We start from the raw sequence: 269760 nt of genomic DNA, 5'->3' as shown, positions 1-269760 counted from the left end.
TTGGGACAGTTACAAAAAAGTGTGATTCCCAGGGGAGGGACAAGGAAGGAACGAAGGGCTTTCATAAAATTAGGGGGTTTCTTCATTTTCTTACAAATCTGTATATTATCCCAGAAACCCTGAGAGAAAGCGTCACTCACATGGCTGTGAGAAGCTTTTACAGCAACTTCACGCTCAGAAAGAAGAGGGGATTGCACGTCTGGTGGGAGAATTGCTGCCTTTCAGCCATAACAGTGGGCACTGACGTCCAACCAGTGCTTCCCAGAGCATGCATCCTATAAATGTTTGTGCACAGTAATGGAAAATGCTCGCTTTAAAGCACCTCATGGTGTTTCAGTTTGGTAAGAAAGCCACACAGAAGACAAAGTATTGTTGTGTAGGGAAGGATGACCCGATGTGCCGTACAGTGCGGTGTGCTGCACAGCACAGCGAGAAGAAATGGGGTTCCCCAGCCAGCCTGGATGCGGGAGGCAGAGCTGGAGGTAGATGTGCACCATGGAGGCTGTTGTTAGCAAGAGCTTTCCCATAGAAAGCCTGGCCTCTACCCCCTGCCTCCATCCATCTCCCCATGCCTCTTACAGCAAACAGGCACAGACAGAAGACTGAAAAGCAGGCTCCAATGAGCCCCAGCTTGGGGTCGGCTGAGATCAGTCCAGTAATTCAGCCAAAAGCCAAGGCAGCAGGATCATCTAGGAACCTGGGAAAACTGCCATATATCTCAGGCAAGCCAAGCAAGAGGTTTGTTACCGTGGGTCCGGTGGAAGGGGTAACACTCACAGGAAACAGCCTGATGTTTCTGGTGAGCTGCAGGGACCTTGGAAGGTGGACAGCCCCCACCCTGTCCAACACACAAGTGCCCGGTGCCTGTGGTGTCCCTGTTCATGGCTCTGGCACCAGATTGTTCCTGGCCTTTTTTTTTTTTTTTTTTTTGTGGAGAAAAATGACATTTTGGAGTCTGAGAGCTGGGATGGAAACAATGCTGGAGTTCTTGAAATCCCCTTGGGATGGGCGATCTTCTCTCTGCACAGCTCGAGGGCCAGGCTGCTGCTTCTCAGCAGCAACGAAACCTTTATTCTCAGAGCCCTTGAGACCCTTCACCAAAGCCTGTGGGGTGCTGGTAACCTGCCTTCTAGCAATGGAACCGGGGCAGCACCCTTGCTCACCCTATCACACCCATCACGTTTACACTAGCAGAAGTGCAGCAATAGCAGCCCTATTGCTTCCAGATCTCCAGCAGATATTTCCCATTAAAACAAACCCTCCAAGAGGCTCTGCAGGGCTGTGCCCTTGGTCTGCAAACACTCTGACAAAACCAACCTTTTTCAACTTGCTGCTATTTATAATCCTAAGAACAATACTCTGTAATAGAACTTTCCTAGCACAGTCAGGAGCAGCGCTCTGTGGGCAGGCCAGTACAATTCCCAAAACTCACATTAAGAGACTTTGGTGACTTCACCAAGAATTTTTTTTGCCTCATTAAAAGACCAAACTCATAAGAAGAAAATGGAGTCTAAATCTCAGCCTAGGAGTAGTGCTGCCCACAAAGTGACATCAGCTTACCACTTTCTCCTGGCTGAACTCTGTCCCATCACTTCTCTTCAAGAGGTTGGGCAGTCACCTAACCAAGCAAAGAAACATTCAGCAAGAATTTCTCTTTTTACAATCTCTACTGAGAGCATCTTGCCATTTGCTCTCTCACACCATTACACAGCACGGTTCATATACTTAATATGGCAACTTCTTCAGATCACAAATATTTTAGAAAAAAAAGAAGCACAAGATCACTAAAGCACTGCAAGCTTTCAAAAAGGTAAACATCTTTTGATATAAACCAGCACATTTTGCTATAGAAGGCACATTACCCATCAATTCCCAAAACTGTAAGGAAAGAAAGATCATGGCACAGCTGAAACAACAACCTGTGACTACCCAGCAGGGAGCTGGCCCTCAGTCAGTGAGTTAATTAAGCTGTGTAGGAAAAAAAGTCTTAAAAATCTCTTGGAGCCAACGGTGACACTGGGTTTCATCCGGACTTGAATGTCTCCCTTGAACACACAGCTTACCTAAAACACCCGCTCCTGCACCAGGCACCCCTCGTCTAATTAATATAGAACTAGTAGAAACCATCTCCATAAGGCCTTTCTGGGGTCTTGCAAGAAATAGATGGAAATGCACTAAACCCAAGCGTGGCACCAAGCAGGTGTGAGTAGTGCTTGAAGAACAGAACACAGAGGTTACTGCTAAAAACCCAATAAATCTGCCAGTAAACCTGCACACAAAGCGCTTAAACTGTGTGCATGTCCTGTGCCACAGGTAGATGGACAGGCAGGTAGAAGTGTAATTACATCTGCATTAACTTAGTAAAGATATATATCTATAAAGAAAGGAACCATTGCAAAATGGTACCTGCACCAAAAGGTGTTCCACCGCAGGGAGCATCGGTGCCAGGACAGACACCTTCAGTGAAGAGGAAAAGAAAAATTAAAAGCAAAAAAAAAAGAAATCAGGTTAAATCCAAAGGGAAGGGAAGGGAAGAATTCTTGCCCACAGCTGAGGAGACACCACGGCGTAGAGATGCCCTTGCTGAGGTACCCGCTGTGGCACGCGCTGAGTCAGCTCCTGGCGTCGCGCTGCAGGACTGGCAGCAGCCGAGCGCCTCCTTTCCCAAAGGTGCTCGTAAAAGAGGGGAAAAGACAACAACCACAACCAAGAGAAATGAGAGACTCTTTGCTCTAAAGCCTGCTGGTTTTTCCAACTGGTCTAATAAAACTCTTGCCCTCCAATTTTCTCTCCCAAGAGAAGTAAGAAGGTTTTATGAACTCAGGTCAAGGTATTTGGAAATTTGGCAACGTCTGCAGAAACCAGCCTGACAGTGTAGAAAAGAGAGTCACATAATTCTGCTAGTGCCCCGAGCATATTTATTTAATTTTTCTGTCTTTGGGCAAGTCATTTAAATCTTCACAGATTCACAGAACAGATTCACAGACGGGCAGGTGTTGGAAGGGCCCTCTGGAGTCCAGCTAGTCCAACCCCCCTGCTGAAGCAGGATCACCTAGAACAGGTTTCACAGGACAGTGTCCAAGAGGGTTCTGAATATCTCCAGAGAAGGAGGCTCCACAGCCTCTCTGGGCAGCCTGTGTCAGTGCTCTGCCACCCTCAGAGCGAAGAAGTTTTTCCTTACATTGAGATGGAACTTCCTGTGCTTCAGTTTGTGCCCATTGCCCCATGTCCTGTCACTGGGCACCACTGAAAAGAGACTGGCCCCATCCTCTGGACATCTACCCTTTAGATATTTATAAGCACTGAGAAGATCCCCTCTCGGTCTTCTCTAGGCTAACCAGCCCCAGCTTTCTCATCCTTTCCTCATACAAGGGATGCTCCAGTCCCCTCATCATCTTTGTAGCTCTCCGCTGGACTCCCTCCAGTACTTCACTGTCTTTCTTGAACTGGGGAGCGCAGAACCGGACACAGGACTCCAGATGTGGCCTCACCAGGGCAGAGTAGAGGGACAGAATGACCCTCCTCGAACTGCTGGCCACACTCTTATTAACGTACCCCAGGATACCATTGGCCTTCTTGAGCATTGCTGGGTCATGGAGAGCTGCTTGTCCACCAGGACACTCTCTGTAGAGCTGCTTCCCAGCAGGTCAACTAACATGAGTCTGAACTCACCACAAGAATTGCTGAAATCATACTAGTCTTTGTTTACTGTAGTTTGAGATTAACAACATTTAAAATTGCAGGTAGCACAAGAGACTTCCAACACTATCTTGACTTAAGCCAAGGACAAGCTGCTTCAAGAACAGTAAGGTAGAAATGCTGCATCTCTGTACCTACTGGTGCCAAACTTTGCTTCCAGCTCTAACATACATTACTTTGTAAGAAGAGTTTGTAGCTCCTCAGTGTGCCAACCGGCACACCCAGCAAAGGAAAAATGCAAACTAAGTATATAAAATGCATAGAAAGAGGATAAAAAAACGCTTATAAAAGCCTTTGTGCAGTTACTCTGTTCACAATGACCAATTAAATTGTAGGCATTTTCCACTCTACAACATAAAAATAATTTTCAAGTGTTTGGGAAATGGGGTAGAAAAAGGACAAAGGGGGAAAAAATACTTTAAGGACCAAAAGAGTAAGTAATAAAGCAAATGCCAGACAAAATACATTCTGAAATGCTGTAGGAGCTGTATCCCCACCGTGACTGGTGTCTCACTGTCAGAGGGCTTCCATTTTGAGAAGATACAGTGGATCCAAAAGTTTCCCTGCTCAAAATTAGTCAATGCCTTTGCTACCTCTTCAGAAAAACAGAGACCTGCATGGGAAGGGTAAATGCACAACTTCTGGTGTATTTACATGGCCATGTTGCCGTTTCCCTACATACTGCTTCAATAAACATCGATAAAATAAGCACAATGCTCTTTTCTCCCACCTTCTTAATCAAGTAGGTTAAGACAAAAGTAGTTCCCAACTTGAAGGGTTTTTTCCTCTAAGTTAAATACTTTAAACAAAGGTGTAAGAGCAGCCGAATCACCACATGTGCCCAAGGAAGTGTTTGGTGCCGACAGAAGCACAGGTGGAACATTCCCACCTTTCTCAAAGAAGTTGTTGCTTCAAATCAAGATGGAAGAGTTTTCCAGCTCCTCTTACTTGTGTGGGTAGCAATGCTCCCGAGGAGCCCATCCTGCTGGTTCAGCGTTTCTGAGACAGCATCAAGTTCAACACACAAACCTTCCCACTCTCAGCGCCCTGTCTAGGTTGAATGCAGACAGGACTCGGTACCCTAGAGCCAGTGAAGCTGGGGTTGTTCTGCACAGGCATCGTGTCACTGTAATGAGCTTCCAGCTGGATGTGCAAGCCACGTCTCTAAGGATCTTGCATCACGTCAGCGTCAAGATCTGGATTTGTGTAGGTCGTTCTGATGGAGAACACAAATCACATTAAAAGGGTAAATAAAAGGTGCCTCATTTCATTTTCACAGGTGAGAACAGACTTCTTGTTGCCCTCCATCAGCAAGCTGGTGTTGCTATTAGCTTGTTAGTTTATAAAATGTTTATACAAGACTTTGCACTAATAGCAATCAATATCCAACATTCATGGATTTCCTGCACATAAACTAAATTGTGTAAAAGAACAGCCAGCAGGTGCCTACCCCAAATCATGCCACAGAGCCCAGGAGGTATTAGAAACACCCTGAAACCAAATTTTTGTGTCTCTAGGATATCCTGTTGTTGTCAAACAGACAGGCAGCTGTGCTGGGCTGCTCTCTGGAGAGAATGCCTCCATGCCACAACACACCAGCACTGGTAAATTAGGTGTTAGGTCACTACCCATGATCAGGATAAATCTTCATCATTAATTGTCTCAATAAGGAACAGTAGAGAGGCATCTCCTCTTTACCCTTCTCTCCCCAGCTCCCATCAACACCTAGGAGCATCCTCAACAGGGTACCACCAGGAGGCAAAGCGCATCTCTTCTCTACCTGAACTCAGTAACCATCTGTTAAGCCCAGCTACCCCCCACAGCACTAAAACCTGCCATGTTTAGTTTACCTACAGTAGGCCTGAATCACTGAGAAAATCATTAGATATAATGAGTAAGAGTTGGAGAGAAATCTTTGACTTTGAATGTACACAAACCATAGCTGAAACCTGAACAACAACAACAACAACAGTTGTGTATATATTTTTTTTCAAAACAAAGGAGGCATCCGAGGCTTCTGCCTTGGGGTGGTTTATGGTACTCCAAAATGTTTGAAATTCCAACACCTCTAAATAGGTTTCTCATAGTCCCATTAAAAATTCCATCTATTTCAAAGACTTTGTGATTACACAAAATATCTGGCTGGATTCAACACTATCATTAGTACTTCTTCATCTAAAAAACACTTCCTATGCTCTTCCTCTCCTATGGCCAGATAGATTCTATATATTTGGAGTAGAGGCAGAGGGCAGGAAACCAGACAGCCCCAGGAAGAACAACTGGTGTCAGGTTCACCACAATGACACCAGTGAAAAAAGTGGAGTTAAACTGCATCTCTCTGCTGTGTCTTTGGAATTCCAAACATGAGTAAGTATCTGCAAAACAGAGTTTTACTTGAATCAATTTTTTCTTGGTTACATCAAGATTGTATAGAGATTATCATAGACTTTACTGGTTCATTAAAAATTGTCCATTACTACCTCCACATGAAAGTAAATTTCTGAGCGACAGAGCATATACACTAGTGGGTTAATAATGATTTGACATTGACATCTCTTTGGCCAATATATATTGTCTCCCTGTCCAGCTGAAAGGGGGAGTGATAGAGCGGCTTTGGTGGGCATGTGAGCTCCAGCCAGGGTCAAACCACCACACACCAGTGCAATGACAGCAAAAGAAACAGGACAAAAAGCAAAACAAAATTCCTTACAATTAACAAGTGACACCGACTGTTGCCATTCACAATGTCAGCAATCACCCACCTGTGGTTCTACAGCAGCCACGTGCCAGCTCAACTGGGAGTTGTAAATGGGGTGCAGACACTTCTGGGTAACACTGCAGGGTGATCAGACACCGGAGTCACAGCAGCCGGGCCGGTCTCAGGACATCCCAATGGGAAAGCGAAATTCCAATGCTTAATGAAAAGCTGTCCCACTGAGAGATTTGGATTGGTGTAATACAATCTGAAGTGTGTTTGGGCTGTTTGGGCACGTGTCCTCTTCTCACTGCGTCTGAGCTGGGTAGAACGCTGCCTGTCCCAGCCAAGCCCCAGATACTCACCATTGCTTTCCTAGCTGGGAGCTCCTCCTTTTCCCCATCTCTCCCTTCCTTCCCTATGCTGCTTCTGCTCCTCCATCTACTGCCCTAACCACTCCCCTAACCCAGGGCTTCCCAAACAATCAGACCAAAGGTCCTGCTTTCAAAGCTTCTAAACTAGCTTAGCTCATAGTTTTGGCAAGAAATTGCTTTTATTTTCAGCCTCGCTGTACAGCCTTGCCCCATGTGTGTACAATGAAGTCTTGAAAACTCTTTGCAACACCACCATTCACCTTTTCAGAGGCTGGCTGTGTACAGAGGGTCTGCACAGAGGGGTTATGAGCATATGGGAATGTTGTATGTGGTAGAATATTCTCCCATGCTCACTTTGGTCATTTAAAAGTTACTTTAATGGAATCATTAATAACTTTGTGTTGTTATTCTTCTGTAACACAGCTGTGGTGAGGATCTTGTGCCATCAGTACATACTATTTTAGGAATCCCTGGTATTTTTTTAAAGAGGCGATGTGTGTGCTGCAGAAGAAACGACAGGTACTGAGGGGACGTTTCTAGACTTTCTGAGGAAGCTGGAGCCCAGACCACAGCAGATCACCGACACTTTGAAGCATCAGGAGAAGAGCAGCTGCCAGCTGTTCCCGCAGGAGCAGTGCTGCACACATCCACAGCTGGCACCAGCACTTCCAAGGGAGGGTTCACTTCACCAAAGCCAGAGTCTTCCAAACACAACTAAACCAATCACTGCTTGGAGCACACCATACCGACCCCGGGGCGTGAACCCATGTTGTTTAAGGTTTTGGTGATGACAGGTCTTGTTAATGCACCCAGGACAGTGAAGCCCGAAGCCCGTACTCACCACACGCAACCCTTCTACCTGCGGCTGCGCCAGAGCTGACCTGGACAGCCAGGGCCTGTTTGCAGGGATCCCTGGGTGGAGGAGCTGTGTTTAACACTTTCTGCTGCAGATACAACTTTGGGTCCTTGTTTGCTTTATGATGACTCAAAGCATGCGAAGGATTGTGGGTGTGAGGGAAGAGCAAAGATTGCGCAGAAGCAACTGCCTGTTTGCTGGCTTTTGTTTTAACCAAAGTTTAATTCCTTTTGTGTTAGTCACCAGTCATGATATTAGCAAAACAGGGAGACAAGCCCATTTTGAGAAAATAACGGTGGGCTGTGGGAAAAAGAAACCACCTTTTCCTGTTGCCATACTTGCTTTGAGCTGCCAGGAGCTGCAGTTCTTTAATATGAAATGATGACAAGGAAAAAAAAAAGAAAAAATCTTAAATGCTTATTTTAGAAAATCCTTTCCTTTTAAATACAGGAATCAAGATTGATTCCTGAACTTACTTGGGGTCAGGCTATGGTCGCCTCATGGTTGGGCTGGAGGTAAGCAGGGAAGAGGTTGCACAGGAAGACAGCCTGCTGTCCCCACTCTCGCTCTCCCACAGAAGTGCCAAAGCAGATGCTGTCCTTTCCCCAATCCCAAAGAGAAAAGCTTTCTGTGAGGGGGGGGGGGGGGGGGGGGGGAAGCATAAAGACAGGAAAACAGCTCCGCTCCCCATTCCTGCAGGCCCAGGGGTGGTTAGAGCTGGCCAGCCTACAGGCTGTAAATCAACAGGAGCGCTCCTTCCGTAAAGCCAGCAGCTCCAGGGGCACGCTGCGGGCTGGGCAAGCCAGATTTCCACAGCAACTGCACAAACTATGAACAGTGGAAATATAAAAGCAGCTGCTGTTGCGTAATCTGAATATGGGAATACATGTGTATAAAACAGTCTTCTCAACCCCCTCTCCCCACAGAAGTCAGAGGCATCCCCAAAATGCTTTGTTTTTTCTCCAAAGGATTGTTTTGGGGCTGGAACACCCCACTCCGGTGCAGAGATTTCAAGCAGCTGACCTGAGGGACACTGCATGGCCTGCAAATCACCTTGTGAACAGAAAAGTCTTCCACTGCCCATTATTTCTTTACGATGCCGTGTTATGAAGACAAGCAATGTTTTCACGTGCTACTCTAGCTCAAAGCAGGAAAAGCTTTTTCTTTTTTTCATTTCCCTTTTCCCTCCTCCACTAAGAGAGAAATTGCCTTCCTGAGATCAGCTCGATACAGAAATTGCTCAGCCAGGAAAACTACAGGGAGTTACAATCCCTGCTGGAAGGGGAAATTCCATGAGAGAGGACCTCAGTTTCTTCCTTTGGGAAGGAATAGAAGATAAACAGGTCACCAAGACAGCAGGGTTGGGCAACTGCTCTGGGCACAGAGCAGCTCTGCCTTCTTCAGGGACCGGTACCCAGTGGCTCTGCCCAGGGAACTCGCACTTCCACCACTCCTCCGCAGACTTCCAGTCCCTGAAGATAAGCCCTTTACAGACACAAATTCCCAACAATGCATCTTCCCTTCCCCGACATCACGCTACTACCACTTACCAGTAAAACTTACTCCTGATGGCCCCTTGCCCTGTTAGTGTTTTACAGATCTGCTTTAAAATACCAATACCACTACTGCGAGCAGACGATGATTTGTTCTGGCAGCACAGCACTCTGGAGCTCACGTACCCAGGCCCATAATGGTCCTGCTTTCGAAGCAGAGCTCCTTGAGGAAGCAGGAATTCAGTGTTCTCCCCCAAACCCTCTGGTAGAAGTTGGAGACGGCGGTCACAGAACAAATCCATCTGTGGTCATAACCTCAGAAGACTCATGTGATACCAATGCTGTTCTTGACCACTTCTTTCCAACCTAGTTGCACAATGTGTCATTTTCAGTACATAGTGGCATTTCATAGACTTTAAATCATCATGTCTTTTTCATTAAGCCTCATTCATCTCTCTCTATTCCTACAAGCCCGACATCACAACAGGCAAACTCTCAGTTTTCCATTAAATAGATGGTTGACGAGTAACAAACTTCAGTTTGTTGGCACTGTACTGTGCCAAGTACAGACCAAAGTCTGACTCCTCAGCAGTTTTCAGGAGCTTCTGTATTATTTTAACACCATACTCTTGTTATCTCTGGTAGGATAAGAGGTTACAGTCCAGACCCAAACTTCCCTGAAAATTGCTAGTTTACGTGTTCACAGCCTCTTGTCAGATTTCTCTGTGAACTACGTCTCTGCTAGTTCAAAAGACATCCACAGTCACCTGTTTATTCTTCTAGCACATCCTGACCTCCACTAATGATCTAAAAATACCCTCAAGGGCTTTCCAGACAGCATCTTGGCTTGCAGATCCTGGACCTTTCTTCTCCTGTGTATCACCAAACTGTGCTCTTGCAGCTGGTGGAAAAATGGCATCAGCAGGGTGACTGGTGTGCAGGTTGTCCAGGTTGCTCTGACCCTCTTTGAGGGAAAAAGTAGCCTAGGTAGGAATGCCCCAGGTGTCTGTTGGTTTGGTTTATGCTGTGGGGTTTTTGTTTTTTCTTATAGGATTTTTAAATAAATGCTTTCTCCATCACTGCCTCAGAAGGACAGGAGGAACATGCTTCTGAGGTGCAGCTGTCAACTACTTGTTGCCATCTGAGATGACACCCACACACCAGCCCAGACTAGGCCAGCCTAAGACCATCCTCTTAAGTCTACTTCATCCCCTTGCCTGCCCACAGCATCTTTGACTAAGTAAACACTCGAGGTATTTTGGCACCCATTAAAAGCAAATCAGTACTATTCACGTTATAATGACTAACAGTCATTAAGCACCACTCGGCACAGTGGGAAGTGTTCTGTAATGCACATCCATGGAAAATTTTACAATCCTGGGTAAGCAGGAAAAAAACCTAAACAACAAACAGCTCCTGTCAGAGGCTGGGCTAAACCTTGTTAAATTTGCATTCCCCTTTCCCATTCTGGTTTACAACCCCCCTATGTTTTGTTCTTTATTGCTCGGAAATTTTTGATCAGACAAATGTTTTCCTGATAAAGCATTTGATAATGCACTTTTTGCTGGCCTTAATTGTTTCTGGGCTGCTTTTGTTAAGGGCCTCATAATAAGATCCCTTGTGTATCTACACAGCAAAGCCTAACCAGGAAAGACTGAGGTCCAAGCTGAGGACACTTCTCCCTTTAGGAAAGGCTGCTGAAGGGCAGCCCAAGTTTGGAACTTCCAAAAAAAAGAACAAAAAAAAAAAAAGCTTTACTTGCCAGATGAAAAATATCCAACATGTACTTGGCACCAAGGAGCAGCACGTCAGAGAAGCATAAGCTTTTCCTACACCTTCAGTACCTGCCATGGTACTGAGAACACACCTTTCAAAATAATCAGTCTTGATCAGTCTTGCCCTTGCATTCCCTCAGGGACCAGTTGCTGCATCCGAGCAGAGAACACAGCTTGGGGCATGGTTCTTGTAGAAACACCCCAACAGAGCATCACGGGAGTGTTGCTTTTGGTGCAGAGGAATCATGGTGAAAAGCACAAATGAACAAACATACATTGGGAACAGCCCACTTCCTTCACCAGCACCTTCCCCATAGAAAAGCAGAGATGAGGAGGCACAAAAGTCATTAAGAACCAAGAGTAATTAAAATACCAGTACTCTTGGACCCTGTGCAACCTTAAAGGTGCTGTCAAAACAATAAGAATAACACACCTAACTTGCTAAGTGTTTCTGGTTTTGAGGACGGAATATATTTTGTCTTCCAACAACTCAGGCATAGCCAGGCTGAGTTGTGCCTGTGTATCTCAGTTTGATGCTACTACAATGCCATTACTTCGGTCTTAATCCTTTTACAAGGCTTCCTAACACATCTTGCCTCTGCTCCAGTCCTCAGGGTTATTTTGCTCTGCACATACTCCTCCCAGAAAACGGGAACATAACTGGGAAGTCAAGAGAAGCTCAGGGATCTGAGCACTCCCCTGTACTAATTTAAAAAAAAAAGAAAATGACTCCACCAGACTACTGAAGCCTCGGGCCAGAAATGAAACATAACATGCAGAAAAGCTCCCGGTTTTCTCCCTCCCAAAGCTGTCAAACAACGGCAGCAAAGATGGTTTTTCTGGCTGTAGAGTAGGCCAGCCTTAGAAGCTATTCATAGAAGAGCAATTTTCAAAATTGGAGTCATCTGTACTGGGTGACAGTCAGCCACCAGTTATTGCCCAGAACAATGTTGCGCAGTGTTGCTCAGTACAGCCCTCCGCCAGCTTCTCAGACCGACACTTGTTATATTTGTTTCTGCCCTTCTCTATAGCAGAAGCTATAGAAAGATCCTTTTCTCTCTCCCTGCCTCATCCGCTCCCCCTCAAATATTTTTCTTACTTTCATTTAGTCTTGTGGTCTTTATGTAATATTTCTGGGGTTTCAGAGCTCTTCTAGTCCCTGTGCGTGGTTCACAAAATATCCCTGTAGCCTTTTCATGCAGAGCTGTGTTTGCAAATGGATGAATCACAAACCTCATACTTTTTTTTTTTGAGCAATAATTTCTGCTGAAAATCCAGAGAAGTTGCAGTTTAGCTGGAGAGTTTGGGGAAGAGAAACTTGAGGTCAAACTTCCACTGTCCCGACAAGGTTCAGAGGCAGTTGGGGGGGTTGGGGGCTGCGTGCGGAGGAGATGACAGGAGGGCTGACGTGCAGGGAAATGCTTGGCTCACAGGGCCCCTGCCTGTTTTCAGGTGCAGCTCCATTTTAAGATTAGAACTGCAGGGATTAAAAATAAGTTTTAAAACCCCCTGGTTCCAGTGCCTGCCAGAAGAAACTAACTGAATTCTCCTCTGCACTGGGAAGCGCTGCTCTGAGATCAACGCTACAGCTGCTCGAGGAGTTCATGGAAGTTACTGATCTGATGATGTCAAATTGCCCCAACACTGACTGCCTCTGACACGGCATGAATCGAGTGTTTGTTCCCAGCCCAGAGCTACCGACTTGCAGAGCAGTCGCGCAGCCAGCCCGCATGCCCTCCTCGGCAGGAAGAGTCGGCACAGTGGGGCGGGCAGAACCTCACGGCAGAGCCCGCACGGGCGGCCGGGCGAAGGCGGGAGCCAGGGCAGGCCGCCGGGGGGAAAGGCAGGGGAGACCAGGGTAAACCCTGCAGAGTGTTGCTGTTAAAAGATTTGCCCCTTCTCTGGGTGAGCTGGTGTGAGGATTGTAGGGAAGATGCTGAAGGAGGCGAGTCCAAGTCCTGGAGAGGGACCTCTGTTCCTGAGGGTGCCGCTCCGAGGGTGGCAAAGCCCCAGAGCTGGATTGCAGCACCGGTGGCCTCCCCCGCGCTGGCTTGTGCCCTTCCCACTCTGCCTGTGAACCAGACACAACCCTCCTCGCAACAAAGCGCGCTTGCTTCTCCGACAGAGCGCGAGCAGCGCTGCAGAGAGGCAGTTCCCAAGGGACCGGGATGCCAGCACCGCGTGGTTACGCTGAGCCACCCAGCTGCAGCAGGTGGAGACTCAGTCCTTATGGACACTCACATCCGCCCCACACAAAGGCCACGCAGATCCCACTGAAACAGCCCATCTTTCCAGGAAGCAGCTCGTGTGGAATATTTAGTGTAGAATAACAAGCAACTGAGCACATTTCTTACACATCTTACAGAACCATGCTGGCATTTTACCTTAATACATCCCAAACAGCACAGAATCCCCCACACTGGGTTCATACAGCCCCGAAAGCAAACCTGTATGTTTTAAAATATATTTTACACTCCACATATTTTTAACAAAATCCACACTCCTTAAAAACAGATTACCCTTCATCCAGACACCAAAATTCTGACAGAAGCTTCCACAAAAGGCCTAACGAAGCAATTCTTCACTCATCTCAAAGCAGCACAAGGCTTTAACAAGAGCCAGTCCAACAGCCATCTGTAAAGCAACTATTAAGAGGCTCTTCTCTCCACAAACCCAGCTGTTACCTCATTGTAACTTCAGATTCTTCAGGCGTTCTAACACCTGACTCTACTCCTATGTGCAACAAGACATGTTTAAGTAGCTACCACATCCTGATGGTATCTTAAAGAGTGTTTCATCCTTTAAACGAAAAATCTGCTTTTGCCTTAAGACTTGGAATTTAATGATACCCTGTGCTTTTGCCTGGCCACTGCGGTGCCGGACAGCCCTCTTGCAGGGATGCCACAGTGGGTCTGCAGCCCGCAGAGGACAGTGGCTTGGGGATAGCTGCTGAGACAGCCCCTCTCCCCCTGGAGCTTCAAGGATTGAAATTCTCTGTGAATTTATAAACTAATTTATAAACTAACAGAAACAATGCAGATAAGGGTCAAATGCTCTAGATTCCTTCTTCGTTCATTACTTTAAGTAATGATTTGCTGAAGACATCAAAACCAAGGCTGACACGCGCTGAGAAAGCTTCAACTTGGTTTTGTCATCTTACAAAGACAGTTTAAATCTACTTTTTAATAAGCATTTCTAATCCTCCAAGCTTCTTTAGCCTAATTCTCCCTGACCACGCAGTGGCTAGTCTCCAAGATTATATTTATTCCTTATCTGGCTGAAGAAGAGTTGTCAGGGAATGGCACATCAGACAATGAGGATTCTATGTCAGAGACACTCTGTGGCAGAGAAGTTCTTGAAGAGCACGAGATACAAAGGTCTAACTCTTACCTTGTACCGGGAAGCCCGAACTTTTTGTGGGGGGAGGTGTGTTCAGTTCCCTCAGCACAGAGGACATCCAGACATATGATAAAGTTGGGTGGGAGGGAGCAAACATGATACAGATAACAGGGAATATATTTATCTACCCACAAGTTGTTGGCTGATGTCCTCCTTTAGAAGCTCTCCATGTCCCTGCTTACCTCCTTCAGATGAAGGTCCATCCAGTGCGCAGGGCTTGGACCAGCTGAAGCTGTTGCTGAGGAACTTGCTGTGGATCTTGAGTGTAGTCAAGTCCCCTCTACTAAGATGCAAGCTTGGCAGCTGCAGCAGCTGCTCCAGAAGCTTCTCTTTTTTTTGAGTAAAGGTGGGAAGATATATTGTCATTCATACTGCCTGGATTATGCAGTTTGCCTGCTTCTTCCCACCCTTATTACCTCTACAGACTTCAATCTGCACTGCCAAAGACCAAGCACTGTCTGCTTAAGCATTAAATAAAGGAAAAAACACCATCATAATTAAGTTCTTCATAAATCTTGAAAAACCTGGTTAGGGGGGTGGGTGTAAACAATGCTCCTAGCAACCTCCATTTCCTTTTCTTTTCTTTTTTCTGTGTTTTTACCCAATTTTTGCAAGCCATATTTTACAATATTGGACATTAATAAAAACAAAGCTGCCATCTGTTTAATTTTCTTGTAGTAACAACCTTTGTAATCTAGGATTTGTTTGCTTGGCTTTGGTTTGCTTTTTTTAAAAATCAAAGCAATCTATTGTATCAGCAGTAGCACTGACAGCTTTTCTTTTTCAAAATATTCTTGGAAATACCAACAAACACATGCGTTCCCTTACCCAAGTACCTTTCTGATATTTGGAAGAGGAGCAAAACAAATCATTGCAACTGTGTTCAAGCCTCGGCATCCAAAACAGCCAATGGGAAAAGCAGGGCATCGGTTGTGAAGTAGCAAATTCCTGCCAGTTTGGTTCTTTTGTGATGTTCTACTTGAGGGAATGAACATTTTGTTACTTCTCCTGGTTATTTCTGGGTTTGTAGATTTCCTCCCTGTCGTGTAAACAATTGGCTTCCTTTGTAATGGAATACATGGACACCAAAAACGAAATGTAATGGACACAAGTAATGAAATGAATGCCTTATCTACATTCATAAGCCACAGAAACCTGTGCAGCTTCAGGGAGCCATGGGAGACACATGCGAAGCCGAAGATGTCTGAAAGCTGATCGCTTTCAGGTATTTATTCACGCAACTGGATTTTGCAGTAGCTTCCAGAATGGCTCTGCAGGTGGGCACATCAGAGAACAATTCCCCTGCTCACACCCCAACAGCTTTGGGTGAGAGATTCGGATTTAATTGCAAACTGAAAAGGAAAGCTGCATGCTCTGCACTTAAACACCACTTTGCACGGTAGGTATCCTAAGAAAAGGAAAGTCATCAAATGTTGATGAAAGAGCAGCACAGAGATCCCTGCTCCTTCCTCTCTCACTAACCTTCTGCTCCTAAGAGCATCAGATAAGTTCAACCAGACCGAAACAAAAGCAAAGCAAGTCTCTCTTCCAAGCGTGATACTCAGCAACCAACAGTCTTGAAACATCCCAAACCAGCAATCAGCTACAACAGTACAGTTTGAAAGATCAAATACCAACAAATTATGATAGTATCTTCCTCCCTCCACCTTTTGACTCCTGACTTCCCATGATTAATGGGGTTTTTAATGGTTTCAAACTACATCCCATGCCTCGAATCTAACCCATATATACCTCTGACATCCACACTCCATGCATTTGCCCACTAAATGCTTGCAGTGTGCCTGTGGGTACTTACCAGGTCTCTTGGGTACCAAGTTAGTTTGGAAATGCCGTGTACTGTGCTTGGGAATATGGGAGCATTGTATATCCTGCTTATCATCAAGAACAATTTCCAAAGGGGGGAGATGCAGGGGAATAAAAAAAACCCCAAGAAGCCTTTAAAAATCTGTGCCCCTGTGATTTTCAGCCCCTTGAAAAAGCAAGAGAGAGCAGAAAAGCACCCCTGGTGTGCAGTTAAGATAGTTACAAAGGAACTATTCTTACCCAGTTCCTCCGGTAAAATGAAGGGTGCTCTGACTGCATTTTTTTGGCCTTGCAAAGCTGACAGATACTGATGGATAATTTGGAACAGCCAAAAAAATCTTTGTTCTAAAAACACTGATTCACACATGTTACATCCAGATGTTTTACTGGTTCTTAATAGATATCAACTCTTTAAATCAATACACAGAAATGGCATTTTATAAGGTGAAGCGTGCACATGTGGGGGGAGAGAAGAGATGGGAGAGGAGCTCCATTAAGAGCAGCTTAAAAGGGAGGATTTACGCCCCCCAACACGGGCACTCTAAATACAAAAAAAGCCCAACACTTTGTTTCTGCCTAATCAAGTTTGAACATTAATAGCACCAAGATTCTTAATGAGCAATTAGGACCTTGCAGGCTGCTCTCTCCAGCAGGCACAGGAGCTCGTGTGTAAACACGCCAGTGCCGATCTCCCCACCACTCCCACCTCACAGCTGGGTCAGCAGCAGCCGCCCAGCCTGATGGAACCAGGTGGCCCCCAGCAGAAACATCCCCAGGACTTCTGACAGCTGGCCCTTCTTCTCTTCCACGTGCCTCCTCTGCTGGGGGTCAAGAAAGGAAGAAAACCTGAGGGGATTTTGAGGAGGTACCCCCACCCCATTTCAGGCTTGGGAAGTGTGATGCTGTGCAATTTGCAGAATTTCCAAGTCCCTTGAAATTGTTGCCCCAGTCTGATTCTCATCAGCTCCTGATGGATGACGTTTTAGGTACCAGCTATTCTGCCTTGCTGTCGCTGCGTGTAAAACCAACAGGGAAGGTTGTGATCCCTTTAGAAGGCAGCACTGTTTCATGCCAAGATGGAAGTTAAGCCTTTTAGCAGAGAGCTGTCCTAGCTGAAGAACACAAACTGTAATGCACACTGGATGTGACAAGCATTACCACAGACCGAAGTCCGAGCTGCTGACACGCTGCTGGAACCACTCGGTGACTGAGAGGCAGGTATGACAACGCAATAAAGGAAAGGATCTCCGAGGCAAGGAGGATCAGGCATTCCTCTGCACCTCTTGGCAATAGTGTAAAGACTTTGTCACCCATCCAGGTCAGGAAACTTCCAAAGTCAGCTTTAGACAGTTCACTGCTGAGAAGGTCCTCAGCCAAAATGCTGGCTGCTCTTCTAGTTGAGACTGGCGTAGTCTGGACACAAAGGCATTAGCATTACCAGCACCAGCCTTACCGTGGCTGACACCAGCTGAAAACACAGGACTTGTAAATGGAGTCCCATCCTCACTTATGGCACAAAGGCAGTCACAGAACACTGCAACTTCCATGGAAATTAAACTCCCCTTTCAGTCTCAGAAACATTGACCACACTACATAGAACACAATCACGCAGTTTCATTGGGCTTGTTTTTCCTCCACTGCTTTTGGGAATCCAAATAGGGCAGCACAAGCCCCCTTCCCACACCACAGATTCCCATCCCTGAAAAGCTTCAGGCTGTGCTGAAGCAGAGCTGGTAACAGCCTGCCCTGCGCCCCGGCTGCCAGCAGCCACCCAGCAGCGCCGCCTCTCCTCCTGCCACTGAGCTCTCGCAGGTGGGAATGCAAAGCCCAGGAGCAAGGTGTGGCACAGGAACAGAGGTCCCTCTGGGCTGATCAGCCAGCAGACACCAAGTTCTCCGGAGTTTCAGTCACTCACACGCAGGCAAAGACAACAGCTGCACTTGTAAAGACAGACTCTGGGGAAGGGAAGGAGCTACTAGAGAATCACACTCTTTAAAAGACCTTTATTTTGGTTGCACGGTTACAATTCCAAAGTCCACGTATGCTTACAGTTGGATTGTTCCCAGATAATATTCCATAGCTTGTCATGTAAACAGTGCATTCCCTACCAGCCTAGTGTACGAGAACCTCATAAAATACAGATTAAGTGGCTTTTTCATCCGTACACTTTCCAGATTAGTTCATCAAGATCAGTTAAAAAGGCAAACATATTAATTGGCAAAAAAGTGTTGTTACATTGTTTAATATATTAGTACAAAATGGCACAGAAGGAAAAAGGTCATTTTAAAGGCCATAAGAATCAGAATCACAGAATTGTAGGGGTTGGAAGGGACCTCGAGAGATCATCGGGTCCAACTCCCCATCTTAACCAGTTTGAATCAGTCCAACTTAATTTCAAATCCCACTGTTGAACTTGGAATTGAATTTATAATCTGCTTTTCCTCAGCTTTAAGAAAGACCTCACGTACAACTTGGGATCTGTTTGTGGAAACTGAATCACAGCAGTTTCAGAACAGCAATACTCAAGTGCAGTTAGGAAGTTGGGAATTTCTATTCTTCCCAGTAAATCTAAGAATTCACAGACTAGAGCTTATTTTCAGCTAGCCAAGCTCACTGATGCACACTTCAGATGCAAAGATACCAAAAGTGTGCACATAAAACACCATATTTCTTAATGCAAGGACTGGAACAAAAAAATCCACATAATTACACCATCCACCCTACCCACCTTTGCAGGAGGCTTCCAGGCATAACCATACTTGACCCTGGATACAGATATATATGAAGCATCTGAAAGACTTCAGGCAAACATAAGGCTTAATTCAAAGGTTTCAGTTTTAAAAGAGAGATCACACCAACTTCTGCAACCTACATTTTCTTTCTGAACCACCCATATCAAACGGGCAGGTGACTGGGATGGAAGGGAAAGAGACAGAAAGAAAGAAATTTCTAACTTAAGAATAAATTCCGAGTTGTGGATTTGTTGCCTCAAGCAACAACTCAGGAGCCTGTTTTGGCAGCAACATTTAGCAATATCCTAAAAGATAATTACCTGCCCCTTCAAAACAAATTATCAGGATTTTGATTACACACACACCCCCCTCCCCAAACATTAAGAGGTTTTCATGTTTAAGTTAATGGAACAGTTCATGATGCTGACTTTGTTTCCTACTAAGAAAGCACTCCCATCCAACAGGGCAGGCAGTTATACTTAGGGTAGTACTGAGCACGTTACTTCTCACGTTAAAACAAAAAAATCTTATTAAAAAAATAAGTGTGAAGAAGTACAGAACCATTATCTTACTCAGCTTCACAATAAGCAAACCATGACTAGGAATATCCTTTCATAATTTAAGTACCAACCGCAACGCTTTCTCCAGGGGCTTATTTTAGAGAGGCCCACAGGATGATCACAAGCAGCAACACTCCCACAGCAAGTACCACCATGAGGATGCACATCTTCTTTCGGGACTTTTGCTGCCAACAGACAAAAAAAACCCAACAAACCAAACAAGTTGATTGAAAACTGCACCACCACATCAGAAGACTAATCAAATGCTTTTATAGTCCTATTGCTTGTGCAATCTAACTAAATTGTGTCCTTACTAACAACAAGTCATGTAAAGTTGTTTAAAAAAAAAAAAAAGCTAATTTATCCATGACTTACAGCTATATTATTCAACAGAATTATTTCAGTGGTATTTTCTGGCATACATAATAAACTAATGAAAGAGAATGCAGTAATGTAATGAATGGATGCAGTTAGAACACTGGGGGAAAGAAAATGTGAAAGGGCTGGTGATCATGTACAAAGGAATATGGTCAATCAATCTGCACGAAGAGAAGGGGGCAAAGGACTGCAATTTTAGGCTTCTGGAAGATTGATTGACTTGGCATCTGCTTGCATGGTTATTTTAAAAGTTTGTTTTGTGAAGTTGCTTCAGTAAAATTTGCTCTTAAAAAGAGAGACCTGACTAGAGACCCAGGTATACAGATGTCACTGTACAGATGTCAGGGCAGACAGATGTAACAGGTGCCAAAACTGAAATAAGTCTGCTGGAAGTGGAAAAGGTTTTTCAGCATCTTGGAGCAAGAATGAGTTTTCAAGCACAGGAAAGTGCAAATCTGAAGCAAACTACACAACCCTTCCAAACACAGGCAAACTCGGCTGAGTGTTTGGTCTCTGCTGCAAGACCTACCAAACAGAAGCCTGTCAAAAGTCTCAACAACCTTCCTTTGAGATCAGAAGATATTAATCCTTTCCTCCTTGAGATGAGAAACTTTGTGCTTTACTTCAAATTTCAACCAGAAAACTAACAACTGCTACTGAAAATTCTGGCTGCTACTGTTGTTTTTTCTCCTAAATTTTGTCAGCATCAAAACAGGAACCAGCAATCATAATTAACATGCCAATTAGTGCCACCTAGAACACAGTTCAAGGATGCATCCACCCCTTTCCCTCTCCCACTTCTGAAGTCAGCAGGCAATCCTTCAGACATTTAGTCATTGATTTACTGTGCTGGTTACTAATAACACACATAAGATGACTTTTTTTAAAAATAAAAAGTCTAAGTATAACTCTGACTTAAGGGGGAATATTTATTACTAGCGAGATTATTTCTAGTAAGTTCCAAAAATGTTATAAAGAAGTGGCATTAAAAGTATTTTAAAAGGCTCTTATAAACAAATTTACAGTTTGAAATATGTTTTAACATCAGGGTAGCAACTAACAGAAGCTGGAAATACACAGCCTCAGGAAGATTTCAGAGAGCAAAAATCAGTTTAATTGGCAGCACCTCCAGAAGACTTCCCTACTCCTCCAGTGATCCTTAGTGGCTTGCTCTCCATCCACAGGAGCCTTTTACTTCTTAAGCTGTAGGAGGAGAAGTTTGTTTGTCTGTTTGTTTTGGTTTTAAATGTGTAACACCGGGTGCTCTGAAAAAGCCTGGCTAATTTTACAGGAAACCCAAAGCTATCAGAGGTCACTGACTTTTGTTTTATTGTGACCTAGAAATACCCTGGTAGTCTAACAGAATAAGTAAGCCTCCAAGCCTTAAGGAAATTGCTAAGCAAAATCTGAACTTAAAAAGAAAGTGGAAGGCAGGACTACTGAGAAAGGACTGTTACACACAGCTGGCAGTCTGCACTGACATTACCTGGTAGTTTGCAGCTCTGGACAGTTGCTGGTTTGCTTGTTGCACATGTACATCTGCATTTTCCACGTTGGCTTCAATGCTATCTTTATTTTGAAAGACAAGATTTCAAATTTTGATTAGTTATAACCCAGGCAAAGTTTTAGAATACTGAAATACACTTGAGATCACACATAATAGCTGCTGCCCAATTGCTGGTGCCTTCATCAGTACCCAAAGTTTTACACCTTGCAAAACGAAGTCTGACCCAGCCGAGAAGTCTGAGCTTGTTTCTGAATCACCCAGGCAGTGAGTGGCTGACTTCACATCAGGAACAGTGCCCTGCTTCTAGAGCTGAACCTTAACCAAGATAGAAACTTTGAGTACGTTTACTTTTTTCTTTCCTTTTATTTTTGGGGGTTTGTTTTGGATTTTTGTTTGTTTGTTGTGGTTGCTTTTTTTACTTTCACTTGTCCTCCAGCTTGCTACTGACTAACTTCTGGCTCAGACTTTAAAAAAAGTCCTAAGGCCTATGAAATCAGAAGAAACAGACACACAAAACACCCCAAGAGGCACAGCTCTAGTTTGGTATTCTAGCATACTGACACAGATTAATTTTTTTCTTCCTGTAAAAATAAGAACACATTATGGCTAAGGCAATAAATAGAAAAAGCCCTGCAAATGTAGGCTGGACAGGCAAGAGCATGGCTTAGCAGCAGACTCAGAAAATCTCTTTTCCAATTACATTTCCTTAAAAGAATAAATCAGTTTGCATGGAGTGTAAAGCAGGAACCTTTGCTGAATCTGCACATTTGTAACACTAGTCAGTAGAGTACAACTCCCCATATGAACTCCAATTTTATGTACAAACAGTTCAAAAAACTACTTTACAGGACATTTTATATACAATTAAGACTATATAATGTCTTCAACTACATTTTAAACACATTATCTTAATGTATTCCCAGTCTCCTCAGCCAGTCTACCCCTTATCAGGTAGCACCTGATTTGCTTGAGCATTGATATTCTCGTTAGAGGAGTTCTTCTAGAAAAAGAAAGTTCTACAATGCTGACCCCCAGAGAAACACTATCAAAATGCTTCAGACTTACCTATCACATCACCTTGTTCATGAATCATCATTCCTAAATCTTTAAAAATTTCATTGATGTCCATAATATCTGCCTGCAAGAAAACAATCATCTCATGAATTAACACACTCTAGCATGTCTGTACATTTAGATACAAATACTGCTCCTCCTCAGTCTGCATCCATGACTCTTTACTAACCTTAATATATTTATTTGGAAATCATAATCTAACTGAATATGGGTATGTGCACAAAGTACACTTCAAATCACAAACAGCATCCCTCATTGCTGAGGGCTTGTCTACACACTTACTTGAATTAGTTTAACTGAAGGGAAAGGCTCATTCCAATTTTGCTTAAAAGCTACCCATTGAAGCCAAATTAATAAAAGCAGGTGCAGACAGTATATTGTAGTAGGTTTTGTATGCCTGTTAAATCAAACACCCCCAGATTTCATAAGCAGCACACTTTACAGAAATTACTTCTATAATACGAACAGGGTATCTCACCTCTGTTACTTTATCCCATTATCATCTCATGGTGATGAAATGATAGATGACAGGTTACCACTGTGCATATGGTCTCTTCTTAACTAAAGTTTAGTTCACTGTATGCGAACGTGTGGGTGGCAAGGGAGAAATTACTGAAAAATTAATATAGGATAGATTTTGCCACGTGTATCAGCAAGACTTCCTGACAAACTCTAGTTCTGGCATCTCTCTTGCTGATGGCAGAGACGTGGATTTCAGACTAGCTGGAAAATATAATTTTGTCTTCACCAAAGTCTCTTCACATCAGTATTTCATCACCTGACACTTTTTTGTGTGTAGTTTCTATCTTGCTTTAAATTTTTTGACCTTCTGATCAGCTCTTAACTACAAAAGTTTGAATGAAACAGAGTACCTGTATTTTTAGAAGCATTCAGAATGAACACTTACAAAATTCAGATGTTTAACAATATATAGTAAACACCTGCAAGGAAAGGCATAATTTTGCTTCACTTATAGTCAATATTAAAAAATCGATATGATGACTGTGTTGGGAAAAAGCAGTATGTATTTTTTCTTGCAGTCACATGAGCATTCTCTTATTCTATAACTCAGCCACTGAAGTTAAACAGGGTGTCAGATGATGGCTTTCATCCAGTAGATTTCTAATGCCCATTTCACATCTAGTGGCAATATTTGTAGCATTGAAGGAAAAAACCCACACCCACAAACAAACCCTAACCCTCAAGATTGATGTTTGCAATTACTGCTCATGCCACTACTCAATGTTTTTTCTTTGGAAATGTTAAAAAGTGTGTTCTGCTGTAAAACCACCTGTACTTACCTCAAGCTGCCTGATGGAAGATTCTCTCTCCTCAATAAGACGGAGGTCATCTTCTGTAATTTCATCATCTTGCACTTGTGCCTGGGGCTGACTACCAAGCAAAAAAAATAACCCCAGAATTGAACAGGTGTGGTGAGAAATAACTCAGAAGAATAAAATGAGGGTCAAGCACATGGCATTGAGCTGGCTGACTGGAAATTCCAAGTATGAATACAAAGGCAGTTTCTTCTGAGTTATAAACTGCACAGTTTATACCCACCTGAGGCAAAAGCAAACTAGCCAACAAAACAGAACCTGAGACTGAGCAGCTCTCAGAGCATGAAAGTCATGGAAGATCCCAGTAAACACTGGACCCTTATAACATCTTAAGTTTTACTCTATTCGCGGATTGGACTCTGCTTACCTAAATTTGGGCTTCAGGAATCCCAAATACAGACTTAGGGCAGCTTAAGGAGATGATCAAAGCATAGGGAAAAAAAAAGGGAGATGTGCAAACTGCTACTTTTCCTTCCCACCTATCCCAACAAAGCCTCTCCTCAGCACTTGGAAGAAAGCCTAAATGAACAACCTATTCCCAATTCCCTCCAGAAAAAGGCAACTGATCAGAAAAAAAAGTGTAATAAAACCATAATAACAACACCATCATCATCATCAGTGGCTGGCTTCCCTACAGGCTATTTATTATTCTGACCTAGGTTAAGATTTATTATCAAATTCAGCCTACCTGTCCCAAGAGACAAGTGTTCCTTCTTTGTAGTTATCTTCAGGAGCACCACCCTACATCACCAGTGTATATAAAACATAAATAGAAGATTAGGGCTCTGAAAGAAGCACTGTCAGCATTTCTGTATGTCAATCTCACAGCGTTTACATTGTCAAGTTCAAACTGAAACATGATTTAACACATTCTCGTCCTGATTCTCCTTTATGCATGTGTAAAGCTGGAACACAAGCAAAAACATTCAACTCTGTAACTGCCTGATAAAATTTACAAGTACAGCAATGTGTATGTGACACAGTGAAGAAGCAACACTGATATGCTAACAAGGAAAAGCTCAACATCTCTAGCTCCTCAGCACTTCTCTGCTTACATTCTGCATGGAAATCTGGAAAGTCTTTCTTCCCTGTAGGAAAAAAATACATGTTGACATCCAAAGGTCCAGCAAAAGCATTTCAAAATCTACTAAAAATTGCTTTTGCAAGATTACAGGATGAACCCTGGGGCAGTTCCTGCATCTGTGTGACAAAGGCAAGTTAAAAATCACAGTTCTTGTGGGGAGCTAAAACTTAATCCAGTCTTTATTATAAAACAAACTGTGCAATTCAGCTATACATAAAAGTGAGCAAAGACAGCTTATAGCTATATACTTATAATCACACAGCACACATTCTGCAGCATTTGGAGTCATATATGAACTTTTGTAAATAATACTGCGGAGGCATGCATGAATTCCAACACCACCACCACTACTGTCAACAGAGTGCAATGGCACATTTCTCAATACTTACAGATACCCTTGAGCTGGCTCGTACTCTGGCTACAAAGTCTTTTTCTTTCTCTGCAGCTTGCCTTTGGAGTCTCTGGAAGTTTGTTAGTGCTGTGGTGAACTCCCCCACAAGACGGTCTTTCTGTATTTTCCTCTGACGCTACAGGAGAAAAGGTTTTACCAAGTCAAATGAGTTCTGGGTTTTCAAGGCTCTGCCATTTCCAGGCTGCTCAAGGCTAAGGCACACACTCATTCTCTTTCTAAATAGTTCTGAGGGAAGGCTGTCTACTAAACCATTTGCAACTGTGTGGACAAACCTTCCTTCCCTCCAGGATCACGTAACTCTGCACAATTCAGGGAAGAAACCAATGTATTTATTCTCATTAAACAGCAGGAAATGAGAAATGAGCAGGGGCAAGAAAGCTTCTACCTTCCTTATCATCTGTGGAGTATACAACCTCCTGCTTAAATATTTTGATATCATGAATGCTAAAATATGTAAAGGTGACTGAGTTGGGGGGGAATGGTGCACAAAAGAAAGAACAGGGCACTTCACATGCAATTTACATACACGCTGGAAATATGCATTGAACAGCACCCAGAAGTGGGCTCACATCCTTCCATGAATGCTTAAGAACTGCTACAAAAACACCTGTTCTTAACTTTCTGCTTTTTTATTTAAAAAAAAAAAAACCTCAGAGACGTAGGGGAGGCAAGAGGAAAATGGGGCTCTCAGTATAGTCTCCCTAAATGTATGCATTACATCAACCTTCCCTTCCGAATTTCTGAGAGGTTATAATTAGCCATTTATCAATCTGCTACTCATGCATCTCATTGGGAGGCAGCTTTGATGAAGATGTTCATGATAAAAGGAGTAAAATTAAACAGTAAAACATCTCACTGCCAAGACCAAGTTTTAAGACCTCTATTGGAAGTTTACAACTTGATAGGATAAGCACACCTATATCATGGCCAGCCACTTGAATTCTGTGTTTCAGGACAATTAACTTCCCTGAAGTCTCCTTGGTAACCAACAACAGACCAGACAATTTTATTGAGTGCAGATAACCTGAACCCACACTTCCTGGGATCCTCTTGCTCTTCCTTTATTTAAGTCACAGATTTCACTAGGATAAGAAACCACAGGATGGCAGACAGGAGTGTGCTAATGACAACAACCACTTCACATGTCACTTCCTGATGAGATTTTACACAGACCTGGGAAAGCAGTTTAAAGACTGCACAAGTTGTTTTAGTAACAGGTCCTGTACATTCCTCTTTACAAAAGTAAAAGCCTGTGGACAAGACACAAGCATATATGCTTATCTGAGTGATTTAGAACAGACCTAGTGCATTATTGGACAGATCGGCCCCTGCCTGGCAAGCAATTTTGGCACACAATTCCTTGACCCTGGAAGCAGTCGGATTGCCTGTGGAGTCAGATGTAGCATCACTGCAAATGATTACAAAGTGCCTGGCTACTTGCAGTCACAGGCACAGTGCACTGCCTTGTTCCCTACCATTTGAGTCAAACTACCTCGTTCCTGACACAGGAAACCAACTTCGAAACAAGCCTGGGCTGCAACAACATATTGTGACGTTGTACCTGTCCCTGTTGTGCAACTGTGTTAAGTAAACAGTGCTTTGAAAGCCTGGTGAGGAGCACAAAAATAGGCACACAAAACTGAAGTCACCCAAGTACTCTACATAACCATCAAACACAGCATGCTCTTTGGTTTTTTACCTGTTCACTTGTTGCAGGCAAGGATCCAAACTCTTTAATGTATTTGTCAGTTTCTTTGGCAAGCTGGTTGGTGTACTGCTGCTTCTGTTGTCTGAAACCAAATGCAAAGTTTTATTAGAGACCACTGCGTTCCTTCACATTCCACTGATTCTCAGAACAGCAGCTTGGCTAAAGTGCATAAGCCCTCTTATTCTACTCTTCACTCTAAAGACACGAGACCACGAACTCCAGGCAGGACAGATGCTGAAGGGTTGTGTGCTTCTCACAGCATCTCATTACTCACCTTTTTTATTTTCTTTTATTTTTTAAACTTTCTTCTATTTTCCTAGGATGCAGCAATAGGTTTCTACTTATTGTGAGCACCTATACGTTTCCAATAGTTCAATTCCTGATAGTTCCTGGGAAGCTCATCCAAAGACATCTATGTTCTCCCGTGATACAATGGTTGTGAACTTAGCTGAAAACTTTATTATTTATTAATAGCTTTAACAGTGCTTAAAAAAAGTCTCCTCAGTAGCATTACTATTTTGGGTCTTTTGTCTCTCTGCCTCTGATACTATCACATACTCTTTTACCAACTTTCATGCTTCTTTCCCCATAGCGACTCCAATTCTTTACCTGCTTTTGTATCACACCCACTCACCCTCCAAGTATATCAAAAGGTTTTATCTGGAAAGGTATTACAAACAATATCAATATTTAAAATAATCAAATGACTCTTCAGATCCACACCAACATGAAAGGAAGGATCAAATGTCCAGACAAGTTAAAAAGGGACAGATGAAAACTCCAGGAAGCTTGCCATATATATTACCTCAAAAAAGGGACTGGAATGTCAGTCAGTTCACAATAGCTTCCATCCAGTTTAGTTGTGAATTTATGCCTAGATCCTGTCTGGTTATTGCCTAAACTGTGTATGTCGATCTTCTGCTATTCAGAGTCTCTGGTAGGACATCCACTGTAGATTGTACCTGGCTGGCCCTGTACTTGGGCTGTTATAAAGTTGGCTGTTCACAGAAAATAAACATGATTCCTTTGGTCCAATGCACACCTTTTCTCCCCCTCCCCTTCAACAGCCATAGTGTGCCATTAGCCACTCTGAAGACTGACAACTTTCTCACCCACAGGGTTAGCACAACAGCTCACTTGCATGCATTTATGATGCCAAGATTAATGTGGCAAAGGAGTTTAATGGGAAAAAAAGTCATACCAGGTCATTCGACTGTGAAGAGGAGGACAGTGGACTGTCTCTGCTAGCAGCACAGTAATGAAAATCCACCTTCAGGTAACTGAACTACAGCACAGCATCTGCCTTGGAGCCTTATTTCAAACTTCTGCTCTTTTAGTATTGTTGGTACACGTTTATATTATAAAGTCATCCCCTACTGCAGCTTTCATCACTAGAACAACATTCCCCGCTCTGCCCCGGTATCTCATGTCACCACCACCCCAATATATTCACTACCTTGTGAAACTTATGCAGGTAAATTTGAAGGCAGGTGGAGGAGTGTGGGTGCTTGTTTTTAAAACAGTGACATTGTTTTCTGTTCCCACCCCTTTCCTTTTGCTGACATACAGCATAGGTTTTACAGACCTATGGATACTGCAGGCAACGCAAATGGGCAAACCACCTGACTCTACAGAGACCATCCAAGATTAATTTTAACATTTAAATTTCAAGCATGTCTCTATACTTGCCCTTCTCAGTGAGATCAAGTGATTTTCCCAACCAAAAAAACACCTCATCATCTCCCAGGAGGCTGTTTACACGGCAGTGAAATGAGACATTGCCCGTGAAGTACTCACAGCTGCTGCCTCAGCTCCGGCGTGTCCTGCGCGGTTCCCAGCTGATGCAGAGTTCTTTGTATTTCGGCAGCTGTTTGTGAAGACACAGAGACACTTTGATGGTGCACAGGTGATTCCCACTTCATTTTATGCATTTCTGCCTGACAAGTCTAAAGCCCTAAGAGTTGACAGAAATGGATACTCAAGACTTTTCCCACCCACTATAAAGTCCCAGAACAACTCGGGATGGGGTTTGCCACGCCAAAGACAAAGCCCAGGGTTTCCTATAAAGTATGAGAATGTATTCGAGTGTCTAGGTACAAACATGCAGTTTAAAGATCAGTTAACAGCTTCACTATAGCAAGCATACATCAGGCCTTTTGGTATTACTTCTGAAAACAAGCAGCAGAATTCTTATTCTAGCCTAATCACATTTTATGCATGTCATTTTGGAATGCTGTATTACCAACTGCCATGACATCACCATACATGAATATCTCAGAATCAGTGCATTGATAAGACAACACTCATGGGCTTAGAGTACATCAACATCACTGGTGGTTTGTAGCCCATATTTTAAAATCTCAAAATTACAATTCAAACCTGAACACCTGAGGAGAGTTTTTTTTGATAAGTACATTCCAATAAGTACTGCAAAAACCAGCACATCATCTGAGCCTTATTTTCAGCATAAAATATTTTGCTGTCACATGAGAGAGCAAGGAGAAAAACGCAGACACCACAAGGTTTATCACACTACAAAACTAATATCCCTGATGTGCTTTACCTCAGGTTAACACCCTCATATCTTCTAAAACAAAAGAACAAATATGCTAGAGAAGTTATTTTTGATTCATCTCAGCTAGGAGTAGACTTGTCCTCTATTTCTGTGGCCCTCCCCTGGCAGACTGGTGTACTACACAGTCAGGAGAAAACACAGAACACTGATCCTCATTTTACTAGCATGCTATTTTTTTTTCCTCCAAAATGCAGTTAAAATTGCAGTAAAAGGCATCTCTAAGCAATAAAGAAGGCCATTTTAAAAAGAAGCATAAAAGCATATTTTTTTCCATGCACTATGGGAGAGCTCTGTAACAGACAGACAGAACTTCAGTTTCCTGAAATGTATGTTCAGCAGTTAGATGAAACTGGAATTCCTCAGAACATTTTTTGCAATAATATTCATTCTAGTCGTTTTTTGATAACAAGTCTCCAGTGAATTAAATGATATTGGGTTTTCTATGTTGCTTCACATAATGTCACAAGGTTGATGACTGTTACAGCCAACCCCGTCTGTGCACACCCAGGTAACAATGGCACGAAAAAAGGGAAAAGCTAGTCCCCAAGGTTTGCATAAGGGGAATATCAAACACCTCCAGGCAGAAATCTTTAGGGGAACTGAGTGGATGCAAGCTACTACACAAATTCCCGAGGGGGAACAGCACTCTAGGATGGGTCCCACACAGCTTTTGTTTTAACTGAGCTGAAAAGCAGCAAAACATAACTGAAAGTTTTTGAATTTTGTCTACTGTCACCACCTGCCACCAAGCCTGGGCAGGGGGGCCAAACACAGCCTCCAGCCTGGGAATGGGGAGGGGGCAAACACAGCCTCCAGCCTGGGAATGGTGGGGGGGCAAACACAGCCTCCAGCCTGGGAATGGTGGGGGGGCAAACACAGCCTCCAGCCTGGGAATGGTGGGGGGGCAAACACAGCCTCCGGCCTGGGAATGGGGAGGGGGCCAACACAGCCTCCGGCCTGGGAATGGGGAGGGGGCCAACACAGCCTCCAGCCTCGGAATGGGGAGGGGGCCAACACAGCCTCCAGCCTCGGAATGGGGAGGGGGCCAACACAGCCTCCAGCCTGGGAATGGTGGGGGGGCAACACAGCCTCCAGCCTGGGAATGGTGGGGGGGCAACACAGCCTCTGGCCTGGGAATGGGGAGGGGGCAAACACAGCCTCCAGCCTGGGAATGGGGAGGGGGCAAACACAGCCTCCAGCCTGGGAATGGTGGGGGTCAAACACAGCCTCCGGCCTGGGAATGGTGGGGGTCAAACACAGCCTCCGGCCTGGGAATGGGGAGGGGGCAAACACAGCCTCTGGCCTGGGAATGGGGAGGGGGCAAACACAGCCTCCGGCCTGGGAATGGTGGGGGTCAAACACAGCCTCCGGCCTGGGAATGGTGGGGGGGCAACACAGCCTCTGGCCTGGGAATGGGGAGGGGGCAAACACAGCCTCCAGCCTGGGAATGGTGGGGGTCAAACACAGCCTCCAGCCTGGGAATGGTGGGGGGGCAAACACAGCCTCCAGCCTGGGAGAGGGGGGATCTCCTCAGCAGCTGGACGTGGTCACACAGCCTGGTGAACACCAGCTTGGGGTAATGTGTAACACATGGTTTTAACGCAAACAAACAAGTAAATAACCTGCTGGTGTTCTCTTCAACAGCGTCAAGTTTTAGTATCTGTAAATCTGAAGGCAAATTGTGCTTTATTTCCTCTAAGGCACTCTCCCTTCTGATTGCTGAGCCAAGGGGTTCGGATATTCCGTATGCTCTTTTACAGGGAGAATAAAAACTCAAAGCAAACTGCAAGCTCTGTTGGCAGCTCTGCGGCAGACAGATGAGTACCGGTGTGTCCTACCGCCACCTAGAGAGGGATTCTTTAACTGCAAATAGAGAAAGTTCAGGTTTGTGTTTTAAAGGCTCTCTCTTGACAAATTCTCTGAAACAAAGCCTGCACTTAGCTTTTATGTATTCCAAGCTAATCAGATATTTATCCTATTCTAAAACTGAATACAAGTAGATAATTAAGAGGAAACGAAAAGGCAGCACCGCATCAGCTACAGTTTCAAGCAGAGGGAAGTTCATCCCAGGTCAGATCTTGTGATTCAAGAATTCAGCACAGAATGAAAACACATTTTACCACGAAGTCCATATATATGCATCAAAATAGCTAAGTGCTAACAGAATTTCAAACCCCAAGGGAAAAAAAATAAACAAAACCAAGAAAAAGAAAAACCCCACCCCAAACAAAAAAACCCAAGAACTGAACAGACACTGATTTTCTCAGGCTTCCTGTAATTTAGTATTTTCCTCCTTAACCTTCTGCAAGAAGGGTATTATTCAGAAATAAAACAGCATTTATCTTTTCAACTTTTTGCTCATATGAAATATAACGCATTGAAAAGTGAAACATTACTTAAGTAAACAAACAGAAAAAAAGGCAGAGCAGTAAAAGTAAATTGTGGCCAACAGTCTTCAGCTGAAGCTGTCTTCATAAAAAAGCCAAAGCAAGTTCGTAGGACCAGTACAGCACAGAAAGCAGAGAAGCTGACCTTCCTGAGATCTTAATTACAGTACTCACCTGCAGGCTGATGAGTTAGAGGAGTCCATCCTTCATACTCGCACAGATACACACATGCTAGAGTGTATACAAACTAAAAAATACATTTCCTATGTAGATTTGCAATTCTTTTGGTATGCCTTGGGGTTTTCTTATAGATTTCTTACTGCAGCTACTACTTGTTCAAACACTTGATATAAATAATACATATAACCACAAAACCACCTAAACCCCAGATGTTTGTCCAGAGTCACAAACTCACAGAGTTTTACTGATAAAACAAACTTTAAAATAAGCTTTAAGATACTGCAACCTGGGTCACAGAGGTAAAGTATCTTGTTCCTTCACATATCCACACAAAGATCTTACAGAATTTGCTTCAAAGCAAGAGCTGACTTCAAAGCTTCTTAAATAAAAGTCACTATCCCCTTTTTACCCCAAGGAAAAAGCAGGGTAGTCTCAGCCTCTCATCCTGACTGTACAAACATCTCCGCTGGCTCTTTCCACTACCCCATTTGGGAAACACGCAGAGAGATGGTCCTGGCACTGGAAAGGAAGGTCAAAACCGCTGGAAGCTTGTGATTAGTTTTCATGAAACAGAGGCCCTTAAGTTCCCTGCTTCAGTGCTGATGGTGGTTTTTAGAATGGCACTGCCTCCTTCCTTTCATCAGCTTCTACCCCTGCCCATCAAGGCACCTGCCACCTGCTTTGCTGCCTCTCAGTCCACCAGTAATGCTCAAGTGTCCCAGAGAGCCAAACGCTCAGGCCCAACTCAAAGTCCCAGCGCAGCACTGTAAACAAACTGGTAGCAGCCAGGGACCAAAGATCAGAGCACAGTTTTGATGGGTTCTTAGGTTACCTCACCCTTTATACTTTTCCTTTCCCCACTTCCCTATTTTCCAACTTCCCAAGATGCTCTGAAAGACAGGAGCAATATAACTACCAGAGGTGACCCTGTCCTTCCGGGCATTACCAATCCTGTAACAGAGCCTGACTGGATCTTCAGCATGATTTTAATCCATTTCAGTGCAAAGTCTGACACTTTAGCTCAGGTTCCTTGGGTATGTACAGCTAGCCACTGGACTTTGCTCAGGAGCTGCAGAACAGCACACACTCTGGACATGGGCTTTCTTCACCAAAGTCACCAGGGTATCACAGAATCACAGAATCACAGAATCTTAGGGGTTGGAAGGGACCTCAAGAGATCATCGGGTCCAACCCCCCTGCCAAAGCAGGCTCCCTATCTCATATTACACAGATAGGCATCCAGACGAGACTTGAATATCTCCAGAGAAGGAGACTCAACCACCTCCCTGGGCAGCCTATTCCACTGCTCCGTCACCCTCACTGTGAAAAAGTTCTTCCGCATGTTGGTGCGGAACTTCCTATGCTCCAGCTTACAGCCATTGCCCCTAGTCCTGTCCCCACAGACCACTGAAAAGGGGCTGGCCAAATCCCCCTGCGTCCCAAGTCTAAGATATTTATAAACACTAATTAGGTCTCCCCTAAGCCTTCTTTTCTCCAGGCTGAACAGACCCAGCTTACTCAGCCTTTCCTCATATGGGAGATGTTCCAGGCCCTTAATCATCTTCGTGGCCCTTCTCTGGACTCTCTCCAGGAGATCCCTGTCTTTTTTATACCATGGAGCCCAGAACTGGACACAGTACTCCAGGTGGGGCCTGACCAATGCAGAGTAGAGGGGGAGGATCACTTCCTTCGACCTGCTGGACATACTCTTCCTGATGCATCCCAGGATCCCATTGGCTCTCTTCGCCACCAGTGCGCACTGCTGGCTCATAGCCAACCTGTCATCAACCAGGACCCCCAGGTCCTTCTCCACAGAGCTCCTTTCCAGCAGGTCATCCCCCAGCCTGTACTGATACAGTCGGTTGTTCCTCCCCAGGTGCAAGACTTTACACTTGCTCTTGTTGAACCTCATCTGGTTTCTCCCAGCCCAGCTCTCCAGCCTGTCAAGGTCTCGCTGGATGGCAGCGCAGTGTTCCTGCGTGTCAGCCAATCCTCCCAGCTTTGTATCATCGGCGTACTTGCTGAGGGTGGATGCTATACCCTCATCAAGATCGTCAATGAAGATATTAAACAGGACTGGACCCAACACCGAGCCCTGGGGAACACCGCTAGTCACAGGTCTCCATTCAGATTCTACTCCACTGATCACAACCCTCTGAGCCCGGTCCGACAGCCAGTTCTCGACCCACCTCACTGTCCACTCATCTAACCCTTGTTCCCTCAGCTTGTCTATCAGGATGTCGTGGGCGACAGTGTCGAAAGCTTTGCTAAAGTCAAGGTAGACGACATCCACTGCTCTCCCTCCGTCCACCCAGTTGGTGATGACATCATAGAAGGCTATGAGATTGGTCGAGCACGATTTCCCCTTGGTGAATCCATGCTGACTACTCCTCATAACCTTCTTCTCTTCCAGTTGTTTGGAGATGGCATCCAAAACAAACTGTTCCATCACCTTTCCAGGGACAGAAGTGAGGCTGACTGGCCTGTAGTTACTGGGATCCTCAATCAATGACAACAATCTCCATCAGAGGCGGGCTAACTTGCATCCACTTCTACACTGAAGCTCAGGCTGAATGCTTAAGATCAACAGATCTTTCAGAGCTCACGTGGCAACCCTGTAGGAGCAGCACCTTGCCCACTGTGGGTTCCTGCAGGAGGCAGGTCCCCCTTGGGAACTAGGCAGTGTGGGAAGTGGGGAGCACAACAACATACCAGCAAAAAAGCATTTTCTCCAAGAAACTGCTCTCAGATGCAAAAGAAAAGAATCTCATTTTTTCCATCCAAAAATGAGTCTTGTATTATAAAGAAGCAATGCTGTATTAGTAAGAAGACTTTTCACTGGTCTTTGCAGCATTCCTGATCTAGATCTCATAATACATAACTATCAGCTGATGAAAGCTACTCAGCTACTCTCGGGCCAGTCACATGCTCAGGAACAGGTCAGACATGGTTAATGATGAGCCTGAGAAACAATTAAGACCTAACCTGAATTCCTACAGAGAAAATTATTTAAGAGTCAGCTCATGTTTACTTTTGCTAAGCCAAACAGTGGTTCCATTTCTCCTCAGTGGAAGCTCTCCCTCTAGTTAAAGGAAACAAAACCAAAAAAAGGCACAGAAATAGTAATGCTGCCTCTCAAAAAAGCCTCCTTTTCTCTGCATGAGTTCTAGCTACAGTGGAAATACTGACTTTTTTAACAGGTAGGAGTATTCCAGAAACACGTTCCTGCCAGACCTGCAACAGACAATATCATCTTCCATAGACAGAACAGCCGATCCCCTCCCTTTGGTGACCAGTGACAGGACCCAAGGGAACGGCATGAAGCCGAGACAGGGGAGGTTCAGGTTGGATATTAGGAAGAGGTTCTATACTGGGAGGGTGTTCAGGCACTGGAACAGACTCACCAGGTCACAGCACTGAGCTTGACTGAGTTCAAGAAGCATCTGGACGATGAACCCAGTCCCATGCTTTGACCTGGCTGGCCCTGTGTGGGGCCAGGAGTTTGACTCGATGATCCTTATGGGTCCTTTCCAACTCAGGATATTCTATGATCCTGTATTTCACATACTATATTATCCTTGGTTAATAGCTGGCTTTTAGTTGGCTGGGAAAGAAGAAAGTTTCATCTTTCTCCTCATCTTCCCTTGTTTCTCAGATACCACCACGCAGCTGTTCCATTACCGCAAGTAAATCTATATTGGCATAACTGCTGTTTCTGCTCCTTGAACATGGAAATGTTTAAGAAATGTTTAAGAACATGAAGTTTCAAACTTATAATTAAAGATAAAAATAAATAAATACAATGAAAACCAAAACATAAACAACTTCTTGCAAATTTGTAATCACTGTACAGCCTGTACCATTGTTGCAGAAAAAGAGGTAAAAAACCCCAAACTTAACTATGGTGTAAAATCCTCATGTTTGAAAGGCAAAGAAGTGAAAGGAGGGAGTTGAAGAGCAGCCTGCAGGTCACCCACTTCACTGGCAAGGCTGAGAAATGTTCAAGCACCACATTCATCCCTAGCATGAGAATCATCTTTTTTTGGATCACACTGCAGTAACTCCCGCTAAAGGAGAGAAGCCTTCCTAGGTTACCTACAGATGTCCTCCCACCTAAACCTCCAGTGTATTTAATGTTTGGAAAAACAGACTTTAAATCCTCAAGTGGCCATGACCATACAGCTGGAGACAGTGGGGTGAATCGATGCATAACTCTCATGATTGTGCCCCAGCTGGCAGAGTCCTAAAAAGAAGGCCACAACATAGAAGCATGAAACTGCCGGGAGGGCAGGGTGGATATGTTTAATGAGTGCTGCTTATTACCCTCTTGCAGCCTGGAACATCACTTCTCACGTGGATCATACAAGAGTGCAGTTTCCTTCAGTGCTACAGTCCAAGCCAGCCCTACCACACCGCCCAGTTTCACGAAGCACAGGTTTCAGTCTAATGCTTCCAATTGGGTGTGCTTGGAAAAAACACCAGCAGCAGCCGGGGCAACAAGCAGGGAGGCACGGTACTGCAGGGGACAGGAACCAGACAAGCAGGCAGGGTGAGCACAACTAAACCTGCCTGGAACTGCCAGGCTCGGGACCTGTCACAGGAAAAAGGGGCAGAGCACTGTGGCAACCAGCAGATACAGGTGTTCCTGAATGTTAACTGTAATGGTGAGGATCCCCTCCACCCCACCATCTTTTACTTAAAGAGGGACAGAGAGGGCTTTAGTCACTGCCTAAGATTCACAGGACTAAAACTAACAATGGGGATTTTAAAGCCATTCATTTTCAGTCATCTTCCCAAGTCCTGAGCACAAGCAGAACGAACAGAAACAGCAAAGCGTTCCTTTGTACACACCAAAAGGAAAGTCTGCTCCACACAAGGCTTAGGCTATGGCTTCATATAGCAAATAAGCAGTATATACATCACCAGCAGTCACCATTCAGAAATGCTTTGTCAAAGACCTTATCTGTGCTGCCACGGGTTTAGTAACTGTGAAGAAATCTCCTACTTGTTTTCTGCTGAACAAGTGAGTCAACAAGCAGCACATCCACTTAAAGATTAAGTTGTGCAGAATCTAATAAACTTCAGGGTCACTTTAGAGGAGGTTATAGGAATAGAATAATTATTTGTAAAAATTACCCCAGTTCAGACTGTTTTTGCCTGGGGACAACAGACTTCTTCAATTTATTCAAATCCAATTGAATGTGTTTTCCTTCTGCACCTGAACCAAGGGTACTGGACTGAAGATGGCCAGATACTGCAGAAAACATTCCCAGATCAATCTTTTATAAAACTTGTCACACAGAGCAACCTAATGTAGTTGCAATAAATTCAGCAGATTGAAGTATTCCACATGAGTGCACCTCTTTAAAGCTAGCAGTGTAGTTCACTCTCACTATCATTTTAAATAAATCACAGTGCCACAGTGCCATACACCCTGGTAGCCCTAGAACCAAGGACAGTCCATTAAAGGAATCAAATCCAGGACACCAGACAAGAGACACCGGTTTACTCAAAAGCACCTCCACGACCAAGAGCTCACCTAATTGGAACACAGCATCTAAAAACATCAGTAACTGGGTTTTAAGTAATTTGCTTTGTTCCGTCTTAACTCAATGTATAGCACTGATTGTTCTAAAACAGGCAAATACACTGGCACAGAGAAATGGTAATGGAAGTATGTGTGGAAAGGAGAAAATAAAATGAGGATTGAGATGAAGATTGTCATCAGAGCTCTAAGGACTAAAGACGTTTAAGCATAGAGGAGTGGGAAAACACCAAGGCTTGCACCCTTTCCTGATGGTATTTATTAGTGCTTATAGCATTTCTAAGTAGAATCATGGCCCCAAACTGACCAGAAACATCAGCAACAGCATCTGGAGCTCAGGCTGTCATTATTTCGTGCTAGCACACTACCGCTTCCCATGGTCTTTCAAGGACACCGTGAAACTGGATGGAAGTAGTGGGCATACAAAACACTAAACACACATTGTTTAAGTGTACAATAACTGACCATATGATCAATTATTACAGCTCAGCCAAGGGGAAGTCATTAAATCAAGTTATAAACACTTTATGTTCATATCCTAAAATACCCCTGGGAACTCCCCAAAACACTAAAGGTTGACCAGTTCCCTAAAGCATGCCAGTAGCTTATTAAGCTATGAAAGTGATGCACAATTCTGCAGTAAACAATAGCTGTATAAACACCACAAACCCAACCCACCTACACAAGGAAAACAACTTCTTTTTTTAAGAGGTGAGGTCAGTGGCACAGGAAGCTAGCTCAGGAGCTAACATGGAATCGAAGACTGGCTGACACAAGCATGTACCTGTCGCTCTGGGGGCCGCTCGCCATCAGCCTGGGTTTATTTTGAGCCCTAACTGGAGTGCAGCCTCCAGCACAGCAGTGCTGTAAGAGATGTAACAGAGTGCCCTCTGGACAATCACACTCCCACATAACTCTCCCCTTTTTCTGCCCACAAGTAGGAAAAGCCAACAGAACAGAATGGGATTTTAAGTACCTTCGAAAGACTCTGAAATTTAACTCTTTAGAGATAGGAAGGAGCGTGAGGTCTGTGGCCACATCCCTTCCACTCTCTGCTGCAAATGCAGAACTGTTTTGATACTCAATCCATCAGGAAAAGCAAACGTTGCAGACAAAATTGTGGATGCCTTCACCTTGCCATTTGTAGAATGTATGGTGGTTTTACAACTGGTATTTAAACTACTTCTGAAATAAGACAGTTTAATTTACAGGGCTCTTTTGTCGCCCAGACTAGGTAATGAAGCTAATGCAAACCAGCACAGAACAAGGAAGAATCCTGTCTTTTCTGCACATAGTAAGTAACACAGAGAGCCCTCTGGGGTGTACATGGAAAACCTATTTTTCACTCTATTCGGCAACTAGCATAAATAAATCCTTGTCCCTCTCGTGCAATGTCACCCTCCTAAGGCATTGTTTCCTATGTTGTTATCCACAGAACCAAAATATTTTTAACAAACAAGACAAAATACAGAAAAAATATTAACAAAACTCTCAAAATTCATAAACAAGTCTGTGAGGCATACTACCTTAAATATATATGCTGCTTTACATAGAACAAAGCCTTTAGGAACAGTATGCAAATAATTCATGCTTGAAGTTTTCAGAAATAGTTTATTTCTAAAACAACTATGGTTTTCACAACCTTGCCTCGTTGCATGAAGGCAGGCATTTAGAAAGACCCAAATCTGAATTCCTCCTTCCATATTCAGGTTATGACTTGGATATAGCAGATTCAAGCTTGATTCCTCAGCCTTGAACAAGTCCACGAAATGGGATGTGGAGGACCACAATGGATGCTCAAAACTCCTAAATAACCAAACTTTTCCAGGTTTTGCTAGAAGTCCATCCTAAATCCAATGTACCTTCCTGACAGCAGCAACAATATTTAAAAAAAAAAAATAAAAGAAGTGTTCCTACTAGTGTATTCCCACAATGTTAAATTCTGGTTAATAGCACCTAACTGGAAATTTCAGACAATATCACCAAGAAAAGTCCCAACAAGCTCTGCTTTAAGTCTATTTGCTTTAAAACCACACCTGCACAAAACCACACTTTAAATATAGCCAAAAGAAAATTCTGTTTTCATACAGGCTTCGATTTCAACACCTCAGTGGTTTCATTTACTTTTCACCTGCCCATCTGCATCCTTCTCTAGCTAAAGAATAATCATGAAGATCTGCTGGTGCTACAAACATAGTGGCAGATGAGTCTTTCATGAATGTTTCAGCCTGGTTTAGCTGTATATGTTAGCTACCTACAGGCCTTAAACCACAACAAAAAGGCTTGTATTGGAAACTCTAAAACTCTTTAGGGTTTCATGCGTGCCTCTGATTTTCTACAGTTAGATGAGATGAAAAGCTAAGCCTTATGACTGATGTGATTCAAATGCCATTTTAACAACATTCAGTGAAAATACTGGCTTATAGAAAACTTGAGATGCAACAGAAATAGAGCAAACTTGCTGTCACATGACAGTGATCTCTGCTGGCTGAAGCTGACCTTCTGGGAATGTACTCTATATGAACTGATGTTTGTGCTACCTTGATGAACAGAAATGGAAGTCAGCAGAAAGCCAGAGTCTGTAAGAAAGAGTCTCCCAAAGCTAGGCAGGCTCCCTCTGCCATATGTGGATTGTGGCTACTGAAATGTATTTTATTTTTATTATCTTGCAGTACAAGCTGCAAGGAATTTTCAGTATGCATGACCAAGTCAAATACTTTATCAGTGACCTTACCAATACTGAGCAAGGGTAGATTGTGCCATTCTTAGTGACTCTGCAACTGCCACTGCACAAAATCCTGCCATGACCTTTATAAACTGGAGAAGCTGGGAAGGAAAAGGTAGGTCAGGAATGAGAATGCCTCATTTCAGTTACTGTAGGTTCTGTAACTCTCTGATTACAGTTTGCAAAGAAGAAACTCCTCAAAACTCTGTGTGTACTTTATCTAAAGGCCAGGCTTTGTTCTGTGTTCCAAAGCAAAGCAAAAGACAGCATTCTAAAATGCTTCTAAGACAGCAGTTCCCAAAGTCCAGCTTAAGATGTCAGCAGAGACATGACATTTCTCTCTCTAATGCCTGTGTCCTTGCTTTTCTTTGATTGCAGAGAGTAACATATTTAGTAGCTACAAAGAAAACATCAGGAACAAAGCAAAAGAAAATCATACAAGTCTGCTTCCCCAATGACCCGTACATGGGAGTGAGACTAGAGAAGAAGTAGGTAGGGGAGGAAAAACCACAGCTGGCTACTTCTTCTTGGACAGTTCCTGTCAGAGACACGAGTCAAGTATTTCCAGCTGAACAGAAGAGGCCCCACTCCTTCCTATTCCTACAGCTGTGGAGTTGTCCCTGTACCTGAATGCAAATCCCGGTTTTTCCTCTCTTGGGAATATTTTTTTAAACAAAATATTTTTTCTCTCTTTTTTGGTATACACAGAGAATCAATTCTTTAAAATCAGGAAACTGTCAGATTTCAGAGTTGCTCCCTCTCATCCTCACAGTTGTAATAAGTCTGAAGTGAACATACTTTGAAACTTTTAAATTAAACTTTTTGGGTTTTACCCACTCTACTTCCATGTTCCCATTTCTTCAAAGACCAGATTTCCTCAAGACGAGGAAAAAGAAAAAGAAACAATGGACTCAGTGGTTTCAGCCTACCAGGCAAGTCCCTACTATAGCAACGTGTGAGTACGCATTCAGCTCTGCGGTCCCCAACGCAGGAGGCATTGAGGTGTTCGAACGAGTCCAGAAAAGGGCTATGAAGATGATGAGAGGGCTGCAGCACCTCTCCCATGAAGACAGGCTGACAAAGCTGGGCTTGTTCAGCCTGGAGAAGGCTTTGGGGAGGCCTTATCACAGCCTTACACTACCTAAGGGGGGCTACAGGGAAGATGGAGAGGGACTGTTAACAAGGGAATGGAGTGATAGGACAGGGGTTAATGGATTTAAACTAAAAGAGGGTAGATATAGATATTAACAAGGAATTCTTCCCTGTGAGGGTGGTAAGGCCCTGGCACAGGCTGCCCAGAGCAGCTGTGGCTGCTCCCTTCCTGGCAGTGTTCAAGGCCAGGCTGCACGGGGCTTTGGGCAACCTGGTCTAGTGAAGCAACCCCCCCATGGCAGGGGGGTTGGATCTAGAGGGTCTCTGAGGTCCCTTCTAACCCAAACCAGTATGTGATGCTATGAAATGAACCTACCTAATACAAACACCGATTTCTAAGCAGGCAGGACTGTCACACAGAAATAATTTTTGCCAGCTCATCTTGTTTCTGTGCATAACCCTCACTGTCTATTTGGTTGCTGTAAATGAGTGACCAATAGGAAATACTTCAAGGAAACACTGAAGAAAGACATTGAGATTTCTCTCAAGTTAATAGCAGCTGACATTAATCTGCCACATAAGTAGAGAGTGCAACCTATGAAACCCAGTTCTGAAGTGACTGCTCCTTTAGTAAACACTGATTAAAACACCTTGCTGATAGGTTCTCCATCTGCAAAGTCTGGACAGGCTGGAGCTCTACACCCTACATAATTCCTTATATTCTGTTCTCTCTATTCACAAAGTTAGGGAAGAACCTCAACCACCTTTAAATTCAGACTTCAAAAGTCCAAAACAATGTGTGTCAACTAGATTTTACGATCTAAGAATGAGAATTACAGTTACTTGGGACCAGACTGCAGATATGATCAAGGTTTGAAAGTTTGTCTAAGTTGTGTTCTATTATGACAGAAATTTAGCAGATACCTAAGCCTAAGAGGTGCCAAAGCTCATCATACACCTCTCTGGTTTTTACAGTTTAAATCTGAAGTTTCCCTAGCTGCTTGCAGTTCTGCTTCTCATCACTGGTATCACAGAGACCCTAAACCTGTGAGACCGGCTGGCAGGCATCGCTGCTCCCCAAGGTTCACCACGCAACACTGCAGCTCATTTAAGCACACGATTCAGGCTCAGCAGATTTTATAGCACTGCTCAGTCACATGGCTCTAAAAAAGCTAGGAGTGAGTCTGAGAGCCTAACTCTCCTCCTGCCTGAGGCCTGCTGCTCAACATCAGATATCAAGAACCTTAACTTTTGCAATTCCAGATGCTTAGTGGAGCAGTGTTAACAAAAGACAGGGAGAAACGTTCCACAGATGAGTTCCCTAAACCTGAGCTTGGGGATGTCACTGATAAAACATGAGTTTTGGGCTGAGGAAAGCAGAGTCCATTCCCTAGATGTTAGTAAGCGATGTTTCTGCAGAAGTGCTGGAAATGCACAACTGAGCATCCTTGTTTAAAGAACAGTTGAAAGGACCTTCTTTTTACAGGTCGCTCTAGCATTTGGCATCCAAGACAAATAGAGGTGCCCTTCCAGCTTAAGTTGCCAAGAGAACTCAGAGTGCAAACAGTAATGTATGCAACTTCCCATAGCTCAGTTGTATCTTCAGGGTCCTAAATATGAGCCACTCTCTCCTCCAAAGAAACTGAAACAGCCTACTACCGGTAGCATTTACTGTAGTAGTTCATGGGGGCAGGGGGGGAGCTGGTGTTCAGGGAAGGCAGAAGCAAATTACAACTTTTAACATAGCTTCAACATAACAATCAACTGTATGACCCACCAGATCAACAGATCAATAAAAATCAATCTGTTCTTTAAAGTTAAAAGTGCTAAGCTAAACCAGCTATTACCCCATACAAACATAGGTCCTCTCCATTATCACAGGATAACCCAAAACAAAGAGAATACTTGGCAACTGATTTAATTATTGAAGTGGTGTGCTAAACCAGTAGAGATGAGCTTTGCTTGTCAATCAGTAACAGTGGACTACATGAACTAGGAAAGAAAGGAGATAAGGATCACAAGTATTAATACAACAGCAGTGACATGTGGATGCATTATGAAATGTGAGGTATTTAATGTATGTATTTCATCCTGTATATGTGTGGCATATTAAAAACAGTTAAACAAGAGCCAGATCAAATTTATTACTTGGAGGGGTTGTGTGTGATAATTCAACCTTAAAAAAAAGTGTTACAGTAGACTGTTTTTCCAACCAATGCTACTTCCTATAACACTTTGGTGTATTATGAAATCTCAGCAGCACAGTGTTGTCTAATTCAGGAAGTTCTATATTTCTCACCCAAGTTAAAGGGGCAGCTTCTAGCTGAAAAAGCCAGATTCCTTTCAACTAATCGGTATCTCGTGTATCTCCCTGGTAGCATTCACAGTTTGCTTGAATGTTGGCAGAAATATGAATTAGTTTTGAGGGACCTCCTGAAATGGCTTGGTAATCTGCAACAAAACTCTCTTACTCTATTAATCTCACTCTGAAAACAAGAATATCTACACAGTTCCAACCAGGAAGATTTCAAATGTGTTGACACACCTCACAAACACTAAGCATTTCTGGACAGAAGTGCAAAATCAAGTCAACTGCTTAGAAGGAAAACCATGGATTTAGGGTCAAAATTCCTGTTTCTCTCCCCATCCCCTAACAGATATCCTAAATTGCAGGCTAAGAGCCACCTGCTCTGCAGCAGCCTAGCTTGACAGGTCCCTAAACTTGCAGGTTTCTCCCCATTTGATGTAGAAGTCCCTGCAGATTGCACTTTCCAACAGAAAGCTGGACTACACATGGGAACAGAATAGCTAGAAAAGTGTCCCTAAGCCCTTAGAGAGCTCAATCCAGGAAACATGTTCAGCACACCCTAGATCTAGATCCTTGTAAAAATCCACCAGAGAAGCCTGGAGTACAGGAGTAACTCAGTGATCACAGTCCAGTCAGATCTAAAGAGCAGCAACAAACAGAATCCCACTGAGCACCTAGCAGTCCTAGAGAAGCACTCAGCTGGAACTCTGGAAGGCAGAGCTCCCCTTTCTGAGGAAAGCAGCAGTAGGGCTAAGAGAAATTGACTTGAAATGGCAGAAATCACCTGTCCATTGCTCAGACTTTATATCCATCTAAATTTCAAAAAGGAAAGGAAAGCAGGATTGCAGGTAACCCCTGTGGCATGTCTTATTCTATCTAAACTTGGGAAGCTTCCTTTTAGCACACCTTGCTAGTCACAAGTGAGAGGAGAGACAGCAAAAGCAAGAGAGGAGACGGAAAAGGCAGGGTGAGACTAAGGACTCGCTGAGTCCAGCAGGAGATCGTTAGTTATGCTCAGCGACTGCCTGTGCAATCCTCCAGTTTCAAACATCAGTTTCACTTCATGTTTTCACCTGACAACCAAGACTTCTCTCTCACATGCTGGAGCCTCAGTGTCTGTCACAGGTTGGCAGGTATCTCTAGAAGACCAAGTCAGATGCCATGAGACTGAGTGGATTCCCTGAGCAGACTTTAGGAAATCAAGCACAAGAGCTTTTGCAGAGCTGGTTTGTTAACTTTAGGTTGAGGAAATATAACCCTGATGTAATTTTTCTTCCTGTCTAGTGAGATTTAAAGAAATTCTTTCTGTAAGAAAATACAAAATATAAGTGAAGAAAGTATGTGAAAGCCCAATCTGTGCCATTAGTCTGTGTTACAAATACCAAGTCCTGAAACTTGTATTGCAAAACAAAGATCAAAGTTTTAATAAAAAATGACATACTTAAATTACCAGAATGAATTTGGAGTTTGTATTAAAAATATAATGGAAAATGAAGGAAGATGGAACAGGACCAAAACCCCCAACAGCCTAACTTACCTCTAGCTTGAACACCCCAGTTAAGGGGCTAAAACAACATTAGGTGACATGAATCTAAGCACAGGTATAATAAAACTTGCACAATCTTATTTATGTATCTAATATGCACTTCCAAGGGCAAGCTGCAAGGCCACAGCTTCTGTCCCAGCTAAACAATTCAATCTCCAGCAAATATTTAGGCAATCCTTGCTCAGCAAACATCTCAACCCACCATCTTAAGACGCCACATAACTGGCCAGGACAAAACTGGCTTATTACTATTATTGTTGCATCTTACTACTTATGCATTCCTTTGGTGGATACAGAATGATACTACACTTCCCCAGGAGAGATCACAGTTAACCATACAGATGAAGGACTAGATCTGCTGTGTGAGGTGCCACAAACCTGAACAGGCAAAGTCACAGTATGAATTTCCATGAATGAATCTAAGAAACTAACCTCAAACAGGGGAGCACCCCCACTATTAAAGTTGTACATAAAATATGCATAAATGTGACTTACAGCATTGTGTGATCTTCTGGATGTTAGAGGTTATGCGTTGGGCTAGTTGATTTGGATCCCCAGAACCTGCACCGTAGGACATGGCTGAGTAGATTCACTGTCAAGATCATCCACGATGGGAACAAGTCAGAGAGTCTCCACCTATTAAGGACACCTAAACCCCACCCCCAGAAAACAGAGTTACATCTTGGTTTCCAAAGGTCTTCATCATCTTAAAGAAGAATACACAGGAAAAGATTACAGAAAACTCCATATAGTAATGTTTACCGTCTCCAAAAACTACTTTAAAGATGGAATTTAAGGGAATGCTTTCATAAAAAAAGGATCAAGGAATATATTTGAATCTCCTACAATAACACCCACTATTAAGATTCTTAGTGATATGCACAAAACTTAAGATATACAATTACTCTACAGCAGCTACATCACAGAAAACATATCCTCTGTCAAAATTCTTACTTATTTTCCCCACTGCAAGCAAGGAAAAATATGTATTTTCATTTGATGTCATTCCAGAAAAGAAGCTGTTCGTATAACCTGTCAATGATAAATCCTCTGATGAATTATGTCCCAAACCAATTAGATGGTTATTTACACACCACGTGTCACCTATCCTACCAATACAGCATATATAAGCCACTAGATTTATGAACTGCCACTATCCTGTTTCAACTGCTGTTTTTCTCGGTATGAGCTCATTTTTCAACAACTTAGCTATACAAATGCATTTGGGGAGTGGGGGGGAGGGTTGCACCCAGAACTACACTATCTTATCTAAAAAGCTCAAAGTCTGACAACACAAATGCTCACAAATACACTTGCCCTAAAAGCACACACATATGATACTAGAGATACCTCAGCCTGCTTTCCATCCCTACAGACCAAATTTCAGCACAAGCTCAAAAATACTCTAAATCTAAATTAATGAGACATAGTTTAGGGTACACGTGCAAAACAAAACTGGCAATTATCTGTTCTGTAGTGAGAATGCAGACTAATCCAGCATGCCTGAATCCAGTACAACCCCACAATTTCCTCTAGGCTGTGCTTAGTCTTAACTTTATCCTTTCCACCCTCCTGCACATCACCTTTGTGGCTTCAACAGTGTAATCCCACCAGTTCCCCACACTTCCACTGTTCAACCCAAACCATGTGCCTTCCAAGCAGTGTCCTCTTCTCCTGGCCTGTCAGCTTCTGGTTAACAGACACTGCTAAAACTACATTTCAGAGAGAAAGACAAAGCACATTTCAATGTTTGAACAGAAAAGGAGGAAATGAAAAGGCCAACTGATTTGCCACGTGCAATACCAGCTGTGCTACAGTTTGTAAACTCAAGTCCTTAAGAGCTTTGTTTTAAACACCAAACAATTAACAGCCTTATTGCCAAATATTTTCTTTCACCTTCAGAAATGACTGTATTAATACAGCACACCAACACCCTGGTTGTTTTTCAAACATGGCTGTTTTCTTATCTCTATGATACAAAATGATCTGTAGTGGAGCTGCCAAGAAGACACCGAAGCCATCGAACCCATCCCACCAGAACTTCACCAGGAATGTAACTAGAGGGGTCAGGCTCACGTGGACAAGCTGCTGCCATTGTGAAGACAAGCCCTGCACAACTTTGCAAGGGCTGCTACACCTGGGTCCCAAACCCTGCTTGGAGTCTTTAGGCCCTGGCAATAAGCAATTTGATTGCAGATGAGGAGACAGGGAGTGTATTTGCACTCTTTTACATACTTGCTGCACAATCGCCCACTAGCCATGCTAGCTCTCTTGAGTATTGCTTCCTGTCTTTGTCTGTCCCACATGCAGATTTAAGTTATTTTGGGTCGCACACTAAAGTCTAAAGTCAGTGAGCCAGGCAACCTAAACCCCACTTGGTTGGTCAAAGGCTGGCATAACAACCCTTCATCTCTGTGGAAACTCTAGGCAATACTGCATTGAATTGTTATTGTAAGACCAAACCCATGCACACCTTTGAGTGAGTAGATGGCTCTATGCTTTGGTGTATTGACTAAGTTCTGTCAATTTAGGGGAAAATACAATTGTAGGCATAAAGTCCAAAGAAACCACCTAAAAGATGACTTCTTGGGACTGAGACACTGTTTTTCTTTTAAAAGCTATGACTATTTCTAGATAGGTTAGTAGCGTGCTAATGACCACCGACTAAAAATACTTTGCAGTTAAGGATTATATTTAATGTTAAAAGTTAAACACTAAAACGCAGCTGCTTCAACAAAAAGATAGCAAGAGACCAAGTTACATTGTGTATAAAGGCTACAGAACTAACCATACAGTCCTTCACAATTCTTCGTTCTCCCTTCCTATTTGCATTCATTGACAGTGAATGCAGTTACAGCTGCCCCTAACTGTCCTCAGCAACAGCACTGAAATCAAGATATACACCCAGATTGTTTCATCCAAGTACTGACAAAAGCAGTGACGTTTTTTCAGTCCTGAAAATGTCTACAGCTAACCCACAAGCACTGCTCTGTACTGACAAATAACCAGACTGTATAATAAATAAGACTGTAAGCTTTGAAACTTGCTATCTACATAGTTGGGCAACCAAACAGTGTGTAATGAGAGGATGTTCAGATGACAGACTGCAAAGACTGCAGGATATACTTTAAATAGACAGCTGGTTTACTTCAGACAGATTCTCCCACCAGCAGTGCCATTCCCAAGCATGTTAATAATACAGAGTGGTGACAGGGTAAGCTACTGGTCTGGGTAAGAGACAGAAACAGAGGTAAGATGCTCTCACCTCTCATCACCTCCCAACCTTCACCACAAACTCCCCAGCAAACTGAAAAGCCTGAAGAGAATGAAAGCTTTGTATCTGTTCATTAAACTTTTTGAAACAGAAAGTGAGAACTTCTTCCTCATTCTAGTTCTCAGAGCAACACTGGCATCTGAACCCAACCAACACGCTACTCCCACTCAGACACCGTTCACTTGTTACTCCTGAGTTACTCAAGCTCCACTGAAAAGACACAGCTGAGCCCTTGGGAAACCACTGGGAATTTCTAATGCCTTTGACAAAGTCAGGGTTTCAACCACCAGGAAACAGAACAGATGCATGCACCAAGTATTGCCTGCCACCCCAAGGTGATAGGAGCATTCACCAGGACTCTGAATTTCCACAGAAATTACTTCTTTTCACAGCATTTAACTGCTCTGTCATGATTTGGAATTCCTGCCTGCACAACTTTTAAAACGGGAAAGTTAATCATCAGCTGCAGTTGAGGGAAGTACACTTCACATTCCAACTGGAACAGAGCTGCATCTGTGGCAGTCTTCAGTTCCTCTAGAAGTTTCAGTCAGAGGTGAGCTTTTGGTTGCACCTTCTATCTGCCGCTCAACATCTCTGCCTCAGAATGGAAGTACGGCTAGTGGCAACTCGGCTTGTCAACCTACTGAAGAAAGTCCAAAGAATGCAGTTTACTGACACAAATGAAATCATGAGAACACTTCATCAACAGCCACTGAAGCCCCTCTGTGCATACATGAAGTTTAAAGACCTCAAAGGATTGCTGTGTATCTTTCTTAATTTCTGCATGAACTGATTCCTGCATCATCCTGTCACTCCATACCCAAGCAAAAATGAACCTTAGCACCATATTGTTTTCCAGAAAGGTGACTGTCAGGCATGGAAAAAAATCCAATTTTGACTCAACTATTTCCAGTCAGATCACTGTCAAATACAGAAACAACTAAGTGGGACCTCCACAACCAAAGAGCTCCCCAGAGCCATTCTTGAAAGCTCCATCAGGACCAAACAATGTGACGTGACACATTGCAGTCACAGATGCAGTCACCTAAGTATCTTGCAGGCTACAGTTAATAAGCATCTAATCTATTCTGTATTTTCTCATTTAGATATTCTCCTATAAATCTAGCCCATACATTAGGACAAGAACCCTTACACAACAATTGTACTGTTTAAGCAATGTTTTCACATCAGAACCTAGAAATGTTTACATGGATCTTTAACCTTCAGAAGGCAAAACGTACCCACTGCATTCCATAGAAATATCTGAAAATCTAAATCTGATGTGAATTGGGATTTTATGCCTTTAAATGTCCAGAGACAAATCATGGGGCTTTCTTGTATGATTTTTTTTTTTTTAATAAAGGTCACAGAAACAAAGCTGCTCCCAAACCTACCCATAAATGTTACTTCCTTTGTAAACTGCTGCTGCAAAAAAAAGAGCAAAATCCTTCAAGCAGGGTGAAAACATAGGCCAAAATTATGATCCAGCTGAAAGACTCTGGCAAAAAGAATTGCAGCCAGTCACAGCATTAGCTACTTAAACCTTAGGAGGTTTTACCAGCCAAATATGAATATTAGACAAGATGTATCTATGGAGTGACTTTGGCACCTGCTTAAGGCAACTGAAAAAACACTACCAACTTTGGGCAGCATCTGCTGCTGACTTGAGCACTTACTCTGCAGCAGGTAAAATTAATCTTGAAAAACCAAACCAACCAAACAAACAAACAAAAAAAACAACATAAAAAGCTCTTGGAATAAAGGGCAGACCATACATTGTAATATAAGTGCCCCCTGCTACAGCAGCTGAGGGGTTCTAATAAACCTACAGCTACTGACTCAGTAATATATAGGTGATTATTAAATCTGTCACCGTTTTCTCTAGTGGGGATAAGGGAGATTAAGGTTTTTTTTCTGAATTAATCTGCTTTTCCCCCTTATACTTAAATTAAAATATTTAGAGACAAAGATCATACTTTCTACTTTGTGTTTTTACAGCTCCTAATGTGGTGGAATCCTGGCCCACAAAGGCAGGCTGGGGGGTTCCATAATAGAAACCTGCATAAATAAACACGCAAACAAAATACAGTCAAATTAATTCTTTCCTGCATTCTTAAATGGGGAAAAAAAAGCTTCCAGATTTTCTTTTGTCATCTAGTTTCAGGTAGAAGCCAAACTTAAATCCACAGAGGGTAGGCGACAGCAAGCAAAGTTTATTTAAAACTTGCTGTGCTCTGAAGATAATTTTCTGTTTGGCTCTGCCCAGCTCTACAACAGTCATGCCGAAACATACTAAAACCCATCCAGTTTACATCTTGTGATGGCTAGAAGTGTGTGTGTATATATACATATATATGTATATATATTTTTTAAAGAAAACAATTATTAAGTTGTGCCACTGGTTGGTGTTGTAGTAATTTTCCCTAGAAATGATTCTGTCCAACAAAGATGCAATCTAAAGCAGTGGCATTTAGAACTAGATAGTGTGGAAAACTAAATTAGAGAAGCTTGAAATACTATTAGGCCTAATGCATCACCAATGCTCAGTGTGTATAGCTAATATGCTTATCATTGTCTAATTCATCCACACCAGTGTTTATAATGAATCAGGTGAAGGAAGCACATCACTTTCAAAAGCCTAAAAGAGCATACTAGTTCTTGGGGAAACGCCTTAAGTATGGGGATTACGTTTCCTAGGAGTGCACAGAGGCCTGACAATGAAGCTGGAGTAAAAAAATGAACACCAGGTACTGTAAGCAATTGGGGAGGGAATGAGATGGGTGAAAACAAAGCTGAGATGCCTTTTCAAAGTGCTGGGTTTCTTGTGCTGCTGGTAGATAAAAACTCCTCATGAGAAAACGAAGATGGACCAGAACCACAGGACACCTAGAATGCTCCATGTTCTCACCCAAGAGACAGCTTGTCCACTCTAAACCAAATGCTCAGGTCAAGTACAAGGAGGGAGAAGTTATCTTAGCACAAAATCTGATTGTGCTGGATGACGAGTTTCTCTGAGGCTACCAGGGGGCTAATGACTACTATATACAGCTCACGGTCTCTTTCCCTTCTTCACCCTCAAAAGTTTCACTTCAATGTAAGCCACCAAGAGAAGTGCTACTTAACATTTCTGAAGGGAAAATAAATAGTTTAACACAGTGCCACCAGTTCCTATCACTTTCTTCTAATTTTAACATATTTTAACCTGTTTTCCTCCTTTTCAATTAACAGCACTTGCACAAAACCCCAGCCTCCATGCAGAAGGGCTGCACTGCTGGCAAAGCACACACCTGAACGCCCATGGGTCAGGAGGGCTCTGCTCGCTGTGCTGGCTGGTCTCCCTGCCCTTGCAAGGCTTGTTCATCAGCAGAGGGGGTCACAACACACAAACACATCACTCCTGGCAGTAAGGATCCCGGGATTCTATCGCTGAGCGTCAGTTAATATGCACTGCCTTGCATTTCACGCACTGGGGTGTGAACCCGTCCACTTCCTTCTACAGTCTCGAGAAGGGCCCATTTCTGGTGCAGCCGCGAGTCGCTCACCGGGAAAGCCGAGATAACATCGGGCCAGGGGCCAGACGCGCCAGGCCTGGGCTCGCTATTTACACAGGCAGCTTTTATAACCGCCCTTCCTCCTGCTGACACGCTCTGCTCACCTCGGATGTGGAAGAGCACAGGCAGCGCTTCGATACGGCGAAGGTGCCCATCCTACGCTACAAGTCAGTTTCTCCTTGGAGCATCACGGTCAGCGCCAAGCCCAAAGCCGTGACACCGGGGGGATGTCACGGGGAGGGGTGCGGGGAAGAGGGAGTGGTGGTGACACAACCGGCCGCGCTCCTTAACCGCGCCTCCCCGGCAGCTCCGGCCCTGCCCACCCCGCGGCCCGGTCACCCCGCTGCCGCCCGCAGCCGCCCCGCTCGCCCCAGGACAGGCGGCAGGGCCGCGCCGGGGGATCGGCCCCGACCCCACGAGGGCCCGCGGGGCGCCACGGCCCTTCCTGCCGCCCTGACAGGCTCCCCGCGCTGACAGCCCCTTCCCGACCGGCCGGACACGGCCCAGGCCACCCCTTCCTCCGAGCGGACCGCAACCACCCCCGCGACCCAGTCCCGACAAACCTACTCCCACCAGGCGCCTCAGGAACCGGCAGCAGCGGCTACAGCAGGGCGGGGAGAGGCAGGGAGGAGCAGGCGGGCTGCGGCCCGGCCCACCATGGCAGCGGGGCGTGGGGAGGCGGAGCTGAGCTGCTGCTCCGCCCGCGGGCTGAGGGATCGGGGAGGAGTGGCGGCCGGGGCTGCGCGGCCTTCCCGGAACGGCCCGGGGGCTCGGGCCTGTGGACGGCAGCTGTAGGCTGACAGACCTGGGTGTGCCCATGGGGACGGAGCGGTCCTGGTCGTGGACTGCGCCAGGACCCGGCCCTCCCTGGTGGAAAAAAAGGGCGGGGGAGAGTGTAGTTCAAGGAAAAGACGGTGTTGCAACAGGAATGGAGGGGGAAACATGAGTAAGGAAACAATATTACTGTGAAAAATACGTTGTTAGTATCTGAATACCCATCCAGGAAGCACTGCTTTCAGGTTTGGTCAGTCTCTAATTAGGAATGGACAGAAGAAACTGGGAAGTTACATTTAAAGGTGCCTGTAAACAGTCTTTATCTGAGAGAGGGGGCAAGTGATACCAGGAACAACAGAAAACGCAGGGTGAGTTCACATGGCTGGCCTTGCTGGTGTGGGTGCGTGGAGCAGCAAGGCCCTGTGTGACTACAGGGACAACAGGAGCCATGGCACCAGGGAGCAGAGACATGGGGAAATGCAGTCTCCTCCTGGCTCAGCTACCCAAGAAGAACCAGCAGGTGAGCCTCGAGCTGCCTGCAGAGCACCTGGGGTGCTTCTGCATCCTCCACTGTCCTTCAAAGCAAAAATTGCAGCTCCCCAGAGCCTTGGGGCTGGGCTACTTTATCTGCAGGCTGTTACTGATGAAAAAGCATTCTAATATGCCTATTTGCTATAGGAATGCTGTATGCTTCTTCATTCTAGTTTTAATAGGCTATTCTGATTAGCAGTGATTTGAGCACAGCTACGTGTGCAGCTGTTTGCCCCCATGCTGTTGACATACTGAAGCAGATCCAAGATGACCCTGCTACTCCTGTGCTGATGACAGTATAATACACATACCTTCTGAATTAAAGCCTCACCTTGATTTTTATCTCCAAGTGTTTGTGCCTCCAATTAAAAGAAATGACCCATTGTCATTGAAAATGCTTCATTGGCAGATAACTGCTTTGGTGCTTCTTTTTATAGCTTGGAGGGAGTACACAGTCATGACATTGATATTCAGTCTCATACTATGGAAAAAAGGTATTCCAAACACTTTCATCACAATGCTGGGTGTTTTGCTGCTTCTTAACTGCTGTTTGCTCACTTACCATCCACATCTGCCCTTTATTGTTCAATAACTAAAAATGTTTGTGATATTATTCTTTAAATACTGGCTGCAGTAATGTTACAGACATTTTGTTAAAAAACGAACTTTTCAATAAAATGTTGTCCATACTATGAAAATATTTAAATAGCCTGTTTAATAATAGAAAATAATTAGGAATATGCATCTTTATACATCTGGCAGCCTACAGCAAAGCTGGAGAAGGACTGTTTACAAGGGAATGGAGTGATCAGACAAGGGGTAATGGATTTAAACTAAAAGAGGGTAGATATAGATTAAATATTAGGAAAAAATTCGTCCCGGTGAGGCCCTGGCACAGGCTGCCCAGAGCAGCTGTGGCTGCCCCCTCCCTGGCAGTGTCCAAGGCCAGGGTGGATGGGGCTTTGGGCACCCTGGACTAGTGGAGGGTGTCCCTGCCAGTGGCAGGGGGTTGGAACTAAATGGTCTTTGAGATCCCTTCCAACCCAAACCAGTCTGTGATTCTGTGATTCTGAGATCTAAGAGACCAGCCAGAAAGTCCTATTTATTGATCAGGTACTTCTACGCCTGTAGAAAAGCCATTGACTGGGAAAATGTGCTCTGTTTCACCTTTTTAGATGTTGTAGCTTTGCATGTCTGGGTTCTGGTGGAGAAGGGGGGTGCAGGGGTGGCTTCTGCAAGCAGCAGCCAGAAGCTCTCTGCAGGCCCCACAGAGCGAACCCCAGCCGGCTCAAGGCCGGAGCCATTGCTGACCAAGGCCGAGCCCATCAGCGATGGCCACAGCGCCTCTGGGAACCACATTTAAGAAGAAAAAGATTGCAAACAGCTGCATTTTGCCACTGGAGAAGGGAGTGAGAAGATACAAGAAACCATGCAGACACCAAGGCTTCACCTTCCTGACTCTCTTTCCTGCCTCCCACCTCCTGCCCCTGCCCTGGCACTGAATTCACAGGCACATGGGCCCAGTGGGGCGGGTGGCACAAGTTTCGGGGCTGGCAGTGACGCAGGAATAAGGCAGTCATTCCCGTACAGCTCCCCATGCCTGGATGATGAATTGAAGGGGAAGCAGCCCAACCCTGGCCTCATGCTCCTGATGAGTGTGCACTTTCCATGGCGTGAGCAGTGCCTAAGTGATGTGTAATTTACCTTCTGGGCAAATTTGATTCTCTGCTATCGCATTTTACTTGCATGCCTCTAATTTTAGATAGGAAGAGCAATGCTGCCAGTGTTTGGTATAGATGGCAAAGTTGGTTGTTACTAATACATGTCATGAGTGGCAGCAGTTCCTGTTATTGTTGTCGTCATCTCCGTTTGCTAATTTAATTAGAATATCTGCTCCAGAACTTGAAATTAGATTAGGTTCCTATTACACTTGATGCTGTAAAAATTATGATGAATGATAGTTTCCAGCCTGAACAAGTTTATCGGGTAATTATATTGCAGAATGGCCTGTAAAACCAAAATAAATATGTTGACCATTTGCATGTCATTTGGGCTGGTATTTGGTCTCCAGCAGTAATGAATATGGTAGTATATGTTTTAAATAGAGAAAATTTCTATTCCCAATATTGAGAATGTTTCCTTAAAGAAGAAGAAAAAGTTTACTAGCAACTTATTTTCAAATCTTTCTTTGCCTTTCTGCTTAATTTTCAAAGACCATATTATACTTTCATCCTCAGTAATGAAATGAGCTGATACAAGTATTTCAGAGACCAATCTTTAATTAAATAATACTTGCAGATGCATAACCTTTCTCCCTTCATCCAGGCCATTTCAGAATGACAGAGAGTTCTAAAGGGCATAAAATTAAATGGCAATATTTGATTCAAACAAAGAAATACAAATCTACAGAAGGAAATATATTGAAAGTGTAAAACTGTAAGGACTTCGTGATCAACCACTACCTGTTATAGAATCCAATAGATTTTCATTTGTAAAATGAGGTCACTGTTGAGCAATCAATCTTTATTATTTTACAGCTCTCTCTCCTCCTCTTCATTTTACAGTTCATAATTACCTGCATTGTTTTTTGAAACCATGGAGAAAAAACACGGGAGTTTATGGCAGCATAGACAGTGGTAACCCATTGAGGGAGGCTCGATCAGCTCCTCTAGAAGAAAAGATGACTATAAAGACAGATCATGCAATGGGACTCAAAACAAGTGGCCAGTTGAAGGCATTCATGGCATGTCCCTCTCTATTCTGTTAAGGACTGGTAGAAAGTATATCAAAAAAACAACTAGAAACTGAGTGGAAGTTCCTTTTCTGTATTGTTTTGGCTGCAGTGAGTTCATAGCAAAAAGTATCACTGAAAAATGTTGTTAAGATGCCTCTAGGGCAAGACTGAGTTTCAGATTTGCAGATTTCTATATAGCTAAATGTCTAACATTCTGTTACATGCCTTGCTTAAGCTCAGTGCCCCAGAGGTGAGTATCTAGTGCCATTTCAGATGCCCAGATATGTCCTACCTGGCTCTCAGCTCCTGCTTCATTGGTGCTGGATCTTAGCCCCATGTAGACATCTCAGCTTCCCTGTGACACCTTAGGTGGCACTAGGGAAGTGATTCATACCCTGAATATCCACTGACTAGAGCCTGAGCTTAAAGAGCCGTCCTGGCTGTAGCTATAATCAGTGCTTAAACATTTACCATAGTTATAAACACCTACCCATACATATTAAATTTAAGAGACTTAATCTTGAAACACGTCCCACAGCCTAGACATTTCAAGATGTACCACAGCTTTCCTATATATTTCTATGGTAATTTGGCACCTGATTTTTTCTAGGAATGAAATTCTGCCTTTCACTCTATAGCCTGGTCCTTGCCCTTGTAGAAAGTCTGCAGCTGTATGAAATAGGGGTTAGGGTTTTTTACCTTCTGCTAGAACATGAGAAGACAGAAAAGCAGTAGAAGCCTTGGCTTCTGTCCTAAGAAACAATGAAGATAAATATAGCAAAATGGGGGTGCATCAGGCTCTGGGAGAATGAAGTGAGATTGAATGACACTCGAACTCTGGACATAAGGCTTCATACATGTCTCGGTTTAAAAACACCATCATTTTACAGTCACTCTCGTTCAGGACATCCCAGAAAATAACACACAAACCCTCTTTATCTTCTTCTTCCAGACATATGCTTTAGTTTCAATTATTTTGAGTACTGATATTTTTTTCTGAGTAGGGTCTTAAGATTATGGACAAAACCTAAAAGGCTTTGAGAAAAACAGATATCAGAACAGATTACAACATCCCAAAGCTGTTGCTCATTTATTCTAGTAGAAGAAACTCTTCTTGCCATGTGAAACATGTAACAATAAGAGAAAAAAGTGGGAAAAGAGTTTTACAGTTTGTTGCATATATTAAAATATGTGGTTGCTACAATAATCACTGTATTGCACTGATTTCCCACAGAATGTCTGCTGTGTAGTTCCTTTTTTGCCCATTTTATTTGCCTGCCACTCTTAGTGGAAAATTGACCAGTCTTTTCAACAGGCTGTGGGGCACCTGCTGGTTTCCTACTATTAGTTACATGCTTTCTGTAGCTGTTCTTTGTTACTCAGAGAATATGCAGCTGACTGTATGGTGGAATGACTTTTTTTAGAAGGCACTACAAATCTGAACAGCCTTCATACCCAATAATAGTTTTACATACCATGAACAGAAAAAGAAAGCAGGATTATTGGAGCTGTAATCTGGCTGCTTGTTATTTTTTTTTATAGAAGTTTCAACTGCTTACCACAATTTAATTTTTTTCCTGAGAAAATGTTCATAGTGGTGAGGTAGGAAATAACTCTGTTTTGAATAGCACAAAACTTTACCATGCATGTTGCTGCCGAACAGAGATCTCAACTTTTCAGCATCTACAGTTTTAAAATTGGCCTTGTGACAGCACAAATGCAGAGCCAAAGAAAACTGAGAACCTACACTGACCTCTTTTGCTCAGCCCAAGCATGTGAGCATATGTTACAGCTGTAAGCAGACCGATGCATTTCTTTGGAAACAAGCAAGTAAAAGAGGATGGGGAATCTCAGGAAAGAGAAGGGAAATGAAATTTTCTTAGGGAAAATAAATGAAAACGACAAAATAAAGCATCATACCACTTGTTGATATCTGGAATTGCACTGTATGCAGTGCAGCTTCTGTCTTCCCTTTTCCCCCTTCTTCTAAATCTCTTTATTCAGTGGGAGTGGAACAGATGGGGAGCAAAGACAAGAGGGTGTGCAAAGGTACGGAGAAGCCTTTTGCACACACAGATAAAACAGGTTTCAGTGGACTCTAGTGAAGAACGAAGGATTCTGTCTCCCATATGTAGCTTTTTTTTTTCCCCTGTGGGTTGAAAAAGTGATGTAAAAAGTATCAGAGAAACCTTGATGTCTCACCTGCTGTTGGCCACCAGCTTAGGCAGACATTTGATCCCACCTGTAGTTGAACCTTTGTCTTTTTGTATTGGAAATGTGACATACACCCTTTGAAACTTTGCAAACGAGCCCCAATTGCTTTGTATAAAAGTAAGACAATTGTCTATGAAGAAAGTCTCTTCAGAAACCCGCAACAACTCTTTTAGGTTAGTATGGACAGGGTACTCCTTAGTAGCTGATAACAACCATAACAACCATAGCATCACATAACAAACACAAGGGTTTAACAAGATGTGTGTGCTGGGATAAATGTTGTGAAAGGTGAGTCACAGAACGGTGTGTCTGTTTAAACCTGGGATCTGTAGGTGTTGAAGAATGTTATTGAGAAATACCATGATATGGCCTACAATATTTTCTACAGTGCACATGAAGGCTCAGGTCATTCCAAGTACAAGTTTATTGTGGATGTCCAGGAACAAAAGATCCCATGAGTTAAGACTAGTTTTGCAGCTTTCCTGAACCAATGGTAGGAGAATACATAGATCAAAGGATTGCAGGCAGAATTTAAGTAAGCAAACCAAATTAAGATGTCAAAGAGAACAGGGGGGATAATGAAATCCAGAAGACTGTCTACCGTAGTGTCAATAGTAAAGGGCAACCAGCACAGGAGGTAGACTCCTACAGCTACCCCGAGAGTCTTTGCTGATTTCCTTTCATTCTTGGATGCTCCTATGTGTAGCTGAGACCCAAGACACTTACTCATGCTGTTTATCAGCCTGGCTTGCTTGTTAGCCACAGTAAATATTTTTACTTACAAAACTATCGTTATGAAGCAAGGGAAGAAGAATACTGGGAAGTTCAGCCACCCCCAGAGCTTGCTGAACAGCAGCTGACAGCTACCAACACAGGGCATGTCTCGCAAAAAAATGGCCCAGTCCTTCTGCAATTGCTTTAATGTAGAGGAAGGCAGAGACATAAGCCACAGGCACCCCCACCCCACCCCAATGTAAATGCAGGCCACCCTTATGGTAAATCTGGAGGAGTAGAGCAGAGGGTCACAGATGGCACAGTGCCGATCAATGGAAATGAAACACAGATGAAATATGGAGGTCAAGCCAAAGAGAGTGTCCAGAAAGGTGTGCAGCCTACAGAAGTCATCTCCAAAGTACCAACAGCTCTCTGCAGACCGGGTGGTGCTGAAAGGCAGCATGGTCAGCCCCAGGAGTAGGTCAGCAAGGGTGAAGGAGAGGAGCAGAAGGTTGGTGGGGGTGTGCAGGGCTTTGAAATGGGAAAAAAAACCAATGATGATGAGCAGGTTCCCCAGCACTGTGATCAGCGTGCCCAAAGCACAGGCCAGATAAATGGCCAGCTGGACCCTGAAGGGGTGTAAGGTCCTGTAGCAGAAGCCATTCACCTCATAGCACAAGGTGAGGAGCCTCATCACTGGGGCCCTGGGTTGAGCTCATGCCAGCCTGACCAGGTCCCAGTGCCTCCCCCACCCCTGCCACAAGCCTGGAAAAGGATTCACTTTCCAGCAGAGGTGCCAAGGGACTAACCTGAAAAAAAGTAACAAAAAGGCAGGTCAGAAGGGGAGATGTCTTTTAGTCAAATGCTTTTGTTAGAGTCATAGGACAGTTTCCACATTCCAAGAGAAAAGATTATTTATCAGTTTTATATATCTGTTGAAGCAGTTCCAGAATAACCTAACCAAAACAAGAAATATGTTAATAAAGCCCCTTAATCCACATTTCAGAAGAAAAATTAGAAGCTTAAGATACTTTAAGCCATTAAAAATGGGAGTGAGAGAAGTAAGGTGTTATACTGCACACCACTGACAGAGGAGAATGCAAAAAGTGTTAATACTTTCACAAACATAAGCCATCAGTAGTCCACCTGTGAAAAATATCAAATGGTCTTCAAGCATCCGGATGTAAGCCATGCAAAGATGCTTTTCTAAATATGTTTTTAGTGGCACTAAGCAGGAAGAGATGGCCAAACTCTTCCCGGCATGGGCAGCTCCTCCCACCCTGGGCAGCGCAAGGAGCAGGAGAGCACACAGCAGGTTAACACAGACCCCCCCACTGCCTGTCTTCTTCTGGTTCAAGGAGCTTGCACAGCACCGACCTACAGCCATACTGCTGACCCCAGCTCAGGCAGATACCACTCATTTCCTGCAATTTCCACCAAAGGAAACAGAAATGGTGAATGTAATGTGGGGGTCTGCAAGACTAGAGGGGATGTTCTGATCCAGGGCTGCTCCATGGGCAGCAAACATCACTTTCAAACCCTGTAGGAACACATTTTCTTCCTGTCTGACATGATGGAATGAGATGCTGATTCCTGCTAAATTGTCACAGTGAGGAATAAAAATCACGTTTCTGCCACCTGTGATGTGAGAAAGGCCAGATGCTCTGGAATGTTCCGCTTCCTCAAATGGAAGCACCCTGCTTTTGTACACACACAACAGAGCGGCCTATGCAGTTTGGCCCCCTGACAGTGGGGAAGAGGCACAGTACAGTAACCACTGGGAACACAGAATAGAAGTTTTACCCATGAACTAATAGTGCTGGGAGTTACTGAAAAACACCTAAAGGACAACACAGTCATTGATCACAGCCAACACGGGTTCTGAAGAGGAAGGCCTTGTCTATCCAACAGGGCACCCAGCTGGTTGACCAAGGGATACTCAGGATACTCTATGATTTTTAAAATTTATTTATTTTGTGCCCCTTTAAAAAAATCTAATCTTCAGTTCCTCTGAGGGGATGTACCTGTCTTCATTAATTTCTATTTTGATGATAACTTATTTTCATAAACACTGCGAGGCAGCACCTGGAGAGAGAGGCACCTGTTCAGCAGCCAGACCATCACACCGGATGTCAACCCACATTTAAAATACTTTTCAGGTAGAGAATGAAAAATCACACTTACAAAAGCAGGCTGAGGTTGGGTTACCCATGCTTATCAGACTGTTGCTGGAGTCCTGTGAGTAGGTAAAGACAACAGAGTATTTTCAGCTGGAAGAAGTGTTTTGGCTCTGTTGAGTTGCCCTTTGTTCATTTGGAAAGTTTGGCTAATAGATCAGGGTGACAGTAATATCTAAATAATTACCTCATAGACCTTAAACCTGAGAGTCCTGCTGGCCCTTGGACACCACCGATCTTCAGTGTTGTGGCCATGTAGCTTGTTTCCCTGAGCAGGGCAGAGAACCAGGATAACGTATCCCATAGAGGCTGTGTGCTGGGGCATTTACTAGCACCTGGCCACAGCATTTCCCAGGATACAGTGTAGTCCCAGTGAACGTGAGCCCACCCATAGGATACCTGTTACTGTATTTGGCAGAGTGTGCAAAGGCTGTAAAAATAAAAGAACACGTATAAATATTTGCAAGTTTTCTGAGAGCAATTTCAGAGCCTGCATAAGGCATCACAATTTTCAAAGGTTTTTGAAACAAAGGGTCAAACAAACTGTAAATGATAGGGCAGCATGCAGAGCTGAAAAGTTCCAGCCAGAAGGTGGCATTGCACAAGTCCTTGGGTGCTGAAACATCAATAAAAAGATCAACTATGGTGAGAAAGGCAGACAACAGCGACGACAAACCGACCACCAAACAAACCTCCCCAGAAAAAAAAAATCCTTAATTACACGTGGTGTTTCTCTTACATTGTTCTGGCTTTTGAAGGAATTCTGATTCTTCAGTCTGGTTGCAACATGGAGAGAATTTTAGGAAAATTTTTTCTGGAATGTTTTCTTGCTACAGAAAATATGTGGGCTTTTATCTCTGCCATCACTCTGCCTGGAAAAGAGGAAGAAAAGGGAGAATCCAGCACCCCTCAGCATTTCTTAAGAATGAGAGAGACACGGAAAACTGCTGCAGGCAATAGATGCCATATATTCTCCAATAACATCAGTATTTAAGCCTGAGAAAACCATGCTAAAGGCAAACAAGCTTAACATTGACTAGTTATCTAAGAAAATTACTTCTATCATAGGGATGGTAATTTTGGTGATGTAATGCAGTGAGTCAGAGATGGTATGATTACAGTCAAGGGAAAGAAATCACACAAAAAGGAGAGATGCTACACATAACCACATCACAAGATGAGTAGAGTTTGCAGGAGAGAGCCCCATGGTGCCTGCATGATTTGATGGAGCTGGCTGTGCTGTGGGGCATAATGTGGCACAGAGCAAAAGGCTGCTTTGACTGTGGAGCAGACCAGAAACTTGGTGGGAGAGTGGATTGCTGGAGATGATGGATGGTAGCAGTTACAGACATCTTTCCCCTCCGTTTTGGACAGGACAGTTCTCCCCACGTGCATGTGTGTAGCCCAGGGGCAAACCCCACACCTGGCGTTTCTAGGGCCTAAAATCTTAACAAAGTCATAGCAATAGGACACCAGTTGTGAGTTCCAGAGGCTGGATGAAATCACGGTTTGGCAGCATCAAGTAATGGCCAAAGTACTGCAATGCAGCTGGTCCTGGGGAAGAAAACCAGCCAAAACAAGTTTGCTTAAACAGTGAAGGGCAAGATCAGTAGGGAGAGGGGTTTTGGGTGGAAAAAAATATAATGTTCTTGAGCACACAATCCCTCCTTTGGCTTAAATTTTGCCTCTCCTGATTTATTTAAAACATATCTGATGTGGGCCAGTGGCACCAGCCAGCTGTCCCCATCCCAGCTGGCCTGGCCTGCTGCAGATACAGCACCTGACCGCAGGCACACAGCGTGAGAAAGCTGCTCCCAGTCACAGACTGTTTTCCTCTTCCCTCCTACCTCAGAGAACTCCTTTCCCCCCTCGCCCCCTCCACCTCACTCCCATCTACACCCCAGAGCACACCCAGATTGACTTTGTACATTTTTTTGGTATGTGTTTAAATATATTTCTCTAATTAAAATCCAAAGCTGATCTGGATTTTCTCCATCCTGAGTTTTGGTGCAAATGTGTAATTTAAAATACAAATGAAAACACTCCTCCTTTCTTACAGGAAAGGTTTATATATAGCAAAAGAAGACTTGTGGCTGTCTCTTGAGTAACTATACATCCTTTTCTATCTCCGTTTTCTCTGTGATGCTTCCTTGATGCTTTGTTGCTGCTGCAGCCATGAAGACTGACACGCAACCTCTCCAGTGGGAAGATGATTTGATCAGGTTACATAAAAGGAAGAATAAATGAATTATTTTAATATATTACAGTTACAGCTGTATACACCCTTTATCAGGAGTTCCTTGCAACAGTTACTTTTGTTTACTTAATTTTCTACTAAAGCTGATTAAGATGTTGTATGTTTTCTTGCAAAAAAAAATTATAACTGAAAATTAGACACTGACTATTGTGCATTAACTTACCTGAACTTAGCTCACTTCTTTGGCATATTTTAATTTGTAACAGAAAAATCAATGCCTATAAACTAAAACCTCTAATGTAAATCTTGAAGAATTTATTCTGGAAATGCCACTGCACAGGGTTGACATTTGGATGGTTTGTGTTATTGCTAACTTTCTTCAACTCCAGAATGTGTCTGCCTTCAGAGCCACAGCTGGATCCGTGACTTCACACTCAGTATTTGTTGAGTGCTCTGTAGCATTAAGGCATAAAAGAAGAATCAGCACAGAGCTTGCAAAGAAACCCAACCCCAATCTACACCTCAGAATGTTTCCAGCTGGTGTTTCTGCAACCCAAGGCTTTCACTTGGTTTTTTAACCTCTGCCTTAATAACGGATGTTGACTTTTCTCTTAAAGCTGCTTTTGCCTGTGGACTCCACAAGGGGGTAGGAAATCCCTTCTCACAGTTGAGGCCACGACGGAAAAGGTAAGAAATCATAGCGAACTCTTTTGACTGTAAGCAGGCCTTGCAGTTAACACTTGCGAGTTGCAAACTATTTGTAAGGGCATGTAGTGGCAGAATGAGGGGCAGTGGTTTTAAACATAAGCTCTTGCTGGAACCATTCACAGTAGAAAATATAGAAGAAGTCCTAACCCTGCAGGCTGCTGCCCTGAGAGTGGGGTCTGAATTTGATACCATTCATGCTGAAACAGTTTGCTGCATAGTTTGGGAAAATAGATCCGTGGGTGAGCCTGTGTTTCAGAAAAAACAAACCAAACCAGCTTACTATGATATTGGAGGAGAGGAAGAAATCTCTGTGATGCTTGCACCTGAATGTAAGTGGTGTACCCTGTTGAACTGCATGTGATGAATCCCTTACAGCAAAAAACAGAGGCACACAGGTTCTCCTGTGCAGGAGCAGGTGTGGCCTGCAAAACAAATCTCTGTTACTCTGATGCCCTGTGCTTTGTGCAAAGCAGTGCTTTGTTCAGCACCAAGTTTAGCAGTTGCACCCAGTTTAACAGCAGGTGGAATGGCATGGCACGTCACAGAGTCTTTCGGGAACCAAACCTTAAAGACCTGCAAGACCCCCTTGGCCAGAAGCACTGAAGAAGATCTAGTGGCAGGCTGCAAGTGATACCCACAAAGTAGAATTTCCACAGGGACAAAAATGTGTTTGGGTTAGTGCTTAGACAGATTTAGTTTAGGGTTAAATGTTCTAACTTGCTTTGGAAGAAGGGACAAGGAAGGTCTGATAAGAAGCATGTTTTGCTAAGAAGTGTCCTTGGAAGAGCTGGCAGGCTGATAAAGGGGAAACATCCCACCCCGGCAGGTACCAGAGCTGGGGCACTGCCAGAGGGGAACAAAGTTAACAAAAACTGGGGGAAAGCTAAAGGTGGTAGGGGGAGATTGCACCCACCCACCCAATGCAAGGACTGTGCTAATGACACCCCCCCACACACACCCCTAATCTTCAAGGAGCATGCATGCCAATTTAAATATGCTTAACCAATAGTAGATGATGCAGTAATTACTAACCAATTAGTGTAAATTTAGGTGGGTTTTTCTAAAAAGATAAATAGGTTGTAAATTCTGTGTGTAGGGGCCTAGTTTGTGGAATTAGCACCAAGCAGACATGGACTAAATCAGATACTGCTGTGAATATCCAGCAATTCACTGTTTCATCTTCTTTTCCAGAGCTGCTGCCAGTAGTAGAGTCACTGTGACTGATCTTTAGAGAAAAGTTTTATTGTACGAAAATGGGGGTTAAATATTTTGCCTTTTAAGATATATTTAAATGTTTTTCGAAACCCTGGATAGAAAAAGCCATATATTAATGGACTGCAGAAAGAATTTAAATACCCAAGCCAATTTAGAGCATCAAACAAAGGTAAAGGAGTAGAGAAATTTAAAAATGGATCAATTAAGATTGTGAAAAAACAAGGAAACAAGCATATTAAAAAATCTAGCATAACTATACTCAGGGAAGCTGCCACACTCCCTTAGAAAGTTCGCTTTTTTAATCACTTTTAGTGTGCCCATGTGCCTGTCTCAACTCACACGTGGGCCTTTGGGAGACAGTAAAAATTTTCAGATAAATCCCCATCATGGTGCAAGCAGGAGCAAACAAACCGGCCCCCACTGTGCTGAGCACAACAGGGCACAAGCTGGAGCTCTTAACCAACGTTTCACAGCCCTCAATTCCAGAAGCATAGGCTTCCAAGAAGACCACACTGACAGCAAAACAGCAGGCAGCGACCAGCACACGATGACCATCTGCTTTATGGCAGCGAGAGTGGCGGTGCTGGCGTAACGCAGAGGGTGGGGAATGGCGCAAACCCGACCCGCAGCAGTGGAGCAGGGGTGGAGGGTGGAAGCTAAGCTGAGCATCAGGTCGAAACTGGAACGAACTTTGCAGAACGTCATCCCCAAATACCAGCAGTTCTCCACAGACCTCACCAGGCTGTAGGGCATAATGGCAAAGCCCAGCAGGAAATCCGTGACAGCCGTGGAGAGGATGAGGAAATTGGTTGGAGAATGAAGCTGCCTGAAATACGAGATGGAAGTGATTATGGCCAGGTTCCCTAAGACTGCCCGTCCTGGACCTAGAGCAAGGCTCCTCTGGCTCCCCAGTGGGATGAGCCTCCTCCACGGGCAAATGGGGATTTAAAGTGGAGGCTTAAACCCCGTTTATGCTGACAAAACCAAAAAAAATTAAAAAAGGCTGCTTTCCTGTGCTTGTTTTCCTGAAGCTCTCCCACGGACCGTAAGGAACAGCTCTGGGGACAGGCAGGGGACGCCTGTGAGTTCAGGTAACCTCATTTCCCTCCCCCCTCCCCGCGTTCTCGGAGCCCGTGGCCTGAAAAATCTGCTGCTTTAGTGCTAATAATAGCTCCAGGAACAGTAATTTTTCAGAATAGCTCTCTGTTTCTCCCAGGGTCTGTTTTTTAAGCCAGGTACCTTGATGCTGTGCTCAGGCTCAGCCCAGCAGAAGCAGCGCTGCTGTAGAAAGCAGTGTGCTCCTGTGGCTGGGTTTGGGCACAGTGGTGTCCACAGGCAGCAGGAGAAATACCCCTCAGGTGGTCTCTCCAGCCTGTGTCTGCAGAGCTGCGCTCGCTCCCAGCTGTGAAGGAGAGCTGAAGGCAGCATCCTCCTGGGAACTTTGCAGGATCCAGCCATCGTCTCCTTCAGCTTCAGCCTCGCACGTCGCTCCCCAGCCAGAGATGCTGAGCTGTGTAACGCCAGTGAGCCAGGCTGTAACCCTGCAGATTTATGTCTCTACTCCTCCTGTGTGCCTGTGGAGCAAAACAGCCTGGATGGCTTTGAAATCTAGAGTGTAATTTGTTGTGCTGGTGGGGTCAGTTTCTGACAGCCCTGTGTGGGCTCTGCCCTTGCAACAGGGTTCAATGTGCTGCTGCTCTGAGGTGTTACTGTGGGTGGGAGGGGGGTGGGATGGGTCGGGATCCTGCTGCAGGCAGTTTGTTGGGCACAGGGAGAGGGTTTGTGAACAAAAGGACAGTGAGGTGTGGGAGTAAAGCTTGTGGCAGACACATAGGAGCTAATTAATTATTTGCAAACAGTAGGATGTAGTTGCCCTTGCCTTCAGGGTAGGGGGTGGAAGGGGTCCACTTCACATTCCCTTTGGGACTCCAGAGAACCCAGGTTGTGTTGATAACAGCCACGGCAAGGTGCTGTGCTGCAAACCCTTCTGCAGGGCTCTGGGAACCTGTGGGCTATGGATGAGGTAAGATGGTTCGTGGGGCTGAGACCAAGCACTTTCCAAACACTGGCTTATTGGGACAGCTCTGGAAGTTCCCTCCTGAGCATCCCTGTGCATTTCAGCCTATCCATATAAAATCTGTTATAAATCATTACATATGTACATATATAGACTTCTTAGCCCAGGTAAGCAGGACGGTTTGGTGCAGGTTTTTTTCCCCCAGCCTGCCCCTTGGCATTCGAAGTGATCTGACAGATTGACTTCTCCATTGGTCGTTGTTACTGAGCCGAAGTTTTGGGGTTACTGTACCCCCAGGAGGATGGGATGTGGGAGTCCTGCCGTGAGGATGCAGTGGGGAAGGGGAGATGGCTGCCCAGGTGCAGACCTGTGCTGCCAAGGTGCTCTCCAGGTGGCTTTGGTCCCCTCTGCTTTGTGGGCAGCAAAGGGGTGAGCCCAGGGAGGACTCGTGTGCCAAACCCCTTGGGGCACAGGCTGGAGAGGCAGCCAGGCACGGAACAAGGGGCCAGCAGACACAAGGATGGCAAGTGTGCAAGAGGCATTAGACATAACCTTATGAGGTAGGCTCGCTCTGGAGCAGAGCTCGTGGAGGGGTCTGGTTACTTATTTGGCAGGCTCCCCCCAGCAGTAGGAATGCAGGGTATAAACATTTACACTCTCCTTTCTGACCCTATCACTTTGATCTCCTCCATATACTTTTCCAGTGGTGCCTACTGGCAATGGAAAAACGCATTAGCCTGAGCTAATCTGTTTTCCCTTTCTATGCCAGTGCATTAAGACTTGGGAAATGGGACAGGGGCAAGGGGCTGTGGAGCTGCAGGGCAGATCAGGGCATCCCCCATGCCCTAACGAGGCTTTGGGGGCACTTTTGTGGTGGGAGATAGTGGAGATGTTTGGGTAGCGATACTTTTGCTTCTTAAAAGGATTTGTTTTCTCCCCTTGGGTGCTAGACAGTCTTTTGCCATCAGCAAAACAAACAACAGAGGTGTTTAATTGCTCTGTCCTTTGAGGACTGTTTTGCACAAGTAGAGAAGAAATTGGGAAGAGTCTCCCAAGTTCTTCACCTCCACGTCCTGTACCTAGAAGGGCAACCTCTGTTCCGCAGCTCCCCCACTGGGAAATCTGAGGCAAAGAGAAGGGGGCATCGAGCGCAGCACAGCCCCAAGTGGGACGAGTGTTTTGCAGCCTTTGGGTGCTGCTGGGAAGCCCCGTGTGGGAACTGCCCAGGAGGAGGTGGCAGGAGGACATCAGATGACCCCTGTGCTTGAGAACTTCAGAATCTTTCTGGGGCCAAGCTGCAGCGAGTGGACAAACACAAGTATCTCTCCTAATAGATAGTGTGTTATTTGCTTTGCTCGTACAAAGTGATGTGCTATGCCCAGCCACACTGAGCTTGGGGTGGAACTTTGCTTTTCAGGGAGCGTTGGGCATGACCCCACAGCCCATCTGATGTCCTGAGGTTTCTGTGGTTGCTGGGAAAAGGTGTGGAGCTGCAGGCTTCCGGATTTGCTATGGGTGTTGTGACTTCTGCAGCCTTCCTTGCTCTTTGCACCAAGTTGGAAAAAAACCCTTATGATTGTGCTCAAAATGAGTTAATACCAGTGTATTGTTAAGGTAAAGGCCTGTGACTGGGGTTTTAAAGAGGAGTTTAAAGCTGTTTCTGGTTATCAGTTCTGTAGCTGGTGCCTGCTGAGGCAAGAAACAGATGCTCTGTGTTTCCCAGGGTGAACGCAGTCTGTTCACTTATGGCACAGGCAGAAGCCTCCAGTTTAAAGCCCATGGAGAATGAGGTGTCAGGCTACCATCTCCCTCGTGGCACGCTGTGGCCAGAGGTGCTGGAGTGTCATAGTGGCAACAGGCAGCGGGACAGGGCAGGGTACAGGAGGACAGGGCTGTGCTCAGGGAAGCTCAGCCTGGAGAAAAGAAGACTAAGGGGGGACCTTATTAATGTTTATAAATATCTTCAGTATGGGATGCAGGGGGGAATGGGCAGCCCCTTTTCAGTGTCTGTGGGGACAGGACAAGGGGCAATGGCTGCAAGTTGGACCACAGGGAGTTCCACACCAATGTGTGGAAGAACTTTTCCCCAGTGAGGGTGAGGGAGCCCTGGGACAGGCTGCCCAGGGGGTGTGGAGTCTCCATCTCTGGAGAGATTCCAGCCCCGTCTGGACGCCGCCCTGTGCAATATGAGCTGGGGAGCTGCTCTGGCAGGGGGGTTGGACCCGATGGGCTCTCGAGGTCCCTTCCAACCCCTGTGATTCTGTGATTCTATGAAGCGGGAGCCCCGTGGCTGCTGGCTCTGAGCTGGGTGGCTCTGGCAGCCTGGCCACGTCTGGCCACACGCTGGTGCAGGCTTAACCCATTAGCAGAGCCTCCACTCATTAGCAGCCTCATTAGTGCTTGCAGGTGGTGTGTGCTTTCTCAGAAGGTGACCACAACGTGACCCCGGTGGTTCGTGGGCATCCTGTGGGCAGCAGTGGATGCAGCGTGGGTTATCCTGGGCCACAGCATGGGACACTGGATGTGCCCTCTCCTTTGGCTGTGGGATGCATCTTCCTCCTCCTCAGCTTTGCCCAGCCTCATCTACAGTGTGTATAAAACCCCACAGTATTTAGAGGTGTGAGGTGCGGAATCATGGTCACGGATGATGGCAGACACTGCCTCTCTTCTCCCTGTCCTGTTGTTCTGCTATCACAGCACCTCCATCACTGCCAGGCTCACTGCAGCAGCTGCACGGGGGTGAGAGGATAAATCATAAATGGGTGCTTTTCGTCTGAAATGAAAGACTTAATCACAACGGGATGCTTTTGCCCCCGAGGTCAAGCAATAGTCTGAATTCATCCCTGTAATAGCGGCCGGAGTGGAGGATTGTGTCTAGTCATAGCATCCTGCATTCGACTTGTAACCGGGATCCATTTGTCCTATTAAGGCAGAAAATCCCTTGAGCCAGCTGCCCACATAAAAACCAGGCCAGCAAAGCTCAGCCCACGGGGCACAGCGTGCTGACATCCTGGCCCTACCTGCTGCTCCACGGCTTGGTGCTGGTTCTCCTTCCCAGCCTGACTCTCTCCTGGCAGGACATGTGCTCTCAAGGCCCCAGCTTTGTGTGAGAAGGGAATGTGAAGCCTCGATAAAAGCCTCTGCCTTCTTTCCTAATGCAGCTAGCATCGTCTTGGAAAGCCAAACCAAGGAATTAGCAAAACCAAAGCTCTTAAAAAAGCCAAAAGTATTATTAAAGCCACCATAGGCAGCTCAGCCGCCTCTCTGCAGTAAGAGCTTGCAGATGTGCAGGGTGAAGTAACGCTGGCGGTCAGCAATTCAGAGAAACTGAGTGCTGAGTGTCACTGTGGGGAGGGCGGGCTCGGGGACACAGCCCTGCTCGGCCAGCCCTGGCCAGGTAGCAGGGACCATGCTGTGGATCTGGCCTTGCTGAGTGCCCCTCTCCAGAGCTTCCTGGGGGCTGAGTCTCTGCTGGCTGCAGTGACCTGGGTGGTGGCCATGGGATGTGGTGGCAGGGACTGGTCTTGGTGCCTAAAAGCAGCAGTAGGTCCTCCAGGTGCCCCTCTGCCAGGTACATGCAGCTCTGTTGCTGCACCACTGCTCTCTCCTGGTGTTTGCCTTCCCGCGCAGGCACAGGCTGTGTGTGCTCTGCAGCAGCATCTCGGAGTCTTACTCACCTGGAGAGGAAGACTTCTGGAGAGGAAGGCTTCTGGTTTGCCTGGAAAAAAAGAAGGAGGAAAGAAGCAGCTGCTATTGTACAATCTGCTTGGAAGAGTGGAAAGAGGAGGCTGGGATGGTGTTGGCAGCAGAGCCTGGGGAACTCCAGCCAGGTGGGGGCCCCGAGCCTGGCCTTACCCAGCTCCAGAGCCTCTCCTGGGTGAAACAAGCTGTGCCAGGCCTCTGCTGCAAACTGCCAGGGCAGAGCCAATGGGCTCAGAGCGTGGCAACCTGCAGTCTGTAAGGGATTCTGTGCCCATTGCCTCTCCTGCTATGAGGTGTGAGGAAATCACCTGCCTGCGCCCCGTGACGCCACGTTGTTGACCTCTCTACTTGCTGCCCGGAGCACAGACCAGCTTGAAGCACAGGAGAAGGACTTTTCATGATCCATGTCATGATTCCAGGAGGGTGTTTTGCCTGGAGCTGTACTTGGTGTCTGCCCACCACATGTGATGCAGAGCAGGCATGGCCCTGTGCTGGTACCTCTGGCACTTACATCCCCCACCAGCCAGTGCTGCTGTGAAATCCCGGGCTCCCTGAGGTGAGTGCGAGGTGCTGTCCACCTGCCTTTTAAACAAGGTAACTTCCTATTCAGGGATACAGAGACTTTGGAATTTTGGTGCTTATCCATCTTGCCTCCCTCTTTCAAAGCTCATGGAACAGGAGCAGAGACCCCTTTTGTCAAGGCTCACAGGTCTTCAGGCAACCTCAGGGTTTTGGGGCCTGAGGCGTGATTTCTGAATAGCTGGGACTGGCAGCTCTGCCTCGGCTGGCTTTCTTCCCGGGTGACTAACTATAAAAAGACATGTTTAGATTTCTGTGGCATTCATCATTTACTTCAGAAAATACAGCAGCGTGTTTAAGCAGACCCAAATACGGTAACTGCAATGCCCCTTCTCCATCATCTGTTTGAGACAAAGGAACAACTGGATTCCAGCACCTTTTTCTTACCCAGACCCATGCCTGACATCAGGGATGCACCCACTAAGGCTGCTGAAACCTTTCTAACTCTCACTGAGTTGTTCCCCATCCCTTCCCAGGCTCGGCATGGGATGCTTTGTATGCAGCTTTATTCTGTTCGCACTGAAGTGGGTGACTCTGAGGAGGAGGAGGGGAGGTCTGGGAACAGATGGAGCAGCCTCTCTCCTCCTGCAGCCTGGCCTTGGGTCACTGGTGTCCTCCCCGTACTGGCTGGCGTTGCTCATCTCTGTGTAACATAGGAGCCTTTCCCTGCTGATGGATGTGAGCTGTGTGTCCTCAGGCACAGCGTGGTGGCACCAGGGTGCCTGTGGCACCCCGGCTCTGGGGCACCCTGCTCTCTGCCAGGCTTCCTGCTCAGGTCCCTGCCAGCAAGCTTTACTTTCACCCCTTCACGCCTACTCTGCTCCCATGTCACATCAGCCCTGTCACGGCCTTGGGTTGTCCAAGGAGCTGGAGGACCCTTCAGTTCCTCCCACGGCCGTAGTGACTGTGCCAGCGCCGCGGGGGCTGTGACGTTTCCCTCCCACATCCGCTGTCCCCATCGGCCCCTGGCAGAGGGGTGCCTCAGGGCCCTGCCAGCTGCCTGCTCCCCCTCCAGCCAGAGGCAGCCCAGGGGCACAGCCAGGCTTTTCCTGACCCTTGCCTGACAGACCCTGTCCCACAGCCCAGCAATGAGCTTGTCTGTCCCCAGCTCCGGCTGTCTGTGTGTCCCACCGCAGCGGTGTGAGCCTGTGTCACCTCAGCTCCAACCGCCTGACCTTTTGAGCTGTGGCCCCGAGAGCTGGACCCCTCTTAACTCCTTTTGACAGCATGTCTGAAGCTTCATTCCCTCTTTTCCCCTTTGCCTTTCCCTTGTGCTCAGCCATCGAAAGCAGCTTCCAGCCCCAGGGGCTCCTCGCTGTTGGCATTGGTGCGTGTGCTTTTGGGACGAAGGGACACCATGTGCATGGTGGTGTCTGGGGAGGGGACTCTGGCAGGTCTCACCCTTAGGGGAGAGGTGGCAAGCTGCCTGGCTGGGGATGGTTGGCATGAGGCTGGGGCAGTGGATCTGTGTGCTCAGCTTGTGTGTATATATGTGTGTGTGTATAAATTAGAGCCTGGGCTGCTGCTTCCCTTTGTTCATAGGCTTGCGAAATCTTGCATTTCTATCTCATGAGGTACAGGGAGCTCGAAAGTCCAAGTTCTTGTAGTCAGGAGGGTTTAGATTCTCTTTTTTCCAGATTTTTTTTGCTGTTTTCTGGTCACATCTACCCCTACTGAGTGAAGAGAATAACCCTCGAAATGTGACTGACTGCACGTCAGGTGGCAGGAGGCAAAGAAAAGAATCCACTTGTTCCCTTAAAAGGAGAAAACAAAAAAACAACCACTTCTCCCAAGCCAAAGTTAGGATTTTTCTGTCTTTCTCTTCATTACTGCAGAATACTCTGGCTGCTGCTGGTCCCCAGCCTGGTCCTGTCCGGCCTCACAACTACCTTCGCTTCTGACACGTCAGATGCTTTTCAGGCTCCTGGGAAGCAAAGCAGCCTGGCCATGTCCCTAGCAGTCCTCTCCCATCCCTGCCCCTGTGGGATGTTGTCCCCAGAGCAGGCTGGAGGGCTGCTGGGGTTTAAACGGGGAGAGGTCGTAGCCCTTCGGCTGCCAGGGGAGAGGGTTTGGGGCTGGTCTGGTGAGAGGGCAGGTTCTGGTGAGGCTGAGGTGATGAAATGGAGGTGGCTGTCACAGCTGCTGGCACCAAGTGGCTTAGGAATGCTGCTGGGAGCAGGGCTTGGGCCCGCCTCACGCTCCCCGGGCATTGCTGCACACTGGCAGGGTTTGCAGAGCAAGTGTTTGGGTTGTGGCTTTTATTAACCCTCTTACCCTTGACAGTGCTTTTGGCACCGGCTGTGCTAACCGCTTCCAGGGTGGGATCTGGGGCAGCTTATTTCCCTTCTGTTTCTCTTGCCACCCACCCCCTTCCTGGGCTAGCTAATGAGGAGGGTTTGGGGGGGGGGGGGGGCGGCGAGGGGGGGTGGCTTTGGGTTTCTTATGGTCTTACCTGGGTGAGATGCAGGGAAGTTTCTTCGTGCTCATGCTGCCTAGTTGGATTTCCAGTGATGCTTCCAGGCCCTGCAGCTGGGATCACCACTTGGTGCTGCTGCTACTCACTGGCTGCAGAGTTGATGAGGTCTGAGAGAGGTACAGCGCTGACACTGGATGGAGTTCTTTCATCTGTCCTGCAAAGGATTGCTTCTGGGGATTATTTGCCCAAAATGAGAAATGCTGGAAAGTTAGCTGTAGGATGGCAATGAGGAGTGCACAAACGAACATGCGCAAGGAGAAAATGAGGTCGAATGCACAGAATTACCTGACTTTTCATTTAACTGGGACACTCCCTTTTCCCACCAAGTGCTTTCTTCACTCAGCTGTTCCCAATCCCTCTCACCCAAGCCATGCCTTTATCTCGCCCTGCTTGCTTACACCAGCTGCTGGCAGGTTTGAGCACAGGGGTGCTGATGCGGTGTGAACTGAATGTCATTCCATTCCTCTTCTGAGCAGCCGTTCTCATGGCGGGATGTGTCTGTGACTCTGTGTGTGCCTGGGGAGCTGCCATGATGATCCCGTGTGGAGAATCAGAGATTATCATGTGTTCAGGCCCAGGGATGCACAGAACCACGTGCAAACCCACGCTGCAAAGCCTCCCAGAAGCATACTCAGCCCTCTCCAAGGCACCGCCCTGCTGTGTGTCCCAGGATAGTGCATTGGGGTGTTTTTTCCCATCCTGCTGCCCAGTGGGTGCTGCTGCAGAGGGATGAGCTGCTGTACCTGCCCAATGCTGCAGCCCAGCACCTGGCTGCTCCAGAGACAGGGAGCATCTTTCTGCAGCATGGGAGTCTCTCCCAACACAATGCCAGAGTGAGTGCCAGATACATCTGTGATTGGAGCCTTGCTCCTTTCTGCTTTGTGTAGGAGTTTGCTTGACTTGCCCTTTAGAGAGGGCAGCTTCGCCTGCAAGAGTCAGTGACTGCACTGGGCAGCGCCCTTCCCAGTGATGAAGGGGTGGGGGGATGCCAAAAGCACCGGGAAGAGGCAGCCCTACTGCAATCCCCGACGCTGAGCATCCCAAGGAGGAAGCAGAGAGGTTTGCAAGCAGCACGAAGCAAAGTGGAGGCGTTTCCATTGCCCAGCTGGTCTGAGGCTGCCTTGGTGCCCGCCACAGCAGCATCCTGCCACACGCGTTCCTTGGTGGGATGGTGTCCCGTGCTGGGGCATGGGGACAGCGCTGCAGGCCTGAGCTCGCTGCAGCCACACTGCTCTCTGAAGCCCATGTGAAAGGCTGAGTGTGGCTTGGCTTGTGTGGCCAGGGCTGAAACCGAGTGACCCTTCGGCCAGGACAAAGCTGGGCTGTCCAGGCACTGAGTACCCACCTGCTTGACTCAAACGCAACCCAGCTCAGAGGGGTTTGGCAGCCGTGGGGCCGGAGCCACCCCTTCTCGTGGGGGTGTAGGGGATGTTCAAGCACCGGGCTCTGGAGGGTGCTGCCTGTCCCAAGGTGACTGTGTCAGCACGCTGCCTTGTGCGCTCTCCCAGTTGCCCTGTGTGGGCACTTCTGAAAAGCGGTTTCTGGGTGGGAGTGAGCAACTCCAGAGAAAATCACTCACGTTTCCTCCCTTTCCTTCTTCCTTTTCTAAGACAAGAGTCTTGGACTGGCACGGGCAGTTTGAGCCCTGAAGGATGTTTTCATCTGAGGTGCAGTGATTTGTCTGTCTGATTTGGTTGGTATTACCGAGATCCTTTAGACATCCCCTGAGCTGATGAGTAACAAGGCAGAGCGTGCTGTGCCATGGGTTAGCTGGGAAAAGTGTGAGTCAAAAATGTCTAAGTCTGAGCTTTCTAAATGCCTGATGAGAAGTTCACTGGGGAAAAAAGGAAAGTGTGAGATGAAATTGCAGGGCGGTTATTTCTAGAGAGCGGTGGAGCAGCGCTGATTTTGTGTTATTAAGACTTTGTCAAAGAAAATAAATAGGGATGCTAGAAGAATATACGTGGGGGGGTTATTCAAAGCGAACAATGGGGATTGCTATTTGTATAGCGTGACTTGTAATGCTTGGAACAGTGCACTGGCTGATTGGCAAAATGAGATTCCTTGTCTAGCTTCATCTTTACTTTTAAAAATCACATATTGGGAAAGGCGGGCGGTGTGCAGTGGGAAGACATCTTTCCTTCTCCCTTCGCTGTTCTCAGAGTAACAAATAGCCAGGTCTCTGCGTCCAAGTCGTCAGAAAGGCTTTGCTGTGCAGCTCCGTGCCTGTCGGTGATCTTAGCCTGTGCTGTGCTCCCCTGGGATGCAGGCAGAGGAGCCAACTGTCTTCCTGGCCCCAGGACAGGGGTGTGTGGGGTGCACAGCACTGGCTGTCCCTGTGCCAGCTCCATGGCAGCAGGTGCCCAGGCGTGGGTGCCTGCAGCCAGCAAGGCCCGGGCTGTGTCGGGGAGCAGCGCTGGGTTTGAGCACAGTGGGTCTGAGCACCCGGCATGTGAGAAGGCACTCTGCTAATTGAGCTCAGCCCTGCTGAAGCAGAATCAGGCTCTGTGCCCGCTTGCCATCCAGCCTGCACTTTGTCCTTCATCCATGGAAGGCTGTAGAATCATAGAATCATAGAATGGCATGGGTTGGAAGGGACCCCAAGGGTCCCAGAGCTCCAACCCCCTGCCACAGGCAGGGACACCAACCTCCAGGCCTGGAGCTACACAAGGCTGCCCAGGGCCCCAGCCAACCTGGCCTTGAACACCCCCAGGGACGGGGCACCCACCCCCTCTCTGGGAAGCCCCTTCCAGCCCCTCACCACTCTCTCTGTAAAAAACTTCTCCCTAATATCTACTCTGAACCTTCCTTCCTTTAGTTCTAATCCATCCCCCTTGTCCTGCCAGTCTCTGCCCTTTTAAAAAGCTGATTCCCCTCCTGTTCCTTTGCTCCCTTCAGGGACTGGAAGGCTGCAGTGAGGTCCCCCCTCAGCCTTCTCTTCTCCAGGCTGAACCAGCCCAGCTTCCCCAGCCTCTCTCCATAGGGGAGCTGCTCCAGCCCTCTAATCATCTTTGTGGCTCCTCTGACCCCTCTCCAACAGTTCCACATCTTTCCTGACACAGGACTCCAGCTGGGGCCTCCCGAGGGCAGAGCAGAGAGGGACAATCCCCTCCCTGTCCCGGCTGGCCACTGTAGGGATATGGCAGGGAAAGCTGGCCTTGCTGCTACAGGTCTCAGGTGGTGATGTTTTTCCTCCCCAAAGAGCAACCTCAGGGATGTCGAGGGCAGGAGAAGAGAGTCCATCCCCAACTCCGGGCACCGTGGGGCTGGGTCTGCCACGGAGCTGAGAGCCCTCGCAGAAGGATTTAATGGAACTGCTGAATTGCCAGATGATGAGAGGGCGGCACGCCAGATAATTAGCTCAATAAAATGATATCTCAAGCACCAGGATCTTCTTTGAAGGGTTGGCTATTTACTTAAAACATTGCTGCCTTTGTAACCCTGCGCCTTTGCTAGGAGCAAAACCCAGGGCTCATTTACTTCCCAGATTAGTAACACCACCCCTAATTATCCCAAACATTACAGAAGATCCCCACAAAGCGCACTAGGAGCAGCTCCTCATCTGGTAGCTCTGACGGGGTGAGGTGGGTTCGTCATGCCAGGGCTGTACCGTGACCTCCTTACGCTGTGACATTGTCACAACACGGAGTCCTGTGGAAATGCCTGGTATTAACCCTTGTGATGGACGGGGGAGATGCCTCCTGCACATGCCAAGGTCTAGGGCAGAGGAAGGATCCCATTCCTCTTTGCCCGTGGTACTTGGTGTACCCGCCTTGGCTGAATTCAGGAGATCGGCTTTCCTAACTAAGTCCCTGAGCCTGGGGACACAGAGATGAGCCTACAGTTTCTTTCTACTTGAATTGGAAAAAAACCCCAAAGCAATCTGATGCTGGCCAGAAGTTTCATTTTTCTCTCCTGATTTTCTTTGTCTGGGCTCCACTTTTCTTCTAAGGCAATCAGGAGCCCAAAAGTGCTTGTAGTTAATAGCTAGTGTTAGCCAAGGCTCTAATGGAAAAGCATCTTATCAGCTGGCAGTTTAATGCCAGGAGCTTTTGAATATTTTCTTTGATTTTTTTTTTTTTGTGTGTGTCTACATAAGCTGATTGCATAAACTGCATTTAACTTCCATGGGGTCAGCCCTGCTCTGATCTAAATCGGCCTTAATATCATTCAGGTTTGGAAATGGCTAGAGGTAAATCAAATTTGGGTCATTTTGCTTTCTGAATAAGAACTTGCACTGAGGGATTGAATGCAGTTTAACTAATCCACTTAAAGTCAAGCAGTGACTTAATTTAGATGATTTTTCCTGAGCATGCCTGCCTAGGTAAGACCCTGCACTGCTTCCCAACACACCCGGCTTTGCTAGGGATGTAGCAGTGTGGCGGCTGGTGGGACTGAACCCATGTGCACCAGAGGAGTGCTAAGCCCACGAGTGTGAGATGTAAATAAAAATAGGTGTTTGGAGGAAAGAAACCACGGCCTGGGTGAGGTTATCTTTCTTTCCTCCCTAAACAGCCAGTAGAAATACATCACGTGCCCATTCAGGGAGAAATACTGTGGGTTTGGACAAGAGTGTGACGCGTACGCCGAGGAAACTCGCATCGCTGTCCCTTAAGGTCTGGCTTAATGGGAGGGCTGCATGTCCCTGTCAGGGCTGGGACCTGCCAGGGGTGACCGCTTGCTGGACGCTGCGTGAGGGCGATTCTGTGGTCCCACCTGACTTCAAAAGCCAGTAGGTCTGCGTTTGTTTCTACGAAATGCTGCGTCGTGATGTGCACCAGTTTGATGTACGTGGTGTTTGCTTGGCAGGCTGTAAAGTATTATGAGGAATAATTAGTGCTAACTTGCCCCTGAAAGAAAGGAGAGCACGGGTGTGTTTGGCAGTGTGGCTTGTCAGGGAGGACAGCAGGCCTGCTAGCAGCCTAGCTCTCTTCTACCAAGATTTAGGTTCTGGCAATATCCTTCTGTTCGCATGAGACAGGAAAAGTTCCTCATGCTGAGAGAATCTTAATAATCACATTCTCAAAACACAGCAGCCTTGATGACAGGGGTACAGGCTACCCTAAGCCAAGAAGGAGTTATGGGAAGGTACTTGGGAGTAACGGAACATGTTAAGAACCAGCCATAGTAAGATGGTCAAACAGCTGGTGTGCGGATGCTTTTAGGCATCAAAGGTAAACTAACCATGTTTAGCTATAAGATATGTTTATCAGAACTCGTTATAATCACTAACCAATCAATGGGGTGTGAACAGTGTGTGTAACTAATTACCAATTTTTTAGCTTGCCACATTTGCAGTAACAAATGTCTCTAATCTGTGTGATTTCACCCAATAAATGGCTTCACCTGAAATTCCTATCGAATTGCGTGTTGCCCATCGCTGGTCTCCACAGTGGCTGCCTCCTCAGCAGCGATGCTCGCACAGTAACCACACAGTGCTCACTGTCTGTATGTAAGGAGTCCCCTTTATTGAGGCAAACGAATGGCATGCTGGCTGATTAATTAGAAGCATGATTCACCACAAATTACCAGCTGAAGTAGGGACGGATGTTGTTGCTTTTCCCACAACAGTGGTGTTTGCTGGCTGCAAGCTGCATGGGGACATTCGGCTCCTGGCAGGAGTGGCTCTGGGTGCTGCTGGAGGGGTGCCTGAGGGTCCCTCCCCTGCTGATGGAGGTGCTGAGGCTTCAGACTGTGTTTTACAAGTGGGCTGAGTCACAGAAATGCTTTTGAAAATCAAACAGTTTTTTACTTCGTTGGGTACCAATTTCTGATAGAATTTTAAAGTACAATTTTATTTTCAGATAAAACACTTTAAAGTAAATCTGGCTAGGTTACAGATACCAACTGTCAGGTGTAACCGTATCTGACTCTACTTAAACAGAACAGCAAATCATGTGTGAGAGTACAGGTTTCTCTGGTGGTGTTCTATAAGAGTCAGGCCATGCGGGTTGTGGACGGCACAAACTGTTTCTTGAAACCTGGCAGCATCATCCTTATGCCTTAGGGATATTTTCTGTCCGGAACTTGGATGAGTAGTTCACCTGAAGTGGGTCGAGATGGTACTGAGGAGACAGGACACCATCTCTTCCTTTCACCTCGTGTGTAAAAATGAGCTGTGAGAAGAGGATACGTGCTGGGTCTGCAATGCTGAAGGGCCCGATGGCAGTGAACACTCGAATCTGTCTTTGGGGCAAGTAACTGCACTACCGCGTCAGTGTAACCGAGCTGTTCGGAAGGCAGAATGTGTTTTGATGAACTCATTGCTGCTGTGTGTCCTTTTAAGGAAGCTTTAAAATTCCTTTTTTTGAAGGTTTTTTTAAAGCTGTTTTGTTCATATTTAGCTTTGGCAGAATTAACAGGTACCGGCGTGCTGTAAATCTGTGTGCGGGACTGGCCGCTCTCCTTTCTGCACAGAAGGGAGATGTGGAGTGACACGGATCAAGGGACTTTACTCGCCCTTTCTGTGGTTAAAGAACACAGCCCACCACCACAGATTGAAGATTTGCAGCAAGAATTGCTGCTTTAAATTACCACGAGCACTTAACCTGGAATCTGGGGCACTGGGGATTGTGCAGAGGAGGAGGATGATGATGGCGCTGGGACTTGCTTGATCGGCAGACGTCCAGGTGGCCCCTTCTGTCAGACATCAAAGCCAGGGCTGTGGAACCGATTGATGGGCAGACCAACAGGCTCTTCTGCCCCAGGGCACTCTGATCCTGCTCTTGCACCCCAGCTTTCGGGGCTCGAGTGGCAGGTTGCTCCCCAGCTTCCTGCTGCAGAGTCACCATGCTCTCTTTGATCCCGGTTGTCCCATTGTCCACAACAATGCCAGGGCTCCATTCTACCCTGCTGATGAAGGGAGATGATTTGCAGGATTTCCTCCCCTCCTTCCCTGGCTGCTGCCTTCTGGGATGTGAACAGGAGCAGCTCCCACAGCCCTGGGGCAGGCTCTGGGAACGGTGAGCCAGAGGCACTCTGGCCAACCCCTTCTGTCTCTTGTTTATTTTCAGCAAGGGGATTCCTCTCTTTTCCCATGCAAAGTAGGTCTGTATGTGCTTTCTGAGGCCATACAGCTATGGGCTGGGCAGCAGTGTCCAATGCACCCCGATTTCTTGTGCAGTGCAAACCGCTGAGTCTTAGTGAGATGCTTTTGCAGTGGTGAAGCCTCTCTGACGTTCACCACAGCGAGTGAAAGGTTTTATTGTAACAAAGCTGGTGGAGGTGTAGGTTAGAGACGGGCAATTTGATGTTCTGCTTCGTGTACCACATGGGAGGCAAGTTCCTCTGCAGGAGGGCTTTTGGATTGCTGGGTTAGGGTGCCTTGTGCCTCCCTCTCACTCAACCTCAACGTGTGTGCTCTGAGATGTGCTGCCTGGTAAATCGAAGAGGCTGCAACGCAGCTGGGACTGATTCTGAGCAGGAGCCTCTCCACTCATACAGCTGCTTATTGTAGAAACAAAGAGCTGGTTGCAGCACAGGTGGTCTTCTAGAGAGCTCCCTGGTGCACAGCCCCGCTGGCCTCTCTAGGGAGCCCCGGGCAGGCTTTCAGGCTGCTGCACCCCAGGGTGAGCTGGTCACAGCCTGCTGATGGCCACTGAATGTACTCATGCTCGGCTGCCAAGAGCCGGAGGCAGATTTTGCCCAGTAATGTGTCTGTGGGCAGAGGAGCAAGGGCTGCTCCCGGACAGGAGCTGACATCCCTGCTGAAACTCTCTCTTGGCCTTCTGTCCACTCAGGTGTGTTTCACTCACCGTTCAGGATGCTGGTGGAGCTTCCTTCTGTGCCTGGAATCGGGCAAAAAGATGATCAGCAATAAGCCACGCATCTAATCACAGGGAGGATGAGCACAGCTTCTTCCAGAGATGTTAATTAAGCTCCTTCAGCTGGGCCAGTAAGTTTAGCTCACTCAGCCAAGCAGCGACATTTCTTATTATAATTGGGAATGATCTGATGAAGCTGCAGCACTGTGATCTGATTGCATCAGCTGCTACGTGAAGTGCTGAGGAGCCGGTTTTGGATAGGGACCCATAGATCAGCCAGGGATCTCTGCCACGTACAGGTCCTTCCAGTGCCGAGGGAACAGGCAGCCCCTCGGGTTCAAAGCTGTTAGACCTCTCCCACAGAGCATGCGTTCCACATTCCTCTCTGCCATCTCCCGCCTTTGCCAATTCCAGGCACACTACCCAGGTGGTGTAGGGAAAGGAAGAAGGGGAGATTTATCTGCTACCCAAAGGAAACTCACACAGAGAGGTCTGGGAGAGGCTGCCGGGGTAACTGCAGTGCTGCTGGTCCTGCAGGGAAGGGCCCTCTGTGCAAGGGACTTGCTGGAGATGCCAAGCGGGGCAGCAGATGCTGCTGCATTGCAGGGCTCTGGGCGTGTTGTCACACTTTGCTCCCTCTTATCTCCTCAGAAGAACAAGGAAACTGCTGTCTGGCATTGCCAGGTCAGTGGGAGGTTGGGTCTGGGTGTCTCCCAAGCCAGCTGCTCACTCCCACAGCGCCTGCTCGGTGTAGAGTTGGGCCTGGAGTGGTGCTGGGCAGCAGGCAGCTGCTGCCAGGGCCATTCCTCATGGGCTGGGGATGCTTTGTGGAAAAGCTGGGTGATGGCCAGCGAGAGCCCGAGAGTGTGAGCCTGAGAATGCTCCTGAGCTGGGGGAGCCACTGAAATGCTGGGAGGCAGCAGGGCCTCCATTCAGAGGGATGGGGAGGAGAAGGGGGCTGCAGGGACTGCACAGGGCGCAGCGAAGCACCGGGGAAGGGCCCAGTGTGCTGTACACAGCCCTCTGAACCTGCACTCTCAGGCCAGCCACCATGGTGCCTTCGCCTCATGTTCCCTGGAGCAGCATCGCAGTTGTCCGGGCATTGGCAGCTCTTGAGGAGGCTGGTGCTCACTGAGCTGCACGGCTGCTGAGCGGCACATGGCTGGAAGCCACGATCCCTGGGGCAGGTCCTACCTGCCTCATGACCCATCAGCATGAGCCTGGTGCCTCAGCAGGACTTGGGTGTCTCTTACTCCTGTCCCAGGTGCTGGGATGCTGGCGGCTCGGCGGGGCTCTGCCTGCGATGGGGACCGGTGCTGCGTTAGCAGCTTGAGCAGAGTTTCTGTCACAAAGAGCTCATCAGCTCTGACGCTGCTGCTCTCAGTATTGACACAGTTACCCAGACTTCCTTCTGCGTTCCAGATACTCTTTTTGCCTCGGAAACAACTTCCTGGGGCAAAGGGCTCTCCAGGGCAGCTTCACTGCGTGTAACCCAATTTCATCTGTGTTTGTTCTGAGTTTTCTGCCCCTTAATGCTGTTCTCCAGTGCAGTCCTGTATGACAGCAGCCCTCAGCATGCTTTTCCACAGACCACTGGTACGTGTGCAGCCAGTGACCAAAGCGTGACACACAGAGAGGTGCCACCAGCCTGCGCCCTGCATGTGCGTGCGGAAGTGGAACGGAGTGTGAGCAGACACCGATAAGGGGACACAGAGTTGGAGTGTTTGTAGATCATTGATGTGAGGGTGAGCGAGCTGGCTGCTGAACAGGGAAAGGAAAGCAGAGTCATCGCGAGGCGCTCAGCACTGAGCTATGCAAGACACAACCCCAGACCACAGGAAGCCCTGATATCCCATGAAGTAACAAATATTTTTCTATTAATACCAGCGTTTTTATTGCCGCTTTCATCCCGAATAGAACCCTGGTTGGCTTTTATGCTTTGCAGGCTCAGTTTGGCAATTACCTTTGGTTGTCTGGCTGGCACAGAGGAGGGCTTCCTGCCCCATCCCGCCCCTCCAGCTCCCACCCTGGCTGTCTGGGGTGAAGGGAAAAGGGTACCTGCAAAGCAGGCTGGGCAGGGGAAGAAAACACCTCCAAGCCTCAAAATGGGACAGATACGTACACCCGTAGAGATACGTACACCCACAGAGATACTGTGTGTGTTCCTTGTTTCTTCTGTGTGCTCATCTACATATTGAATCGTCAGCCTTCTGTCAGGAGAGACAGAGGACCTGGAAAGCTTTAGAAAAATCTGCCTCTGAGGGAGCACAGAAGAGAAATGGAGTAAGAGAGCCAGCTGATACTGCCCTCCATCAGCCACGCACACGAGAACCCCTCTGGGAGAAGATGAGCCAGAAATCAGCTCTGTCTCAGCCTTGTTTATTTTCCTAAACAGCTGAAAGCCTGAGAGCTCATCGCCTCTGTCCTCTCCTGTGCAGCAGGCACCCTGTCACTGATGGGAGGGAGGAAAAACACAGATGCTGTGGATGTGTGTGTGGGCACATTCGGGGAGCAGACCTTGCGCCCCCGCCTCACACTGCGCGTTGGAGCTGTTCTCTTTGCTCTTCCCATGGCTGTTTCCCTCTATTCAGTGGCCCAACCCAAGAAGAGATGAATGTCCTTGTCCTCAGTGTGCATGTTGGTGCGTCCCAGCCCCCTGAGCACTCCCCCACCTCTTCACCTACTTCCTCTCCAGATCTCTCCCTGCCTCCTGACTCCCTCCAGCCACTGTCCGTGGGGCTGGTAGGGTTTGGGTCTGCTCAGCAGAGTCCTCCTCCAGCCTTGGAGAGCTGATGGCTCTGCTGGAGGTGCCACCTCTGTTTGCCTGGTGAGTACAGAGTGGTTTTGTTAGCTTGGTGGTGGAGAGGAGATGGGCCCCAATCTTGCTGCAGGAAGGCTTCGTGTCATCCTGATGCCTTCCTGACCGCCCCCCCTCCCCCCCCCCCCCCAAGATGTAAGTGCACTCATTTGCTCTAGCTGTTCGGAGTGGGGAGAACCGCTGTCTGCATAAGAATATGCCCAGCATCATGCCAGGCAGACCCTCGGTTGTTTTATCTCTGCAGATGCAAACTTACTTCGGAATGGAATGGGAACAGGCACAGCCTGCACTGCTGGGAGCTGACTTGACGTGGAAGTCAGATGGGCAGGCTCTTGAACCATTTTGGCCCCTGAGTTCATGGACATGACTGAGAGTAAATGGTTTGCAAGGTGGCACTGCCTGGAGACATCGCTGGCTGTGGCTCTCAGGGATGTCCCCACGGCTCCGCAAAGGGGAGTGTGCCTGCACTGCCTGACCATGCTCAGGGTTACCGATGCCAGCACCGCCTGCAAACGGCATTAAGGCTCAGGAGCAGGGGAGGATTGCTCACGGGAACTTTCTGCTCATCAGGGGATCCCCACAGGAAGGAGGGAGCAGCCATCAGTGGTCATCTGCAGCGTATTTAATTCTGTCCTCTTTGCAGTTCGCAGGGAGGGTATGTGTCTGAGGCTCATGGGCTGAACGGCAGATGTGAGCCAGCCCCTCTTACCTCGCAGGGGCGAGCAGCTGTGCTCAGCCACCGCCGTCCTGCCCACAGCCTATCGCTTCTGATCTCAGACTTCAGCTGTGCTCAGCTAGTGCAGCCCTGCCAATAAACCACTTAAAACGTGTACAACCAGCTACAGGATGACAGGGTGAAGCTGTCTCTGCAGACACCTGGAGAAATGGCATGGGAACTGTGCTGAGAAAGCAGGGCCCTAGGCTAAAGCCAGAACCAAGGAAGAAGCCTCCTGTCGTTTCTCTCTGGGCGAAACCCAGAAAACTGACATCCCGATTCAGTCAGAGATGTAAGAAACCCTTGGAGGAGAGGTGGGAAGCTGAATGTGTAATGAGAGGCTGACCCCGGAACGAGACCCCCTCTAATGAGAGTGATTAGTAGCTAATCAAAACTAAGGTGGGCCTCCAACAGCAGGTCTGGGAGTGGAATGCAGCAGCCCTGAACCCTGGTGATTCTGCATGGAGAAGCCCCCTAGGCTGGTTGCTGCATGGGAAGTATTGCCCAGCCCTGACCTCACAGAATTCCCAGCCCATGTTTGGACAAGGCTCTGCAGTGAACATAGAGCATGATGTACTTGATGCTTGGAACTGGCTCGGGATGCTGCCCGCCAGTTGGAAATCACCGTGCCCGGCAGCCTGGGGGCTGTCCAACCAGCCAACCTCTACCTAAGGAAGCTGCTCCCTGTTAATCCTAGATATGTTCTTCCAGAGCTGAGAGCTCTGTGTGAGCGCAGTCTGCCAGTCCAAGCAGAAGAAGATCTCTATTTGGCCTGAAGAGCAGAACTTGGCGTGGTTCGCAGCGGGAAGCGCCAAGTGTGGGAGGCTGTGTGCTCCCCGTGAGAGTCACGACTGCTTCTCAGCTCTGCTGAGGCACATCTGGCTGTCATCCCTGCACATCTGTACCCTGTGAGATTTACATGAGTTTCTCCCCATGCTTCATGTGGTTTTATGCTCTGATGGGGCTCTGGAAAGAACAAAAGCGCATCCTCCTGCCCTGCCAGAGCCAGCTCCCGGGGAGCCCTGTGCGGGTCCCAGCTGAGGCAGCGGGACCCCCTCTGGAGCCGGCGGCACGGCGTGGCCACAGCCCTCCCAGGAGCCGCCTGCGTGCCAGCACGCGGAGGTGCCATAGTGACTGGTGGGGGATCCACGTGCTTCCCTGAAACGCTGCTGGATGCTCCTGGGAAAGGAAGCCTTCCCTCAGCATCCCTCTTCTCTTTCAGCCCCAAGGCGGGGTTTAATGCACACTTGGACATGGACACACTGTCTTTAAGACCAAGCCTAACAAGAGTGACTCAAGTCCAGCTCCTGGCCTGATAGGTCCAACAAGTTTCATCCAGGCCATCCTTCAGTTGCTATTTCTGGGTGATCCCACCAGGCCCAGATACCCAGACACCGACTGGAACTCCTCGGCAGCTGCTGAGGGAGGCAGCTACTCCCTGTCCTACCAATTCTGCAGTTATCCCAGAGGAGATGTCTGCACCCGCTGCCTCCCTTCCTCAGCCCAGATGATGCTCAGGCCAGCCAAATGGGATTTCCTTGCTGCCACTGCAGCAGGAACTCCAGAGCAATGTGGTGGTTGTGCTACCTGCTGCCCATCTCCAATGCTCACAGCGTCTCTAATGTGTCCTTGCCCACTGGCATCCAAACAGCACTGGGAACATCAGATTCACTCGTTTTAAAGGAGTGGCATCAGGAGGTGCGTAGCTGTGATCAGGTGGCCCAAAAGCAGCACGTTAAGTGCCCACAGATATCAGGTGATCAAGAGATGCTCCTTGAAGAGCACCGAAATGGTCAGAAAAGGAACAAAAGCGAAAGGAAGAATGTGGGAAGGTGGTACAAAGCCAACTGTACCTTCAGCAGCACATTAGTCCTGTCTGTTCTCTCCTTAGCAGTTCTTTTTCTTCTTGCAGAAGACTCCCAGAGCAGATCAACACGACTGCTCCTCTCTCAGAAGAGTAACATCCATGGCGATTCCCTCCCTTCTGTCCCTTCCTGCAGACAGATTGGCTCAGAGCCCACTCCACCCACACACTGGTTTATCAGTGGGGGAGAAGAGGGAATTCTCCCTGTCCCGGTTCTCCCCAGACATGGAAACATTTCACACGGTCATACCCAGTGTGCTAGGGAAAAATTTGCTAAACTACTCAGGGATTCTAAGTGTGGAATCTGTTCCAAAGCTACGTGGGTGTCCCAGGTATTCCCAGTCTTAATTCTCCACAGGGAGAGGTCACCCTTTCCTGGTACCTGGGAGCAGCCCTGCAATGGGAAGGAGAGGTGGCTCGTGATGGAGGCTGAATCGTGACGTTGTGGTGACTCACAGGGTCACGTTTTTTAGCATTGGCTTCTTCAGGGACCTGCTTGGCAGATACCATAGGACAAAGCCCCAAAGGGAAGAGGGGCCCAAGGCAGCTGGTTGGTATCCCAGGGCCATCTCCTCCGAGCTCAGGAGCGATGCACCCCAACACAGAGGGGGTCAGGCAGTGACACCTGCGCGGATGGACAAGGAGCTCCTGGGCAGCTCAATGCAAACAGGAGGCTACAGAGGGTAGAAGCCAGAGCAGGCAGCCTGTGAGGGAGAGTCGAGGGCCATGTCATGTCAGCGACAGGGACATTCCCTCCCCGGCGCCCCTCACCACGAAGTGGGTTGGCCGCATTCCCGTGGTGTGGATCAAGCCCTGAGGTGGGGCAGGCGTGATCTCTCTCGGGCATTGTGCTGACTCGCTGCAGTGTTTGACAGTGCTACAGGTTTGAGATCTGTTTACCATGGGATAAAACCTGTCCTGCCAGCGGGAAGGGAGTGTTCTTTCCCTGGAAAAAACTCACACCAGAATTCTTCCCTGGCTGCAGCCTAGGACAGTTGTTATCTCACCCTATTTGCTGTCCAGAGGGGAGCTGGCTCTGCCTGCCTGGGGCAGCAGGGGCACCAGCACTCCTGGAGTGGTCTGGAGGAGCGTTGAAAACTGACATCCCGATTCAGTCAGAGATGTAAGAAACCCTTGGAGGAGAGGTGGGAAGCTGAATGTGTAATGAGAGGCTGACCCCGGAACGAGACCCCCTCTAATGAGAGTGATTAGTAGCTAATCAAAACTATCGAGAGTGGTGTTTTCTTTCATTTCTCCGTGCGCAGCTGGCCGTAGCAACTGCTACAGTTAGTAGTTGGGCTGTCAGAACTAGACGAGCCTTGAGGTCCCTTCCAGCCCAAGCCGTTCCGTGTGCTTCCTGCGCTTTCTTCTTCATCGGGTGGGAAGGCGGCTCTCCAGGAAGTGTTTCGCTGGTGCAGGTGGGGCAATAGGTGTGTGTGTGTGTTGAAATGAGGGTGCTGGCTGGCTGCTGCTGTGCCCAGGAGTGCCAGCTGAGCGCCTTGTCAGCCAGGGCCTTGGCCGCGCACGGTGCAGTGCGGGCCAGCCCGGGGGTGCAGGAGGAGCAGCTCTCCTTCCCGCATGCGTGGTGTGAGCGCTGCTCTCAGCCCTGGAGCTGGGACAGGCCAGGAGCAGAAAGTGCTCTCCACACTGCTGCCTGTGGCTCGGGCTTCTGTCAGAAGTTTCTTAACTTGGAGTGATTGAGCATCTGACGTACATTCAGAGAGTTTCTGTTCTGTCAGTGCATCCATCTCCTTTGATTTAATGCAGCGTGTTCGCGCTGCAGACAGCACTGCACATGCTTTCACACGCTCTCCTCTCATCCATCTCTCTGTGCTGCCAGCTCGCTTCCCAGTGCCACTGTCAGGACGTTAGTGCGGGCGGGTGGGAGGCCTGGGAAAGGTCCTGAACAGCAGCTCTGGTTTCAGCGGCGCAGGTTTCGAACCCCAACGCTGTCAGGGTTCACCCCACTTCCTTGTGCATCTGGTGCCCTTCCCGAAGCTTGGGGACAAAGGTGTTCCTCCACATCTGCCAACTCCGCGGAAGCAGACGGTTCCCCCAGTGTGTGCCACGCTCTGGTTTCAGTGCAGCCAGTGGGTGTTCGTGGCAGTGCTGCAATGATGACTTTAAATAAGGGAGGAGGAACACGAAAGGTTTGGGCCAGCTCAGGGTTTTGATGCTGGTGGTGGATGGCTGAAGCATCCTGCCCACCGGCTGTGCTGTGGCACAGCTGGCGGCACATCTCCATGGCAGTGTGTGAACCCAGGTGCTGGCACAGCTTGAGTGAATGACTTGCACCCACATCCCTGGCCGTGCCCAAAGGCGCGGTGGTTACAGCACCTGCACTCACTCTGCCCGTGCCTGCTCCGGTGCCAGGCTGGTTGGAAGGGCAGGGGGAGCGAGTGGCTGCTCCTCACCCTACTAAAAGTTCAGAGCAAAGAGTGAGAAAGGGGGTAAAACCCCAAACTGGTGAGAATCCTCCCGAGTGTCTGGAATACCAAGGAGCTGCAGCAGGTGCTGCCTCCTGTTCACGCTGGGCAATCACTGGGCAGAGGTGAGGGGGCACAGGTGTGTTTGGGGTCTTTTGGGGTTTTTTAAACACTGTCACAGCAGGTAAAGGTTTTGGCTCAGAAGGTGATGCCGAAAGTCCCCGTTCCCACCAGGAAAAGCAAGCTGAAGCGAGTGCCGTGTTCTTGGCTGTGGAAGGCCTGGCCCCCGCAGCGGTGCGAGTGGGGATGGATGGAAGGATGCCTACAGAGTAGGAGGCCGGGGAAAGGCTGCGGCTGAAGCCCCGTGTACCCCCACGGGCAGCGGGTACACCAGTCCGCCCGTGCCCACCGGACCCTCCCCTACCTCCCCGGACCCCTCCTCTACCGCCGGGTGGCACGGGAACCGGGGTAGGGGCCCGGGGGCAAGGCGGGCACAGCCCAGGAGGTCTCCCGGCGGGGCAGCCCGGTGACGGGCGGCTCCAGCTCTCCGCCCCCTCCCCGCCCAGGAAGCCGCCCCGGACGCCGGCGGCGGGGAGGGGGCTGGGGGCCGGCAGGGAAGTTTCGGCCCCCACCGGCCCCGGCTACCCATCCATCCCTCCATCCCCCCTCGCCCTCTCCCACCCCTCCCCATCCCGCCTGGCCGCACCCGCTGCCCGTTCCGCGCAGGGGCGGTGGGTCGGCTCGGCCGCCGCGCAGGCGGCGGGGGGCGGGCAGGGGCGGCGCTGCGGCGCCCGGCTGGGCTCGGCTCGGCTCGGCTCGGCGGGGCTCGGCGCGGCTGGGCTCGGCGCGGCTCGCAGGAGCGCAGCGGCCGCGATGGGCACCTCGGCGGCGGCGGCGGCGCGGCGGCGGCGGAGGCGGCGCGGGGAGCTGCTGCGGGGGCAGCTGGGGGCCCTGGCCGCCCTGGCCCTGCTCCTGGCCGGCTGCGCGGCCGGCCGCGGCGGTGAGTCTGCGCCGGGGCCGGGGGGCCGTGGTGGGGGGCGGCGGGCAGGGCGCGGGGCCGCGGCGGTGCGGGGTAGGGGGGGTGGCTCTACCTGCGCGGAGGTGGCGCGGAGCCGGGGGGGCGAGGCAGCGGGGTCGGTGCGAGCCCGGGCTCCCGCGCCCCGGGCGTCCGAGCTGGAGCCCTCCCCGGGCCCGGGGCGGCGTGTGCTGGGGGGCGGCGGCCCCCGCGAGGGCAGAGAAACTTCGCGGGAGCGAGCAGCCGCGGGGCCGGGGCCGTACGTCTGCGTGGGGCCGGAGCGTCGCGGGTCCCTGCGGGCTCCCCGGGGGAGGTCCCGCTCCCCGCGGCAGGGGCGGCCGCGGCACGGGGCGCGCTGGTCTCCGGCGGCGGAGCCGCTCGCTGTACCTGCCCGCGGCCGTGAGCTCCCTGGTGCCAGCCTGCTGCTGGCTCGCGGGCTCCCCGGTGCCTGTCCGCGGGGTCCCGCCGCGGGGCTCGGGGCCGCCCGGGGCCGTGCTGCTCGGAGCGGGGTTCCGGAGCAGTGCCGCTGGCTCCGGGCGTCGAGCGGCCGGGTCCCGCTTCGTACCGGGAGGCTGGCAACAAGCAGCTTGTATTTCGCCTTGCAAATATGTGAGTGTAAGCAGAATTTACGCAAGGCTTATTTTCCTTTAAGTGAAGGAGAGCGTACCCCTCCATGGCTCGAATTTGCTTTTTAAACAAACAGACGCGTCTTGAGGGTTTCGCGGTGTCCAGCATGGTGTGAGGAATGCTCTGATGTTCGGGGAAGAGCACAAACACCAGCCAAGGCTCGAGCGTGGTTTTTCTTAGGCAGTATGGCGATGCTGGGGGGTGGGGGGGTGCTTCAAGATTTGGGAACTTAACGCCCTTGAGCTCATCACCTTTGCTTTCTTTTGTGCATGCACTCTAAAAGTTGCGTTTGTTTCCAATGAGCACGGTGATTGCTTATGAGAAGTAAAGCTGGGAAAGAGGCATTGAGCACCGTTGTAAGTTAACAGGGGTGTATGCTTGTCCTTCGCTATGCACCGATGTGTGATGGTAATACCAGTCGTTCCCTTACATAAATGCCGGGGTCATGTAAGAAGGTGCTGCCTCTGGTGCTGCTCTGCTGCCTGTGTTGGTGGGGACACACCTGTAGTCTCTCCTGCTTTCCATCTGTGGGGATCTGAGCCATCTCCAGTGGTGCTCACTGGCTGCTCGCCTTTGCCCCATGGCAACATAGAATCATAGGGGTTGGAAAGGGACCTCGAGAGCTCATCGGGTCCAACCCCCTGCCAGAGCAGCTCCCCAGCTCATATTGCACAGGTCGGTGTCCAGACGGGGCTGGAATCTCTCCAGAGATGGAGACTCCACACCCCCTGGGCAGCCTGTCCCAGGGCTCCCTCACTGTGTAAAAGTTCTTCCCCATGTTGGTGCAGAACTCCCTGTGCTCCAACTTGCAGCCATTGCCCCTTGTCCTGTCCCCACAGACACTGAGAAGGGGCTGGCCATTCCCCCTGCATCCCATACTGAAGATATTCATAAACATTAATAAGGTCCCCCCTTAGTCTTCTTTTCTCCAGGCTGGACAGTCCCAGCTCACTCAGCCTTTCCTCACAGGGGAGATGCTCCGGCCCTTCATCATCTCTCTAGCCTCCTCTGGACTCTCTCCAGGAGATCCCTGTCTTTTTTATCCCAGGGAGCCCAGAACTGGACACAACACTCCAGGTGGGACCTGACCAGGGCAGAGTAGAGGGGGAGGATCACCTCCTTTGATGGCACGGCAAAGGCAAATCTCAGACCTGTTTTAAACAGGGCACAGAGCACGCTCTTCTCTCTTGACATGTGCTGTACTGATTCTCAGCCTGTGCTTTGCTCTCCTCTAATGGGGTTCTCCCGCTGCTGCGGACAGGAGCTCCAGCCCGTGAGTGAAGGCGGCACAGGCTGCCAAATCCGTGCTGCAGATGTATTTGTCTGTGCTTTGCTTGAACTGCCCAAGGTATTCCCCCAGCTGGCACTGCTGGCTCTTGTCGGGCTCCTGCTGCTTTGCTTCGGTGAGGGAGAGCGTCTCATGTTGTCTGTGAACAGAGCTGGCTCACAATGAATCTGAGAGATGGGAAGTAGCGCTCGGCGCAGGAGGCATGGCACCCTGTGCGTCTGCTGCCGTGCGGAGCCGGGAGCGACAGTGAGAAGAACCCTTTCACCAGTGGAAGTTTTCCACAGCACCTACGGCATCAGCTGCCCCTTCATGGACTCTGGGCTCTCGGGAACCGTGCCTACAGCCAACAGCCCGGTGCTCCCTGGAGTTCCTGTGTGCCCTGATAGGAAAGGAGGTGGAAAGATGTATTTCTGTTTAGCGACCGATAGTTTTCCCATGTGAAAACATGTGGTTTTGGATAAACCACAGCCTTTTGACTAGATGGCGGTGCTTTTACATCAAGTGGTGTCTCCCCACTGCCCTGGCAGGAGGGTGTGACAGTCGGCGTACACACGGTGTACACAGCTGACCTACAGCTCACATCTTTGATGCCAGAGAGACTGATGGTGGGGCAAAGCTCTGTGTGTAGGTTTTGTGCAGCGGAGATGCTGGATCCGTTGCTGCTCCTGCAGAGCCTTTGCATCGAGGTACCATCCAGACCAGCAACCCTGAGCTGGAATTTGATCCCGTTTGTAGTGCCACTGCCTGTCTTGGTGGGTCCCCTTGTGCTCAGCCACTGTCTCTGCCACGACAGGGAGAAGCATGGCTTTTCGAGCCATGGGTGTTCTCTGCAAAGGAGCGTGAGGTGCCAGAGCCTCAGTGGGGGATGTATGTACCTGCACCTACCCCAGGAAGGGGGTGAGAGCTCTTCTTGAAGAGGTGGGTGGCTACAGCATTTTAATTGGCAAGCCCTCTGTAGCAGGTGGCCAGAGGATAGAGCGGGAGGTCTGGGTGTCTGTTCTGCTGGCTCCCACTGCTCGTCGGTGACTTCATTTCTCCATGTCTCCTCTTCAGGTTGCTTTGAGATCTCTTCGTGCTAAGTGATAATAATGCGTAATAACAAAGTATTATGACGTCATCACGTTTATGTGAAGGTCATTCAGAGATCTTTATATGCCATAATGCTCGGCCTTTCAGAAATGGATACAGTGCAAATGAACTGCCGTTTGCTGGAGGGAAAGGGAAGCTACAGAGACATTTCCTTACCTCCAGCAGCACGAGTTGCTTCCAGAACTCTACCTGACTCTGCTGTCCTCGCAGAAAGAGCCAAGCGAAGCCTGAAGCTTGCTGCTTTCTTATCCCCCCGCGCTCCCCCGATCAGTCTGACTCTTGAAATTCTCTCTTGTAGAGAGGGAGGAGTGGAGGAGAGACACTCCTTCATTATACGAGACCATCTTCCCAACTGTGATGATTCAGGTTTTTTGAGGGAGGCTTCTGAGTCAGGCCTCTTACCAGTTTGCTGCCGTGGACAGGAAAAATAGCAGGGGCATCAGTCAGTGTGATTTTGCTTTTCTTCTTTATGTGTGTGCTTTTGGCAGGATGTTAAGGAAAAGCCGGGTCTGGTCCTGCAACCCTTACTCATGGGGATGGGCGCATCCAAGTGAACGGGGTTGCCTGCGTGATTCAAGCATGGAGGATTTGGGTTGCTTTTGAGTCTTGTTCAAACTTGACAGGAGTGAACGGCGGAGCAGGGCCTGCCAGGTGGTTTCGACTGGCTCCGAGACTCACTCTAAATCCAAGGCTTGGGCTGTTTTTACAGGGCTCAGAAGTGCCCGGTCCTCCTCGAGAGCAGCCGTGTCCCAGTGCCACGCTCAGGGAAGGCTGCTAAGCAGGCCTAGGTGGTGTGATGAGAGATGGAGAACGAAAGTCGTAGCACGTCTACCTTCCACCCCTGTGCTAGTTGGAGGAAGGAGCTCACGAGGCTGGAACGAACAGTGTAGGCCGTTTCCTCCTGACCGCTTTGTGGCAGGCCCTGCCTCGCAGGGCTTTTCTGTGCAGATCTCCTCGCTGCCAAAATAGCGCTGATGAGCCTTGGTGTGACAGACCCTGGCCCTCTAGCTGGGAATTAAGCGAAAACTCCCTGATTTCATTTGAATGTTTTGGTTTGTGCAAACCAAGAAACCCAAACCCAGCTCTGGAGGTCATGCAGTGAAAGCACAAAAGCAGTTGTTTTCTTCACCTCTCCAGCGAAGCGTGATTCTAGCTGCAGCGAGAGTAACCCTAGCCCAGATGTAATTCTGTAGTTGTTGGACCCCTGGATATGGGAATTTACCCTCATAAACTAGGGAGAGGCATCAGGCCGGAGCGTGGTATGTGACCCCTTTGGCAGGGAGCTTGTTTGGCCTCACAGGAAATGACTTGTTCATTTATTTAGTACTTGCTCACGGTCCTGTACCAACAGCCGGTGGAGAGTGAGGTCTGTGCGGCTCGGGGCGCTGCGGGGACAAGGCGTGTGGCCGTGCTGGGAAGGGGCACGGGGGACGTGCCTCAGGATGTGACTTTCAGCGTCTGTTTATGGTGTAGGCCAAGCAGGGCTTGTGCTGGCTGCAGGGCGGCCCCAGAGAACTGCCTCAGAACGTCCAGATCTCTGTATCTGCCAGTGCTTGGAGACCCCATAGGGTCCTTAGCGAGCTAGCACAGGGTGGGTACAGGAACTTTTCTGCCCAATTAGCACCCTGAAATGACTTGGCAAGGAGTCTGTGTGAGCCATGGTTCAGCAGAGAGCCCTTGGCTGGAGGCCACGGTCAGACTGGCAGAGCTTCTGTTGTGGTGGGCATGGCTTGTTGGCTTTCTCTAAGCCCTTTTTTAGTAGCTCCCTCCCGGGTGCTGAATGTGTATGGTCTTTAATATCGAGAAGACCGGATGGTGATGCTGTTCATTTTTAGTCAAAGATTCTCAGAAGCAAAGACTCAGTTGGACCTATTGTATATCCATGTGGCAGGTATCATGTCTGTAGTGAGACTGTGACAGAAGAACCACCCCGGGATGGGAAAGGGACCTTGAGGAGATCAGCAGACAGCCCTACAGCTGGAAAACTCCCCTCACTCCAGGAGCTGACCGTGCTTCCAAGACTTAGTCTACCCCAGGGCACTTTCCTCTGCTTTGTCTCTGTTCTTGCTTTAGGTTGATGGTGACTGTACGGCAGCTAGAAAAATAGACCTTTTCTTTCTGTTTCTGTGATTTAAGTTACTGTTCCTAGCTTTCCTGTCCACAAGGAAGCGTAGGAAATGAGCCTTCCTGAAGACAAGACTCGAAGAGCCAGAACTCATGGAAGCTCTCACTGAAAGCTGAGGAGGCTTGTGTGTTCAAATGGAAGCCACGTGGGGTTCGTGGAGCATTGAGCCCAAGGGATGCGTCTTGTTCCTGCCGTTACTGGAAGCTAGGACGGCTTCTGCAAGAGTGCAAGTTTGTTCCTGCGCCACGGTGATGTCGTCTGCTGTGCTTTGCTGTCCCAGGTGATGCTCTGAGTTTAGGGGCACACTGCTTCTGGCAGCCAGACAGTTGAGTTGCAGTGGTGTGTTTTTGAAGGGGGGGAAAGATGTTTGCCTTTCCCAGCCTTGTCTTCCATGTCCTTCTCTGGCCCAGTCTTTCAGTACAGGATTCTAGGAAGCTGGGGGCTTTGAGAAGCTTTGTTCTGCTCTAGGCTCTACCTTTGAGAGGGCCACGAGTCAGGTCAGACCGATGCCAAGAGCTGGTGGTAACCTCATCCTAATTTTTTTTCCGCTGCTGTGGCTTTATGGGAAGAAGCAGTGGGCATGCCCTGGCGTGGGTGGGATGTTTATAGTCATGGAGCTTTAATCATCGTGTCCTGTAGACATGCTCTCTTCAAAAGAGTGAGGTTACACGGTGAGTAAGCCTGTGGCTGCTCCGCAGCGAAGCTGTGTTACAGCGTCCAAGGAAGATCCCGTGAGAACGAGCATGGTACATGTGTGTGGTTAGCAGCTCGTGGATGGGTTCTTGGCTGACCCTGAAGGGATTTCTAAAGGTGTTTTACCTCCCGCTCCGTGGCGTCGTGTCTGGGCTGTCAGGCTCTTCTCCAGCTCTGCACAGCCTGTCCTTGCATTGCTTGCTGCCAAGGACATCCTGACTCGGGAGTCCGCAGTTAGCTACTTGAAACCCCTGAGGGGCAGTTCCTTCTCCCTTTATCTTGTCTCCCCACCACGTTTACATTATCTTTTCTTCCACAGAAGATCAGGTCTCCTCAGCAGTGGGAAAAGCGCCTGTTCAGGCGAGACTTAGATCTGATTTTGTCAGCTTGGAAGTGGAGGGGCAGCGAAGCTGCCTTGGTATGGAGATGCTCATGAGATGAGCCCGCTGTACCTGGAGATTCCAGGGGTGCTGAGGCCTCTGTTGAATTGACAGTGGAGCCAGCTACATGCAAGGAGCCTCTGTACCTCTGTAAGACACTAGTTACAGTCAGTTTGTTTGTATCAGGCTCTGGCTTAACACATGGATTTTAAAACAAAGCGAGTACAATCTCTAGATGCTGAGCTTTGCTTCAGGAGCAGGCTGGGAAAACTCTGGAGAGGAGGGGATTTCTCAATGTGCATCAGTTGGGGATAAGGAAGGAAGGGGAGCAGGACAGGACATCGCATCCAGCAGCAAGGGCTGATGAGAGAGAAGGTGGAGATAACCCCAGGCTGGATCAAAAGCAGAAGCTTGATGGGGGCTGAAGATGTTTAAGCCGAGTTTTGTTGGCCACGTCCCTGAGACTAAGTAGGAGCGCTGCACAAGGGCTGCAGGGAGAGGCCCGGGTCCTGCTCTTCTGAAGAAAGGGGAGTGTTGAAGAGGAGTCCAGATGTGGTGTCCAGGGAGAAGGCTGTGTGGGACAGCAGTACTTGCTGGGACTTCATTTGCCTTTTATGGACTTGTTTGGCTAGCGGGGATGGCTGAAGAGGTGGGACTGGAAGTCGTTGGCCTGGGAGCCCTGTCTCTGGAAAGCAGATGGTCCCCAGGTCCTGCCTGGGACCTGGAAACTGCCTGCAGGTGGGGAGGAGCGGGGAGCGTTCCTCCCATCCCACCTCATCCAGCTCCGCTCTGCCTCGGGGCGCCGGTGCTGTGTGAGCATCTCTGTTGGGAAAGGCACGTACCTTCCGTCCAGGCAGGCTGCGACTGTGCGTGAGGGAGTGTCGGGCCCGGTTCGGAGGCAGAGGTTGCGTTGTTTTGAAACATTCCTTTGCTGAGCTGTGGGCTGAGCAGCTGCAGCGACGTGGCGGAGAGTCTGGTCTGACCTCTCTGTACCTCCAGTAGCGTGTGCGGTACTTTGGCTCACAGCCATGTTTGTGTGTCCATAGGCAGCTAGACCCTGGCCCCGGGGGCGAGTGCCTCACGGCATCGCAAGGACTGCGGCTGACTTCAAGCGGGCTGGCGCGCCTGCGAGGTTAACCTCAGGTGGCCGCTGGGTGCATCCTCAAATTATAAAGCAGGGAAACTGAGGTACGAGCTTGTGGGGCTCTCCGGGCATGGGGACACCCCAGCCCCAGGTGGAGTGTAGGGCTGTGCTGGGTTTGTGCGTGCTGACGTGTCCTTGCCCATCGCCCCGGGAAGGCCGTGGTGGTGGAGGGGCACGGAGCCTGCAGCCCGGTGTTCCCTGGGAGCACAGTGTGTCTCGCCTGTTGCGGTGGTGGGAGTGGAGACAGACGTGTTTGGATAGTGCTGAGTGTGCTCTTCTAACGACGACTTCGGTGTGCTGTGGCTCGTCCTCTGTGTTTGCTCCTGCAGCTGGCATCACCCATCAAATGAGAACTGCAAACAGATGGTGGTGGCTCAGTGAGGAAGGAGCCTGCTAAGGCCCAGGAGAAAGATCTTTGTGATCCCAAACCATGAGCCAAACCCACGCAAACTGAACTGCAAACAACTCAAGGGTCTGCTATTAAAATAATCGTCATTCAGAGATAGTCTTGGGTGGTTTTTTTCCCTAAGAAGGCCAGAGCATCCTGCAACATAAAGCAGGAGCAGAAACAAGCCTTACATGGGCATTCCTTTCTCTCCCGAGAAGATCTGCCCTCCAGTTCTCCGTGCATCTCTGGTAGTTGATGCGTGTTTTGTTGCCAGCTCAGAGTGGGGGCAGGAGGGGTGGAAGCTCTTCTCCAGAATGTTGCACGTGCTGCAGCACCCCAGCAGCTCGGTTTAGGGGCAAGAGGGAATGTCAGGCCTGTCAACCGGCGGTGCTGCGTCCCAAAAGGCCTATAGCACTTGGTTTCTGTGGTTGGACAGGAGTATCCGTGTACAATGTGCGACTCCGGGGTGGTGGTGAGGAAGAGAGTGGCCTTAGGTGCCTTCCTTTTGTGTGCAGGGCCTGGTGAGGGTTCTGGCCGTGATGTAGGCATGGTTCTACTCCCTTCTCCGCAGAGCGTGCCGCAGCAGGGCTGGGATGGAGGCTGCTGTAGAGCCCTGCGGGCAGCAGCCTTGCTGTGTGGCTGGGTCCCTTGGCACAGCCAGCATATGGCACCGTGGCTGAGGTGGACTGGGCAAGGGTTGTGTCTCGCATCTGCTGTATTGAGCACAGTGGCTAGTGCTGTCCATCTCTCCAGTCCTGTTGTGAAAACCCAGCTAAGGAGACCCTTCCTCATCCCACAGAGCTCCCTTCCCACCCAGCAGGCTGTCTCATGGGGCTGGCTTGCTTGCTTTGCACGAGGTTATTGCAGTTGTGCTTGTGGCAAGGTGCTGCCGCTCCTCAACAAACAGTGCCGTCGGAGGGCAGTGAGGAGGAGTCATGCTTAAACCCCCCTGAAGTTAATTCCACCTCTGACAAAGTAAAATGATGAGCTTTGTGTTCTTTGCTGACTTAGCACAAGAATAAATCCAGAGGCACCAGGTGAAGCTTGTTGGGAACTGGAGGAGTTCTCCCAGGAGGTACCTGGGTAATGTGAAAGCCTCTCAGGGGAAAGTCGGTCCCAAAGAGTGGTGGTGGTGAGTGCTGAGCTGGTACTGCCGTGGGAACAGCGGGTGCCCCAGGGACTGGTGCCCATGCGTGACTGTGGCTGGCACAGAGGGACTTGCTGGCATAGAGGGGCTCACCAGCCCAGGTCCTGTCCTGCTGTACGCTGGGCCGCCGGCACAGATTGAGACCTGGTGCAGTGAAGATGAGCAGGGCTGGGGGCACTGGTGGTGGGTCACTCTGGTGAACGTTACCCATGGGGGGGAAGCAGCCATAATGTGAGAAAGCTGGCCAGGTTCTGCTGCAGAAGAAAGTCTTTCTCGGGCCGGGTGGTTTCTTGATAGGATGGATCTTGATGAAGGAAGTGGTTCCTTTTCATCTCTGACAGACACAGCCTAGAGTGTCCTGGTCTCAGGAGCTTCCTGTGATGAAAAGCACAAGATCTGGCGACTCCCAGGTCCCTCCCGGTACCCAGCTTACCCAGCAGGAGGGTGCCGGGCATTCGGCTTCTCAGTGTGTGATCAAGAAGCACTCCAACATGCTACTGGTGATGAAAGCCAGTTGAGAGAGAAATTTGAGAAGATTTTGGAAATATAATGAAGCTTAAATGGGGAAGAAATTAAAAAAAAAAAAGTCTCCGTCACCATCCATTGCTGTGTGCCGAGTCCCCGGGGGCTTCACATCAGCTCATGCACTGCAGGCTGTGGAAGGCAGCCACAGCATCCGTTGGCGGCTCTGTTTTTAAGGCCTCGGCCGTGAGGGTATTGTTAAAAAAGTAACAGGCTTTTTGTTTCACCTTGGTGAAGAACCCGTGTTTTTTCCTGAGGGAGGCAGCAGCCTGTTCATCCCACTGCCTGGCACTGCCCGTGCTTCCGAAGCTGTCCCCGAGCAGGGCTGCGTGCCGGCAGTGCGGTTTGGGCGGGGGGCTAGGACCGGGGGGCTGCGGGACTGGGACTCCGATTGTTTAAACTGCCTCTGGAGGCACCGTGCCAGCTGACACCAGCTGAGAATCTGGACAGAACAACTTGTCCAAGGTCAGCTGGCGGGCAGGAGCAGAGCAGCGGATTACACCCGGGTCTGTGGAGTCTCACATCAGGGTAAATAAGGAGCGCACGCCGCTCCTTGGAGGGTCCTGCCGCCCTTAAGGCCTTATAAAGCAAGGACAGTTCTGTGCCACCCCTCTGGGACAGGGCCTCTGGTTTGTATTTTTTCTGTGACATTATTTATTTCCTTAGAGTCCTTTGGGAAGTTCCAGCTCGGGGTTTTACTAGGAAGATGCCCTTCCTCTGTGTGAGCAAGGGGCTCAGTTGGGCCGGGCTCGTTGCTCGGAGGAGGAAGGCTGAGGTGCTGCCGCGCTGCTTGTGACTGGTACCTGTTTGGGCTTGTGTCTGCCTTGGGGTCTTTGTCAGCAGGTCGGGAAGTGTCCCCTGTGTGAAAGCAGTAAGGGTGTAGTGAGCAGTTGGGATGAGGAGTGCCTTCACATCATCTGTTCCTAGGGACCAGGTGCTTTTTCTCTGCCAGCTTCAGTCAAGGCTTAGTCCAGACCCGTCCCCCCCGTCCCCCCCCCCCCCCCAAAAGTGCATCAGAGGGTTTGTATGCCAATGCCACTCTGACAGCCTGTTGAAGGGCTGGTCTAAATGCCGCTGAAGCCAATGATAGCTTTCTCTGTTGGTTTCAAGGGTGACAAAAATCCTATCTTTGAGCCCTCGCTTGGTTTAAGAACGGGGTTTTCATTGAATTTGTCTCAAGGATATTTTTGTCTTTCCTGTGTTCCATGTTTCTGAATGGGGAGATGCCATCACAGACCACTGTCTTCCTTGTGCTGCCCTCTCCATGGGAGGGAAGACCAGAAGAGACAGAGCTGTTCTGGCTTTGGCCATCTGGAATTACTCCTCAGGGTCTGTTTGGCCGGGCTCACGCCCGTGGTTTGCAGCACACCCCTACGCCCTCACATCATTTCCATCTCCCTGCCTTGCTCAGAGGCTCACGGTGCACAGCAGATGCTTGTACCATCCTTGACCCCTTCCAGCACCTCGCTTGGGGTACCTGCTGCGCCCCAGGCAGAGCCAAGCCTGTTCCCAGCTTGGGCAGTCAGGGCAGCGCTCCCTGGAGCTGCGTGTGGTCCAGGAGCTGACCCGTGTGCACAGCATCAGAGAACTTGTGGCTCCTGTGTTTGGCCAGAAGACAAGCTCTGAAGCCTGAGATTTCTCAGCATGGATTTCTCAGCATGACATCAAGTCAGTTCTGGGGAGGCACTGAAGTGGCAGGAAATAGGAGTATTAGTGATTTGGTTTATTTTTTCTGGGTGCTGCCAGGGCTCTTTGGGAAAATGGTGAAAGTTGTTTCCCAAGTTACAGAGCACGTTTCCTGCCTGAGCTGGAAAGTGCAAGGTGCTTCCTCATTGGGTCTAGAGATTCTTTCCTTTTTCTTTTCCCTTTTCTCTGCCATCCCTTGAGAAGCTGTGTCAGTAACCCCCATGTTGGTGTGGCCACATTAGGACGCGGTGTCTGCTGGCACAGATGCACCGGTCTGAGCAGCCTCGTTCTTGCTGGGGACTCCCGTGGCTGATGCCCTCGCGTGGGATGGAGGGAAGCGACCCTGATTCTGTGAGTCTGTGATGGTTTGAAGCAGCCTCAAGCGAGCAGGACGCTGGCTGGGTTCTGTCTGGCCTGTTCTGGGGCTGTTAAGGTGCACGCATCCTCCCTGGGGCAGCAGGGCCTGGGACCCCTGTGCTGAGATTGAGATGAGCTTGGGCTTTACAGCCAAAGTTGTGTGCAGGAATGGAGGAGTAGCTCTCAGCTGAGGGAGCAGAGGACAGGGACACCTAGCTCAGTGGTGACACCTGTTGACTGGGAGAATAGCTGTGCCGGGGACCTGAGGTTAGGGGGCCGGGGGGCAGGAAAAAGCAGGGTGTTTTGGGGTGATGGCCTTTGGCTTGTATGGCCAGTGTGACAGTAGAGGTTTTGTTAGAAGGACCTGCTGTGGGAGGGGAGCTGCAGCAGGACACATCTTTTCCAGCCAGCTGAAGCCAGCAGGGTCCCTGTGGCTGATGAAGATGATGTGTCTGTCTCCAGCTCTGTGGGTCCCAAGGGATGAGGGTTGTCCCCCTCTGTCCTGATCACCAGATTTATTTCTAGAGATGTTTACTTACTTCTAATAAATATAAGAAAGAGATGTCCTGGGGCTTCTACATATATTTGTCTGTAATTAAGGTAGGATTAATTGCTTAAAATTTTTTTTGAGGGCCTGTTATGAGATGGCAGATAGGAGCACAGGGTAGGACGCATAATGAACACATGATGTTATAAATAATGGACGCAGCCAGTGCACAGGCATCCCTGAAAGGTAATAGCTCTTTCAATATTTAATTCAGTAGGTACCATAGGGAGAGTGCTCTGTGTCACTAAGGTAGTTTTCTGTCTGGCTTAGTGACACAAAGATGGGTTGAGGAGGGCAGACACCCTATGTGCCACTGGGACCCTGGGTGGCACAGGTCACAGTGATTGCAGGGAGGTGTCTGTTGGTGGGGGAGCTAGTGAGAAGCGATCATGGTGAGGGCTGATGGAGAGGAGATGCGGATGGTACCTGGGAGAGCATTGGGGCTGGTGTTTTGCTCTTCTCAAGACGGAGTCACTGCTCTAACAGCAGTTGAAGCATTGTGCTTCCATTTGCACTGTAGAACAACCAGGCTTTCCAAGAGGTCACCTGATGGGAGATGTCCTCTCCTGCTCTTGGAGCCCGTTTGCCAGTGGCCTGCTTGCCATGGCAACCTCTGGCCCTGATCCACTCAATGACTGGCACAGGGTTGAGTGAAGAACACGAGCACCCTGAAATGCCTGAGGCGCGGCGTGTGAGGTGCACACTCCTTGCTGAGGTTCCTTCTGTGGCTCTTGCCATGGGGTGTGAATCTCACCCCTCGTGTGAGAACGCAGGCGTTACGTTCCGTGCAGGGAATCCGCTCTGGCAGGGAAGAAGGCAGAGTCTGAGTTACGAGCCCATCGCCTGCCCTTCCGCACGCTCCTCTCTGGGGTAGACGTTGCATTCTGTGGGGTTTCTAAATTGGGAAAAAGGGGAAGCGTTGCCACTCCGCAGCACTCACACCTACTGACCTCGCTGCACATTTCCCACCTCCTCCACACTCCCGTTTCCGTATGGTTTATCCCCATTCTTCAGGCAGCTCCACTCGAGTTTAGCAGTGCCAGCGTAGCAGTCGTTACGTGGGATGCCTTCGTGTGGCAAGCCCAGCCTCCCTCCTGCGAATCCTTCCAGGTCTCTCGGTGGGCTTTCCTGCTTTGTATATCCTTGTCTGGCTGTCAGTGAGTGTTCCTGAATTTCACAGCGTGTAAAGGGTGCTTTTAGGGAGCAAACCCCAATTCCGTATCCTCCGGTGGAGTTAAGTATCAGAGCTGATGTATTCTCTGGGGCTGGGACCTTGTCTGTGTGTTGCAAAGTGCCTAGTGTGTTTCCAGCACCGTGGAAGCAGTAAATCATAATGATTAAACAAATAATATTTATGGATTTGTGTAGCATTGTTGCAGGAAAACCCAAGGGGAAAGCAGTTGTAAGGCAATGGGAAGGGAGAAGTGGTCTCTTTAATTAGAAAAGCACGTTGATGTTGAGATCTGACGCAAAGGTTCCCTTTTCCCACTTGCTAGTTTATTTTTTGTTGCCAGATCCACTTTTTTTCTTTGTCTTTTGTGGAGAGAAAGACCCCTGTTTCAGCTCTTTGGTGCTGGGTCCCCTCACATCAGGATGGTGTGGTGTTCGGGTACCGGACCAGGAGCCAGCCCTTAGGACAGCCTGTCCTTTTTTCCCCCCAAAAGCAGTGGCTTATCTGTAGTGCTTGCAGTGCCCAGCTCGCAGGAGGGACATGCAGGCCTGTTCCACCCATCAGCCGCAGAAGAGTGACATTCACAGGGGCAGAGGCCTGTTCCCGCTCTGCGCTTCTCTGGCCCGTTCCATTTGCACCCGTTTGTTGCTGCTCTGCAGCCCCCATGCCCTTCCTTCAGGACAGCCCAAGGGCCGGGTCCTTCCTGGCTTCCAGCCCCTTCGGCCTCGCAGCTGAGGCACAGGGGCCGTAGGACAGCTGGGCCTGGGGCGCATTCAGCCGGGGGTGCTGCAGGGCCTCCCCCTCACACCTCAACACTGGGGCTGCCCATGAGCTGTGGCCCGTCCTTGGCTGGGGGAAGCAGATGCAAACAGCTCCCACGCAATGCTGATTGTGCAGACAAACCCACAAGGGTGATGTTTTCAACGTGTGTTAGAGTTTGGCTGGGACAAAGTCATGGTTTCTTTGCTGCTTTTTTTTTTTTCGGGGGGGGGGGGAGGTTGGAGGGGGTGTGGGATGTGTAATCCACTCTGGTTCTTCCCCCAGCATGTCTTTATGGTGTTTTCAGATCAAAGGGAATTCTGTGGAATTATATTTAGTTAAAAGTGTACAGGAAGACAAACAAAAAAACCCCAACCCCACTTTACTTCAGGTTGACTAAAACGCTTCATCTGCCACAGTCCCATCTTTCCTCTTGCCGTGCCAGCTGGGAACCAGGAGAGGAATGGGTAAATGTGGGGGGAGGAGCAGGGGCTGTTCATCCCCTAAACAAAAAAAGCCCCGATTGATCCCGAAGGATTTGCCCATCGCATGGGTTTGGAATACAGCTGTTTTTCAGTGCTTTTGAACAGGTAAATGTCTGCTGTAATCGCAGAGAATTACGCTCTGGCTGCAGCCCATGACCCAAGCCTTGCAGGAAGGAATCAAGGATCTGTTTGATAACAGTGTGCATCGCAGTCACTGCTTCTTCATCCGTTTAAGGTCTCAGATTTCCAGGTTCAAGCAAATGAAGCGCTGGCATCTTCACTGGGCTAATGCAAAGGATGCTGCCTTATCTGCCCCTGAAACTGCCTCTGCAGCAGCCACAGGAGCAGCAGGAGGCAGAATGCAGTTTGCTAGCTGGTGTTAGGAGATTGTCCTATTTTTTGGATCATTACAGGACAGAAGAAACAGCAGCTCTGTCAGGAAAGATGTGCTGTGCCAGAGTGCGGTGGAAATCACGCCTGGCAGTCGGCAGCTGCCAAGCAGCAGAGATAATATCAGCAGCGTCCAGAGCTTCCCATGGTACTGGTGAAATGTTAATGAAATGAGAGTGCCAGCGGGAGAGTTAACAAACCCCTGAGAAGTGGAAGGGGAGAATCAGGCTAAAGATAGTGAGAGCATGGGTTGGGGGACACTGTTGCGGTGAGTATCATGTCTGGTTTAAGCAGAGGCATAGAGGAACCTCCACAAACAGCAATGGGAATTATTAGAGGCATGAAATGAGTATCCTAAGAGGAAAAACACTGTTCAACTTAGGAGCTGAAGCACAGGAGGCGTGATGGAGACTTAGAAAGTAGTGGGTTTTTTTTACCAGGTGCTGAACAGTTCCTTTTGCACCAGAAGCCAGGATGGTTGCTCTGAGACAAATAATAAAGAGAACATCAATTTCTGCACAGACTGGTAATGAACAATCAAGGAAACCTGGAATAATCACACATACAAGGATAACTTTTGGCATAAGATAGTGAACAGGAGATTTTTCTCTTCAGTTAACTGAGCCTCAACCACCCACCACTGTTAAGGCTGGTGAGCAGTGCATGCAGAGATCCGTGGGGTTTCGTGCCCTGTCAGTAAGGTGTACCTTATTGTTGGACTGAGGTGCGGGTGTTGTACTAATCCGGAGGAGTAGTGGATCTAAAACGAGTTAGCTTTGTAATGGCTAGGTTTTTAAGGAATCCCTTTGCTTTGCCCAGCTGGGGGGGCAGTTTTGGTGGCATTTCTGTTCAGGTGCTGTAGTGAGCAGAAGTTTCCATGCTCTGTAGAGGTTGTTCCCTGAGCTTCATGCAGAGTGCAGCGGGTAAGGCTGTGTTGCCTGCCAGCAGGCACGGGGAGTGACACAAGCACCCAGGGGTGCTGGGGGCTGAGGTGTTTGCATGTTGGTCCTGGTCAGTGGGTTGAAGCAGGATGAGCGATGGCTGCCGTGGCGAGTTTCCTCAGTGCTGCCTGACCTCAAGAGGTTCTTTTGCCTCCGGGGTGGGAGCAGAAGACTGGAGCAGAATGCAGGTGGAAATTTCACTTTCAGAATGTGGGTCGTTGTTCAGAGTTAAAACAAGCCCAGGGTCACGCTTCCCACTGTTGCTCACACCTGTGAGGGCAGCAGAGATGCTGACCTTCGGAGGCAGCCCACCTCACGCCCGCAGCTGGGCTTCCTTGGCATCATCGCTCCCAGCTCTTGCTGAGCAGCACCCGTGGTGTCTGGGACCTTCTTGGGGCCCTTGGTGGGCCCCATTGGCTCTTGGCTGGGAGCCTCTGCCCGGGGTGAGGGCAGGCTGGCTTGGCGGGGGGACTGGCCACGAGAGGGTGGGTGTGCGGAGGCTATCTTGCTCTCACGTGGGCACCTAGTCCTCTGCCTCGCCTCTCTGAGGGTGCACTTGAGAGGTGAGGGAAGCGGAGCAGTGTTTTGTGGTGGCGAGCGGTGTGTTTGAGGCTGGGTTTGGGCTCAGTCCACCTTCCCGGTGTCTCCAAAGGGTTCTCAGACTGGCAGAGAACAGGGTCTGTTCAGAGACTGGCTGTGTGGTTGCTGCCGGCAGGAGAACCTTGTTCATCCCTCGTTCATCCCTCTGGGCCTGCGGTCCTCCCCTGAGACTGGGCTGGCTCTTTATCCCAGTTCTGTAGGGGCATCTGGGGTATAACTGTGCCTGGGGGTTCATAGGGGCTGCTTTTCTTTTTCTGCTGGCAATCACCTAGAACAGCTGTGATGAAGGGGTGTGTGTGTGAGAATTGAGACCTTGTTTCTGCCCCTTTTTGGCTGTGCCTGAGCTTAGCTTCCGATGTTGCTGCTTTACCTCAGCAGAGAGGTGATGTCGTGCCGGGTGGTGGTGTCTCCCTGGAGCTCCTTAGCCACTGCTGGGGCAGGGAAAGCTGGGGAGAATCATCACAGGGCAGCAGCAGATGCTTTGCCTGGGCACAGGATGGCTGGTTTTGTTTCTCTTCCCTGAGGATGCTCTATTTATGGTCTTTGTTGCTGCCGATTCTGAAAGGAAAGCATCTCCCAAATCAGCCTACAAAGAAAGATAATCCATTTATGAAATGCTTATGCAATCCTGAGCTCAGATTGCTTTGTGACAGTCTGCAGCAGTTCTGAGTGTGCTGGAAGAGGCCTGCAGATACTTTGGGATGGGTCTGGGCATGCCGGTTCCAGGGGCATTGGGACTGGTGTGGAAGGGCAGCTCTGGAGCAATGCCTTGCTGAGTTCAGCCTTGCTTTCCTGAGAGGGTTTGTCCGGTCTGTCTTGGGGTGACCAAGCTGCTGCTCCCCACCTCTGCTGCTGGGTTAGTGTGGGAGCTTGTGTTTGGTTGTTCCAACTCTTTCTTCCCCATAAATATTTCCCTATGGTATTCACTGTAGGAGAATTTCAGGGAGAGGGAGGTAATTGAGCTAGTTGGAAGGGGTGTATGTGAAACCACCCCTCCAAAACCCGAAACCACCACCATCAAAACAATAGATAAAAGGGACGGATGAGAGAGGAGGGAGGGCGAGCATGTTTCAGAAGAGCTGTGCTGTTTTTGGCTTTGGCCAGCAGGATCTAGCAGTTTGCATAGAAAGCAGTTTATTGTCAGCGAGAGCCGGGGACGCTTGCCAGCTCTGCAAAGCTGCTGGAAGCGACGTATTGTGCTCGTGAAAGGCCGTGGTGACGGATCTGTCCCTCCGGCTGGGCCAGCCTTGGGCCCACAGGCTCTTCCCTGCTCCAGCTTGCTGCTCGCAAGCACCTTTCGTATCTTGGTTGTGTTTCTGGGCTTCAGCCTTACTGGGCCACATCCTCTGCTGCTGTAAATCAGTTTCTGCACCGACATTCAAGGCGTTAGCCCTGTTTCCCCAGCTGAACGTCACGTCTGGGTGTTTATTTTTTCCCCCCTATTAATCCAAAGTTGTCTTGTCTGCAGACAAACGGTTGAGAGCACAAAGAAGGTAACTAGGCTCTGGTGTAAAGCCCTGTCTCCTCCCCTGAGCTGTCCGCTGGGTGTCTGCCTCATGTGGTTGTGTAAAGCGTGTTGGCTCGCTGTGCGAAGGGACCCTGGACACGCGGGAAGGTGGGTGGGCCCTGAGCTCTGCAGCAGCTCGCTTTGTCCCCACTAGAAGCTGGAGGTCTGCACTGAGGTCCTGCTGCCTCTCTGACTCGCTGGGCTTCCTGTGCCCTGATGCTGGAACTGAATACGCTTCTCTGAGACCAGTGGGACAATCAGATGTTGTACAGCGTTACCGAGTAGAGTTCTCCATGCGGAAAAGTGCAGCTCAGGGTATGTTTAGCTGTGTTTCTGCAGTGCTGTCGCTTGCAAACTCCCACCAGAGCCATCTGGAATACCATAAGGAGCTCTTGAGTTCCCATGTGGAGATCTGGGGGTCACGCATAGCGTTTTCAGAAGCTCTGAGCAATGGGATCAGTTCTTTCCCCTCTGTTTCGTGTTCACGGTTGTAATTGCAGTCAGCAATCCCACCAGACTGCCGCTCCAGCTTGGCAGACACACGAAGGTGCTCCCTGCCTTACTTAGAGAGACATGGCTGGTAGAAATTCACTGTCTGCATTGTCTTGTTTGTATTATGAAACGCAGTACAGGCACAAAGACAGGGAAAAATGACTCGTATACTCTTTGTCCATGGGAATATCTTTGGGAGGAAGCTCTCGGGATCCTGGGTTCTGAGTCCGTAATGTAAAACCGGTGCTGGGTAATTGGAGTTGTGGAAAATACCTTGTGGTGATGTTCAGTGCTTAAAAAACCCAATTCACTCACTTTGAAACATGCTACGGTGCAGGGCTTTGGAAGAATTCCCTATGGTAGCAGAGTTTGTACAGATGTCACAGTGTTACTGTCCCACGTTCTAGTCTCTGAACTTGGGGGGATGTGGGTTTGAGAGATGGGCCACTTGGTGGGTGAGGAGTTGTCTGGACGGTTGCACTCAGGAGTTGCGGTCAGCAGCTCCATGACCGAGTGGGGACTGGGGACTGTTTACAAGGGCGGGAGGGCCAGGCCCAGGGGAACAGCCTTCAGCTGCAGGAGGGGGTGGGAGGCAGAAATCCTTCCTGGGGAAGCGGGGAGACCCTGGCACAGGGTGCCCAGAGAAGCTGTGCTACCCCTGGATCCCTGGCAGGGCTTAAGGCCAGGTTGGATGGGGCTTGGGGCACCCTGGGCTTCGGGGGTGTGCCTGTCCATGGCAGGGGGCACTGGGTCCTTTCCAGCCTAAACCATTCTAGGATTATTTTATTATAAAGGCAGCAGCTAAAACATTAAGAAAAATGTCTAATCTATATTTTGGCTGAACAAAATGACAGTGTAGCTAATGCAGGGTGTCTGGTGGTCCTCACCTCTGCTGAGAAAATGGAAGGGAAAAAAAAAGAAAAAGGTTTTGACATGTTTCCCATTAAACCCCATCCCATTCTGAATAGCTGCATTTCCAGAAAGACAACTGTTGGCTTTCTTTTTATAACCTTTCCTCCTTTTTCTTGGGAAGAAGAGTTTTGTTTATGCCTTGCTGTTCTCACAGCAGAAAATCATGTTGTTGTTCTGCGTTTTGCTGGCTGGGATTTGGTGTATATTGAAATGGAAGGATGGGGCCTGTTCTGAGTGGCGCAAGGGCTGAGGCCTCCTGGCCCTTGGCAGCTGGTGTGAAGCTCCAAGTCAGCCCAGGCTTTGCCTTGGAGCATGTGGAAAAGGGGGTTGTGAGGTGGTCTGATGTGAGAAGCCAATCATGTTGCAGGAGATCTTGTTCTCAAGGAGCGTTTGTGATTGTCACATCTGCCTCTTTGGGACTGACCTGGGGATGTGGCTCTGTGATGGTTACGGGTCAGGGTGTGTGCACGCCTTGCCCACCGGTGAGCCTGGGCTGCTGGGCTCCTGCTGCAGGAGCCGTGGTGGCCCAAGGTGGGACCTTGTCCTCTCAGGTGGGACAGGGCTGTGGAAGCCGGAGCGGGTCCAGCCCTGGCTGTGATGGCAGCAGGCTGTTCGTGCAGCCCGTCACCATGGGATGCTGTGGCCGAGGCGATGTCCTGGTGCTGGGTGCTGCGGCTCTTCCTGGCAGTGGTGCCAGCACCCAAAGCAGGGACAGAGCTGCCAGGCCAAAATGGTGGTGCCCCCTGCATCCGATGGGGCGGGTGGGTTTGGGGATAAACCCTGGCTGACAGTTGGTTCCTCCTTGGCTGCATCTGCCAAAACATGAATCCCCCGTTTCTGAGGGAAGTGCAGCCTGTACGCAGAGTGCAGGTGTTGGGCTGCCTCTGACCATGCTGTGGGGAGGCTGGTGTCAGCAAGCTGGGAAACACTGACCACATTTAGTTGTGATAAAATGGCCATGTTAGAGAGCTTAAAATCTTGGTGTGTCCCTGTTTTCACAGGGAAACCCTCGCAAGGCTACACCTTTGAAGAAAGCATCTCCATTCATCTGTAACTTCTCTTTTATATTGCCCTGTTGAGCCAAATGTGGTTTAGAGTGGAGAAACAGGGTTGCAGGTCCTGCCACAGGACAGCTGACCCCCCTTAACCCTGGAGGTACCAGAGGAAAGCTTTAGCTAGAGTGAAGTCACAGCTGTACCATCGAGTTCGACCATGGACCAGTTCTGCTGTTCTTTACGATGATTTGTGTCAATGCTGAATGTAGCCTTTATAAACACTTTTATTGCCAAATTAAGCTTTTCCCCTTCCAAAGTCACCTCAGTTGACTTTCTTCTTCTCTGCCCCGTGCCTGGAAGAGTTTGCAGTCTGAGGGAGGAAGGCGTTGGGGGTGCGGGGAGCAGGAGAGGTTGTTGTGGGAACTTATGGGCCAGTGCAGCCCTCGCAGGTTCTCCCTCCTGCCTTTCCTCTGTGCTGTGACACACGACAAAGCATTGGCTGCTCGGAGAGGAGCTGCTTTGCTTTGAGAACGCCTTGGATGGGAACTGAAACTGCTTAGCTGGGATGGCTGGGGTTTGTTTATTGTTACGGGAGGTGCCTGATGTTGCATTGTTGCTCCTGAGAAGCCCAGCCCAGCCCAGCCTGTTTGTGTATGTTCAGCTCTCAGCTTAAGCTCTTACCGGTGCTCACAGACTAAACAAACAGCAAACAGCATTCCCTAAAGTTTGTAAGCATAGCAAGTGCTTGAAGCTTCAAATGCTGATACTTAGTGTGTTAAAGGCTTTTGCACGGACCAGCTCTGCATGTGTTGGGAGCATTGGTCCAGCTGCACCCTTTGGCCTGTGATGCAGATTTCCCATGGCCCCTTCCCAGGCAGAGTGGCATGGGAGCTGCCCAGAGCAGGCTGTAGGCTGACCAGATGGAGAAGCCTCAGGTTGACCACCTCTTTCTCCATGGGTTGAGCTAGACAACCTAACAGAAAGGTTGGGACCTGCAGAGGCCCTTGTGCTTCATCCTTTAGTACCCTCTGAGACATTTCCCCAAGATCTGAATCTCAGTTCCTCTTTGCTGGTGGTCTGTCTCCACAGTGCTGCACAAAATGGGAGTAGCTGAGATTCAGAGGTGGTTTTGAGTACTGAGGAGTAACTTGCGCAGTAATGTCCTTGTGAGAGAGCCGGTGCTCTGCTTGGTGGAAAGATGGATGGGTGGGTGGAAACCTCTCTCAATTGCTGTTACTGAGTGGGCTCCAGGTATCTTGCAAGATAGCTGGTTTGGTGTGTGGGCCTGCTTGAAGCAGATGCCTTGGCGACTTAGGAAAACAAAGGGGGGTATTTTTCTTTTCCTTCCTTGAATCAAAAGTTAATGGGATGTGTGCGACTGACACACGAGCACGTGCTTTCGGCTAATGAGGCAGATGTGACATGTCCAAGGCCGACCAGCCTTGTGCCAAGAACATCATGGAAATCAGCCAGCTGTTTGTGTTGACAGGGCTAAAATAGAGTCACTGAGCAGCACCAAGGCGAAGCCGAAGTGGGGACTAAAGCCAGGGAGTCAGAAGTGAAGAGGCAGAGCGAGGCCCTGCCTTTCCGTAGGGCTGCTTGCTGTGGGCTTGTACCCGACACTGCCCTGTGCCTGCCATGTGTGTGGCTGGAACTGGACCTGGGGCATGCTGTGGGCTGCTGCAGCCCACCGTGCTGTGCTGCCGATGGGGCAGCCAGACTGTGACGCCCCTTCAGACCGGTTTTGGCACCCGGTGAGGTGACTCTTTGGTCGGTGTCTTGCCCAGCTCTCCCTCCCTGTGGTTGCTTCTCCGTACTAACTCCTCGGTCGCTTGTGTCTTCTCGGTGGCAAAGCTGCTGTGCAGGCTGCTTTCCTCCTTGGCTGGAATCAAAGATGTCCCACTGCAGCCTCCCTGTTGGATCGCTCTCTGCTGCTTCCTTCTCTTCCAGGTGGTCGTTCTCGTTTCACTGGGCTGGTGGCCTCGGTGTAGAGTTTTGGGGGTTTTCTTGGTATTCTCAAGAGCAGTCGTGTGCCGCACTGAAACCTTGTTGATGGTGCGTGGCTGTTGTACAGTCAGGTCTGGATCATGCTGGCAAACACGCTGGTGAGCAGAAGCACAGCGGCTTTGTCAGCGAATGTGCCCTTTCGGGAGGGCAGGGCACAGTAAGGAGTATGCTCAGGGCCCTGGGTCTGACATGGTTAACTCCTGCTGGACTGGGGCTTAGCCATTCCTTGTTTTTCAGTGTGACAGACTCACAGAATTGTAGTGGTGGGAAGGGACCTCCAGAGCCCATTGGGTTCAACCCCCCTGCCAAAGCAGGGTCCCTGGGACAGGGCACACAGGGCGGTGTCCAGACGGGGCTGGAATCTCTCCAGAGAAGGAGACTCCACACCCCCTGGGCAGCCTGTCCCAGGGCTCCCTCACCCTTACTGGGAAAAAGTTCGTCCCCAGATTGGTGTGGAACTCCCTGTGCTCCAACTTGCAGCCATTGCCCCTTGTCCTGTCCCCACAGACACTGAGAAGGGGCTGCCCATTCCCCCTGCATCCCATACTGAAGATATTTATAAACATTAATAAGGTCCCCCCCTTAGTCGTCTTTTGCCCAGGCTGAACAGTCCCAGGTCACTCAGCCTTTCCTCATAGGGGAGATGCTCCAGGCCCTTAATGATGTCTGTGTCCCTGTGCTGGACTTTCTAGGAGAGGCCCCTGATGTTCACAAATGTTTCTTAATGACCAGAAGTAGGGAGGGCAGCTGAAGCGACTCGGAAGCGTGCTCTGGCTTGGGTGAGATTGCATTCGGTGGTTGTAACGCTGCAGTTGGGCTTAATAAGAGCTGTTTTGAGAATGAGCATGGCTGTGTTTTCATAAAGGCATCTCCCACAGCCGCTTTGCGCTCTGTGAGCAGAAGGAAGACTTCACGTTCAGAAATGAACGCTTCCTAATGTGTTGGCCAGCGTGGCCGGAGCCTTTCCGTCCATGTCACCCGGCTCGGGCACCAGGCCCTGAGATGGGTCCCTGTTGAGCACTTGGGTGAATGTAACTTGCTCAGACTTGTATTACAAAATGTAATTTGAAAAGGGCGATTGCTCCTGCACCTCCATCCCTGCTGCTGGCTCCTGACACGCTGCCCTTGCAGCCCGCGGAGCTGCACGCTCGGGGCAGAGCTGTCCCAACAGCTGATGGATTCACAGAGAGCCCTGCCCAGCTTCTGTGTGGGGCACAGAGGCCTTGTCCAGCAGCACGCTGGGCTTAAGTCCGGAGCGGAGATGGTGTCAATTTTGTATAAGCATGTGCAGAATTCAGCCCAGTGCTCCTGGTTATTAACAGCTGTGACAGAAGTGATGAGCTGAGTGGGTTGGGTTTGTTTGTGTGGTGGTTTGTGGGGTTTGTTTTTGTTTTTAAGCCAAAACAGTGTATGGTGCTACAGTTTTAAACTGACTGAAACTTACAGCCTCTCATGAAGCCATAGATGCTCTTCTAGTGCAAACCTTTGGGGTTCTAGGGGAATGAACCTGTTGTTTTTGGGACCAGCTGGGATGTGGAGCTAATGGCAGCGTACCTTTCCAGTGGGATTGGGAACACCACCATTTCAAAACCAGGAGGTGCTGGGTGTGAAATGCTAATGGTTTTTCAGCTTCACATGGTTAGGAACAGGACCAGGAGCTGCCTTTCCTCTGCAGTCTCATGAATCTGCTGCTCTTATCCTTTAGGTTATGATGCCCTGAGCTACTCTGTGGAAAGTAATGACAAATGGAGTGGGAGACAGCTGCTGCAAGCAAATGAGAACACGACTGACATCCCAGAGGATGGAGGGCAGCCCTACGTCAGGAACTGCACTGAGCCAGGTAGGAACCAAAGTTGCTTCTGGGTTCTCAGTCTTACAGTTGCTTTGCCTGGCTTCCTAGATCTCTGTGTTGGCGTCGCCTTCACTGCCAAATACTTGTACTTACTGATTTTTAAGTCAGCAAATGCGCTTGTTTCCCTTGTCTGTGCGATGAGGGCGTTGCAGAGTCCCTCAGCAGCTGGGGTGAAGAGGAGGACCTGCTGCCAGCCTGAGTGCAAGGCAGCGCTAGGTGTGATCTTAGTGCTGGGCTGTTCATAGGTAGGAAGCATGGCTTTGTGGATCTTGCACAGTGAGCATCACGTGCTGTTCTTACAGTGGGACCTGTGTAGTGACGATGTGTGCTGTCTGAGAAATTCATGTATGTAGCACAAGGACTTCCAGCAGCAGCAGACCCAGAGAAACAGGTCTTCTGTAGCTTGAGGTGGGGTTGATCTGCTGAGGAGAAGTAGGCTCAGTTCATAACGAAGCTTTTTCCTCGGAGAGGGACCGTAGCAGGGTGGTTCTCATCTCCTTGAGTCCTGCTTTTGTGAAACCCGTAGGAGCTTTGTGTCATTGCAACTCTGCCGCTCTGTTTTGTTGAAGTTGGCTGGTGTATTCAGAAGCTTTTGGGGGAGGTGAGCACAAACAGGTCATGTGTTTGCATGCTTTGCGTGTCCCACATTTTTCCAGGCTAAAGGAAAGACCATTTTGCTGTAGCAGTGTGTATTCTGGGGCTCCTTCAACAGCCTGGCGTGGCACGTGCAAGCCCTTGGTTTTATTTTCCAGTGGTTTATCCAGGGAGCCATGGAGCGGCATCGTGTCACTAGAACTGCTTCAAATACAGGGGCTTTTGCTGGCTTTTCCTTGGAAACACACATCATAGCACTGCTCAGGGGGTCAAATGGGCAGACCCCCCTGAAGGCCTGCTTTGGGGATACAGTTTTGGTCCTCCTGTGATGTTTTAGTTGTGTGTCAGTTGGGGTGACCGCCTGGGCTTCCCACCCAGTCCCCTTTAAAACAAGGTGCTCGTTCTGTGCTGCGCAGCCTGGAGCCCTGGGGGTTTCTGAGCCCCATGGTGTGAGGGGGAGACCTGGCCAGGCTGGGTCTGTAGGATGGCTGCTTCTGCATCAGGGACTGCCAGTCAGCCCATGTTTCCTGTGGCAGGCCTGCTGAGGAACACAGCTGGTGCCACCATGACTCGGTACCCTTCCTTCTGGTGCCGTGTCAGTGCAGGCAGGTTGGTTAGCTGGTGTGCCTGAGCCTCGGCTGGGGCTCAGCCCCTCCAGTGTCTGGCTCCCAAGGCTGTTGCATGTGGTACTCCACGACAGGCGTCCTCAGAAGAGGCTGCCTGTCTTTGCAAGGCTATGGGGTTGTTTTAGCTGCCTGTGGCTGTGGATATGAGTGCCTGCCAGGATGTTTTGCAGTGTCACTTTAAGCCCTGTTGCTATGAGTCCCATTATTGGAAGGACAACATTCCTGGTTTGCTCTGCCCCAAAATTGTTGCTGAGTTTGGTTGTGTTGAGTGCTCGTGGAGGCAGAACAGCAAGGAAGCCTGCTTTCTATTCTGAAGAGCCCCTGGACTCTTGTGTCCCTTCCACTTCTCTTCCAGTCCTGCAATCATATTTGCTTAGCTCTGTCCCTCTTGGATCCCTGATGGCTTTTCATGGGAATACCTGATGGTGCTGCAGACATTCTTCTGACTGCTCCTGCCATCCTCTTGTCCATGCATTCACATGCAGGATGTGTGGAGCTATAGAGGAATGAAAAAAATCAGAGTTTATTCAATAAAAAAGCTTAAATTGTTTAACTAAAGCACTGGGTGATTTTGGGCTAGTTCTGGCAAGCAGTTTTCCCTAATAAAATAGATGCTGAGGAAGGAGGGAGAGATACTGGTGTGACCTCAGGCAGCATGTCATTGAACCACCTTGTCCTGTTCAGAAATGTGACTCTTCCTCCGGAAGCCAACGGAAAGGCTTAAGCTGACCCTGACGTTGGGTCAGGTCCGTGTGCTGCTAAATTCAGAGCTGGGTTTGCACTGGAGAAACTCTTGAGTTGGTTTATGAGCTGCCAGGAAGGTGACTGGCTCGTGGGTTGCGACAGAATGGCATGTAATGTGCCTGGAGATCCATGTTGGAGGTTGGTTGGCTGTGGCATGCCAAGGTCCCAGTGCCACCCCTCGTTAGCTCCTCACTAGACTGAGATACGTTTCTGCTGAGGAGCTGTCATCGTGTTCCTCCCCGACCTTCCTGCTTCCCACATGCTGGGTCACGGCTCCTCCCTCCCAAAGGCTGCGGATAAAATAACAGCCCCGCTTAAGTGTGCTGTTTGAGAGTCATTACTGGTGATAGCAGGAAACACCCGATCACTGCAGAAACTAGAAGATCTCCCTATATTCATTTAGACCCTCAGGCACAGAAGTGTTTAAATTAAACAGCCAACGAGGTTTTATGCAATTATTTTCTTACATTTCCTCCTCTCCTTTCAAAAGCAGCTCGCTCTCTTGTCCATATTTCTCCAGTGAGTCATAGATGATGATAAGGTAATTTGTATAGCTTGGCTACAAAGTAGGTGATGTTCCCTGACTGCTTGCTTAAGCCTGTTAGAGCCCTTCTCGTGCTGAACCAGCGCTCCCCCCATGAACCCCAAACTGCCTCATGTGAAGCTCTGATCTCTTTCTTGCCAAGGGTTTGCTCCTTCCTGCCCTGTGCACCCAGGCAGCGAGATGACGGTGACCATGGCGGGTGTCTGGGTGAGCAGTTGGGTGACCGAGCTCCCTGGCCCAGGGCTGCAAGGAGAGGAACATGGGATCTGGTGCTGTACCTCTTTCTCTTGCCCTGGCAGAAGGTCCTGTGCTTCGGTGTCTGCGTGTAGCTGTGAGCGCACTCCTGGCCAGTACCTCACCTCTGAAGTGCCGTGTCCTCTGTCTTACAGTGGTGCGGTGCAGTCCATTTTCCTTGAACACTCCCTGAGGTTTAGAAGTGGTGAATGATACAATGTCATGGGTTAGAAGGGACCCCAAGGATCACAGAGCTCCAACCCCCTGCCACAGGCAAGGACACCAACTTCCAGGCCTGGAGCTACACAAGGCTGCCCAGGGCCCCAGCCAACCTGGCCTTGAACACCCCCAGGGACGGGGCACCCAACCCCTCTCTGGGCAGCCCCTTCCAGCCCCTCACCACTCTCTCTGGAAAAAACCTTCCCCCTAATATCTAATCTGAACCTTCCTTCCTTTAGTTCTAATCCATCCCCCTTGTCCTGCCAGTCTCTGCCCTTTAACAAGCCCATTCCCCTCCTGTTCCTCTGCTCCCTTCAGGGACTGGAAGGCTGCAGTGAGGTCCCCCCACAGCCTTCTCTTCTCCAGGCTGAACCAGCCCAGCTCCCTCAGCCTCTCTTTGTAGGGGAGCTGCTCCAGCCCTCTGAGCATCTTTGTGGGTCCTCTGACCCCTCTCCAACAGCCCCACATCCTCCTTGTGTTGGGCACCAGCTCTGGACACAGGACTCCAGCTGGGGAGGTCAGAGCAGAGAGGGACAATCCCCTCCCTGTCCCTGCTGCCACCCCTCTGCTGATGGAGCCCAGGATCCCATCACCCTTCCCAGCTGCAAGAGCCACTGCTGGCTCATGGGAAGCTTCTCATCTACCAGAATCCCCAGGTCCTTCTCCTCAGGGCTGCTCTCCAGGACCCCTTCTCCCAGGCTGTATCTATGTCTGGGATTCTTCTGGCCCAAGTGCAACACCTGACACTTTGCAGCCTGAGCTGTGCCAAGGACTTACCCCATACTCAGCTTTGGGTGGTTAGAGCTGTCCTGGGTTGTTGAGCCCAGAATGACACCCAGAGAACACACGTGGTGCGCTGGACCTGTGTGTGTGACTGTAGGCACGTTGCTGGTGCTGGAAGAGGAACTATGCAGCAGAGTCTCTTCCCCAAAGGCCTTCAGCTGTTTGGATGAGGGGTGGGAATGCAGGAGACGTGGGTGCGTTCATGCAGCTGTGTCATTCCGTGGGGCGGGGTGAAGCTGGGGGCTTGTTCCTTGGTTCCCTCCGCCTTGTGCATTGGTGTGTCTGGGTGGATTGTCAGAGCTGTGTGGGTGAAACCTTGCTGGAGGCCACGGCCTAGCCAATCCCAAAATTATAGCATGATTGAAGGTGAGCTTGTGTGCTAGAAACAAGGTGTGTTACATGAAATACTGCAGTGTTGGAGCATGGCAAAGAGCAGAGCTGCCGGAGATCCCAGCCAGTGTTAGTGCTTCACTGTACACAACAGCCCTGTTGGTCAGGGACGGCAGGGTCTGGGTCATGGGACTGACCCCCCAGGCTGCAGTAGGCACAGAAACTAAATGGTGGGTAAGATGTGCTCATCCTTTGAGTGGAGACTTGATGTTTGGGTGTGGAGGGTAATGGTAACTCCATCATCTCTGCAGGTTACACAGACTGCTCACCTCCTGGCTTGGAGATACTGTGCCAGGCTTGGACCCTTCCCTTTCTGAGCATCCTTCTGCTTTTCTTCTCCCTGAGATGCAGGGAGAGTATGTTTGTAACCTGGGTTTTGCTTTGGTGGGCTGGGCTTGTGGATGGGAAATGGGAAAACACATAGAAAGGTGCTGGCAGTGAGTGAGACTGTTCTTGCTCTGCTACTGCTGAGTTCAGGGAGACCTTCCTTCACAGATAGAACATGCTGTGTGGAGAGTGCTTTGGGTTTTTTTGGGTTTTTTCCCTGCCTGAACGAAAATGTGGTTTAAAAAAGAAGCAACTTCCCTCAACCAAAATGAGTTCTGTCCTAGCAAAACAGAAAGTGAGAATTTGCTTCTGCTTGGCACATGGCAAAGCCTTGCCTTCCCTTCTGGAAACATTAGAGACATAAATTGCTGTAAGTTTAGTAACAAAATGTCCTTGAGGAATAGAGAGATGTTCTTCCCTCCCTTCCTCAGCCATAACAGCTCTGTGAATTTGACAGAAATGTTCTGCTCCTGCCTGGTGAGTGCTCTCTGCCACCCTCCCCCACAAAACAGGGAGGCTTGACAGGAGTCAGGAGTGTGATTCCTCTTGGGCAAAGGCTCAGGAAGAGGAGGAGTAAGTAACGCTCTCAGAGCAACCCCCCAAGCTCCACGTCCGATACCTTGCTACCCATCGGGTTTGGCTTAGGTCCCCACAGCCCGTGTCTCTGTTGGGGGGAAGCATGAGGCAAGCCTCGGAGTCGGAAGGGCTCTTCCTTGCTCACCCTGCCTGGCGTGTGGGAATACTGCGCGGGATTCTCCTGTCCACCCCTGTTGCTGTGAGCTGTGCACAAGTGTGCCAAGTGCAGGCTGTTAGGATTGGTCTGGAAACGGGGATACCCAGCTTGTTCACCTGGGTATCACACTTGGTTTGGGTTGGTTTTGGCAGCAGGAGTGTGTTTCTGAGGCCAAGTTTGAATTCAGGTGAAACTGGGTCAACAGAGAGGCGCACAGCATGTCTCTGCTGTTTCCAAGCCTCCCAGCCCCTGTTTCGGGTAGGACCAGCCTCGTTGGGCATGGGGAGAGCAGGACTTGTTTTTCATCACACATTTTCTCATGAGCCTGTCTCAGAGAAATTGACTTCTGAAAGTGGTAGAAAGCTGCAAGGATGTTTAAAGATAAGTTGCGGATTGTGGCAAGTATTCTTCTGCTTGGTCACTCGTGCAGCTGGGTTTTGGAGGTTGTTTTCCACCTGGAATGATTTTGCAGGTTCCAGAAATGCTCTGCAAACTTTTTGAATGTCTGTCTTGTCTCTCAGTGGAATTAAATGTTTGAGGTTTGGTTTTTGTGTGCCTTGTGATGAGCCAGAATGAGGAGTTGTTTTCCTGATGGGGGAAAATGTTTAATCTTCCTGGTGGCAGTTCCACGGACAGTGTGCCACCGAGTGGGCAGCACATGGGGAGCTTCTAGGGACCAGCAGATGTTGAACCTGGCAGGGAAGGGTTGTGCCAAGAATTCTTTTTAACGGGAAGGAGCCATTCAGCGCTGCGAGAGCTGGCCAAGGGAGTGGAACTTTGGAGGACAGAGGGTGCCTCTCAGCCATGCTCTCCCATCGGGTAGGAGACACCAGCCATGGGATGGTGGTTGGCGAGGCGTGTGGGGAGACTGGTGTGCTGCCCGTGCCGAGAGCCGGGCGCGGGGCTGTGTCTCCGGCCCCGCGGGGCCGGCAGAGCTGCTGCTGTCCGGGCTGGCCGTGCACCACGCGCATATGGTGCTCGTTTGCTGCGGTGTCAGAGCAATTATCCTCCGACTGGGAGTTGGCACTGCGGAGCTCCGAGCTCTGGAGCTGCTTTGTGACTTGGTTTTGCTGCTTTATTTACAAACACACTGGGCTGCTCTGGAGCTGGAGCCGAGCGAAGCCTGAGCCTGCCTGCATCGGCCTCGGCCGCGCGGCGGGCTTGCCACAGGGCTTGCTTTCCGGGCTGTGTTTGGCAGGGCATTGACCTGGGGGCTGGTTGGGTTGCAGGACCTCTGTGGAGTCAGAGGTGGTCACAGGTACCTTCCATAGGGCTTCTCAGTCACCTAAGGGGGCCAGAGCCCCAGCGCTGCTGAGTGATGCTGGCATTTTGGGGAGCACCGGCTGCTCTGAGGCAGGATCTGTCTTACAGCACAGCCATACCTGCACCACCTGCCAAAGGGGGACCTCGGAGCAAGGGCTTCTTGCTGGGTACTGTAGTGGTCTCCAAACTCCCGTGGCTTCCTGGAAAGCAGGGCCTTCTGTGCACACACGGGAGGCCAGTAGCTGCAGTTCAGTTCTGCAGGATCCATCATTGTGTGTGTATCACACAGCTGTAATTAAACCGCTGCTTGGCCTGGTAGAAAAGAATCTCATTAGACCCGTTGGCTCCTGGCTTCCGAGTACTCAGCCTCCAGCCCTCTGTACCACAGCATGGCCAAGGTGTGCACTGGTGGCTGCAGATTCTCACCTACTGGGACTCGTTTCCTTACCTGGTGATACTTGTGATTAGCACGCTCCTGTTCTAATTGTTGTGCCCAGTGGAGATGGCTGTATTGTCATACACTAGCTACGCAGTAGCCTCGTGGAGTGTTGAAGGAAGATTTGCATGTCATGCTGGGTGATGAGTGAAGAATGCCAAGGGATAATTGGCTGTTGCTCCCAAGAAGCACGTTAGCAATCTTGAGAAATGATGACAAGGGGGGGAAAAAAACAATTATAAACCTGTAGGGAACGGGGAAGAGATCTTAACATATCTGCCTGCTGCTCTCAAAGACATAGGAGGACATTGTTTGAGTGCCACTCAGGAATGCAGCCCAATTTGCATGGCGGCTCTTCCCAGTATCCCACTGACCACGTCGATGTCGTGCTTTAGGCTGCCAGTGAGCTTTACTGACAAAACCTGAAGTAGGGAACATTGGGTGCAGAAGTGCTGGCCAGGGGAATTTAGCAGTAGTGGTGAGCACTCAGCTCCAGTACCCCGTAAGGTCCGCATCTGACTACTTGGACAGGTCATTTGGTCAGAGTAGTTGTCAGTGCTTCAACCCTTTGTTCCTCTTTCCATCCCTGTCCCTCCAGGTACACGGGAGCACCCATAGCCCAGCAGGTTTGCTCAAATCCAGACTGTAGCCTCCTGCATTTCACAGCTTTTTGCCAGCAATAGGCTGCTCGGGTCCTTAGCTTTTGAAGTCCAGCACCAGGGCATAGGAGAGAGACAGACAATCAGCAACAACTATGGACTGTGTAAGATAAGCAGAGATGGGGCTGCAGCTTCTGATCTTTCCTCTTTCCAGTCCTCATTTGCACTGTAGCAAAATGACCTGCAACCTACTTGTCACCAGCTAATTAAACTTGTTCTCTCAGGGCTGCTAATCCCTCAGCCTTTGGCTGGTGCTAAATACTGTCCAGATGTGAATCAGGCCCCTGGTGCTGCCAGCAGTGGTGAGAGCTTTGCCCCATCCATGCGTTCCCTACCAACCCTTTCAGGGCTGTGACTCGAGCATGGCTGGCGCAGGGATGGTGGTGCATCGCTGCCGGGAGAGGAGGGGGATTCCTGCCATGCCCACCCCACCCCAGAGGAGGCTGGAGCATCGGAAAGCTGGAGTCGGGCATGTGTTGCAGAACATTGGGAGCAGCAGGAGGGCATTGTGCGGGTGCCTGTGCAGGAACAAAGACTGTTGGAGACCAAGAACACCTCCGTGGTCATCCCTGGGGTGGAGACTCCAGCGCCTGAGGACCCACGTCCCGAAATGCTCTGCCTGCAGGTATCCAGTCACGCTCTGCTCCGAGCCTGCTAAGACTCTGAAACTCCTTTTGCTCTTTACATAGGCTGGCCAAAGAAGCCAGGAATAGATGCAGCAGCGTGCTTATCCGACACGAGGCTGGTCCCTTTTATCCCCAACTTCAGGGCTTGTTTCCTTCTCAGAGGCAGTAATTGCTCTGGATAAAGCACAGCTTTCAGACTACGAGCTTGCGGGGTTCCAGACTTACTTGATGGAGAGGCCCACAGTGAAAACAAACGTGTTTAAGAAGGATGGAAACATGAGGTGGAGCACAGCTGTTCTGCAGTGGAACGTGGCTGTTCCTTGGAAGGGCTGATGCATTGCATCTGCGTGCACAGCTCCATGGGGTACAAACCTTTCCTCAGTTACATCACCTCTAAAGGAGCTGCCTGCTTTATCTCCCAAAAAAGACTGAGGGTAGGAAGTAGCCACATTCTCCAGCAGATAGAAAGGGAAGATGTTCTCCTAGGCACGTTCTCTACCTGTTGTTACAGTCCTATAGCAAAAGCCTGTGGAACAGGCTCTTAGAGGAACAGCAGGAGCCCTCTGTCCCTTTCTACGATTATTTTTTCCTTTTGGAAATAACTTCAAAATGCCCAAAATTTTTAGCAGATTTTGGTCAGTTTTGTGCTTTGTTGTTGTTGTTTTTGTTTGCTTGTTTGGGCTTTTTTTCTCTTTTATATCTGGAGGACTGACACTTGCTCCATGGAACTTCTGGTGAGCTCGGGTTACTCCTTTGGGTGCTGTGTGTTGTGCAAAGGACAGCAGAGAGGTGTAAAACACTGCAGAGGGATGGTTAGCTCAAAATTATTTAAAAGGTGTTAAGAAGCAAAGCAGGACTTCAGACATGAATAAATTCCACATTGTGCATCCCTGCGCTGGGTTGTACTTCTCTGACACCTGAGGATGCCGGGCTGCTGTAGCGCGTCGCTCTAGTAGCCTGAGAAGCCTTCCCTGAGGCCCGTAGACCTGCATTTCTAAGGAGGTGAAAGAAAATTGTCAAGTCAGCTTTCTGCCTTTCCCTTGGAAGAGAATGCACTTGGATTTTTATATCCTGACCATGGAAATGGGGACTAATGTAGGTTTTTGGGTTGGTAGCTGGGAAGAACCATTGCAGCCCTATTGTTGGGTGATGCTGGTCACTGTCAGCAGTGGCTCCTGGTCCCGCTGGCCTGCCGTGGGCTCCCTGGGGGAGGACTGTGCAGCCTCCTCACTCCCAACCTGCTGCTGGAGGGGGTCTCTGGACGGGAGCAGTGGACTGAGGTGCTCGAGAGGGGGTTTTGTCTTCCCAGGTCTGCTGGGAGGTGTGCGCTGGGTCTTCTCTGTGCCTTTGTGGCAGGACAGCATGGCTAATCCTGACTGGAAGGTCAGGACATGGTTGGAGTGGACAGAAAGCACACTCTAAGGAGTTAGTTAGCTATTCACACTTCTAAGGAGTTAGCTATTGCGTTCACAATACTTTCTGGTTGTCTTTCTGATGAAATCAGTGACTGAGGCTTCCTCAGCAGATGGGACCTGCTGCGCAGCGTGACCTCGGAGCAGTACTGGAGTACAAATAATGGCTCGCAGCTGTAAGGAAAGCAAATGTCTACCAGATGTTCCAGACTGGCCAGATACCAGAGTGGTTCATTTTATTTTACATACCTGAAGTACTCACCTGTCATGGTAAATGCAAATTGTCCATTTAAGCATTTAAAAAGATATTGCCGCATTTTTGTAAGATGTTCTAATTCTCCCCAGCATCCTGTTTCCACCAGGCTCCTATTCCCTGTGCCTCCTTCCTGCAGCGCTCTGTGATGCTCCTGCAGCCCGTGACAGCTGGCTTCTCAGCCCGTTTCAGAGCTCAGAGCAAATGCAGGGCTGCAGAGGCTGCACACTGTGGCTGCTCTGCAGCAGAAATGCCGGCTTTGGGGAGACAGTGGTGAGACTGAGCTCATCCACCTGTGGGCAGACTGGGCTTTGTGTGTAACCAGCCCATCTTCTGGGTCGGTCTGTTGTGAGCCCAGAGGGCCCAGCAGCGAGCGGCTGAGGGTCAGCGCTCTCGGGCACGCCGAGCTGGTGGTCGGGTGTTGGGTGGTCTGCTGGCCCCATGTGCCTCCCAGCAGCTCCTCAGGCTTGCAGACCCAGTGGCAGGAAGAGCTGGCGTGTGACTCGCAGAACCCTGTGTGCTGGCTTCCACTGCCACGTGTGTGGAAGCACCAAACGCAGTTGTGCAGTGCTGTAAAACCAGCCCCCGTGTCAGGGCAGAGCTGGAAATGGCCAGTTTGAGATCTGAGGCCTAAACAGCAAAGCTCAGCCTCTCTGCTAGGTAACGAACACCGTTAAGGACCAGGCTGGTATTGCCTTTAGTGGCAAGGCACAGGTTAGTGAGGTTCTGGTATTGCCTTTAGCGAATCATAGAATGTCATGGGTTGGAAGGGACCCCAGGGATCATAGAGCTCCAACCCCCTGCCACAGGCAGGGACACCAACCTCCAGGCCTGGAGCTACACAAGGCTGCCCAGGGCCCCATCCAACCTGGCCTTGAACACCCCCAGGGACGGGGCACCCACCCCCTCTCTGGGAAGCCCCTTCCAGCCCCTCACCACTCTCTGTAAAAAAACTTTCCCCTGATATCTAATCTGAACCTTCCTTCCTTTAGTTCTAATCCATCCCCCTTGTCCTGCCAGTCTCTGCCCTTTAACAAGCCCATTCCCCTCCTGTTCCCCTGCTCCCTTCAGGGACTGGAAGGCTGCAGTGAGGTCCCCCTACAGCCTTCTCTTCTCCAGGCTGACCCAGCCCAGCTCCCTCAGCCTCTCTTTGTAGGGCAGGTGCTCCAGCCCTCTGAGCATCTCCATGGCTCCTCTGACCCCTCTCCAACAGCCCCACATCCTCCATGTGTTGGGCCCCAGCTCTGGACACAGGACTCCAGCTGGGGAGGTCAGAGCAGAGAGGGACAATCCCCTCCCTGTCCCTGCTGCCACCCCTCTGCTGATGGAGCCCATGAGCCCATCGCCCTTCTGGGCTGCCAGAGTCACTGCTGGCTCATGTCAAGTTTCTCGTCCCCCATGACCCCCAGGTCCTTCTCCTCAGGGCTGCTCCCCAGGAGCTCTTCTCCCAGGCTGTATCTATGGCTGGGATTCTTCCAGCCCAAAGTGAATCAAATAACAGGTCAATAGGGTTCTTAAAAAAGAAAGGAGAATCTGTGCTACTGGAAATGTTGGGTTGCCAAAGAAGTTTGGGCTTGAGATGGCAAGGAATTTGGGAATGAAGTAGTTTGTCTTGGTGCAAGCTGACCCCAAGCCTTGTAAAATCCACCATCCCTGGGACAGGCTGTGTGTTTCCCCTTCTCCTTGAAAACACCCTGAGTATCTCTCTTGAGTGAGGATCTGCAAATTTGTCTTGGTACATCAAAGGCTCAAACCCTCAGTTCTGGGTTGGGTTACTTGGGGTGAGACATTCCAGCTCCAGCAAGACCTATCAGAGAGCCTGCCTTGACATTTCTCATTCCAGTGAGTTGTTTTTGTTGGAGTCTGATGTTTCTGATCAAAGCATGCAGAGGACTTATCTTTCCTGACCCAAATCAGAGTAGAGGGATTTTGCTCAGTCTCCAGAGGAGGGAGGAAACTGTCAGCATGGCTGAAGCATGGCTGTGGGAAACACCTGCTCTGGAGGGGTGTGTTGGGTGGCTGTAAGCCATGGAAAAGGGGGACCGGGGATGGAAATGGAAATTGAGCCCTTTCCCCGGCAGGTTCTGTAGCTTGGGGGATTTTCTGTGCGTGTAGCTGTTCTAAAGGGCAACTTCAGAGGGCCGGTGCCGAAGGACTCTCGGGTTTGTGAGGTTCTGCATATCTGGGAGAGTTCGCCATTGGATTTGCAAGGGTGCTGGGGTGGGAGGCGTGGCCTTTTATTTGTATTTTAAAATGAGGAATAGAAAACCTCGGTGGTCTGCAGTGGCAGGCTGAGACTTGGTGTCAGTGTCGCTCCCGTCTGAGTTCACCTCTGCGGTGGCTGTTCCCCGTGCGTGCCGCGTGCCCACAGCAGATGGACACCTTTGCACGTCCCATCCCGGGGTCCAGGCTGCACCCCCACTCCAGGCAGCCCTCTGGCAGAGACAGAGACCCCCAGCTTCTGACCCACTCCGAGCTTCAGGTGCACACTGATATTTAACAACAGGAGTGCTTCTGGGAAGAGGCATGATGCCCATGGGAGCACCGAATGTGCTCCTCACCTCCCATGTGTGCTGAAGGGACAGACCCAGCTGGGATCATAGAATCATGGGGGTTGGAAGGGACCTGGAGAGCTCATCAAGTCCACCCCCCCTGCCAAAGCAGCTCCCCAGCTCATCTTGCACAGGGCGGCGTCCAGACGGGGCTGGAATCTCTCCAGAGATGGAGACTCCACACCCCCTGGGCAGCCTGTCCCAGGGCTCCCTCACCCTCACTGGGGAAAAGTTCTTCCCCATGTTGGTGCAGAACTCCCTGTGCTCCAACTTGCAGCCATTGCCCCTTGTCCTGTCTCTACAGACACTGAAAAGGGGCTGCCCATTCCCCCTGCATCCCATACTGAAGATATTTATAAACATTAATAAGGTCCCCCCCTTAGTCTTCATTTCTCCAGGCTGGACAGTCCCAGGTCACTCAGCCTTTCCTCACAGGGGAGATGCTCCAGGCCCTTCATCATCTCTGTAGCCCCTCTGGACTCTCTCCAGGAGATCCCTGTCTTTTTTATCCCAGGGAGCCCAGCACTGGACACAACACTCCAGGTGGGGCCTGACCAGGGCAGAGCAGAGGGGGAGGATCCCCTCCTGTGACCTGCTGCCCACACTTCTCCTGATGCCCCCCAGGATCCCATTGTCTCTCAGCCCCCAGGGCACACTGCTGGCTCATGGCCAACCTGTCATCAACAAGGACCCCCAGCTCCTTCTCCACAGAGCTCTTCTCCAGCAGGTCATCCATCCCCCAGCCTGTCCTGGGATGGGTGGCTGTGTGTGCTCCAGTCAGACCGGGCTCCCTGGCTTGTACAGCGTGGCCTTCCTGGCTGAGGAGAGGGGTTGGGGTGGCAAGGTGCAGCTCTGTGCTTCCCTGGGAAGGGCTGTGAGCCGGCCCCACTGGCCCGGGGGTCGGTGCTGGCACAGCCCTGGGACGCGGTGCCCGGTCTGTCTTTAACTTGTTCATTTTGAGCTGTTACTGTAAATGAGGAGAAATAACATCCGCCCCACGTTACAAACCAGAATGCTGTTGCTTGTTTCTCAGCTCTTGCCAGTAGTAAGTATTTTTAAAAATCAGAGGTCCAGATTTTCCACAGATGTGAATGATTGCTAGCTCCACTGACTTCACTGAGTTTACACCAGCTGTAAATGACCGAGGATCTAACCCAGCATCCCAAGTCGAGGTGTAATATGGTCAGGGCTGGACCTTTACCACCTGTCCTTTGCATTTTAAGCAGTGCATAACCATATAGTTTTTATACATAGACACATGCATGAACTCACTTAGCATGCAGAGTAATGGTTTTATATATTAATGCTGAAGCGGTTTAATTTAGTGCACAGCAGTGGGTAAAATAGAAGTATTTAATTAAAATGGATTATTTTCATGGTCTGCATAAAGAATGTCCCGGGTTAGGTATTGGTTACCCATATGTGCATGTTCCTTTCTGTATCCTTGCTGTGCCCGTTAAGAAACGGAGAGCTAAGTTATTTTCCCTCCCTGGAGCTGTGGCAGAAGGGTGAGGAGATGAGGAAGAGAGGGGGCAGGAGATGAGGAAGAGGGCTCCTGCTGCAGTCTGGGCTCTCCAGGCAGGTGTGCCCTCCAGCAGGATCAAAAACATGGCAGAAAGAGAAACCTTCTGTGCCTCTCCTTACTGCCTGAGCAAGGGAGACTTGAGGTAGGAGGTAATGGAGGTGGAGTGACAGGTGCCCTGGGCTGGTTGAAAAGCCAGGGACAGCAGCCCTGCTCTGGTCCCTGAATCAGCATGGTCCTGTCCTGGAACAGAGGTGACAGTGGTGATCCTTGCTGAGCAGCCTTCCTCCTCTGCTACTGAGATCTTGGGTGCTGAGTGCCTGTGCTCAGGTAGCCCGGCACAGCACCTCTTGGATGCTTGGCAAGCTGATGTTAACAAGCAGAGCTGTCTGTAAAAACACGGCATCCTCTGGGCAGAACCAAGGCACTGTAATAAAAAAGGATGCTGGTTGCTTTGACCTTTCAAACCAGTAAACATCCTGCTTTCCACGGTCACCTGTGTTGCTGTGGCATTGGCTGTAGTTGGCAGCATGGGAAGCCTCTTCATTCTTTGCATGTACTCATCCAGAGCTAACAGGAGTTTTGCAGATGTGTTTTTGCTTCCATCTCAAATGTCAGCATTTCAGGGTATTGTCAAATACCCTAACATTTCAGGATAGTGTCTAATGTCTTTTAAAGGTTGAAAGATACTGGTGCTTCTGTGGAGAAGAGTATCAGTTCTGGGGGAGACGTTACCCAGAGGGCTTCTCCATCAGGTCAAGGCTTCTCCTGCCCTGTATGCGTCCCTCCGACTGATCCTGCTGCCAGAGTCAGCAGCCAGGCAGTGCCGCAGCTTCGTGCCCCTGCCAGCACTCTCATGAGCGGGAGATGTCCCGTTTCTCCCCACCCTGCTGCCCCTCCATAGGCATGAGGCTGGATGAGGAGCCTGCCGGGAGCTCTGGAGCCTGTTGGCACAGCAGTGGTTGCGCATCTCTGCTGGGGGAAATGCTTCAGAACGTGCCCTTTCCTTGATTTTATGGGTGTATGCACATGCGTGGATATAAAGAGAGAGGGGACTCGGTAAGTGACCCGTGTATTGGTAACCGGAGCCAGTCGGGAGTCTGCAGCCTGACGCATCCAGAAGTGGGGTTAACCCAGGCTCCTGGTGATGGACAGCCAGGCACTGACAGGCTGAATGACCACTTCTAATTAGCACTCATTAACAGTCTCAGAAGGAATTAAGTGGAGAGTTAGTTTCAGTGCTGATGGCTGACTTGCAGGTGACCTGAGTGCTGCGATGCTCTGTCCTTGCGCGGCTTGGCACGCTCTTCTTGCCCTGGCCAAGTGACGTTACCTGCTGAAGCCTCCTGGTAATTACCCACCACACCAGCCTGTCTCCTGAAGGGCTCTTATTAGACATGAGCAAGAGATGTGTCTTTCATCTCTTAATTGATGGGAGGAAGAAAGGAGGAGGTGATAATTGTTTTGTGTTAGAACAGGGATAATTACTGCTATAGAATTCAACTAGAAAACAAAGCAGCAATTAATGATTCATCCTCACAACTGAAATTCGGATGGCAGTGGTGGTTCCTGGCTCCCATTGGGCTGGGTTATGGCAGAGCAGTTGAGGAGCGAGCCTGCACCTCAGGTCGCTGGGAGCTTTGCCCCCAGGCTTGCATGGATGGCTCCCTTGGAAGGATGCTGTTTCGGGGTCTGCTGGGGCAGCTGCCAGCCGAAGCTAAACCCGTTGCTCCGTAAAGCCTGGCTGCAAGCCGAGTGCCTTAGGGGCCCCCCTGTGTTCGTGGTAAGCTGTGGCCTTATCTGTGTGACACAACTGGGTCAGCATGTCTGAAGAAGGGCCCTGTCCTAGGAAGGGGGCCTGATCACACTGAAGGTCCCTCTGACACTCTGCTGGCTCCATCTGCATCTGGTGCTGCGTTTGCAGCGAAAAAACAGGAGATGTTTTTACCGCTGGGATTTGGGCCGATGGGCTGACACTTCCCAGGTGTCCTCTCGCGCCACCCGGTAGTTTTGCAGCGTCAGGACTCTGTGGCTAGGCTCTCTGTGTGAGACAGCTCTCTGTGCTTTATTTGCTCTGAGAATTTCGGTACTTTCTGAGCCCTGTGTGAGCCTTTGGCACCTGCAGCCCTGTAGAGCCAGAGCCTCACTGCTGAGCTGTGCCTGCAGGGAGGACTTCTCTGATGGGGAAAGGGAAGCAGTAAGCAGATCCCTGAGCAGGGGCATCAGCCAGCAGCGATGGGCTCACAGAGCAAGCAGGACTTCTCTCTGGAGGACCTTCTCTAGGGCAGTTGTTGCTGTGAGGACCCTTGGTGAGCCTGGATGCAGGGATGCAGCAGCTTTTCTGTAGCCATAGCAACTGTTAGGGATGTGGTGGGAACTGCTGGCATCTTTGGACTGGTAGGCATGGAAGAGAGGTGGAAACAGGTGTGGATTCAAGGCCAGGCATCGATCTAACCTATAGTAATCCAGGTGGACCGGACAGACAGGGGTTAGAGGCTGTAGCGCTCAATGGGACTGCGTAGATGGCTTGTGCTGCCAGGGTCATTTCTGGCACGCCTTGGTGTGCCCTGGTACCCTGCTCCCCTGGCTGGGAGGTGTCCCTTCTTGTTGCTGTTCTCCAAGATTTATGGGACCCCTCCTTGAAAGCGCCCACAGGCAGCTCAGAAGTCCCTTTGTGTGGAGAAGGGCTTCTGGCGCGTGTTTTCCCTGGTTCGGGCAGGGCGATGGGGCTGCGTTTGCCTCAGCTCCTCTGAGTGGGCAGCAAGGTCTGGAAGGCTGTGCCCCCAGCAGCACCGGGGTCTGCCAGCACCCTGTCAGCCCCCCGCCCCCCAAAGCAAGGGGTAGGCAAGGGATCAGCAAGGAAAGCTCAGAAGAGCAGTGGACAAGGGAGTGCAAATAAATGCCACTACATGAACTAAGTCTTAAAGAGAGATTGTTGAATGCCTACTGAGCCTTCCCCTGTCCCCTCCCTGGTAACCGGGATTACAGATTTAACTGGGATGCAGGACCTGACAAACGCTTGGACGGGGTGATGGAAAGTTCTGCTGAGCCACCGCCACTCGTGCTGGGGGGAAGCTGGCTGTGGGGAAGCCGAGCTGTTCGTGCAGCCTTGTGCTTGACTTGATTTTCTGTTCTGCTTGCACTCGGGTTCCTCCTTTTGATGTGCCTTTTCCCCACTCCCTTTTTCTTAGAGTAATTCCAAGTTGGGCTGTTGTTAAAAGCCAGCACGTCTCCTGTTCTGCCCCCCGCTGCATCCATGTTGGATGCCTGTGGGTGGGATCACTGTCTCCTGGGAAGGACCCTCTAGGCTGTCTAACTTCCGCACAGGATTAATGGACAGGTTAGCCTGCAGAGAGGTGAGAGAGCACCCAGCAAGTTACCCAACGTATGACACTGCTTATAGTCTGCTGGGGTGCCTCCAGGCTCTAAGGTGGTGTTGGAGGGGTGCTTGGAGGGGACCTTGGGGCGCAGGCACGTGTGCGCCCGTGTTCCCCAGCACACGTAGCAAGGATGTGTAAGTCTTGTTTCTTCTGAAGAGCAGATTGAGCTGTTGTGCCTGGTCAGTGGTGGTGCCAGCAAAGGCAGGATTGACATTTCCTTGGCAGACTACTCCATGGAGGAAATTCCCTGCTTTTGGGAGCCTATAAATCAGGATCAGATGGCCTTTACGGGACCGTGCTGCCAGTCAGCGTTCGCCATCCTATTTTGATTTAGCAGATCCTTGACATGTTCCCAGTGGAGGTGCAGACTTGCCTGCTGCAAATTCAACCAGAAAAAGACCAGCTTTGCTTTCGCTCCTTGTCCCAGCCCTCCTTTACTGGCTGTGGTCCTGCCAAGCTCTCCCCAGCCAGCAGGGAACAAACCACTGGTGCTCAGCTGCTGAGCACCCACTGGTCCAGCCCCTGACCCAGATGAAGCCTTACAACTGGGTGCAAATGGGATGCTGCAAATCCTGCTGAACCTTGGTGGAAAGGAGGGCTGTAGGGTTACAGCACAGTCTGCTGCTGGTTTCAGAGAGGTATTTGCCAGCAGATCAGACTTAATTTGCTGTCTTAATTTCCTACTCCCACGAGAGTAGTGGAAGTAACACGGCCTTTGTAGTTTATCTGTAGAACTACAGATATGTATGTGAGCTGTTGAAATGGCCTTGCTGTGAACAGTTAGATGTATGGGAACCCGAAATAAATGCAGGGTGTGTGCTTGGTGGTTTGGAGGTAATGGGCAGTATTCCTCCTCAGGTTTGTTGCTCTGTGTGCATGACAATGTGGGGGCTGCAAATTGCAGAAGAGGAGGGAGGTTATATAGCACCCAGTCCTGTGGTGTAGCTTTTACTGCGTGGCAGCAAAGTCTGGGGTGCTCAGGTCTGTGGAAACGAGGTTGGCTGAGATTCTGTCTAAGCAGGAACTAGCTGGAAGGCAGAGCCTGCTTCCTGCAGACTGACTGACTCCCCGCACCTCAGGTGCAGCTGTCAGTGCACATTCATCTTCATTTCTTGGGCTGCTTAACGGCAGGCACAGAGTGGCAGCCCTGGCCTTAACCAGACTGCTGACACTGGCAGACAGAAACATATTGGGATGTTGTGTAATTATCTGTCAACTGTTGCAATAGGGAGGAAAATATTTACAGAAAAGTCAAAATATTTCCCTCTGTTGCCTCTATGGTTTTCCTTCTTTTTTTTTTTTAAGGAAATTGACTGCTCTCTTCTGCATGACCACTTTGGTACCAAATTTGCTTGAGTTTTAAACAGATTTGCCTGCTCAGGGCGGTCACTCAGCCGAAAGGGCAGGCTGTGGGCAAGCGCTTGCCACCGGCTCGGTGCCGCGCAGCGCGGCTCCGCGGGTGAGCTGCACCAGACCCCCGTCTGCAGAGTGCCGCCTAGTGCGCTGCGCTCCTGCGCCTGCACGTCTTGAGGGGGGTGTCTGTGCATGGGTACGATCGTTCTGGGTATGGCACAGCCCTTTCCCAGCCTTGGGGCTCTGGGCTGTCCAGGCAGCTCAGCGAATTCCCCTCGGCGGGCTGAGGAGGGCCGCAGGGACAGCGGCGTTGGCCACGCTCTTTTCGGGGCTGCCGGAGTGCAGTTGCTGGGCAGGCAACAGATTTCTAAAGCAGGAGATGAGGATAGCTCCATCACGTTTTTTGGATGGGAATTCTTTGCTTCCACCCCTGGCAGCAGCTAAGGACTTTGGAGAAACATTAAATCCTGAAGCAATTAAATGTATCAGCAAAGTAGGAATGTTTTTTTTTCCCCCTTTTGTGAGATACTTTGCCAGCTGTTGTTTATGGAAAAAAAACCATCTAAATCCTTTTTATGAGAACTGTTTTTAGGTTTCTTTGTGTTTGGGGCTGATTTATACATTATGCATTAGCATGGGAAGGCAAAATATTTATGTACCAGCATGAATATTTAGAGGAAGAATAAGCGTGAATCAGTGCAAAGTGTACATGGAGAGTTTAGCCAGGGATCCGGTGCTGGAAATAATGCAAAAATAAAACTGTTAGGGAACAATGAAATGGCCTTCAAATCACTGCTTCAGTTGCAGTTCAGGAGAGTCTCTTCAAACCACGTCAGTATCCTTGTGCAACGGCTGCCACCTGCAGAAGTCAGCCTGCTTCACTCTTACTCCAAGTTCTTCTGGGATAAAACAGACAGGGATCTCCTGGAAATAGTCCAGAGGGGCTACAGAGATGATGAAGGGCCTGGAGCATCTCCCCTGTGAGGAAAGGCTGAGTGAGCTGGGACTGTTCAGCCTGGAGAAAAGAAGACTAAGGGGGGGACCTTATTAATGTTTATAAATATCCTCAGTATGGGATGCAGGGGGAATGGGCAGCCCCTTTTCAGTGTCTGTGGGGACAGGACAAGGGGCAATGGCTGCAAGTTGGACCACAGGGAGTTCCACACCAACATGTGGAAGAACTTTTCCCCAGTGAGGGTGAGGGAGCCCTGGGACAGGCTGCCCAGGGGGGTGTGGAGTCTCCATCTCTGGAGAGATTCCAGCCCCTTCTGGACACTGACCTGTGCAATATGAGCTGGGGAGCTGCTTTGGCAGGGGGGTTGGACCCGATGAGCTCTCTTCCAGCCCCTGTGATTCTGTGATTCCTGGGAGATCAGGACTAGGAGCTGTTCAGTAATTCCTCCGTTGCTGGAGGAGCTGGTGTCAGGAGCCCCAAGAAAGAAGGGAAGCATTGGCTATTGCATAACAGGGTTGAGTGTGTCTGGAAGGAACAGAGGAGGAGCGAGGCTTCTGTGCTTCAGCTGGCTGAGCTGAGCAGTATTTTCTGGGGTACTTCTCCTACAGAGCATGTTCTTTATGGCATGTTCCCTCTTCCATTTGCCTCCAGTGAAAGAGTTTTGATTAGAGCTCTTGGTAAGCAGCACGTCACTGCTTTGTGTGCGGCATGCCATAGGAATAATGCTGCTGGAGGAGGAGGCCCCAGGCTGGAAGTTAATTATATTGCGTGCTGATTGCAAAAAATTACCACCAAATGGTAGTTTACGAGGAGAGCTGGGCTATCTTAGGAACAAATGGCGCAAGTTTGTTGGAGTGCTGCAGAAAATAAACAACGCAAAAGAGAAAATAAGGGTCCTTATGGTTCAGCACATCTGCTTCAGACTGTGGCCCTTGAAGGGACCTTTCTCCAGGGCGCAGGTCCGGGGCAGAGCGGGCAGCTGGAGGCCCACAGCCGTCCCTGGTGCTGGAGTCACAGTGGGTGCTGGAGCAGGGAGCTTTGCTGAGTGTGTTGGGATCAGGGCTCGACCTGTGCAGAGCGTGGCTGGTGATGGGGCTCACCAGCCGCTGCCATTGGCACTGCCACAGCGACTCAGGTCTCAGTTCCTGGCCCTGAAATACCGAGCCATACACAGCACCGCAGCCAACCCTTGGGAGCTCTCCAGAGGTCCTGGGTGTTGTGCCTTGGGTTCACCTGAAACTGCCCACGGCTGCTGGCAAGGTCCATGTTAGCCCTCAGAAAGCACTTGTGGGGAGGGGAGAGCGTGGGAGTTCCTCCTCCTCACGCAGGGTGAGTGAGCACCCTGAGGTCGGAGCCGTCCTGCGTGCTGGGCGGCATCAGCATCCGTCTTGAGCTGGCACCCACTGGGACACCGCGATGCAGGGAGAAAGGTTGGTCTGGGGACTTTCTATCTGCTGCTAAAATGGAGCTGGATGAATTCAGGGTCCCTTGGGGTGGCAGCTGGCAGGCTCAGTCCCAGAGCTCCTGGGTACCCCAGCTCCAGAGCTCCTGGGTACCGCAGCTCCAGAGGCCACATATTTTGTCACCAGAGACTAAAACTTGCAAAGTCACATTATTTAAAAAAGAGCAAACCTGTGGTTTTCTCCACAGAAACCCCCCCAGGAAACAAACCCTGTACCTCAGGACTCTGCTGGAAATTATGCCATGAATGTGAATGGCATATTGCTGCCAGCAAGCCAACCAGGCTGTGCAACCTGTGAGCAACATTTCAGCGTGCTGTGCACTCAGTAGATACGTTGCACGCCTTCTAGACAAGAGCTGCTGTGGGGATGAGGGCTGACCTTTAGCAGTCGCTGAATAACACAGCGTCCCGTTCCGCGGGAGTGCTGCAGGAACACACGTGCGTGCGCTAAACAGCCATAAATAACGGATCATAGAGGTGGATGTGTTATTTCAAGGCTTTGCAGCTCTGCTGGAGCCCTGGCACCAGAAAGGAGCAGGGGGTCAGGTCGGTGTATCTGAGGAAGGGCAGGGGTGAAAGCCAGGGGGCCATGGGCATCCCTTCGGCAGAGCGGCAGCTCTCGTGATGCCCAGAATCAGGAGCTGGCTGCCGGTGCTGTCCCCGTGTGCTTGGTGGGGCTTGGCTGTTTGGCTTCCTTTCCAGGCCAGTTGCCTGTTGCCCAGTTTGTCCCTGGCTGTGGCTTCGCTTCTCCTGTTCTCTGAGTGATGACAAAAATACCTGTGGAGCTGCAGCTGATTTGCAGAGGGGGAGGAAACAAAGCAAAGCTGGCTCGGGCTCTTTGCCATGGAGGAGAGCAGCGCTCACCAGCTCCAGGGTGGATCCTGCCTGGTCAGCAGCAGCACGTGGTCAGCAGCAGCAAGCCCAGAGTCCAGAAGGGTCTGTGGTCGTGCCTCTGCAGAGTGTGATTTGACCCACGGTGTGTCCTGTGAAGCAGTCATGCTTTGGTAACGTTTGGGGTGGGGGATAAGTCAGCTGGAATGTGTGTGTAACTATCAAACTGTGAATGCCAGCAAAGGGAATCTATGCCAAGCTCAAAAATACAGACTCCTCATCTCATTTGGATAAACTTCACCATTGTGATTTGGTTTTGTTGCATTGTGCTCTATAGGCTTTTTGGCAGGGATTCCATGGGAGATGGGAAAACAAGAGCCCATTTAGTAAGACAGTTCCCTCAAGCCTTTTTGAGACTATTCTCTTAGCTTTGCCAAAGTGGGCGTGATGCATGCTTTGGAAATACATTTTGGGCTCTCCAGCCTCCCGATGGAAGCTGCTTTGCAGGGTAGATTCAGCGTGGGACAAACCAGACACGCACACCTCCCTGCAAAGGGTGGTTTACTGCTCCTCAAGCTGCTGTGGGATCTCTGTGTCCCCAGCACCATCGTGCACTGCCAGGATGCTGCTCTCGCAGCTGAGTCCAGGCTCTGTTGGGATGGAGCAACAGCCAAGCCAGGCAGGTGCTGCCAGGGGTGTCCTGTTTGATGCTTATACGTTGTCCCTGGCCAGCCCAGCTGGCTCCTTTTGTTTGGGTCCCTTGACAGCTGGGGCTGATGTGGGTACCTGTGCGGCAGCGGGGGCCATGTGCGCTGGCTGGCAGCATCCACAGGCTGGGACGCCCTGGTCTGTCCTCGTGTGTGCCACCCTTGTCCAGTGGTCCTGTCCCGCTCCCTTGCTGAGGGCTCCTTTTCAAGGAGGAAAAAAGTTATGGCTATTTCACAGATTCACAGGATTTTAGGAGTTGGAAGGGACCTCCAGAGCTCATGGAGTCCAACCCCCTGCCAAAGCAGGGTGCCTAGGACAGGTCACACAGGTCCATGTCCAGACGGGGCTGGAATCTCTCCAGAGAAGGAGACTCCACACCCGCTGGGCACCCTGTCCCAGGGCTCCCTCACCCTCAGCAGGAAGAGGTTCTTCCCCAGATTGATGCAGATCTCCCTGTGGTCCAACTTGAGGCCATTTGTGTGGATGTAACGTGTATGATCCAGATGAAGACATAATTAGATGGGGCGGTCCTTGAAATTAGGACTGAGCTAAAGGCTCCCAGTGTTTCCTTACGTGTACGCATGGCTACCAAAACCCAAACAAAATCATCTCACATCTCCCAGAACACAAAATCGGTTTATAGCCCTTACGTAAGGGCGTGTCACAAATGCCCTGGACAGAGAGGATGATTAAAAATCCAGAACCCTTTAATAGGGGGAATTTCTCAATTTCTCTGAAGGAAATAAAACCAGAAGGGCACTCCCTTTTCTTTGATTTTTAAATTAACCCAAAGTTTAATTTACTGCATTCATTTTAGTTCATCAGTGAGGTGAGGGTGAACTAGGAGGAGATAAGTCAGAAAGTTAAGCTTTACCTCTTAGGAAAAAAAACCCAACCCAAAGGCTTAGAACTGCCTTGGCACAGGAATTACCAGGTTGGTTGGGGAAGGGGAGCAATTTTTAAAGCCAGGAGATTTGTTCTTTTCATTTGATTTCAGGTTTGGGAAATGTTTTGAAGCTCTTCTCTGTAACTGCGAGGACTCAGCAGTGCTTTTTGGTTCCTTGTGTGGTTTGGAAGTTGTGATGAAATTGGATGTGGTCCTGTGGGCGTGGGTGGGGGTCTTGTGGGGCAGCTGGACCTGTGGGGCAGCCCAGCACGTGGCCCTTTGGCCGCCAAGGGTGAGAGGTGGGGATGAGGATGCATCTCGGTGTGTGGCTGAAGGGAGCCAGGAGCAGGTGTCCCCAGACGAGCCACACTGCACAGGTTAAAAGGTGCTTCAGCGGAGCCCCAGATGGTACTGGGGGCTGCCTGTGGGGTCTCTGCCCCTGGGAAGCTTGTGAAGGGCTGGAGGGGCTCTGCAGAGGCGGCTGGGCTGTCGCACCCGCGGGGAGGGATGGAGAGTGCAGGGAGCTGAAGGGCTCCCGCTGTTCTCACTGTTTCTCCCAGATTTTAGTGCTGGGGTACTGTGTGCTCAGCAGAGGATGCTAAGCTCCGGTGCTGAGAGCCACAGGCAGATAGAAGTGGTAGGAGCAGTTTCCATGGTAACCCTTCAGCAGCGTGACATCACCAACACTGTCACAATTTAAGCTTTTCAAGGCTTTTTGGATTTCAGGGATTACATAACTTTGGCGGGGTTAGGCTGGGGCTCTGATCTAATCAGTATTCAGGGTCTTAGTTGAATTAAATTAAAAAAAAAAACCCAACCACACAGACACAAACCCCCAGAGCCCCATCAGAAGGTGGCTGGGTGGGCCACAGCGGTGGTTGGATCGCAGGGGCAGTTCCAGGCTGGGCAGGGGCCGCGCGGTGGGAGAGATGTGCCCTGCCAGGGGACTATCTGGGGTGGTCCCTGTGGCACCTGGCCTCCCCACTGTGGGTCCATGGGATGGGGGCTTTGCTCTCCTCCTCTCCCTGGCATGCCCAAGCCGGGATGCGGCTCCAGCCAGTCATCACCCTGCTGCAGCTGGGCATGGCTTTGGCTGCTGCGGGGCTGTGGGGACGCAGAGAAGGAGCAGGGGTTGCCTGTGGGGTCAGGGCAAGAGGGCACGTTTGTTGAAGAAAAGGGGTTGGACAGGCATTGTGCTGTACTGAAGGCCAGCTGAGGTTTCGCATGGAGATCCCTCTGGGGCCAGGACAGGGGGTTGGCCCAAATTCAGCCACACTGGGGCCTGGGAAGCCAATTCCAATCTATGTGTACGCTTGCAGAGGTGTGTACATTGGTCTGCTCCTCCAAAGTGATCTGCTAGCACTTCCAGGCAGCACACGTGCACCTGCTTGCAGCTGCAGTCAGGGGCAAGCCGAGCCTCTAAAGCATTTTCCCTGGGGCTGCCCCATCCCGTTGGGCTGGGGTGTAGACCTGTGAGGAGCCTGGTTGGGTCCTGCTTGCTCCAAGTGCCAGCTTTGAGGCTTTCTGGTCAGCTTGGGCAGGATCTGCAGGTTGCACAGCCGGAGCCGCGCTGGGCTGTGGGCAGCTGTGCGGGGACAGAGGGAGTTGCAGGTGCCACCCGGGACCCGCCTCAGCCAGCCAGTCACACTGCTGCAGTAATGGGAGCCCTTTGAATAGCTCCCTCAAAACCCCTTCCCTGAACTCATCCTGCTGCCTGGAGGTGCTCTGCACAGTGCTGTGCTCGGTTTTTCATTTCAGCCTTCTGGCAGGACAAAGCACTTCAACAAGAAGCAGCCAGAAGTCGGATCCGGTGCCCTTCCTCTGGTCAGCGTCTGTGCCGGTGCCCCTGAGACAGGTGCCCAGCTGCCTGGTGCCCCGCTGTGTCCCCTCACGGCTTCTGTAATGGTGCCTGTGCGACTCATCCTCGCTTGCAGACTTCTTTGGCTGGAAAACGCTGTGCAGGGCAGACAGCACCCTTCAGTGGGGGCCTGTTTACCCCTAAGTCTGGTTTGGGAGTCAGTTAAGCGAAGGGTGTGAGTTAAACCAGTATTGGCAACAGTGTTAGTGTTTCTCATCTTGTTAAGAAGTGACTCTCACCTGCTTTGTGCTTCTGATCAGACAAAGCCAAGAGCCTACAGAGAACACCCAGCTCTACCAGTAGTTGTGCAGCCCGAGTAGGGTGGGAGCCAGGCCCCTCTGTGAGGGGCGGCCGGGGGGTGTCTGTGGTGACAGCAGGAAGAACAAGCACACCCCCCACTGTGTCTCGCCAGAGACCAGGCCTAGAGGAACACTGAAGGGCTTGGGCTTTTACCAGGACTCCAGCACCTGCTGGAGTAGTTTCCAGGGCCGGAGGTGCTTTGAAGTGCTGTTGGAGTCAGGGTGAGACTGAAAACGCTTTCGAGGGGAGAAGCTGGTGCTTTTCAGCCCTTGTGTTGCCTTCAGTGAAGGACCTGAATACTTACACAGCCCGTTCTGGCGGCCGTGAGAGGGAGCCAGGAGGGAGCTGGTCATCCTGGCCCTGCCTGCCAGCGTTGAGGGACGGTGTGCTGTACTGGGTGTGTGCCACCACTGTGCTTCCAGCACCTGGCCCCTCTGCTCCCCAGCACCCTGGTCCTCACTCTTTCCAGCAGTTCATCCATGAGCAGTTCCACGGTTCACATCATCACAGGGTCTTCTCCAGCACTGACACAGATTTGCGAACATGAGACCTTAAACTTGAGCCCCTAAAGTGCTGGATAGGCATGAAAAACAAGCAGGCTAGTTGTGAGACCTGCTGGGCACTCGGTCAGCTCCTGGGTGCTCCGTGCCGGGGGGCTGGGCTGCCTAGCCAGGGTTTTGGGAACCTCACGTTAGGTCCCGTGTCCCCCCTGTTCGTGCTGAGCTGCCAGGCAGTCACAACTTGCGCCCCAGGCACTCGGCACCACATTTTGAGGGATTTCTTCTTCCTACCTCAGGAGCAGTGATTTGGCTGTCCTGAGAGGAGTGGGGTGAAGGCAGGGCAGTGGTCTTCACACAGGGATAGGGTGGTGGAGTCCTGCACCGTGCGGCACGAGGGGCTCTGTGCCATCCCTGTTACTTCTTTCAGCAGGCTTCCCGGCCTGGAGAGCACAGATGAAGGACTTGCTGCTTCTTGTTCTGTGACTTCTGAATCAGATGGCAGCTGAGCTGAGGCTTTCCTTGCTCAGAGCAAAGCAAAAGTGTTGTCTCTAGCTTTCTGTAAGGATTTTTCCATAGTTGGTTGTATTCACCCTTCTGCCAAATAATGCTTCGTACACATGAGCTTACAGAAAACACACTGTGGTTTCCTGTTAAACCCAACTTAATTTCCCCAAGACTTTTTCAAGACTGAAATAGTCTTGCAGGAGGTACCAAAGTAGTGCAATAACCATCTGGTGAGGTGACAAACCCTACAGACAGTGCAGCAGATGTCTTGGGAAGGTGCTGGGTTTGTTGGTAAGTGCAGTACGACTGCTCTGAATTTGGGGTTCATGATTTGGCATTCTTGATAATGATTTACAGCAGTGAACAGCAAGCTAGCACTAGGTCTCGCTGGAACAAAAAGGTTGCCTTGGTCTGAAAGTAGTGACTTATCTTGAAATCTGACTGAGTGGAGCTACAGCATGGAAATGAGGGGAAAAACAGATCCGGTGTAAGCCAGTGTGTTGAATCCTTTCAGGGGCTGGCAGGCTTTCTTGGGGAGTAATGCAGAGCTGTCGGTCCTCATCTGGCATGGCTGAATGCTTGGCGGGGCCAGGGGCAAGGCTGCAAAGTCCAGCCAGGCTGGGGAGGAGTGATGCGGGCACTTGGCTGCCCAGGCCCTGTGCGTTGGCTCCGGGGTGCCTGCTTGCCAGGGTGGTGGAGAGGGCTATGGCAGTGGGCACCCAGGCTCCAGGACCAAGCGCTGCCACAGGAGCACTCTGTGGGCACCTAACCCCACTGGGATCCCAGGCTTTCTGCTCCGAGTAAGGCTGCTTGGAAGAGGTGTTTGGAAGCGCTCTGCTGATGGGTGCTTCCCTATGCGCCGCACCTAAGCAGCTTCTGCTGGCGTTTGACAGCTGCCCGGCTCCCAGGGGAGGTGTAGCCATGGCCAGCAGAAGGCACACAGTGCCTGTCAGTTCCCCTTGCCCTCTGCAGACATGCCTTTGCTCCTCCTTTTGCAGCTGCCGTGGAATAATGCAGATAATGACTGGGCCAGTGGTGATTTCCTGGCGATGCTCTGGGTGAAGCATGCCTACCCCCTGTGCTCACCTTCTGCCCAGTCCCTTGCCCTGATTGCACTCTTCCCTTTGGTTTGGGTGGAAGGTGCTTGCTAAGCTCACCTGCATCCCTGCTGCAGGTGCATGACGGTCTCCTGGCATCAGCGTGCAAGAGAGTCCGTAAGGAGCTGCTCACTTGGCTGGAGAGAGTAGGATGCTACAGAGCTGCTCTTGTCTAGTTTCTCCCAGCTGGACCCATAAGCTCTTCCACCTGTACCTGGGCTGGCCTGGAGTCTGAGACTGGCCAGCACTGCCTCCGAGCTGCAGATGTGGGGCTGGTGCCAGCCAGGGCTTCCAGCAGCGGGAAGGGTTGTTTCTCCTGCCCTACATACGTGCCCCCACCACAGACGCTTTCAGAGCCCTCGTGCTTTGCTGCAGGTCTGTTCCTCCCAGCAGCTCCTGTCTCGGGACACGTCTCCCTGTGGCCTCTGGCGTGGCACGGCTGATGTCTCTTGTGCTGCCATGCAGGCTGTGAAAACCTGCTCTGAGAGGCTCTTACTGAGCCTGGTCCTGGCCTGTCATGTTCATTGGTGCTTCAATTACGATTTATTATAGCATTAGCTTTGGAGAGATGTGTCGGAACCAGCTTGGTTTCCAGAGAATCATAGAATCATAGAATGGTCTGGGTTGGAAGGGACCCCAAGGATCATAGAGCTCCAACCCCCCTGCCACAAGCACAGAGTTGTAACCAAAACAATGGGGGTAATAAGGCAGTGTGCAGCTTTTGGGTTTATGAAGTGAAGCGTTACTTTTCTTCTTCTTACATCAGAAGACATGTCATCTGTAAGAAGAGTGTTGTATCTAAAGTGATTCATAAAGCAGATGGCATTTTACTGCCTATGGAGAGTTAATCTCCTAATCTGTTTGTCTTTTATCTGTGATTGCGTATGAGACATCTATTGTTCTAGGGAAAAATGATTTAGTTTTTATTTAACTAAATATCCTTCAAGTTCACGTATAAAATTTGTATTTGCTAAGCAAGAAATCCCTGTAACTGCCTCCAACACCCCGGGTTAGGATGTTGTCTGTGCAGGTAGCACGCTGCAGCCTTGCATTTCGCAGAGGAAAGGTCATGGTTATGGAGGATCAGGCTGAAAAACTGCATTTTAAGGTGTGAAAAATGTTGCAGCTGCGTAATTGCATCTGCCCTGGTTTGAAGGTAAGGACGGGTCTGGTTCCCAGCACAGGTGTCTGCTTTCACCTCCTGAGGCCACCCCTTCAGGCACCAGCATCACCCAGTGCTCCCGTGACAGCATCCTCCCGTGGGCCAGAGAGCTGCTGGTGCCAGGGGCAGGTCCCAGTGGGGTGGAGGCTCTGCATCCTGCCACGTGTCCCGCTCTGCATCCCACCCCGTGTCCCGCTCTGCATCCCGCCCTGTGTCCCACCCTCTGTAGCCTGTGGAACAGCAGAGCCCCTGGATCGACCTGTTTCTGCCCTGTCTCACCTTTCCCTGCCAATGGAGCTGCAGTGCAAAACGTGGCCAGGGTCTCTGTTGTTTGGTTTCAGGGGCAGTTGGGGTGTGGGACTTGTGTGAGAAGAGTTTCTTCTCTTGCAAAGTAGAAGATGGATGGGAGCCGTGTTAGCTGACCCAGGACAGGGCGGGCTGGTCCTGAGCTGTTGTAGGGTGCTTCTCTCTCAAACCATCCTGAACTTTGGTGGTGGGCGATGCTGGAGAGCAGAGCTTCAGTATGGTTCACTCATGGCTTTTATCTGACCCTCTGCTGTGCTCATATAGCATGTCTGGCTGCCTTTACTGACATCAGCAACAGCTTGTCACTCCTGACTGGAAGGTAAGAAGGAGTAACTTGGAAAGGAGCCAGTTGGGTTTTATTGCAACCTGGACATCCTCAACAAGATCCTCTGGTCTTTGGTGATTTCCCAATCCTCACAGTTTCGTTAGAGATGGAGCAGAGAGAAGACAGCTTGGCTTTGAAGTGTGGTTTGAGCTAGTTCTTCTGGCATGCAAGCATCAGTCTTGGTTTTATGTGCAAGCTGAACACATTGGGTAGTGAAAAGGAATAAATGCCTGACCCACAGTGTCAGCTTCGGGGCAGCCATCCCTGTCACCAAATTTTGGGTGGGTCTGGAGGGTGACTGAGCTCACCTTTTCTCTTTCCAGTGGAGGGAGAGTGGGATCACTGTGCAGTGCCTTCATGAAGTGGATGCTGTTGGATAAAACACAGCTGGAGATCTTAAAGGATGTTTGAAGTAGGTAGCTATTTACAGGACAGGGAAAGGACGTGAGGGCAAAGACAGAGACATCACAGTTGAGCAGCTGTGGGGTCAGGTCTTGGTGCCTTCATCTCAGAGCTAGCACTAGTCCTTGGACACAAATGACACGTGTGGTCAGAGTGGCTCCAGCCAGGTCCTGAGGCTGGCCCTCTTGCTTTGGTGTCCCAACAGTGGGGTGAGCTCTGGAAGCCAGCTCCTCAGATGGCACCGTGTGCTCCTTCCACACCCTGCTCGGAGCGGGGCTGTCCCCAGCTGCAGCACCTGTGGTGGTGAGCCGGCGAGGGCAGCATGTCCCTTTAGCACAGCTTTGGGGATGCGAGGTGGTGGTGTGCTGTTCCCAGCTCTGTCATAAAGCAGAAGGGGAGTGGATGAACCCTACTGGTAGGATCCATGCTGCCAAACAGCATGGGCCTGGGATCTCAGCCTCCTGCAGAAGCAAGCAGGCTGGAAACACTTTACTGGGGGCGGGGGGGGGGTGGTGGTGGTGGTGGTGGTGTGTGTCATCAGGTTTTGGGTCTTGGGAACGGTGTTTTCCAGACATTTATTAGTGGTGGTGGTTGGACGGAAGTTAGGGACATGCAGCTGGGAGGTGGCGTGAGCTCAGAGCAGTACTGGGATGTCCTGAGGATGAGCACAACAGCCTCAACTCTGCGGTGAGAGTCGGAGCACAGCTCCTGCGTGGGGGGAGTGAGCTCTGGAGCTGCATCACGTGAAGCATTTCCAGCAGAGATCAGAGAGTGTTCGTGCTCCAGTGAGACCTCGTGAAAACTGCTCCCTGCAATGACGTTGTCACACTAAGCTAGGGCAGTTCAGGCTGCAGCAGGTAACTGGGAAGATACTGGGATCAGTAGTGGGCCTTGAAGGCTCAGAACAAGAAAAGAACACCCTGGTCTGGTTTGGTTCAGCTGAGTCAAGTAAGCGCTGTTTTTCCAGTGCAGGGGGATGAACACTGAGCTGGGGGGCAGGGTTGGCACAGGAGAACCCATGGATGTGGATTGGCAACGAAGCCAGATGTTTCTAGCTGTGAGATGAGCGTTCGGAAGGGCTTCCCAGGAAGAGTTGTGAGGGGAAACTAGACCATCCCTAGCTGGCACTGTGAGGTGCCAGCTCAGATGCAGTGATGTGTAGGATGGCTCTGGCCTTGTGTGGTGCTGAAGGAGGATGTTTGTAGCTACTGCAGCCTGGAGCACCGTTGGGTAGCAGCCTGCACAGCGCCTGGCTGGTAGAGTCCCTGCCTGGAAAGCTGAGAGGTTTGAGGACAGTATGGGTCTGGATCCTCTGTCGCTGGTCACATCCGAGCTGCAGTGCCGTAAGGTGAGTGCAGCTTCACGTAACCCCCATCGCTGCCGAGGCTGGTCACTCACTCCATACGCTGCTTGGGCTTGATCTCCAAGAAAAAGTATTCCTTCGGCTTGCAGCGGGGTCCCATGTGCTCACCCACGTGTGGAGTAACAGCTTGCAAATCATTATCTGATGGGCATCTGGCCATTAAACTCCCAGTGACCTGCCTGCTGATGTTGTTTTGTGCACTGCACTCTCCTGACATACCTCTGCTGAGCACGTTGTATTGTTTTCGGAACAAATATGAGGGTAAACAATGAAAACTGAAAACAACTGCCAAAGGATGGAGGTGAAATATCAGCTTTGTGGCCAGTGGTTGGAAATGAGATCTTCGGTCTGGCTGCCCTCTCTGGGAGAGGCAGGCGTGCTTGAGCAGTGCCAAAGCAAAGCACACCTCACCGTTGCTGTCCCCTGATGCCAGCTTACACAGCATTGTGTGCAGAGTCTGGCTGTTCCCGGTGTGTGCTGTAGGTAAGCGTGGTAGGCTGTTGAACCCTGGGGCTTCCCCAGCTCTTGCTACTGCCTGGTCTCCTCCCATGCTCTCCCTCTGACCTGTGAACACGCATCACCAGCTCTTCCTTCAGGACGAGGACGTGAGCCACCGTAGCAGAGATGACTGCCAAGCCCGTGCCATGCTCATGGTGAGGGCGTGTAGGAGGCACGGCGAGCTGCTGCGGTGGGCTCTGGCCGAAGGGTTGTTTTACCCGCCCTCCCAGCTCAAGCGCAGCCGACAGCCTTTCGGCAGCAGCATCCGGATCGTGGCCTCGGGTAGGCACTGACATCCAGGAACCTGACATCCAGGAGTCGAACTAATCTGCTTATTCACTGAGCCTCAGCTTTGGTCTCTGCAGTCTCTGAAATGAACCAGTGCCGCAGTAAGCATCAGCAGTCTATGAAATGCTGGGTAGCAGGGAGCTCGGTGGCTTTGCCTGTTGCATTGGGCACATGAGCTGTTGGACCAGCAGCTGAAATCAGGGAATTTTGCATCTTAATCATGCCAGCTCTGCTGCCAGCCAGGACCCTTCTGCACAGCTGCTTTGGTCATGAAGGAAACACAGCCTGAGCTCGCTGTCCGTGCAGGATGCAGCGCGCTGCGCTCCAGGTCTTGGGTTAAGCCTCCTGATTCTCTCCTGTGGGATGAGTTGACTGTGCAGTTTTTCTGTCCTTGTGGAGCATCGCAGCCTGTCCCAGTACAGGAAGATCTGCTGTTTACAATGCAAAGCCTTAGGCAAGCAGCTGTGGCTAGTTCCCAGGGAATCCAGGGCTGCTAGCAAGTAGCTGTCGCGCCTGGGAATTGAAAGGAAAAGGCAGATGGGTGTCGCTGCCTGGTGATGTGCTCCCGTGGCAGGGGAGGGCGGGCACGGCGTTACGATATAGACCTGTAAGTCACACCACAGGCAGGAACCGATCAGAGACAGGGGTGTGATTCCTGAGTGCTTGCGTCTCACTGGTGCTTCCTTCCTGCTTTTCAAGAGCTGTTGCTTTTTTTTCCTTTGGGTGACAGGACGTTAGTGAAGAGCTCGGGGATTCCCTCCATGTCCTGGAGGCTCCATGGTGTCAGGGGCTTCACTGAACGTCAGCTTGTGTGTTGTCTCCTCAGACAGCTTGACAAACATTGAAACACTGCTTTAAATATACATTTTGGTGTTAGGGAGTTTGGTTGGGGCTTTTTCTCACGTTTTAAATGGATCTGCTGTTAGAGAAGTTTCAGCCAGATCTGCTCGCTGAGGTCCCTGGAACAGGACTGGCTAAAATACTTCATGGATCCCTTGGAAGTGTTTCCAGGCCCAGTTAAATGAACTCATTATGTTTTAGTTTGGCAGGAGGAAGAGGAATGATGGGGAAGAAGGGGAAAAAAAATCTCAGAGTTTAAAGAGATTTCAAAAACACCTTAGGAAATGTTCCCAAACAACCACAAACCCTCCCTGGGGATCCTATCCACATATTGGAGAACTCCAACGGCATATATCAAACAGCTCAGAAAGGAAAACTTGGCCACCTCTGCTCTGGGGTGGATGGGAAGAAATCCGGCTGCGAGGGACTGCCAGACAGTCTCGTCCAGCACGGGGCTGGGCTGACCCAGTCACGAGACAGGAAGCCTTTCAGGAACACAGACAGGAAAATGCATTCAGTGGGGATAGTGGTACTTGCCCCGTACATCTTGCAGCGGTGCTTGGCTTTACAGATCAATGCTTTCCTGGGGCTGTTGCAAGAATATACTGCTTTACTGCTCCAAACCCCACTGCAGCCAGTGGAAAAGCTTCCCTTGGTTCTGGTCAGCTCTGGCCAAGGGAAATTCAAAGGCAGAGTGCTGAATGCACTCGAGGTTTTCGGAGCGGGGAGGGGGCATTTAACACAGCTCTTTACTTTCCCGTGGCAGCAGTGTGGTTTGAGGCCCGTGTAATTGGGGTTTGAGGGGTTTCATTGGGGCTTGGAAGGAACGGGATGGTTTCTGGTGTGACGCTGAGCCCGGTGGAAACACGGGAGGATGTTCTGGTCTGAGTCTGAAGTGCAGGCCCTGCCCCAGCCGGCCTGCAGTGCTGCCTGACCCCTGCCCTGCCAGCAACCATGCTGGCTGCGCCGGCAGTGCCGTGGGACCGGGAGCTGAGTGGACAGGAGCATGGTGACGTGTGGTGACCGATGGCACTTGGACCATTTTGGAGGAAAGTCAAGTTATTTGTGACACGTCGCCTCTCTGCAGGTCCATAAAGGCTTGGCAGCCAGCACTGCCACACCATCAGGGTTTGTGGGGTCTGTCCACACCCCAGCCTTGAAGCCTTCAGCCTCATGGTTTGGTCAGGTTCTGGCGCCACCATGTCACAGTGCAGCACTGGGCTGAGCGTGGCCAAAAGGCAGGCGCCAGCCTGCTCCCCTGACCGGCCCCAGGGGCTTCAGCATGCATAGGAACCCCTGCGATCAGCAGCGCTGCCAGTGAGGCAGGTGGGAAGCAAAGGCCCTGGGAGGGAGGGTGAGAGGCTGTGGGGGCATGGCCTTGCCTTTGCTTCGGTGGCCAGGGATGCTGCTGCGGGGGGAGCTGCCCGACCCTTCTGCCCTGAGTCAGTGTTCCTGGGCTCCCCGCAGCAGCTCGCAAGGACATGTGTTCAGTTCCCCTGGATGACTAATAATTAGCACACGTTAATTGGGAATTGCATACTACAGGAGTGTTTGTTTAAACGTGGCGGTAAGGACGGGAACGGGAAACAGGCCTTCAAATTCTGCCTCCTTGTGATACCTGGTGAGTTCCTGAGCTCTCCACATCTCACTGCTCAGTGTGGTGAGGGGGGTAACGCCTGTCTGCCTGTCTGGTGAGGCTGCTGATGGATTAGCTGCCTTTTGCAGTGCTTTTGGGAAGTCTCAGTGTAAAACCCTGGAGGCAAAGGAAATGCCATCCAGACCCTTTGTCCCTCCTGGGCCAGCCCCAGATCCAGGTCCTGCCTGCGATGGCTGCGTGCCCCAGTGCACAGCACAGGGGTCACTTCAGAATTGGTTTTGTGAAGCACTTGGAGGTGCTGTAATCCTGGCTAGTGCTGCGGCTTTGGGGGCTGCTCCCGCTCAGAGTTGCCCTCTCTAAAACATCCCCCTCCCAGGTGTGACCATGTTTTGTTACCTCAGACCCTCTAGCTTTGTGGGAGGCTGGCAGTAGAGACATCCTGTTTGCTCTGGCCACTGCTGCTACACTGGTTCTCTGTGTTGTTGTGTGAATTATACAACCTGTCCTCAATTCTTCCTGTGGCTCCATGCTGGGGGCCAGGTCCCACATACAGCAGCCGATGCTCCTTACCGAGACTGTCATTGCAGCGGTCCTTTTGTCCTCTTTCTGTTGTCCTGTCGACACTATGGGGTAGCATCAGTACTGAGGGACACACTAAGTATTGGTGAAGGCCGGGGATGAAGGCAGGTGAAGGCAAATCTTGCTCCTCTGGCTCCGTATGGTTCCCTACACTAAGGATGGAGGTGCTGGGGCTTAAGAAGATGTCTGTCTTGCTGCCAAGGGTGTTTCTGAACTACTGCTCTGCTGGGCTCTGTCAGTGGCTCACCTTCGAGCTCTGCCTAGTCACAGACCTTTCTTCAGGTGCCACAAAGCATCATTCTGTATTGTCCCACCAGCAGCAGCAGGACTGGGATCATCCCCACTGACTGGTGAGTGGGACTCTGACGCTGCAACTTGGAGGGTACCTGGGGCTGAGCTACCTGGAGCGAGGGCAGGGAGACGTGCGGCCCCCTCTGACCGCCCTGTGTTGAAAGCAGATGTTGGGGTCTGTGACCGAGGAAGACTTGTTTTCCTGCTCGGGAGTTGCTGGATGTCCTTTGGGATGGGGCAGGAGGGTGTGGAGGGGTACAGCTGGGGATGCCATGGGTGGGGTGCAGGGCAGTGGGTCCGGCTGTCCTCTACTGTTTGCTTCTGATAACTGAAAACACAGATAAATAAGGCAGATACTATATCTGGCCATATTTATCTTGTTCTGCAAAACAGCCAGGAGGATTTTCCTGGGTGAAGAGCTGTGGCTTTTGGTCTCATAAATATTCAGCTGCTCTTTGGTGATATTTTGCTTCGCTGAGACCTGCCTTAGAAATATTGCTGATTTTTCCAGCAGGGTCAGTGGCAGAAATACCGTATATCTCTGGTATTAGGTGACTGACAATACCTCTGTGACACTGCACTTTTCCACAGGGCCGTAGAAACTGCTTTCCCTTGGGCAGATTATCAGATGTAGGTGGGGCACCCATCCGATTTAGGGTGCTGTCATGCTGCGGATCAGAGTCGATGCCCATAGCGAATCTCCTTGTGCTGAGGCAATGCTCAGGCTGGCAGCCCAGCCCAAGGCACCGGCAGCACCGGGTGGTTCAGGGGCTCTGTACCTGCTCTGTGTGTTATCATCAGGCTGCACTTGTTTCAGCAGCCTCATTACATTGGCCTCCTTGTTGATGTTTGTGCCCTGGGGAGGGTGTTGCCGCCCTGGAGATGGTATCCCTGAGTGCACAGTGTTCACATTTCCCCCTGCAAGCTCTTACCGAAGGGATCTAGAGAGAGACTGTGTCTGAGGAAAGCTCTTATGTGAAGGGGTGTTTCTCCAGCCATTGCCCCCGTCTGGGCTGAGCGGGGCTGATTTCCTCACTGTGAACCCCGTCACGTGTCTGTTCGCAGGCATCCTGGTTTTGGGGGGGTTCCCTTCTCAGTGTGGGTGGCAAAGGCCGTGCAGCCAGTGTGGGCGAAGCTCCTGGGCAGGAGGAGGTAGAGGGGACGCTCGCCTTCCCCAGACTGGCAGCAGAGGGAACGCCGGGGAGGCAATCAGCACCTTGCAGCTGGGAGAAAGAGGAAGGAAAGTGGCAGGAGGCAGGAAGGAGAAAAAGATAATTTTAAGAGCATTTTATTTCCTGCCTGGGGTGCAGAAAAGGCAAGGCTTGTGGTGCGTGGAGGGCCACAGGGTTACAGCGTACGGAGCAGATTGGGCTGCCCCCCACGTGTCTCAGCACTGGGGATGCACAGATCCCCCCCCATCCCCAGATGCAATAAGCTCTCTGCCGACACGCAGGAGTAAGCTGCACGGCTAGTTCATGTGCAGCCATGGGATTTGTTGATCAGACCCCTTCTCAGCAGCTCTGTTTTCAACCCTGATTTACCCTGTAGTAATTGTTTTCCTTTTGGCTGATGATCACCAGTGGAAGGAAACTGCTGGTGTTTTGATTGTCTTGTGTGTCCAGGTTTTGCACCTTCAGCTCTAAAGGAAAGGGATGAGCAGCTCCTGACCTGGGAGAGCTTGCAGGAGGCAGTGTTGGAAGATGCTAATGCATGCACTGAATTCAGGCAGGCCTGATTTGTGCACTGGCACCTCAGTCAGCTTACAAAGGGGAAGAGCTGCCTCGCTGCTTACAATTCACTGCCTCTTTCTCCTGTTTGCATCCAGTCTGCTCCCCCGGAGCTGAACGGCTGATTGGACATTTAATGTTCATTGGCTCGCTGGCTTTTTTGAGCCTCTGAAAATTCTGTCTGTGTTTCTGAGACGCAGCAGGAGGCTTTGCCAAGCAGTGGTGTGTCACCTTCTTGCTCTCTCTTAAACAGCCCTGCGTCTTACCAGTGCGACAGTGAGCTCTTCTCCCGCTGCCCCACTGTGTTTTGGGAGGCATGGTTCAGCCCCAGAGATGCTGATAGCAGCACTGTATATAAAATGCTGAAGATATTTTTTCCTTCCTTCACCAGCAGAACCTCAGTCTGGGTCTGTTTGGTTACCCATTCTCCTGTTTGAAAACACAGCTGTGCTGTGTGTATTTGGTGCTCCGTTTTCTTTGGCAGGGGCGAGAGGGGTGTAAGGTTCAGGGAAGAGCCTTGGATCTGGAGCTGAGGGTGTGATTACAGAGCTGACTGCTGAGGAGGGCTGCCTGAGCAACTCGTGATGAGGATGGTATGGTGGTGCTGCTGACGTGTGTGGCAGTTTAGGTTGCAGAGGTACACGGCTGACGTGCACTCAGGTGTCACCGTTGACTCTGGCAAGAGCAGAGCCAGCCCGGGAGCTGGTCAGAGAGGGAATGAGCCCCTGCAGTCGCCCCTGTGGTGCTGTATTGGGGTGGGGCTGAGGGGAGCCTGTGCTGAATCAGAGCCAGAGGAGCCTGGCCTGCTGGCCGAGCTGTTGGTGGGGTGTTACCTCTGAACACCCGCTCGCATCCTGCACTGCTGGTGTCCTCTCTCCCTCCCTCCCTCACCGCCTCAGCGCTTCTCCTTCTGGCCTTTGCCAGCCAGCGTGTTGTGAGGCCTCTGCCTCAGCACCCTTCTCAGGCTTTGTCTCTGGCCTGAGAGAGATGCTCAGCATTCGTCTGGGCTTTGCTTTAAATGTGTTTTATCTCCTTACAGCCATTAAAACTGAAATCCACATGTTATGCAAGTGGATTTTCCCTGTATTAAAGCTTTTGGAGCCCTAACCCGCTTCCTACCAAGCATGTGCCTGCATTATAAGGAAATGGAGATGCACTGGGTGGGATTCAGTGTGTTTGCAATGTGAAATGCTCCATGTTTAAACACTTGCTTTTTTACTGTGGGATCAGGAAGGTCCCAAAGTTCAGGAGGCTCCTCCCATCCCTCTCCTGGCACGTCAAAGCAGCTGCATCTCGCTCTCTACAACCTCTCCCTTGCTTTTGGGAAGATGCTGGCAATAGTTGTTGAGAGGCCTCTGTCACTAGTGCCACAGATTCCCAGAGCAGTGGCGGTTGGCAGGGCACTCTGGAGATCGCCCAGTCCAACCCCTGCCAAAGCAGGATCACTGTGAGCGGGTGGCACAGGAGGGTGTCCAGGCAGGTTTGGGATCTCCCAGGGGAAGGAGACTGCGCAGCCTCTCTGGGCAGCCTGGCCCGGGGTTCAGGCACCCGCAGAGTGAGGGAATTTGTCCTCGTGCTCAGATGGACCTTCTTGTGTTCCAGTTTCTGCCCGCTGCCCTGTCACTGGTGTGCTTAGGGAAGGAGAAAGCCAGAGGAGGTTTTCTTTGAACTCATCTGCCATCATGTGAAGGCTTCTTGTTTGTTGCTTTGTAAACGTAGCCTCCTCTGGAGTAATGAAGTTGTAAGTGTATCCTCTGAAATTGATTGAGAGCTGAGTTGGCTGTTGTGAGGTATAATCCTCCGTTAAAGACTCTTTCGTTTCAAAACATAATCTTATTTTAAGACTCTTGATATTACCACAGCAGTGCTTCCATTTAGGGAGGAGGGGGAGGACGAAAACATAATTGGGATTAAAAAAAAGAGGGGGGAGAAGAGAGCATAGTATCTTTGTAAAACAGATGGTCCTTTCTCCAGCCACGTGTCAAATAGAGTCCTACCCCTGTGGGGATTTACATGTAATTACAGCTCCCCTTGTAGTTTCCCCTTGTTGCCTTAACTTTTTAATTTTCTCCAAGGAAGGAGGAAGCAAATGATGAGCATGGCTGTTGTCCCTCAGGCATTGAAAGCCTGAAGGTCTTGGGGTGTGCAGGGCGCCCTGACGGCGTGTGTTCATCTCCCTGGGTTTCCTGTGCTCCGACTGACGTTCAGCTAGGAATGTTCTGAGCATTTTGAGGTTTTGAATGCAAACTTTCCAGATCATACTGAACTGCTGAGAGATCTCTGAAGGCAAGTTCTGGGCCCAGTGGCCTTGAAGAGCTGGATAACTTGTTTGAACATAATGAAAGCTAGAAATGCAGTTACCAATAAACTAAGGTACTGAAACATGGCAGACACAAATGCAGAGTAGGAAACAAAGAGGATGGTACCTGGGTAAGACCCACAGATTGTAGTGGGTCCCAAGGTGAGCAGGGCATTGGTGGGGGGGTGGGTGCTCCTCACAGGAGGGAGGTGAGGTGTCAGAGGTGTGCCAGTGGCTGGCGAGGCCTCAGCTGGGACGTGCTGTGCAGTTTGAGCATCCCCTCGCCTGGAGGGTGGTGGTGGGCAGGCTGGGGGCAGCCCTGAGCACACAGGTAGAATGAGGGGAGGGTTAGAAATGGTGGTAAATACCGAGCAGCCCTGTATCTGTACAAAGCATCACCTTTCCTTCCCCTTGCCAGGAATTAATGCCGGTGCCTGTTCGTAAGCCAAGCCTTGTGCAAGCCTAGGAGAAGAATTCCCTGCATCCCGTGCATCGTCTTAAAGCCTTGGTTTAGACACACCTTCCATTCTATCACAGCGCTCAGGCCTGTGAGTCGTCCCAGTGTGTTTGTGTCCCTGAAGGTGGTCACACGTACCCCGACACGCTGCTGAACAGGGTGTCAGTGTGTGTGGGTGCACACGTAGCTTGTTACAAGCTCAGATGATCACGTGTCTTTTGGCTCAGCTCTGCCTATTTAGCAGCTCTCACATGACCTCTCACATCCTCATTTGGGATCTGAACAGACTGGAGTGATGGGCTGAGACCAATGGGATGAGGTTTAACAAGGCCAAGTGCAGAGTGCTGCACATGGGACATAACAACTCCATGCAACACTACAGGCTGGGGGGAGACTGGCTGGAGAGCTGTCAGGCAGAGAAGGGCCTGGGGGTGTTGGGTGACTTCAGGCTGAACACGAGCCAGCTGTGTGACCAGGCGGCCAAGAAGGCCAAGGGCATCCTGCCTTGTGTCAGAAATAGTGTGACCAGTAGGTCTGGGGAGGGGATTGTGCCCCTGCACTGGTGAGGCTGCACCTCGAGTGCTGGGTCCAGTTCGGGGCTCCTCACTATCAGAAGGACATTGAGGTCCTGGAGTGAGTCCAGAGAAGGGCAGCCAGGCTGGGGCCCCTTCCCCAGCTTCTGGAGGGCAAATCCTCTGAGGAGCAGTTGAGGGAGCTGGGGGTGTTGAGCCTGGAGAAGAGGAGGCTGAGGGGAGACCTACAACTACCTGAATGGAGGGTGCAGGGAGGTGGGCGATGATCTCTTCAGCCAGGTGACAGGAGATAGGACAAGGGGCAATGGCATGAAGCTGTGCCAGGGCAGGTTTGGATTGGACATTAGAAAAAAAATTGTTACTGAAAGAGCTGTCAGGGCTGGAACAGGCTGCCCAGGGAGGGGGTTGAGTCACCTTCTCTGGGTGTGTTCAAAAAAAGGGTTGATGAGGTGCTCAGGGATCTGGTTTAACTTAGGATGGGAATGGTTTGACTTGATGATCTTCAAAGGTCTTTTCCAACCTTGTGATTCTGTGATTCTGAGACACGTGTTGGTTGCACTGTTAGTTCGTTCAGCCCTTCCCCTTTCCCCCCTGACTCTCCTGATGTTTGACCACGCAGCGCAGCAGCGGCAGAGCCCGGCCTGTGCTGTGCTGCACTGGCCACCTCAGAGCAAACACTCCAAACAAGGGTCTCTGCGAGCCGAGCTGCTCTCCCAGCCTCAGCTTGCCACTTGTGCAGGGATTCTGTAGACTCAGAATCCCAGGTTGGAGGGACCTCGAGGATTGTCGGCTCCAACCTTTCTTGGCAAAAGCACTGTCCAGACAAGATGGCCCAGCATCCCATCCAGCCCAGTCTCCAGAGTGTCCGATGCTGAGGAAGTCAACCCTTCCCAGGGGAGATTATCCCAATGGCCGGCTCTTTTCATGGTGAAAAGTTTTCCTCTGGTGTCCAGTCAGAATCTCCACAGAAGTCACCTCACCCATTGCCCCTCAGCTTCTCCACCTGACTGCCTGTGAAACGGGAGTCTCCCTGTTCTCCATACCCACACTGGAATGTGGTGAGAAGAGTTTTCTTTCTCTCTCTCTCTCTCTCTCTCCTCTTCCTGCTGACTGTAGATCATGGTTTACGTTGCCCTTTGCTTTGGGCAGATGTGGGGCTTGCAGGACAGGTGAGTTGAGGGACCAGCCTTTCAGATCCCGACCCATTGAAGTCACAGGGTTGGAAGGGACCCCAAGGATCACAGAGCTCCAGCCCCCTGCCACAGGCAGGGACACCAACCTCCAGGCCTGGAGCTACACAAGGCTGCCCAGTGCCCCATCCAACCTGGCCTTGAACACCCCCAGGGACGGGGCACCCACCCCCTCTCTGGGCAGCCCAGCCCGTTCCAGCCCCTCACCACTCTCTCTGGAAAAAACTTCCCCCTAATATCTATCGTACATTTCAGTGAAAGATTAATTACATGGGGAAGGCACACATCTGCTAGGCCAGGACTCTTCTGCCCAGCCTCCTTTGGTCTGTGCCAGGGGACTCACGTACACTGCTGAGATTCTGCCCTGTAGCAATATGTGGTTTGGAAAGAAGTGGGTGTCTGGAGGGAATAATACCAAAAATAAAATACTTCTATGAATAAGAGTATGTGGTTGCTGTCAGCAGCCTGAAACTTCTCCTCAGATGCTTCAAAAATGCGTAGAAGGGAAAAGGATAAAACATTTTAAATAATGTCTCTCAAATGACAGCCGTAGCTGCCAGAGCATAAACCTCCTTAGTCATGTTGTTACGATGTTGTTTTGGAACGATATTAAAGGTGTGAGCTGCAGAGGATGTAAAATTAACAGGAGGGGAAAGGGGTGTTGAGGGAATGATTTATTTATTTACAAACAAGAAAGGGGGTTTTCTCTGTTTCTTTTTCAAACTTGGAATCAAGCAGGGAATCATGCTTGGCTTTCCCCAGTTTGCTACGCTGGACTTTGCAAGGCTGAGGACTGTTCTGATGTGATCCTGATGGCTGGCAAAATAGTTCCATATATACCAAGTCCTTCACAGTAATACCTTTTCAGAGCAGTGGCTTCAGAGCAGCAGCTGGTGCCAAACCATCCTTCCTCTTAGGACTGCTGCCTGTGCTACAATGAGGCAATCATGAGTTTTCCTGAATTCCACAGATTCCCACACCTTGGAGGCCTGACTGGGCCCAGGGGACATCGTCCTACATCCTTCTAGTCTAAGCTTCCTGCCTCGCTCTCAGTGATGGATACAGGCATGTGTATGCTTGCAGGCTGACGGCTGTTGCTCTGGTTACCTCCAGAGCCCCTTTGGGAAGAACAAATCCTCAGGGATCCACTGAAACTGAACCACCCAGTTTTTGTGTCTTGTGTTCTGAACACTTTTCCCTGTGTTGCCCAGTTTTCCTCCCTGTGAGGGGGGTGGAGGGGTTACTCCTTCTGGCCATCCCAGCAGACAGCAGTGAATGCTTCTTCCGCATTTCATGTGTGCATGAAAGGTGTAAAAACCCCTGAACCACTGCAGAGAGGAACAGTTCTTGCAGCTCTTCTGTTTGAAAGTCAGGCTGTTCTTCTGATTAAACTGGTCAGCTCAAGTTATTGCACAGGGAGGCTGCAAGTGGAGGGTAGAAGGAGCTGCCATGCGTAATGAAGGCAGCATCCCAATCAGCGTCTGACTGTAGCAGCGCTCGTGACACAGTCATTACCTGCTGGCATGTCACCATGCAGTTAGCAGGGTGATGCTGTATGCCTGCAGTGGCTTCTGCCATTGAGACCCTGGGGCTCTGCAGCATGGCTTTGCTCCGGGGGGAGCAGTCGGTGCTGGGGGAAGGTGCGTTAGGTACAGTCTGGGACACGGGTGGTCAAGAAGATCACCAAAGCAGCACCCCATCCCCAGGAAGCAGCACCCAGACCTCCCTAGCAGCCTCACATACACATGATCTGCAGAGCCATCATGAGCATGGTCATTTGTGAGCTCGTAAAGTGTGAGGCATCCAGATGGCAGAGCCAGCGTGTGTGTTGCAGCACAGGCTAATGCCGACTCCCAGGGATAATGCGATGTTCCTTGGGCATGGGTAGCAATGTTCTGTTCTAAAACCCTAATAAAATGCGCCTTTGCTTATTAGTAATGAACGTCAAGCCATTCACCATCATGGAAAGATCCCATTTCCATGACTTTGATAAATAGCTGTTGAAGCTCATGAATTTTTAATAGCAGTCCTATATTTAGGGGCTTCGGTTTCCGAGGGAGATGAAAGGCTCTTCAGAGATGGAGTTCTGTGAGCGCCTCGTCTCCTGCAACTGCTGGTACCTATTTAAAGCCAGTGTTGTCTTTCTGATGTATGAATATTATGCTGACATTGATTGATGTGATTTTTATGCCGGAGATTAGGCTCTGAGCCCGCTTGTCCCCATAAAGCGAGACGTGGAAGTGCAGAGGAACCTGCCATGTGTTTTGCTGGTTCAGCTCACCCCAGTGATCCCAGCAGAGACCCCAGTGCGCTGGCTCCCCTTTCCTGTGAGGCTCCCCTGCTTTGGGCAAACAAATACATGTAGCATGGCACACGTGTGCATGGGAGGGACATACACACCTGTGGATATAGGTAAGTACACACCTGTACATAAATATACCTGCGTGTAGCCTCTGTAAAATCCTTTTACAGGCACATATGTGGGTGCCACACAGAGCAGGTGAGCTCCTGTGAGGTGAGCACTCTCTCCACATCATGCCTGTCTTCTCTCTGGCCAGCCAGTGGGATTCCAGGGTTTGTGGGGCTCCTCCAGCTCGCTGTATTTGGCCGAATACAGTTAACCAGTGGTAAAACAGCTGCAGGTGGAACTCCAGAGGAAGTTAATCTCCACAAACGGGAACCCTGACTGTTTTTAGACAGTAAGTGATTTATTGAGCTTGTCGGGACAGTGTATCAGTCTTCACTGAAGTGGTCATTGACTAGTGCATGATTAATGCCTATAGCACTAAGAAAAATGGCAAAATCTCAGCTTGCAGTAAAGGAAGAACTAGTGACAGGCCTATTAGCTCTATGAGAAGCCTCCCAATTGAGCCTGGACATGATGAACTTCATGGCTTGATAGCTGAAGAATTGGGTTAAATAATCCCCAAATCCTTAGCAGGTAACACTGAAGACCTGCCAGATATGTGGGTGATGTGAAGCATTGGAGGTCCTGGGGTGCATTCAGAGGAGCAGGCTGGCATTCAGTAACGCTGATAAACTGAAAAAGCATCTGGAGAAGATAAGAGGTTTGAAGGGCACAGGTAAGGGCGCTTTGCTGTGGGAGGACTGGCTGCAGCTCTCTCCCAGAGGGAGCTGGAGTTGTGGCCCATGGCACACTGAGCCCGAGCCGGCAGCACTGGGATGCCTTGGTGAAGGGCATCTGCTGAGAGAGCAGGGGTGTGGGTCAGGGGAGCAGGGGTATGGCTTAGGGGAGCAGCGAAGGCGATTCCCTTCACACTGTAGGACTTGTGTTCTGCTTCGGCAGAGCTTGCTCTCCATCTCGAGGTGACATCAGTCTGCGCTCACACTGTTTTGTGTTGCTGTGATTTGCAGAGGGTGTGTGCTTAATCCTGCTGAGGGTACCTGTACAAAGCTACCCCCGGGTGACAACGCTCAGCAGGAGCATGGGGGAGCTGCAGTGCTGCGTCACCTGAAAACCCCTCCCGACTAGCTGTTTCATGGGAGGAAAAGGCCACATGCTGTGATGCAGCGCTGCAAGTTAGGGGTTTCTCCTGGGTGCGCATGTGAGAACGGCGTCTGGGTGACAGGAGAATGCTTCCTGCGTTAGTGTGTTTGTGGGGGTCCTGTGGAGAGGCTTTTGTTGGCTAATTTCAGTGGTGGGTTATTTCAGTGGTGTTGCCAGTGCCAGGCAAGGGTTGCAAGATTGATTGCAGCAATCATCTTTTTCATTTGCGTGAATGCTACTTGTTTACGTCTCCGAGAATTTCCTCTTAATGTACGTTCATTAATCTATCCAAGGAAAGGATTACTCTCATTTCCCGCTTACAGATGCATTAGTTACGTGTATCACATTCGCTTCGCAGTCTTGGAATGGAAATTTTTAGTGTCAGTTTTATATGCAAAGAGTAAAAAGATGAATGTCTGAAGTATGTAACTCACTCCCATTGGCTAAATATATTCACTTATATTTTAAGTGCTTTCAGCACCTTGCACATGTTCATGTTGGGATGGAAAAGGGAAAGGAGAGCCGTGCTTCAATTCTGATCTAGGGGACACAAAACAGGTACTTTGTTTGTCGGGAATGTAAGCTTAAAGGAAAAATCCTGACAGGCTTTGGGGTGCTGTGCTTGGAAAAACAACTGATTGTTCCTCACGCTGTGTGGCAAGAACGGAGCAGCAGCAGAAAGCAGCAGCTTTGACAGGTGGTTGCATAAGGTGGTCTCATACCTCAACTTTGCAGGCAATTGCTCTGCAGAGGAACGGGCTCGAATGCTGGCAGAGCAGACCCCGGCATGGGCACTGAGAGCCACCTTGCCCATCACCGGCTGTGGGGGTGGCGGGGAGGCTGTGCTTGGACTGATGGGGATGGTGGCTCCAGGACGGAGGTGGGGCTGCCCTGCTGCAGAGACTGGGCTCCTCTCTTCTAGGCCAGTCTGCTGGTAGAAAAGATTGGCCATGTGGCCTCATTGTCTGGAGTTAATCTCCAAATAATGCAAAACTCTGATTACATCAAAGTAAGAAAACAGTTAATGGGATGCCTAATGTAAAATAACAAAGAGATTGTAATAGCTTTAAGCATTTAGAAATTTGAGGGAGCTTAAAGAGTATTAGAGCTGCTACGCAGATGAGCCTGGACAGTTTAGACGTTGAAATTCATTTGCAGGCAGCAAATCCCTGCAGTGAGGGCATGGGAGTGGCAGAGCCTGCAGCAGCTGCCTGGCTCGGCCCCGCTCCCTGGGGCTGGTGGGGCAGGGCAGGGGATCCCAGAGTGAGCCTGCTCCAGGGCTGGGGCCGTGCCGCTGCCCCTCCGCAGCTCCTGGTAGTTGCAGTGACTCCTGGCACCGTGTCCCCACTGGAGTGAGACCGTACCCCCTTGGCCCGGAGCAGCGCTTTGGGCAGGCAGCACTTGGCACCCTCCCCTCCCCTGGCGGGATCTCGCTGTGCCCCATTGCCATCCTGGTGCCGTTCCCAGGTGCAGGCCTCTCCATCCTCTCGCTTGCAGTAGCGTTGCCATGCTTTTCCCTGGCAGTGCTGGCTTCAGGTGACCTGAGTGGGAGTCGCCTCCTTGGAGGAGGGAGAGAGTGCCCTACTTGTATGCAGAAGAGGAAGGACGAGGCTGAGGCTTGAGCACTCAGAGTGTCTTCTGAAGGCATCTTAACCAGGAGCGAGGAGGGATTTGGGAGCATCTTCATTGCTTTCTTGCTCCCTGCCTTTCCTGCCTAAACAGAAGACGATCAATTTTTGGTGAAGGGCACAAGAATAAATAGGCAAAGGTGATGCCTTTATTCTTGGGAGGTTAAATGTCAAACACAAGGGCTGCTTGTTTGCTGAAGAGTTTAGAGACTAAAGCCCGAGCACCTCCAGATGTAATGCTGCTGGAGTGTCAGGGTCAGTGCTCGGGGAGTGAGGAGGTGGGAGGTGAAAGAGCTGCCCTGGAAGTGCCATCCCGCAGCACAAGGTTGGGGCACAGGAGCATCTATGGTTGTACTCAGCAGCTCTGCAGTCACGCTCTGCAGCTGGTCATCTGTTGTTCCCTTGGAGCTGGTGGCTTCTTGAACGGTGGGTTTGAAATGAGGCCCAGATGAGGAGCCGTGCAAGGGCAAGGCTTCTCTCGGGTACGCTGTGTGTTGGGCTGAACAGAGCTAGCGAGTGAGGTTTGGCCTGTTGTGTCACCCTGTGAAGTGAATTAGCTGAAACTGGACATTTTTCTGTCATTCAGCCTGTTACTACACTTCATTATGCCCACTAGCACAACAGGCTGGAAGTGCTGAGTGTCTGGGCACTGCTCGTGCCTGTGCACACACTGGAATGGTTGTGTTTGAGGTGCTGCAGGTTCCTGTGTGCGCTCTTCCAAGCGCTGTTAAAAATGCTGGTTTTCCTTTGTAAAAGTAACTAACTTGCCAGCATTTTAAAAACGAGTTTGGGGCTGCTCTGGGATTTGTACATCTTCAGCTAACCCAGGGAGGGGTCACAGAATTACTTAGAGCAGAGGCCAGACTAGGGTGTTGCTGTTGGGGGGGACGCGTCATCTTCTGTGCATCTCGGAACATGAATTGAAGCTGCTTCTCTTCGGTGAAGAAGGGGAGGTCTTGGGGTGCTGGGGAGGATAAAGAATCCTGCCTGGGGTCAGGGGAATGTCTGTGCTTGAAATGTGGAGTGAGGGAGGGATGACTCCTGAAGGCAGGGTCAGCAGCAAAAGTGAGGAGTGCTGTTCAAGGCCACTTCACTTCCCTTTGGCTTCCTCTGTGCTTGCTGCCCGTGGGAAGAACAGGCTATGGGAGGCCAATTCTAACAAGAAGTTATTTTTCCTGTGTCATGAGACACATCAGAGCAGCACAGTGAGCTGCTGCCCTGCCCTCGATAAGGCTGCTGTGCGTTCATCTGTCTGGCCCGTCCCTCGGCCTGGTGTCGGGGTGCAGAGCAGACCTCTGCTGAGCGACAAGAGCGGTCTGGGCTTCCTGCGGGGATCCTGCCCCACCAATGTCCACGGCTGTGGGAGAGGCAGAGGTCTGTAGGCAGCAAGCAGCTGGTTTTGGGCCAAGAGGAGTTGAAGAGAGGTGTGTGTCTTGCCTCTGGCTGCCAGGGTACAGAATGTCCTTGAAGCTCATGACATCCCTGCACCCAGTGCTTAGGATCTTGTGAGGTCCCAGAGATACAGAGGGACGTGACAGCTGTGTTCCCTTCCAGGTGCTTTGTAAAAGTGCTTCTTGCACACACTGCCTTTTTTGGTTACCCTACCCATCAATGGGAACATACCGTAAATATTTGTTCCCCAAAAATAAAGCTAACGAAGGAGGGGCTGTATTCTCTTCCCAATAAAAAGAAGTCTAGGAAGCCCAGCATAGCTGTAATTAAGCCAGTAAGTTATTAGGGATTTCTGGCAGTTCATGTGAGGACAGGAGCTAGCCATAAATTTGTTCCTTTTTTTGTTTTGTTTTTTTTTGCTGTGGTTTTTGCTAAGAACCTTCCTTGTGCTAGTTACTTCTGACCAGAATGGGAGGCTGATAATGGGGCGCTCTGCACAAGTACTGCGCTTGTCCAGGGATCCAAGGCTGGCTGCGCTTGGGGCTGGGAGGTTGTGACTGTGGGCAGCTCTGCCAGGGCCTTCACGCGTTTCCTTTAGGATGGGGGACAAGGGACACGCACACACGGAGCACAGAGCAAAACAAAAGCTACGGCATGTTCAAATGCAACACAGAAACATGAAAGCTAAGAGATCCTGGGGAACAGTTGCCAGAATCTTGCTGTGACAGAAATAAGGCTTTTACTGAACTGCAGAAAGTATAATCTCTGTAAAGGTCACTTGGCATTGTTACTTGACTTAAACTCTCTCCAAATCGTACCCTGTTGTGTATTATTTCTTATTTCTTCCCCAGTCATGTTGAGATACGGTTGCTTGTTGTCCTCAGATCGCAGATGCACCTCTGACCTTGCAGGCTGTTGGTCTGCATCGATGCCCAGGCAGAACCTTTGTGGCTTCACAAAGGCTGTGCTGGTCTGCAGAGGCTGGTTCTGTTATGGCTTTGCATCTGGGGAGAGCATCTCTTTCAGGGGAACCTCTCCTGGGTCTGACTGGTGTGTGCACTCTGCTTGGCGTGGTGGAACAGCCATGATGGAGTGGGAGTCGAGCCTGGACACACACCGTAATGCAACCACCACCGAGACAGGCTGGGCTCTGGTTCGGCTCCCTCTGCTCTGGCACTGCGTGGGGCACTGGGCTGGCCGTGCTCTGCGGGCACGCGGGAGGGAAAGCCACCAGCCCGGTGGAAGGCACACAGCCGCTGGCTGTACTTTTGTTTCAGAAGCCAGCCTGGTACACAGCACGTTCTGTGTGTGCCATACGTGCTAACGGGGAGAGGAAGAGCCGGGGGCAGTAGCGTTCACTAGAGCAGCCCTGTGTGGTTTTGGGTACACAGCCAGGCACGGCTGGCTCAGCCCAGTGTGGGCTCCTCTCCCTGGGGCCCTGAGCACACACTCCCACAGCCGCTGGTGGATTTGGTCGCGCTCACAGGCCCAGAAGGGGCACGATGCGGCCCCGCTCCCTGCCGCCCTGAGCCCCTTCTGAAGGGGGACACTGCGTCTCAGGCCTGCGGCCTTCTTGGACCTGCCGGCAAGATTCAGCAGGTGCTCTTCTGCGTCACGCCTGCGCTGACACCAGTAAGGCCCCAGTGCCCCGTCCCCCGGCCAGGCAGCGCGGTGTCCTTTGGCAGTATGGCTGCTAGGCCTCAGCGGCACCCCAAGCCATTGTGGGCACCTTCCAGTAAGAGCTTTTGGCTCAGCACATCTGGTCTTGGTATCTAAAAAAAAAGCCTCTAGACTGAACATGTGGCCCTGGGTGACCAAGGGAGTGAAATTTCGATGGGGTTTATATCCTGGAAGGATCCCACAGGGCTCCCCTCTTGCTGTATTTAGTTAAAGGGCCGCTTTCTGCTAGGAGAACGTGCGCAGATCAATCAAAGTGTTTTCAGGGGAGAAGCTTGTGGGGCGAGCGACTTGTGATGGGATGTTTCTGTGTTGGAATTCCTCAGGTGGAACTTGGGGGTCTTTCTGCAGCTCCTAAGTACAGCTGCCAGTGTAACATATCCGCTCTCCTGGGAGGGCTCCCTGAAAGCTGAGGGGAGGCCCTGGCACAGGGTGCCCAGAGAAGCTGGATCCCTGGCAGTGCTCAAAACCTATAAGGGATGGGGCTTTGGGCATCCTGGGCTAGTGGAGGACATACTTGCCCGTGGCAGGGGGGTATTGGAGGGCCTTGGAGGGTCCTTCCCACCCAAACTAGTCTGTGGTTGTGTGATTCTTTAATGTTTGCTGACCATCTGGAGACCAAAGCCCTCTGCTCATGTGTTTGCATCTCTGAGGCTGCTGCGCTCCATGTTACGTCTGTCCCAGCCTAGTTCCCAAAGGCCACTCTGTGTGGGCACGCAGCATCAAGGCCTAGCTTCTGGGATGGGACCACTGCTGAGACCCCCAGGGCCACACGCTGCACAGTGAGTGAAGCTCCCTCCTGTTCCCACAGCCTTTGCCACAGGAATCCCTGTGTCCAGCCGTGCAAAGCAGCGTGCTCCCTGCCTCCGGCAAACCTCTCCCCAGCCACTCTCTCCCGTTGCAAGGTGACCTGGCACACACCCAGGTGTGCCACAGGAGAGAGATTTTGCTGTGGGTCAGAGCTGGTCACAATGGACTTGCTGGCATTGACTCGCAGCAAGGCTCGCTGTTCTGACAGCAGCCCTCTGGGTGTGCAGTTGCTGAAGAGCCAGACTGGAAAAGAAATGTAAAAATAAGTTGTTTTTGTTGAGTTTGCTGACAGTGTCCTTTGTGGTGGGCATAAACCCACTACTCCTCTGTGTGTGCAATTCGGGGTGCGGTAACCCAGGGAAGGGGACGTGTGCATAAGCTCATCGCTGCCTGAGCATCCACCGTAAATGTTTTATGCTCGGTGATTAGAAATTCATTTACTGCAAAGAAACAGGGAATGCTATCTGAGCATCCACTGCTGAGGGAGACCCGACCCTTGTAAAGCCATTGCAGGGTTCGGGATGGTGCCGTCGGCCGTGGGGGATGCTGCATGATTTATGAGGGTGTGCTGTACCCCCACACTGTTCCAGCTGCTTGTTTGCAGCAGTTAAGTGGTGACACGAGTAAAACATTAGCAAAATGATTTATTATTGATATATCAGCATAGTGTGGCGCGCTCAGATTTCAGATCATGATGCTTTAATGCAAATGCTGCTTTGGTTGCCAGAAAGTAAAACCTTTATGTGTATGTGTGTATGTATGTGTGTATATATGTCTAGAAAGGTACCCCACCCTCACTGCAGAGAGAATTTAACCAATTCTTATTGCTTTTATAGACAGCTAAAGATGGTCGCAGGCCCTTGATCTCCCATACCATGATTTAAAGCTGTTACCATGGGGTTTGTCTTCAGGCACTGGTGAACTTTGGAGTATGGAGCTGTCCCCATCCAAGCCAATCTCCAAGGGGTGGCACCTGGGGAGCTGGATGCCTCCAGCAGTTCTGAGCCCCCCTCGCTGCCCTGCAACTGCAAGCTCATCGTGGCAGGTCACTGGTCTGGGTGAGGGACACACATCAGGCAGGTAGGGCTCTTCCATGTATTTGGTAGGGTCTGTGGCACTGTCAGAGCTGAGATCATGCAGGGAATGCTGGTGGAGGTCAGGGAATTTGGTTAGGCAGCGTGCTGGCAGGTGGTCAGTGTGGTATCATTGCTGTAACCCCAAAGCAATCGGGAATCTTGAGCTGGAGTTGCACATCATGATTTCAGGATGGGAAAACAAAAAGCATAACTGATTTGTTTTGAAGTGTATTTCATTTCCCTGCCTAAGAAGCTGTTGACACTGATTCGTAACAGGTCACGTCACAAGGTGCACCAAGGGCCACTAGTGTCCTTCTCTGGGTACGATGGCAATAGCAGAAGCCAAAGAAATGCATTCAGGAGATGTGTGAGGATACTTGGTGCTGCCTTTTCCCTGCCTGCAGCAGTTTGCTCTGTGGGGACTCCTGAGCTGCAGGAGCCATCTTATGTTAGTAGGCTTTGTGGGTGTCTTTTCTTCCAGTGGCTTGCCAGTTTGCTGTGGGAAGCCATGGAACATTGCAGTTTGCAGCACTGTGATGACAGGCTGCTCTGTCTGCATGTGCTGAGGGAAGGGCTGCTCTGGCTGTGGACCTGCTTCCTTCTGGCTCCTGGAGAGTAGGTGAACCGTTGGTCCATTTTCTCCCTGTCCTCCTCCATTTAAAACTCCCCTGCTCCACTCTGCCTTCTTCAGGCTGGAGAGGTGGTCTCTCTCCTCACCTTTCTTGCTTGTCCATTGTCCTGGCCCATCCTGCTGTCTGAGCCATTGCAGCTGCCCTGCATCCCACTCCTGAGGTGGGGACACCAGCATGACCAGTGCTGCCTGAGACACACCCCCACATGCGTCATGGCATTCCCTCGAGTTCCCTGTGCCTGTCGTGGCTGTTGCTGATGATGTATTTGTTTTCCTGTGGTGAGCTGGCACACTCTGAGCACCTTGAGCTGGGCACAGGAGCAAATGATCTGTTATCTGGGCTTAGACAAGAGCTCGCACCCAGCTGCCTGGCATGGCTGTGTGCCTCTTTTTCCAGCTGCTATAGTTGTCTCTCATGGCAGCTGCAGGAGCGCCGACACCGTGAATACCACCATTCCCTAAAGGCTGGAGGGGTGTATCTCAATGCTGGCTTCTAATCCAGCCTGCTCATGTACCTTTTCCAAGCCATGCCTTTCTGTAGCCTTACCTTCCACCCTGTGATGGGATGCTCAGCCTGCTTGAGAGACGCAGCCAGACGGGACCACAGGGCAGAGAAATTACCCAGGGTGGCTGTATGCAGACGTGGGCTGGGCCTCTCCCTGCTGGGCCTTTGGGTGCTTCGGGACTGCAGAGCCTACCAGTGGTGTGGCCAGGGAAGTGTGAGAAAATTAACAGAGTTCTTTGTAAATTTCTGGGAGTTTGCTTTTAATTCATTGCCTGGGCTGGACATCCTCAGTTCCTCCTTCTGTGAAAGCTGTGGCAACTTTCCCAAGGGTTTTCTGGTCCCTAAGGTAGGTCTACTGGCTAGCAACATAAAGGCTTTTAAAAAATAAGCATGTGTTTTGAGTATCTGTGGGCTTTGAGAATTATCCATCCAGTACAGTATTGGTGCTTGTGTTTTTACAAGACTCCTTTTGGAAAGGAGGAAACATCAGATAGGAGAGGGGAAGGAGAGGCAGGGAAAAGGGCTTTGAAAGGGTAATGCTCCCAGCTGCCATCCTGAGGAACGGCTCAGCAGCATCTTCTCTGCACATCTGTCCTGGGCACAGCAGGCAGGCTGCCCAGGGTAGCAGGTCTGTGTGGTGCCAGCACGTCCTCTGAGCAGAGGTAACAGGGATCGTTCTGTGAGTCAGCTAAAGCCAAGGCTGAGCAGGGTTCCAATTTTAATGAATCATGCACTGATTGAGAATAAAAGGACAAGTATTTCTTCCAGCTCATTGTACTATGACTGAAATAGCATTTCCCTGTCAAGCATGGATACAGAATCTGCCTGGCGAGGGGAGCATGTCATACCCTCGAGAAGGCTCTGGCTTGAGTGTCCTGTGCTGCTTCCTGCTTGTGAGGAGCCTTGCTGTGGGCTGTGGTAAATGCTGTATGCCCCGCTCCGGAAAGGTGTAGGCTCCCTGTTCAGCACAACACTGCTCCCTGTGTGAACACCTGAAGGCTTGCTTTGGGTCCTTGGCTAATGCAAAGGAGCAGGGCTCCCTACACCTACTGCTGATCCACTGCATTGTTACCTACCCTCCTTTGTGGAGCGAATCTGTACCTTGCCAATAGTCATCTGGTTCCAGTTACTGTCAGATTCTAATAATCCCAGTGTTTACCAGTAATTTCACAAGCTGCTGAAACAGGATCATAGAATCATAGAATCATGGGGGTTGGAAGGGACCTCAAGAGATCATCGGGTCCAACCCCCTGCCAAAGCAGCTCCCCAGCTCATATTGCACAGGTCGGTGTCCAGACGGGGCTGGAATCTCTCCAGAGATGGAGACTCCACACCCCCTGGGCAGCCTGTCCCAGGGCTCCCTCACCCTCACTGGGGAAAAGTTCTTCCACATGTTGGTGTGGAACTCCCTGTGCTCCAACTTGCAGCCATTGCCCCTTGTCCTGTCCCCACAGACACTGAGAAGGGGCTGCCCATTCCCCCTGCATCCCATACTGAAGATATTCATAAACATTAATAAGGTCCCCCCCTTAGTCTTCATTTCTCCAGGCTGGACAGTCCCAGCTCACTCGACCTTTCCTCACAGGGGAGATGCTCCAGGCCCCTTCATCATCTCCGTAGCCCCTCTGGACTCTCTCCAGGAGATCCCTGTCTTTTTTATCCCAGGGAGCCCAGAACTGGACACAACACTCGAACTGCGCCCTGAAGAGAGCACTATGTCGGGGCACACGCTCCTGTGCTTTGTTTTCTGCGGGGGTACCTCTGAGAGCCCAAGTGGAGCTGGAGGCATCTGCAGGCTGGGATTCGCCTGACGGGTGGAAAGGCTGTCGGCACTGGATGCTGCAGCGCTGCTGCAAGGTACGGGCCTGGGCCTGGCAGTGAGCATTGTGCCTTGTGCCCACGCACGGGAAGATCCTGCCCTTCCACGCTCACAGGACCAGAGCCTACGCAGTCTGCAGGACCAGAGTGCATCAGTTAGGCAGAAACCTTTAATTCTTTGAATTAAGGTTCACAGAATCATAGAATGGCATGGGTTGGAAGGGACCCCAAGGATCACAGAGCTCAAACCCCCTGCCACAGGCAGGGACACCAACCTCCAGCCTGGAGCTACACAAGGCTGCCCAGGGCCCCATCCAACCTGGCCTTGAACACCCCCGGGAATGGGGCACCCACCCCCTCTCTGGGCAGCCCCTTCCAGCCCCTCACCACTCTCTCTGGAAAAAACCTTCCCCCTAATATCTAATCTGAACCTTCCTTCCTTTAGTTCTAATCCATCCCCCTTGTCCTGACATCATCTACCCTTTTAAAAAGCTGATTCCCCTCCTGTTCCTCTGCTCCCTTCAGGTACTGGCAGGCTGCAATGAGGTCTCCCCTCAGCCTTCTCTTCTCCAGGCTGACCCAGCCCAGCTCCCCCAGCCTCTCTTCGTAGGGGAGCTGCTCCAGCCCTCTGAGCATCTTTGTGGCTCCTCTGACCCCTCTCCAACAGTTCCACATCTTCCTTGTGTTGGGGGCCCCAGCTCTGGACACAGGACTCCAGCTGGGGCCTCCCGAGGGCAGAGCAGAGAGGGACCGACAGGGCGGTTGGGTTTGTCCTCATGTCATCAAAATAGGCCTGGCAAAGTCTCCTGTTTTCTGTACAGAGGCTTGAGCTCTCTGTTAAGCAAAGTAACTGCGTCAGCTTTCAATAGGGCAGCTGTTGCTGGAGTGGTGTTCCCACTGCACCCTGTATTTCTTCTTAGGAAAGAGCCTCCCGTGTTTTGCAGAGCTCTCCTGATCTGTACTTGGGATGCACTGAATGAAAATGCAGCAGACTGCAGATTTGCATAAGTTCTCTGATAACCAGATGTGTTCGGGTGCACGGCACCCACAGCGTCGCTGCTCAGACAGTGTGGTGGTGCTGGGCACCTCAGCCCGCTCAGGGGAGGAGGAGATGCGCTTCGTCACAGGGTGGGCACGGGACCCCGAGGGAGGGCTAGGTGTTCCTGCTGTGCCAGAGGATGGCCCGACTCCCCACCTCTGCCAGCAGCAGCCAGCTGATTCTATTTTTATACTGTTTTTTCTTCCTGTGCTTTTGCCTTAGGTGTGCTTGGGGCTCCTTGAGCAGGTAGAAACTCTGGGTAAAGGGGTTGGGTTTCCATCGTTGCTGTTACGAGTTGTTGTCGTGCTCAAATCTAGGCAGCCAGAGGGAGAGGGAAGTGCCTGTGTGTGCTGGCAAACCGTTCTGCACATTGCTAAAAGCATGCCTGCCTGTGCTCCCTTCACAGTGCTGTGGGGTCTGGTGAGCAGTTTCTTCAGCAAAACTGATGGAAACATTCTCTTCTCACACCCTGGTATTTCCCCACGGAGAGGTGCATCCTTCTTTGCAGCGTCCGTAGCACTGGTGGTGTGTTTGACCTCCTGCCTTTATGCCAGCACCTGCTTAAAGAGTTCCTTTGGGTTGCACAGCTGGGTGTGATTTTTGGCAGCGTTGTGCATAGCTGGCTCGGTGCCTGTGCGGGGCGTGGGAGGGTCAGTACAGCCTGGCACCGCGAGCGCTGCTTCAGAAGAAAACACTTACAACTCCTGGCAGGCAACTCCTGACGTGTAACAAAAAGCCTCAGGTATTGTCAGTCCCACAGGAAAGCCCCAAACCTGTGCAGTTTGGGCTGGCCCCCACACCTGGCATTTGGGGGCCGGGGGGGGGGTGTGGGGGGGATAATAAAATGTAGATGTAGCTGCCTCTTGCGCCATCACTGCTTCACGGGCAGCAAAGCAGTGAGAGGGAGCCAGGTTGGGTTGTTTTCCCATTTAATCATCTGTGCAATTGCTAATTGAGTTCTAATTGCTGGAGCTTTATTAATGATAATGATGTGAAAGCCAGGAAGAACATGGCTTGATTTTGTTTCCCCAACTCAAGGCTGAGTGTGTGGAACTGACCATCAGAAGGAAACCATTATTGTAATTGTTATTGAGCAGTTCAAGTCTGGAGTGGCTAAGCTGCACCTGGAATGCCAGAACATCACATTCACAGTTGCTTTTCAGTTTATAACCGAAAGCTACTCCTGCAACCTAATTGGCAGTCTGTCTTTAAATGCTTTATAATCTAATTAACGCACAGAACAGTAATAAAGCATTTGAGTAAATGCAAGTGATTTGTCTTTAAATGACTCACAGCAAAGGTTATCTGGCTGTGTGTTGCTCTGATCAGCTGTTACACTGATACAATAGCTGATCTAACAAAAATATACTGCTCTTAACGAAGGCAGGCTGAACAAACTGAACTGTTGGGTGGTTTTCTGGGCTGTCTGTCTGAGGGGCTTGTTGCTGTGTCATTTCCAAGACTCTGTGTCTCTGACTTACATCGGGTGGTAGAGCTGAGGGCAGCTGCAAACGTCCTCTGGGCATGAGCTGGTTACTTCAGAGCTGCAGCTCTTTCCAGCCCTACAGAGGAAGGAAAGCAAAAGCCATCCATGAGGCCATGGTTCTGCTCCCATCACCTCTCCCTGCAGGTTCCCAAACATCCCTTTCTGCTCTCCTGATTATCTGGAAAACTGCCCAAGTTCGGGAACCAACCTAACAGCCACCCAGCCCAGGGTCCCACTTCTGGAAGCGTGTGGTAGGACATGCTTTGGGAGCAGGTGAGCAAGGGAGCACGTGCAGGTCAGATCTCCTGCCTGTGCACACCACTGATTGCCAGCTGCTCAAGACAGGGTTCCAGGTTCCTGTGGTAAAAGTTCTTCTGCCTGGTTGCAACATGTGCCACCTTGTAATTTCAGAAGGCAGAAGGAACTGGGGTGTGTGGGTCGGAGTTCCCATCTTTAGCACATCTCCTTCTGACCATGCAGACCATGGCCTCTTTTCCACTTGTGTGAGCCAGGCGACCCGAGGGCAGTTGATGACAGAAGGTGCTGTAAAGCTCTGAGATCATGGTGGTAAGGGGGTCTGTGAGGTCAGAAATGGGTTCCGCTTACCCTGCCCATGGGCAGCTGTTCTCAGGGAACAGCACTTTGTGGGCTGCTGTTCTTTCCCCTGCTCTTATCATTATCTGAAGTTACCGTGTTCCTGCTTTGCCACTGAGTCTGCTGCAGGGGAAAGGTGCTGCTGGGAGCAGGTGGAGGCCGTGGGTCTGGTCCTTGGACCCATCCTTGCCTTTCTGTGGAGAAGAGCTGTTTCCTGGCCGTGGACCCCGGCAGTGTGACTCTTTGTGATGTTACTGAGCAGCACATGCTGGTTCTGAGTAGCCGATTAAACATCTGAGCTATTTTTTTTCCCCCCCTTTTTGCAGCTCTCCATGAGTTCCCCAATGACATCTTCACCAACGAGGACAGGCGACATGGAGCTGTGGTTCTGCACGTCCTTTGTGTAAGTCTGGTGACTTTGCCTTTCTTCTCCCATCGATGCAGACAGGGCTCGGTGCTCTCACTCGGTGCTGATGCCACCATCCAAGTACTGTACTGGGTATGGCCTGCTTCAGCTTTACACAAACCCCTCTGAAAGCCTGGCTGCAGCCCCTGAGCACAACACACTCCTGTGAGCTACTTCCCTGCAGCCTGCCTACGTTGCTGAGGCTGTCAGGCAGTTGTGGTCCCCTGCCCTCTGCCCCTGAGCACAAGGATGCTGTGGGGCTGGCAGGTCAAAGGAGGTTGAAGGTATGTGATTGCCTTCAAAAAGTCTTATCCTCAGAAATTTCCCCCTAGAATCCTTGTGGCATGCCTTGGGACATAGCTTACAGTAGGAGAAAGAAATCAGGCAGGGTTTTCTGTTCAAAAAGATTATCAACTAGATGAATTTAGAAAACCCAAAAAGTTTAGGTCTCAGAATTCCCAAGTAGTTAAGTTGCTGAACTGAGTTTTTCCTCCTGGATATATTAAAGAAGTTCTCATTTAGCAGCTCCAGGGGTTCCTGGATCCCCTTGGGAATTCTGGAGGACCTCAGGCAGGTGAGGGATTTGCCAAAAAGACTTTCCCAGAAACGAGCCAGGAAGAGTTTAACAGCTGCTGTTTTAAAGACCTTGCTAACATCAGAAATCTGTGCAGCTTGGAGTTTTGTGATCTCTGCCCCAAACAAGTCAGTGTAAGTGGTGTGCATGAGTAATTAATAACAGGCAAGGTAAGTTTATTGAAATAACCCTGATCCATCGGTCCACTAGACACTCAGCAGGTAGGTCCTTGCATTCAGCAGCTACAACGCCCTCACAGAGGGAAGCCCTGTGCCTCCAGATCCGTTCCTCAACTTTTGTTAGGTAGGTCAAGGCAATTCTTTTCTTTTTCAGTGTTGTCTTACTGTAAGAATTGCCAAGTTGGTAGTTCTTGGGGGGAAGAGGCATTAAGCAGCCAAGAAAATACGTGCTTCTAATGAAGGTTTAAAAGGATTTAATCATTTTTAACCAGCTTAACGTGAGTGGTCGCTGTGCAGTTGCTATGTGCAATGATTCATGGTTTCTTTTAAAGTATAAATTAGGTTGTATTGCATGTTGTAATGCAAGTGCTCTGTGTTAGGCTTTTATTACGGCTAAACGGCTGCAGTGATTTGTTGAGAAACATCACTACTGACTTTGGCAAGCTCAAGGCTTCCAAGTTTCCATGGCAACTCTGAACTCTGAGACGTTTTGAAAGTGATCACTGGACCCGAGCTGGATTTTAGCACCCACAGGAATACTCCCCAAAATTTGGTGTGAACCCTCTCTCAAAGTAGTACCATGCAGTGGCTACTCACCCAGAGTCTCTCTGCAGCTGGTGGAGAGAAGAACCATCAGATCATCTTCAGCTCCTCCACTGTAGGTGGAGTGAAGCTGTAGGTGGGGAGTGAAGCCATGTGTTGGTTTTCACCTGCCTGGCCCTGGTCAGACCTGCTGGTCCCCCATGGGCTGTGAGCCCTTCTGACGGCGCTGGAGCAGCCCCCGTGCACTGCACTGTGGGGTCAGTGCCACGTGTGGTGTCCCTGGTGCATCTTGTTAGCGCGGGTGCGTCCTCAGTGCCCGAATCAGGGCTGGAAAGGGGTGGTGGGGGTGGTGCTGGTGGAACTGAGGAGGGGTCCTGGGGGATACCATCCTGCAGATGTGCTAGCCCAGTCCAGGCAGCCTTCTGTGTGCCCTTGCCTGACTTCTGGATGCTTGATTTCATGACTTCAGGGTCTGTGGCAGCCACAGTCAGCACAGCATGGAGCACAGTCTGTGGGGTTTCACACCCACCTCAGCTGGTGTGTGTGTGCACCCAGTGCTGATTTTTTGCTTTCCTGGCAGCCAGTGCTTTGCACCTCCAACAGTTTTTGTGTTTTGACAGGGAAAGGCCACTCCTGATCATCTGTTCCCTCAAGGAGCTGTGTTAACTGCTCTTAATCCATACACAAAGTGTGCAAACATTGCAGTGTCGTCTTGAAAAATACCAGTAGGCTGTTGGCACAATGGTAACTGTACTGTTGGTGATACAAAAAAGTGTTTGAGAGTTTAGAAAGGTGTTAACCATACACAGGCAAACTCTTCTCCCTAGTTCAAATAGCAACTCCTGCAGCCACTCTAGGCAAAAGACAATGAGTATAGCAGCATGTGGCTGCCTTGTAACCTCACATTTCTTAGATTTTAACTCAAAAAATGTTTTTCAAAATTCTCTTGATTTACAGGAATGAATTTATGAGACCGTTAAAAAACAAGTTGCTGAAATAATTTTGATCTCTGTGTGGTCCATACAGCTGATTGTGCTTTTCCAGGCTATAGAAAAGAGGTGAGATCCAGGCTGTATGTTTCCATTATTGATAACAGTGAAATTGCACAATGTTCTCATACAGTTGACTACATAAATCAGGAGTTGGGTTGTTTTTCAGTCTCTTTTAAATTACGATTTGGTCTTCATAACTGCTCTTGAGATAATTTCTTTTCCTCTAGGCTTTTTTGGTCACTTCTGAATATACTTTTAACATGTATCAAAACGGGGTTTGGAGGACTGAAGTTTCAAGAACTGTCTACTTCAGAAAAAAGAGAGAAATCTATTTTTAATGAGAACTAGATGTCAGCAGCTGCTGTCCCAACAAAAACATCTCCAGTATCTTCCCCTCTAGCAAGCAGCAAGGCAGATAGATACCCTGGTCCATTGGTGCTCCGTCATCTGTAGCATTTCTCTTGACCAGGAAGATGTATTGACCGTGCTGCAGCTCACATGTCCCTGAGGTGCCGGACCCACCTTAGTTAGGGATGGCCCCTCAGCTGTCAGAGGCTGTCACAAGGTGCATGGCTCCAAGACAGTGGCTCTCAGTGGAGAAATTTCCTCATGTCTTTCTGCCCTGAGCTGCCGGCTCTGTGAGTCCCAAGGAAAGCTCCCCCGAGTGTCACTGTCCGTGGCCCTGGTCCAGCCCCTTGGGTGAGTGGGCAGCAGAAGCAGCAATGACAAATGCTCTTCTGCCTTCTGTAGCAGAGTGTCTGTGACCTATTGTCAAAGGCAGACAGCTGTCAGCATTCAGCAACCTGCCTCTTCCATCTGGGGTGAAAGGCCTTGTCATACTGGGGTGATAAACCCCAAATTCTCTTTCTTACCCCCCGGTGATAGAGTTGCCATGTGTCTGGTCAGATCAGAGTGCCCACAGAAACACGCTGTGTGGGGAAGGGGGACACAGACACACAGTCTCATGGTCTCCACTGAAACTTCTTGGCAGGTTTGAGGAATCCAGACTGTAAAATCAAAGAGATGTTGTGAGGTCTGGAGAACAACTGAGTCGCAGTTAGCAGGTCATCTTCATACTTCTCATCTTTACTGACCTCCCCTTAAGCTGGTTTCATTTCTTTCAGTAAAACCTCGTTCTTCCCTCTCTCCCCCTTTGCCCGTACTTCTGTATTTGTTTCTGAAAATCAGGAAGGTGAAGCTGGTTTGGCAGAGGTGGGAGAACCAGGGGTCAAATGCTCTAAACTGGGGCCTTGGGGAACGCAATGGATGGCCCCTCTGGGGATTCCCAAGGCATCTTCTCCCTGCAGCTTGATAAAAGCCAAACCACAAAGGCCCCAGCAGGTCCCATGACAGGGCTCTGCAGAATTATTTAGCGTAAGCTCACACTTCATAAAGATAAAAGTGAATCCCTAAACACTTACAAAATCCTAGGGGAAAATCTAGGCAGGAGCAGGTCAGCAATAGCTTTAGGTCTGAGCTGAAAACACTTCACTTTTAGGGGAAAGTGGGCCGCTAAAAACACTAGGTTTGGAGCAGTAGGGTTTAATTTCCCCCTAGGTACTCCTGCAGCCCGCACCAACTGACTGCTTCATTTCTGCTGGTGACTCTCATGTTCTCTGCTGGAAGAGGGTGTGCAGCCCTTGGGTCCTTCAGTTGGAAGGGAGCCGGCATCTGGAGTTTGAGAGCCCAGTGCTGTTTGCTGCTCGCAGATCAAGCAGGCAGCTTTCAGTCTGGGAGCTCCCCAGCACTCTGTTTTGCCATCTTAACGTTGTTCCTCAAGGAGTGCAGGCATCTGGGTGTTCCCACAGCATTTTATGGTCTATTCCAGCAGCTGTGTACTGATGCCCGTGCAGACCCCCCCCTCACCCTACTATGCTCCCGGGCATGGGGCAATAAGCACCCGTTGCCTCCACGAGACAGGGGAGGGAAATCGCTTGGCCAAGTAATTTGCTAGCTTTCTGCAGTGTAGGAGGGAGGATTTGAGCCTTGTAGTGGGTTTCCTGGGAAAGCCTGATGGGATGGGCTCCCTGCCCCATCAGTGCCCAGCTCCAGGCACTGCCCCATAGAATTATAGAATCATAGGGGTTGGAAGGGACCTGGAGAGCTCATGGGGTCCAACCCCCTGCCAAAGCAGCTCCCCAGCTCATATTGCACAGGTCGGTGTCCAGACAGGGCTGGAATCTCTCCAGAGATGGAGACTCCACACCCCCTGGGCAGCCTGTCCCAGGGCTCCCTCACCCTCACTGGGGAAAAGTTCTTCCACATGTTGGTGAGGAACTCCCTGTGCTCCAACTTGCAGCCATTGCCCCTTGTCCTGTCCCCACAGACACTGAAAAGGGGCTGCCCATTCCCCCCTGCATCTCATACTGAAGATATTTATAAACATTAATAAGGTCCCCCCTTAGCCTTCTTCTCTCCAGGCTGAACAGTCCCAGCTCACTCAGCCTTTCCTCACAGGGGAGATGCTCCAGGCCCTTCATCATCTCTGTAGCCCCTCTGGACTCTCTCCAGGAGATCCCTGTCTTTTTTTATCCCAGGGAGCCCAGAACTGGACACAACACACCAGGTGGGGCCTGAGCAGGGCAGAGCAGAGGGGGAGGATCCCCTCCTGTGACCTGCTGCCCACACTCCTCCTGATGCACACTAATCACTGTGTCACCAGTAGGAGTTGGTTCCCCTCCTCCCAGCATCCTTCCAGCAGATGGGGAGCATGGTGCCAGGATGGTGTGGTGAGTGTGCGTGGGCACGGTGGAGGTGATGCTCCTCCTGGGCACAGCTAGAGCGCTGCATGCTGAGCGGGGTGAAGGAGCTGTGTGCAGTGGTCCCTTCTCCTTCCCCATCCTTCCCTGTCGCCATGGGAACGGAGGGGCACCGAGGGGACACCTGCCTCCCTAGTGCCAGCCGCTCAGCAAATGTAGGTCGCTCTGGCTGCATCCTGTCTTCATCTGTTTCAGCACTGAGTGAGAAACCAGCTGCATCTCATCTCCATGGCACGGAGCGGGCTTGTTAGGGTGGTGGTGTCCCAGTGCCCTGGACACACGGGCTGTAGCGATGCTGCAGGGTACAGACAGTTTGCTGCTGAGCGCATCGTGGTGCCACGGGCGGCTGCTCTGGGTGAATCTGGACTGTATGGACTCCTTGTTTCCTGGTTGGGTTGGTTGTGGTGGTGTGAGGTTTTTTTATAATTTCTCTTCAGTAATGGAGCTTTGAAGGGTTTTGTCACGCAGCCAGAATTGAGGAAAGCCCTGCGCTTGGTTACAGTGGTTTCACTGATGGCCCTTGGCTGTGCCCACTCACCCAGGGTGGGAGGTCTGTGGGGGGGAGCAACCAGGGATGTTTACCTCTGCCTTGCCCCGCTCTCTTGGGAAGAAGGCAGGGCTGTGGGAGCTGCTGGCTCCTTCAGCATTTAAGCTTTCTTAGGAAAAGCTTGTTGCTTTAGCAGCTCAGGAAAGTGAATGTTAACCTGGGTGTGCAGACTGGCACTGGGCTGCTGGACAAACATGAAAAATTGTCATTTATGTGCTGTGCAACAAAACATGTATTTCGAGTAAAATATTTAATCTCCTTTGATGCAGAGATGGCAATTACTTCTCTGATGCCTGTTTGTTAGAATCATTTAAAAACCAATCCTGATGTAATACTTAATCTTGCATTTGTGCAAGGCCCTTTTGTGCAGGGCCATTAGATTTGCATAATGCCTGTCTGGGGAGGAAGAGTATCTTTTAAATAAGGTTGCCTGTTTAAAAGACTTCCACATCATCATTTCAAGCCAAACACCACTGAAGGATGCCGGGGCGAGACTGCATGGGTCCCACCTGTCACGTTGTCCCCTGTTGCCTTCACGCTCTCCAGCTCTGCCCCTGGCACACCCACGTTTCCCCGACTTCATCCGCTGCCTCCATCCCTGATGGCTGCTCGCAGGTGGAACAGGCTTCAGCACGTGCTGCTTCCTTACCCCTGCTAAACCTGCCACCCCCCACGGTGTCTGCTGGGACAGAGGGAGAAGCAGCAGGGCTTTGTTGGGCTCTCAAGGTAACCCAGATGAGCTGAAGCCGTGCTGTCTGCGTTCCCTGCAGACCGGCCTGTTTGCCCTGGTGCTGCTGGCTGCCTTCTGCCTACATGAAACTGGTGTCTGGGCTCCATCTTCATGAGACTGACTGGATGTAAAATTCCCTTGCTTAGTTGTGTTCCTGCTGGCCCAAACTCTAAAGCTCACTTTGCTTGCTTTGTTTAAAAAACCCCACTGAAACAACCCCAGAGAGGTAGCAGGTACTGTCCTCCTGCATTCCCTTACAAAGGGTGGTGGACAGTAATTTCTGAACCAAGCTGGTTTTCTGGCCAGATAGTCCTTAAATTGTGACCCTTTATACCATACTGCACTCAGGCCAGCTAAATTAAATTAGGGAAGACTCCCAGACAAAATCAGAACTGTGACAACAGTGATGTCATCAAAAAATACGTGTTAAAGGGTCCGAGCTGGCGTGCTTTCAGCTGGTCTGTGCTGCCAGCCTCCTGTTAAAACGTGCTGCAGTCAGCCCTGATAATCTCACCTGTTCCAGCGGGCAGAGCAGCGTGGCATTCCCCACTGCCTTCCCAGGGATCGTGTGGCTGCTCACCTTGGCTTTTCTATGCCTTGTTTCAGTCCCCTTTCTGCCTTTCCTTTTGTACCTGATCCTATGAACATCCCAGCACGGATGGACACAAAGATATTTCCTCGTCAGCTTTTTGGGTTGTGGCTTTGCCCTCTCAAAACCAGAACGTGCTGAGCTGTAGCTTTTGTGCCTGCCCATGGTTACCAGGACGTGGGCATGCCTTGCCATTCTTGTTTGGCTGGAGGAAGGGGAGACACACCCCTCACATCATCCAAATGGCCATTTAAAGCCACTCAGAAGGATTTTTTCCTACACTTGAGCTGATGTAACTCTTGCACCTGATGTCCATCTGGGCTGAGGTATTTCTGGTGAGCACCATGTGCCATGCAGGACCTCTGCATGTGCTGAGCAAGCAGTGAGGGAACACAGGCAGCAGAGACTCTGTGTGTGTGTGTGTGTGTGTGTGTGTGTGTGCAACGTGTGGAGACAGATGCTGAGGTGACCTGGTTTGGCGTTGAGTGTGTGGTGTTTTTGTTTGCTGTCTTCCTTCCATCCCCGTTGCCTTTGCCCCTTTGGGAGAGCTTGGCTGCCTCCACAGCAGCAGATTGCAGAGAGCAGCCATGTGGTGCCCTGCTCTCTGTGAGTGTGGCTTCTATCACACTTAGAGGATGCACTGAATCTGCAGGGATGATGATGTAGAGATTAGTGCTCTTGAAAGGCATTGCTGTATGTTGAGGAAGGGAAAATTGTGGCACGACTGCAGATAATATGATTAGCAGATCAAAACACCCAGGCTGGAGCTGGGCACCTGCTTTCCCTTGTGTCTCAGTGGGATTTGGCCATGTCGCTCTCTGGGGCTGTTCCTGGTGCTGCTTTCTACGATGTACAGTGTCTGTGAGCCGTTTGCTTCCTCTGTCTCTGTTTATACAGGTCTCTGCTGGTCTCAGGTCATAGAATCATAGAATGATAGAATGGCATGGGTTGGAAGGGACCCCAAGGATCATAGAGCTCCAACCCCCTGCCACAGGTAGGGACACCAACCTCCAGGCCTGGAGCTGCACAAGGTTGCCCAGGGCCCCAGCCAACCTGGCCTTGAACACCCCCAGGGACGGGGCACCCACCCCCTCTCTGGGCAGCCCCTTCCAGCCCCTCACCACTCTCTCTGTAAAAAAACTTCCCCCTAATATCTCATCTAAACCTTCCTTCCTTTAGTTGTAATCCATTCCCCCTTGTCCTGCCAGTCTCTGCCCTTTAACAAGCCCATTCCCCTCCTGTTCCTCTGCTCCCTTCAGGCACTGGCAGGCTGCAGTGAGGTCCCCCCACAGCCTTCTCTTCTCCAGGCTGAACCAGCCCAGCTCCCTCAGCCTCTCTCCGTAGGGGAGCTGCTCCAGCCCTCTGAGCATCTTCTTGGCTCCTCTGAACCCTCTCCAACAGTTCTACATCTTTCTTGTATTGGGGCCCAGCTCTGAACAGCAGCTAGCGCTCCCTCTACAAGTTCAAAGTCTCTGCTGCACCTGGCAGAGTTGGAGACCTGAGTTTTGCTTATGTTGTGCTCCTTTGGGCTGTTCTGCAGGGACAGTTTCATAAAGCCCAAGTTCATTTATTCCTGTTAGTGAGGAGTTAGAGAGGAGCACAGAAGCTGTCCGGGGTGACAGCCTAGCACTGAATCTCCAAGACGGTGCCAAAATCACCCATTATAATGAAATTCCTATCTTTAATTCTGAAAAAAAGCCAACTTGAATTATTTTTGAGCTTGAAAAGTTTTCATGGCTGAGATTTCTACAGAAATTATCGGCTTCTTTGCAGCAAAGTAGTACTTAAATTCTGGCACGTTGGACTCTGGGTTTTGGGGGGGATTGAGGGGATTTGAACCCATTCCTGGAAAATTAAAACTGCAGCAAAACCCCAGAGCATCACTTACATTGCTGCATTCCCTCCAGATAAAATCCACACCTGAGCTTCAGCAGTAAGCTTCAGACAGGCAGAACAGGAGGATCTGTTGGAGGAGTGGTAATTCTGTGCTTTGATAGGAGTGGGACACTGTCTGAGTTTGTGTGAGGTGGTAGAGGAGTAGGTCACCTCCCACCCGTCTGTGCTGGTAGACCAGAGCCAGCCAGGTCACGGGTGCAAGCCTGGCCAGGTGTCCCTCCCTGGGGAGCACAGGAGCTTAGCTGCCTGGACATAAGCCATGCTGTGCCATTTGCCTGTCAGGACAGAGATCAGGCATGTTCTGTTTAATGACACAGAAATGCCCCTTGGGTTCCATCCAGGGGCTGATCCTGTGTGGGGTTTGGCAAGGGTGTCCATTGGGATCCCAGGTGACAGGGGAGGGCACAGCAGCCATGGAGAACGAGCTCCTTCCCCCCTGTTCAAACACTGGCGTTTCAGGAGCTCCTCTTGGGTGTACACTGGCACAGAACACGACCATGGAAAAGCCTTGTGCTGTGCAATGGCAGGGGAGGGAAGGCAGAAATGCTGAAGTGTGGTGTAGCAATATCCAGAGAATTTAAAAAATACTCTTTGTGATGATGATAAAATGTTGGAAGCTTCTGATGACTTGTAAGAACTTTACCTTCTGATCTCTCCACTAAATCCCACAGCGCCCCACAAATTCTTCTTGCAAGAGCATTTTTTTAATTTATTTTAAATATATACCAAAACAAATCTAAGATGAGCTGGGACACTGAGGTGCCTTTCTGCTTGTCAGTCTCCACACTCAACACTTCCTCTGTTCTTTTGCAGGCCGTGTACATGTTCTATGCTTTGGCCATTGTCTGCGATGATTTCTTTGTCCCTTCGTTGGAAAAGATTTGTGAAGTAAGTACTATATGTTCATTGGGCTCCTGTGCTGCCCTAGAAGCAGCTCTCAGAATGTGTATGTACTATTTTTAGTGTATTTACTATTATTGTCTTAAAGCTTCTTGTGTAGTTGCTCAACACTCTGCACGTGTTGGCTCAGCATGTGCTCTCACTCCTGGAGATGGCCTGGGAGTCTGCTGGTAGGTAAGCTTGGCTGATGCTCACTCTTAAAGCTAGCAGTCACCTCTCCAGTGATTCCTGGGGATGCATCGTACCACTTAAACCCTGAGGTCGTATGTACCACAGTGAAGAAACATGTTCTCTAGAGCAGCAGTTCACCACATCAGCGCCGCTCCGCAGGCGCCCCGGCAGTGCTGGCTGCCCCACAGGTTTCCAGGTAATAAGCCAGCAGCTTGTCAGCTTGTCTTGTGCCTCCTACCACTGACGTGCTCCCACCTCTCCACCTGAGAAACCCTGCCCTTGAGGTAGGATCCAGCCATGGGAGGCTGGGAGGGGGCTGGGATGTTACTTGTTGCCCACATAGGGAATGGCGCTTTGGCGTGGTTATGGCTTCGGGCATGTCACTCAGTTCCCTGGGGACTTGGAAGATGATAACCTTGTATTTCTTGACTTGGAAATAGCGATCCACAGGGTGTTTCTCAGTTTCATATACCACTAACTTAACACTTAGAAACCTCCCAGGTGCCAGTCTGGCCAAGAAAAGATGCCCAAGAGAGTTTAGATGTGGTGTTGGTATTTCAAAACAAACCCAAAATACCACCTAAGGGAGGGGGAGATGCCAAGCACTCTGCTGGCTGCCTGAGGGCTGGGTCCTGCCCCTGCATGTGGTCCTGGAGCCATGGGAGCTGGGGGGCTGTGCCTTCAGGACACTGCCTCCCGCTGCCCAGCTGGTCAGGACCTGCACACCACCAGTGCCTTCATGGTGGGCCTTATCGGCTCCCCGTCAGCTGCTGCTGGGAGTGCTGCCTGGCCAGAGCAGGGCTTCCTGGGCAGCCTGTGCCAGGGCTGGGTTTGCCTGCTTGGGCTTTGGCCAGGAATGAACCCCTGGTTTAGGTTCAGGATGCTGCAGATGTGCAGCATGCTCACTTCCCAGGGTGTTTGGGCTTTGCTTGTGCAGTGCCCAGCACAGGAGCTGTCAGGCTGGCAGCCCTCCCCATGCCGTGGTGGCTGCTCTTGCCTGGTGTTTGTGTGTGTCTGCAGATGTACCTTGCCTTCAGAGTTACCAGTTTCATACCCTGCCCTGCGTGGGTGTCAGTCGTAAAGCAGCAGGGACAGCTAGGTCAGCTGTAAAGCAGCTCTTGAACGCTTCCAGCGATGGCAAGGGACTCTGCCCCTCTTCTGCTGAGGTTGGCACACTGAAATTTTAGGAGACAAGGAGTAGATTTTAGCCTAAATCTGCTCAGACAGCTGCAGAATGAACACAGACCATGTGCCTGCAGTGACCGACCGCCAGCGCTCTCCGACGTCAGTCTGGGGCAGTGAAATCTCTGCCTGTAGGAAACACCATTTGGCCTTGCCAGTGAGATGTGTCTGTCAGCTGGAGGAGACACCTGCCTGTCTGCCTGGCAGAGAGTGTCGCTCGTCAGAGCTCTGGCAGGAGCTGTGGGGAGATGACAGGAGAAATCATACATTCTGACAGCTCTGACGGAGGCTGTCTGTACACCGACCTGATGTCTGTAGCTCATCACCCTGCCGTACAGGCCTCTCTGCTTGACACAAAGCTGGGCACAGCACTGCAGGGAGGGTCTCTCCAGAGTGGAGCAGTGGGGGAGAACCCCCCCTCCCTCGACCTGCTGGTCACGCTGCCCTGGATGCAGCCTAGAGCTGCCTGCTCTGGCTTCCACCCTCTGTAGCCTCCTGTGTGCATTGAGCTGCCCAGGAGCATCTCATCCACCCACACTGGTGTCACTGCCTGACCCCCTCTGTGTTGGGGTGCGTCGCTCTTGAGCTCGGAGGAGCTGGCCCTGGGATACCAACCAGCTGCCTTGGGCCCCTCTTCCCTTCAGGGCTTTTTGGGGACATTGAAGGCCTTTTATTTATGTGTTTTATGCATAATTAAGCAGTTTTGTAAATACATGATAGCAAAAGAAACACGCAGTGCTGTTCCCTGATCCAACTACTCCTGATGTTATCAGTCCAGAATGGCTTGTCTTCAAAACAGACAGCTTTCCGTGGCTTGTCCGTGATGTTAGCGCTCAGGAATGCGTGGGAAAAGGCTCAGGTCACTTCCCAAAGACCACTGAGGCCTCTGGGTAGTATCCACTCTTGCCTGTTGGTAAAGACCCTGTGAAATACAGATAAAGACCCTGTGAAATGAGCAGCTTGATTTGGAGAGCCAGGGCTGCTTTGTAGGGGAGAAGACCACCTGAGTCTCCCTCCATCACCTGATGAGGTCAGGCCTGTGATGATTTCCAGGGTGTTCACTGCTCTGTTAACAGACAAGAAATGAGAGCAAGAGAGTGGGAAGGTATGGGGAGAGACCCCTTGCAGGAAGGCATGTCCAGAGGCTGTGCTGAGCGTAGCCGTACGCACAGTGCGCTCAGCGTGCTGGCAGCTCTAAATGGCCATGACTTAGTGCTCACCTGGGATCTGCCATCAGTAACCCAGCCTCCACCTACAGTCCTGCCCTGCGCAGGAGGTTTCAGACCCTCCTGCCAGAAGCGTTTTCGGTCTAGGAGACCAACTGACAGTTACTCTGGAGTTGCTCACGGTTTACAGGCACTAGTTCTCAAATAAACACCTTTTCTCGGCTTCGCTCCATCGAGCTTGGGAAGTGGTCGCTGAGTTAGACTAAGGAGGCATTTGTGCTCCCAGGCAGGTGTGTTGAGATGAGAATTCATTCCCGACCCCTTGCTGTGGTAGATACTGGCACGCTGTCATAGTTACACCAGGGCCCTGGTGTTCAGGTGTTTTCTGACCCAGCCTGTACTTGCATTTGCCCAGCTGCTCCTTGTTCCTACATGATGTGACTGACCTCGCACAGCAGTTGCAAACCTTTGTCTGCAGATGCCAGAGGACACACTTTTGTCTCTGAGGTGGCATGCTCTGCTTTCCACTCTTTTGTATGAACTTAATGACCACAGTATGTATCAACTTAATCACGGCAATAAATTGCTAGGAACTGGCCTCGAGGAAACCTACTACAGATTGCAGTTAAACCATCCCCACACAAGGTCCAGCACAGGTCGTTTCCTTGGCTTGGCAGTCTTTTCTTTCAAGAGACACCGTCAAGTTACAGACAAGCTATTGTAGGATGACCGTCTCAGTCTCTCCATAGACAATCCAGCAGAAGTAAGTTGCCTTTGGGGATCTACTTGGGGACCTATGAACTACTTCTGCAATAGTTTTAATCCTATGCAAAATCATTAATCATAAAGCTGTGTTTAATCCGGCTCCATGAGCCTTTATAGCAGTGCAGCAAAGGTCTCCTGCTGCAAAAGCGTTCCTGGTGAGGGCACGTCTTTCCCTTTCTCCTTGTCCCCATAACAAGGTACAGAATTTGTTGCTGCATGTGTATGGCCAGCGGATAGTGTTACCTTCCCACAGGGGCCTAGAACATCCTCTGTGGGATCTGCAGTCCAGGTAAGGCTGGTGGGAGGATTCCTGTAACCCCTGACTCTATGCAGACGTACTTCGGTAGTGATGAAACCGCAGAGAAACCCCGTACTGCTGCAGAGGAAGAGGGGAGAGGAAGGCTCAGCCCACCCTGCCAGGCGATGCTGCGAGCAGCCGGTTCTGCCTGGGGAAGCGTCTCCCACCACCCTCAGCTGTTCCCTCTCGCTCCCACGCACTGACTCGCCCGCCCCTGAGCGTGCCAGCTCTGTGTAGTGACAGCTCAGCAGTCTGTGGCTGCAGGGGAGGGGGTGGGGTCGGGGGGGAGCTTTTTTTAGCTACTTGTTAAATCCCCTCCATCCAGGGGGATCTTGACAGACTGGAAAGGTGGGCCCGGGGGAACCTAATGAGGTTCAACACTGCCCAGTGTCAGGTGTTGCACTTGGGCCGGAAGAATCCCAGACACAGATACAGCCTGGGAGAAGAGCTGCTGGAGAGCAGCCCTGCTGAGAAGGACCTGGGGATTCTGGTGGATGAGAAACTTAACATGAGCCAGCAGTGGCTCTTGCAGTTCACAAGGCCAATGGTATCGTGGGCTCCATCAGCAGAGGGGTGGCAGCAGGGACAGGGAGGTGACTGTCCCTCTCTGCTCTGCCCTCCCCAGTTGGAGTCCTGTGTCCAGAGCTGGGGCCCAACACAAGGAAGATGTGGGACTGTTGGAAAGGGTTCAGAGGAGACACCAAGATGCTCAGAGGGCTGGAGCAGCTCCCCTACGAAGAGAGTCTGGGGGAGCTGGGCTAGGTCAGCCCGGAGAAGAGAAGGCTGCAGAGGGACCTCATTGCAGCCTGCCAGTACCTGAAGGGAGCAGAGAAACAGGAGGGGAATCAGCTTTTTAAAAGGGTAGTCACTGGCAGGACAAGGGGAAATGGATTAAAACTAAAGGAAGGAAGGTTTAGAGTAGATATTAGGGGGAAGTTTTTTACAGAGAGAGTGGTGAGGGGCTGGAAGGGGCTGCCCAGAGAGGGGGTGGGTGCCCCATCCCCGGGGATGTTCAAGGCCAGGTTGGCTGGGGCCCTGGGCAACCTTGTGTAGCTCCAGGCCTGGAGGTTGGTGTCCCTGCCTGTGGCAGGGGGTTTGAGCTCTGTGATCCTTGGGGTCCCTTCCAACCCAGCCCAGTCTGTGATTCTATGATTCTGAACTGTGCAGGGTGCCAGCAAGACACGTGGTCTCTAAGAGCCATGTGGCATTGGCTGAACAGGGACTTGAGCAGATGGAGCAGTGGGAATGCAGAAAGCATAAAGGAGTAATTAGCCAAGTAAATCTCGGGAGACAGTGTGTGCCCATGACGTTGTCATTGAGTGGTGGGGCCTTTTCAGAAACCCCTGTGGTGGGCAGTCCCTGGGCACTGCTAGGGGAAGGCTGTAGGGGGTGAGTATCTCCCGTGGTGAGAGTAAAGGGGGTGAGGAGACGTTCAGTGCCCAGCAGTGGAATTGTACCAGGGAAGGCAGCTGGGCATGAAGCAAGGCTGAGCTCCAGCCCTGCCCTTCACAGGCCAAAGCAGCCGAGGTAAGGTGTGTGTTGGTGGGGTTGTGGAGGAGACCTGTTGTTGGCCTTGCTGTTGTATGTGAGCACTGCTCTGTCTCTCCTCTGTAAATGTATCACAGCCCTCTTGACAAGGTGATTCTAACTTACGTAGCCAATGCCTGTGATGACTTTTCCCCCTGTACTTAAACTTGGTTGACATAAAGCTCTGCACATCCCAGCAGTTTCCCCACTCTTGGCAGGGTTTAATGTCTCTAGTCTGATCTCTTCATCCTCTCAGTGTTGTAACCGATGCCTGTGATGTGTTTCTCTGCAGCGCTTGCACCTCAGCGAAGACGTGGCCGGGGCAACGTTCATGGCAGCGGGAAGCTCTGCTCCGGAGTTGTTTACATCTGTCATAGGTAACTAACCCGCTGCTGCCTCCTCAGACCTCTGCGGTTCCCTGGCTGGCAAACTGACATGGGATTGCTGAGCACCTGTGAGGGCCATGACAGCTCCAGACCCTTCCCTCCTGGGCACACGTAGGGCAGACTGTGGGGAGTCCTGGCTAGAGGAAGTGCCGTCCTGGCACGGCTTGGCTGCCATGGGGGTGGTTTGGTCTCACCTATCAAGCCAGGGCACTTCAGCTCACCTGGCTGTTACTCTGCCGTGCTGCAGCGCAGCTGAAGAGCGCAGCACTGAGCTCTGCACACTCAGCCTTCCCTCCTCCTGCCCGCTCTCCTGCACTGTCAGCGTGCTGTCCCTGGGATGCACCTCCCGCCTGCTGGGTCAGTACCCAGGTAAGCTGTGTGTCCCCTCAGCTGCAGGTTCTCTGCCGTCACCCCCACTCTGGTCAGTTTTCTGACAGCAAATCCCTCCACAAAAGCCAGAGCAGGGAGGAGAAGAGGATCTGAAATGCTTTACCACAGCCACAAGTTGGTCAGGGCGTCGAAGTACCAAAGCAACTCTCCACTTAGGGAAGTGTGATCAAAGGATTCAGCAGTCCTCAGCCTGTGAAACCTGGGAAACTCATGTGGTCCTTCAGCAGCCTTGAGCTAAGAGGGGACAGCACTCAGCTCCTAGAAAATGAAGCTGTATGTGTGCCACCTGGAGCAGGGGGAAGCATTCTTCCAACTTTATTCATCCTCATGGCTGTTGGTAGGTGATCATCATCAGAGCAGTGGTTGGGAGGTTAAGGTGGGCTCCCCATTACCACGGAGAATTATTACCAGCTTAGATACTTTCTCCAGAAGATCATAGAATCATAGGGGTTGGAAGGGACCTCAAGAGATCATCAGGTCCAACCTCTCTGCCAAAGCAGCTCCCTAGTACAGGTCACACAGGGTGGCCAGACGGGGCTGGAATCTCTCCAGAGAAGGAGACTCCACACCCGCTGGGCAGCCTGTCCCAGGGTTCCATCACCGTCACTGGGAAGAAGTTCTTCCCCAGATCGGTGTGGAACTCCCTGTGCTCCAACTTGCAGCCATTGCCCCTTGTCCTGTCCCCACAGACACTGAGAAGGGGCTGCCCATTCCCCCTGCATCCCATACTGAAGATATTTATAAACATTAATAAGATCCCCCCCTTAGTCTTCTTTTCTCCAGGCTGAACAGCCCCAGCTCACTCGACCTTTCCTCATAGGGGAGATACTCCAGGCCCTTCATCATCTCTGTAGCCCCTCTGGACTCTCTCCAGGAGATCCCTGTCTTTTTTATCCCAGGGAGCCCAGAACTGGACACAACACTCCAGGTGGGGCCTGACCAGGGCAGAGCAGAGGGGGAGGATCCCCTCCTGTGACCTGCTGCCCACACTCCTCCTGATGCCCCCCAGGATCCCATAGTCACAGCTACTGGATGCTGAGCACAAATTGATTCTTGCAGAGAGGTCTGGTTACAGAAGCAAAGCCCCAAAGTGTAGGAACGTACATTGGACTGAGGTGGGGGCTGTATGCCAGTTAAGGATAGCGCTGCACCAGGGTGAAAGTAAAACCAGATTCCTTCAGGCGGCTTAGAGAAGCCCCAATGGTCAGATCACCATCTCGCTGTGCTGTAATCCATCAGAGGCTGAGCGTTGCTTGGTGGGTGACTGCTGCTGTGTGACATGTTTCTGAGAAAAGGATAGAGTGAGGGGAAAAAAATCAAACCTGTGCTGGCCAGATAAATACTGCTGGAACCTTAAAAGGTAGTGTGAATGTAAAGAGATTGACAGCCAGCGGGACATGGAGTTATTTTTAGGCTTCCTGTCCAAGGAGAGAATCCTGTGCGGTACCACGATGCGTGTGTCTGTCAGCTCATCTCCTTCACCATCAACCTCACTGGCCAGTTTTAACCAAATCTGACAACAAGAGTTCTGAAAGGAGCGTGTAAGATAGCCCTGTAACTCCTCCTGAGAGGCATCGTTCACGTTGCAAGTAGCCAGTGGCCAGGCAGCTCTGGAGCTGCTCCAGCTCCACTCCTACGTGCCTCCTGAAGCTGGCGGGACGGGGTGCTGGGAGGAGAGGATACCTGTGAGGGGATGTCCTGGGGGAGATGGCTTCCTGCAGATCTGTGTCTGACCAGCTGCTCCCATCAGCTTAGGGTGTTGCATGATGTGTTGTGCTGTAAGGTTGTGTCGCGGAACCAGGAGGTTGTTACTTAGACCTGTGTAAGGTATTTGTCCATGAGACAGTCTATTTGGGATGCCTCAGAAGGCAAGCTCTGCCCCCTTTATTCACCCTGCACCTTCCTCTGCGAGTCACCCAATTAGGTATGAGAAAAGGCTGCAGAAATGCTACATGCCCTCACATTCATTAATGGGGTGTGAGGCCTGCAATTTTCTGTGGGGGAAAATTTTGCTCTTTCCAATTTACACAGCTTGCCTTGCACTTGTTTTTCAGGTGTTTTTATCACAAAAGGAGACGTAGGCGTTGGAACCATTGTGGGCTCGGCTGTATTTAACATTCTCTGTATTATTGGCGTGTGTGGGCTTTTCGCAGGACAGGTAAGAGCACTTAATGGTTCCTGACAGTTTGGGCTTCATCCTGTGATTTGGCTGTGCTGTGAAATCAGCTGCCAGGTTCACAACCTCGCCTCAAATTTCTCTGGCTTTATTCTTTTTTAATAGGGCCCTATGCTATTCCTCTTGCAGTTCTGAAAGGAAAAGCAGAGCAGCAAATGTCAGCTCAGGCTTTTTGGGCTGCCCAAGATATGTGGGTGGTCAAAGGAATGGCAGTTGGCTATGTAACACCTCATCTTGGTAGCTACTGAAAAACACCTTGTGACGCTTGTATCTTGGCTCTTTTAGCCCAAAGGAGCCAGGAAATGCCTGTGCCTCTGGCTGGTAAAACGCTCCCACTTCGGTGAGCCGTGCAGGGTGCCTCTGAAAGGATGCTGGTGCTTCCAGAGCATCACGAAGATACTGCTTTTATGTGAGATGGTTTGAGATGTGTGTGCTGAGCTGGCACGGGGTCGGGCTGGCCTGAGTTCTGAGGTTGGCTTGTGGCTGGTCTCGTTCCTCACACCTCCAACCACAGAATGGTTAGGTGGGAAGGAGCCTCTAGAGGTCTCTGATGCCAAGCCCTCACCTCCCCAACCCAGGGCTGATTGCAGAGCGGGGTCAGGCTGCTCAGGGCCTTGCCCATGCCGGTTTTGAATGCTTCCAAGGAGAACCCAGCTTCTTTCCTTGCCAGCAGTAAGGACACCCCTTCCTAGTATAACTTCTGACTGTCTTCCATGTGTCAACCTGCTTATGACAACATAAGCAATTCGTCTGCAATTAAAGTAATTAAGTCATGAGATCCGAGCTGCTGTCTGAATTGCAACTGAATATGATTGACTGCATAATTAAGTATCTGAATCTGCATTCACCACCATGCCCACAGTATTTTTACAGTCTGGTAAGCTATTCTTTGAGATGTTACTGTGCAGGCTTGTTTGTAAAGAGGAGAAGCGGGACAGGGTGATAGGATGGCCAGCTCCAGAAGCACTTGGGGAAGTTCAAGCCTGTGTAACTTGGTCAGCATGAGAAGGCATGCAGAGAGATGAAGCTTTTCTGGGGCAATCTGTCATCCAGTTTTATTTGTGAGAGCCATAGCTTCTTCAGTGTGAAGGTGAACATTTTAGCTGTGGGGAGGGCTGCAGGGAAAGACTGCCCCCAGCAGCAGCCACCCAAGCTCCCCTGATTTGCATGGGAATGTGTGACTGGAAGTTAGGCATGTTAGTGGTGCTGCTGTATCTCTCTCTCACTGTGAAAGCCCAATTGATCCAGGCTGGTACTTAATGACCAAACCTTTCCCTGAGCATGAAGCTGTGCTCCCCAGAAAAGCTCTCCTGTCATGTGTAGGACTTTTCGCTCAGGTTGCTTTTCCCAAGCGAATGCAGACAATCAGCTGTTCAGCACGGCAGCAGAGGAGGCAATCCTTCTGAGTTTTACTCTCTGTGGTGATGATTGCATGCCTCAAACCTGCTAAAAAGCTAGCTGCAAGCCACAGCTTGGAGGGGTTTGGGAGAGTTTGGGAGGTTGATGGAGAGTGTCAGTCTTGTCGAGAGGCCACGTGCAGATGGGAGATGTTTGTTTCTGAAGGCTGAAGCGCTCTTGTAAATGCCTTCAGCCTTCCAGGCGTGGCAGCCATCACCAGTTGGGTGCTGTAAGTCATCCTAAGTGTGGTCTGCGAGTCTCTCTCAAGCCAGGAACTGAGATTTGGACTGATTTTTCCCAACTTTCGTTTCCCCTGACTCTGCTAGTGATTTGCATGTGGTTTCATCCAGTCACTTAACCTCTGCTTGCTGCAGGGGCCGGGTGAGAGCTGGAGTGATCGACATCGCTGCGTGGAAACATGATTTAAACGAGCAGAGAGGAACCCCCCAGTTTAAATAATTCCAGTATTCTAGTGTAAAGCTCTGTGCTTTTCATTTTTCTCTGCTCCCAACCCTTCACCAAAAAGTCATTCACTTTCACTGGCATGATGGATCTTTTTGTTTTGTGTTAGTAGGAGTTTGATTGTATTATCAGTAACGTCTCTGCAGATGCACAGACAGAGGTGCTGCGTTTCACTGGCAGTTGGGTTTCCGTTCTGCTGGGTGCCAGCATCTCAGTTTGGAGTTGCTTTGCAGTGGGGTAGGTGAGCCTGGAGCAGGCTGCTGCTCCAGCTGCTGTGCTTGCTGTGCTCCAGCTCCCTTAGAGCGGGGTCTTCTCTGCTGAGCTCAGAGCCACGGGGTCAGCAGCTGGAGTCCTCTGGGTCTCAGATGAGGCCAGTGAGTCACGAATTTACCAGCCATGAGCCTCCCCTGAGGATGCTCGGGACACAGACCTGCTTTCTGGGACCTCTGCACTGGAAAGTGACCTTCAGGCATCCCGGGTCAAGGCTTGGAAGGCTTTTGGGTTTGTCAGGAGGGAGGAGCAGACAACTAATCCCACTCCCGTGGCAGTGTCAACCCAGTGATGTTCACGTGGCCTTAGCATTCACCGTTCATCAAAACCCCTCACTGAGTGCTTGGCTGTTGGGAGATGGTGGCTGCTGACTGCCAGGCTGAACAAGAAGGGCTGCTGCTCTGTTCCCCTCTGTCAAGGAAGGGGCAATTTCGAGATGGTCAGGGGCTGATTTCCAGAAGGGTGTTGTGGGGGTTATGGGGGTGTCTGGCCCTCGCTGCAGCAGCACTGCTCCTGTGAGAGCTTGTATGTGCTGGCCAGGACGGTGTGCAGGGGCTGTGGCAGCACCTTGGGATCCGGCTGGTCAGGACACCAGGTGGCTTGGAGATGGTGGCAGCCCAGGAGAGCAGCACGGGCAGCAGCGCCCACCGAGCCACAGCCGTGGCAGGGCCGCTCCATCCCCTCCCGGGGTGCCCAGTTCGGAGCTGGGGGAGGAGGGGTCCCTGTGCTGGAGGTGACGGGACAGCTGCCCCAAGCAGAGTGCTTCAGAGGGCTGCACACCCACGGGCTGGGAAACCCGGAGCTGAGGGAGCTGAGGCCCATTTCCATAAGCGCCCGTTTGTTTTTGCAGAGCTGCTCAGTATCATGCACAAGCCTTTTCTTTCTTTCTTGTTGGTTGGGTTTTGACTGGCAGAAGGTTGAATTACAAAATACTGACCTCTCTCTAAGACATGTTTTATTTTTACATTAGGTGGTGGTGTGTATGTGCTGTGGTTGGATGTATTATTATTCATTGGCTTAAGAAAATGCCGGGTTGAGCTACATGCACGTTGTTTAGAAAAGGGAACAAACCTACAGCCCCAAAAGCAGGTGTGCATTTACTTGAACACCAACTCTAACCGACTCTTTCTAAGCCTTTAATGGCCAGTAAGTGCACACTTCTCAGAATAAATGAGAGTAGGCGTCCTGCTGCTGGAACTGGGGAAGGGAAGCGCGGCGCCCACACCTCTGTACGGCACTGCACGCCTACAAACTGCACTGAAAGAGCATTGTTAAGGTTGAAAGTCAAATGCGGGAAAGTTAGAAAATAGCTGTGGTAACATCCCTGGTCCAACCTTAATTTGTGCCCCTGGCGTGTCTGCATTAGTACACAGTCTTTAATTACAGGGTCCCATGCTGGTGTCTCCACGGGGGCCTTGCCTCCCTCCGTGCACAGAATGGACTTTGCTCACTTAATGAGCAGCTATTCATGATTTTGTTTTCCCTTCATTGTTCAGTGTGTGCCCTTCTGCCTTATTTACCAGGCTCTATTCAAGCCCTGTTCCAGAGGCAGAATTATTAATTTCCTCTTGAACTTGTGCCGATCTCATCGCTATTGTATCTGAACAGTTGATGGACAATTAATTAATTTCCCCCAAACCTCTGTGAGATGAAGGGATGTTTTAAAGACAGGGAAACAAAGCAGGGAGAGATTAAAAAAACAAAAGAATAACTTGTCATTTTAGAGGCCAATTAGAGCTGACACGGGCCTGGTTTTCCCTTGAATGTAGAGCCATCCTGTGGCATGTTCTTTGTGGAGAGGGCAGCTCCCTCTGACTCCAGGCGCTGCTCCTGCTGCTCTGCCTCAGCATTGCACGAGGATGTTGCTGCTGGGCTGGCTGTGGTTTAAGTGCCCATGTCAGTGCCCATACAGCCCAGCTCTTCTTGGGAGCATTCAGCTGCTTGAGCCATGCGAGCCCCTTTTCTTCTCCTAGGTCCCAGCTCCTGTTCCACTTCTGCAGGGGGTGCAGGAAACACCTTGTGAGCCCTGGCTTCATCCCTGTGACCGTTCCTGACCCAGGTTGAGCAAGGGGCTGAACTCCCTCATCTCTTAGCATCTAGTGCTTGCTCCTGCCCGTGATGATGCACCCAGATACTCCAGGTTTCTTTCCATTTGATCTGACTCCTGACTCCTCCTCCCCATCCCCATCTCTTGAGGCTTGAGAGAAAAGCTTTCTCCAGAGAGGTTTTTCCCCTGGGTCATGAATCCACCCCACAGCTGTCTCTCAAGCACCCAGCTTTCCCTGCATCGAGAGCGGTCTAGATCCCTTCTTCTCGCTCCTCTGCTGTGTGGCTCCTTGACCTGACTCCTCCTGGCTAGCTTTATCCATGCCAGGGAAGCACCTCTGGAGGTACAGGAACCTACTCAGTAGCCAGGGCAATTGCATTTTCCTCATTTCTTCTTTCCTGCCAGCTGTAGCCTTGCTGCACCTCACAGGCAGTTCAGGATGGAGTGTGTGCCACACATCTGCCTTTGCCCAAAGCTAAAGGACCCCCCCCACCCTTGGTTTGTAATCCCAGCAGCCACAGCCACCACGAGAGGCTTCCTTCCTTCCGGACATGTCTCTGAAGTCATTAAAAGGCCTTAACAAGGCTCCCTTGGGCAGCACAGCGAGTCTCCAGTGGGAAGCCCCACAGTGCCCACGTGCTCCAGACCTGCTGGGAGCTGGTGCTGTGAAGGTGAAAAGCCCTTGGTGCTTAAACAGTCCCTCTGAAGTAGCTTGGGAGCAGGCTGCCAGAAGCCCTTGAACAAGGCAGTAATTAAAAAAGGTTATGTATTTAATTTTGAAATCTTAAAGGAATTTATCACCTTGGTGTAGCTGGAGCCCCAGCCCTGCAGTCACTCATTCTGCAGACTGAGCTGCTTGCAGGATGGGTGTCTGGAACCAACACAGCTTGTCCTGGTTTAGCTTGGCAGGCCAGTTGCCCGCTCTCCCTGCAGTGGGATGGGGGAAGAGGTGGAAGGGGGAGGGAGTAAGACTTGTGGATTGAGGTGAAGACAGGTAATAGGACAGAAAAGAGATAGAACAGAGTAATGCTGATGGTAATAATGATAAAAGGATAAACAACTGCTCACCACCCAAGCCAGTGCTCATCTTCTTCTCGAGCTGAACCACTCCCTGGCTCACTCCTGGTTAGATCTGGAGCCTGATGCCCTGTGATGTGGAATGTCCCTTTGGGAGCTGGGCTCAGCCATGTTTGGCCCTCCCAGCGCTGTGGGCCCCTGCCTTCTCCTCAGCACCCCAGTATGAGAGGCTGAAAAGACCTTGACTGCTTGGCAACAACTGAAACCACCCGTGTGTTATCAACGTTACTCTCACCCTAGATCCCAAACGTGGCACTGTATGGCTGCTAGGAAGAGAACTACCTTTGTCCCAGCCACAGCCAGGACACTGTACACTGTGCTGTTGTGCCTTGTTTCAGGGCTTTTAAATATCTGTGGTAGTGTTGGAATGCTCCTGAAGAGCTGCTCTCACACGCTCAAAACTTACTGATGTAGGTGGAAACCAGTGTCCCTTTCTCCTCTGTGGCCAAGGACAAGGTTGGGCTGGAAAATGGAGGGGTAGGAGTCATGTCAGTGGGCTGGGGAGATCACCCGTGGGGCTGCCTGGAGCTGTAGCTGTGCTGCAAGCTTGAGGGAAGCCTTAACAATGGCTTTAAATACCCATGGAGACAGTTGTGTTAGGGATATTACAGACCCCTCCTCCCCTCTGCTTTTAAACAGCACTAAAAACTGGAAGAGGTTTCAAATCCAGCATGTGTCAGCGACACCTCTGCCCATCAAACCCCTAAGAGTTGGGGGGCTTCTTACAAACTGCAGAACCACGGCAGCTCTGGGTTATATAACAAATACTTGTGCCATGGTTTGTTACTGAAAAGTAGAAATGAATGTTTGGGTGCCCTGAAAGCGACTTCATTTTCTCTTCCAATTAGTGCTGATGACGCTTTGTGGATGGCCAGTAAAGGTTCTGGACTGGAGGGAGGTGGGTTTTTTCAGTTTCTGTCTCTTCTCACTCATAGAGCACTGAAATCTCCTGAGGTCTTTGTCCTTGGCACAGGAGGACCAGCTCTGAAAACGTGACCGTCGGTGCAGGCTGCCTGCGGTTTGATGGCTAAGCCAAAACTGTCTGCTGGGTTGTCTGAGCTAGCACCTGCACTCCAGAAATTGGATCTTTCTTTAAAATGTCCTAAACTGGCCTCTGGAAGCTGAAGAACTCAGCCTCTGGTGCATTTTGCACTCTGTGCAAGGCATATTTAAAGAGAGCACCATAGCTGACCCTCACAGGTGGCAGAAGGCAGCCTGCTTGGCCGTTGCCCTGGGCCTTAGATGCTTTTGCTTCTTCCTTCTTGTGTCCTGCTGCAGTATCCTGAGGAAGATCTGCCTTGCTTCACCTGGGCAGCAGGTGCGGTTCCTGAGCCGTAGATGGTTTCAGTGTATGGAACACCTTACAGCTGTCCTCACGCCCCAGGTGCTGATGCCGTGTGGGTTGGATGTGTCTGTAGCTGTTCCCCCTCACTGCCTGTACCCCTGTGACACTGATGTGTGTTCTCAGTTGTGCAGCTCAGGCTGTACAGCCTCAGAGTGGTTTGTTTGGCTGCTGTGCTTTGCTTTCTGCTGGCAAAGAGAAGGAGGGAGAAGGCAAGAGAATGCCCCAAGAGGTGAAATGGGAGCAGATGCAGCCCTCCAAACATCAGTCCAGCCAGATCTCACGGAGATGCACGCTGGGTGGCATGGCAGGGACGCAGGTGTGGAGCCTGACATCTGCCTTGGGGTGCATTGCACTGGGGTTTCCTCCAGGAGCACACAGCAGCTGTGTCTGGGGAGAATGAGCTTTGCCCAGGCCTGTGCCTGAGTCCTCCCTCACACTCAGGTTTGTGCCTCACAAGCTCCTCACCACCTTCTTCCCTCCACTGCGCTCTCACCACCCCTGTCAGCGAGGGTGTGGGGTGCTCAGCAGTCAGTGCCTGTTTCATTCAGCTCTCCTGTGAGCCAGAGTTGTTCAGTTTTGAAATGTCCCCTGTCCAGACACTTCTCTTCCTTGCAGCTCTGCTGCTTCCTCCTGCCTGTCCCCCAGTCCTCCTCTGCCTTCATCCCCAGAGCGTGACAGGCTGCTCTGGGTGGAGCAGGGGACCATGAATGCTGGGCTGTGCCAAAGGTGTTCTTGGGTTTTTAGAGGCTCTTCCAGTTACATCCCATGCCAAAGGGTCTAGCTGGTGGCCAGGCATCATTCCTCAATATCCTGGAGTGAAACAGGACTTACCATGACTGCCTGACCTGCCTCCTCCTGCTCCAGTGGTATTCTTGTACCCGGGAAGACAGCCTAGAGTTCTGAGGGCTCTCCTCTATCCCAGTGGGGATAAATAAACCCTTGTGTCACTGGGGGTGCCTCTGGCAGCCATCAGCTTGGCGTGTGCTCTGGTGCGGAACTATACCCAGGAGATAGGTGTGAGAGAGAGTGAGGAGCTGGGACAAGGAGTCTGAGCAGAGATTTAATAACCAGGTAGAACATTGTTTATTGAAGGGGCTGGGATGGACTTTTGTAATCTATTTTAACCTAGCTCTGTCACACAGTTCGCTGGCATGGCCTCTTAATCTTTTAAGCTTTAATTTCACCGACAAGAAGTCATTCAGACTGGGGTCGCTACTGACCTTTGGCTCGATGACTGCGCCACCAGCTTGTATTTCTCCTCCTCCTCCTCCTGCATTGTGGAGGAGTTTTGGGAGAGGAGAGTTGGAAGGCTGCTTTTCTTCTTCGTTGGTCTGTGACCATCAGTGGGAAACATGTAAAACTGTGGAGAAGCAGTTTAAGGAGAACTTAATGCCAATTATTGGGACCATATGCTGCTCTTGCAGTCTGGGCCACAATGGTTGTGCTGGCTGTGTTTCCTAGTGACTGTGGGCCTGCTCTTTCCCTGGTAGAGGTCTGCTGCAGGCTTGAGAGCAAGAAAGGGGCAGAGTAATAAAGCAGACAAGGATCCAGCACCGAGACTTCTGCTGAAGACACAGTCTGTCCCAGAAGTCAAGTGTGGGCCCTGATGGGAGCCCAGAGCTGCTGGTGTGGCCATGGGTACATGAAATTCCAGGTGTTGTAAGGGTGCAGGGAGGGTGCTGGTGGGGCTGCTGCCACCCTCCTGCAGACAGTCAGGTGCTCAGCTTGCGCTGCAGGCAGAGCAGAACGGTGTCAGTGGAGTTTCAGGACAGAGAAACATTGGTTAGTACAGAGATGCTGCCCCAGTCCCTGTACACCCCTGGAATACAGAGGGTGCTGGCAGCAACCTGCTGCTCGGCTCCCTTCCCTGCCACTGTCTGGTCAGGCAGCTGCTCGGGCTCCTCTGCCTCTTGCATCCTTCCTTGTGTTTCCCTAGACTGATCCAGGAGGATCCACTGTGAGAGAGCAGAGCGCTCCTTGTCCCTGGGGTTTTCCTGATGGGGTGTTCGGCACTGGCAGGCAATAAGAGTGACTCTGAGGAGTAAAGCAAAGGGATTCCCTTCCAGCTCCCCCTTTAGCATGAGTGGCATTGTCTTGGGGATGGGGATCTTGTGGATTTATAGCAAATTCGGAGCTGTTGTGCCAGCAGATGTGGCTTGTGTTAACCACAGAGTCTGTTTGTTAACCAGGAAGCCCTGAAGCGACTTTGTCCTTTCTCTGGGAGCAGGGTGCCTTGTCTGCACCATGCTGCTCCACAGCATCAGCCTGTGCCGGGTGGATGAACCCTGGCAGAGGAACCTGTTACCCTGCAACCCTTCTGCTCTCCTTTTGGGGAGGCCTGACTATCTCCACAAACGTTCTGTCATTCCTGAAGTCACTTCATTTCCCAGAACTAGCCCGGCAGCATGCAAGAAGTCAGTGTTCTGGCGCTGCACGCCAGCCAGGTGGCTGGCGAATGCTGAGCTTGAAGCAGGGCTGCCCACATCAGCCCCGTCTGGTTCGGCGCACGAGCCTGGGCCTGGTGATGTCAGGAGCCTGGTGTCTGCGGCTGAGCTGAGCCAGCAGCCGCCCAGTGCAGGCAGAGAGACTGGGCCTACTGGTGATTTGTTTTTCTCCTCATAAGGTTCTGGTTGCTGTTGTCATAGCACCTGGCAACGTCTGTTGTGGGCTAAAGCTCCACTGTGAGTGTCACACAAATCACAGAATCACAGACTGGGCTGGGTTGGAAGGGACCCCAGGGATCATAGAGCTCCAAACCCCCTGCCACAGGCAGGGACACCAACCTCCAGGCCTGGAGCTACACAAGGCTGCCCAGGGCCCCATCCAACCTGGCCTTGAACACCCCCAGGGACGGGGCACCCACCCCCTCTCTGGGCAGCCCCTTCCAGCCCCTCACCACTCTCTCTGTAAAAACCCTTCCCCCTAATATCTACTCTGAACCATCCTTCCTTTAGTTTTAATTGGTTCCCCCTTGTCCTGACATCATCTACCCTTTTAAAAAGCTGATTCCCCTCCTGTTTCTCTGCTCCCTTCAGGTACTGGCAGGCTCCCTCTGCAGCCTTCTCTTCTCCAGGCTGACCCAGCCCAGCTCCCCCAGCCTCTCTTCGCAGGGGAGCTGCTCCAGCCCTCTGAGCATCTCTGTGGATTCTCTGACCCCTCTCCAACAGTTCCACATCTTTCTTGTGTTGGGGGCCCCAGACCTGGCCACAAATGCAGAGCCCCAGCACAACCCTTCCCCTGCATGCTGGTGGTCAGGGCATCCCAGGAGGCAGCGGAGGGACTGAGCGTGCAGGTGGGAGAGCACGAGGAGGCCGTGCTACAGCAGCAGCCTGGCTGCAGCAGCACAGCTGCTGAACATGGAATGAACAGTTTATGGGGGCCAGGGTGGTGAGGTGTTTTTAGAAAGCTCCTCTCAGGCCCAGGGCCAACCTCATGGTACCCCCTACAGAAGACTGTCATTTCATTGAATGATTTGGGTGGAAGGGACTTCAGAGATCAGCTAGTTCTAACTTCAGAGGATGTGGTGGGGGCTGGTAACGGGCAGATGAGGTGCCAGGACAGTCAGTGATCAATGACTGGTCTGCCCATCATAGAAGTTGCTCTCATTTAGTTACTACTTATGTCAGCATGTCAAAACCTTATTTGTAGAGTGGCATCCAGCACTAGGATACAAATAGGGGAGGCAGAGTTGGAAGTGGATTCTTACCATTATCAAAGCAAATCTAGTTCCCAGTTGCCACTGAACACCATCACTGTTTGAGGTTCATTTTTCTCTGTCAGGCTTCACAAGCAGTGCTGTGGACTTGCTGTTGTTAGGATTCTTTCCTGAAATCATTTGTAGCATAAAAGCAAGGGAAATCACAAAATCTGGCTTTATACCTGTGAGGAGGCTGGGGAATGTTTACCTTGTGTTGTGTGCCCTCCTGTACCATCTCTACAGCTGTCCTTGAATTCCTGCATAGAACTGCCTGCGGTCCCTGCAAGCGGAGGTCTTCAGGGTCCTGCTGCCTGGGTGCTGCAGGAATCCGAGCTGAGGAGACTCTCTGGTCTGTACATCTCATGGACGACTACAAGTACTGGTCGAGCAGGGAAATATTCTGGGCTTTGTCCTGAGGTTTGGCAAGGGTCCACTGTTTCCATTCTGAGAATGTCACAGAGACAGATTGCTGCTGCAGTCATGAAAATATCAAGAGCTGCTTTAAAAAGCAAATATTCTCAGGAAATAATGAGAATGAATTGAGATGGTCCACAATGTATGAACCGGGAGCTGGAGTGACGGCTGAGCTCTGCAGAGAATGGCTGGCCAGTGGTAAAATTAGAGGGCTGGTAATTGGAAAGAAGCTTTCCTCCCAATGAGTCCATTAGATCAGAGCTGCTCGACAATTACTGGCTTAGAGGGACGTGTATTTTAAGGCCAGGATTCTTTCTGGCCTGACCTGTGTGCCTGTTTTATGCTCGGAGGGTGTTCAGCATTGGTCAGAGCCCTGAGCATCCCCAGTGCTGTGTTGGGGACTCTGGTGTCTTTGCCAGGAGGTACGTGATAGAGGTGATGGTCAGGGACTGAGGTGGGCTCTGGATGTCCTGGGATGTCAGGATGGCCATGACCCCAGTCTGTCAACAACAGGGAGACATCACCAGGGTGCAGCAGGCTGTGTTTCCATCTGCTTCCTGGCATTCGGTCCAGGACATCCTGCTGCTTCCAGTGCAGGAGGCTCTGGATGACGTTCGCTGCTGCCAGCTTCCCAGGAGCAGGCAGCGGTTGCAGGGTGGTTCAGCATGCTGGGAGGGGAGGTGGGATGGCGGCTGTGGAGCAGTCAGTCCCTCTGTGTCTGCCCACCCGCCTCACCTGTCCTCTGCTTGCTCGGCGGGGCTGCCCCAGCAGGAGCAGGAGGCTGCTCCGGCCAGCACAGGGTGCTCTCCCTTGGCTGCCTCTGCAGCTCCCTGACCCAGCACCTGGCATCCAGAGGTGTTGGGCCCTTGCTCTGGCCAATGTTTCTGTTCTTTGGGCACCATAGAGTGTGAATAAGTGTGACTGACTCACAGGCTCACGTCTGAGCCCGACAGATGATTGCCAGGGGCTCAGCGGGGGGGGGAAGGTACACCCTGTGATCCCTGCAGTATTTGCTCTGTAGCTAATTATTATTAGCTGCTGATTGACTGATGTGCTGATTGCGGGTAGGATATAATTGTGCCTAAAACAAGGGAAGGTTTGTGAAAATTAACTTGCAGGTCCCGATGGTTTAGGCAGTTCCTCTCATTGCAAACACTGCTGGAAGACAGCAGCAATTATCTCAAGAAATACCTTCCTGCCTTTTATCTTCATTACAATTGCTATAGGACTGATACACTTAACAGTGAGCAGGAGAGTCTGTGCAGAATATGAAGCACACAGTTGCTGTTTCCCACCTTCCGTTTGGTTCTGACCTTTCAAACAGCACGAGGTCTGCAGGCTCCACCTGTAGTGCTCCCTTTGCAGTTCTCCTGGCAGCCCATTGCTCCTCTGAGCTCAGGCATAGCCCCTGTTTTGCTGTGAGAAGGATGCAGGTGGAAATGAGGCCTGAGACTAGGGCCGGGAAGCTGATGGATGGTTTGCAGCATGAGGCAGCACACGTGGGTGCTGGTAAGCTGATGGCATAGGGCAGAAAGAGCTGAGCGGAGAGATACGCCATCAAAACAGGGCCTGTGCAGCTCAGTAAGTGTGTATCTGATACTCATGGTTCCCTATTTCTGAAGGGTTTCAGCCCTGTGCTGTCCCACATGCATGAGTTCTCCAGTGCTGCTGCTGGGTACAAGAGGAAGAGAGTGAGCTTAATTAACTCCCCTGCGCCTGGGCCGCAGGGCTGGGGCTGAGCAAGGACTGTGTCTGCAGTCCCAGGGGAGCACCTCGCTCTCCAGGCTGGCTCTCCTCTGCAGTGTAACATCTCTGCCTGTGTCCCTCTGGAAGCACACAGAAGCTCTAGTCATAGTTGGGATCCCCAGGTAATGTAAAATGTAGAGATGAATACAAGTAGGGCAGTGCTGCTCTTTCACTCTGATACATGATGCTTCATCTGTGTCAGCACTGGCGAGGGCGAACAGGGGGCTGGCAGGATCCTGGTAATTACCTGAGCTGAGCAAGGAGCTCTTAACATCATAAATGGCAAAGTGAAAAGGCAGGCCCTGCGCCTTGTCAGGGGAAATTGGGGAGCTCCTGAGAGATCAGTCTCTGTCAGGGCTGTCCCAGAGAGTGAAGCCCTTGGCAGATTCACTGAAGGCAGTCAGGGATATGCAGCTTCTCAGAAGTCAGGGTTGCTGAGGCTGCTGTCAAGCAGGCAGAAAGGGGATCATCTTAACTTCCCTGTGTTGAGCTGCTGTCTTATGAGGGGTGTTTCAGCTTGGAGTACCGGTCCTGGGACAGGGAGGTCCCTTGTGGTGTGTCTGTTGTGGCCACCAGCCCTGCAACTCCTCTGCCTGCTTGCAAGTTGTCCCTGGAAACATGAGCTGGTGCCAGGGTCAGCCACCGAGGAGACCTGAAGCAGCTTCGAGAGGCTCAGAGCCTCACCTGACACGTGGGAGCCGCTCATCAGCTGCACGTGTCCCTGTCTGTGTGCAGGACCTCAGGAGCAGGACTGGGAGTGAGCCATGGCCTATCGTGTTCCTCTGCTTGCACTGCAGGAAGCTCAGTGGCTTATCTGGGAAGGAAGGTTGGATGTCCTGTGAGGTGCCTATGCCCAGGAAGATGCCAAAGCTCTGTCACGGTGGGGGGGGCTCTGTGTGAAGAGATGCCGTCTCTGTGAGGGACAGCACCCCTGGCTAGGTGGTGCCAGTCTCTGTACCCACATAAGGGCTTTTAGGACCTGCCCCAGAGGTTTGCTCATCTTCCCAGGAAGCTGTGTGATGTCTGTGTGCCACTGCTTGTAGGAACTGTGAGAATCACTTTATTTCTGTCTCATTCACAGACATGTCTCCTTAACAGCTGTGACTTTTCAGGTTCAGAGGGACCGTAGCCAGTATTTAAGCAAACCATGGGCAGTGGAACCTGTTAAGTTTTACCTGAGCATGGTGAGGTAGATTTTCTTCCTCTTCCACCCAGCACTGACACAGATGACAAACAACTTGAATTTTGCAAATGAAGCACAAGCTTTGTTTTTGACACAAGTGTCTGGCGTGCAGGATCCATCCCTGTTTGCTGTGTCCGGTCGAGTCTTTTCGCTCTCTCTCAAGTACCTGGTGGAGAAAGTGTCTGGGTTGTTCCATGTCTGATATGTTGATTTTCTGCTTGGCTTGGCTGAGCAGCTGTGCCTTCAGCATGATTGGTTGGATTTGCATAAGGTCGTTAGCATCCAATAATGAAGTTTATTGCAAAGACATCTGCCACTTATATCCACGCAGAGCAAGTAAAATCAAACCTCCACTAGCATCCCTGTTATTACCTGTGCAGTTAACGACGGTGGCACCCGTCAGCGAACTGCGATGTCAAAGTGGACTGTTGGTCATTCTCTTCCTGACGCTCTGGGCCCGTGGGAGTGACAGTGAGCTGTGCCAGCCCAGCAGGCTCTCCTCCAGTGGTTGGTGATTGGGTTGTTACTGGGGTCGTATCTGGACAGAGGAGGGACTGGGATCCACCCAGTGCCAAGGGTATCACCAACACCTTCTGGAACGTTGTCTGTTTTGTGTCTGGACAGGTGAACAGCCAAACACGCACACACGGTGAGGCTTCTCCTGTCCTGGTTCTCCTCAGTGTCATCTTCCCAAACACACCTCCAGCTGCAGTCACTACTCAGTGCAGCACTGGCCAGCAGTTAGCCACTTAGCTTACTTTGATAAGGCTTTGGTGAACAGTGGTGTCAGACAAAGAAACTTTCCGGAGCTGGAGGGGACCCCTCCAGGCTGTAAGAGCCACCCAGCTCCGAGGGTAGTTCCTGCAAGCCAGGAGCAGCCTGCAAGGAGGCTGCTACCACATGTGTTGCTGCAAGTGACTGAAGAGGCTGACACAGCACACTGCTGTCTGGTTGTGATGTTTCAGGATGCCTGCGAGGTATCACAGTGGGGCTTTGTCATCCGGCACAGACGAGCATTCCAGCACCAGATCTCAGCCTCTGTTAGGGGTGTTATAAGAACTCCTCTAATCGCTTCTGCACAGCCCACATCAAAGAGGGGCAGTGTGAAGACTGACCCAGGTTCCCAGCTTCTGACAAGCCCGTGATGAGACTTTAAACCTGAGGGAGCAGCCTGTGCTGTGAAGCACCCAGCTGCCTGCCAGCACTCTCAGCCCCAGCCCAGCACAGCCTGGCAGCGGCACGTCTTCCCTTGGCACCCTGTCTCTGAGGAGGGGGAGAGGACAAGGGGCTCGTGTTCGCTGCCTGGTTTCTTACCTTTCTGGCAGCACCACCAGGTCAGGCTGTTCCTGTTCACAGTCAACTTTCAGGCTGTAGCTGACCATTAAAAATGGCTGCTTCTTCAGAAAATTGCTTTTTGTGGCTCTCAGCACAGCCTCGTTCAAACTTTGTGAGTAAAATTCCAGACTAGTGGTTAATTAGGAAGTACCCTGGGATCCCAGAGCTGCACAGGAGGCCTGCCCAAAATAGTGCCCATGGTCAGTCACTGAGGAATGTCTGCTTGTGGTGCAATGTTGTAGATGGGTTTCTATTAAACTGTCTCTATTGAATGGGTTACATTCTGCTGCTTCCCTTTAAAACTCATGAGAAACATTCATCTTTGCCCAAAAATGTGCTCTGCTGACTAGCAATCTCTGTCAGGATTGAACATCAGTGAACCCAACTACACATGAAGAGCCAGCACCACTGTGTGCACATCAGCCAGGAGGGAGACCCTTCCAGCTGTGAGGCACTGAGCAGTGGATTCCAGGAGGGCTAAGCAGCACAGGGATTGTCTTTAACCTTCTGACACCCTTGCCCAATCATTCCTGTCTCTCCCCATTAACAAATTTAAGTTATTAGCTCCTAATACCTGACAATCTAGACCAGAGGGTAGCAGAGAAACAAGATCAGGAAGGGTGCTTCCCCAGCCTAGCTTTCCCAGGCAGTGTTTGTAGGGGATCAGTTGGCACAGGAGTGTCAGGCGAAGAACGGGTCACGAAAGGAGGAAAAGCCCTGGAATAATTCAGGGTGAAAAAGATCCCTGGAGAATGTGGGTGTGCTTAGATAACATTTGAGGTGCTTCAGCCAGAGTCAGTGCCCGGTGTAGTGGCACAGAGAGGGCCCATGGCACTTGTCTGGGGTTTGAGTTTTGGGGACTTCTTTGAACGGAGGAAACACGTAGCCTGACAGTCAGTGGGTGTACAGCCACCTCCTCATGCTCAGTTCTCAGAGGACCAGCTCTCCGTGGCATTACAGGATTGCTGATTTTATCATGACACTCAGATTTTATCATGGTTTTACCCCAGCTGATTGCTTCCCTGATTTCCTTTCTGCCTTCGCCCGATAAACCATAACGTAAGTGGTTTCCAGTGTGTTAAGATTTACGTGGAGCCCTCGGTTGCTGTAAGGCTGTATGGTGCAACTGAGGTAATCAGGTCCTGGCAGTTATAACTAGACTACCTGATTCTTGTCAGGAAGCTGCAGGACTGCCCTTTCCCTCAGCGCTAATGAGCTCCTTTGACCCTGGGTGCGTGGTTACCACATCTGCACAGCTCTCCTCCCTCAGGTTGTTCTTCCCGGGGATCAAAGGGGTCAGTGAAACGACCCTCGCCCTGAGGAGAGCTGTGAAGTGTGAGCAGCCTGGGCAGGTCCTAGGCACCACTCAATCCCACATCACCTCGAGAGCCCCTGTGATTCCCACAGCGTCTTGGCCTGTGACTTCTGTGCACTAGGTCCCTGCTTAGGGAGCTGCGTTTGAGCGTCGGGATCTTAATGTGCTGGTTCAGGTGTAGGAGGAACATTCCCTGGGAGAACACTGCTGACTGCCATCAGGATTACTGCAGACTGTCAAAGAGCAGGAGAGGTCCTAGCTTGACTGGTAGTGACTGGGACAGCTGGCTTTCACAGGCCTGCTGTGCTGCATGGTGAGTCTTCTGTACCCAGGAGAGGGGTCATTGGGGTGGAAAAGGGACAGCAGCCAGCAAGCCCATTCCTATGGAGCGTGTCATTCATCCCAGAAGTGCTGTCACTTCTGTCATGAGGAGCTTGGCAGTTTGCAGCTGTCAAATCCCCACCGGCATCCGTGCCGAGAACAGTGTGTAGGACCTGCAGCAGCAGCAGCATGAAAGCTGAGTGGAATAATGTCAAATTATTTTATAAACTCTCTTACAGAAACTGCTCAATCAACATGAAGGGGCCCGCTATCTATAGAAGGAGAGATTTAATTAAAAGATCTCTAAATAGAATTAGGAGCCCAGCTCCAGGTTTCCACATTTGAAAATTTCCATCATAAAGCATCTCATTCGTCCGTCCCTGCGTGCACTGAAATGCATTGTCAGCTGCCAGAAATCTAATCTGACTCCGGGACTTTCAAAGACTGTTTTTTTATTTCAGATAGGAGTTCCTTACATGTCAGTGGTTGCATAAAGAGACTACACCAGGCATAAATTACATCCTCTTTAAAAAGCCACAGTATTATGAGACTGCAGAGATTTCTGAGGTATAATGGTCAGTATCTTTTCAGAGCGTTTTGTTTTGCTAGCAGCTGCGGAAAATTCCAATATCCTGAGAGTTGATATGCAGAGAAATCTGGGAAACTGTTTCTGCCACCACCCCGGAATAGGGCCTGGGTTTAGACACCATAGAAATGAAAATGAGGGTACTGTTTGACTGAATCCATGTGCCAGCATGGCTGGAGGATGTGGTCAGGAAATCCATTTATATATCCTGGGGCCAGGTGCAGGTGGGTGTAGATTCCCCATCTCCCATCTCCCTCCCTGTGCTTTGCGCCAGTGCGGGACGTGGCCCGCGGCGTGCGAAAGGCACTGCGCCAACGGGAAACAGAGAGCTGAGGAGCTTCTACTGAGGGGACTCCCTGGGGCTCTGGGAATGAAAAAACATCATCATGCTGAAGACATGTCTGCCCTTTTGCGTACTGTTAATGAAGTTAAAGGCTGACTTACTCATGGGTAGTGTTTTCTTCTAAGGTCTGAATTGCAGGCTCCTTCAGCCTATGATGACGGTTCCTTCTCATTGCCAGAGCTTTGGAAGGTGTCAGTGAGCTGCAACTGCACTGCAATCCCCTTTTATCCTCTGTTGCATGTGAAATCCTGGGGTTTGTTTGGGTTGCTGGAGTGGTAACTGGAGTGTCTGTCCCCAGACCTGTGTGGATGTGCGCAGAGCGGTGCTGATGCCCATCCATGGCTGTGCTGAGGCCCAGGCTGGCAGCAGTCTGTGCATCGGGCTGCTCCATGCTGTCAGATCCCTGCTCGGCAGCCTGACTTCTGTTGCCCAACTTATCTTTCCCTGAGTCGGTCAGCATGGGGCAGAGTTGGCGTTTTTAGCAGGGATAAACTCATTCTCTGGCAGTTTAAAATTCCTGGAAACCCAGAGCAGGAGATGCCAGCAGCTGGGCTCATGGGGGGACGTGGGTGTGTGGTGGTAGGACAGGGATGGGGAGGATGCATGGCTGGAGGGGCGGTGTTGGTGGGGCTCACATGCTTGCTGGGCCATTGCACACCTTGCACTCGTGCTCAGTGTTTCAGGCTGGTTTTGTTTCTTGAGGAAGGCAGGGGTTGCAGGCAGGGGACAGTTAATACAGGAAACAGATGAGAACTGTTTCTGTGGCGTGTGAATGGGAGGGATTTCAGGGGGAGGAGGATGTCAGGTGGCCTGCTGAGCTCATGGGACGCTTCTCTGTCATCTGTAAATGCTCAGGACTTGATTTTCCCTTTCCATGGTTTGACAACATCGATTCAGCACGTCTGTCACTTGCACGGGAGTCACCTGCTGCCCATGAGCTCTTTGGATTTGGCCACCCCCCATCTCACCAGCCTCAGCTCCTTGAGCAGCTCAGAGAGCCAAATGCCTCTCCTGGCTTGGGTCTCCTCTGTCCCCAGCCGTGTATGGGGACAGCTTATGTAGGATAATGGGCTGAACTTCGACATGCACTGTTGGCATGGCAGTTGTGCTGGTGAGACCCCCCTGACACCCTCTCTTTGCCTGTTTTCCCAGGTCGTTGCACTGTCATCGTGGAGTCTCCTGAGAGATTCGATCTACTATACACTGTCTGTTGTTGCACTCATTGTGGTAAGTTTTTGGAGGTTATTCTTCCGTAGGAGCCCACATGTTCACTGCTGCCTGTACGGGCAAGCTGCTGAGAACTCAGTCTCCTAGCTAGGACCCTAGCTCCTGGAGCCATGTCATTCTCTGCTTCTGGAAAATGTACTTGTGATCTCCCTAGTTCTCCAAGTAGGAAAGCTTGGCCCAAGGGTAGGAGATCAAGGGAGAGCCCAGGGCCACAGTTGGGGAGAAGTGTGGTGCTGCAGTCCCAGTGCAGCCGCAGGGTGCAGACCTGGAGGCCGGTGCTGCAGCCCCACCACCAGCACTGCAGCGATCTGTTGGTCAGTCCTCTCCTGACAGCCGCCCTCACAGCCGCCCTCACAGCCCCCTGAAAGGTCTCCCCAGCCTGCAAGGAGGCAGCACCTGTGCCCAGAGGAAAGAGATCCCCAAAAGTTGCAGAGTGTTGCAGTTAGTGTTTCCAAACTTAACTGGGGCAGGTCTTGTTCAGTGCATGCCAGCAGCAAATCCTCTAGTGAAGGCTACAGAATCCGCAGTTCCTAGTGCTGCTTCTGTTCCAGCTCAGTAAAGGCTCCCAATCTCTCGGCACCAGGCTGCAGAGTGAGGAAGTGTTAGCACACAGCCCTCAGCTCAGTATCACCTTCACAACCAATACCAGACAAAGTCAGGAAATGTAGAAATGGGGTTTCCTGGAAGCAGTTGCTACTTTGCTGCACCACCCCCCCCCTCCCCCCCCGGGCCTAGTCCAGGACCCTAGATTCCCCAAAACAGGAAGAGTGATTCTGTGAGGTTACCTTCCATGCACAAGCTAGAAGGGAGCTCTGGGGTCCAAAGATGAACACTTGCATTTCTGAAGCTTGTGCTGCTTTGACCAGTCAGAGTTTGAGCTGTGTTTTGCTTCCTTCTGCCCGTTCCTGCATCCCAGAGGTGTTCTGGGTGTCTGTACATAATTACTAGCAATGAGCTGCAAAACAGAAACTTTCTTCCTTTTTGCTATGACAGCGTGACAGTGACCTCCTCCCAAAAAGTGTTCCTCAACAGCAAACTTGGCTGCACCCCCTGATTGTAATAAATCACCCCAGTGCTGAGGGCCTCTAGCAGGCATTCTCTTAGTTTACTCACGGGAAGCAGGGATGTGGGCAGCTCTTGGCCTCTTGTTGTTTGGACTGGATGTTTCCTTTATTGTGTGGTGGCAGACAAGTTAATCTGCTGGAATCTGTCATGGGTTTTTTTTTTTTTATTCTCTGCAAGCAAGGCAGGTTTTTTTCATGGCTGGTTCATCTTTGTGGCTGTCAGCTGCTTCGTAGTGTTGAGAACCATTCTCAGATGCATTGTGTCCAGTGCACCCTGAAATTCCTGGCAGTGTGTCCTGTGCAGTGAGAAGCTTCATGGCTCACTGAGCAGACATCTCTCTGATCCTTAAGGCTTTTCTCCTGTACTTCAGTTCTGTATAATCTGATCCTCCTGCGCTCGTCAGCAGGGAGGCTGAAGGTCCCTCACGCAGACAGGGCAGCAGGAAGGTGCAACTCCAGGCCTCAATAGAGGCTTGAAGGCATTGCCAGAATTCCTCTTCCCTGTGACACAGCACCCCATGGCTAGCTGTGGCTTGGGAGATGCGGAGCACACCTGCTTCTCTTCAGCGTTGCTCCGCAGCAATCATTGCAAATGACTTTGAAGTGCCCCTTAGAAAAAAAGAGGGAAAGGTGAGAGGAAGGGAAAGCATTTTAAATGGTTAAAAAGTCAGCTCCCAGCTGATTTACCAACACTTTTGTATGTGATATTGCTCTCCAGTTGATGGCATGTGAGGATTTCTCCTTTCAGAGTCAAATGCTGCTTCAGCTTAAGAAGTTTCTCTTCCCCTTCACTCACCCAGGGACCCCCCTGGCTTCACAGTGGCTCAGATATTTCCTATCCTTTTAAGGCAGAATCAAGTTTAGAGGTGGCAGCACGTTGTTACTCAGATTCTGACTCTCCAGTCCCCGATGTCTCTGCTGGGAGACAAGCCACAGGCTCCATGCAGAGCATAGCGTGACCTGCATGCCGTTTCCCCTTCCTTAGCTTTCTGTGCACCTCAGATGTTAGAACGCACTTCAGTACTTTGCCATATAGGGGAAATTTGCCATATCTGGGCATTGAGACTTCCCCACAGCTGAAATACGGTATGTTTCTTGAGGGATGATACCACTGGTAGAAGTTCGCTCTCCTAGTATTTTAAACAGTAGCTTGTGGTTCTCAGTTGTAAATCACACTCCACTGGTGTCCTCACTAATCACAAATACACCCGAGGGGAAACAAATATATTCCTGCCAGAGCTGAGATTCAGCAGGTTTAAAAAGCTTGATGTTCTGCTAGGTGTAACAGTGCTACTTGGGCTTCTTCCCTTTCCACTAGCAAAAGAATTGCAGTGCTGCAGCAGTAAGTAGCAAAGCAGCATAACTCACCTGCATGTTTGTTAAGAGTGAGAGCTCTAAATCACAGAGATTAGAAGTGCATAAATTGCACTTACCATGTTTACCTCACCCTGATTCAGCCCTGTGATTTTTTTAACCTTAAAATACTACTATGAAGCTACCTTGTCTTCTTGTAGAGCTTGGCAAAACTCTTGCTCCTTATTTCCCTTGAAAGGGAAAAGATGTCTGTGTATCTTAACTGGAAGGGACGTGGTCAGTCATTAGTGACTTAAGTGGGATGGGTGCTATTTTAAATCACAAAGGTCAGTGCACATGGTGTCCCATCACACCAACACATTGCAACCTAAAACAGGCCTTGTCAGATTAGATCAGGGTGACTGGGAGCTGTAACCTACAACACGCCTAACAATGTTTTGTGGTCACGTTTTCTTCCAGTAACCGATGTAACTATTGCTTGGTGCTGGCTGTCACACCAGAGTTGCTATTTGCAGGGTGTATAGCTGAAGGGAAGTCTCTCTATCTGTGCTCTCAGGCGTTCATTCACTTCCACAGATTCCCAGAGCAGTGGCGGTTGGCAGGGAACTCTGGAGATCGCCCAGTCCAACCCCTGCCAAAGCAGGATCACTGTGAGCGGGTGGCACAGGAGGGTGTCCAGGCAGGTTTGGGATCTCCCAGGGGAAGGAGACTGCGCAGCCTCTCTGGGCAGCCTGGCCCGGGGTTCAGGCACCCGCAGAGTGAGGGAATTTGTCCTCGTGCTCAGATGGACCTTCTTGTGTTCCAGTTTCTGCCCGCTGCCCCTTGTCCTGTCGCTGGGCACCCCTGAGAAGAGTCTGGCCCCATCCTGTAGACACCCCCCTTTAGATACAGGTCAGTGTTGATGAGATCCCCTCTCAGTCTTCTCCAGACTGAACAGCCGCAGCGCTCTCAGCCTTTCCTCACAGCAGCGATGCTCCAGGCATCTCTGGATGCTCCATCATCCTTGTAGCCTCACTGGACTCTCTCCAGCAGCTCCCTTCTCTGCCGTGGATGTTTCCCTGGTGCAAATTCCCTGGCACTGTCCTCTGCGCCCAGCGCGGTGAAGGGCTAAATGGACAGTGGGTGCCTCAGGCACATGGGGAAGAGCCATGGGACCCTCAGGCACACAGGGAAGAGCCATGGGACCGCAGGTCCTGTCCAGGTGACAGGAGACAGGACAAGGGGCAATGGGCTCAAGCTGCCCCAGGGCAGGGTCAGCTCAGCTGGGAGGGCAAAGTTCTTCCCTGGCAGAGCTGTGGGGCTGTGGCACAGGCTGCCCAGGGAGGGGCTGAGTCACCCCCTGGGGGTGTTTAACAGAGGGGAGATGAGGTGCTCAGGGATCTGGTTTAGCATAAGACAGTTGGACTCGATGATCATAAAAGTCTTTTCCAACTTTGTGATTCTGTCTCCGACCTCCGGAGAGAGCCTGCTCCGCTGCCAACCGCCGGGCCTCCCGGGCACCCTGCGCGCAGGCCCGGCCGGCCTCGGGCCCTCCCGCCGCCGCAGGTGGGCCGCGGCCCGCTGCGGGGATAGCAGCTGAGGCCGGCAGCGAGCGCAGCCCGCGGCGCACGGCGGTCTGACGGGGAAAGAGAAGCGGAGTGGTGCCGCCGGCGAGGCGAGGCGAGGCGGCTGCCCCCTCCGCGCCCCGCACGCCGCGGTGGCGGGGGAAGGGCCCAGCGCGGAGCGCGGCAGCCACCTGCCGGTCACCGCCCGGCCTGAGGCGGGACGGGCCCCGCCGCCTCCGCGGCGCTGCCCCGCGGCTGCCCGGCGGGCAGAGACGCTTCTTTCCCGAGGGCCCTGCGCAGCACGAAAGCTTCGCGGCCCCCGCGGGTGCGGTGTGAATTCCGCAGCAGCCGCGGAGCTGGCTGCGAGCCGGGCGCTGGTGGCCCAGGGCAGGCCGTGTGTGCTGGGAGACCAGGGCGGTGCAGAGGCAGGGACAGCCCTTCCCTGTCACCGCTGCGGCCTCGGGTAGCCTCCGTTATGCCCCTGGTACTCGGGAAGGAGCACCCGCTGCCTTTCTGGGGAAAGCAGCTGGGGGTTGGAAAGGGGAGAGGCCGGGCGGGAGGGCAGAGCAGACCAGCCCCGTGTCCCGGAGCTGGGGGTGAGCTGGCCTCAGCTGTCATTTCGTGTATAACGTGCCCATTCTTAAACTTCTCTCCACAGTTTATTTACGATGAAAAAGTTTCCTGGTAAGTGAATGCCTCTGCGTTTTTCTGGTTATGCCGTAAAAGCTGCAGTAATTGTGCTTCATCAGGAGAGGAGGGGAAGCTAAAAGGATCTACAGGGCGATTCAGGCAGCAGCTTACTGCTGACAGAGAAACCTCGGCACAAGATGGGCTGGAACAACTCATTCTCTGAGCCCAAGAGGAAAGTCTGGGAGAGCATCACTCAGTGTTCCCTGATACAGAGGTCGGTCGGTGCCTCTACCCGGCCTGCAGCACGCGATGTGCTTGCAGAGACCCCGGTGTGCCAGAGGTGTCCCATGTGCCTTCTGGGAATGGAAAGGGCCACCCAAGTGATTGTAAATAAGTCTGTTCCAGTATTTGGATTTTTAATAATTGAAAAGCCAAACGTTTCTAAGGCAATATTGAATGGCTGGTTTAAAGGGGAAAAAATAGTTAAGGTTCTTAAATGTACTGTAGTAGGATGGCTTCACACTCTGTAAAACGTGTACTTTCAGATGGTTTGCTCTCATGGTTTTGTTTACAGCACCTCTCCGGGCTTGCTGGATGACAGGGATAGGTAGCTTTAACTTCACTCACAGCCAGTATTATGTAGATTGAGAGCACTAGAGGGAGCCAGGTTTTTTGGGGTGAGTGTTTTGTTTAGACTTGTTCTCACTAGGGGGTTTATGTTACCTTTCAGAGGAGGGTTTCTGCAGCACTGAGTTTTGCAGTGGCTTGTTTGTCTTTGTTTTGCTTTGTTCTTTTACCTAAAATTGACTCCAGGCCCGATAGTATTTGACTCTGTCCTTCAACTAAAATACATCAGTGCAGAAGCGGAATGTTGAACTGCCAGAAGCAGGGAGTGAGATAGTGTTACAGTCAGTGGAATGTCTCAAAATTCTTCCAAGGGAAAGTAGCACACTAGTTTTGGTATATAGCAGTCTGATAGTGGATGATTTCCACAAGAACTAGCAGTTGTTTGCTGTATGGAACTATGCAGGAGCCAGCATTTAGGTCAATATAAAAGATTACCTGGAAACAAGCTCTAAAATCATATTCTATTTTGTTTTCATAAAAAAATTCATTAGTTTGACACAGAAACTGTAGGATAAAACCTGACAATATCTAATACGCAGTTGAAACTGCTGTTGGCTGCATTCTTGGTAGCAATAGGGCAGCTGCCCCTTGTTTGAGTTTTCTCAGGGGGCTCAGTGTGCTGTAGCACGCTCCTAAAGCCCAGCAACCTGCTTTACACCCGCGCAGGCAGAGCAGGACGGCTGCACCCCTTCCTTGGGGGCACGATTGGTTCGCTGAAGGTCTGGGTTTAGTCACTTGTTCTTAGCTGATGAGTTGATTTGGCCAAGTAAAACCAGAGCAGAAGTCAAGAAAACAAAGGAGGCCTCCCACATGGGTGTGTGAGCCATTTCTGTACACAGCCCTTTTCTGGAGGTGTGTTAAGACCACCCAAGAGGGTCCAGGCTCCCTGTGAGTTTGTAGGGTGACGGCTGGGGGGAATGGCTGAACTTGGGCTGTTGAGTGTCATTCCCTACTCTGATGTGCTTTCTGTCTCACTCTTGTGTGCAGGTGGGAATCCCTAGTCCTAGTGCTGATGTACATCATCTACATCGTCATCATGAAGTAAGTCAAACGCGCCCCGGGCTCGTTGCTGCAGTGCGTGTACCTACCTGTAACCTATCCTGATGTGCAAGGAAGGGGCTCCTTATTCCCACAGGGGTCAGACATTGAAAGGTGGAAGGTGATGTAACCTATCCTGATGAGTGAGGAAGGAGCTCCTTATCTCTGTAGGGATCAGCCATTGGAAGGTAGATGGTGCTTTACAGATCTCACCCTGTCTGAACACGCCAAGGCTGACGTGGAAAATCAGTCGCAGGGCAAAGAGCCGAATCTGAGCCCCGTCAGAACAGCCTCTTCTGGCTTTGCTTTAGCATTCCCTACCCAGAAATAAACACGTGGGGGGTTTCAGTGTACGTTCCACGGGTGCAGAACTCCTCAGCAGTTTGTTCTTGCTTGCTTGGAGACCCATGATAAAAATACAGCACAGTTAGCCTGGAGTTTCTGAGCATCTGACCTGTGTCACTTCTTCCACGCAAGTTCATGCTAGCAAAGATCTGTTCTGTTTGGTTCCCCTCCTCTTGCCTTGCTTTCAAAAGCCAGTGGAAAGGAAACCCAGATTTAAGCTGGAACATTCAACAAAAGCTACCAGCTGCCAAGCACACCAGCAGTCTTGTCTCAACAAGTAAAAGAGGAGATTTGTTTTGAAATGATGGATAGAGTAAATATTTTGAGAGCAGTTCTCAGTGAGAACAGCAAAACACTCAGGCAGGCTTGGAAGGAACACGAGTCAGAATTCATCTCACCTCTAATAATCAGAAACCTTTGCTTTAACATGGAGGGTAGCTTCACCCTTTCAGCAATTAACAGACAGTTGTAATGTCTGAATCTAGAATGGGTTTTTCTTCTGAAGACAGTGCTGTAGTGTGAACCCACTTGGGTGTAGCTGGGGAGGTTGTTGGTCTGTTCGGAGGTCTCGGCCAGGTGTTCACAGTGGTCTGTCCTTGCCTTTGGGTATCCTGGTGAGATTCTTGGCTCAATGTGTGTGTCAGCTCCTGGCTACTCTAAATAAAATAAGAGGCAGGGATTTGTTTTGTTTCCCTCGGAGTTGAGGTGTATGGCCCTTGTCCTTCTGTGGTAGGGTCTGCCCAGGTAAAACACTGCCCCTGTTCAGGTGTGAGTATGGGATAAAAAAGTAATGGATGATGGCAAGTGATGGCTGTTTGCTGCAGAGCATATTGATTCCATAAGCATTCTTGTCATTCAGGATTCATGTCTGGTGTCTTCCACATCTTCTGTCTGCGGAGAGGTCGCATTGTACACAACGTGGTGGCTAGAATTCCTGTAAACCAGAGCGGGTTTCTTCCCTCAGCTGGATCCCTCGGGGTCTGAGTCAGGGAAGGGGAGGGTGTTGAGAAATGCACGTAGAAGGAGCAAAGTTAGACGTGGAGTTTGTTTCCTCTCTGCAGGTACAATGCAACCATACATCACTGCTTCGAAAGGAAGACAAAGAACTCTGCAAACATGGTGAACGGGCTAGCGAACAACACGGAAATGGATGATAACAGCAACTGCGATGCCACAGTGGTATTGCTAAAGAAAGGTAACTGTTCCAGTAAGTCACCTTGCTTGCTTGCATCGTTCTGAATGTTTACAAGTTTGTCTGCCAGTCACACGGTGTGGGCTTTTTGTATCAAAACCAGTGTGGCCAGTAGGTCTGGGGAGGGGATTGTGCCCCTGGACTTGGCACTAGTGGGGCTGCACCTCGAGTGCTGGGCCCAGTTCTGGGCTCCTCACCATCAGAAGGACATGGAGGTCCTGGAGCGAGTCCAGAGAAGGGCAACCAGGCTGGGGAAGGGGCTGCAGGGCGAATCCTCTGAGGAGCAGCTGAGGGAGCTGGGGGTGTTCAGCCTGGAGAAGAGGAGGCTGAGGGGAGACCTTATCACCACCTACAACTACCTGAAGGGAGGTTGTAGAGCGGTGGGCGATGGTCTCTTCAGCCAGGTGACAGGAGATAGGACAATGGGAAGTGTCATGAAGCTGTGCCAGGGCAGGTTTAGATCACAGAATCACAGAATCACAAGGTTGGAAAAGACCTTTGAAGATCACCGAGTCCAGCCATTCCCATCCTCTTTCATTGGACATTAGAAAAAAAACTTGTTACTGAAAGAGCTGTCAGGGCCTGGCACAGGCTGCCCAGGGAGGTGGTTGAGTCACCTTCCCTGGCTGTGTTCAATAAAAGGGTAGATGAGGTACTTAGGGATATGGTTTAGCACAGGATGGGAATGGTTGGACTCGATGATCTTCAAAGGTCTTTTCCAACCTTGTGATTCTGCGATTCTGTGCTTCTCTCTGATCAGCTGTGAAATAGGTGGGGAGGTGGCCCTTTCATAACTCCCCTGGCAGGTGCCCATGGCTCCTGTGCCTGGGGGCACGGCCTGGTGACCCCAGCCACTGCCTCCTTTGCTGCAGGAGGCAGCTTAGGCCTCCTCTGGCTAGTTCTTGCTGCTGGACAGGTGCCTGGCTGGAAGGGCTTCTCCAGCTTCAAGTCTGACTTGCCCAGAGGGCTGCTTATTTAAAGCGTTGCAGTGTTGGGTCCTCCTGTGGGTGCTGCTCTTCTGCACTGAAGGTACCTGTTTACATCCAGTACCTACTGTTACACTCAGTGCCATTCCAGAGCAGCATCAGCACTAGGCTACGCTCTCCTCTGGCTGAAGGGAGGCTGGGGGCTCTGTGTGGGTCTGGGTCTGGTTCTTACTGCACCTGCTGTCATGAACGTGCACAACTCTTCCATGTGAATGAACTTGGAGTGGATTTTGCTTTGGCTGAAATCTGCTCCTGTTTGGCCTTAGTCACAATCACGGACCCCAGTGATCGTATTTCTTCAGCCTGAACAAAAACTCACCCTCTCCCTGGCACAGCAGCAGTACCTGAGTGTGTGCCTTTGCAAGCAAGAGCTGAACTGTGTAGAAGATAATTCCTTAATCTTTGCTGCAGTCAACAAGCACGTGGATTTACAGGAGTAACACACACCCCCAGTCACTGCTTTAACTCGAGAAGGAGCTCTGCCTTCTCTGAAGCAGCCCTGGTCTCTGACTACAGATGGGCTGCCCTTTTTGTTTTGCTGGATGGGAAAAACAATTTAACAAAAATAGGCCTCTCCCTGTGGTGATTGAAGGACACAGTCTGTGTACAGCAGGCCTCTAAACATGAATTGTAGAGGGGTTTGGTTGCTGACATCAAAGCCTTCGAGTCTGCCAGAGGCCAGCTATTGTGTTACTGCCTTGCTGCTGAGGGAAGGCTTTTGTGAGCGCTGTGCACTCTGGTTTGGGGAAGCTGCTTTTCTGGGAACAGCTATCTGTAGCCTGGGGCTCTCAACCATGAAGCTGTTGGCAGGATGACTGCACTCTGTACCGGCAAAGCTAGACTGGTAAAACCCAGTAAGCATAAACTCAGGCCTTAGTCATCAAGGTTTACCCAGTGGCAGTTCTGAGTGTGGGGTTTGATTTACATCTCTCCAGAACACGTCTCTGCGTGACACTGCTCAGCTGCTGGTGGTTTTTTTTTTTGTTCTGGGCACTTGTGGTTACTCAGACTGGTTGAGGAAGGAAGATGAAAGGATTGCTTCATTTTCCTGCAGCTTGTTCCTCTGTGTGCTTGGCAGAAGGCCACCAGAGACCCAGGCAGGCCAGTACCACGGGGGTGCAGACAGCGCCCATTGCAACAGGTTGCCTCAGGGTTTGGGACACTGCTGTTTGTTTTCTGGGGCCTTTTCTGAACAGCGGACCCAAAGGAACCGAGGAGAAGGATTCCTGTGTTTGGGGCCGTTCCCCCAGTGCCATGCAGGAAATGCCAGCATGGAAACAGATCACAAGGAAGAGCTGTCTGGCTGCTTGGATTTTTTATTAGTATGGATGAGCCCACTTACCCACCCCAGTCCATGGAAACCTGCTGTCAGGAAGAAAGAAGTGATGCTAAGGCTGAGGTGATAACTGTTCTGTAAGGCAGACAGTGCTAGTAACAGATAGCAGTGTTGTGGAACGTTTGCTGGTGTAATACACCAAGGTAGAGACAAGTCAGGGAAGACCTCTGGTTTACCTGCTGCCCAGTCCCAGCCCGGAATTCCAAGCCCAAGGTGGTGTCCAGGCACAGGGAGGATGAACGCTGGCCCTGTGCCTCCCTGGAAGTGATAGGCACTGGCAGCGTGCCCTGGCTGGAGCATGATTCAGGCACCTGCCCTTGTCTCCCTGTTCCTCTGCTCCTGCATGCTGGGGTGTGCCCTGTGCACTAGCCCGTGTGCTTGCTGCGGGTTCCGTGCCACTTCCCAGCCATGAGCTGCACCCAGGATGCAGGAACCTGTGTTTCATTTGCATTGGTGCCCTCCAGGAACAGGGTGACAGCTTCCTCACCATGCGCAGATGATGGTGGGTGAGGCCAGAATCCTTAGGGCAGTGCAGGTCAGACAGGGCAGTGAGAGCAGCTTTGTGGCAGCACCGTTTCTGTGGAAGCAGAGGCGTGCCTAACACAGGTCTGTGATGAGCTGTGCAGAGCAGGCCGTTCTCTGTAATGAGCAGGAGTGGAGATACCACAGGTTGGCAACTTACTTAAAGGCAGCAGTGTAGGACATGTGGAGGCAGCAGTTAAGGGCAGAGGAGGTATATGTTGAAGGGCTGTAGCTGAAGGAGTGGTTCTTACAGAGGAATTCTGGGATCCACAGGTTTATTCGTAGGGCAGAGAGAGAGAGGAACTGCTGGAAGAAGAGCTCATTGTCCTTTTGTCCCTTGGCTGCAGGAAACTTCCACCGTAAAGCCTCAGTGATCATGGTGGATGAGCTGCTGTCTGCCTACCCACACCAGCTCTCCTTTTCCGAGGCTGGGCTCCGGATCATGATAACCAGCCACTTCCCTCCCAAGACACGTCTCTCCATGGCCAGCCGCATGTTAATCAACGAGGTATGTCTTAATTTCCCCCATCTCCCCTTTCCCTTCCAAATTTGCCTTTTCCTGGGGCAGTGGTTGCCTTGCAGTGAAACTCCTGCTTTTCTCCTGGATCCCTGGTAGCCTTTTCCCAGATTTCACCCTTCTGACACTGACTTTACTCAATCACCCTTTCCTGTCTGTCCCCTTGGAGACTTTAGGAGAGGAAGTTTTCAGTCACTAGGTGGTTACGTTACCTGTAGCTGTTGCTCACAGGGTCTGACGTTAGTATTGCTTGCACTTGGTGGTACCGTCAGTGCTCCACAGGATGTGTACTTACTCTCACCCTGGGCTTGGAGTACTCCTACAGTCAGTGCTACAGCCACCAATCCTTCTCTTTTAAAAGCTGTGTATGTGAAATTTATCTAGTCATCTGCAAGCAAGCAGTGTGTTACATCTGGTCAAATTTTTTTTGAGGATTTTATTATTAAGGCCAAATCTTTAGAGAACACTGTGCCTCTCTCTCTCTCTGTCCCTCCCTTTCTCTTTCAAAAAACAAACTGAAAAAATCAATCTTTGAGCGAGTCTTTGTGCCTGTGTTTGCAGAGACAAAGGCTGATCAACAGCAGGACGTACACCAACGGTGAGTCAGAGGTGGCGATCAAAATACCCATCAAGCATGTCATGGAGAACGGGACGGGCCCCAGCAACAGCGCTGAGCGGGGCCTGAACGGCACGCGGCGCGACGAGGACGTGGCCGAGGCTGGGAACGAGACCGAGAACGAGACCGAGGACAACGACAACAACGAGAACGACGAGGAGGAAGAGGAGGAGGAGGAGGATGACGATGACCACGAAGGGCCGTACACGCCTTTTGACCTACCAAGTAAGAAGCTCCTGGGTTTCTGTCTTGTTCCAGAAAGCAAAAACTCAGCTTGGGTATGGCAGAAAGCATCGCAGGCGTGTGTTGAACTGCCTCTTGAGAGCTCCCATCAGCCTGCACCTCGTAGGGTGGTCCCCGCTCGCAGGTGAAGGATGGGAGGAACTGGGAAGCAGCAGGGGCTTTCATAAAATCATAGAATAGCACGGGTTGGAAGGGACCCCAAGGATCACAGAGCTCCAACCCCCTGCCACAGGCAGGGACACCAACCTCCAGGCCTGGAGCTGCACAAGGTTGCCCAGGGCCCCATCCAACCTGGCCTTGAACACTTGTCAGGATGTAGGCTGCAGCTTGTGCGCTGCCCTGGCGCTGCTGTTGCAATGAGAGGGGGGAGGCAGCAATCTCCCTGGGGTGCTTTCTGCCCCCAAAACCTGGGTCCTTCTCTGGAGAGCCCCATTTCTCCCTGCTGACTACGGAGCAAGCAGAGAATGGTGGGACCACTGGCAGATTCGTCTGCACCTTGGCCTTACCTTTGCTGGGGAATGAGGTGCTCTCTTACCTCGGTGGTGAGGTGTGGTGCTCATGGAGACGCAGTGTCAGCGCCAGTGTGGGGCAGAGACAAAAGAAGATGTATCTTTTGAAGGGTGAGAAGTGTCTCCTCACTGTTTCTGGAGGGCTTAGAAGGTCAGAATAGCCCTGTGACTTACAAAAACCACCTGCGCCACAGGTTGCTGAGCACTGCACATGCAGGATGGCGATGCCCTTTTTGCTCTTACCCCATCAGGTCTCTAGTCCTGAGCCTTAAAGAGAGAAATTTAGATGTTCTCTGGGCCGTGACACTGGGTACATAGGACGGGAAAGGTTGGCATGGGCCTCTGGAGATCTCTGCTTCAAACCCCTGGTCAGAGCAGGTGTACCTGTGTCTTTGTCCATTTAAGTTTGGGTGATCTGTAAGGACGGAGAGCCCACAGCATTTAGTATAGGTACTCCAGTGCTTGACCACCCGTGCAGTAGGAAAAGAAAAAACACACAAAACCCCAAAATGGGCAATGCCATCTGTTCTGAATTCCCCTTACTGCAAGTGGAGTCCATGGCTCTTATTTCCTTGTGCATTTCTGTGAAGAGTCTGGTTCCATCTTTTCTGTGGTCTCCTGTTAAGTGATTGAATATGGATCAGATCTCCTCTTAGACCTTGCCTTTCATGTGGTGCTTGTCAGAACTTGGCCTGTGGAGGGTAGCAGGGAGGCTCTGACCTCTTGATAACCTCCCCACTCCCCTCTCTGCCCTTCCATCTCTGCCATCATAGACTAGACTTCCAAACAAGGAATGTCTTGCCCTTATCTGCTTGACTAGCTCTTAGGTGAGGTGTCCCTGGCATCTTGCTTGCTGACACTAACAGAAAATAACCTCCTGGACTGAAGCAGACTGGAACTGTGATTGTTTCTCTTTTTGTTTTACAGCTGGCAAGATAGAAATCCTAAAGTGGCTCTTTACATGGCCATTGAGCTTTGTCCTGTACTTCACAGTGCCCAACTGTAACAAACCCCACTTGGAGAAATGGTTCATGGTTACCTTTGCTTCTTCCACCCTCTGGATTGCAGCTTTCTCTTACATGATGGTGTGGATGGTGCGTACCAACTACAGCAGAAATCACTGCCTGGGAGAGGCAACAGGGGTGGGGTTTGTCAGCTTAAAGAAACTTGCAGAAATTTTTACATGAATTTTTAAATGAGAACCCTTGAGTCTGCATCCATATTAAACCTGCCCACACAGAGAGAAGGACATCAGGGGCCAGTAGACATGGCCTTGTAACCTGACTCAGGGCTGGAATTTCACCCAGGTTCTTTAAGGAGGGAAGAAAGCTGAACACCTCCTTGTTGTGCAGGCAGTGTGCAGGCCCTGGCGCTGGGAGGAATCTGTCTGTGGGAGCTTTGCCTTTCCTCAGAGACAGAGTTGTGAATAACACTTTGAAGTCTGCATGAACAAAAGTGTGACACTCAGCCAAATTCTTGCACATCTAATGGACAGGGACTTTATTCTACCTCATTATCTTAAAGGCAGAAGTGGATAAATAACAGGGAACACAAGGAAAGCCAAGCACCCTTGGTGGCCAGTTCACAAGGGAGATGTCTTGTGTGCTGGCTAGGTCACTGAAGCTGTTAGCTTGCTGCAGGCCTTACGCTACACCATGTCTGTGGGTGAAAAGTGTGAGTTGTCCTCGCTAGGAGCGTGGGCTGTGTTTCTTTTGAGGTGGTCTGTACTCCTAAGCAGACCAGACAGTGGCAGGGCATTGGCATCAAGAGAGGGTCTCAGGGGAAGCCTGGGTTTGGACTGCTGCCCTTGCCATGGAGCGCACGGCTCGCAGGCTGTCTCTGCACAGGGATCCGAGGAGCAGGAAGGTACCTCGGTCCAGCATTGGCCACTGCTGGGATGTGGGTGGCAACAGAGGAATCTTCACTGCCTTTGTAATCAATTCTTTTATTAAACACAACTATGAATGCCAGGCTTTTCCCTGGGAACTAAGGAGAGAGTTACCAAAGAGGGGTTTTATTTGTTTGTTCTCAGTAAGGTGTTAACCTGATGAAATTGAAAGCTGTTTGTTTTCTTCTGCTGTTCATCTGCGAGGGGCGGGGGGGGGGGCGTTTCAAGGGGAAAAAAGCTATCCCAGCTTTCCACAGCTGGAATACCAGAGCCTCAGGGTCACTGGGCTGCTGCTAACGTACAGTTCCCGGTTCTGGAGTGTGCTGCAGAGCTGCAGGGGAGCGATTAGACGTGGCTGACAGGAAATGGGCATCGTGGGACAAAGGCATCCAGTTTTGAAGCATTAATGTATTTGAAGCACACTGATTTATCCCAGGCTGCACCACAAAGGAAAGAGGAGGTTAAAAGTGTCTTCTCTCTGCCAGTGGGAGTTGTTTGAAGTCATAGAATCATAGAATGGCATGGGTTGGAAGGGCCCTCAAGGATCACAGAGCTCCAACCCCCTGCCACAGGCAGGGACACCAACTTCCAGGCCTGGAACTACACAAGGTTGCCCAGGGCCCCATCCAACCTGGCCTTGAACACCCCCAGGGGACGGGGCACCCACCCCCTCTCTGGGCAGCCCCTTCCAGCCCCTTACCACTCTCTCTGGAAAAAACTTCCCCCCAATATCTAATCTGAACCTTCCTTCCTTTAGTTTTAATCTCTTGGGGATTTGTTCCTGCATAGAGAGATTTCATGGTACAATGAACCACGGGCCGGTTTTAGACTCTGCTTGCTCTTATTTTTATGTAATCATAGCTGCAAAGGTCAGCTAGCATCAGGAGACTTGTTGCAGAGGGCAGCAGGCCACCAACTAGTCTTTGTTCCAGACTTATGTCAGGAAAATTGTGGCTGAAAGGTGAGAAGCAGCTAACCAAAGAGGGCACGTAGCAGGCCAGTGCTGTCCTCTGCCAGGTGACAGATATACCAAGAAAGCTGGTCACTGCTCCTCTGTAAAGAGAGTGTCAGTTTGCACTGAGGGGTAACCCTGTCTCACAGCATCTTGGCAGGGCTGGGCCAAGCTGGTCTCTGATGTGAATTCTTGTAAACAGCTTGACAGATGTAATTCCTCTCCTTAGGTGACAATCATTGGCTACACGCTGGGAATTCCAGATGTCATCATGGGCATCACGTTCCTGGCAGCTGGGACCAGTGTGCCGGACTGCATGGCAAGCCTTATCGTGGCAAGGCAAGGTGGGTTCCTCACAGAGGGGTCACATGTGGAAGTGGTCCCCCCTGTCCTCCTCTTCTTCAGGTAGCACAGATGTTGTCTGAATGTGAAAGCAGTCAGAGACTTTTTCATGAGGCTGCAATTTAAAACAAGAAGGGAATTTAATTGTGTTGCTATTGCGAAGGAACTGATGGTTTCCTGATGATGGTGTGGGACTGGTTTTGGCAGACTTCTCAGCTTCAGGCCTTCCCCAGGTGTCCCAACATCTGGATTCATTTCAGTGTCAGAGGTACAGTAGTGTGAAGGTCCAGGTCGCTTCCAGCTTTCCCCTGCAGCCAAAAGGACTGGGAGATACTGCTGGTTTTAGGGGAAGCTTTCCCCTTGTGTCTGCAGCTACAGGTGGGTTAAGAGAAAAAGAAAGTGGTCGGTACCACTCTGAGGAACAGGAACAATGGCTCTCCAGTGAAACCACCAGCTACTTAACAGGCTTCCCAGAGACATCATCTCATGAGTCCAGCCCAGAAGCCGATGTGGGTCAGTAAAGTATCAGAAGCCCCACTGTTTAATAACACCTGTTTAATAACAGCCTTCAGATTCTGGGAAAATGTAGTTTCCTCGTGGTTGGTTGTGCTCACCACAGTAGTGGGCATCGATACAACATTCATTTGGACATGCCCAGAATGAAGCATGTGAGGGAGGAGACCCTTTAGGAATGTGGCTGAAAATATCTTAGTTCCAGTGAAGCAATATAAATCCAGAACACAGGGTAGACTAAGAGAATACCATAAAGATCCTCACTTCTGACCAGTGTGCTTGAAAGTGCTACTGATGCAAACAGTCACCTTCTCTGAGTCCAAAGTACCTTTCTGTTGAGTGTCCACATCAGTTTTTTCAAGTCACTTAATTTGCTTCTAGTATGCACAAGGAGGGGAATAAAAAAAAAAAAGCAGGAGCTTGCACTAAATTCTTCTAATTCACCTTAACCTCCTGAAAAGAGGCATCTGGATTTTCTGCCTGTCCAGTGTTTCCAACCAATGCTCATGCATCCTGGGTTTACCTGCCTGCTGCTCAACTAGGACTGCACAGATGAGCACAGGTGTTCTCCTTGAAAATATTAAATAACTTTTAAATTACACTTTAAAATAGATTTTTTAAAAGTTTCAAAATTGTTTATGAAGTTTGCTTTCTGTTTTTGTAATTATGAACCTTTACAGTGGAGACCAGACCCCTTCATATATTCATCCAGTGATTGGTACTGGGCAGTGCTGATCCTGACTGCTGCCCTCAGGCTGTCCTCCAGCCTCTTCATTATTTATTTATTGACAAACATTTGAGAGCAAACAATCCCCCTGGTTTTCTTCAGTATCTCTGGGTAAACTTCCTTAAAGACACAGATTGTCAGATAGTACAAGAAAGCTGGGGGAGAACTGTTCCCGAGGGCATCGAGCAACAGGACGAGGGGTGATGGTTTAAACTAGAAAAGGGGAGATTTAGGTTGGGTTTTAGGAAGAAGTTCTTCCTTCTGAGGGTGGTGGGTCACTGGCACAAGTTGCCCAGAGAGGTGGTGGAGGCCCCATCCCTGGAGACAGCCAGGGTCAGGCTGGATGGGGCTCTGAGCGACCTGATTGGGTGGAGATATCCCTGTCACTGCAGGGGTGGGACTAGATGGGCTTTGAAGGACCCTTCCCACCTGACACATCCTGTGATTCCCACTGGGCATGGCACAAGAGTGCTGGCAGGTTGCAGCTGGCAGGGCTGGGTGCCAGGGCCTCCACAGCACTGGAGAATGAGTCCAGGAGAGTTCTCAAATGATCCTAGAATGTGGATTCAGCCCCTTTGACCCTTCCGGCCTTGTATGGCGGGGAGGGCACAGGGGAAAGGGAAGGGGTGGCGTGAGGGGGATCTCCCTTAGCTCTCTGCTTTAATCTGTGGAAGCTGTCTGGGTTAGCTGAGATCTGTATAAGAGCTGACAGACTCTTCAGAGCGCTGTCTGAGTGCATGTGGTTTCCATCCCTGCAGGCATGGGGGACATGGCTGTGTCCAACTCCATCGGCAGCAATGTGTTTGATATTCTAATTGGCCTGGGCCTCCCGTGGGCTCTGCAGACCCTGGCAGTGAACTACGGATCATATGTAAGTCTCACCTGTCTTCACATGATTCTTCTCCATTCATTTGTTTGTGTTTTGTTACAACACAGATCTATTTAGAAAAACAGAAAGTCCCAAATTCTGTGGGTTGAATTTAAAGGAATTGTTTTCCTCTGCTAGGATCTTGGAGAAGTGGCAGTTAATTGCCAGTGAGTATTCCCTGTCCTTTGGAGGACAAGAGCTTCCCTTTCCTCCTCAAAGGCAGCAGTCTGTGCTGAAATAAGTGTATACTTACTAGAATATATGCATTTTCACACACTTGAATATGTTTCAAATAAGGAGAATGGTGCTGTTTTTAATAAGACAGATGGGATAAACATATAGATGGGAAGTAAAGGATAAAGCAGACCTGCAGGGCTTTTGGTAAGAAAAATTCTAAGGTTTCTAGACTGTTAACATGCTGGAAGGTGAAGGAAGCTGTCAGATGATATTGGAGAGTGTGATCATCCCCAGGGAAAACGGCAGAGCTTTCCTATTAGAGGAGAACCACCTGACACTGATGAAACCTTCCTTCACTTCCCAAATGATAAGAGATACCCTTGGCACCCGTAAGTTGTTGCAAGCTCCCTTTGAGAAGGTGGAGCAGGAGATGGATGACGTCTCAGGGGAAAGTTGCTGTTAGCTGAACAGCACTCAAAGGGCAGTGTAGTATGGAAGCAAGACTCTCAGTTACAGTCACTAAGTGAACGCAGAGTTGAAAAACTGGAGAATCACAGGATTGTTGAGTTTGGCAAGAACTTCTGGAGATTGTGTAGTCCTCAACCCTCTGCTCAGAGCAGGGGCAGATGGAGCGGGACGCTCAGGACCATGTCCATCTGGGGCTTGAGTGTCTCCAGGGACAGAGGCTGCACTCCTGCTCTCAGCAGCTTGTTCAGTGTTTGGCCACTCTCACAGCAAGAAGGTGTCGTAATGGTTAAATGGAATTGCTGTATTTAAAGTGAGTCTGGCTGCACCTTCACTGTCCGCTCCCACCATAAGTATTTATATATGTCGATAAGACCCCCCTGAATCTTACCTTCTCCCAGCCAAACAGTCCCAGCTCCTTCAGCCTCTCGTGTACCAGATGCTGCAGTCCCTCCATGTCATCCTTGCAGGCCTTCACTGGGCTCACGCCAGGAAGTATGTATCTTCTGTGTGCTGAAGAGCCCAGAACTGGACCAGGCACTCCAGATGTGTCTCCTCAGTGCTGAGCAGAGAAGGATCTTCTCCCTTTACTGTCTGGCAGCACTTCTGGTGCAGCCCAGGGTGCTGTTGGTGCTCTGTGCCACAAGGGTGCATTGTGGAATTCGGCTTGATATCCCACCAGGATCAGCAGGTCTTTCTATGCCAAGCTACTTTGTGTCTGCCCAGCCCCAGCCTGTGCTAGTGCAGGGGGTTATTCTTCCCCAGGGACAGGGCTTCCCACTTCCCATTGCTGACGTTTGTGTTTCCTGCCTGCCCAGGTCCCTCTGGATGGCAACACAACCCTCTGGTGTGCATCAGCCACCCTCCCCATTTCCCATCAGCTGGAAACTCCCTGAGGGTGCTCTCCACCCCATCACCCAGGTCTTTATCAGACACCTGCAGCAGGAATGACCCCTGGCGTAAACCAGGAGTGTCCCCCCTCCAGCTGGGCTCTGAGCACAGCGGTTCAGCCGGTTACCAGTCTGCTGTCCACTTTAGCCTGTTCTTCCTCTGTTTGTTGGTGAGGGTGCATGAGAGACGGCGTCAGAAGCCTGGCTGAAGTCAACATAACAACATAGAATCATAGAATCATAGAATCATGGGGATTGGAAGGGACCTGGAGAGCTTATCAGGTCCAACCCCCCTGCCAGAGCAGGTTCCCTAGGACAGGTTGCACAGGTTGGCGTACAGACGGGGCTGGAATCTCTCCAGAGATGGAGACTCCACACCACCTGGGCAGCCTGTCCCAGGACTCTCTCACCCTCACTGGGGAAAAGTTCTTCCACTTGTTGGTGTGGAACTCCCTGTGCTCCAACTTGCAGCCATTGCCCCTTGTCCTGTCCCCACAGACACTGAGAAGGGGCTGCCCATTCCCCCTGCATCCCATACTGAAGATATTTATAAACATCAATAAGGTCCCCCGCTTAGTCGTCTTTTCTCCAGGCTGGACAGTCCCAGCTCACTCAGCCTTTCCTCACAGGGGAGATGCTCCAGGCCCTTCATCATCTCTGTAGCCCCTCTGGACTCTCTCCAGGAGATCCCCGTCTTTTTTATCCCAGGGAGCCCAGCACTGGACACAACACTCCAGGTGGGGCCTGACCAGGGCAGAGCAGAGGGGGAGGATCCCCTCCTGTGACCTGCTGCCCACACTCCTCCTGATGCCCCCCAGGATCCCATTGTCTCTCTCAGCCCCCAGGGCACACTGCTGGCTCATGGCCAACCTGTCACCCACAAGGACCCCCAGGTCCTTCTCCGCAGAGCTCCTCTCCAGCAGGTCACCCCCAGCCTGTACTGATACAGACGGTTATTCCTTCCCAGGTGCAAGACTTTACACTTGCTTTAGTTGAACTTCATCCAGTTTCTTAATGCCCAGCTCTGCAGCCTGTCCAGGTCTCTCTGGATGGCAGCGCAGTGTTCCTGTGTGTCAGCCACTCCTCCCAGCTCTATATCATCGAGTACTTGCTGAGGCTGGATGCTATTCCCTCGTCAAGGTCGTTGATGAAGATATTAAACAGGACTGAAGATATTAAACAGGTCTGAAGATACTAAACAGTCACTCTTCCCTCAGCCAGCAAGTCTATCTCATCACAGAAGGCTATCGGGCTGGGTGGATGTGATTTCTCCTCCATAAAACCTGAGTCTTACTCACAGTCACCTTCTTGTCCTTCCTGTGTTTAGAAGTGGATCCAGGATTTTTTGCTCCATCACCTTCCCAGGGATCAAGGTCAGGCTGTAGTTCCTTGGGTCTCCTCTCAAATACAGGAGTGTCAGAAGGAAGCAGTGCTGGAGGAATAAAATCTCTTTTCTTTCAGGACCTTCTTATCTGTAGCTCATCTGTATTTCTGCGGAAAAGGATGAAAACAAGTGGCTGAGCAGCAGCAGATGGTTTCTGTGAAGGAACAAGGTCGCCACTGTTTCGCACCCCCACAGTGTTCATTGTGCAGTGCGAGCACGTGGTTGGAAAGGGCAGTCTTGGAAACAGCCCCACCACTAGCAAAGAGTTTCCTCAGTTTTCACTTGCAGTTCTTGGGGTTCTCTCCAAATCCTTGGATAATTGGACTTCAAAACAGACAAAGTTCCCTCCTCCATTCCCCCTGTTATTAGTAATTAATTTCTGAAGTATTACTGAGTTGCCAGAAAAAGCTAGAGTTAGCTGGGCTAGGAGCAGCCTGGTGATAGCATTAAGAGCTGCAGGGTGCTGTTTTTCCTTCAGGGAACCCCACTGATGTGCCTGGCACCGAGGGGCAGAAGATGAGGAGCTCCTGCTCCCTGTGGGCCGTTGGGCAGAGCCTTGGGCCATTGCAGGAGAAGGCTTGCTGGCCAGTGGGGGTTCACAGGCTCAGGCCAACCTGCCTGTCCACCAGCTGTGACTGTTGTTCAGAATTTCTCAGCCAACACAGTGCTGCTTCTTGGCCAGGTGACAAGATCCAAATTGGCCTTGGTAGCGTGTCCTCTGGAAGAGGAGCTCCTCCAAGCCAGCACGATGCCCATCTTGTGTATGGAGGGAAGGAGAGATCTGTGAAAGACAGAAAGAGCTTGCTGCATCACAGTTACTTCTGTTTAGCCATGGAAACCTACGACTGCCTCCCCAGAATATTTAGTGTAAGGAGACTGTAGCAAAGTTAAGTTGTTGGTGAGAGCAGGGAGGAGGTGCAGTGTAACAAACAGGCTGTTAAGGCAGTTGCAGCTCTTGTGACTCCTTCCAGCTGTCACGTTAGCATCTGCATGTGGTGTATTGATATCACTGCAGCAGCAGTGCACAGCCTGGCAGGTATTAATTGATTACCTTGCTGGCTGATCCCAAAAAGCTATGGGTGGGCATAGCAGCTGGTGCACGCTGACCCCACTAACTGGGCCCTCCAGCTCACTGGAAAGTTCATGTGTGCTGAGTGCATCTGCTCCCTGGTTCCCTGACGGGAAGACAGGGATGGTTACCCTGTCCTAGAGCAAAGTGCCCGGTTCCTTCCAGAGCTCCTAACAACACGGGGAGTCTCTCCAGCCATACCCCCTGTGTTCCTTGCCCCAGAACTCCAGTGTCTGTGTGCAGCACTCCGTGTTACGGGCTCCAGGGCCTGCACCCTTTGCAAAGTGAATTGTGTGACACAGAGCAAACCCAGGGCACTTCCTTGGGAGTCTCAAAAAATATCCAAGAAGGGAATTCCATTGAAACATGCAGGAATTCATCCCATTTCTGAAGTTCCAGTTCTTGAGACCCATTTAATGGCAGGACCTGGGGAATGCAGGATTTACACTGAGTTTCTGCTGCCAGGCAGAGACACCGCAGGAAAAGGATCCCCAGACAGACAGAGGGCCTGCTGCTTTCTCAGCCAAGGGACTGGAAATGCAGCAGGATCCTTCTCATATTCCTGGATGAGGTAATTTTTTTGGACCTTGGACCAAAATCAGTTTGGGTTTTGGCAACAGCTCTTTGTTTTTCCTTCAGCAACTGCAAGAAGAGCACTCAAGAATTGCATTTCTTTTATTTCCATTGTTTTTTGTCTGTTATTCAGCTTCAGCCTTGGATCCTTACTGTGTGGGAATAGCTGGAGCTGGTGGCAGGATCTTTGTATTTGGTACACAAGAATCAGGGACAGAGTCTCCCTTCAAATTCAGACAGGGTAGATTTTGGACTTGCGGACCTTGAACGTGTGATCAGTCAAGATGAAGAGTCTTCCTGGCCTGCTTTAGGCAATAGGTACAAGCCAGAACTCAAAGGAGAGCTTGGAAATGTGGATTTTTCCTCCTTGCAGTATGACAGGCGTGCTGTGTCTGCAGTCTGTTCTCTCCTGGGAAAGAAGCATTTCCTATTCTTAAATGAACAGAGAACTGAGCTTTTCCTTCTGTAATTAAGAAGACCCTTTTTCTGCTCTTCACTAAAAAATTGGCATTATCTCCTCCCTCACTGTGAATTTCCAGTGTTTGGCTAGCCTTGTTTTCCCTGAACCTTGTTGTTGCACACCCTGAGAAAACCTGTTCTGTTGCCTCTTGCAGGAAATGCCACTTGTCCCCTGTCACAGCATCTTCCCTGTGTCTCCCCCTGCTCCTTCCAGCGTGGGGCCTCTCCCCAGGCTGCAGGTGGGGTCTGGTCCATGGGCTGCAGGGGGACACCCGCTCCACCATGGGTTTCTCCAGGGGCTGCTGGGGCATCTTTCTCTCTGGCACCTGGAGCACCTCCTATCCCCCTTCCTCCCACCTTGGTGCCTGCACAGCTTCTCACACCTTCTCACTCCCTTCTCTGGGAGCGCAAAGCAGCTGCTGGTGGATTTTCTCTCCTCACTGTGACTCCCAGAGGCGCTGTGACCATCGCTGATGGGCTCTTGGTCAGCAATGACTCCGCCTTGAGCCGGCTGGGGTTTGCTCTGTGGGGCTGCAGAGAGCTTCTGGCTGCTCCTTGCAGCAGCCCCCCCTGCAGCCCCCTCCTCCACCACCAGAACCCAGCCAGGCAAACCCACAACAGAAGGCTGCCCAACCCTAATTTGACAGATCAGGGATGAATTTTTCTTAATCTTTTGTACCAAATTTCAGGCTCTCTTTGAGCTCCTGTGCTCAGAGTCAGAAGTCATCATAAGAAATAGGGCAGGCTACAGCCATAATCAGCAGAAGGGGAAGAGTTTGCCAGTTAAAGCTGTGTTTGCAGAGCTGCAGGCTTACGGGAAAGGTGTGGAATGCATTGGCTGCAGTGTAGACCTGGGCCAAACAGGAGGGGACTGTGGGGAAACCTGCAGCATTAGCAGGTAGGATAAAACAGGGGGAAGCTGTTAGCCTGTTGTTTTGTTCTGATGAGAAACCTCTGCTGTGTGCCAATCAGCACAATGCTGTGCAGAGCTCCAGCAGACTCAGAGCAGATCTGAACCTGTCTCCTTTGAACTGTATGTCCCTGTTTTGGCGTTAGATAAGGAGCAGCAGTGATAGTGAGAATGAGGGCTTCCAGATAGCTGTTTCCAGAGCTAGGCATAGGCTAGCCCAGAGCTCTGGCAGCAGTCTGCTGGCTACTCTTGGTGCAAGAATTCAGTTGCAGGCTGTTGGCTGAAGCCTGCCTCCCTCACCTGTAGTAAGTGGGGAGGGCTGTAGTCAACCTGTGTGTCTGGGAAGATGCTGCTGGCTGATCTGACACTGGAAACTCCTTCTACTGCCAGTGCAAGGTCTATTGCAGGACATCTCCCCAAATATCCAGGCTGTAGTCCCCAAAATGCTCAGCAGTGAGTTTCATCTATCTCCAAGATCTTTGTCTGTTGGACTGAGGATATTTAGCAAAAAACATCCCTCAGAGACCAGACAACCATTACATTTTGGACCTGAATGAACACAGGCAGCTTTCATTCCCTTCTCAATGAGAGCTGTAAAGTCTGCAAGTATCTCAGAGCACTGCATCACTCCAAGAAACCTTTACAGCAAGAAGTGTCGGGACCACAGGCTTAAACAGGAATCGTTTCTGCTACGAGGGAGGTTTCCTCCTGGTGTAAGTCAGCTTGCTCCAGGGCTGTGTTAAATAATCCTGGTGCCTGGCTGTATGTCTGCCCTTCTCCACACGTGTGAAAGCCCCGTGAGCTCAGGCTTACTGCCCGTGCCAAGCAAGCGATGCATCACACAGCTGGGCTCCCTGAGCATGCTGTGCAGAGCTGCTCTGTGCACAAGCAGCAAGCCAAAGTAACTGGGATATCTTTGTGCACGTAGAGTAACTCCAGAGCTGTGTCCTGCAGGGCCAGTGCATCTGGAATGACACCCAGCCCCCAGCCCTGGAATCCATCTCCCAGCTGTCCCAGGGCAGATCTGCTCCTGAGGACAGGCTGCACCCGTGTCTGTCTGTCCCAGCTCTTTCCCTGATTTCTCATTAGCCCTTCTGCCTGTCCCCTTCTCCCTGCTCCACGGCCTGGCAGTGAGATGCCAGTGGAAACATCTGGAATTGTGCACAGCTTTTGCAGTGCTTTGAGCTCACCAGGAAGGTTTTTTAACCCAGAAGGTTGCACTTTTTCTTCCAGAAGGTCCAGCTGTGATATGTATCCAGTTCAGTCATATGAGCTTCATGACAAAGTGCATTCCACAGCTAGCATTTGGTTGCCCAAGGAAACCACCCTTTACTGTGTACATGGAAGGGCTTTTATCCTGCTGTCCCGTGGTAGAATGAGCTATTAGGGGAAGACCCTAAGAAGCAGTCCCAAGTTTTTTAGAGCAAAAAGCATTGGAAAATGAAAACTGCATTGGAAAAGATCCTTTCCCCCTTGCCAAGAGGCCCTTTCTTTCTGTGGGCATAGCCAAGCTTCATAAAGGGGAGTTTTTGTTATTTAGGCTAATTAATAGCTGATTGCTTTGCACAAGAGTGGGAGCTGGGCTAGGTCCCAGTGTTGCTAGTTAACTCCAGGTTGAGAACTGTTCACCTGGAGCGAAACTGAAGTGTCCTCCTGTAGCCCCACTGCAAGGTACGTTCGGCGCCCACGCTGACGAAGGGGTCACCAGGTTTGCATGGCGTGTGTTACTGTTAGATGGGTAAACCTGTCATAAATAAATAGCAGATGCTGTCTACCTTCTAATAATCCTCAATTGCGACTTCCATTCCCCTGAATGACCCCCAGGGAGGAGCCTCGCAGAGCGTCCTCAGAGAGCAGCCCCCAACACCTGGCTTTGGAGGCACCGTCCTCAGCAACTTAGACATGGGGCCCTGTGGAATGGCCCCTTCTTTCCACATGGCTGCTGGCTTTCTGGAGGCTAATGATGTAACTGAGAAGCAGTGTCTGCACTTTAGGTTGAATTCAGGCATTTTCCATGCTGAAGTGATCCCAGCTGCTTCGTTTGCTTCCTGTTCCTGGGGATTCTTTTCCGGTTGATGTATTTCACGCTGACGGTTTCTACAGGTACTGGCACTGGCCAGACAGAATTCCTGACTGAAATCCAGACAGGAATTCATTGTACAATAGTATCTGTCTTTCCTAGCCCGCTGCTTCTCACATGGGAGAGCAGGGAAGGTGGCTTCAAATGTGTAGTTTAGTTACACGGAGTTAGTTTAAGGGTTTTTCTTTGCATTTGAGAGTAACTAAAATGGAAATCCATGTTGGCTGTCAGGTATGGACTGCTCAGGTGAGCAGGAGCAGAAGCAATGCAGTGACTGGTCTGTCTGTGCAGGGAGCACAGAGCCCCCAGGTGAGCTTGTCCTGGCTTCTTTGTGTGACAGGGTGGCAGAGAAGAGGTCTTCTGGGTCAGAGCCTGATATTGCCTCTCATCCCCAGAGCAGGTCTTGTTTCAGCAAGACTTGAAGGTGTGCTCAGGACTGGGGACAGAGCTGCTGTGGTCTTAGAGACTCCTTCCATCGCTGCAAAAACACCCTTCCTCCTGTACGCCCCTTACGACCTGCACTTGGCATTAACAGTGGGATTTTCACCTGGAGTTGTGAAGACAGCCCCAGAATTGGCCTTGGCACCCTGAGGCAATCCAAATCCTTGGCAGTCCAGTGAGAATATTGTGTTTTACACACAGTGGCTGTAGGAATGCAGTGGTCCTGCTGTACATACATACACTTACAGTCTTAAATCCTGCAACACCTTTAAGGACAAAGGGTCATCACAGCTGCAGCCTTTCTTATGATGGTAAAAATTGGTAAAGAAGGAAAATGTGCCATTTGTGTAAGAGAGTATTTCAAGAGAGCAGCAAATCTGGAGTGGCACGGAGCTCTGCAGAGTGGTGGGGTGCTGTGAGTATGGGTGCTGTGACAGCTCCCAGTACAGCAGCTGAGCAAGACCTGTACTTGCTTAGTGTGGTTTGTCAGACAGCAGTGCACCATTGTGCTCAGTCTTGAGCAGGTACAGGGGAAGAGAGAAGTCCTTCCAGTTCTGCCTGCATGCAGCAGGCCCCACCTGGTCTCCAGCGTGGGTTTGCAGAGGATCCTGGGAGGGGTGGTGTTTGTTGCAGGCTTGGTTTAGAGTCCACAGTCCTGTCTTTGGAGGTCAGACTCTCTCCCCTCAGCTGTCCTTGGGGAATGAAGCTTCATTGTTGCTCGGGATGAGGGAGCTATATGAGTGTGCCATGTTCTTCCTGACTGATGCGGAGTGACACAGGTCCCTCAGTAGTCTGGCTTTCATCAAATTGCAGTGCTCCTTATCGCTGAACTAGCAGAACCCACTTCTCTTGCAAGTGGGCTTCTTTGTAGTCTAACTGGAAGGATGGGAGCACTGAGAAGTGGCCAGTGATGCACTGTGTACCATTATTTTCCATGTTGACAGTTCAGAAAAAAACACCATAGTGTAAAAGTTCAGTTTGAATTGTTTATTGGACTAAATCCAGTTTAAATAAAAGGGGGAAAAAAGCAAGAAAGAAATCCAGCTGTTAGAGAAAAACTTTAATTTTGGGAACTGTTTCTTGTCTGCAGATCATTTACAGGAAGGGACCAGTGTTTTTACTTTTCCTTGTGTACAAGTGCAGGACAAAACAAGCACTTAAGGATTGGCTACCAGGCTGTTTAAGGAAGCTCACTGCCTTTAGCTTTGGTGTTTGACCTCCAGAGCAGAGTGGTGTGACTGAAATACAACCACACCACACAGAATCACAGTCTGCTACAGAAAAAGTAACTATGCTCTTCTCTAAAGCATCCCTGAGAAATACTCATGCAATTTCTTGCCAATATTGATCCCTGCCAAGAAACTGAAATACTTGGTTTCTACTTCAAATAGTAACCGGGTTTGGTGACTGTCAGGTGAAGCTGGACTTCAGGTAGGGTCTCATTGCACAGCAGGTGCAGGGAGGAATAGAAGGGGCTGGGATACCTTGTGGTGGCCTTAAGTTAATAACTGATATGAGGTGGTATGGGGACTTACAGTTGGGTCACTCGAGGCATCTGGCCCAGAGCCTCCCGCTGCCTTGTTGCTTCCCTGGAGAAGCCGACCCTCCCTAGGAGGACGTGTCCGTCCTCTCACAGTCAGCCCTGCAGAAATGCCTTGAGAGTCTCCGCCTGACTGCTCCCTTGACGATACTGCAGGTGATACTGTTCAGGAGGTCATGAAAGAAGGCACCAAGGGACAGTGGTGAAGCTCCCCCAGAGAAGAATGGGAAACTGAGGAGTGCAGTGTTAGCTGAGGAACGGGATCGGAGAGGTGCCATTACCCCCTGTAGCCTTCTTTTGTAGCTTGAGGTTTATGTCCCATAAAGTCACATTTTTAAATGTATTTCGGGTTTAAAGACATGGGTGAGTGCCGTTGCTGAGACTTCAAAGCCTCCTCTAAAAGTGGCAAATAGCTAGCTCCCCAGCTTTGAGGGCCTGCAGCTTGGCTCTCCACACACACGCTGGATGTGACTGTGGCTGTGCCATGGAGAGGGCTACCTGAGAGCCGGTGCTGTGCCTAGGTGCCTCAGTGAGGGCATCTCCTCACAGCCCTGCAGGAAACGAGCCGTTGGTGTGCCTCTGTGCTGGTGAGCATCGGTGCTGTGTGTGTCCTCATTTGTCTTCCCCCACCGGGAAGCATTAATTGGTGACTGAATGCAAACATTCCTTTTCCATGTTTGTTCCTCCAGGACTCACGGGGGAATCTATTGCCAAACAGGACATGTCACGACGTGACGGTGTAAGGGGCTACAGAGGCCGTGATGGGGTGGAACAGTTTGAAATGCTGCCGGGTCCTAAGGATTCTACGCTCAAAGTGCTCCTTATTCCTTAGCATAGGGAGTAGGCAGAATGATGTGTGGTGTAATGGTCGGGCTCGGCGTTACAGATTGCAAGGCAGCATTGCAAACTCAGCAGTTCAGGACTACAGAATTATCAGCAGAGAGAAATATTGCTGCTGGAAATTGTGACATGGTTTTATGAACATCCTTCTCTTACAGATTCGGTTAAACAGCAGAGGACTTATCTACTCTGTTGGTCTCCTGCTGGCATCTGTTTTTGTCACAGTATGTATATAGTCTTTTGTTCTTCATTTCCACAAGAGTGATTTTTACAGACATTCTCTTCACCTGTTGCTCTCTCACCTTGGGCATAATAGTGGTTGCAAAGTCTGTCATTAAGGGGACAGGAATGGTCACTCCTTTTGTAAACTTCTCCAGCCCTTAATCTGGCACTTGGACAGAAGTGATGGCTGTCACAAGGTGGCTCTCACAGTTCCCTTATGTTTCATGTGAGGAGCCCGGGAGACGCCTCAGTAACCATTAGTTACTGCTCATGCTGGAGCTGAAGCAGGTCCCTTGAAAGATTATAAGATGGCTCTGCTATTGGACAGGTAGACCAAATGCCACACAGTTTGCTTTGGCCCTCTGTAGGTACCTTCTGAGATCAGCAGAGATCAGAACAAGCAGTGCCTGGACATGGGAGTGTTCGTGGTGAAATCCCTGACCTGTCCACGTCCAGCACTGCAGGCTGGGTAGAGAGGAGAGGATTCATGTGGCATCTTCAAATCTGGAGACCAGCTGCTGGAGGGTGTCCTCCTGTGTGTGGAGCACAGCTCCCTCGTGTCAGAGGTCTGCATGGGAGTAAACTGTCAGAGCCAAGCACAGCCTTGGACCGTGTGGCTCTAGGTTGAGATGCAGAGGGGCGCGTTTTGGATCCATTTGACTCACATGAAGCACTTTGAGTGCAGAAGGAGGAATCAGTGTGGCTTCTGTGATGTTGAAGGGGCTACTCTGATTTACTGCAGCTGTGCTCCTCAGCGCACTCCTTGCGTTGTGATTGCTTCTGTGATCAGTGAGGTCATTGTGCTCCCTTGGTTCAGAAAGGGACTTAGCATTCTATCGGACATGTTCCTGCTCTGGTGCCTTACTCTGTGTTTATTGTAGGTATTTGGCGTCCACATGAACAAATGGAAACTGGACAAGAAGCTAGGGTGTGTGTGCCTTTCCCTTTACGGCATCTTCCTGTGTTTCTCCATCATGACAGAATTCAATGTGTTCACCTTCGTGAACTTGCCGATGTGCAGAGATCACTGATGCAGGTGGCAGGCTGTCGGGAGGAGCTTCCTTCTTACCTGTGCAATACAAGCCACAGCTGGCGTCTCCTGAGTGCGGTGCACCTCCAAGTCGTGACCTACATCCTGCTCACTGTCCGTAGGACCCGTGGTCCCGTCTAGGTCTGCCCTCTCCCTGAGCCCCCACAACCTGGAAAACATCCTGCATCGATGTGAAGATTATTTCTTTCAGCATTTGTGTGATTTCCTAGCTCAGTTTCTGAACAGTGTGACTGGGACTCGAGGTGAACTGGCTGCTAACTGGCGACACGCCAGACAAAACTGATCTGCTACGATTCCTTTTTTTAAGTTATTTGATGGAAGACTAATCTAATTTATGACTTAAGACTATTGCTACAATGCAGAAGAGGGTACATCGTACAGGGGCAGGTTTTCAAGGAGAATCATGGGGGTTTTTAGTTGGTTTTGTTTGTGGGGTGGTTTTTATTTTATTTTATTTTATTTTATTTGGGGAGGGTGTGGGGGGTGTTGTTAGGGTTTTTTTATCATTGCCAGAGATCAGTGTCCTCTCTCGCAGTTTCTCCTCCTGAGTGCTGGGTCTCCTGTAACGATCCAAAGGGCAGTGTAATACGGGAATGCAATTCAAGGTACTTGGGATATGAATGGATTTGCTGCCTGCTAAAAGAAGACTGTCAAGGCAACAGATGGTAACTTTGTACCATGAATAACAAATCTTGTACATGTGTGATGAGAAGCGCAAGGAAAACACGGATCCAGAGGGTAACCACTGCTACCGTTCTGCTAACAATGCTGGAGTTTTGTTACTAGAGTGTTTCTGGTATATCCAAGCAATAGTTTGATCTCCAGCCCAGGAGGGCGACCAGGGAGGTGTCCTGGTTTTTAACCACCTGCACATGGAGATGGGAGGTCGGAACTTCCTCTGCCTCGTCAGGGGATTCAGTAGTTTGTGTTTCATTCGTTCTGAGGAGGACATAAGGACGCGTAGGAACTTTTCTAAATGAGTTACAGACACTGGTTTCTGCAAAAGGAAAGAGGCATATTTTGCACAGACTTAGTTACTGAAGTCATAATTTGCCACTCTTTAAAGAATACACTGGACCTGGCCAGATATTCATCTTCTTACACAGTTGAACTCATCTGATCACAGATCATGTGGATTCATCACCCCTCCTTTGGGAGGGAGGAAGACACAGAGGGAGAGAGATGGCACTTTTTAAAATGTGGAATATCTTCAATGCAGACTCACTCACAGATCTTAAGTTATTGTGAAAGTTTAGCTATTCATTGTTGCAATATCCCTGCTAGATTTTGTATAATTCTGTATTAATATGCAGGCAGACTCCACCCCATGGGAAACACCATCACAGCTTCATTTGTACGTATCGATACTGTGGATTCTTGCCAGTGCTGGCTCTTGTATTTACTTTAAGCACTGATCACTTCGGATCCATTTGGTATGTTTTTCCTCTTTCTTGTATATGTTCTACTATGAAATGTATTAAGATACTACCAGCTAGGTGAATGTTTTTGTCTATGGTACAAACAGTGGCAATTATTGGTAGTAAAGGCACAGCAAACCCTATGTAAAAGAAAGAAAGGGAAAAAAACAAACCCAAAACCTAAACTACTAAACCCTAAACCATAGCAGGAAAAAAAATTCCAACCAAAAAAAAAGAAAAAAGAAAGAAAAAAAAAAAGAGAACCTTGTTCACAGACAGCAAATTTTGTTTCATTTGCACTTTTGGAAGCAATTTTTTTTTCTGGTTTAATTTTCTGTGTGCAAAATAATGGGAAAGAAGATACTTATACCCGTGGTTGTGTTCAGCTCAGCACCTGGTTGTCTGTCCTTCTCACACAGACGTGCGGAGGCACAGGCGCCTTGGAGAAGGCCAGGGGAGAGACCTGTGTACCGCTGGCCTCAGGGAGCAAGGTGTGCTTGTGGATCCCAAACAAGACAAGGAAGGGACCAGGGACAGGCAGGAGAGAGTCAGTGGTGTGCCTGCATCACCATGTTTCTGTGCTGTGACTCGTTGAGCTGTGCAGCCTGTTGTCTGAGCAGCCCTCTCGCAGCCATGCCCGCTGGAAGCCCTATCACGTTAGGAAGCCCACCCTACCTTCCTGTTGGGGGTTTTGTTGCTGTTGTTTCTTTTAATGCTGTTGTTAATGAGATTAATCACAATGTCAACCACTAAAATGCCTAAAATCCGTCCTTCAATCAAACAGCGTTAGCAAAGATGTGGCACTTTTCACTGAAATCCACCCCGTGAACACACAGCTCTACTTGGTTAGCAAGAGGCAGCTGCTCCTAGGCAGTGTTTTCTTGCTGACAGAAGGGACAGATTTGGGGAAGAGAAAAAAAACAAAAAGTTTCACATCAGGGCCTGTTCTTACTTCTATTTTGAATATTTATACTGCTGCTCCAATGGAGCCAGTTGGATCTATTTCTGCGAAATAGCCGTTACCTATCCCGTGGCACAAAACTGCATGAGTATTTTTTAGGAACTTTTCCTACTGGTGTGCATTAAATACTGTAGTGTACTGTAGCTTCACGTCGTGTGTGAAACCTGAAACACCTTCTTCTGACACTTGTTGTTGTGTGAGAATGTTCTGCGAGTTGTTTGTCCTAAGCAGAAGAAAAAGGTACCTCGAGCGCCTGTTACCTGTGCCATGTCTGAATGGATAAGCACCTCCTGTAGCGACAGGTTCAGTGAGATGTGCTTACAGGTTGCAGCCAAATCAACCAGCACAGACCTGGTTTGGGGCAGGATAGACCAACTGAATGTGTGCCTTCCTGGGTCTGCCTCCCAAAAGGAGGGCCTCTCAAGTCTGTTAGTGTAATCAGAGCCTGTGGAAAAGTCCTTGAGTAACTTTGAGCATCCTTCCTGTACGGCATCTCCAAAACTCAGGTAGGCAGTTACATTCAAATGCAGTGTGTGTTAATCGCTTTATGGAGCCAAGCAGAGGACTCAGCCTGAGGGCTTCTCTCCTCCTGACCTTAGGTTCTGGGCGCTGATGGCTGTGCATGGGGGCAGCCAGCGCCTGGCTTCAGTCTCCCCGTCAGCAGCTCTGCAGTGCCCAGTGCTGCCCAAGCCGCTGGCCGTCATTGCAATGCGGGGCCGGGGGACCCAGGGAGGGTGGCTGGATGGAACGGGGCCATGGTGGTGCTGGGGCGTGGGGTGGCTGGATGGGGGCAAGGAGGGAGATGGGGTGCTAAGAGGCTGTGGAGAGACCCAGGGATAGGGTAGGATGGGGCGGGATAGGATATGGGGAGGTCTGAAGATGTGCTGGAAAAACTGCTTTTGTCCCTACCAAAGGTGAATTCTGTCCTTGCTTTTTTGTTTTATATTCCTCTTCTTTTTTTAATGTACTGCACTTTTTTGGTGGGTTGTTTCTGTGATAGGAATACCAGCCCGAAATGTCTGCATGGGAGAGGAGATGTTCACTGGTATAACTTGTTTTTTTTTCCTGTGATGCTACCTGCCTGCTTTGTTTTCAGCTTTCCTCAGCCATGTCACTGAAATCAGTTGGTTCACATGCTGTGGGTTGGGGATACCAGTGCTGGTGAGAATGGGTGGTCTGTCTTAATGCCCAAAGAGATGGGGGACTGGCGCTTCTCTTGGTGAAACAAATCAAATAGAACAGCAATCTGGTTTTAGAAAAAAACAGTGTTCCCTGTAGGTGGGAGCCACCTGAGAGTAACATTTAATATCCTGATGTCAGAACAGGAATTTTTATATGCCTTTTCCGAATAACCATATTGATACCTGTCAGATAAATTGAAGGTTCAATATTCTTGGACAACTTTTTCAAAAACGGTAACTTTCTGCTGATTGACAATCCTTCTTATATCAAGATTTTTTTTGAGGCCTCAATCCTTTCAAATGAAGCTTACAGAGATGCAGCAGCATAAGATTCATCTGTTGCAGAGTTACACCACTGGAGCTTTAAACTTTTTAAAGTATTTACTTCAAAAACCAGTTTTAGTGGACCGTGCCTCACTGGATTCAAATCTGCCCCATGTTCATGAAGCTTCTCTTGGCCAGTAGCCCCTGTACGTTAGTCTAAAAGAGACTTAAATCCACTGGAGAATATCCATGTTGTGTTGGCACAGCTTAACCCAGGCAGTTCGGAGCCATGGTTTTAAGGAAGGTGGTGGAAGTTTGAATAGTTAGCAGCCACCTCCCTTCAAATTTGAGGCGCTGCAGAGTTTGGGGTGCGCCCATCATGTGTACCAAGGGTACGACTGCTGGGCTGAAAGCTTTCAGTGTTCACTGGCTGAGGTGAAAGCTGGCCTCCACTGAAGTACCAGCAGAACCCCAGGGACTGTTTTATAGGGTTGGTGTGTGTGCTTGTGGCAGTAAGTACTGAAATGGACTGTTGCACTTTGCTTTTTTTAAAGATGAAGAACTTTTTATTTTCTTAACTGAATTAGATGTATGAAGAGCTATGAGTACAGCTGGGCACCTTTGAGGGAATTCACATTAATACTCTGTTAGCACTTAGTGGCCTCAAAGCTGAAGTGTATTTTGTAAATTCATCTGCTTCTGCCCAAGCTGCCCTGAGTTCTTTGGCTGAGTCTCCAGTACTGATCTCAGGGGTGGGCAAATCCACACCTCCCAGAAAAATGTCCTTTATTCGCAGGAAAGCAATGAGAAGTGGCAGCTTGTTTCATTGTGCACCCGGGGATACAATTTGGCTGTGAAATCTATTGTTCACCGCCCTGACACAGCCTGAGACCCAGGCCGAGTTACCCAAGTTTGGGCAGAAGCATCTAATTTCAGGAAAGCTTCTTAAAGCAAAACAAACAAACAAACAAAAGCACAATTTGTTTAAAGCAACAGAGTTTTAAAAATGTATTTATGTAGTTAAAATCGCTATCGTGGTATATTTTAGGTAGGTTTTTATTTTACTTCTTGTGATGGCCTTGCAGAAGGCCTTGCCTTTCGCACCAGAACACCCTGACAGAGATCTCATCCATGTAACCTTCACTTCTGGGTGGGATTTGAATGGTGCTGAGCGTTAACACCATCATTAACACCAGCAATTTAATATCATCTTTGTGTTGCCATTTGAGGGAAATACAGCATCACACACCTGAACCTGTGCAGACGGTGGCAGCTGGCAGGTCTGCTGGAGCCCTGCAGCCTGCCTGCGGCCTTCCCCGGCCTGCCTGGCATGCCCAGCACGGAGCCTGAGTTCCCTGAGGAGCAACCCCCGCTGCTGGAGGCGTTCTGCCTCTCCTGCTGTGCTGAAAGGAGGGGGCTGCTGGTGCACCCCATCCCTCCGGTACTGGTGAGTGCCTGCTGGCTTGGAATGATACTCGCTCCTTTTTTGTAGTGGAAGCAAAGATTTACCCTAGGCCCGAGCCGTACCTCCGTTTGGTCAGTGTTGTCTCCTGGCTGGGAGCTGCTGGAGTGGGTGAGGAACCAAGAGCTCTGTTCACTTCCTGCACAGAGAGGCAGGCAGTTGGTTGTGGAAGGAGTTAACTGCAGGAGAGTTTTGTGGATAGAAAGGCCCATAAGCAAGTTTTAGTCATGACAGGGATATGTAACTCTGCCTCTGAAAATGACAAAGACCTCTCTTGCATCCTGAGTGCTGGTGCAGCTTGGGTATAAAAAGAGTTAATTATTCATGGCTGGACTATGGTTGTGAAAGACAGTTGTTGGGACCTGGGCCTGTATTACCCATCCATGTCACTTCTTGGCTTCCCTTAGTTAGGGACAGCCTTCCTGAGAAAGCGTTGGGTTTGTGTAGGATGTCTGTGTAGGGTGCTGCGCCCTGGCTGCGGAGACCAGTGGCAGCCCCTGGCAGAAGGCAAATCTACTCCTGTCTGCTGCAGCCTCAAGAGGAACAGCCTGTGATTGCTGGAACAGTGGGAAGCCAGCTGTGTGGTGAGGGTGAAGGGAACGGGGCTGGGGCGAGATAGGAAGGCATATTTTTGGCGTTACTTTCTTAAAACGTATGAATGTAGATTTATATTCAAGCAAACGATCAATACAAACATCCACTGGTGTGGCCACTGTTGTTGAAATGAAGCCCTGTGGAGGTGGCTGCCATCTGCATAGAAGCAGAGCCCTGCCATGGCAGCTGCTGAGGCACTAGCGTGTCGGTGTTCAGGACAGTCTTGCACACATCTGTGTATAACTGTGAATTGAATTTGTTTCCATGTGGTATTATGAGATGCTGAGAGCGGTGCGTGGCAGCTCTCTGTCTGTAGGGTGGCAGGGCAGAAGCTCGGACAGCTTACCTTTGTACATCCAATAGTATTTCTAATTGTAAACACAGTGGTCATTTGGAATTCCAGCGGCATTTGCTGAACAGGGAGACAGCTTTGAAAAAGAAAGAACTTGCACGAGACACTGAGCAGGTCAGGAAATTCTGCACTGAACTATTTATACATTATGTTTATTTATTTATCACACCCCAAGAGCCGAGCCTCTGTGGTCCAAGAAAACATTTACCCATGCTGGCAGAACCTAACTTCAGTCCCTGCCTATCGCTAAGGCCAGGCTTTCCTGGTTTGGGGACCAAGCAGACTAAACCCCTAAGAGCACTGTACCGTCCTTTCAAGTGGCCGCAAGAAGTGGTGAGAGCTTTTTGGGTGCTTCTTGTCACTTACAGTAGTGGAGGAGCTGAGGAAGGCTGGGACAGCCGGGGGTGCTGCTGCAGCGCTCACCTCTTGAGCTGTAGGAGTAGGAATATGTGAAGAGAAGCACTCGTTGTGCTGTGACACCAGTGACATCACTGCCAGGGGGTACCCTTTGCAGGAATTAAATTCACACTTCATAAGGCACCAACAAGTAGGGGGTTTTAATAGTTTTTAGTCTGGTTTTTTTTTTTCTGTGCAGTCTTTTAACGAGGATGTAATCTTCCTTTGCCTAGCTTTTCCCAGCTCCCGTGAGCAGTAAATGGCTCTGGTTAAATGGGAAGGTCTCTGTTTAAAACGGACTGGGCGAGGCTGGCTTCATTGTCCCAGCTTTATGACGGGGTGATTACCGCTCAGGGCAGGCAGGATTCCCACAGGGCAGATGGCCTGGCCACTCACAGACACGGTACTTCCCTGTTTCCAGGGCACTGTTGCTGTGTCAGCCAGGCCAGTGTCTCTGCAGTGCAGAAGGGTGTATGTATATCACATCCTTTCCATCAGTGTGAATTGCAGTCAAGCTTCTTGTTGGGAAATAGCAGAGTGGTGGTGGAGTCAGGGGGTGGGGGCGCCTGGAAGCCTGTATTTCATCAGCTCTTGAAGACTTGAGGATTTTTCTCACCAGAAAAAATTGTGAAGAAGAAGGCTGATTCATAAAGGACTGATCAATCTTTCATAAAGGTGTCTGTGATGTCCAAGGCTTGCATAACGTGAGCTTCCACATTCTGCCGAGCACAGAACTCGGCCAAGTTGTTCATCCTGGGTTCCCAGAAACGGTCCCTTCCCCTCAGTGATTCTCATGGTGAGACAGAACCTCTGGGTGTAACATACATCTCTGTATCTCAGCGTTGTGTTGTGAAGTTGCACAGTGCTTAGGTCAGATGAGCAAGCACAGGACTTGAACTACAAGTACTTGAAAGAAGCCAAAGCAAGACGTTTGTGAGATGACTTTTTTCCCCCTAAGGATTATTTTTATTCTAATGGGTGGTAGGAGCAAAGGACAAAAAGTGTGATTGTGTAATCATAGAATCATCATAGAATCACAGACTGGTCTGGATTGGAAGGGACCCCAAAGATCACAGAGCTCCAACCCCCTGCCACAGGCAGGGACACCAACCTCCAGGCCTGGAGCTACACAAGGCTGCCCAGGTCCCCAGCCAACCTGGCCTTGAACACCCCAAGGGACGGGGCACCCACCCCCTCTCTGGGCAGCCCCTTCCAGCCCCTCATCACTCTCTCTGGAAAAAACTTCCCCCTGATACCTAATCTGAACCTTCCTTCCTTTAGTTTTAATCCATCCCCCTTGTCCTGCCAGTGTCTACCCTTTGAACAAGGTGATTCCCCTCCTGTTCCCCTGCTCCCTTCAGGGACTGGAAGGCTGCAGTGAGGTCCCCCCACAGCCTTCTCTTCTCCAGGCTGACCCAGCCCAGCTCCCTCAGCCTCTCTTTGTAGGGGAGCTGCTCCAGCCCTCTGATCATCTTTGTGGCTCCTCTGACCCCTCTCCAACAGTTCTACATCTTCCTCGTGTTGGGCACCAGCTCTGGACACAGGACTCCAGCTGGGGCCTCCCCAGGGCAGAGCAGAGCAGAGAAGGACAATCCCCTCCCTGTCCCTGCTGCCACCCCTCTAATCGTTTCATACCCATGGAGAGGAAGTGCAAAGGAGAGTAAGGGGGTGTCACAGAAAGCTGGTTATTGTGTAATTAGGTACTGCAAGTGTAGCAGGGGTTGCATTTACCGGGAGGTTTGCCTGAATGCTGTTCGGCCTTTATGACTCTCACCCCAGTGATGAAAGGTATTTCTTCCCGGTGAGAAACACTGCATCCCTTTATCAGGGAGGGGTGATGTGCCAAAAACAATGACTGGCAGTTCCCACCCTGGTGTGGCAAGTATGTGCTTTATCTGTCCCAGCACAAACATGCTAGCAGCAATCCACATACCCGAGAGGTGAGCTGGTAGGCTGAGCTGCCATGGATGGGAAGAGTTAGGGACAAACTTTACTTAATGCTCCCTTGAGGAACAGTTTGACATCGCTGTCGGTCTGTCCTTGTAAAGCTGAGACTCCTTACTAGGCCCTTAGTGCTGGCAGTACGTGGAAGAGGTGGCTAAAGGGATGATGGATTACTTTCATCCTCACCTCGAGGGTTTGTTTTCCAGGCTGAAACCACACCAGGAAGATGTTTGTTTGGGTTTGGAAATGTCGGGGGTTTGTTTTGCTGTCTAAATCCTGTGCAGTCTGACATCCCTGGTGAGGTCTGGCAGTGGCTCCAGTGTTGCTGTTGTGTCCGTCAGAGCTTCATCCGTCGGGGTCGTATGGGCAGGAGGGCAGGAGTGGTGCCTCTCTGCAGCCCAGGGTTCCTCCAGCGGGACACGGGCGTGCGACAGGCATCCCCACAGGGTGAGGTTCACTCCTGCCTGCAGCTCCGGCACAGGCACACAGCGGGAACCCACACGGGGTGAATCAGGATTCCACACGAACAAAGAGGGGAGCAGGCAGACCCATTAATCCTCAGGTACACTGTGCACAGTTTCAGGGCCCCCTGCCTGCCCTTGCCCCTCCTCCTCCCCGGCCTGGGTTTGGACCAGGCTCCCACTAGCTCAGCACTTTTAATAGCTCCCGGTTACATGCGGAAAGAGGCGTCTGGATTCTGGGGAGTGTTGGGCGCCTGCTCGCCACTGAAGGGGCAGCGGGTGCTGCTGGGTGCAGGCTCTCTTGGGAGACTTCCCTTTGTTACCTTGCCCTTGCCCCTGTGGCTGAGGTCAGCCTGTGGGCATGTGTCCACAGCAGAGCACGTGAGCTGGCATTGGGACAGCTGGTTTGTCTGCACGTGGGGCCACTTGTAGCCCCTCCCAGCCTTCTCAGAGCCTGGCCCAAACTCTGGTACTCCCATGGCACCATCCCTGCCCTAATAAGCCCCGTCAGTAGCAGCAGCTGGGCAGGGGCAGTGCATGTGTTCAGACACTCTCCTGGCCCAGCTCTTGGCCACCTGCTAATTTCCTGGAGCTGTTAGGGAAATGGCTAAAGCCTCAGGCCGCAGGATGCAATCCCTGCTGCATGCAGTCCCTGTTGGATGCAGTCCCTGCTGCATGCAGTCCCTGCTGCAGCCTGTTCGGAACCAGGCGGTGAGGAAACAGCTCCAAGCTCTATGAACCGTGTGGATGAGGAGCGCTGCCGCCACGGTGTCAGAGCTGCGGGAAGCACAGCAATAAAAGTGACTGATAAAAGCACCTTTTGTTTGATTTGGGGTCGAACGACACCGTCCAGGTTCCTTTTCCCTCGGTGGGAACATTCTGTGATGCTTCTAACCATGCGGGAGTAAACCTAGGTGGAACTGAGTGCAAGTGCACGCGTCATGCACTGTCCATTTACAGCCAGAAAACAAAACCATCAGTGGGTTGTAGTAATACCACTCTACTCCAAATAGCTTTTTATTAAGTTGGCTTGGACGTGTTCAAATGGTGGAGCCACAGACAAAACATTTGTTACCTTTTGAAATGAGTTACAATGGTTTTGTCATACTTGTACAAGTATTATAAGGTCAGTCTTTCTCTATGTTTGTTTTACAACTTGTTGTAGAATAGTCTTCTATGCATAGCTGTTCCACTTGCCTGTGTAAGTTACAGATTTAACAGAAATGAAAGCATGCATTTTTCTCTGTTTGCTGGTAACCTATGAAATTAGAAACTTGTATTTCTGTGTTTTTAATGTGTTATACTATAAACAAAATTCACAGCACTATTGTCTATGGAATATCAGAAAGTTTTATTAGAATGAATTACTTTAAGTGTTTTGTCATTTGATTTAATAATGTGTCAGACATCTACACTATGACAATATAATGTTTATCAATAAAAATATCCTCTCTTTGTACTAACTCAACACTCCAGGGTGTGCTTGGACGCAGGAGCAGAGCACCCCTGTGGGTCCTCATCCCAGTGATGGGCTCATTTTCCACACAGCACTCTGTACTGCTCCTTTGTCCTGAGCATTGAATTAGGGCGTGAAGGAAGGTGAGGGAGCTCTTCTGCTCTGCCTTTCCTCCACCACTGGATGTGCTTTCGCTGTACCGTGGTCCGTGCAGAAACCTGCTGGCTCGTGTGCATTCAGCAATAAACATCCAGGGAATTTTGATACCGGTGTAGCAGGAGTCAGATTCTGCTCCGTTTCAGCCACGCAGACCTGGAATCTCTGGTGTGAAGTCAGTTACTGTCCCCCCGACCAGAGGGCAGTGGGTGCTGATTGTCACTCTCCCATGGAGGGGTTCTGTGCCTGTGACCGCTCAGCTGTGGTCCTGAGCGCCCCTCCTCCCCCTGGAGCTGTTCCCATCGTGATGTTTTCACAGTGCTTGGAATAATGATGAGTACAGGGTGCATGTTAACGGTTCTGCTGCAGGAAACCTGTGGGAAGGGCTTGTTGGGAAGGTGTGCAGCTGGACAGTGCTCCTGCTGCTTCAGTGGTCTGCACAGGGCAGAGACTGCAGCCTCCCTACTAAACCTGCACCTGCCGTGGTGACGGGACTCTCCTGGCTGATACCTCGTGGCATGAGAAGGTTGGGACACTCCCGCTGACATCCCCTCCCGTTATACTTTCCCCTGAATGAGGGGCTCTTGATCCTTGAATGAAGAGGCACGTAGCTGGGACTGGCTGCCTCACCTTTGCTGCTGTCTTTCTAACAGCAACCGCCAAAAAGATCCACCGTGTCCCCAAGAAGCAGTGGTGTGATCTCAGGCAGAAGAGGTCAGTTACACATCCGCAGCTGCTCCCAGGGGCAGAGGGGCCATGGGGTGCAGAAAAGAGGCGTGTGCTGATCCCAAGTCTCTGCCCCTGAGCAGAGAGATGAGGTGCAGCCTTAGATACTGAGGCAGAAAATGTCTTTTATCAGTGTGAGCCCAGCAGTTGTCTTGAAAATATTTTTCAATTGGTTTGATTGTTTGCTTTCCAGCTCTGTGTGCTGGCAACCCAAAAATGTGTTGGATCCCTTACAGATGCTGTGTCTCTGTAGAGACTTCCCCATGGCTCGTTTTCTGGTTCAAAGATGATCTTGCTTTTTCATCACAATTCAGGGCTGTTCCAGTTGGCTCTGGGACTCTGAAGATGTTCTCGCTCCCTATCCCCTGCCAAGGTGATACAACAAATATGTATCTTTGTTTGATTCAGCCTCGTGATTACCTCACTTCGGACAAAATCAGTGTAACTGACAGCCTGGAGAGTTAGAAATTGGTTTTCAGAGGTCAGGCACAGAGATGGAATTTCTGGGCACTTCCATTAAAGTTAGGAACATCAGAATGTTAAAGGAAGCCATTGCTGCTTTTGCTGGCAGAGCTATTGCAGAGGATGTTTTGTGCTCATGTATTTGCTTTTGCTTTTTTAGAGGCTGTTGTTGTGTCCCCTTTGCAGCTACTCTTCACCCTCCCAAGCCACGCCGGAGCAAAGAGGGGAATTTTTAGTGCCAAACAAGAAAAGAAACATCAGAGCGAAAGCACAAAGTGGTGGAAAGGAAACCAACCCTCCTCTGCCTCCTGGCCATCTTCATCTGTCATAACGGTGCAGAACTAGGGCACAAATCCTGTTAGCTTTCACTTTGGAGGTCGCTCCTGGCTTGCTTTGCAGAGGCCCAGCTCGTGTCTATGCCACCCCACAAGCTTCATAATAGCACCTGCTGAGATGAGAGCACTTTTCTCGGGGAGCTGCAGGTAACGTTCTCCCTCCAGGCTCTGCCCAGTTGATTTTGACCTGCTCATTTCATCCTTTGCTGCTTGAACAGAACTGCATCTGCTTGTTTTGCCAGCATAGTATCCTCTGATTGATAACTCTCATGCCTTCAGTCATCCCAAAACCATCTTTGCAAAAGACCTGGATAACGGATGTCTGTGCTGCTGAGGAAAATGTCTTCTCTTCTTTGTTTAAATCTTTGGAATAACTTCTTTAAAAAAACCCACAAACAAAAAAACCCAAACCCAAACAAACCCTGAGATGCCATTCTCGTGGCTGATCTTTCTCTCCCTTTACACCACAAGGCAAATAGTACACCCACACTACATACCCCTGGAGTCCTGGAGTCACCGGACTAGTTTTATTTCCAAAATGTCATTCTTAAAGCCAAGGAGAAGCCAACACTGTGCTCTGCTCCCTAAGCCTGCCTGCCCCTGCACAGTTGTCGTGGTTTCACCCCGGCTGACAGCCGAGATCCACGCAGCTGCCTGCTCCTTAAAGGAAAAGAGCAGGGGAAGAGGGAATGGGGGGGGGGGGGGGGGGGGCAAGAGGCAAGGGAAGGGAAAAGAAAGGGGAAGGGGCAAATAACCCCAAAACCAAGAAACTAAGAGGCCTGTGGGTTGGGATAAGGATAGTTTACTAAGATAACAGAAAGATACAATATAACAATGCTAACAGGACTTTAGAGCAAAAATATAGGAAGCTGTTGATACCCTAATGCAGTTTCTCACCAAACCCACAGCTCAGGCCGTGCCACCCAGAGCCATCCCAGAACCCGACCGTCCCCCAAAAACCGTGTGTCCCGGAGCCGCCCTCGGCCTTCCTCCCATCAGCCCCCTTTACACTGAGCAGGACGTAATTAGCATGGAATACCCCCTTTGGCCTGTTTGGGTCACCTGTCCTGGCTTCACCCCTCCTTTCTCATGAATAGAGAAATATGAAGAGCTGAGAAAGTCCTTGACTGTCTGACAGCAACTAAACCCATCAGGGTGTTATCAGCACTGCTCTCATTTTAACTCCCAAACACAGCATTCCATCCGCTGCTACAAATGAAGTTAACTCCATCCTGACCGAAACCAGGACAACAGCACAGCTGGCCATCCTGCTCCAGGACTGCCCGCAGCGGGGCTGTGGGCCTCAGCGTCCGAGAAACCGGGGCCTCTCTCTCAAGCCTGAGGAATTCCAGCACTTGCCTTCCTTCCTCTCTGTGCATCTAGTGAGCAAGGGAGAGCATGGAGACAAGCCTCTGCCCAAAGCGTTTTGCAGCCTCCCAGGACACTGGCAACAGTAGAGAGGGTGAGTTCAGAGCAGGATGGATCGGCAGCGCAGTGCCCATGCCACTGCAAAGAGCCCTGGACAGAGCCACCTCGTAAGAGAAGCGATGGGGTTGTGCATCCCAGAAGGGCTGAGGCATTTCCCTATGTCACAGCCCTGTCAGGTCGTTCAGGCAGCTCGGCAGGCTAGCCAGTGAGGCTTCCTCCCTCATCATCCCTGCGCAGGGTGCCCAGACACATTAACCACAGCCTGCAGAACCAGTCTGAATGGGTAGTGCCCCAGTCCTTCCTCAGGCTGCCCTGCACCTCCTGATCCTTGTGCTGGGAGGTGGGTGTACGCAGGTGTTCTCAGCACATCCTGCCTTCCAGAAAGCCCCTGACACAGGGGCAGCGTACGGCTGAGCCTCTGAAGGGATGTCTGCAGACGCAGGACTTGGGTCGAGCTGCAGGTATGTTGACTTAGTGTGTGTTTTTCCCGTAACCTGCCCTCTTAGTGCAGCTGAGCATGTGCCCGCTTCCCTTCCAGTTGCTTTGAGTGGGCTGCAGCTATCGCATTCAGGGAGATGGGAGCTCATCTCCAGGCTCTGACTGTCGGGAACAAACGGCTCTCTGTAACCCGTGTGAGCCTTCCTCACAGTGCCAAGTGAATCGCTGGAGAGGAGCAGCACAGAATAAACAAAGGCAATGACATGCCACAGCCTGGAGAGAGCAGGTGCAGTGAAACCACTTCAAACCAGAGCAGTCGCTTACCACAACTGCTCGCACAAGAAGATGTTACAAGTGAGCCTTGAAAACATGAATGGAGTGGGGGAAGTGACATAATTAATGTATCAGCTGCAGTGGCAGCGTCTCAAGTAAGGTTATAAAGAGAACTCTGCTATTATCTTTGTGTGTGTGAACGTGAACCAACACTTGTCCTGACTGAAATCCTTCTGTGCTGACTGCAGCCAGAGCCTGGATTCTAATGTTGCATAGCAATGCCATCTAGGGCACGTGCACTCAAAATAGCAGCAGGAATGCTCTCCGTCCATCCTGACAGAGCTTCCGGGATGGGGTGGTAATAACTGGTTCATCACACATGCACGGGGCCTGTTGGGATCTGTTCATGTTCAGTATCTGCCTCCAGTTCTCCAGGGTATGCTCTGTGTCAGGTACTAATGGATTGTTTTATCTCCACTGGAAAATAACAAGTTTCTGTATATACCTGATTTCCTCCGTGAACGCGCTGGAGAGCTTTGATCTGTGCAGCACAGCAGGGATTGATTACCCATGGTCACTCTGGTCTTTGGCTACTCAAGGGCTTCACTGGGGCTGTCATTAGAGCAAGCAATACACTTTGCAGATTAAAATATTAAATCTAACAGGCCAGATCTGGGCTTCCTTATTCAAAAAACTCCTAACCCCGCTGCCAAGATCCTGCATTCAGACCAGGCTGCCTGCAGAATAAAGCTCTGCATTAACTGGCCTTTCTAAGGAGAGGGAGCAGTATTTAGTGGCACTTGAGACCACTGCTGCTTATCTCGGTGATGAGCTTTCCAGTGTTACACACTTCTGGGGAGGAGCAAGGGCTGTAACTCTCAGATCAGCCTCGGGAGATCCTGCAGACTCTGGGGCCACACGCCAGCTTCTGGACTGGCCAGCTTCTGGCCACTTCCATAGTTCGGCTAGGAGCTGACTGCCCTCCGGTTGCTGGGCTCGTATGACTGAGCTTCTTGTACAGGCAGCACTGAACTGAAGGCAAAATACTCCACTGCATCTTGAAAGCACTTTGGGAAATACTAGCGCTTCCACTAATAAAGCTGAGAGCTTTTAACAGTAACAACTAACCGGAGATTGGAAGCACAGTGGACTTTATTTAGCAAACAGCTTTATGGCCAGGGTACAAACACTCTCTCCCCCCCCCGCACCTTTTTTTCTTCTTCAGTAGTGTTGTAAAGATGAAAGGATGACTTTGGATCGTTGCTTTACTGCAAGTTAGGACAGCTGCGAGAGGAGGACTGGAAATGCCAGCTCGTGGCTTTTGGAAGATGATGAGAGTGTGCTCTTGTTTGCCAGGACCTCAACCACCATAATGATGGCAGAGGCGAGTTTACATGGTAGCAGGTGCTTCCAAGCGCTTTAAAATGGTTGTCCAGTCTTGAGCGTGGGTTCAAGTCGCTGTGCTTCAGCAGTGTTGGGTCCGAAACAGCGCTGGTGATTCAGATTTCAGCTGGTGTGAGGAAGCAATGAGCCAAATGCAGACCCCACCGCCCCTTCCCTCCTCCCCACATGGTGTCACATGAACAGGTAACGCGTTCAGCGGTGGAGTCAGAGCACGGCTCCGGTTCTCCCCCAGGGTTACTCGCAGCCAGCGTCTGGCAGCCGTCATCTCTCTGGGAAAGAGATCTCATCGCTACTCTTGTGTCACTTTGGCTGGGGCTGCAGAGCAAGGAATAGCTTTTGGCACGCACACAGCTGGACCAAGCTTTCACTGGCAGCTGGAGGCTCGTTATTGCGCCTTCCCTTCTCGCTCCCTGACCTAATGAGGCTGCTGGCGAGGAGATGGGGTCAGAAGCCACAGGCCTCACATCTTCCCTGCACAGCACTCGGAGAGGGCAGGGTGTGGGTGGTGCCCCAGGCCCGCTTTTGGCCTGCGCTCTGCCTGGGCTCTCCAAGAAACCTGGGGGTCTGGTCCACATGCTCTCGGAGAGCGGGGATGTCGGAGTGCTCCCATGTCCCTGAACAGATATGCACTGTGTTTCAATCCTGTTTTCAAAAAACCCCCTTCAAAATAAAGAGAAGGAAGGTAAGAAGTGAGTGCCACTGAGCTGGAAATGCAGTTAGGCCGCGTATGCCCACTCATTTCCTGGCTGTCAGGAAGACACATGAAGACTACCCGCCCTCAGGTCTCTCATCAGAACCCCAATGGAAATCCGTCTTGATGTGGGGGAGTGTTGAAAAGCTGTTGGCCAGCTCTGCCTTCGTGGGACAAGGCTGAAGGAGTTGAACTTGAAAGCACAGCACCATGGAAGAGTAAGAGAGTGCTTTCTTCCCATGGATGTAGTGACTGCAATCATAAACAACTCAATTCCAGTCCTCTGCTATCAACCCTAAAGAAGGGGGGGAGAAAAATTAAGAAGCCAAGAGAGTAGTTCTGCCACCAGCACAGGAAGCAGAAGACACACATTGTCTCCTTCTGTATTGGAGAGGCCTGAGGAAGAAGCGACCCTGGGTTTTTGAATAACATTCGTCCAGCCTGATTTTTATCCCATTTGTATATCCTTCAGTTCAGTACACACACAAGTGCTGTGTACTTTAATAAATGATTGCTAATTTCCTGCAGTTAAAGGGATAAAATCCTCTCTCTGAAGACAGTCTCAAGTGTGTCAGTGTCAAGCATTTCACTGAGAACAAGCTTCCAGCAGCCAGACGTGAGATGGAGAAGCATGCTAGGCTTATCTGAGTACGGGGGCAAGGGTTTAGACAGTAAGAACTTTATCAAAATAGAGTGATGAGGATGTGAAGTGTGGTGCTGGGGAAATACTATATTGCCTCACAAGGGAGAACTGACAAGGGAGACATAAGGCCCAGGTCTGATGCTGTTCTTTGCCTGACCTTGGTGTCTGTGCTCATGGAAATGGCAAGAGGCAGCCATCAGGCAGAAGTCAAAGGGTTCAGCCTTCTCAAAACCCACCTTTGGGGATAAAGTCACATCCCTTTGCCCACTCCATTCCTTCAAGTGGTGGCTGTGTCTGTGTGATGATTCAGACAGTGCCAGGCAGTAAAAGACTACACCCCTCTCATTTGCGTGATGTCAACATCTCGTCTCACCGATTTCAGGCCCCATCAAATTAACCACCAGCTCTATTTCATTCTCATATTGGCAGGATTGTTCATCCCAGGCTATCTGAAAGGACCGGGATCGATTGCTGCCCTCCCAAAATGTAGGGAACACCCTTGTTTGCAGCGATGAAGGCGTTCACTCACACTGAGCAGTGTCGCACGGCCAGGAGGTTACTCTCAAAGGGGACATTATTCTTCTAGGGGAAGAGGAGGCAAGATGTCTCCTCCACATGTGCCAGGCAGCACTGCTTAGCAGTAGAGCAAGCGACACGCAGAGCCAGGCGCCTGACCAGCACCAGCAAGGCTGTGCTGGAAAGGCTGCTTTTGGGGTGTCCCTGGAGGTGGGAAGGTGTGGGTTTCCTGGTCCTGGAGTGCAGCTGCACATCTGCACCAGCTCTGCCTCGCAGCCAGAGCTCCCAGCTGCCCTGGACTTCTCTTGGCACTATTTCCACTCAGCTTTTTGAGGTTCATGGTGTCAGTTGTGGCTTTCGACCATACAAGGTTTTGGAGTACATGGCTTTACAGGGTCAGGATAGCAATCTACTACAGCTCTAGTGAATGCTGAACTAGGAAGTACTCTCCGTGGCACCAAAATGTGGATGAAGATGGAGCCAAAGTATGTATTGCCCGGGCCCAGTCAAATCCTCCCTCCCCTCTCCTCCCTTCTCCAGGGTGTGTAATACAGCAATGCAGGAGCTTGGGGAAGGCCAAGCGCCATTCGTCTGGACTAGTCCAGTCCTCTGGGGCTTTCCACCCATGCTTCGAGCTGTTGGCCTGCACATTGCTCTCTGCCCCACACCCACAGGATGACAAACAGAGCCCAGCCACTCAGGGCGTGGGCAAACCTGCCTTTCTGCAGGCTTACACTATGTATAGAACATCAGGCCCACAGCTGGATTCAGGGGGGTGCCTCAGTCGGGTATAATAAATAAGAAAGAAATACAAACCAAGACGCTTCATCCAGGGTCTTGGGTACTTGAAAGGCTGTGTGCAGCAAAGTCTTCTCCAGTACGCTTCTTCCAGGCCTCAGAGCTCAGTTCTGCCTCATGGTGACAGGGCTGACTGTGCCCTAACCTGCCTCTCCTTTACTGTGTCTTTTGCTCTCATTTTCCTCTGTGGTGGGCAGGCACTTTACTGAACTGTGCCAAATGCTCCTGGGGGGGGCAGGGGTGTCTGCCCCATCTCCGCAAGGGTAGCCGAGGGCTCTGACAGCTATGCCAAGCCACACACTGCTAAACAGCTTTAGCACCCTCTGCTAGGCTACCCAAATAAAGGCCAGCAGCTTCCCAAGGTGGCAGGACTGAAAGTCACCATACTGCATGTGAGAAGTGCTTCTGAACGCTCCAGCTGTGTGTGGTGTGCGGGGCAAGTGCAGCAGGAGGGTTTCAGCGGCTCTGGGGACAGCTCGTGGAACTCACCACTGCTTTCACAACCCGCAGGCAGAGTTACTTCAGCTGCCTCTCACTCACACCAGGGAAGCTTCACACCTCTGTCAAAAGACAGCTGTAGATCAGGTGGAGGCTGCAGCAACAGAAGCTGCTCAGATGCATCAAGTGGTTGCTTCCATGAGCCAGCCAGACCTCTCACTCCTGAAGATTAACAGCCGCTTTCATGGAAACCGTGGGTTAACTTAAGTGTCACCACCTTGTGACACTTTTACATCAGCAGAGGGGTGGCAGCAGGGACCACTCTGCTCTCTGCCCTCTGGAGTCCAGTGTCCAGAGCTGGGGCCTGCAATACAAGGAAGATGTGGAACTGTTGGGGAGGGGTCAGAGGAGCCACAAAGATGCTCAGAGAGGCTGGGGGAGCTGGGCTGGTTCAGCCTGGAGAAGAGAAGGCTGTGGGGGGACCTTATTGCAGCCTCCCAGTGCCTGAAGGGAGCAGGGGAACAGGAGGGGAATCACCTTGTTCAAAGGGTAGACACTGGCAGGACAAGGGGGATGGATTAAAACTAAAGGAAGGAAGGTTCAGATTAGATATTAGGGGGAAGTTTTTTCCAGAGAGAGTGGTGAGGGGCTGGAAGGGGCTGCCCAGAGAGGGGGTGGGTGCCCCGTCCCCGGGGATGTTCAGGGCCAGGTTGGCTGGGGCCCTGGGCAGCCTTGTGTAGCTCCAGGCCTGGAGGTTGGTGTCCCTGCCTGTGGCAGGGGGTTGGAGCTCTGTGATCCTTGAGGGCCCTTCCAACCCATGCCATTCTATAATTCTGTGATTCACCTTGTAAATAAGACGGCGTTGCTTTGTCCTGCTTCCTCAAAGCTAGGCGGGCATCCACCGTTCATCTTAACGGTCTGGATGTTGCTCTGCCCCTCGAAGATTTCCCCACCTCTCCCTGACCATGCTCCACCCGTCAGGGGCTGTCTGCGGGGTGGTGGCTGGTGTTTTTCATGGGTCATCTGCGGAGAAAGCAGCTGCCCGGCTGGAAGGAGAACCTACACCTGGTGTTTTGTTACCGAAGTAACCGGCACTGAAAGGGACGGGACGCCCGTGGGACACGCGGGGAGTTGGGATCCCGGGTGTGCCGTGGGGCCGGACTCGCTCGTTAGCTGGTGGGACCCAAACGGGGAGCGGGGGCCCGCTCCGCTCCGTCAGCTCGGCCGGTCAGAACCGAAGCCCAGCCCGGCGCTCCGCGGTGCCGTTACCGGCTCTTCGCGCCGCGCTCGGAGGGCAGCAGGGAGGGAGCTGCGACGGTGGGAAGACGCCCCCCGCGGCCCCGCCCCGGTCGAGGATCGCGGCGGCAGGCTGGGGGAGGGCTGCGAGCGGGGCGGGGGGCGGGCGCCGCAGGCCCAGGGGGAGCCGGACCCGTAAGCGAAGCGAAGGGCGGCGCGCACAAAGCCGCGGCCCCGCCCCTCGCCTCGGCCCGGCCGGGGGCGGCTCCCGCCAGCGCTGCGCGTCCCGGGCCGGCGGCGTGAGGTAAGGGGCGGTGAGGCGCGGGCAGCCGGGCGCCTGTGGCGTGCTGGGCCGGGCGGGCGACGAGCGGGGACGGGGCTGGGCGCGGGGGATACCCGCAGGGACGGGGCTGCCTGGAGCCGCCTCCCGAGAGCGCGCCGCGAAGAACGCGGGCCGCGGGCCGAGCCTCGGCGGCCGCTGTTGCCGCGAGGCGCTAGGGCGCATCGTACCCTGCTCCGCCGGGACGCCGGTGAGGAGCCCGGCAGCGCCTCTTCCTCCAGCTGGGCCGAACCCCCTGCCGCGGCGGCCGAGGGAGGGCCGGTTCGGGCCCGTCTCCCCGCGGCCGCTCCCGGGGGACGCGCTCCGGGGCCGGCGCAGTGCCGCTCGGCGCCAGCTCTGCGCAGGCCGGGCCGCCCGCGGACCCCCGCGGTGCGCTTCCAGCTGCGCCAGCCAGCCTCCCTCGGGCCGCTCTTCCCCCTATGTAACTAGGTCATACGGGCAGTAACGGGGGAGCGCCGCGCCAGCCCCGCTCGGAGCCTGTGCACAGCCCAGCCGGGCTTGAGGGGAGTGCTCGGGCTGGGCATCTGCGGCACGCGGGACGGGGGTACCAAGCGTGTCCTGCCATTTTCTCCTCTCAGGTACTGCCCCGTGAATACTGCGGTAGAAGTTCACTGTGAGTCGCACAGGTCTGACTCGATAGGTGCAGAGAAGCAGAAGGTGGATTTTCCTCAGCTGGCTTGATTCCTTTGTCTCCTCACCTCTCCGAGCCGCCCAGCTCTCTGGTTTATTTACTTACCTCCCTTAAGCCCTTTTAAGCGAGGAACCGCTCTGTGTGCCTTTGCTAGCGCAGCTGTGTTGGGTGAGCGCTGAGCCAAACATGATTTAGTTGCCGAGAGCCCCGGGGCGGGCAGGCCGGCGCTTGCCGGGGTGCCCCTTCTCCTTCGAACACAGCCCGTGGGGCACCGGGCCGAGGCTGGGGGGTGTCTGCGGAACCACACGTTTGCCCAGGTACAGGCTGTGGGGCAGGGGAGGCAGTGCTTGGAAGGGCAGGTACTCCGAGGTGTAGATACTCCTACTTCGGGCAGCTGCACCTTCAGCGCAGCTATGTCAGCCCTGACCCATTGTGTGTTTTGCTGGGGTAAAACAGGCCCGTGTGGCCGTGGAGCCAAGCTCGTACCTTTCCCCAGGCCAGAACTGGGGTAAGTTTCTTTAGTTTCAGATTTATGTAGCACCAGAAGTATTTAATTGTTAATAGCTTGTGTGAGACCTGAATATTGAATTAGGTGAGCGGGAAGCCTGTGGTAAATAGAGCTGTGTGTTAATGGCACAGATACGGAAGAAGACATCTGTGGGGAGCAGTCCCTGTGTTCTGCCGTATGTAATCCTAGGATACATTTAATTTCATTGAGAGGATTTGTAGTTAATCCACTGCCTCATTCTCTGTGTAATTAAAAATGTAAACTAGGCAATAATTGCCAAGCTTATCAGCAATGCTCGCTCTTCTGAAAGTGATGGTGGGACAGCTGTGTGGAACACGGTTCCAGTATGTTGCCAGAAGCACACTCACCAAATGGGCTTTAGGGCTGATTTGTTTTTCACCTCCCTGGGAATTTTTGTAGGTTTCAGTCGGTTTGTATCTGGTGACCTTGTCAAGGTTTGGATTGTTAGTTTGGTTTTGCCCCATACCGGGTTTGGGATCTGACAGTGCTGTTTGGAAAGTTGTCCCCAGTGGGTCAGTCTGTCAGGACTTGGTTGTACCAGTACTGCAATGTAGTTTTACTCTGGCTAAGGCTCCAAAAGGACAGCTGGTGTAGATGTTAGTCCATGCTGAGAAAATGATCCTGTTTAAGTTTCAGGATTTTGAAGTCGCTTATAAAACTTCTGGTGGCTTGAGGAACCTTTGGTGCTGAACAAGGTGCGAACCCAGGGACACGTAATCTCTGCTGTCCTGAGCACGGGGTCCCAGCTGTGGTCAGCTTGGTATATTGGTTGGTTTTTTCTCCAGAAGCTCAAATTCTGTCATGTTGGGGATGTGCCATGTGAGTGGTCTGAGGCTGTGCAGGCCAGGGGTCTGCTGGCAGCCTGTGCAGCGCATCGGTGCTCCCGGGGGCTCACTTTGGATTGCTCTGTGCCTTCTTGCACTTGTGGCCGTCTCAGTGCCCCTTGCTTCTGCTCCAGGGTCCCTTTTGGGAGTGGCGGTCATGGTCTCTGTGTGGAACTCTGCTCCAGTGACCCTTTCCTGGGCTTGCTGGAGCACATAGTGTGTGATCAGCTGCTCAAGGGCCTTGGTGTGTGGCTCCCAGCACCAGGAACACTGACTCCTGTTGCTCTCACTGTGTCTAATGTAGAGCATGACTAGCTCTTTTACTGAAGGTCTGGGGCATTTTTGGATTGCTTCTACAGCTAGATCAAACATAGTGGTTACTGAGGGACTGGATTTTTCACAAGGGAACTACTGCTTTAATAAGGCAGATGGGTGCTGTACATAGAGCAGTTCAGGAGCTTCTGTTGCCTACCAGATTATAATGTAGCTGTCCTGTCATAGCACTAAGTCATGGAATTCATCTCCCATCAGCAGGAGGGAACTGCTAGAGTACTATGTGACGTAAATATGGTCTCAGGCTTTTTCATAACGTGTTACCAAACCACAGTCACAGCTTCTTAGTCCTGTAGAGTCATTCCTGAGGGGCTCAGGGTCAGGTGCTGAAAGGGGCTCAGCAGCAGAGTTGTGGTTGTACCTTCCAGAAGTCGTGACTCCAGGCACGGAGCGGAACAGCACAAGGAAAACTGGTTCTGTGGTCATGTGCGGTGCAGGCTGTGTGGCTGTGCAGGACTTGCCTGTGGCTCTAAACCCTCAGCATACCATACAGGTCTTGAAAACAAGAGCTTCACATACCTCTGCGCTCGGGGATTTATCAAAACGGTGTCTTGCAAAAACTCTCTAAAATTCCTTACTCAAGAGTAGCTCGGGGAGAAGCTGGACAGAGTCAAGTGTTGCCAGTTAAACCACTTGTTCTAGTCACTTAGGGTTCAGTTGGTAGGTGTATGGGGAGAGGAGGCAGAAGTGTAAATATTTGGCAGCCTGTGTTAAACTGAGTCACCATGTAAGGATGCACAGAGGTGATGTGGTAGGAACTGGATGGGTACGAGGTTCTAATTTCCAGTATGTGTCTTAGTTGTTTAGAACAGTGGAGATAAATTTGTTCCTGACAAATAAAATACCACAGCAAACACTTACTGCAATACTGCTATCCCGTGCCTCCTTACGGAGCGCGTTACTGACAGCCAGGAAGGGTATCACTGTTAGTGCTTTCGGTGCTTATGGCCTGGAGTAGGACTGCTTGTGGCCATCATTAGCTTTATCTGACTTTCTGCCACCTGCAGTTATGTGCTCTGAAGACGCACTGGTTCAGCGTGCCATACTTGTTTGGGAGCCTGAGGATTTGCAGTTTGAGCAGCACTGAGGAGACAGGGCTGGCAGGACCTGGAGTTTTCTTTGCCTCAGCTGCTGTGAGCCACAACACGGTTTGTTCGTGGAAGGGTGGCTGCTACTGCTGAGCGTTCTCGGCTGTAGAGCTCACGCAGTCTTATCCTGCTGTTGGTCTGGGACCCGTGTGATACTTACCTGGTGGGGGAGATGTCCTGCTCCATCACCCAGCCTGCCGCAGTTTGGCTTAAAGAGCCTCTTGTAGGTGAACCAAGACAAACACGCGTGGCCTTTCCTCTGTCATCTTGTTCTGCAACACTTCTGCAGAAATGAAAGGTGGTTAAGGACCTGCCAGGCACTGTGGCAAGTCTCACCCGTGGCTGGTCCACTCTGGAAAGCTCCTGCTCTGGAAAGCACCCACCATCCCAGCTGGTGATGTGGTTGGCGAGATGGAGACAGGTCTGTGCAGTGGGGAAGCGCAAGTCCTTTCCTCATCTGGGCGCTGTGCTGCTTAACCCGGTCACGACAGCCCGTGTGGAAAACGTGTGGCCTGTGTGCAGCTGCCCCCTGAGAACATGGTGATGGGGGCGCAGTCCTCAGGCCGCTTTGCCAGGTGCCGCCCAGGCACTTTGCCCGTCACCTGGGTGGGCTCCTCTGGCCTGCCCTGCTGAGCACGGCTGGGCTCGGGGCTGTGGGCTGGCGGAGGTGAGGACCCCCTCCCTGTGGTGTGAGCAGCTGTGGCGGGCCCTGGGCTGGCTGTTCATGTGGTTAGCTGCGGATGCCAGATCAGGCCCAAGAGCCTGGTTTGGTCATTGTGACTCTTTCCGTTGCCTTGCATGGTTTTTGTAAGCCCATCTATGAAACCCTGTGCTCAACCCTTCTAAATGAAACTTGAAAAAATTTGCAGGGTGGCTAAAGCCACGTTTCTGTCCATTTTACCTTTTTTCTCACATTTATTGAAAGCTTGCAGAAAGATTTAAAGTTCTTCTCTAAGAAAAGTGACTGAAGATGATTGTATTGTAGTTGCAAGACAGATAATACATCCATTTGTTGTGTGCCTAGGGGAAATCGGGGAGTAATTTTAATCATCACTTTTTTGGTCTGCTATTGGGTTGAAGTTTGATCTGTGGTTGTTTGTCTGTTGCAGTGCTCTGAGGAGGAGCTGGCCCATAACACCAGTGTGGGGTTTTTGGTGGATTTGGTTTTCTGCTTTGAGAGGTGTACCACGTGAAGGAAGAGAAGTTGTGGAGCTGCAGCCACATTCTCTTGGTAGGTTCCTTCTGGGTCTTTGGAAATGCTGCTCTAAATGATGAGCTCAGCCCGACTACTGAGCACTACCCCTGCTTTGCATGGGAGCAGGTGCTGTTTTCCCAAGTCCTGTAAAGTCTGAAGGCCCCGAGTCATTTTGCTTGGTATTTAAAAATTAGGGGACAAACCCTTGGGCACAGATAACTGCTGCACCGTCACAGCCCAGGCTGGCTCTGGTGAGGGGTGCTAACGCCATCGCCCCCAGCCTCACCTGTGTGGGCTTAGCAGCAGTCGTACCCTGAGGGGCTTTCCTAAGACAGAAAGAAAAAGCTATTCTTGCTCCTCACTCCCCCAGCTCCAGCCTGTGAATGTCATCTGGCCAGACGCCCGGGACTAAACACAGTGCACTGAACACGGTCTCACAAGTGCCTTGTAAAGGAAAAGAGAAAACAGAAACTTTCTGGACTTTTAGACGGTTCTCTTTCTTTGCATCCAAAACAACGTCTTTGGCTTCCTCTTTATATTTGCTGAATACACATTCGTGCTTTCTGGTAATTAACTCGGGTGCTCTTTGACCCTGGCTGGGTTGAAACATACTTCCAACATGAAAAGAGCCCAAAGCCTTACTGGTTTTCCTTTCATGCGTGGTGTGTATTATGTATGCTGACCTTTGCATTCTTAACTTGTCTGCAGATCCCGAAGCCTTATCTTCCTCTTAATCCTCTGCTTTATAGTGTCTTAACGGGTAATGCTTTTTGAGTTTATGCCAAAGTAAGTATTGAAATAAGAGTTGAGAAGGAATGCATGGAGAGCGGTGGAAACGCATGCTTGAGTGACTTGACTGCGCTCTTTGCTGAGCTTGTTGGCTCAGATGAAGGCTTGGAGCTGCAGAGCACGTGAGGGTGGCAGAAGGCAGGTGTGAATAGGTGGTGCAGGAATGTTATTTGCCAAAGAGGAGTATCTCCTCTGCCCGCCCTGCTGATCCCTGGGCAGGTGCTCCAGGCAAAACCCGGAGGCTCTGGTGTGGGGTGGTTTCTCCTGCATGGGGTGATGGGCAGGGTTGCCAGCTGTTGTCTTCCAGCTCAGCCTGCACCCATGTGATGGGGTGCTGCCTCTCACTCGGGCTTCGTGCTGGTGCTGTGAGCGAGCCTTTAGCTTGAGGGTTTAATAGGGCCTGGGCTGAGGTCTGGCTGTGCCTGCTGCCAGTTCCGGGTCTGCATGTGTGGGAAACCGCTCGCTGCTTTTTAAGATGGATTTGTTTTGTTAATGTAACTACAGACCAGAACTGTAACTGTAACGTGCTGCAGTTTCTCAGGAAGATGGTTAGATCCCGGATGAGCCCACAATTCTATGATCAGTACAGGCTGAGGGATGAGCTGCTGGAGAGGAGCTCTGCGGAGAAGGAGCTGGGGGTCCTTGTGGGTGACAGGTTGGCCATGAGCCAGCAGTGTGCCCTGGGGGCTGAGAGAGACAATGGGATCCTGGGGGGCATCAGGAGGAGTGTGGGCAGCAGGTCACAGGAGGGGATCCTCCCCCTCTGCTCTGCCCTGGTCAGGCCCCACCTGGAGTGTTGTGTCCAGTGCTGGGCTCCCTGGGATGAAAAAGACAGGGATCTCCTGGAGAGAGTCCAGAGGGGCTACAGAGATGATGAAGGGCCTGGAGCATCTCCCCTGTGAGGAAAGGCCGAGTGAGCTGGGACTGTTCAGCCTGGAGAAATGAAGACTAAGGGGGGGATCTTATTAATGTTTATAAATATCCTCAGTATGGGATGCAGGGGGGAATGGGCAGCCCCTTCTCAGTGTCTGTGGGGACAGGACAAGGGGCAATGGCTGCAAGTTGGAGCACAGGGAGTTCCACACCAACATGTGGAAGAACTTTTCCCCATTAAGGGTGAGGGAGCCCTGGGACAGGCTGCCCAGGGGGTGTGGAGTCTCCATCTCTGGAGAGATTCCAGCCCCGTCTGGACGCCGCCCTGTGCAATATGAGCTGGGGAGCTGCTTTGGCAGGGGGGTTGGACCCGATGAGCTCTCCAGGTCCCTTCCAACCCCTGTGATTCTGTGATATCAGCAGCTATGAGGTGCCAGCACTTGGTGACATGCCATAATAAGCTGTTTCAACAGCTGGGCATTCAGAGAAAATACTGTCTTCAAAGTGTTTGTGATAGTTAATGCAAGATGAAAAATCACAATTGGGACGCTCTGGGTACCTCAGGAGGAGGAAGCTGGGGTTCCTGCAGTGTGTTTCTTAGGGGCTCACCTGTTTGCACTGTGTCTGCCCCTGTGCGGCCGGAGAACCCCAGCATCGCATGGAGGCTTCCCTGGCATCTCTGCAGAGACAGCTCTTCTGGAAGGGGGTTGTTTTGGATTTTGGCAAGAGTTCAGTTTCGGGAGGTGCGAGCAGAACATGCGAATTTTCAGTCCTGTGATGACTTCTAGTAGTTTGAATTTAATTGACTTAAATGAGAGCTGCAGGGTGGGGAGGAGAATTGGAAGAAGAAAAGGTGAAACTGGTGGGTTACAATAAGGATGGTTTACTGGGACAGCAGAGGCAGGGGGGAATAACACTGGCACTTAGAGCAGAATGCCCAAAGCAGTTGATATGCCGGGCAGTTGGTCAGCTCACAGGACACCTAGCCCCTCCTTGGCCAGCCTCCTTTTACATGCTGAGCATGATGTCATATAGCATGGACTAGCCCCTTGCCTGCTTTGGGTTACCTGTCCTGGCTGTGCCCCCTCCCAGCTCCTGGTGACAGGATGCTAGCTGAAAGCCAGGGCAGTCTTATCAACTTCTTGGCGGAGTTATACAGGAAACCTCCGTTCCAGCATGTGTCAGTGCTCTGTGTTTTGTGTAGCATACACCTCTTTGGCAGCTGCCTTGCCTGGAATTTTTGTCTTGCTCCATCAGACAAAGAAATGAAGATTCACCATCAAGTGAGGAGCTGACTTTCTCTTGGTTACTTCACATTTTCTATTTAGTGGTTCTGTAGAAATTCCTCATTGGCGCTTGCTGCACTGATAAACGCACAGCTAATCCCATTTGGCAGGAAGATACTCTCAGCATTTGTTCTGCAGTATGTTCCTTAAAATGTTCAACTTTATTGCATTTTTAGGGGTTTTTTTTTGCTAGGAGATGTGATCTGCCAAGATCAATATTTGGTCTGTTAGAGTGCAGATTCATTTTTTTCTTTTAACGTCTATATGAAAAATGTTATTCCATCCCTTGGTATTTCATGAATGGCAGGGCATATGTTAGCTATCACTTATAGTGTATTTCCCATATGGTTAATAACAGCTCTGGAAGCCAGAGAAGTGCTTTAGCTGCCTTGTGTGTCTTGTTCCTTGCTAAAGATAGCATGCTGACATGTGACACCCTTTTGGAAGACACACTGGGCATCTTCTGTTACTGCCAGTAGTCTTACATTTGTCCTGCTGTAGTCTATGCAAGAGAGCTGTTGGGTTTACTGCTCTAGAGTGAGCTGGAGGGGTGCTTTTAACCTTTTTTATTTTTATTTTTAAAAATTTGTTTAGTATTGCAGCCTGAGCTGTGTCTAAATTCAGTCTGTATTTCAGGCTAAGGAATACATCGCACTGTGTCAATCGCACTGATGCTCTGTGTGTTGCTTTTACAACATTCTGTGTTTTGCTTAGCACTTGAAGTTGGCTTACCTGTTTTAAGAACAGACAGGAGGTGATAGTTGTCTTTCATTAGTTACTAATAATGTTTTAATAACGGCTAGGACATTATTAGTTCTAATCTGGTAACGTTCCCAGCAGGCTTTTGGTTGCAGCACTGAGTACGGGTTGTAAAGCTAAGGAAAAGCTTTGAGCCTTGGGGTAAGCTGAGTAGTATGTTTAACTGAGGGTTGATGGATGGCGACGCTGACTTGAAGTAGTGAATTGAAGAGAGCAGTTGCAGTACCAGCATGTTGCTTCATACCACCTCTTGCTTCACAAGGACGGGCATGTGTTCGTGGGTGCAGTTAGAAGTCCTGCTAGGAGGCCTCGTATTGACTGTGATGGGAAGACTGCCTGTGGCTTCATTGTGTGGGGCCTCCGAGTTCCCAGGTGGGTGTTGCGCTCCCTGCTCAGTCCTGTCTGTGGGAAGTTTCCCTTCCAGGCAGGGACGAGCTTGCAACGCTGGCTGCAAGGGTTTCCTCCATGTCATGGTGGAGTGTGCCCTTTGGGCCTGTATGGGGTTTGTGTGGTGAGGCTTTGTTAGTGAGGGGCTGTGGGGGGAAGTGGCTTCTGTGGGAAGCTGCCACAGGCTTCCCCAGAGCTGCTGCCAGGCAGCCCCAGGACTCAGCCAGGGCCAACCCACAGCAGGGCCCAGCAGAGTGGGAGGGCAGCCCGGTGATGGCTAGGGGAAATCCTCCTTTGGGACACTTTACCGGGGTCTGGTGTGCAAAAAGGACAGCAGATTAAAGAAAGGCAGATCATAGTAGGTTCAGTAGGTGTTTTACTGTATATGGGAATAATTTTAGCTATGAACAGCCCTATGGTTTTTCTCTGTGCTTTTCCTGATTGACAGATGTTGTTAAATGAGCACGAGTGCAGCCCAGGCCCACAGGCCCCCTTCAGCTCCTGAAGCGACGGTGAAGAGCCTGACAAAAACGAAGCACCGAGTCTAGCAGCTTAGAGGTGGTACATGCTATCCCTGGCATCCGTAAAGCCCTACTGAGTCTGAATGTACACTCTCCAAGGAAAGAGCTCACATGAAGTTCTGGCAAAGGCCATGCTGTATGGAATCCCTTGCTTTTATTCATCCACTGATGGCTAGCGTGAAACGTAACTTCTCAAGCTTGCACACTTCTAATCGAAGGCAAAACTTACTATTTTCTTGGCTCCTTACATCTGTTTCTGGGCTAGCATCTTTTCCCTGCATTTCAAACTTTCACTAATCCCAGTGAAGTCCAGCAGAGTCAGTGCCATTTGAGTGTGTCGAGTTCTTAGGTCTGTGTTATGACTAATAACCTAATTCCAAACTGCACGTAAGGTGCTCATCATTTATGTGTTGCTCCTCCCAGAGCTACACATAAATGTCTGGGGTTCTTGGAAAGTGGCTGAGTTACTGTTTCCAGGGGCAGTCTGTTAAGTTTCAGCCTTGGTGGTCATGAAATAGCAAATTAAAGCATCACTGCTCCAGGCCTGAGAGTGTTGCAGTGACATCAGTGTAACTTGTCAGTAGGTGTGAACAGTGTGAGTGCAAGGACAGGTACGTGTCTCTGAATTTCTGCTTTTGAGGGATAGGAGAGAGATGCTTTCTCATGGCAAGCAGCTAAAAAGCACAGTAGCAGTTTGAAGGTGCTCTTGGGCTTAGGATGAACTTCTGGGCAAGATAATAATGAGCAGAAG

At 50.5% G+C, this 269760-nt stretch overlaps 4 protein-coding genes across 4 annotated transcripts; 1 reads left to right on the top strand and 3 right to left on the bottom strand.

The window, feature by feature from the left end:
* Positions 1-18103: 18103 nt before the first annotated feature.
* STX7 (syntaxin 7) lies at positions 18104-52746 on the bottom strand. The gene is made up of 10 exons (XM_084260998.1): positions 52654-52746; positions 45761-45914; positions 28705-28774; positions 26899-26989; positions 25177-25314; positions 24392-24444; positions 23668-23758; positions 22358-22430; positions 21272-21354; positions 18104-19592 (listed from the first exon to the last, which is right to left on the bottom strand). The coding sequence occupies exons 2-10, from the start codon at positions 45840-45842 to the stop codon at positions 19500-19502; spliced, it is 774 nt and encodes a 257-aa protein (XP_084117124.1). The 5' UTR covers positions 45843-45914; positions 52654-52746; the 3' UTR covers positions 18104-19499.
* A 6003-nt stretch (positions 52747-58749) lies between these two features.
* LOC311190425 (trace amine-associated receptor 5-like) lies at positions 58750-59751 on the bottom strand (the record flags this gene model as incomplete). Its single annotated transcript, XM_084262333.1, is given in 4 exon segments — positions 58750-59121; positions 59125-59235; positions 59237-59301; positions 59304-59751. Coding segments are annotated over 4 exon segments (996 nt in total).
* A 5599-nt stretch (positions 59752-65350) lies between these two features.
* On the bottom strand, positions 65351-74139 carry LOC311190424 (trace amine-associated receptor 2-like; the record flags this gene model as incomplete). Its single annotated transcript, XM_084262332.1, is given in 6 exon segments — positions 65351-65635; positions 65639-65644; positions 65646-65654; positions 65656-65879; positions 65882-66279; positions 74105-74139. Coding segments are annotated over 6 exon segments (957 nt in total).
* A 16448-nt stretch (positions 74140-90587) lies between these two features.
* On the top strand, positions 90588-239401 carry SLC24A3 (solute carrier family 24 member 3; the record flags this gene model as incomplete). Its single annotated transcript, XM_084262148.1, has 17 exons — positions 90588-90714; positions 114687-114821; positions 172932-173008; positions 182634-182708; positions 188122-188206; positions 190660-190763; positions 209473-209547; positions 214128-214153; positions 215714-215767; positions 217171-217316; positions 220493-220653; positions 221224-221503; positions 222958-223124; positions 225100-225214; positions 227211-227323; positions 238307-238372; positions 239252-239401. 17 exons carry the CDS (start codon positions 90588-90590, stop codon positions 239399-239401), a joined length of 1956 nt encoding a protein of 651 aa, XP_084118274.1.
* Between the last annotated feature and the right edge of the window lie 30359 nt (positions 239402-269760).

This window comes from Gallinula chloropus (assembly GCF_964237585.1).
Source record: "Gallinula chloropus genome assembly, chromosome: 3".
Lineage (NCBI taxonomy): Eukaryota > Metazoa > Chordata > Aves > Gruiformes > Rallidae > Gallinula > Gallinula chloropus.
Note: the sequence above shows the minus strand (reverse complement) of the source record. Positions and strands in the feature narration are given on the sequence as shown.

Bases quoted from the DNA above. Each gene is read 5' to 3' on its own strand.
- STX7 (XM_084260998.1), bottom strand. From the start codon at position 45,842: ATGTCCTACGGTGCAGGTTCTGGGGATCCAAATCAACTAGCCCAACGC. The intron at 28,775-45,760 runs GTAAGTCACATT...CTTCACAAACAG, and splicing joins CCAGAAGATCACACAATGCT to CTGCCGAAATACAAAGAACT. The intron at 19,593-21,271 runs GTAATGTCAGTG...GTCTGTTGGCAG, and splicing joins CCAGAGCTGCAAACTACCAG to CAAAAGTCCCGAAAGAAGAT.